The 271,288-nt window shown below is 45.4% G+C and overlaps 2 protein-coding genes and 1 pseudogene across 4 annotated transcripts; 2 read left to right on the top strand and 1 right to left on the bottom strand.

Annotated features, from left to right (window-relative positions):
* The first annotated feature begins 33,041 nt into the window (after positions 1-33,041).
* On the top strand, positions 33,042-93,055 carry WASHC4 (WASH complex subunit 4). 2 transcript variants are annotated; one of them, XM_075551051.1, is made up of 33 exons: positions 33,042-33,176; positions 39,343-39,482; positions 42,014-42,067; positions 42,218-42,283; positions 42,748-42,793; positions 43,548-43,615; positions 46,539-46,621; positions 48,408-48,450; positions 48,906-49,009; positions 49,621-49,741; positions 50,898-51,021; positions 51,127-51,254; positions 52,258-52,418; positions 57,228-57,354; positions 60,691-60,816; positions 65,567-65,674; positions 66,160-66,306; positions 66,411-66,490; positions 68,260-68,365; positions 68,876-68,992; positions 71,147-71,315; positions 71,448-71,602; positions 74,826-74,900; positions 75,348-75,452; positions 76,322-76,456; positions 76,802-76,910; positions 82,350-82,416; positions 82,814-82,900; positions 85,488-85,635; positions 88,009-88,105; positions 88,648-88,844; positions 89,265-89,364; positions 91,036-93,055. In XM_075551051.1, the coding sequence occupies exons 1-33, from the start codon at positions 33,116-33,118 to the stop codon at positions 91,098-91,100; spliced, it is 3,519 nt and encodes a 1,172-aa protein (XP_075407166.1). In that variant the 5' UTR covers positions 33,042-33,115; the 3' UTR covers positions 91,101-93,055. The 2 variants fall into 2 exon arrangements, with proteins under 2 accessions (XP_075407166.1, XP_075407165.1); XM_075551050.1 differs by having other exon boundaries at positions 91,033-93,055.
* Positions 93,056-102,429: 9,374 nt separating this feature from the next.
* APPL2 (adaptor protein, phosphotyrosine interacting with PH domain and leucine zipper 2) lies at positions 102,430-163,604 on the bottom strand. Of its 2 annotated transcripts, none has more exons than XM_075551048.1 (21): positions 163,421-163,604; positions 154,328-154,426; positions 133,819-133,878; positions 132,834-132,905; positions 127,741-127,828; positions 124,104-124,145; positions 123,703-123,761; positions 121,239-121,385; positions 117,458-117,540; positions 116,295-116,453; positions 114,693-114,881; positions 114,066-114,108; positions 113,915-113,971; positions 113,724-113,812; positions 112,697-112,855; positions 112,486-112,538; positions 110,542-110,716; positions 108,236-108,272; positions 104,889-105,029; positions 104,018-104,065; positions 102,430-102,896 (listed from the first exon to the last, which is right to left on the bottom strand). In XM_075551048.1, exons 1-21 carry the CDS (start codon positions 163,472-163,474, stop codon positions 102,762-102,764), a joined length of 1,989 nt encoding a protein of 662 aa, XP_075407163.1. In that variant the 5' UTR covers positions 163,475-163,604; the 3' UTR covers positions 102,430-102,761. The 2 variants fall into 2 exon arrangements, with proteins under 2 accessions (XP_075407163.1, XP_075407164.1); XM_075551049.1 differs by having other exon boundaries at positions 102,430-102,674.
* A 39,091-nt stretch (positions 163,605-202,695) lies between these two features.
* LOC142450740 (6-phosphogluconate dehydrogenase, decarboxylating pseudogene) lies at positions 202,696-204,168 on the top strand (annotated as a pseudogene).
* Positions 204,169-271,288: the final 67,120 nt, after the last annotated feature.

Here is a 271,288-nt window from a genome sequence, read left to right as displayed (position 1 = left end):
CTAGCCAGCACCGAGGACTACTTCCTTTCCAACCCCTTGTCTTCAGCAGGCGCCTGGAAGGCTGGTCGCCTCCCTGCCTTGTCCCCCTGGGTCACAGTGACTCTTTTCTCAGTGTGTCTTTTGCTAAATACGCCCTTTTTGTATAAAATAAAGCTGATTTGGAGTTGTTCAAAAAAATGTTTTTAAATAAATTTATTAGGGGTTCTTACAGCTCTTATCACAATCCATACATCAATTGTATCAAGCACATTTGTACTTATGTTGCCATCAACATTTCCAAACATTTTCTTTCAACTTGAGCCCTTGGTACCCGCTCCTCCTCACCACCCCCTCCCTCCCACTTCCTCCTACCCTCATGAACCCTTGATAATTTATAAATTATTTTTATTTTCATATTTTACACTGTCTGCCGTCTCCCTTCACTCATGTTTCTGCTGTTTGTCCCCAGGGTTGGAGGGGAGTGTTGTACGTTGGTCATTGTGATTGGTCACCTCTTTCTTCCCCTTCTCCCCCCACCTTCCCCTTCCCCTCATGGTGTCGCTACTCTCATTATCGGTACTCTCATTGTCTGTCCTGGAGTCCATGTGTTGAGGGCTCTTGTCTGTACCAGTGTACATGCTCTGTTCTAGCTAGATTTGTAAGATAGAACTGGGGTCGTGATAGTTGGCGGGGGTGGGGGAGCACTAAAGAACTAGAGGAATGGTGTGTGTTTTGTCAGTGTTATATTGCACCCTGGCTGGATAATCCCTTCTTTGTGACCCTTCTGTGAGGAGATGTCCAATTGACTACAGATGAGCTTTGGGTCTCTATTCCGACCCCCTTGTTTGAATTGAAATGGTTGTTGTTTTGGGTCTTCTGGTGCCTGATACTTGATCTCATGGGCAAGCTGTGATTACACTGGTTGGTGTCCTTCTTCCCTGTGGGCTTTGTTGCTTCCCTGCCACTTGTTGAACTTCAAGCCTCTAAGACCCCAGAGGCTATGTCTTTTAATAGCCAGGCAGCATCAGCTTTCTTCACCACATTTGCTAATGCAATCATCTTGTCTTCAGTGATTGTGTTGGGAAGCTGAATATCACACAATGTCAGGTTATTAGAACAAAGTGTTCTTGCATTGAGGGAGGACTTGAGTAGAGGCCCAATGTGCATCTGCTACCTTGATACTTAACATATAAATATATGTACATAGACCTATATCCCTATCATTATATATTAATATATTTACATATATAGATGCCTGTATTTAGACATCTATAAATGTCTTTTCCCTCCTAGTTCTTTCCTCTATTTCCTTTTACTTTCCTCCTGTCCACTATCATGTTCGACCTTCATGGGGCTCTCTGTACTTCCTCTCGGCTACATTGCACTTGTTCGTACCCCACCAGGCATTCTATGCCCTCCTCGCCATCGATTTTAGATCTCTTATTGTTCCCTTGTCCCTGGGTTTGTTGGCTCGCCGCTCCTTTTCCCCCACCTCCTCCTCTCCCCTGACACCCTGGAACTGTTGGTTTTCTCCTCGGGATTGTTTATCCTGTCTATCTTATATAGATAGACATGGGAAAAAAGAGAGAGAGGGAAAGACTATGAATAGTTCCAGGTCTGTCTGCTAAGCCTTACGGATGTTTTCTGATTGGGTTTGATGCAGTACCAAGCCCTACCCCCCAAGTCCGAAGCCTATTTTCAGAATTCCTCAAGAACTTTATTGCTTTACTCCCCTTGTTGCTCTGTTTTGCTCTCTTTAGTTTACAGCCTGGTGTGTGTGGGTCCAACCGGGCACAATTCCTGCACTGTCTCTGGTGCTGCTCCCCATAGCGCTGTGGGTCAGTAAGGTAATGTTGTGTCTTGTGGTGAGGCTGACCCTATGGTCTTCTCTGTGCATTGGGTGCTAAAAGCGGGAATGTTGTCCTCAAAGCTTAGTGGGCCAGGATGCTGTTCTCTCTCTCTCTGCCCTCCTCAGACTTTGCTCCCTGTGGTCTGGGCAGACCTGCCACTCTCCATGGGCTGGATCTTCAGTGCTTAAGAACTGTTTTTGGTAAACGCTATGACAGATATAATTTTGTAACAACCAAACATGTGTTACATATGTACTCATCTGTATGTTCATATGTGTATAAAAAACAAAACCCATTGCCACTGAGTCAATTCTTATTCATGGCGACCCTACAACAGAGCAGAGCTACTCTTTGGGGTTTCTGAGATAGCGAATCTTTACCAGAGCAGACAGCCTCGTGTTTATCCTGAGCATCACTGGTGGTATATATGCTTATGTGTATATGAATATAGATGTATCCCTATGTATATACACAGGAGCCTGGAGGTTTAATTTGCACTGCTAACCACAAGGTCAGCAGTTCAAAACCACCAGAGGCTCTGAGGGTGAAAAAGTGCACCCAGGGGCCACAGAAGATACCACCAGCTAGCTGAATGTACCCAGGATGACTCTTGGAGGACCTCACACTTAGAGCTCTGCCACCAGTCACCTATATTCGCCTGAGCCTGCACACACTCACCAGAAGAACTGCCCCAGTACACACATGCAAACATATCTATCCACCAGGAGGAGTTCCGCAGCCCCTCCCCCCGCTCACACCCAAACATATCCACAAGGACTGCCACCAGCCACACACACACACACACACACACACACACACACATGCACGCATCCACTAAGATGACTGCCATCAGGCCAACATGAGCACACGTGTGTACCCAGAAGTTCAGGCAACCGTACTGCCAGCACACACCCAAAGACACCACCAGCACTGTCATCAACACACATGTGTATCCACCAGGAGATCTGGCCCCAGCCACACACACACATATACACACACATAAGAAGGGCTGCCACCACATACACACAAACACACACACCCAACAACAGGAAGACTATCATACATAGAGAAGGACTGCCACCACACACACAAGTACCCACTTGGTAGACTGCCACGAGGCACACATTAATAACCACCAGGAGGACTGCCACCAGCCACACACAGCTACCCAGCATGACAACGACTACACACGCACGCACACACCCCAGGACCAAGAGGACAATGGCAGTCTTCCTAGTGGGTATGTGTGCTTGTGTATGCAGGTGATGGCAAAGTTTCTGGTTGGCATGTATATGTGTTTATGGTGGCAATCTTCGTCTGTGTGTGTGTGTATGTGTGTTGGCATTCTGAAGGGCATGTGTGTATGTGCATGCGCAAGGGTATCTGGGTGGCAGGTGGCAATTCTCCTGATGGGTAGGGTGTGTGTGGGGGGGTGTTGGAAGTTCTCCTGGTGCAAACATATGAGTACGTAAGGACAGCGAGAGTCCTGCTCATGGCTACATTTATGGGTGTGTTTGTCCTCTTGGTGGATATGTGTGTGTATGCATGTATAATTTTTGCATGGTGGTGTGTGTGTTTGTGTCTGTTGGTAGTCTTCCACTGGTGTGTGTATGTGTGCATGCACATTCATGATGGCGGTCTACATGGTGTGTTTGTAGGTATGTGTGTGTGGCTGGTGGCCATTCTCCTGAACTCCTATTGTGCTCATGTGGAACCTCCACGTGGACTAAGAAGCAGAGTTTTACACAGAACAAGGGAATACGACATCGTTTTCATCAGAGAACACGTGCATCAGGGTAGAATCCGCTCACCATTCTTATTCCAACTGCGTGCCAGCAAATATCTGAGAAACTGGATTCTTTGCACATGGCATCAGGATTGGGAAAAGGTTCATTCACAACCTGAAATATGCAATCTTGCTTACGGAACGTGAGGAGGACTTGACGCACTCGCTGATGAAGATCAGGGTTGCGGCCTTCAGTGTGGATGATGACTCAGTGTAAAGAAAGTCAATATCTTCACAAGTGGGCCAACAGGTAACATCCTGATAAATCAAGAAAAGGTTGAAGTTGTCAAGGATTTTGTCTTGCTTGGATCCCTATCTATCCTCATAGGAGCAGCAGTCAAAGAGAGAACTTTATATCAAAGATCAATTGTATAATAAGAAAACATCCCACCCCAGGCCAGATCAAGTCCATACATCCGATATTAGCCTATATGTTCGATACCAGTCTATAACTTCCTCTTCAGACTCGCACAACACATGCAATGATGCCAAATGCAGGAAGATCACAGGCTGGTGGGAGGAAAGTCTTGTGGATCCAATGCCATTAGAAGCATCTCAGGGCTGGTGTGGATCTCCACGTGGCTCCTCCAGCTCCAGGGCGCCAGCTCCATCAGTGTAGCTCCTTCTGACTTGTCATCAGGAATGTGTGTCCCACCTCCAGGGAGGAAGACAAGGGTTCCCAGAATCCTCAGAAGGCAACCACGCCCACACAGAAGCATTATTGCTATGACCTGATTGACGGGCTTGACTCCACCCTTTTGCTCATGTTGACAGGAGATTATGTAGCTGCCACAGCATCCAAATAAATGCCCTTCTGAGGCACCGTGATATCACCAGCCTGGCTGCCCACCAAAAAGCCCCAACAATGGCACAGCTGACACCAGACAAGTCTGCCCACCACCAATGAATGGCACAGCTGAGCCCTAGCAAAACCTCAAACCACCGAGGCCAAACATGCCACCCAGCCATGCCTCTTCCTTTCTGAGAGCGCCGCTGCCAGCTGCAAAGCATCTCTGCTGGGATGATCCAGAGAGCTGCCCCCACCCCCCAAAAAAAGAACCCTCCACTTCACCACCGACCTGGCTGTCCACCAACATCACCCCCCTCCAACAAGGGCAGAGCTGACACAAGGCAAAGCCTCCCCCGCCCTGATGGCTCAGTAGACCTCCAGCAAAATCTACCCATGTCTGTGGCCAGAGATGCCATCCAGCCATGCTTCCCACTCCCCGAGGGCACCCCTGCCACGTGGGAAGCATCTCGGCTGGGACCCTCCATAAAAGTACACCCTCTAAAACCTCTATGCCACCACCTACCTGCCTACACCTGACTACACAGTCTACCATCCTATGAGGGGACAGCCGATCCCTACTCAGCCACCCAGCGACTGATGACCAAACTTCCCCAACACAATGCCTCCTGGCTGTCCCGGGCACAGCTGCAACCTGCTATACCTCCCAGCTGGCACCATGCAAGGAGGTGGATGGATGGTCAAGCCCTGGTGACACCCAGGAAAGTCTGTGGCCCCATAAGCAAAGCTTGTCAGTACTGTGAATCATCCTCTCTGTTGTGACCATGAAGAAGATGCCCGTCTTCCCCAAACCCACCCGCCCTCATAGGCCTAGCTGCCTACAGCCACACCTTCCTGTCACCTGAGGCACATTTGCCACCTCACAAACCTAGAAATAAAGAACTGAGTTTTTCTTCAACCTTTTCGAAGTCAACTTATGTGTGTATATATGTGTCCCCTCTTGGAAGTTGCTTTTCCTTGCCTTGATTTCTCCATTTGTAAAATAATGTATAAATGGATGTATATTCATTTCCCCCCTCATTTTTATCAATGGTACGGACAGGTTGTTCTTGGAGGTGAGGTGGCACCAGGAAAGGCTCATGTGTCGAAAACACAAACTTCAAGGGTGAATCTATCCCTATTCTTTTCCGACAGGTAGCCTGTGAGGACTTTATAATACTCTTTCTCCTCATTTCCCTCTTAAGTTTGAGCGAATGAATTCCATATGGTTTGGGATCTAATGACAGTGCAGGCCCAATAAACATACCCTTGCCATTGAGTCAATGCCAACCCCTAGCGGCCCTACACACGGTTTCTGAGCCTGCAGATCTATGGAAAGACAGCCTCATCCTCCTCCTGCACAGCATCCGCAGTGTTTGAACCACTGCTCTGGCAGGTCATGGCCCCCAGCCTAGCCTACAGCAACACCAGGGCTCCTGAGCGCAAGTGGGGAGAGTGACTCCACACCTGTTCACCTTTCCTAAGTTTCAGGCACAGCCCCATGCACCTGTTGCAAACCTCCCATCAGTCTATCCTCAGTAAGTAAGGCGTCCCATCTCAGAGATGAAAACATAAACATTCTCGGAGAGAAACATCATCTGCCCAAGGTTCATTTCCCATGGAGAGGCAGAGCTGGGCTCCAAACAGCAAAGCCTGCCCCATCACACCCCCTGACCACCTATTAGGAAAGGGACACAGGAAGGGAGGTCACCTGGACGTCTCCTGATGCCACCAAGCTCCTGAGAGGAAGCCAGGGTGCTGTGCTCAGGGAGCCTGTGACTGCGGCCCAGGCTCAGCAGTGGGCACTATGGCAAGGCTGGTTTCGAGAGCTCCTCATTCCGTTGAAGGCCAGAGCGGCTGGGTGCAATGCTCCTGGGACAGGTCTTCAGCAAGAGAAGAACCCTCTTCACAACCTGCCTGCCGCTGCTCTCGCCACTTGTCCCGCAGTGTTCCGAGCACCACAGGGTCTCCCACTTCCAGCCACAAAACCCACGCCCATCCCACTGGCACCCAGGCCTGCCTTCCCCCTCACAGTGCCCTGCACAGGGCTCCTGAGACTGGGACTCCCCAGCGGGCAGACAGCCTCATCTTTGTCCCGGGGAGCACCTTGGGGTCAGCGGTCACAGTGACCCCGGGACTCCTTGGTCTCCACCCAAACCCTATGGAATTAGAATCTGGGTGGGGATGGGGGGTGTCACCTGATAAATACAGCAGCGGGAGGAACACGGCAGTGGATGGTTTGCTGAGTGGAAGAAATGAGACGCATCGGTGGCCGGTCCATCAGTAGAGTCCCTGCCTTCCATCTTTGGGATCCAGTGCTGCTCTAACGCTTCCACACCCCATCTTCTCACCGCCTAGGGGCTAGAAGTCTGAATTCCAACACTGACTCAGGGGGAAGGCTTTGTCTTGGCTCTGCACAAGGGTACTTGACTCTCCTCGGCACCTGTGGGCCCAGCTTGCCTGGGAGAGCTCCCTGTGGCCTGCTCTTCCCCAGAGCTAGGTTCTTGGAATGAGGCTGGGATCTAAGGTCATCCTCCCCTCCTGAGTCTCCTTTCTGGGTGGTACTGAGGTCTCTCCTTTCTGCTTGCTCTTCCCCCTTTCCTCTGGTGAAGAACCGAGGTTGATGGTGCTCTTCGGGGAACCTCCCTTTCTTATATCAGCCTCAACTGGGACAGATGGGAGGGTGCTACATCCCACCCGGATTCCTTTATCACTGTGAGACCCATTGCCGGGAGGGGTGATTACATTATGATATGACTGCCAACCCACTGAAAATCATGGCCCACTTAAGGGATACATTTGGGGTGTGTGTGTGCACAATTCAATCTGGGAGATTGAATTGCGGGAGAGCTTGGGTGGACTTCTGATCAGTGAACATCACACGCCTCTCTCGTGGAGTGTTGCTGAGACTGAACAGGTTTCCGCAGAGGCGAGAGACGAAGACTCGGGAGAAAGGTCTTAGGATCCTGTCCTCCAGAAATCAGCCCATGAGAACACTGTCTCCCAACAGCCACAGCCCCAGCCCCTCATGGGGATGTCGCAGGACCGGATGGTCTTTAGTTTTCTTGTACAGGAGTGGGAGGCTAACTCGATAGCAGCTCACATGGACAGCAGTGACACCGAGAGGGGGACATGATGATACATCTATCTAACATGGGGCCGTGGTGGAAGGGCACCCAGAAAGTCCTGAGCTGCAACTTAAAAATGCGAAGCACGGTCTCTTCTCCACCCAGTAGGGAACGAAACGTCTTGAAAGAAACGTCTCAAGGTCTGAAGTAAGTCCTCTAAGATCTAAGGGCGGCAGAGAAACCAGAGAGGCTGACAGTGGTGTCTACTTCATGGGGCAGACACAGAGAACTGGGACAGTGGGATCCGACCGAAGGGACTCGGAGAAGTGGAGGAGACCCAACTGCCAAGTCAAGAGCGGGATCCTGGTCGCTGAGAGTTATCATTGACCATTTCTTTCTAACGTACTGACCTTGGTTTCAGGATGTCTTCCTTTTTCGCCCTGCCTGAGTTAAAACTCAGTGCTCTTTGTTAGCATTCAGAGCAAGCAGAGATTTGAAAGAAAGAAAAAAACCTCCTCTTCATGGTCTCCCGAATTTGAGTCAGCCCCCACTGGAATCTCAGGGGGTTAGACCACCTCAGACTGTCACTGTTCTCCCCCCAGGGCCCGGCTTTCACAGGTGGTCCGAGGCTGGCTGGAAATTATTCCGCCTTCCTTATGGGAACCCACTGACTTCGGCAAGGTCTTCAAGAGCCCTTTGTCCCCAGTACAGAATTCTTTAGGCTTTCCGACGTGGCCATCCTTCCTTCGAAAGGAAAAGGTTGGGGGAGAGCTCGCTTCACCTCTTCTTCTTGACTGAAGGCAGGGTCTGTGAGCTCTCAACCATAGCAGATGCGCAACAAAAGCTGGTAGACTTGAGGCCCCATTCAGTACAAGTTTCTGCCTGGGCACCAAAGGCTTCAGGACAGCTCCTGGCCCGAGCCTCCTGTCACACTCTGCAACTAGTAGACATCTGCCCCTTCCAACCTAAAAAGTCTCCTTCCAACCTAAAAAGTCTCCTATTGGCAAGTAAGTGTAGTTCCCAAAAGTGTAAGCCTTTCACAAGAGGACATACAATGAGGAACATCATCGCTGGTTTCAGATTGATCTTGGCTCAAAGTAAGAACTTCAGAACGATGCCTACCTGTGCTTTGTTGACTCTGCAAAGGCATTCGACTGTGTGACTCACGTGAAACTCTGCATCCGGTTTCCAGTGGCTTCTTCCTCCAAAGTGTGTGTTCTTAGTCTGGAAGCTCCGCTGAAACCTGCTCACCTTAGCGACCTTGCTGGCATTGGAAAATCCAGTGACACAGCTTCCAGCATCACGGCAACATGCAAGCGACCACAGTAGAACAAACTGACAGCCGAGGGGTGACTGTCTGCCACAGACCTGAGTCCTTCCGTTTGTGACTAATGCGTGTGACAGTGAGGGGCCGTGGGCAAATGCAGTCTGTTGTTCGTGGCTCTCTTTGTCCTGGATATAATGCTCACGCTGGCTGTCACGAAACTGAAAGCCATGCAATGTATACTTTGCAAAGGCAGCACAAACCAAAAAGAAGGCTCCAGGATCTGATGGAATACCAAATGAGATGCCTCAAGAAGCGCTCACTGGTCTACGGCAGGATATTTGGAAGACAGCTACTTGACCGGCTGACTGGAAGAGATCTGTTTGTCCCCATTCCAAAGAAAAGTGACCCAACAGAATGTGCAAAGCGTCAAACAAAATGATTGGCAACGCATGCAAGTAAAAGGCTGCTGAAGCGCATGCAACAAGAGTTGCAACAGTACATTGACAAGGGATTGCCCTAGGTTCAGGTCACATTCAGAGAAGGATGTGGAGCAAGGGATAGAGATCACTGCTGGTGGCAGATGGCTCTTGACTGAAAGCAGAGGACACCAAAAAGATGTTGACTTGTGTTTCATTGACTACGCAAAGGCATTCGACTGTGTGGTCCACAATCAACTGTGGACAACCTTGAGTAGAATGGGAACTCCAGACCACTTCATTGTGCTCCTGTGGAACTTGTTCATGGATCCACAGGCAGTTGTGCTAACAGAACAAAGGAACACTGCATGGCTTACAACCAGGAAAGGTGTGCGTCAAGGTTGTCTCCTCTCACCATACTTCTTTAATCAGTAAAATCATCCGAAAAGCTGGATTAAATGAGGCAGAATGAATTATGAGGTTTGGAGGAAGGCTTATTAACAACCTATGATATGCAGATGACACAACCTTGCTTTCTGAAAGTGAGGGGGACTTGCTAATAAAGATAAAGAATTGCAGCCTTCACTATGGACTACAACTTAATGTAAAGAAGACACAAATCCTCGCAAGTGGGCCAGTAGGTAACATCATGTACATGGAGAAAAGGTTGACGTTGTCAAGGATTCATCTTGCTTGGATCCACAATCAACGCTCATGGAGATGGAAGTGAAGAAATCAAATACATGTTGCCTTGGGTAAATCTAGTGCACAATACCTCTCTAAAATACTGAAAAGCAAGGATGCTGGTGGGAGTTACAGAATTCCATGTCAACTTGATAACTAAATGTAATGACTTATAGATGTGCATTATTATTTGATCATGGTTTATGTAAAAACAATTTTATGATAAAAAGGACTACTTTAGAGTACCTAAGATAGGATGAGCTGAATTCTGATCATTTCAAGTATTAAAATGAATTAAGTGAATTAAGCTTGGTGTGATTATATTACCTATTACAAAATAGAACCTGTCCCCAGTAAATAGTTAGATCTCTTCTATAAATGGCACTTTGAGGTTAATATTCATTTCTTCCCCTGTGGTCGGCCTTAGTAGGCATATGAGTTTTTAAAGCTTCTTTGGGACAAATTTATGATGATGCATTCCATTAATGCACATTGTTAAAAGCCCACAGCCATCAAGTTAAAACTAACACACAAGAACCCCTCCCAGGGGGACAAATAATGGAAAAGTGGGTGAGGGGCGACAGAGGATGATATAAGATATGGAAATAATAATCTACAACTTATCAAGGATTTCTGAGGGAGGGTGGGGGAGGGAGAGGGAAGAAATGGGGAGCTGATATCAGGGGCTTAAGTGGGAAGAAAATGCTTTGAAAATGATGATGGCGGCATATGTGCAAATGTGCTTGACACACTGGATGAATGTATGGGTTGTGATAAGAGATGTAAGAGCCCCGAATAAAAATATTTTTAAAAAATACAAAACACGACAAAAAATTAACACATAAGAATCCTAGAGGAAGTACTAGAATTGCCCTGTGGGGTTTCCTAGGCTGGAATCTTTGTGGGAGCAGAGCTTTCTACCATGGAGGGGTTGGTAGGTTCAAGCCACAGACTTTTCAGTTAGCAACAAAGAAAGGAAGAAATATTTATGCACTTGACAAAGAAGAGATGTTTAGGAAAGGAAACCAAGAATCCTGTAAGTAAGTTAGAGGATAACAGATAACCAACATCATATCTTCTCCCTGATGCTGCTCTCTGCTCTGATGGTAGTTGCTCATGATGCAAGAGCATAATGGGATGGTAAGAGCATAATGGGATGGTTCATTTTGCTTTGATCCAGAACTCAAAAGAACAAGCTTTAGTTAATAAGCACTCTTGCTCCTAGGATTACAATCACAGGCTATTCTTAATTTTTTAAAAATTCTTATTGCTCAGGAAATGAAAATAAATCATAAAGTAAATAAAACAAATGATACTAAAATCAGAACAATCTTATTAATAACTCTATCACTCTCATTATTTAGCATGTTATGGATATATTTAATATTCCCCTTTACTTAAATTATTTGGATAAAATTAATCCCTAACTTATTTTTAAAATCATTTTATTAGGGGCTTATACAACTCTTTTTACAATCTGTACATACATCATTTGTGTCCAGCACATTCATACATATGTTTCCATCATCATTCTCAAAACACCTGCTTTCTACTTGAGCCCTTGGTATCAGCTCCTCATTTTTCCCCCCCTCCCGACTCCCCCCTTCCCCTGAACCCTTGATAATTTATAGATAATTATTGTTTTATCTTATCTTACACCATCCGACGTCTTCCTCACCCAGTTCTCCGCTGTCCGTTCTCCAGGAAGGAGGTTACATGTAGACCTTGTCATCTGTTTCCCCTTTCTCCCTCACCCTCCCTCCACCCTCCTGATATCACCACTCTCACCACTGTTCCTGAGGGGCTCATCTGTCCTGGATTCCCTGTATTTCCAGTTCCTATCCATGCCAGTGTACATCTTCCAGTCCAGCCGGTTATGTAAAATAGAATTGGGATCATGATAGTCAGGGGAAGGAAGCATTCAAGAACTAGACAAAAATTGTATGTTTCATCATTGCTACACTGCACTCTGACTGGTTCGTCAACTCCCCACAGCCCTTCTGCAAGGGGATGTCCAATTTTCCCCAGATGGGCCCTGGGTCCCCACTCTGCACTCCCCCTCATTCACAATGCTATGATTTTTTTCCTTTGATGCCTGATACCTGATCCCTTTGATGCCTTGTCATCTCACAGGCTGATGTGCATTTTCCTGTAGGCTTTGTTGTTTTTCAGTTAGATGGCCCCTTGTTTATCTTCCAGCTTATGGGACCCCAGATTCTATATATTTTTAAAAGTGGGTACCATCAGCTTTCTTCACCGCACTTCCCCATGCACCCGCTTTGTCTTTAGCGTTCTCATCAGGGTAGGCTGGTGTGCTTCTTCCTTGTGGACTTTGTTGTTTCTTAGCTAGATGGCTGCCTGATTGTCTTCAAGCCTTTAAGACCCCTGATGATATATCATTTGATAGCCAGGCACCAGCCGTTTTGTTCGCAACTTTTGCTTATGCACCCACTTTGTCCTCAGCAATATAGTCAGATAGGCCGGTGTGCTTCTTCCATGTGGGTTTTGTTGTCTCTCGGCTGGATGGCTACTTGTTTATCTTCTGGTCTTTAAGACTTCAGGTGATTTATCTTTTGGTAGCTGGGCACTATCAGCTTTCTTCACCACATTTGCTTGTGCACCCATTGTCTTCAGTGACTTCAGGTGCTATATCTTTTGGTAGCTGGACACCATCAGTTTTCTTCACCACATTTGCCTGTGCACCCATTGTCATCAGCGATTGTGCCAGGCAGGTGAGCATCTCAGACTGCCAAATTGTTAGAACAACTCCCTAACTTCTAAAGGCAAGTTAGCTCATCATCATAAAAAGGCTAGCAAAATTATAAAGTCAATAAACAAAGGTAGACAAAATAGACAGAGCCTCAGAGTTCTCTGAGGCTTTATGCACATGCAAAACTTGTTCTTGAATTCAGAGTAGCTAAAGGGAATGGAAGAAACATTGGAGTAAAAGAATTGAACAGATCATTTCATTGGGCAGCTTGTGAAGATGAAATTTTATAATGAAAATGTGCAAAAACCTGGAGTTAGAAAGCCAAAAAGAAAGACCATGATCAGTATATCCAAGCTGTAAGAAATGAAGAAAAGCTTCAAGTCTTGTGTGATAACAGTGATGGGCAGAAAGAAAGATCCAGTACATCAGGTAAATCTGTTGCACAAAGTCTCTTTAAAGTTGTCACTTTGAAGACTCAGGTGCACCTGACTCAAGCCATGGTATCAGTTGCTTCATATGCAGATGGAACTTGGACACTGAATAAGGAAGACTGAAGAAGAACTGATGCACTTGAATTATGGTGCTGGTGAAGAATACTGAAAGTATCATGGACTGCTAAAAGAACCAAATCTGTCTTGGAGGAAATCCAGTAGAATGCTCCTTAGAAGCAAGGATGATGAGACGTTGTCTCGCGTATTTGGGACACACTCTCAGAAGAGACTGCCTGCTGGAGAAGGCCATTGTGCTGGGTGAGGCAAAGGTGCAGGGAAAAAGAGCAAAGCCCTCCGTGAGATGGACCGTGGGAAGCTGAAGCATGTCCACTGTGAGGATGGCACAGGACCAGGCAGTGCCTCCTTCTGTTGTGTGTCGGATCGCTGTGATTCTGAACAGATTTAACCACAGCTCAACACAACAGCTCTAGGGGCAAAATCAAGTCGTCAAGGATTCCATTTACTCTGATCCACAATCAACACTCATCAGTCACGAAGAAATCAAAGGATGTATTGCATTGGGCAATCCTCTGCACAAGACCGTTTACAGTGTCAAAGGGCAAAGATGTCTATCACCTGGAGGACAGAGGTGTGCCTGCCCCAAGCCAGTCTTTAAAACTGTCTTTAAAACTGTCTCATGTGCATGTGAGTGCTGGACATATTGATAAGGAAGACTGCAGAAGAATTGATCCATTTGAATTATGGCTTTGGTAACGACTATTGAAAGTACCATGGAGAAGAAACAAATCTCTCTTAGAAAGAAGTGCATCCTTAGATGTGAGTTGTCTTTGTTCATCTCACATATTTTGGACACATTATCAGAAGGGACCAGTCCCTGGAGAAGGACTTGGTAATGAAGAACGATGAACAAGAGGAAGGGCCTCCTGGAGATGGACTGACCCAGGGCTGCAACAATGGGCTCAACTTTAACAATTGTGAGGCGGGTGCAGGACTGGACAGTGTCTGTTGGATTGTAGAGAGGGGTGCTGTGAGTTGGAGCTGACTCAAGAGCCCCTGAAACAAGAATATGGGCAAAATAAATTGTCAAGATTTTTGTTTAACTTGGATCCTCAATTAACCCTCAACCATGGTTCTAGAACACGTTTTGTGAATGGATGAGTAAGTAAATGAGTGACTGAATTGAAGCTAAAGAAGAAGAGAGAAAGGAGGGACTAATTGTATTGGGTGTCACAAGAGAAGATTTCACAAAGATTTGACACTTCTCCCCAGCCCCCAAAGAGCTGAGTCTTGAAGACATTACCAGAAGACATGGAGGAAATGCACCAGAGGCACAGGAAGTGCAAATCTTTAAAATATTGTTGAGCTTTGTCTTGGCAGTTCAGTTACTTGTGGGTCAGTGTGATCTCTTTAAGGATCCACTTAACCTCTACTAGGACAAATCAAGACTCCAGAGGGAATTCAGTTCTGCTGTTTAAGGTATAAGGTGCCCTTGTGGTACAGGGGGCTAGGGAACTGCAAGGTCAGCAGTTCATACCCACCAGCTGCTCCAGAGAAAAAGATGAAACTTTTTGCTCCTGTAAAGACTTACAGCCCTGGAAAGGGGGCCTTAGAACACAGCAGAGATTTAAGCAACGTTATTAAACTCCATTTCTGTGTGGTTTCTTGTTTTGTGGCAAGCTTTCAAGAATTCTGGTTCCCTCAGATTCTCTGTATTCTCCTCCCCATCTTTAACTTCTTCCTGCTAACTGCACAGGAGGATAGAAAGGAAACCTGGTGGTGCTGTGGGTTCTGCACTGAACTGCTAGCTGTAAGGTCAGCTGTTCAAACAGACCAGGCACTCTGAGGGAAAACTCTAAGACTTTCTGCTCCTGTAAAGATTTGCAGTGCTGGAACCCTTATATGAAGTTGCTATGAGTCGGAATCGGAAGTTGTTTGGGAGGTCATTGAGCTACACTTAAGGGCACCATCTAGTTCTCCTGGTCTCAGGGTTGTGGAGACTGATGGTGTGGGCCACTTAGTCCTTTGGGCTCCTTGTTTCCACGTGCCTTTAGATTTTCATGACTCTTCTCTTCTTTGGAGGGCCCCGGTGGTGTAGTGGTTACGAGGTGGACTGCAATCTACAAGGTTGGTAGTTTGAAACCATCATCCGCTCTGGGAGGAAGATGGGGCTTTCTACTCCCATAAGCAGTTACCGTCTCAGAAACTAACAGGGGCCATTCTACCCTGTCCTACAGGCTCACTAATTCAGGACATAGACCCGATGACAGCAAATTTGGTTTTCTATGGTTTGATCTCTCCTCTGGATGGGAAGAGGCCAATATATGCACATTAGATGACAACACATGAGCGTTTATGAACCCAGCCATTACTTACCAAAGTAGGATGTAGTACGCCGTCTTTGCAAACTATGTTATGCAGACTGATCTCGGTGTCTACTGAGACTGAGGCCCAGGCCCAGGGATTCATTCCCTCAAGGTATTTGGTTATGCCTAAGACATTTCCGTAACTTCCTCCAGTATGCGTCACCACAGTCATGAATATATTTGCAGTAAAGGTAAATACACACATAGATATACAAACACTACAGAATCTCCAAACTCACTGCTGGTGGGTTGATTCTGACGCATAGCAACCCTGTAGAGAAGAACTGCCCCTGGGGGTTCCTGCACCGTCACTCTTCCTGGGTGGAGAGAAACCCTTGTCTCTCTACAGCACATACACAGATAGTTGCTTTCCAACATATCCATATTGGTGGATGTACTCACATTCCATATATTTTTGACGAGTTTTACATATGATGATTTCTCGAATCCTGCAACAGAAAGCAGGTCTTAATCTATTACTGGTTGAAGAAGTAGATCACTAAGAAAATAATTTTATTAAGTGCTTTTAAACTCTTGCTGATTCTTTAACAAACAGTGCCACCTACTGGAAAAACTTAAAAAATTCCTGCAAAATGAGTATATCAAATCAATGAAAAAAGTAATTCCTTTACTCTTTGGATCAATATGCATTTATCATCCATGTACAAGCCACGGAGTCAGATCTGACTCATGACAGTGCTATAGACAGGGTGAAACTGCCTCTGTGGGTTTTTGAGACTGTAACTCTTTGCAAGAGTAGAACAATCTCAGCGTTCTCCTGGTGAGTGGCTGGTGGTTTTGAACTGTTGACCTTGCGGTTAACTGCCTAATGCATAACACCTTTCCACCAACATTAAGTTGTTTCAGAGAAGACACTGTCTGGAGGTTCATTTAGATAGCATTTAGTCTAATGAGAGAGATGGGGATTGAACAAAAAAACCTCAAAATAATGGAATGATCAAAAGTTTCAGTAAGCATTATATATATATAGTGAGTCAGTGTTTCACCAAAGCCACAATAAAAAAAGTTATATTACTGTTTGTAATTTTTCTTTCATCAAATATTACAAATTGTATGGTTAAGTCAAATACAGTGACCTTATATCTTAGGAATGTTATTAAAGAAATAAAAGATTAAATTGTATATATATATATATAAAGAAATAAAAGATTAAATTGTGTATATATATATATATATATATATATATATATATATATATATATATATATATATAGAGAGAGAGAGAGAGAGAGAGAGAGAGAGAGACTTATTCAAGCTTGTGTGATCAGAGAAGTCCTCACGGAGGAAGTCACATTTAATCTGAGATATCTACGATGCATGAGAGAGTCATAAGAGAACTTTTCAGCCAAAAAGAGGGCCCAGTTGTGGCTCAAAAAGGGGGCTCAATTTGTCGGAAGAAGTGAAAAGACCAAATAAGGCAAAATTAAGCAGAACCAGAGTCTAAAGATGAGGCTACAGACGCCAACGGGCTTTCCCTATGCTGGTTTTTATTGTGGGCACACTTGGGAGCCACTCGTGATTTTTTAAGGTAAGGAAATGTCATATTCTGACTGTATATTAAAAATAAATCCCTGGCTACTAACTCAAAAATTAATAGAAGGGGTTCAGAATAGAAGCCCGGGTCCAAGCCACGGGCTTTTCAATCACCTCCTGTGCATGGGAGAGTTGGGCAAAACATAAGGAAGCACACAGACAAATTGGTGCCTTGAATCATGGTCTTGGTGAAGAACATTGGAAGTACCCTGTGAAGAACAGAAATTGGCCTTGGCAGAAGTACAGCCAGAATGTTCCTTAGAAGCGTGGAGGGTGAGACCAGTCGCTGGAAAGGGACCTCCTGCTTGGTAAGAGGGTCAGTGGGGAAAACAAAAAAGGACGCCCCTTGCAGAGATAGACTGAAACTGTGGCTGCATGGGCTCAGACATAAAAACCGTTTTGTTCTGTTGCGCACCGGGTTACTATGATTCCAACCCAACTACCCCACCTAGCATCAGAAAGGAAGTAGGATACATGCGCTGCTCTATCTAGGCGAGGTTGCCTGCAGTGACTGCGGTGCAGGGCCGAGCTGTGTTGTGTCCTGGTGTATACAGAGTCACGATGCGCTGGAACAGACTGGAAGCCTCCTGACAGCTATCACCTTAGCGAAACACAACATGGTCTTCGTCTCCAGGGCTTCCGGTTGTGGCTGCTAAGTTTATATCAGAACAGCCCTCCGGCTAAGAATGAGAAAAACTGGAAATGCATTTAAAAGAATCCTTTTGAAGGTACTGGAGACTCAGGACAGGAAGGGTGTGAAGACCCACAGTCCAGGAGAGAAAGTCCCGAGTGGGGGGGGGGGCTGACATTTTCACTGCATTTCAATGCAAGGCATTTGCTGATTCATAACGGGTCGCTCAGGTAGACTCTGAGCAGTTGCTGATTGGTTGAAAAGCTGAACAAAGAACTACCAAGAACCTCTTTGGAGTTACAGCCCAAGATAAAAACTCAAACTCTCTAGTGAAATACTTTTTATGTCCTTTGCTTTTACATTGGATTGTTCATTTTTTGTGACGTCCTAGGAGTTCTTATGTATTCTACACTTTAGTCCCTTGTCATACAGAGACTTTACCCTCAAAAAAATTTCTTTTACCTCCCTTTGACCTACCGTATACACTCGTGTATAAGGCGAGTTTCTCAGCACAAAAAAATGTGCTGAAAACTGGGGTTCAGCTTATACACGGGTCAGTGGTACCGCAGCGAGGTGTAACATCTCGCGGGTAATTGCCGTTCCTCCACTGTTCATTCAAAGCCCCGCTGACACTGCAGGGTTTGAATGTTTGTTTACTGACATCTAACCAATCAGAGCCGCCCTATTACGTGGACGGCTCCAATTCGCAGAAGCACCCGTAGTGATTCACTTAAACTAGCAGCTGAACTGGTGAGGATGTGTCTGTGCTGCGCTCCATCTCTCCCCTCTGGTCTCTGTGTTAATTCACATCCTGCATTTCCCACCCTAGGCTTATACTCGAGTCAATCAGTTTTTCTGGTTTCCCAGGTAAGAATTAGGTACCTCGGCTTATACTCGGGTCGGCTTATATTCGAGTATGTACAGTATATTAAATTTGTTCCAGTTTTCAATAGTTTCTGCTTTCTTTTTCATTGAGTCCTCTGTTTTACATTGTTTTTTGTGTTTTGTTTTGTTTGTTTTTCTGTATATGAAATCTAGGATAGACAAATCTATAGAGACAGTAACTGGATACATGGTTTCTTGAAGGTGTGGCTGGGAGGTTGGGGGGAATTGTGGCGCTAATAACAATCTGCATAGGCAAGAAGAAAATGTTCTAAAATTGAGGTTGGAGATGATTGTGCAACTCTTTTTAATATGGCTGAACTACTGAATTGTATGGTATGTAAACTATATGCCAATAAAACTCTTTTTAAAAATAAAACAAACTCAAACTCATAGTGACCGTATGCACCAGTAGAACTGCTCCTCTTCCTCAAAGAGGCTGCACCTCTTTACAGGAGCAAGCAATCTCATCTCTCTCCCGGAATGGCTTGGGGGTTCAACTGCTGACCTTGCAGTTAGCAGCCCAATAACTGACAGCTGGACAGATGAGACCTCACCAGGGCAGAAATCCAGCTTTGCATATGCAGTCAAGATCTGGATTAATTCATCTCGCCGCCTCTACTGGCCCCTGGAGGAAATAAATAGTGAGGAGGCTAACATCGTTCAGCATCTTTCATCTTTTCCTACAACTCTTCATGACTGGAGACCAAAATGCACTGAAAAAAGAAAAAAAGGATCAGGTATACCAGGACACAAGACCGATAATAGAAAACGAAGAGAAAACAATTCGCAGGCAATTAAAAAAAGAGAACCACAGGAATTCAGTGTGGCATGGAAAAGAAAGACTTCTGTGTTCTTCCTATATTTATGATTGCTATTTTTAAAATGGGGTCACTCAAGTGATTGGAGCAGCCAGCTTTTAAAAAGACATTACAAAAAAGGCAAACTCGCAAATTTAGAATCTTTACAAATTCAGTGTAGCTAGTGGCTCTGTAGCTATTAATGCTTTAAACATGTTCTGAGTGTTTAACATGCATTAGGGGTGGTTCACTGAAGGGATAAATTATGCTCTGATGCCAAAGAGTAGACAGCCTGGGGCAGACAGTGTCATAATCTCTCCAACTGTCAACCTCATTATCCCTGGGAATATGTTACTTCATGTCGAAGGGAGTTGGCAGGCGTGGTTAAATTAAATGCCTCGAGATGGAGCGATTCTGCTAGGTTACCCTGGCAGGCTTAATGTATTCACAGGGAGGCTGGAGAGGATCAGGAAGGTCAGAATAGGGGCAAGAGGTTGGAGTCAAACACAGTTCAAAATTCACTGCAATAGAATTGATTCCGACTCATAGCAACCCTGTAGCACAAGGTAGAGATCCCTGGGTTTCTGATGGAAGCAGAAAGCCTCACCTTTCGTCCTAGGAGAGGCTGGTAGGTTTGAACTACCAACCTTGTGGCACCCAACTGTGTCACTAGGGCTCCCTGAAGTACTCACTGACTACCATCAAATTGATTCTGACTCATGGCAACCCTATGGAACAGGGTAGAACTGCCCCTGTGAGTTTCTGAGCTTGTAACGCTTTGTGGGAGTAGACAGCCTCTTCTTTTTCCAGCGGAGAAGCTGGTGGCCTGGAACTGCTAACTTTGTAGTTAGTAGCCCAACGTGTTCTACCCACTATGCTGCCAGGACTCCTGGAATAAGGAATAGAAGTGGGAAAGTTTCTCTTCTCAGAGTGCTCAGACAGAAGCAGCCCCTTTGGTTTTAGCCAGTGACACTGACTTTGGACCTCTAACCTCCAGAGCGGAGAAATCAAAGTTAAGTTTTGTCATGTGTATTTCGCCTTCATTTTTTTTAACTTTTAAATGGGTCAAAAGGGAGATCAGTAAGATGTTCCATTTTAACCTAAGCCTTTATACCATAAGGGACTTTACAATGTTCTCTGATAACAAGTCTTTTCACACAAATCCCTTCTGACCACAGACCAGGGATGTGAACAGACTTGCTATCATGCAGAGCACATTGGAAAGTGGGTGATTGCGGATGCAGTTAAAATGCAACAGCTTATCACTTGATCTCCCTTTGGGCCCATTTTAGGAGCCCGGTGGTGTAGTGGTTATGAGTTGGGTTGCGATCCACAGGATCAGCAGCTCCAAGGGAGGACTGGGCTTTCTACTCCTGTAAACAGTTAAAGTCTCAGAAACCCACAGGGAGTCTGGTCTCTGCGTTAGCATTGCCTTGATGGCAGTGAGGTGGCTGTTTTATTTGTGTGTTTTTTTTCTCGCATTTTAAATCTCTTCGTTTGTAATGTTTTCTGCTTTCTGTTGAGGTTTTTTCCTTTCCTCTTTTACTTTGTTATAGCTGTTAGTTTTGTTGTTGTTGTGTATGTTTCTCTGTATATGAAACCCAGGATTGGTACATCTATAGAGACAATACTGGAGTAATGATTCCTTAGGGGTACGGCAGGGGGGGGTTGGGGGCAAATGGGGAGCTAAAAACAGTGAGTACAAGAAAGAAGACCATGTTCTAAAATTGACTGTGGTGATGATTGTATAACTTCTCTTGAAATGATTAAGCTACTGAATTGTATACGTGGATTATGTGCCAATGAAAGTTTCTTTAAAAAGACTAATTTTGTAGTAATATGTTTACAGCAAAAAGTAAGACCTTAATACACAGCCTAATGGAGGACAAAATTACGTCAACAGATGATTTCAAAGTGATAAATGTGATGAAAGCACAGAGCTAGAATATTTCATTCAATTCAATATTCAGAAATTCAGATGTTGTTGCTGACCCATAGTGGCCGTCTGCACGACAGAACGAAGCACTGCACGGTCCTGTGCCATCCTCACAATGGTTACTTGTTGAGGGCCTTCGTTTTTGCTGCCTCTCCACTTTAGAAAAACGTTATCTTTCTCCAGGGACTGATCTTTCCTGACAACATATCCAAAGTATGCAAGACCTCTTCTTGCCATCCTTGTCTCTAAAGAGCATTCTGGCTGTCCTTCCAACACAGATCAGTTTGTCCTTTCAGGAGTCCATGGTACTTTTAATGTTCTTCTCCAGCACCACAATTCAAGTGCATCAGTTCTTTACGGCCTTCCTTATTCAATGTCCAACTTTCACATGCACATGATGCAATGGAGAACACCATGGCTTGGGTCAGGCGCACGTTAGTTCTCAAAGTAACACTTTTGCTTTTCAATACTCTAAAGTGCTCTTGTGCAGAAGATTTACCGAATGCAATGTGTACTTTGATCTCTTGACTGCTGTTTCCATGAGTATTGATTATGGAACTGAGCAAGACAAAATCCTTGACAACTTCAACATTCTCCATTCATCATATTACCTTTTGGTCCAGTTATGAGGATTTTGGTCTTCCTTACACTGGGTTGTAATCCACGCGGAAGGCTATAATCCTTGATCTTTTTCAGCAAGTGCATCAAGTCCTCCTCACTTTCAGCAGGCAAAGTTGTGTCATCTGCATATGGCAGGTTGTTAATAAGCCGTCCTCCCATCCTGAAGACACATTCTTCACCATATAATCTGGCTTCTCTGGTGGTTTGCTCAGCATACAGATTGAACAAGTATGGTGAGAGGATACAACCCCGATACACACATTTCCTGATTTTAAACCATGCAGTAGTTGTTAGCTCTGTTTGTCCAATTGCTTGTTGATCCACGCGCAAGCTCCACAGAGCACAGTGAAGGGGTCCAGAATCCCCATGCTTCCCACGGTGATTCTCAGTTCATGATGCTCCACACTGCTGAATGCCTTGCACACTCAGTGAAACACAAGCACACACCTGTCTGGTAATCTCTGATTCCTGCCAAGGTTCCTCTGACTTCAGCAAGGCTAGCCCTTGTCCATCTTCCTCTTCTGAATCTGACCTGGACTTCTGGCAGTTCTCTGTCAATGCACTGTCACAACCGTTCATTGTTGGGTGAGCTGAAGCAAAAACCTACTGGTGTGTGAGATCAGTGATGTCAGTGATATCATTCTCCAGTTTGAGCATATCGTTGAAATCTACTGGTGTGTGAGATCAGTGATGTCATTCTCTAGTTTGAGCATATCGTTGAGTGACCTTTCTTTGGAATGGGGACAAATATGCATCTCTCCCAGTCAGTTGGCAAAAGAGCTGTCTTCCAAATTTCCTGGCATAGCCAAGTGAATGCTTGTCTTCTTCGGCTTTCTGAAACTGTCATTGGCTATTGCTTTCAGTGCAGTTGGAACTTCTTCCTTCAGCAGCATTGGTTCTTGCTTATAAGCCACTTGCTGAAATGGTGGAATGTCGACTACTTCTCTTAGGTACAGTGACTCTGTATTCCTTCCATCTTCTCTCTCATGAGGGTTAATTGACATGATCCCACAATCCTTGCTCACCGATGAGCTTATGGATCTTAGGATGCTGAATGACAAATTTTGGACTAATAAGGAGCCTGAAGAAAAATGTTATTGTATCCTTAATTTTAAAATTTGATGGCTAGAGGGAATGAGATGCAAGTGCCAAGTCTAATCTCCTCCATCTACACACACACACACACACACACACACACACACACACAAACACACAGCAAACTCATTCCCACTGAGTCAATGTTGACTCATGTTGACCCTATAGGGCAGAGTAGAACTGCCCCTGTAGATTTCTGATACCGGAACTCTTGATAGGACTATAAATCCCTGTCTTTCTCCCACAATGTTACAAAGCTTTTTTTTAGGGCTACCAATAAATGCCCCAAGGACATGCCACTCCACCATAAGACGTAGCCTGAAGGCTCTTAGCACTAGTCCCCCCAATTAAGTGCCTGGAATCATCCCATTCCACAAGTCTACCTCCTGTGCCAAAGCACTAAGCTCTGTGACCTGGGCAGTCCACCAGTCTGTCTGGTCCTCCAGCTCCTGGTTCTGCTTTCCTCTGTCACTCCTCTGGGCCCAAAGCTATCTCCTGGAGCAAGGAGGTTCACTTCACAGGGACGTCAGGGTCGGAAGGAGGAGCTCCACACCCTAGCTCTTCTCCTGTACTGGTAATGGGATTCCCCACATACTGATTCTGAGATGGCTCATTTTACACCTAGGACGATGCCAATCATAATTAACCCTGTCAGGGACCACTCACAACTTAATTCTATTGGTGTTTCCCCCTCCTTCTCTTGTCACAGCCATCAGCAAAGGTCATCTTGTGAGAGTCACAAAGACGCTGGCCGGCAGAGCCCTGTTAAAAAATTCCCTTCCCTGAAACAGGCACAATTACCCTGTAGTCAGTACTTATGAGACATACATTCAAATTTGCATAGACTTTTTCGCTTATTAAGGAAGAATAGAGGTCTTAATATATTGGGATAAATCGATATACAGACCATCATCCAGGACCACGTGCACTTGAGTTAACCAACCACAGCAAATGGATAAAGTCACAATCTCACACATTTGGAAATCTAGAAACATACTTTAAGAAAGCAGACGCCATGACAATGATTAGCATGCTATGGGTTGAATTAGTGCTTAAGCCGTGAAGCAGACTCTGAGAGACCACTCTCTGGAGAAGGACATCATGCTTGGCAAAGCAGAGGGGCAGCAAAGGTGGACGGGCACAGTGGCTGCAACAATGGGTTCAAACAGAACCACCCTCGTGAGGATAGTGCAGGACTGGGCCCAGCTTCATTCTGCTGTGCTCGGAGTCAGAACCGATCCAACAGCAACGAACAACAACACTTACCTAGATTGAATTGTGTCCCTCCCAAAAAGATACACTAAGATACTAGCCCCTGTCCTTTGTGAAGAAATGAGGTTTTTCTTTGAAGATAAGATCAGTTAGCTAGGTTGAGGGGACCCTGGTGAGGCAGTGGTTACGTGTTGGGTGCAATCTGGGTGGTTGGCAGTTCAAAACCACCAGCAGCTCCACAGGAGAAAGACTGGGTTTTCTCCACTTGTGAACAGCTATGGTCTCAGAAACCCAAAGGGGGTGGCTATGAGTCAGCCTTGACTCCATGGCAGTCAGTGAGTGGGTGAAGTCATAATCTGGAACTGGGTGGGTTCTGATCCCTTCGGAGTGCTCTCTCTGAATAGGGGAACACAGGTACGGAGGCAAGGACACAGAGAGAGGAGGCACACACTCTGTGAGGATGCAGCTGAAAGGCCAGGACTGCCCAGCCCACCCGCAGCTGGGAGAGACACCAAAGACCTTGCCCTAGAGCAGACAGAGCTACCAGGCTCTGCTGGCACCCTGGATTCGGGCTTCTAGTTTCCAGAACGGTGAGATAGCAACTTCTCTGTCCCTTAAAAAGCCACTTCCTCTGCGGTATTTTGTTATGTCAGCTCTAGGAAACTAAGACACTGGCACAAGAAGGGCTTGCGAAAAATGTCCAGATGGCATTAGGTTACCAAACTCCCGGAGACGTCTTCAGGAAGGCAAAAGTAACGGAGCGCCCCATGCATCTGAAGGGTCTTGAGGGGACATTAACAATCATGGTGACGACTTTGGGTCAGATTAGCCCCAATGGAACTCAGGAAACCACATGAAGAAGACAAGATCATGACAACAGGAAGCATCAAATGCTCTGTGTTGAAAAAAGTAATCACACTCTGCTTTGTGGCTCAAATATGAGTTGCATCAGAAGAATCATAACACCGAATACCAAGCTCACAAAGTTATTGTGAGAGACGATATTGAGAAGCGGGAGGGCCAGCGGGAGGGGTACGGGAAGAGGTCCTGCGGTCTTTATCTCCACGGTGAGAGGATAACAGCTATTCCCCGCTGGGCTGTACTGGGCGCATCATCTCTGGACAAGCCCTTCCGAAAGGGTCACAGAGCAATGTGGTCACCTTGACGACGAAGGTGCGTCAAGTATTTGCACTTGCCTTGTGTGCCAGTGAAAGCTGGACTGTCAAGAAGGCAGAGTGGGGAAGCATTGGGGCATTGGAGCTACGGTGCTGGCAAAGAATCCTGGCGTGCCCTGGGAGGCCAGTAGAACACACACATTGGTCTTGGAAGGACGACAACCAGCATACTCCTTAGAAATGAGGCTGGACAGATTTCCTCTCTCACGCTATGGACGTGATACCAGGAGAGAGCCATGCCTGGAAAGGGGCATCATGGTTGGAGAAGTAGAAGGCCGCGAAAGAGAGGAGACTCACAAGGTGACTTGACACTGTAGCTGTGACACTGGACTCAAATCTAACGGCAACTGGGAGGATGAGGCAGGACTAGACAACGCTTAGTTTTTGATGGGCATTACGGTGGTTATGAATTGGAATCAACTTGACAACACATCACAGCAATGTCAGAAATTCAAGAAGTAATCGAATCATGCCATGTTAGAGATAAGGAAGCAAAAAACTACTCATCTATCCCCTTGTGGTGCAAGAGCAGTTACAGAAAAGAAATGAACACGTGTGTTACCAGTGTTGTTGCTGGTGCCCTGAGTCAGTCGTGACTCATAGCAGGCCTGCCACCCTCATCACTGTTGTTAAGATCAAGCCCATGGTGCAGCCGCTGTGCTAATTCATCTTGTTGAGGGGTTCTGTCTTTTTTTGCTGCCGCTCCACTTTGCCAAGTACAATGTGTTTTCCCATGAACTGGTCTCTCCTGACACATGTTCAAAGCACATGAGACCAAGTCTCAACATCCTAGCTTCGAAGGAGTACTCTGGTTATACTTCTTTCAAAGCAGATCTGTTTGTTCTTTTGACACTCCATGGTCCTTTCAATATTCTTTGCCAGCACCATAATCCAAACGCATCCATCAGTCTTTGTTTTTCCTTATTCAATGTTCACCTTTGACATGCATCTGAGATAGGTTGGGTCAGACGCACCTCAGACCTCAAAGTAACATCCTTGCTTTTCAACACTTTACAAGAGTACCAAGACAAGTCTGTTGATGGTCACTGAAATCGGAATTCCATGTGAGTTTTATCTATCACAAAACATTGTATTTCTTTTGATGTTTTTTCTATACATCAATCATGTAAAAATATTAAAAGCATTTTTCACTTATGAGCCATGCAGAAACAGGGAGTAGACTGGATAGGGCCCACTGGGCTGTAGCGTGTCAGCTCCTGCTCTCAACTCTGCTTTTGTAGCTGTGAAAACAAATGAAACCCAACATACCTCTTGAAAAACTAATAATAGAGGGGACTTTTTCGAGCTTTATAAAGATTATGTTTAAAAAATTACAGTAACCCCCCCCCCCCCCGCCCAACCTCAGTGGTTAAAGCATATACACGCTTCCTTTAAGAAATCAGGAACAAGACAAAGATGCCTGCTTTCTCTTCTATTTGCACTGCACTTAAAATTCTAGAGAGTTCAGTAAGAAAAAGAAAAGGAGTGGGGAGGGAGCATTAGAACGGACTCTGATGATGTCTATACAATTCTTTAAAAAAGAGATTTAACTATGGAAACGTACGATACGTATTATATCAAGAAAACTACTAAAAAGAATAACAATAATAAGAAGAAACCAAACTGGACCAATGGCTGCCATGGGTAAGGGAGGGAGAGTTTTTGGTTGGGGGCATTGAGTTCATGCTGATGGTGGAGGAAGCATTCAGCAAAGGTTATCAGTAAAGGCAGCACGTCACAAAAAAGATAGGCAGTGGCACTGAATTACACATGCTCAAGTTGTTGAAGCGGAGCATGTCTTGTTGCGTGGGTTTTTTTTTCCCACAATTAAAAAAATAATTATATGAATAACAATGAGTACAAGAAAGAAGAAAATGTTCTAGAACTGATCGTGGAGAAGTGATATAAATATTACAAAGCAACAAAAGTATTATTATGAAAGCAAAAGCCCTATAACTGTGATACTAATAACAAAGGAGCCCTGCTGACCCAGTGGTGATGTATTGGGCTGCTGACAGCAAAAGCAGTCATTCGAAACCACCATAAAGAGTTAGTCTCAGAAAGCCCACAGGGGCAGCTTTACACTTTCCTTATAGGGTCACTATGAGTTGGAACTAACTTGATGGCAGTGTGAATTAGAGAGAGAAATGAGTGAGGTGGTTGGATATAGGTTCAATATATAAAATCTATTTTGATACAATGACCAATAAATGGTTAGAAACCCTACAAGAAGATCATTTATAATAAAACACTCATAGAGAACCCATATAACAGAGTAGAATTGCCCTTGTTGGTTTCTCAGACTTAAAGAAATTATTTTATTTTACTTTTTATTCATTTTATTGGGGGCTTGTATAACTCTTATCACAATCAATAAATGCATCCTTTGTGTCAAGCACACTTGTACATGTGTTGCCATCATCATTCTCAAAACATTTGCTTTCTACTTGAGCCCTTGGTATCAGCTCATTTTCCCCTTCCCTCCCTGCAACCCCCTCCCTCATGAACCCTTGATAATTTATAAATTATTATTATTTTGTCATATCTTATACTGTCTGACATCTCGCATCACCCACTTTTTTGTTGTCCATCCCCCAGGGAGGAAGTTTTATGTAGATCCTTGTAATCGTTTCCCTCTTTCCACCCCACTCTCCCTCCACCCTCCCGGTATCACCACTCTCAGCACTGGTCCTGAAGGGATCATCTGCCCTGGATTCCCTGTGTTTCCAATTCCTATCTGTACCAGTGTACATGCTCTGGTCTAGCCAGGTTTGTAAGTTAGAATTGGGATCATGATAGTGGTGAGGGAGGGCAGGAAGCATTTAGGAACTAGAGGAAACTTGTATGTTGCATCGTTGCCACACTGCACCCTGGCTGGCTCGTCTCCTCCCGCGACCCTTCTAGTAAGAGACTTTAAATTTTTATGGGAGCAGACAACCTCATCTTTCTCCTATGGAGCATCTGGTGGGCTGGAACCACCGACCTTCAGGTTAGCACCTCATTGTGTACGTCACTACTTCATTGGAGAAAGGATGAGTGTAAGATAAGTTTTTATTGTGCACAGGATCGAACTGAGTTGGAATCAACTCAACAATAGCACAGAATAGGGAAGAACTTGACAGGGAAAATGATATACTTTCTTCAAACGCATTAAGGAAAAAAACCTCAATAAGTGGTCAGGGTTAGAAAGAGTCAAAACCAAAATTGATTGAATATAATCCCAATCAAAATTCTAACAGGATTTCTCAGGGAACTAGACATGCAGATTCTAAACTTAGTTGGAAAGCCAATAGCCCCCAAATAAAGATATTCTTGAGGAAGTACCACATACAGGAGCTTGGCCTCCCGGATATCAACATTCATAAAACTATTAAAATGGAGTGGAAAAATTGTTTCATTCTCCAGAAGTATTCTCTTCCATATGTGTACGACTCAACAGGCGATAGTGCACTGAATCCTGGGGTTGCTGTGAAGAGCAATAGATCTAAAAGACTTAAAGTACTTGCTGTTTGGGTGATCTTTGACTCACAGCGACTCCATGTGACCAAGAAGAACTGTCCTCTGGAGTCTTCCGGCTGTGATCTTGATGGAAGCAGGTTGCCAGGTCTTTCTTCCACCAACCATTGGGTTAGCAGCTGAGTCCTTAACCAGTGGCCCACCGCGGCACATGGCACATCCAGAATAAGTGTTAGCTGCTATTGGCTGTACTACGATTCCTGAGCCCCAGCTTGCTTGCTGTTTTTGAATGATTCTGGATTCCTTCTGATAGCTCACTGGTTAGAAGTCCATGTTGGGGCCAGACCTGACTTCAGGTAAGGTGGAGGAATCTTTGGGTTGAGTGGCTCTGTGTCCCCGCTACAAAGTGGGGTTCTGCTAGAGGGGAAAGGAACAATGCGTCTTGTGGGGCTCTGTCTCTGAGATAAAAGCTAATGTTTGAACTGCATTTTGACAAAATTACAGTTTCTCAGGCAGGCAAGACCTGGAAGGGTCTATCTAAGGGTCTGCCAAATAAATTCACTGTGGTTGGAAGCGGTAGGACTGGTTTGAGAAGTTGCACATGTGTTGGGGTCTCAGGAAAGCAAAGTTGAGGAGTGGGAGAGGTAGAAACTTTAAAGTCACCCTAAAAGAATGTAAAATAGCAGAAGCCACGTGTTCCATGCAAGGAGGCTTAAAGTCCTGGCCAAGGGCAAAAGATATGTTCTGGAGGATTTAAAGTGAGACGTGGCCCAATGAGATATTTTGAAAAGCTTCATGCAGAAAGCAGTTGGAGCAATAGAGGGGAATGATTTTTCATAAGCCCATGGTAACTGTCCAGGGAAGAGATTATCGTGTAAATGCACACATGTTGCATATCAGGAATCTTTTTGACTGGCACACAGGACTATGGCAAATTACAGGTGCGCCATCTTTAGTGAGTCACAACCTTAGATTTTGTTGTAAAAAGAATCCTTTAAATATTTATTAAAAACAAGTTCACCAAAACATTTATCCTATAGACTATGGCATGGGATAAACTGGTATGTAAATTATAATATAATTACAGGTGTCAGCGTCTGTGGGTTAATGGCAAGGAATTATAGCCATTCTTAAGTTCTTAACAGACTTGTTACACAAGCCTGTTCATATAAAATGCTTCCCCTACTGTTTCCAAGTGTGCTTTCCAGAAAGTGCTGTTGTGAGTGAAGGGAAGTAGAAAGAGGGATTTTTTAATCCTCAGAATGATTTTTTTTTTGCCTTCTGCAAACTAGCCCTAAAAACGTAGGCCACCATTATAACAAAGAACTCTTAGCTAGCACTTTCTAGTTTATAATGAAAGTGTTTTAAAAATCATTTCATCGGGAGCTCTTACAGCTCTTATCACAACCCATACATCCAACCATTGTGTCAAGCACATTTGTACATATATTGCCATCATCATTTTTAAAACATTTTCTTTCTATTTGAGCCCTTGATATCAGCTCCTCATTTCCCTTCTTCTCCACCCTCCCAAATATTCCTTTTCTAAACCTAAATTGCTTCCATGTTTGAAAGTGCTTTTATATTTAATATTCTCAATGAAACTTGTAATTTTTGGTTGTGAAATTTGATAAAAAGATATTTACATTAAAAACAGGAAATACCTAAGATAAAACTTTTAAAATGTTACATGGATTCATAATAGCTAATACTGGTATAGCATGTGCTCAGCATTGTTTTATGCATCCTCTGTGTATAAACCAATTTTTTTTCTAGTGTTAGTCTCATTTCACAAAGGAGAAAACTTGGCTTAAACAGTCAGGATGCAGTGTAACACCGATGAAACATACAGCTTTCCTTGAGTTCTTTAATGCTTCCTCCCCCCCACTATCATGACCCTAATTCTACCTTACAAATTGGCTAGACCAGAGCATGTACATGGGTACAGATAAGAGCTGGAAACACAGGGACTCCAGGACAGATAAACTCCTTGGGACCAGGTGGATGGACAACAGACAAGGGGGTAAAGGGAGACGTCTGACAGTACAAGACATGAAATAATAATAATAATTTATAAATTATCAAGGGTTCATGACGGAGGGAGGGGGAGAAAGGGGAGAAAATGAGGAGCTGATACCAAGGGCTCAAATAGAAAGAAAATGCTTCGAAGGCGATGATGGCAATGTATGTACATATGTGCTTGAGACAATGAATGAATGTATGGATTGTGCTAAGAGTTGTATGAGCCCCCAATAAAATGATTTTAAAAACAAACAAGCAAACAAAAAACTTGGCCTAAAATCGCAGAGCCGGGATTTGAACCTGGGCAGTTTGTCTCTAGAATTTTAATTATTATATGACACGGTCTCTTGATACCAATCTATTCACATCTAACTTGGTGCCTGGCACATGGTGTGCACTTCATAAATATCTGGTCCACTGCAGATCTAAGAGCCTAATGGGAATGCTCTTCAAGAGATATTTTGACTGGCATTGATTTAGTTTTTTGGGGTACTTTTTAACATTACATAAGTAAAAATATATTCTTAATGATTAGTGATTTATGTTTGTTAATGGTTAACAAACCCAAAAGTAGACAACATTTAAAACCCCCAGTTTATAATCCCTAACTCACACTCTCCCCCCTCCCCTCCAGGTGACCATTGTCCCGTTTACCATGAAGGGAGTTCTGCTTCTAGGTGTTTACATTGTTATTGCTAGTTGCTGTTGAATTAGCCTAGGCTCACAGTGGGTCTGTGCATGAGAGGCTGTGTATAACAGAAGGACACATTGCCCAATCTTGCACCATCATCATGACTGCTGAGTATGTTATTTTTTGCGGCCCTTGTGCCAACCTGCCTCATTGAGAGTTCCCCACTCAGCGACACTGGCTCGTCCATTTACCACTCTCCACGCCCTTCTCCAGTTACAGAGTCTCATGATGACATGTCCAAGTAAGCAAGTTAAAATATGGAGCGGTGATCTGGGATCCATAGGCTTTTCCTTGGCTAAATTTGGAAAGTACATCACAGTGTTTTCTTCTTTGTCTTCATCTTCACTGCAACTTTTCCACCATGGGGGACTGCCTTGATTAATATCTGAAGTCATAGTTACACAAACGGATATACAAACTTTATATACACAAGCAAATGCACATGACTATCGAGCTTAAAAATAAAATGGAAGCACCTTGCTCTGCTGTCTCCTGTCAGTTTCTCATGCAGCTGCAAATCTGCTTTATTTCTTAACAATGATCAGGTATTTCAGTATGTATGTACTATACTGCATATAAGTAATTACTCCCTACACATGGACTTTAGATCCTTTCCCACTTGGATCAGTTTCCTAGTAGGTGCTATTGAAAACCATGCTGTGTCGCGGGGAGATGAGCCAGTCAGGGTGCAGTGTAGCACTGATGAAACATACAACTTTCCTCTAGTTCTTAAATGCTTCCTCCTCCCCACTATCATGACTCCAATTCTACCGTACAAATCTGGCTAGACCAGAGCATGTACATGGGTACAGATAAGAACTGGAAACACAGGGAATCCAGGACAGATATAGCTCTCAGGGCCAATAATGAGAGTAGCGATACCAGGAGGGTAAAGGGAAGGTGGGGTAGAAAGGGGGAACAGATTACAAGCATCTACACATACCCCCTTCCCTGGGAGATGGACAACAGAAAAGTGGGTGAAGGGAGACGTCGGACAGTGTAAGATATTACATAATCATAATAATAGTTTATAAATTATCAAAGGGTTCATTGGGGAGAGGGTAAAAATGAGGAGCTGATACCAAGGGCTCAGTAGAAAGCAAATGTTTTCAGGATGATGATGGCAACAAATGTACAAATGTGCTTGACACAGTGGATGGATGGATGGATTATGCTACGAGTTGTACGAGCCCCAATAAAATGATTTTTAAAAAGATTTACAGCCTGGGAAACCCACGGGGCCGTTATCATCCATCCTAGAGTCGGAATGGACAGGTTGACTGTCAGCTTTTGGACAGCATCGACCATGAGGTCCATTGAAGACCTTTTCCCATCGGTGTGGCCATTTTTTAGGCTAGCGATTAAAGATCGCCTCAGGCCAGCAACGCAAACCTGGAGGTGCGCAGGGAGCAGGACCAGAGAAGTGGACGGCGACGAGGCCCAAGAACAGATCGCCGCCGGCACCAGCACCGCCGCCGTAGTGACCGCGCCGCGCCGCCGCGGAGGACTCGCTTTCCCGGCGGCCCCTGCGTCCCTCCCGAGCGGCCATCCCGATTGGTTCTGGAGATAGTGGGCGGGGCCTGTGCCGGAAGTCACGTGCCGGGACCGCGGTCCGGCTGAGAGGCCGCTGTCGCCGCCCGGGCTGGCTGGGGCTGCGTCTGTGGGAGGCGCCGGGGTGATGGCGGTGGAAACTCTGTCCCCAGACTGGGACTTCGACCGCGTGGATGACGGCTCGCAGAGTAAGGGAGCGGCGGGGCCAGGGCCGCGGGTGGACGCCCCTCGGGGCCGCCTCAGCGCCTGCGTGCGGGCTCTGCGTCGCGGCCGCCGATCCGCCCTCCGACTCGGGACACTCGCTACCGCTCGGGCTGTGGGAGGGACGCGCCATCCAGCGTCACTTTCGGGGGTGGGGTCCCCGCGATGGTGGTCTCGACTGGCCCGCGCCGGGCGCGGCGTTGGGCGTGCGTGGTGGCGGTGGTCCTGGGGACCCCGAGGTCCCCGGGGTGACGGCGCCCACTCTGCAGCTCCGGGACGAGGGTGCGGCGCGGCCGGGGGTCCTGGCCGCTCTGAGGTGCAGGGCTTGTCCCAGTGCCTGGTTTTTGCCAGACTTTGGGCGCGTTCGGTTCTTGAGGAGGCTGAGGATGTCTTGAGTTCCTGTTTCGGTTTCCTGTTGTTGCAACACCGCCACCCCACCCCCTTTTCCCCCCGGCCTCACCCCCAACTTTTGGAAGTTGGAGTGTTTTTCCTTCCACATTTGTATAATCGACGAAGGTAATGCGGGAAGGAACTCTTTACGCGGCGAGAAAATCGACACGTGAACGTCAAATTCCCTTCCTGCGTTTTATTTACGCTGAGTGGCGTTTTCCAGAGTCTAATTTCTCCTGCAGCTGGAAGGCTTTCCACAGTGTCAGCGGATTTGCATGAAATGACATTGTCTGTTTCCACGGGCAAGCCCAGGCGCCACAACAAAACTTACGAATCCAACTACATTAATGATTTTAAGGAAACCAAGATGAATACAAATTGACATTCTGCTTCTTGGGTGATACAATCCGGAGAGGAGAATCGGAACAGAGCAGGGCATACTGCTTGTGAACTTTCTTTGAATGCATAGTTTCCCTGCTCTCTTTGTTTTTAAAATCCCAGTTGAGTTTTGCTAGGTTTTACAAAGGAAAATCAGTGTTGACTAATGAAAATGTTGAGTCTGTTCCCACCCACAGTGACCCTATGGTACAGCAGAATGAAACACTTTCAGGGCCTGGGCGTTCTCACAATTGTTAAGTTTGAGCCTGTTGTTGCAGCCACTGTGTCCGTCCATCTCCTCAAGGGCCTTCCTCTCTTCCTGCTGGCACTGTACTGTACCCAGCATGATGGCCTCTCCACAGACTGGCCTCTCCTGACAACATGCCCAACGTAGATGAGATGAAGTCTCGCCTCCAAGGAGCGTTCTGGTGTACCTCTTCCAAGACAGATTTGTTTGTTCTTTTGGCAGTTCCTGGTACTTCAAGCGTTTTTCTCTGGCATAATTCTTCAGTTTTCCTTATTATATGTGATATGGTATACTTCACTTAACTTCCTTATTCTATAACTAAAATGTAGTTAGGTTTTATTAGTCTCTCAAAGAAGGGTGAGCTACTTCCAGGATTGTTTGTAGATTTTCACAAAGCATTCACAGACATTCGCTTGTTGGCATCGTTAAAAAACAAAAACAACCAACCAGCTAAGCAATGTTGGTGGTAACAACAGCTCTGTGTGTGTGTGTGTGTGTGGAGGATTGTGTATTTACTGTTAAAAAGTGAACTGTGCCTTGTCATGTGTTAAGTTTTCTGGGCAAAGGTCGTCCCTCCTTTGTGGAATCTTGAAAAAATTAGAATGAGTGCATGCTACTGAATTTTACAATAGTTCAACTTAGAATGATTTCATTCATTTCTCGCTATGCTGCATATGCACACTAGGCAAGGCTCTCAGGTGCAGTACTTGCAGCAATGGACTGCTAACCTAAAGGTCAGTGGTTTGAATCTAGTAGCCACTCCTAGACAAAAAGCTCTTGCAGTCTGCCTCAGTAAAAACTGCTGTTAGGTGGCATCAAGTTGGCTCCGACGCTAGTGACTCTTACGTGCAGCAGCACGAAACATTGCCCAGTCCTGTGCCATCCTCACAGTCGTTCTTATGTTTGAGCACACTGTTGTAGCCACTAAGTCAATCCATCTGGTCGAAGGCCCTCCACTTTACCAAGCATAATGCCCTCCAAAGACTGGGCTCTTGTGTAAGACGAAGTGTTGTCATCCTTGCTTCTAAAGAGCACTCTGGCTATACTTCTTCCAAGACTGTTCTGGCAGTCCATGAGACCTTCTGTATTCTTCAATGCCACTATAATATTCAAATGCAGGAATTCATGTGTAGTTTTTCTTACTTAATGTCCGACTTTCACATGCAAGCAAAGCAATGAAAAATGCCATGGTTTGGGTCAGGTGCACCCTAATCCTCAAAGTAACCCTACAGAACAGATTAGACTCTCAGGACCAAGAATGAGGGAAGGGGATGGTGGGGGTAGGAAGGGGCAACAGATCACAATGATGTACATGTAACCCCCTTCCCAGGGGGGTGGACAACAGGAAAGTGGATGAAGGGAGTAGTGGTTGGTATAAGACATGAAAAAAATTTTAAATAAATTATCAAGGGTTCATGAGGGAGGGAGAATTGAGGAGCTGATATCAAAGACACAAGTAGAAAGAAAATGTTTTGAAAGTGATGATGGCAAGAAATGTACAAATGTGCTTGACACGATGGAAGGATGGATTGTGATAAGAGCTGTAAGAGCCCCCAATAAAATGATTAATAAACAAAAAACAGCAGAACTGGCTCACAGCATTTCCAAGGCTGTAGTCTTTTTTAAAAAAAAATGGTTTAATTGACATATAAGTCACATATCATAGAACTTAATAGTTCAGTCATATTAAGAAGAGTTGTGCAATCACCACTACAATCAATTTCAGAGCATTTTCTTCTTTTTCATAGTTGTTAGTTCCTCATTTACTCCCAGTCTCCTCTGCCATGCCCTTAGGTAATTATTAATCCAGTTACTATCTCTGTAGCTTTACCTAGCCTGGATTTCACAGACAGAAAATCATACAAGACAAAACCAAACCAACAACACTGACAAAATAAAACAGAAAACCCTTAATAGAAAAGAAGGTAGAAAATATTAAAAACTGAAGCAATTTTAAAATGAGTCCAAAGATCAAATAATAAGGTGTTATGTTTTACCCTAACTATATCATCTATTGTCAACTACAGTGCTTTCTTTCTCATGGGCCGTGGCTATCCCTGGACTGATCTGATGGTTTCACCAGAGGCTTCCTCTACGTGGGGACCCAGCAGATGGATTTTGGCCTTCCACTGTTACCCATAGCCTTTTCCTGTAAACCTTTAACCTCTGTTACCATTCCCCCTTCAGATTTGGGTTTTACTATTTATAATTCTTGGATCACACTGACTGGTGTGCATCTTCCATGTGGACTTAGTTGACATCCAAAGCTGTAGTTATAGGGAACACTTTTAAAAAAATCAGTGGGTAAATCTGCTGTCCAGCTCACTTTAAAGTTGGCCTTCAAAGCTATAGGCCTGGAAACCCTGTGGAGCAGCTCTTCTCTGTCATTCAAGACAGAGATTTTGCTTTTTGGTTTATGTAGTATGCTCGATTTGGGGGATGCAAAGATAAAACAAGGAGTGCTCCAGAGAAGCATATAAAGTGGGTTTTTGGAATTTTATTCTTAGAGAATCACCAAGAAGTCCTTATGCCACATAAGCTTATTTTTAACCTGTTATACAACTTTTCCTTACCTTCTAGGAAGGGTCTTTACAATGTCACTGTAGGTTTGTTTATCTGCTACTTTGTGAATCTTCACAGATGAAATGAGTAATATTTTTCTAGCCTTTTAAAAAATTAATCATTTTATTGGGGGCTCTTACAAATCTTATGACAATCCATCATTTAATTTTATTAAGCACACTTGTACAGATGTTGATGGCAACATTTCCTAAACATTTTCTTTCTGTGTGAGCCCTCCATGTCAGTTGAACCTTGTTTCTGAGGACAGATTTGCTCAAGTGCAGCTCTGGACTGGTCAGGGCTTAGGTGAATGATAATATTTGGGATACTGAGAATCTTTTGTAGTTCTTAAATTTAAGCTGCAGGAAGAAATTACTTCTCATCTTTTCTCTTTATTTGGTTTTCATTAAATTTTGGAGTATGGAACACATCTAGAGTAATTGTCTCCCCAAATTGCCTAGATTAATACTATAATGAGTTAGAAAAATAAGCTAAATTGATTCAGCGGAGATCCAGAATAGGGACCCTGGTGATGTAGTGGGGTGTAGTGTTAGGCTGCTGACCCTGAGGCAGAACCCCCTGGGGCAATTCTCCTCTGCCCTGTAGGGCGCTCTGAGTCAGAATCCACTTGATGGTGGTGAGTTGAGAGAGGAGATTCAGAACAATTGCTGTTGGAGTGAAAGCTTGGTCTCTAATGTTATGAGCCAGCACAGAACATTTGTTATGCGTTTCAGCTGCTTTACATTGCTAATGTCAGGAGAGAGAAAAAAGTCCTTTTTCTCCAAGACTAGATTCAACAGAGTATTCATATCAACAAAAGAAATGAGTTGGATATGAATTTGCTGACTTTGGGAATAAGTAATGAATTCTCACTTATTAGGGGAAAGATTTAATTTCCCAGATTTGATGAACAGGTGCGCCTTTTATGGTCCAGCGACTTCCAGTGATCTCATGTAATTCTTAAAAAAAATAGGCACAAAAATCTCTATTTGACTAGTGGCATTTTCAACTAGCTTTTCTAACTGGGTTACACACTGATAGCTTGGTTGTCAAACAGCAAAGTGCGAACAAAATCTGCTCAGTGTTTGTAACTTTGCTGCACAGTCAAACCGAAAATCCAACTTGAAAAAAACGTATATGGACGGAGACTGAGTCATGCCTGGAGTCTTCCCATGGACACAAAGGATGACACTTCAGTCTCAGTGCCGCTCTTAGGATAACATACAGTGCTTGCGCTAGCGAGTTAGAACACTCGTGATTGTGCTTTATTTCAGTAAAATATCATAACCAGGGCTCCAAAGAAGGTTAGTAATATCAGCAGTAAAGCTAAGAGGAAAACTGAGAACCACAATAGCGCGAGTGAAAGAAATCACTACAAAATTTGAATAATGTTCACTTCAATAAGACAGGTCTAAATTCTCCATTAAAGGAGAGTATGTAGGTATGGTTTGGAAGTTGACTGTGCATAAAATTAAGAATTCTACTAAAAGTTGTGCTTGTGTGACAACACAGGTTGTTGCAGCCCTTCAGGCCATGAACATTTCTTTTTGCAAAAGGGAGTTTTGTGACCAACATGGAATCAGGACATTGAATTGTTTAAGGCATTTATTCGGATCGTTTAATGTCCCTACATGGGATAAAACGGTTAGAGTTATTTATTTATGGATAATACATTAGAGTATTAATATTATATTTCTGAGACCACTCGCCGACCTACTTAGCCCTGTGTAATGCTAAAAATTCAGCAGCTTACCCAGTGGACTACCCTTAGGATAGATGAGATGTTGTCACGGGCTGTTGAATATGCACTTCACCTGTATTTCCCTGTTCTGTCCTTCCTGATGACCTGTTTGGTTTGTACCCTTTCCTTCTGGAAAAGTCTCCTACCCCAGCAAGCGAGAGATGGCTTTAACCAGGCCTGGTTCACACCGTTCAGAACTGCATGCAAACCCAGCAGAAAAGGCAGGGGCAGCCTCCAGCTGACTTTGGAACAAAAGTACTTTGATTAGGAACAGAAAGTCTCCAGAAAGATGCCACCAGACCAATGTTTAGAAGCAAGGGGTCTGATAAGCCATTTCCTGCCCAAAATCATAATCCTGCCTCAAGGCATTTTCATGACCACTCCTCCGTCAATCTGATACATATACATAATTCCCTCAATTTAACATTCTGGTGTACACATATACAAGTGCAAATCCCCTTTTCATCAGGAGCTTGCCTGGGGACTGTAGTCCCAGCTTGCTGTTCCCCACTCATTATCATTCAGTCTGGTTTTTAGGCGACACCTAATGACACCTGGGCTGCTAACAGAGCTTGCTTGCACCCGCGCTCTCGCTCTCTCTGTCTCTCTCATTTTATATATATATATATTCACATCTACTGTTTTAAAAACTAGGTAACCTATTTGGAGGTGATTGGAATCTGAATTACTGTGTTTCACATTTTATTTTCAAGAAATCCGGACGTTGTAAAGTAATACAGTGTAGCAGTGTTTACTGCCTGCTCTGCTGTGGTTTTGAGATCATTATAAATCATGTCTTGTACTGATCATATCCTGTCTAAAAATTTAATTTTAGAAATTCATGCGGAAGTCCAGCTGAAGAATTATGGGAAGTTTCTGGAGGAATATACCTCTCACCTGAGAAGAATTGAGGATGCTCTGGATGACTCAATTGGAGATGTTTGGGATTTCAATCTTGATCCCATAGCATTAAAGGTTTTCTGGTTTTTTTTACCCATGGTTATTTTTTCAGGACAGTACCATTATAACCCGAGTATAAGTTGATCCGAACACCAGCTGAGACACCAAATTTAACACAGAAACTGCATTAAAAATGTGCTGAAAAAACTTGGTTTCTACACAAGTATATATGGTATATCTTAAAAATATTTTAAAAAAATGGAAACTATACCTTTATGATTTAGAATTTAGAGAACTAGAAAGGCTCTTTCATGCTCTTTAGGGGATCTTAATGTGAGAGTTAAGGAACCTTAGTGGCTCAGTGGATTGGGTATTAGGCTCCCAACTACAAGCTGGTGGCCACTTCAAACCCCCCAGCTGGTTTGTGGGAGAAAGCTGAGACTGTTGGTACTCTAAAGGCTGACAGTTTCAGACATCTTACACAGGGCCACTGTGAGTCCGAATGGACTCAGTGCGGTGGGTAATGTGAGTGACTTATTTATTTTTAATGTATTAAGTCATTCTTGCTTTGTTCCATTTTGAGGTACTTCAATTTTTGAACCTGTAGCCTATTATCACTTAATAATAACCAGCACTTAATTATGTACCAGATACTGTCTCAAGTTGCATGTTAACCCATCTTGCTGACCGGCTATTTCAAGTGAAACTCACCCATGCTGCTGGCTCCTATAAAGACCCATATTGCTTTCAGTCTCACAAACTATCTAAGAGAATGTAACTCCTGACCAGTTAGCAGTGTTCAGGCATGAAAACACCAATATTCTTATGATTGCTCCGGAAGTATTAACTTTCAAGCTTTATTGAAATACATTTCACATACCATACAATTCCATGTATAATTCCAGGAAAAGATCCTTTTCTCTTCCTAGGTTTGTAGCCAAAGGTGCTTGGAGATCTTCAAACAACCCATTGTGCTTGCTTGTCTTAAGGAGCCCCTGCTGCCCATTGTAACTTAGAAGTTAGCCACATGCATGTGGCCTTATTAGCATAACAAAGTCGCATTTCCAAATAGGCATATTCCTGTCTGTAGTGGTTAGCATTCCAGTACATTTTGGAATATGTATGCAGGGACACAATTCAATTCATAACACTCCTGTACAAGGTATTTTACTTAGCATAAGGAGAAAATCACAAACTGATACAAAATCTCTAAACATAACCCACTGAGTAACGGGATATGTCAATTATTTATATATAAATACTTACTTGATAATATATCATCACTGCCCAAAGAGACTTCTACCACTATACTTCCTAAAGAGATGGCTTGAAGATGATGCTCAGACAGTGGGAATTGGGCTACATGCCATGTTTGAAATGTGCTGAAGCCTTAGAGATGTACAAGAAGGAAAAAATGGCGCCTCGTTCACTCTTTGGTGTTTTATCTTGACCCGTTTTGCTATAACGTATATTTAAACTTATATTTGCCAGGCAAATTCTGAAATGATGAGAGGTCTTTTCCTCGGTCATACTGGATGGAACGGACTAACATTAGGCTGACCCTGTGTTTTCTCCACCTTATGGCTCATGAGGCAATCTCAGTCTTTGCACGTGGCCTCCTTCCCATCCCTGATAGCTGTTTGCCTATTTCACATAAGTAGGATCATACAATATTTGTCCTTGTGTGACTGCCTTATTTCATTCAGCATAGAATACACGAAAACTTTTAAGTTTCATTTCAGATTTTCTTTAAAGCCTACCTACTTAAATTATAGTTCCTCTCTGAAATTTTAAGTTTAGCTGTTTTATAATTTGTGAAGTCATCAAATGATTTTAAACTCAAATGAGGTAACTACTTTTTTCCCCTTCACTACAAAACCTAAACTGAAATGTACAAAACCAATATTAACATAGACGATAACATCGCTGGATGAATAATTGAGTTGCATTTGATTCACAGCGTGCGATCCTGTAGGACAGAGGAGAACTGCACTTGTGGGTTTCCAAGACGGGAACTCGTTATGGAGCAGAGCCTCATCTCTCTCCTGCAGAGCGACTGGCGGGTCAGACTGCATAGCCCGTTAAAGCACCAGGACTCCTTGGATGAATAATAATATTTAATATTATAGTCTTTGGCAGGCATGTCTGAACATATCCCATTACCCATTGCTACTCAAATTCCTTTGCTTTGACTTGTTTCGGTTGAAATAAAAACAAAGCCTTACTCCCTGTTGTGTTCTGGTTTTAAGCCTGTTAAAAGTGGTATTTTTACTTATACCAAGCTACTATTCATATAACAAAAATTAGAATGCACTTTCTCAAACAGTGTTAGAAATAAAAACAGTTTTTAGTAAAGAGAAGAAAAATAGGTCTTTGCACCATGAGTCTTATCAGGTTGGGGCCATTTCTCCTTGAGCGTGCCCACTTGATTTGTTGTGCTGGCAAGTGGGGTTGTCTTGAACCAAATAGCGGGTGTGGTGTGTGGTGCTGGGACTCAGCGCAGGGTCTAGCACCCGTTTAGGAAGAGAGGTAGCTACAATTAGTGAATATATAATTCCACGGATTTTTCAAGTTAACACGAATGCACTTCTCCTTTGTTTCTGTAGCTTCTACCCTATGAACAGTCTTCTCTTTTGGAACTCATAAAGACCGAAAACAAGGTACAGATGTCTGAACTTCAAGATGAATTTTTAAAATCATTTTACTGGAGGCTCTTATAGCCACAATGTATTTTTGTAAGTGATTTTTCAAAAAAAAAATTCCTGTTATAATATACTTTTTTCTCTTATGTTTTTAATGACTGGAACCAGGTCTTAAACAAAGTCATCACTGTTTATGCTGCACTTTGTTGTGAAATCAAGAAATTAAAGTATGAGGTAATTCTTTGTACTTTGCCTTTAGACTTTAAAAACAGATACATTAAAATCAAAGATGTGCTTATGTAGTCCCTAGATGGGATATTTATTGGTTATTGGGTGAGCTATTTATTTAAAGCAATAGTAATAATAACTTGCACTCATGGAGTATTTGCTTTGTGTCAATACCTCTCTCCCCCATGAACTATTGGGAGGCTATGAGGCAGAATGGCCGGCTGTGTAAGACATCGTAAAGAATAGAGGCACTAGGAAAAGCTTTCTGAGCATCAGCAATGTCTTTGATATGCTCAAAAATAAATTGAATTTATTTGTATTATCGATTTTTAAAATGTAAGTGAATTTGTATGTAAATGATACTGTCATCTCTTTATTAATTACAGAACACTGAAAGAGCCTAGTGACTTAAGCACAAATTAGCAACATTAAAAGTATCTTGTTCTTTTTTTGTTTGTTTGTTAAATCAGGCTGAAATGAAATTTTATAATGGCCTGCTGTTTTATGGAGAAGGAGGTAAGTTTTGAACTTTCAGATTTGTAATGTGGTGATGCCATTTTGAAACTGAAATGAACAGAACTTCAGACAAGTGTAGACTACATGGATAGGTGTTGTCTTCTTATTTGGTGATTTTGAGTCAGTTCCGCCTAGCAGAATGAAACACTTCTTGGACTAACACCATGCTCACAATTGTTGTGTTTGAGCCGTTGTTGCAGCCACTGTGTCAGTGGATCTCCCGAGGGTTCTCCTCTTTTCCCTGACTCTCTACCAAGCTCGATGTCCTTTTCCAGGGGCTGGTTTCTTCCTGATAACAGAGCTAAAGTATGTGAGATGAAGTCTCGCTGATCCTGGCGTCTAAGGAGCATTCTTACTGTACTGCTTCAAAGACAGATTTGTTTTCTCCTCTAGCAATTGTGGTAGTGTAAGAAAATAAACCTCCACGATATCTTTTTTTTTTTTTCGTTTATTCAGTAAACAGGTGAGAAAAACATTGAATCATGATGAAGCAGTGGCAAATTTGCTGAAGTGTTTTGCAATATTTTTTAAAGTAACAAAGTTCTTTGGCTAGAGGAGAATTTCCATTGAACTCATTAAATAGTAGAATGCGTTTCCTTCTGAGTGTGAGACTGATGGCTGTCTCATTTTCCTTTCAGTGTTAAAATACTGTTTTATGGTACTATATAAACAGTGCTTTTTCTTTCTTTCTTTCTTATGGAGTGAGCCATGTAATTTGAGACACTGAAGTAGGATTCTTCATGTTTCTTTACAGCTACAGACTCCAGCATGGTGGAAGGTGAATGCCAAATTCAAATGGGGAGATTTGTTTCCTTTTTACAGGTAACAGATTTTTACATCATATTGAGTGGTTTTTTTTGTTGTTGCTGAAAGTTTTCAGTTAATTTACTCTTAATAGAAAACTTTAAAGAGCATTGGGTTATGCTTTAGGAAATAAGTAACTCCTGAAAGATTTCCCTATCATTTTATAGGAAACAGATGTCAAAGTAAGTTTCTTTGTGGCCATCTTGTCATGAGGCGTCTGCCGGAGCACTGGTGAGGTGGCTAAAGCAGCAGTGCGCGCTGCCTCTCACCACACATTCCCATTTCGTTGTGCTCTGTGTCCCTGCAAACGTCTTTGTGACATTTGGGTTTCATTTTGTCAAAAAATGAAACAACTTAGATCTCTCCCTCCCCATTACAAAAGCAATGTGTGTCCATTGGAGATAAGGGAAAAAATACTCACAGTCCTACCTCTCTCAGAGGCACTGTGCTTGAGCAGAGCATCCTTTGGATTTACAGAGTGAAATGATAGCACACGGAACACACTCTCACCCACCTTGTGCAGTTTTATTTTAAAAAGCAGTATGTGATTATATGCATGTCGTGCTTAATAAAATGAGCACCCAGCAACTTACCACCTGACGTAGCAAGTGGATCATGAGCGCTGGCACGTGCACCTGCTCTTCTCTACCACAGCCCCTGCTCTTTCCCAGAGAGCCTTAGTTCTTATAACCCGAGATAAATGGCATTTGGTCTCGTCATGACTTAACTGTTAGCATTAATGTTTCAGTATCATAATTATTTACAAATTTATCTCTCCCTTACTAATGAAGATAGTCATTGTCTCATATATTGAAAATCATAAATTTGTATCTTACCTAGTGTGTCTGTTCCTTGGCTCTTTATCTGTGAGTTGCATATCTCTTTTCTCCAGTTTGTCAATTTCTTGGCTTTTTGGTAGTTTGCTATTTACCATTGTAAAAGTCAGCTATTGTTAGAGTTCACAGTGTATTCCGTGAACCGTGTAGTTGAGTGCTGAAATGCATATTGCTTCAGAACCTTGGTTTCCAGTTCCAGTACTTACGATGAGCCCTTCGCATGTTAAGTGAGATCTCACCGTGAGCCACAGGATCACATATTTTCCTTGTATTTCATATTAGTAGGATGTTTTATATAAGTAGAGAAGAATTCAGTTTGCTAAAGAGAAGAACGGCCTTAGAAAATTTTAAAATAGGAACTGTTACTCTTATTTAGAGAAAAGTCTTATCCTTTTATATCCTAATGAGAGGTAGCGTTAAACATTGATATCACCGCAATAGGAATGTATTCTTAATAGGAACATAGGTAAAGAAATCTAGTCAGACTTAATCCACTTTCCTGAGGAAATAGCATCCTTCTCATGAAAGCCCTGCGAGTTCCTTAGACTCCTGAGTTGGAAAGTACTTCAGGTGCTAACCTGCCGTGCACCGACTGTGAAAGGAGGGTCTCCCTTTCCTGCTCTTCCTAGCAGCAACCCATCGCCTCCGTCAGAATGCGGGGAGTGCGTTTCCTGCTAACCGACTTTCTGCTCAAAATCCTCTAACTCTCCGTGTAATAGATGGCAAATTGCCAAGGACACCTTTTGTTTTTAGTGTGGTCAGAACCAAAGTGGGAAGCTGGTCCATCGTGCAAGTGTATTTGGGCTGATGTTTATGTCTGAATCACACCTAATGGATGGAGTGCCTTGGTGATGTAAATTGCTAAGTAAGAACCCATCCAGAGGCATCTTGGAAGCGAGGTCTGGAATTCAACCTCCAGATAATTCAGCCACTGAAACCTTCTTCTGTAGCACAGTTCTCGGCCGGCACTCAGGGCCTGGCCAGCTGAGTTGATGACCGCTGCTTTCATTGCTTCACTTCTCTTCCATAATCGATACTTTTGAATGGCAATAGGTCTGTGGCTGTAGAGACAAAATACTTTGGAAGAGACTACATAAATGTCTGAAGTTAAGTCCTCTCTATGGACTGGAGTTGAGCTCAAGTGATTCAGAGGAAGAAACGAGAATTTCATAGAAACTTAAAGGAAGAAATACAAGTACTTTAGAAGTCTAATAGGAAATATGAAACTAGGGCTGGTTGAGCTACACCTGAAACTATCTGTTTTTATTTTTAGGAATGTTAACATTCTTTGTTCTTGCGGATGATATAAAATTCCTGATGTAAACATTCAGCAGATATTTTTTGGAGTCTAATGTATGCTAGGAACTGTTTCTGTTCCTGGGACTATAGCAGTACATAAAACCAGAACAGAAAGAAACCCCTGCCCTCAGCACCCTTCACCTGAGACCCACTAAAGGCCTTACCCAGTTTAAATACGTCAGATACAGAGTCTGTGCTTCCGGAGACCTCTGAGCCACATTTTCAGAACATCCGTAGCATGGCAGAGAGGAGTTAAGTATTGTTTGATGACGAACATAATTGATATTTTACCTAGTCTGTGCCAAGCTTGCGTATTGATAATAGCTTAGAAATGTGGTTATTAAAAACATTTGAATTTATTTCAGGGGACGTCTGGGAAATCCCTTCTCATGATCATACTTTTTAAACTAGTGGCTTTTTAGCTCCTTCATTCACTCACGTTCATTCATTCATTCATTGAGTCGGGTGGATGCCTTACTCAGAAGCTGTTGTGTGTTAGCCACCAACCGAGGCAATGGGTATTCAGATAGGGAATGACGCAGCCCCTAGTGGCCATGAAGAAAGATGTGAAATTGAAAATATGAATGAAATCATACTCAAGGGACAAAGAGGTAGAATTTACTGGGGTACAGGAGGTGAGTCAGACATACTGATTGCTGGAGGTACATTTGAGGTTGTCTGGATGCTGATTCACCGGAGATTTTACTGGAAAATTATTTTATTTAGCGTTGTTACTATAAAATTTAAATAGAAATGGTAACATTTAAAAAGCAACTTTATAACATATACTCACCTTGTCATTTCAGGAACTGTCTTGTTTTGTTACGAGGTGCTATGAAGTGGTGATGAATGTAGTCCATCAGTTGGCTGCCCTCTATATCAGTAACAAGTAATGAATTTTAGACATATTTTTACTTGTGTGATAGAGATGCAGGAACTGTTTTTCTGAAAGTAGACAATTTCCCCCAGTAGATTTTCATTTGCTTGTTTACTCACTCACTGATTCACCATCCATCCTTCCTTCCTTCCTTTGTGCACTTCCCAGTATTCTTTAAACACTCATCATTTTTCAAACATCACCTGATGGTATACGGGCCATAGGTCAATGAGACATGGTCCCTATTCCATTGAATCAACCCATTATATGTCTAAAGCTAAATGTTCACAGACTAACCTTTTTTTTTAAAAAGGAATTTGACAATATAGAGAAGGCTAATGTGGAATTTGTACATGTATCACATTTTCTTTATTTCCTTATATCCGTATTCTTTTTCTCCTTGAAATAACTGATTCCCTGGCGTAGTGAGTCACATGGGACTTTTCCTCAAGTATAGAATCTTAGGGAGCAGGACTAGTGAATTTATATTAAATTTTTTTTCTCACTAATCTTAATGATGATTTGAGTTTGGGGACTGAGTTTGGTGGCACAGTGGTTACATGTTGGGCTGCTAATTGGAAGGTCTGCAGTTCAAAACCACCAACTGCTCTGAGGGAGAAGATGTGGCTAAGAGTCACAGCCTCAGGAACCCACAGGGGCAGTTCTTCCTTGTCTTATCCAGTTGCTGGGAACCTGGTTCAACTTGATGGAAGTGAGTCGGATCCTGCTTCCAGTATGACCCAGTTCTCATCATCCCTCCTTGTTAGGATCTCCAAATAACAGCTTACATTTGATTGACTCTCCATACTTAGCATGTTCCATGTTCACTATTTGAAAAGTCCTTACAATAATTTAGTTATATGCGTAGGAACTCACAGCAGAAGAGATACCTGTGCGCCAGATAAGTTACTGTCAAGATTCCGATTCAGTCTGGTACTGTTCTGGTCACTGATCCATTCTTAACTATGACATGCTGCATCTTAACTTGCCTTATGACCTGGAAAATGGTGTTTATTGTTTCTCATTTCCATGGTTTTCCCTCAAGTTAGGTATTTATGTTCTGCCCTTTGACCAAAGTTCCCCTCCTGGCAGAAGAACATGAGCACATGGTCCCCCTCCTCAGTACACGGTGTGTGAACTATAAGAAGACTCCCTCCAATACAAAGATGATGTTTATTTGATTTTGTGTTGAATCTTTTAGAAAAATGCTTTTTTTTTCCCTCGAGAACGATTTGTATGTTTTGAGATACACTATCTTCCTTTATCTAATGTTGAGCAAAATCTCTAGAAAGTAAAATGGAATTCCCCGGTCCTTTTTGACTTTGGTATCCTTCCAGTAGTATGCATTTTTTTTTAGCAAGAACCAGGATGCAGAAATCATTACAAACTAGGAGGGAACTCCTTGCATTTGGGTGGCATCATAAAGATTCTAGCTGGTAGTTGAGAAATTCTGATACTTCAGGAAGATAGGCGTAATTACTTTTGTTATTTCTCTACTTCCTGCTCAAGAGAGATCCTTTAGATTTAAATGATTATTGGCCACTTACTGTTATCTTATTACAGATGAGGGTATAAACAAAAATATTCCAGACTTAATTTGTGCAAGATAATACTCTTCTGAGGGAAGTATAATATGGCTGTAATTTCTTAGATCTCTTAAAATTTAGTGGCTAAGTCCTTAATACAAATAAACAAATACTAACCTTTTGGGAGCTTCTGCTACTGTGTGAATTATTTAAGATAATGTAAACTGACCCAAAGAGGACAGTTTTTAAACTTTGGTGTTTTTTTATTGCAGGATTTCACCCAAAATCATAGAGACAACTGGAGTTCATTTTCAGGTAAAAGTAATGTAACTTGACCCGTGAAACAGTTTTTAGGTAGTATCTTACTTAGGAGTTTGTGTGTGTCACTTGTTGGTAACTGTGTTTGGGGAGTGCAGCAATTCTATCAAAGCTTATCGAGGTGTTGTCCTTGGGGCTATTGGTGAGGTGAATACTGGCCCAGGACAAGCCGGAGTTTTTGCCATTAGTGACCTGAAGCAGCTTCCCCAACTGGTCTCTTTGGACAGTGGAGCCGGTTTGCAAGGTCCAAAAGAGATATTGGGCAAAGTATTTTTCTCTGTTTAAGACTAACAGTCCTGTCTGAGGAGCAACCCTGTTACTTAATCAAAGGATTCATCTGCTGCTCTTGGTAATTTCATTAGTTAGCTGAAATTCATTTCATTTCAAAAAGGCATATAAGGCTTACTGTCTAACGAGTACTTAAACGATAATCATCCAAGGTTTTTTGACAGACTATGTATGAGCACTTGGGAGAGTTGCTGACTGTGTTGCTCACCCTGGATGAGATTATTGATAATCATATCACATTGAAAGACCACTGGACTATGTACAAAAGGTGAGTCAGTCACATTTTACAAAAGGTTCTATGTCATGTATGTCAGTAGTGAAAAAGTAAACAGATAGGAATCATGAAACTCCTTTAAATGATCTAGCGGTCTGATTTCAGAGGGCTCTTGTGTCAAATGTTTGTATGAGGACAATGATCAGTCTTTAATTTCCAGCGCGTGTGTTGCGCCAGCCCAGCATGATGTTCGGAGCGGATGAGCGCTCCAGCCGGCGGCACCCTTATATATAACAGAAGGAGTGGTCGCCCGGTCCGGTGCCATTGCTAGCAGGGCCCAGGCTAACTTTTCCCTGGGTTCTAGCCATCTAAGCTTAGTTTTGTTGTATGATGTACTTCAAATCTGCTTAGATGAAGGTGTTTAATTCAAGTTGTAAGTATTTTCTGGTCTCCACTGAGTACGAGGCATCTGAACTTAAGAGAATAGAAGAGAGCCTGATAAGGAAATTAAGAATATCAAGATCGCATCTGGTCAGATTTTTGAATGTGTAGAGTCAAACATGAATTGTAAATACAAACTTTTGGTTACTAGGGAAATTGAAAAAATATATTAATGTAAGAGTTCAACAGGCCAATTTAAGATCTTTCTTCTGTTCTCATACAAGATTACTGAAATCCGTGCATCATAATCCTTCCAAGTTCGGGATTCAAGAAGAAAAATTAAAACCATTTGAAAAGTTCTTACTGAAGCTGGAAGGGCAATTACTTGATGGAATGATATTCCAGGTAACGAGAGCTTATCAGACCATAGCAAGCAGGCTTCTTCTTGTACTTGACCCAGCTCAGAATTACAGTGGGACACTATCATAGGGTATTATTAAATATATTTTGCTTTTGAAAGTTCTTTGGTTTAAAACCCTGCTAGTGCACAACAATGTGGTTATATCAATGTCTAATAGCAAACAAAAATAATAGTGTGCTCCTGGTATTTAGTTGTTTCTTTTTCTCCCCCTCTCAATTAAAACTGTGGAGGGATCTCCAAAGCGATTTAAGTAGTAAGATTTTCTGTCGTGTGGTTAGTGTCTTTATTTCAATTTGCCAGGTACTTTTTAAGGTGATTTAATTCTCCATGTGCTCAGGAGATGAAGTTGAGTTTGCATGGTCCAGTATGGTAGCCTGGAACTACATGGGACAATGTAAATGACAGTTAGTTACATAAAATTAAGACATGGCTTCTTGGTTATACAATTCAGCTGTTTATTCAAGAGCTTGATAGCTGTCAGTTGTTCCCAGAGGACTCTTGGATTGCACAGCATAGCGGGTACGCCAGCATTGTTGCAGAGAGTCCTGCTGGACAGAGCTGCTTGGGGCAGTTCCTAGCAGCAGTGACATGTATTCTACTTTGAATCTGCTTCAAGGCGTCCTTTTGTCCATGTTTTACATGATTGCAACTTTAAAGGCAGCCCTGACTCTTACTAGCATTTAAGTAAGCCCGTTAGACTCAGAAGGTCAAATATTTTTGTTGTTGATTCACTTTCCTGGAAGCTCTTTCTCCCCATCCTGTAATAAAGTATAGGAGACGTAGTTGTGAGCACACACACACACACACACACACACACAAATAAACCCCACTCTGAAATGCTGCTGCAAGTGAAATGAAAGCCTGTCTTCATGCTTCGTTGGGCGTGTCTGACGAGCCTAGCTGTGCACCTCTTCGCCTAGTGTCACGGAGCTTTCGGTTGTCGCTGCTTCCGCTACGCAACTGCACATGCGCTCTCCCATCAAAGGGGCTGTGTCCTAGAGGAGAGGGAGGAAACCCTCTTCAGTGTCAGCTGTAGGAAATTAAAAAGGGAACTACCGCCTAGGTGGATCAGGCGCAGTGTTGAAACCTGTTCAGTAGTTTATTCAGAATGGAAATTTCTCTTTAATGTTTCCTGCTTAGGCTTGTATAGAACAGCAGTTTGATTCCCTAAATGGAGGCGTATTCGTGTCCAAAAATAGCACTTTCGCTGAAGAGTTTGCACATAGCATTCGCTCAATTTTTGCCAACGTAGAAGCCAAACTTGGTAATGTACACTGCATTTCCCCCAGTTTTTATTAAAGTTGCCATGTTTTGACCGTGGGATTTACGTCTCTGCTCTGCTTCTCTTGCTCATATTGTGGTGCGATAGGAGAGCCTTCTGAAATCGACCAAAGGGACAAGTATGTTGGCATCTGTGGGCTCTTCGTGCTGCACTTTCAGATTTTTCGAACCGTGGATAAAAAGTTTTATAAGTCGTTACTGGACATTTGTAAGAAGGTAAGAGCTTAGAACTTTATTTTTTCAATGTGCTTAGGTCATTTAAAATGGGGTAAAAATGTATATTTTAAAATATATTTCCATTTTATATTATCTCACTCAAAATCTACTGCCATCTAGTTGATTCTGCCTGATAGTGATCCTATAGGTCAGAGTAGAACTGCCCCTATGGGTTTCTGAGGCTGTAAGTGTTTACAGGAGGAGAAAGCCTGGTGGGTTTGAAACCCCGACTTTGTGGTTAGCCACCCAATACATAACCCACTATGCTACCAGGCCTCATAAATATATGTGTACATACATGTATTTACTTGTAAGGTAACACGTTAGTAATACTTACCTTTAACATGAAAGCATTCCAGAGATAAGGAACACAGCAAACGAGAACACCTCATCACTCTACTTCCTCTAAGTATTGATTGGTCTGTATCTAAAATTTTTCTTTTCATGTATGTTCACTTTCTACTTCTGCTCCTGATGCTACTACTTGTTCCCCCTTCTTTCTTCTTTTCCGTTCTTTCTTCTCGTCTTACTTTCTCCTTGCCATTATTGAGCAAGAAAAAATTTAATAGTCTTTTTCTACAACTTTGCTATGTCTATCATGTGTTCACCTGATTCCAAAATTGAAAGTTTAGTTTGTAGAATGGAGTCATGTCTGGCCATGAGAACTCAGACATATTGGGTATTAAAACTACCCCCTCCCCCACTTCTGTAGAATTCAAGTAAGAGTTGTGAAGATACAAGTTGTTATTTACCTGGGCATAATTTTATTCATGGGTTTTGGTGTACTTTGTTTAATATATAGGCGGAATGAAGTAACTGTCATGTCCGTCCATTTTAGATACAGAAATGCCTTAACGTTTCAGTGAAAACTTGCCCCATAATATGTGGATGAGGACGTTTGGTGGTGATTCCTTGCTGGACTCAATTCTGTCTGCTGCTGTATAGTAAAGAACAGCTTATTGTTCGGCTTATACACTCTCCTTTTCTTCCTTCATTAATCCAGGTACCAGCCATCACGCTAACTGCTAACATTATCTGGTTTCCTGATACTTTTCTGATCCAGAAAATTCCAACCGCTGCCAAACTTCTAGACAGGAAAAGTCTTCAAGCCATCAAAATTCAGAGGGACTCGTTCCTGCAGCAGAAAGCTCAGTTGCTTACAAAGTAGGTTTTCTAAACAGCCATATTGAAACCATTAAGATAGTTTGTTATTTTCAGATCTTGCCGTCACCTCTTTCTAAGTATATGAAAAGGATGTATAGTGGACAGTATATGATGTCCTCAGTGTCAGAGAAACGACCTGCCCTCTCTAGATGAGCTATTTTCCAGGGAAACTACAGAGTTTTGAAAATTTTCTTTTCAAGGTTTAGGATTAAACCTGATTTAAGATGTAGGCAAATTTCATGTCGAGATGTGATACTTTTTATCATTTTAAAATGTATTCCGCAATTTTTATTTCAGTGAAGTGGCAAGATAAATTCTCTGATGAGTTGCAGTCAAGGACGCTGATAGTATGTCCATGATGACTTTTGAAGGGATTGACTTTAACTTGATACACTCATTTTTTTCTCTTCTTTATTTTTATTTTTGTCGAAGTAATATGTGCACATTTTTTTAAAGTCAGAAAATGTTAGGGCTTAAAGCGAAAAAAATCTGATTGTTCTGTGTGTCAGTCCTGTTCCCTAAAAGATAACTTTGAACTCTGTCTTCAGGTATTATGTCCTTCACTTTTGCTTAATCTTAAGTGCAATTCCAGACATGCCTGAAATAGAGAAGGCAGTGTAAAGAACCCCCACCACCCACCAACAAACAATGAAACCTAATGTGCACGCTTGAGCATACTGCTCAAGTCACTTGTTGATCAGGATGAAGATTTTACCTGGACTCTGCCACTGCCTGTGTCCTGGCCACAGTTTGTATGCAGGTCATGGTTGAAGGTGTAAGAGACCCTTCCCACCTTCACCTACCGCTCCACACTGGTGGCAGGAGAAGGATGTCTGTCTCCGCGTGCCACGTCCTTTGAGTAGAGTCAGTGGAAAGTTCCATCTGGTTCTGGCAGGATGGCTAATGGCTGAGCTCTGAGAGGGCTATGGAACAGAGCTGATGACGAATAAAGATAGACATTCCGATTTGTAATAAGAAATAAACGGAAGAATATATGATGCAAGAGACAAGGATCTGGTTTAAGTTAATAAAACAAATAGAGAAACATGTATTTTAGTTGTGTAAGAAGCTTGCTGTTCCTTTCCAATGTGACACATTGGCTGAAGGCCATCACATACTTTGATTATAGTTAAAGCTATTAGTTCTAGGTTAGGGAAGGCGGTAGTTTGACTCCTTACTGGCCAAAGAATAGCCGGTGTTTGCTGGGGTCCCATTTTCAGAGGGCCACACCCAGCAGTGCCAGCGCAGCAGAGCCAGATGAAGGTGATCGAGATGTCAGGGTTTGAGAACCATGCCCTGTGAGGACTCTCAAGAGTCTCTAAACAGGTCAGCCTTCAATACAGAAATGTGATAAATGGACAGCGGGGACTTTTCAACCCATGAGGCTCACTGGGGTTCAAAGGGGAACAGTTATGGTTGCTGTGCCTCCAGCAGGCTGAACTTACTCAAAAATGAAGAGGTCTGTCGGGAAGCAAGAATTTTAATTACTAACTTTTAATAGCAATTTCACAAAAGGCTTTAGACATGTTTCATATAAACACTAACATTCTCATGGGAAATAGTAAGAGTGAAAACTAATATATTAACGGAGCATTTGGTTAGTACTCGGGGCCATAATGAGTACTGTAGGAGCTTCATATGTATGATTTCCTTGAGTCATCAGAAGATCTTGTTTGGTAGGTCGTATTACTGCTAATTTACAGATGAGAAAACTGGTAGTACAGAGACATTTAACTTGCCCAAGCCTAAACAATTTGTACAAGGCAGAGATGTATGCCCCAAGTTGTTGCCTGCTACCATTTGCTACTATTTTAAACCCCACTTCAGATAAGGAAAATGAGGATAGAGAATCAAAGTTTGTGAGTTCACCCAGTTAGAGGAGGAAGTACCAGTGATGGCTGCCAGGCCTGTGCCAGCCCAGCTTTAGAGCCCCGCAGCAGAGTTGGGTAGGCTGCTCTGAGAGCTCGCGTTGCTCCTTCACCAGTTAACGACGGAAACAGAATGTAGGTAGCCATCAAGAGGCATAGGAAGTAAGTGTCACGAGGCAGGAGGTTGAGTACCCCTCCCATGATAGCACGTTATGCTTCCAGATTCTTTGATTCCAAAGATGTACGTGGGCAGCCTCTAGGGACGCCACAGATCTGCAGAAGGCAGGCATCTGTTTCATGTCCTTGTAGTTCTCCCAGAGAAGCTGAAAATCTGGCCAGTGCACGGCGCTGGTGTAGCTGGGAGCTGCCTACAGCTCTGACTCTGAGTTCATGATTTACCTATAGAAGAAGTGGTGGGGGACTGTGTGCCTACCCCCACACTTTATATTAGACCCCGAATGTCCCAGTGTCCCAACCACCACCTTGTCTAGGGTCCAGGGTTTGTGGGTTTCTGCAATTAGCTTTTCATTCACAACTGTTTTTGGCCCTCAATATGCGATAGATGGAGGGGCATGGCCCTTTGCCTGAAACCCCGGGGTGACGCTGTGGGAGTGGTTTCTGCTCGTTCAGGAAAGGGGTTTTATTTCCTCAGTGGTTTTCCCATTTGTATTCTAAAATGAAACCAACAGATGGACGGGATTGCTGGCCATTTTTAGACATTCTTTGTGAATTAATAACTTTTTTGGAAACAGTTTTATTTTAATATTAGTTATCAGACACACTACATCTGGCACTGGTAGGAGTGAGTCATGGGCCCAAGTCACACTAAGTCTAACCTAAAAGTGACCAAAATGCCCATATCGTCTCTCCTGTGTAGAAAGTCTTGCTTGCCTTCACAATGCCATCGGTATGGGAGCTCTCGGGGAGCGCACCACAGTCTCAGCCCTTTCCTCTCTGGCCCTTCCTCATGCCTTGTCCCTCCTTTCCTGCACATGTGTCCCGCCTGAGACCTGACCATGCTCTCCCTCTCAGAAGTAAGATGCTGCCTAAGGACGCTGTCAGTCTTCACAGAGCACAGGAACACCGATCTCTTGAATGGCCCTCTGGCTCTGCAGAAACCTGATTTGAGGATAGGGTTCACCTCTCTAAAACACATTAATTAATTAAATAACGTGTGGGGTACTCTCTTCACAGGGATGGACTTCTTAAAACGGACTCACTGCCTAGCTTGGCATGGAATTCTACCTTGACTGGGCGTTTCAGCCCCTGGCCCTGGAAAGCTGTCTTCTAGCTGACTCTGACAGGCAGTAGTGGGGCATTTCTCTGACTTAACAGCATTGGTAACATTAGTTTCGACATGGGGAATTGTTCATTTTTTCATAATAAGTTTCTGAAAGAAAAAGTGTACCTTAAATTTAAAAATTTAGCCTCCAGATCAAAAGTACTTTTCCTAAGAAGTGACATGATCCAGTGGAGATATATTGACGGCATGGTTCGTGTTTGTAATCGTTCTTTGTAGTAGAGGTAGGGATTATTGGTTAGTCTCCTCAGGGTGGGGAAGAGGGGTACTGGTTAAGTGCTAGGAGCCTGGAGGGCATAGTGCATCACACCGTGGGCTGCTAACCACGTTGTCAGCACTTCTGAACCACCAGCTGCTCTGCAGGAGAAAGAGGAGGCTTTTACTCCTTTAAACAATACAGTCTGGAAACCCCCACGGGCAGTGCTAGCTTGTCCTTTGGGATTGCTATGAGTCAGAATTGACTTGGTGGCAGTGAGTTTGGTTTGAGAGTGAAGTACTCTGCTGGGAACTCAAAAGTCAGCAGTTCAAACTTACCAGCGGCTGCAAGGGAGGCAACTCCAGACAGTGTGCTCTCATCAATCATGGCAACCTGGGAAACCCTTGGAGACACTGCTCCTCTGTCAGGCAGAGTTGTTGGGAGTCACAGTTGACTCAGCTCACACCAGCAGCAGCAGCAAGGAGGAAAGCTTCCTAGGTGTTTGGGTGAGCCTCTCTCGGGCACGTTACCTAACCTCTGTGTGTCTGTCACTGCTATACAATGAAGACGGGCATGCCTGTCTCATAAGGTTATTGTGAGGGTAAAATGAGCGGCTTGGTGCTGAGAACAGTGGTTGGTGTGTAGGAAGCATTCAGTAAAGGCTAGGTTTTACATTCAGATTCTGACCACTTCCACGGCTCCTGCTTTAGTTCAGCTGTTAGCCTCCTTCTGCCTTATCGTAGCTTCCTGTTTCCTTGCTTCTGCCCTCGTCCCCTTCAGAGTTTAACTCTGAGCACCTGTGCCACAGTGATGCCGACTCTTACAGCCAGAGTGAGGCCAGTTCTCTGCTCACACCCTCTAGTGACTTTCCCACCGGACTCACGGTCACACAAAGCCTATCCCCCATCTTTCCTGTTCCCATCCCCGCTCCCTCTGCTCTTTGAGGGCCGTCTGTGGTATTGCTTCAGCGTGCAGGCACACTTCCTTGGTTATTGCCCATGGTGGTCGCTTCTCCAGAATTCCCTGAGCTAGCTGCATGGCTTACTCCATCTTCTTCAAGTCTCGGCTGCAGCTCATGTTCTCAGTGAGCCAGTCTCACTCTCCAGCACCCCGCTCTGCTCGCTGACAGCCTACAGATTTTAATGATGGACTCATTAGGGTATAGCGCTCCTTCCTAGACTGGAAACGGGAGTAGGGAGGGCAGGGATTTTTTCCTGCTTTGTTGCCGACTGACTTCCTGGTTTTATTCTCTATGCTGAGAAATAGCACCAGGCTTGTATAGACCCTCAGAAATATTGTGGAATGAGTAAGTAGATTGCATATACTTACGTGATACCTGTTTTTCGACAACCAGGAAGACGGAGGAGCTCCTGCAGAGAAACAGGAAGAGGTGGGAGTGACTATCCTTCACTGTGCCAAGTAACACCACTCTTTTCCTTTGTTAGAGATGTGCAGTCTTACTACGTCTTTGTGAGCTCGTGGATGATGAAGATGGAATCTATTTTATCTAAAGAGCAGAGAATGGATAAATTTGCTGAAGACCTCACCAATAGATGTAATATTTTTATACAGGTAGTTGCATCTTAATACTTCAACTATTTGGGGGTACATTTTTTGTCTTTTCCAGTTTACAAAAGTCAGAGAACCTGTATCCTGTAAGGGTATGGTTTTGATTTTAAAACGAGAACTGAAATAGAAATGGATTTGGTTGTGCTTGTCTGACCCGCTGTTTATATTTTTCTAATATGCATATTTAAATTCCTGTCTGACTTTTAGGTTGCATATCTTGTTTTTCTATATTGTGTTTGCAGATCTTTTAAAAGTTCAAAATATTTAAACATTTTCATTGTACTTTTTTCTTTGAGCTGTAGATTATTTTATAGGTTTCTCTTAACTTCTAGATATATGGGCATGTCTTAATTGTCTTTTTATTGTTGCCTTTTAGCCAGAATTTCAGTGGTTTGAAATTTGTTGAGCTTTGCATTATCACCAGCTTGTGGTCATTTGTGGTAAACATTTTATATATATGTGAAAAGAGTGTGTTTTTTTGTATTTGTTGATGGTAGTGTTGTATCTGTATCAAATAAGCCAGGCGTGCCAGTCATCTCGTCAGCTTTCTGAGGTAGTTGAGTTAGAATTGCCCATTATTTTTGTCTGTTTGTTTCTCTGACCCTATGATTCTGTTATTTTTTAGTTATAGATCTAAACATTTAGAATATTTTGTCTTCCTTGAACCTTTCATCATTATGAAATGTCCTTTTAATTTATGTCCCTTTAGTAAAGTTTTTACCTTAGTCCTCATTTGTGTAGTAGTAGCAGCACATGCCAATTGTCCTTTGATTGATGTCTGTATGGCGTATCTTTTTTGATCCCTGTAACTTTTCTGACTTGTATTTAATGGGTGCCTCCTAAAAGCAGCGTATTTGGTCTGATCATCTTTGTTTCTTCATTTGACTCATGTGTACAAGCCTTTATTGAATTTGGGGGGTGGGGTGGGGGATTAAAACTACCTTCTGACTGACTGCTTTCTACCTGTCTTATCTGTCTGTCTGTGTCCTTTTGTCTTTTCTTGCTCTCTGTGGGATTTGTGTCAGTTTATTTCTCCCTCTCTCTTTTGGTTTGTTAATTTGTATTCCTTTACTGTTCAAGAGCTACTCTAGGAATTTTAAGGTAATCCTGGATTTACTCAAATCTAACAAATTAGTTGTTTTATCACTTCCCGGATATGGTGAGGATCTTAGAACAGTCTATTCTGTTGGCCCCTTCTTACCTCGTGTGCTGCTATTAAGTATGTTTTGATTCTACAGATATTTTGAACCTGACAAGATACTATTACTATTGTTCTATAGCCATTGCTCATTTCAATATAACCACAGATCTACCCACTCTGCTGCCTTCCTTTTTCTTCTTTGTATCTGTCAGCTCGCATCCTTCTACTTGGGAAACATCCCTTAGTATTTCTTTGATGAAAGTTTATGTTGAAAATTATGGCAACTTTGGTAAAAATTGAGTTCATTTCAGTTTCATTTTTGAAGGCAGTTTTCTGAGTATAGAATTCTTCATTGACAGATTTTTTTTCTTGCAATATTTGTTATTGTATTCATGTTATTGTATTTTTTGGCTTCCTTTATTTGAGTTCAGAAGTCATTTTTGTTGCTTTTTGCAGTTGACGGTCTTTAATTGCTTGTACGATTTACTTTTTTTTAAGTAATATTATGATGCATCAAAACATAGTTTTATGGTTTTCTTGGTGTTTGTGACTCTTGTCCATGCATCCCTAAGTTTTGGTCTCATTATCACCTTTCTTAGAAAGCTACTCTGCCTCTCATTTCTTAACTTTATTAATTTGGCACATCTTTTCACCACCAAGCTTTTACTGGTTCAGAGAAACTTCCACCTCCTCCTCCCTATCATCGCTCCTTCATGAGCCACTGTTACTGATGGGAAACCCCAAACAAACCCACTGCCACTGAGTGGCTTCTGATTCAGAGTGACCCTGTAAAGGCAGTAGATTTCTTGGCTGTAAACCCTCTGGAGGCCGTCTGCCACATCTTTCTTCTGTATAGAATGGCTAATGGGATTTTTGGTTAGCGGTCAAGCTCTGGAGCCACTGCGCCACCAGGTCTTTGTGCTGCTGGTGGATTGTTTCCTTTCTCACATATAATGGGGCAGAAAACAGTTGTAGACTCACTGGCTTTTGTCCCAGTCTCTTGGCTCTACCTAAAATAGTATAAATTAGTCTCATCCCTAAGCTACTTTTTTATCTTATTTTAGTCCTTTGTATGCCCAGAGAGTCTCCAGTGTTACCTTAATGTTTTTATATGCCCTTTTAAGCCTAGATGACTAAAAATATTTAAGAGATGCTATTTTCTCCCCTCCTCATCTTCCATTCCATTTCCTTGAGCTTACCACCACTAATATTTTATAAAAACTCACAAGCCCTGTGTCCTTTCCTGATAGAAGGGTGAGAGAGAATCTGTTCTCACTGGGCTGGAAGGAGACAAAGCTTGATGTCTGGTTAGAAACAAGATTGTTAGTACATGCCGTTGAGCCAGCTTAAGCTTAACTCATGATGTCTCATGCACAATGTGATCAGACCATTGTGACCCATAAAGTATTGAGTGATTGATGTTTGGAAATAGATCACCAGGCCTTTCTTCGTAGTCTGTTTTAATAATCCTAGTGGGGATTTGGTTCAGTGAAAAGGAAAGGGGGAATTGGCTGGAAACTCAGAAATATCTCTTGTCTGTGTTGGTTAAAGATCTGCTCTCTCCCTCTTCCTCTGTTTCATACTGTGGCATCTTATAGCCTCAGCCCTTCTTGCCCTACGTGTTGCCCACAGGAGCCTTTATCTCTCATCTGTCTGATAATGTAAGACATATCATTTTGACATCTAAATTGTTGTTCAGAGATGTTTGGTTTTTGGTGGAGAGAATCTTTAGCTGTGGTTATATTCTGTAATTTCATCGTACTACACTTCTGGAATGTTACTCACTCGCTGTTGATGCGACAATGCTGACTCATAGTGATCCCCTTTGGGTTTCCGAGCTTAACTGTTTATGGGAGTAGAAAGCCCATTCTTTTTCCCGAGGAGCTGCTGGTAGTCTCGAACTGCCGACCATGTGGACTGCAGTCCAGCATGTAACCACTGCACCATCAGGCCTCCATTATGGTACATTACAGAAGGCCAAATACATTTTTCAGGGATGCTTTGAAAAACTTAGCCATTATATATAAATAACATTGTTTCCAGGAGAAAGTTATTTCAAATTTTTAAGACCTGGTTTTGAAATGAATTGTAGAAACATTAAGAGTTGCTAAGTAATATTTTTATATACAGAATGAACTCTTACAGAAATGGAAATTCCTTGTGAGTATAATGATTTTGTATGTGTATGTGTTTTACAGGGCTTCTTATATGCGTATAGTATTAGTACGATTATTAAAACCACAATGAATCTCTACATGTCCATGCAGAAACCAATGACCAAGACCTCAGTGAAGGCATTATGCAGGCTAGTTGAACTTCTTAAGGTAAGTTATAGATGACTCTCTATCTCGTGACCACAATTGAGGAATGAATAGAGCTTAAGTGAAGACAGTCTTAGATTTGCCTTCTTGAAATTGTTATGTTGTATATGAGAACAAAAACTTAGGAGATGGTGCTTTTCCGACACGTGGGTAAAGGAAAGCATTACCCAGTGACCACTATTTCTGAGTAATTTCCTGTGAGTAGTCATTATCTTCAAACTTAATTGACAGTAGCACAGTGAGCGAGAAAAGAGGGAAATTGAAAGGATTACCGTAAATATTACTAAAGCTTTATTCATGGCAGTGTACAACTTGTGTGAGTTTAAAACACATCCCTACAACATTGTCCATTCTCTTACAGTGTTTAAATGTGCTTGAGACTAATTAATACAAGGCTACATTTTGTAATTTAGAAAAAGTACTGTCATCATATGATTCGAACAGTAGGCTACTTGTAGAGGTGGACAAATGAATTAAGAATTAAGGTACAACCCGTATGCATTTATGGGATTGGCAGTGGATACATATGTATATGCACATGTATGCCCGTGTATGCACAGGGCTCACGGTGGTGAAAATTCTTAGCCATAAGATCACCTTTTAGCCACGCCTCCCAAGATGGAGCGACTGAGCTTGAGGAATATGAAGCACACTCAGGGGACATCTCAGTTAGTTGGCATAAGGACAGTGTTCTACATCTTATTTTGGTGAGTAGGAAATAGGATCTTAAAGGCTTGCCAGTGGTCATCTAACAAATATTGGTCTCCTTCCATCTGGAATAAAAAAGAATGAAGAAAAACCAAAGACTCGAGGAATCAATGGGTCCCGGGAGCGAATGAACCCCTAGAGACCAGAAGAACTAGGTGGTGCCCAGCTACCCCCACTGATTAGGATTATGCCAGAAGGTACCAGATAGAGTGGGAGGAAAAGGTGGAACAAAATTCAGAATCATTCAGAAGACCAGCCTGATAGAGACTGGTGGAACCGCTCAGACTCGATTGCCCTCAGACACTCTTCTACCCCAGACCTGTAACCACTCCTGGAGATCACCATTCAGCCATCTGAAACGGCCAAGAAAGTGAACACAACGTGCTCCTGAAAACAGTCAACTTTTGGAGACTGAAAGAGCAACATTTGTCTAAAAGGAAAGTTAAGAAAGCAGATCGGGGCAGGAAAAGTAGACAGATGGGAAACAGGAAACCCAAAGTGGATGTAGCAAGAGTGCTGACATGTGGGAATTGTAACCAATGTCACACAGCAGTCTGCCAAATTGGAAATGAATTTACTAACTCTTCATCTAAACCACAATTTAAAGAAAGTATGTGTACCTAGAAGAAATTCAAGCCTCGAGTTGCAAAATTAAGATTTTATGGGCAAAATACAATAAGCACCAAAAGAAGATGGAAGGAACACAGTCATTGTATCAAAATGAACTACTTAATATCCAGCCATCCACTAGGCCGCATTTGAGCCAACAACCAGTGGTACTGAAGGAAGAAGTCCAAGCTGCACTGAAATCTTTGGCTAAAGCCAAGGCTCCGTCCGGATTTGATGGAGCACCAATTGAAAAGTTTCAGCAAGCTGATGAAGCACTGGAAGCTCTCACTCGTCTGTGCCAGGACATCTGGAAGACAGCTGACTGGAAGAGATCCATATCTGTACCCATTCCAAAGAAAGGAGAGCCAACAGCATGCTCAAATTATCGAACAGTGTCATTGATACTGCATGCGAGTAAAAGTTTGCTGAAGATCATCCGACAGGGGCTGTAGCAGTACATTGTCAGGGAGCTGTCAGAGGTTCAGGCTGGATTCAGAAGAGGCAGACGAACAAGAGATAATCATTGCTGGTCTGGTGGACTTCAGCTCAAAACAGAGAATACCAGAAATGTGTTTTAGTGACTGTGCCAAGGCATTCAACTTTGGGGATCATGACAAACTCTGGATGACATTGAGAAGAATGGGAATTCCAGAACACTTCATTGTGCTCATACAGAACCTGCACATGGATCGAGAGGCAGTTGTGTGAACAGAACAAGGGCTTCAAATCAGCAAAGATGTGTTTCCGAGTTTATTCTCTCACCGTATTTACTCAGTTTGTATATTGAGAAAATCATCATAGAAGCTGGATTATAAGGAAGGGGCATCAGGGTTGGAGGAAGGCTTATTAACAATCTGCGATATGCAGATGCCACACCTTGCTTCCTGAAAGTGAGGAAGACTTGAGGTACTTGCTGATGAAGATCAAATACTGCAGCCTCGTGTATGGATTACAATTCAATTTAAAGAAGACCGAAATCCTCACAACTGGACCAATAGGTCGGTAACATGATAAAGTAGATAGAAGGGGTCAAGGATCTCCTGTTGCTTTGATCCACAATCAATGCTCATGGAAGCGGCCATCAAGAGTTGGGGTACATCTGATGTACAAGACCCTTTTACAGTGTTGAGAACAGCAAGGATGTTACTATGAGGACTAAGGTGTGCCTAAGCCAAGCTATGGGATCTTAGTGACCTCATGCATGTGAAAGTTGGACGTTGAATAAGGAAGGAAAGAAAGACTTGATTCAATTCAACTGTGGTGCTGGTACAGAATGTTGAAAGTACCATGGGCTGCCAAAAGAGCAACAGGTCTGTCTTGCAAGAAGTACAGCCAAAATGCTTTTTAGAGGCAAGGATGCCAAGCCTTTGTCTCGTGTGCGTTGCGCATGTCAACAGGAGAGACTAGTCTCTGAATAAGGATCATGCTTGGTAGGTGGAGGGGCAGCACAAAAAGAGGAAGGCCCTCTGGGAGATAGATTGACGCAGTGGCTGCAACAGTGGACTCAAACATGAGGCCAGTTGTGAGCATGGTGCAGGCCCAGGGAGTGTTTCATTCTCTTGGGGTCACTTTGAATTGGAGCTGACTTGATGTTCCCTAACAACACACTGTATATATAAAGTACACTTTAATAATAATAAAAAAGTGTGCCTTTATCATATCTGTGTGAATGAGGGAGAGGGTGGAATGGAGACCCAAAGCCCATCTGTAGCCAATTGGACATCCCTTTACAGAAGGGTCCCAAGGAAGAGACGAGCCAGGCAGGGCGCAGTATAGCAATGATGAAACATACAACCTTCCTGTAGTTCTTTAATGCATCCTTCCCCCACTGTCATGACTCCAGTTCTACCTTACAAATCTGGCTAAACCAGATCATGTACACTGGTACAGATAAGAGCTCGAAACACAGGGAATCCGGGACATATAAATCCCTCAGGACCAATAGTGAAAGCAATACCAGGAGGGTAGGGGGAAGATATGGGGGAAAAGGATCATGATGGTCAACATTTAACCCCCCCTTCAGCCCTCCTCTACTCCCCCCCTCCCCCAGCCAGGGGAATGAACAGCAGAAAAGTAGGTGAACGGAGGCAGCAGTAGGTGTAAGACATGAAAAGGAAACAAATTATTTACAAAATAATTAAGGGTTCGTGAGGGAGCGGAAGGGGAAAATGAGCTGATACCAAGGGCTCAAGTAGGAAGAAAATGTCCTGAAAATTATGATGGCAACAGATGTACATTGTGCTTGACACTATGGTACATATGGCTGTGATAAGAGCTGTAAGAACCCCAATAAAATTATTTTTTAAATGTCACATTTTCTAGTATTATAGGTTAATATTTTTTAATAAATTATTTTATTGACTCTTACAGCTTTTACCACAATCCATATGTACCATTGTGTCAAGCACATTTGTACATATGTTGCCACCATCATTTCCAAAACATTTGCTTTCTGCTTGAGCCCTTGATATCAGCTCCTCTTTTTGCTCTCCCTACCCCCACCCTCCGACCCTTGTGAACACTGGATAGTTTATAAATTATTTTCATTTTCTTATTTTACACTGTCTAGTGTCTCCCTTTGTCCTGCTACAGATTATTTTCAATTATGTGTATTTTTATGAAGCAAATGAGAATTCCAGCTCATTGTGACCCCATGTGACCAAGTAGAGCTGCCCCAGCGGGTTTTCTAAGCTGTTAGCTTTCTGGGAGTAGATCACCGGGGGCTCGCCCTCGGACCAGCCCCTGAGGAGCTTGTGTGGCCAGCTTTGCCGTGAGCAGCTGAGTGCTTGACCATTGTGCCACCAGGCACCTTGACAGAGAAAAACAGAAGTAGATAGGAAAGACGGCACACACACACACACACACATCCCTGTACTCATAATGCGAGAGTATAGTTGTTGTTAGTTTTTAAGACTAGTAAAACATACAGTAAAACAGTCATCAGACTACCTAAGACACAGAACCAGTATTTTCAGTGTTCCCTGTGTGCCCCTTCATTGTTATTTCCATACAGTGAGCTGCTTGAGCTTAAAGCATACAGTTGATGTGTCTGAAAAATCTAGCCCCTTGTGGAAAACCTTCCTCTACGAGCAAAAACCTTTCCTTGTGGGCCCAGTAGTCCCTCCTCCATTTCTGCCCGTGGCCCCAAACAGCCAGTGATCTGCTCTTTTTTTCTGTAGATCAGTTGTATTTTTGAGAATACTTTAAATTGATTTCTTAGCTCACTTGTCGTAATGATTTTGATCTCCACCACGTCCCTGTACCTGTCCTGTGGAAGTGCCGGGGCTTATTTAACCTTTCAAATATCGTGGCCATCCTTGTTTCTGTGCCTTTGTGTAGTTGTACAAGGAAATGACAACAACTTAAGTAACAAAAGCAAGTGTGAGGTGTTTTCAAAACAGACACTACGACTAGAATCTCCCCGGATTCTCTGTAGGCAATCGAGCATATGTTCTACAGAAGAAGCATGGTTGTGGCGGATTCTGTTTCACACATAACACAGCATCTGCAACATCAGGCTCTTCATTCAATTTCTGTGGCCAAGGTATGTAACTGTTAAATTTTCAGCACAATTATAGTATCTTTTGATGTACTCTATTTTAGTCAGTTTTCTCTATTCTTTCACATACAGTATTCTTGGTGGGTTTTTTCAGTTTTAACTTTTCATGGTAGTTTATGATTTTAGCCTAAAGTTAATCAGGGTTGTCTTTCTCTGAAGTTACGGCATCTTGTAATTACTATATGAATAGTAATTATTACTAGCTACATATAGTATATACTTTATTAAAAGTGACTCTGTATTCAGTTTTGACAATTGATGCATCAGATGCATTTACTTACTAAGTTAATGTGGCGCTATTAAAGAATACCTGATAGATTGTTTCCGACAGCGCCAGGAGAGCTGCATGTTCAACGCCATTAGGAGGGGTTCAACATGGAGGAAAATAATCCTTGACGTTTTCCTTCTTAGTATTTTGTTACTGCTGCAGAAACAATATTAATAATTGCCCGTCTTCTTTTATCACTAAGAAAAGAGTAATTTCTGACAAGAAGTACAGCGAACAGCGCCTTGATGTCCTCTCTGCTCTGGTGTTGGCTGAAAACACTCTCAACGGACCAAGCACGAAACAGCGCCGGCTGATCGTGGCTCTGGCCCTGAGCGTGGGCACACAGATGGTAAGTGTTTTCCTGTGGCAGCCTATATTTTCTGGTTATTTGCTGAAGAAAACTGTTGTTACTGTGAATCCCACCTCTGCGCCTCTTTTCCCCCTCCCTCATAGAAAACATTTAAGGACGAGGAACTCTTTCCACTTCAAGTCGTCATGAAAAAACTGGATCTTATCAGTGAGCTGAGAGAACGGTAAGAAAGACTAGACACTGGAGCCTCCGTAGTCGAAAGAGAACTAATAGAAGCCGGGGCTTTGAGTGAAGCCAGAGAGGCAGATTCCAGATACGGCTCCTTAGTGTCTCCGTGTAACGCCTTTAAAAACCTAAAACCAACCTCACTGCCCTCGAGTCCATGCCGACTCGGAGCGACCCTGTGGGACAGGCTAGAACTGCCCCTCTGAGTTTCAGAGACCGTAACGGCTTCTGGGAATGGAAAGCCCCACATGTTCCCACGGAGGGGGTGGCTGCACGCTGCCCTTGCAGACTGCAGCCCGACTTCCAAGCACCGCAGGACCCACATGAAACTCTCTCAGAATCCCACGTCTTTAGCCACACATGAGGGTGTAGCTTCTGGGAGAATTCCCACGAGACAAAGCAGCTGTGGGCGCACAAAACATAGTGGTGGTGGCGACGAGGGGCCGCCCTGCACCTAGAGAAGTGCTGCTTCCACCTCTGAGCGACGTAGAGAGCTCTCGCACAGGCTTCTGTCATTCATTTTATTCTGTGACGTCAGTTGGAATCCCACTGTCTGTAGCCAGTCACTAAGTTGAATATATAGCAAGACTCATTTTAATAGCTGCTTTGGGCTCCATTCTGTTTATTGAATAAGTTTCTTGAAAGCATTTCTTCATTTTGATTTCCAACTGAATTAAGATTGTAATACTCTTTTCATGTAATGTTCTTCATTATAATGTTTTTGCTATTGTTTTGAGAGGTTGGCATTTTAACTTTCCATCCCCAGACCTTCTATTTATGTTTATTATGGTTAGTGTTTTTCGTTGATGTTGTCGCCGTAGATGTGAAATAATCACTTGCCAAAGATTATAGGTGTCCTAAATGTACCTTTTTTATCTTTGGCCACGTTTATAATTTTTTTTAACTGAGACCCTTTTATTAAGTCTCATTAAAAGCTTTGTTCTGCTCATTTTTCCCCCTCCCTCCCTGCTCCCTTCTCCCCCTCCCCCATGAACCCTTGATAATTTACAAATTATTATTTTGTCATATCTTAACACTGCTCGACATCTCCCTTCACCCACTTTTCTGTTATCCGTCCCCCAGAGAGGAGGTTATATGTAGATCCTTGTAATCGGTTCCCCCTTCTACCCAACCTTTGCTCCACCCTCCCGGTATGGCCACTCTCACCCTGGTTCTGAAGGGATCATCCGCCCTGGATTCCCTGTGTTTCCAGTTCCTGTCTGTATCAGTTTACATCCTCTGGTCAAGCCTGATTTTTAAGATGGAATTGGGATCATGATAGTGGGGGTGCAGGAAGCATTTAAGAACTAGAGGAAAGCAGAAAGCAAATGTTTGAGAATGATGATGGCAACAAATGTGCTGGACACATGCACATATGTATGGATTGTGAGAAGCGTCGTCTGAGCCCCCAATGAAGCGATTAAAACACAAAATAAAGCTTTGTCTGTCAATTAAGTGAAGGTTTACAGAGCAGATCACAGTTTCACCTTCAGCAATTCATTGTTTAATAATCACCCTGTTTTAAAGGTATCTGTATTCTTTTCAAGTATCTTATGCAATAAAGCATATTTATGGAATTTTGGCGATGTGGATATTAGAAAGTTGTTACCTTGGTTGCTAAGAAGCATCGTGATTTTATGATTTTACTGTGTTTTGGGTTAAGTGATGTAGGAAATATGGAAATGAGCAAATGGGGTTGTGCCTAGTGGACACCCTCATTGCTTATCTGGATCTTTATTACACTTCAGTGACTGCTTTCTATTGTAGAATCCAAACCCAGTGCGACTGCTGTTTTTTATACTGGCATCGAGCTGTCTTCCCGATTTATTTAGATGATGTGTACGAAAACGCTGTTGACGCCGCCAGGTTACACGTAAGTAAAGAGTAGTGCAAACTATTCCGTTTCAAATAGGTTGTTTGAGTTAATAAGCCATTTAAAACTACCTGCTCATTCTGTGTTGTACAAGTCTATGCCTGCCAAGTAAGCGTTTATATATTTTATAGTTACTAGTCAAAACCAAACCAAACTCATTGCCGTAGAGTTGATTCCAACTCATAGTGACCCCATAAGACAGGAGAGAACTGTCCTGTGGATTTGCAAGGCTGTAAATCTTTCTAGGAGTAGAAAACTTCATCTTTCTTACACAATGTTAATATTAAGGATGTGTTTGAATGCTCAAGATAGGTAAGGATAAGTGAATGTAAATCTTTATATATTTAAAGTGCTTATATAACAGTGAATAAAATTCCATTATTGTTTTATTTAGGGAAGGAAAATAATCACATGGAAAGCTTACTTGCCCTTCAGACTGAGCGTCTGTCTTTAGGGCAGTTAGCTTGTGGCATTTCCTAAGTCACACACCTCCAACATTTCTTTCCATAGTACATGTTCAGTGCTTTACGCGACTGTGTTCCTGCCATGATGCACGCCAGGCATTTAGAGTCCTATCAGACACTTCTGGATTGCTATGACAAGGAGATTATGGACATTTTGAATGAGGTAACAGCATGTTTGAGGTGGAGAAACTTAAAGCATGTTTGTGGAATGCACTGTTTGGAAACATTTTTTGAATCAAATTAACCTGTTATGAAATCAAAATGACTAACTTAAAATTATGATCATTTTTAACACGTGGGGTCACCATGATGCACTCCGTGTCAACTCACGACAGCAACGTTATTTATAAATCACTACAAGGAGCAGAGGGATGAATTTTAATGGCACCATTGCCATTAGGCCAAATTGGTCTGTAACCCAAACTGTGTGGAAGCCGGACCGGGAGTCCGGAAATCCTGTTTACTTTAGGGAATAATATATTGAGTTTAAAGTTCTTTTTATCAGACAATTTTATTAGATGATTGCAGATGCAAAGTGATTTGATGCTGAGTGCTTCTGGTGGTAACGTAAAAGGGCAGCTAACAGGCGTCATTGAATTTGGAGAGCTACTAACTAAAAGGATGAAATTTGTTACTTATGAAAGAAAAATAATTTTGAATGCAATATAGTGTGCCCCCCTGTTTTAATGAAGTGTGTCTTATAAGCTCTGAGATCTTTGAAATTAAGCTTCTATCTAGTGATATTTTTATTTGGAGAATTAAGAATGAGAATCCCTCACATGAATCTACATAGGATTTGCTAAATTGTGAAATATTTTACATAATTGCTTATATTGAATATTCTCTTAGAAAAGATTAAGAAAATCAAATCACCGTGAATGAGGGGGTGTGCGTGATGGGGACCCAGTGCCCATCTGTAGACGGCTGGACATCCCTTGCAGAGGGGTCGTGGGGAGGAGATGAGTCACTCAGGGTTCAGTGTAGCAACAATGAAACTCAAAACCTTCCTCTGGTTCTTAAACGTTTCCTCCCCACCAACTATCATGGTCCCAATTCTACCTTGCAAACCTGGTTAGACCAGAGGATGCACAGCGGTGCCATGGGATCTGGAAACGCAGGGAATCCAGGACGGATGAACCCCTCAACACCAGCAGTGGGAGTGGGACACTGGGAGGGGATAGAGGGTAGAAAGGGGAACTGATCTCGGGATCTGCATGTGACTCCTCTCTGGGGGATGGGCAGCAGGAAGGGGGTTGAAGGGAGACACCGGGCAGTATAGGATAGGATAAAATGATAATTTGTAAATTGTTAGGGATTCATGGGGGAGCGGGGAGAAGGGAAAAATGAAAATGAGCTAATTCCAGGAACCCAAGCGGAGGGTGAATTTTGAGAATGATGAGGTCAACGAATGTATAAGGATGCTTTACTCAATTGATGTATGTAAGGATTGTTATATGAGCCCCAATAAAATGATTTAATAAAAAAAAAAAAGAAAAGATTATACATGCCTGGCCAGTATTTAGGACTCCATGGTAGATCAGAAAAGAGGATTTGTTTTGTTATCTTTAGCTGAACAGATTTTTTTTAATGATTATTAAAAGAAGGGTTTCCAGCGCAACACCCCTCCCCCTTTGTCCCTTTGCTCCTCTCATCTCCCTATCTCCAGGTCCTCATCTCATTTCAGTTGTTCCCTGAAGACTGGTGCTTTGTGTACTTTCAGGATTCATTGTGTATTCATGGTTTGTTAATGAAGCTGTCACTAACTAGCTTTTGATGTCCTTTTTAAGGATATAAATTTAAAGCACTGATGAAAACAATGGATTAGAATTTATTACACTGCCTTGATTCTCCCCCCCCCCCCCCCCTTTAACAATTTATTATCCTTGCTTAATTAAAGAGTGTTTTCAGTGACATTGGGGTACTTGCTGATTATGGTGTTTTTTGTTTGTTTGTTTGTTTGAATTGTTTTCTTAGGGGCTCATACTGCTCTGATTTAAAAAAAAAAAAATCACTGGTCGAAAATGGAAAGCAAGCAATTTTGTCTTTCCCCATAAAAGATTTTACCATGGAAGGTAGAACAGCAATGATAAAAAGCCAGGCGGACAATTTTTGCATTATACTATCTAGAAAGTCTGACACCAAGTTCTTATGGTTCTTTTGAATTATACATGACTACCTTTAATGTAGAAGTTAACCTATTAGGAGTGAGCCTGTTATAAAACTATAAAGGTAAAAGCCTCGACACAGTGAGGCAGTGTCGTTGGAGTATCACTTTGAAATGTTAAGGCTCTGGTACCTGTTCTTGTGTGATGAGTAGCATTTGCTGGACAAGTTGTGCAAAGAAATAGAGAAGGACCTTCGCCTTTCTGTGCACACGCACTTGAAGCTGGATGACCGGAACCCGTTCAGAGTTGGCATGAAAGATCTGGCCCTCTTCTTCTCTCTGAAGCCAGTTCGGTTTTTCAACCGTTTCATTGACATTCGAGGTGAGCGTTTTGCTTCCATTCTTTGTGTGCCCTTGACGTAAAATGGGGAGTTTATTAAGGTTTCATTTCTATGCCTTTTCTACCCTTTTGTGAGTCAAAATGTTTTGGCCTTTCCCCCTCCACCCTTTGTAGCTTATGTAACTCACTACCTAGACAAGACTTTCTACAATCTAACGACAGTAGCCCTTCATGACTGGGCCACATACAGTGAAATGAGAAACCTTGCGACTCAGCGGTATGGATTGGTTATGACAGAGGCCCACCTCCCGAGTCAGACTTTGGAGCAGGTACAGTAGCAAGCCTTTCAAATTCTCACGGTTGACTGTATCATGGCGCCAGCATTTCTCTAAGGGGTCTCTCTTCCCCCGTTAGTTTATGTTTGAATTTTAAAATGTATATTTATAAAACCTCATGTGTCTTGTGTTGGGCACAGGTACCATCAAGTTAACATAAAATCTCGCTGCCACATTTATCAAGAGCAAACCGTTTAGACAGTGCTGTGCTTTAGGGAAGAAGTTACCACAGACTGGCCATTTGCAATCAGTTTTCTACTGAGTATTTGAAATAACCCCAGACTTAGTACACATTTTCAGAAGCACATTGTGTTAGTAAGCTGACCTTTGCAGAATCATAAATAATTCAGTCAAGGTCACAAACATTTTAGACCTGGGTAGGTGGTGGTATAGTGGTTACACATTGAGCTACTAACTGCAAGGTAGGCAGTTCAAAACCACCAGCCAACTCTGCAGGAGAAAGATGAGACTTTCTACTCCCATACAGAGCTATAGTCTCAGAAACTCAGAGAGGCAGTTCTACTTTGTCTTAGAGGGTCACTGAATCAGAATTGACTTGATGGCAGTGAGTTTGAGTTTGATAGAAAGTATGTTCCCTTTAATAGCTTAGGAAACCCCGCCATCTCCCCCACCCCACCCCCGCCCCCAACACACACGCGGGTGCATGCACACACGATAGCTGAAGACAAAATGGGTGCATAAGCAAATGTGAAGAAAGCCGATGGTGCCCAGCTATTAAAAGATATAACGTCTGGGGACTTAAAGGCTTGAAGTTAAACAAGCAGTCATCTAACAGTGAAGCAAGCAACAAGCCAATATGGAAGAAGTACATCAGCCGGTGCGATCATGAGGTGTCATCGGGACCGGGTAACGGACATCAGAAGATTCATAACAAACAAACTAAAACATGTTGAGAGCGTGGGGGAGGGGTGTGTGTGTGTTGGAGCAGAGACCCAAAACCCATCTGTAGACAATGGATCATCCCCCCCCACTCAGAGGGGTTGCAGGGAAGGGATAAGTCAGGGTGCAGTAGAACACCGATGGATCACACAGTATGCCTCTGGTTCCTTGAGGCTTCCTCACCCCCCACTATCGTGACCCCAGTGGTACGTCCCACTCTGGACTGGACCAGAACATGTACATAGGTTTAGAAAAGATAAAGCTCATGACACACACACAATACAGGAACAGGAATGGGAATAGTGATACCAAAAGGGGAGGGGGAAAGAGGGATGGGGATGGGCAGGGAGGGGAACCGATCACAATGAATGGCACCTCATCACACACACCCCCTCCAGGGGGAAGAACAACAGAAACCAGAGGGGAAGGGAGGCAGCGGTTGATATGAGATATGAAAATAATAACAATTTATAATTTATCAAGGGCCCATGAGGGGAGGGAGGGAGGGAGGGAAGAAAAGAGTAGCTGATCCCAAGGGCTCAATCAAAAGTAAATGTCTAGAAAAGAACAATGGCAATATATGTACAAATATGTCTGATACAGTTGATGTATGAGTGTAACAAATTGTAAGGACCCCAATACGATGATTTTTTAATTAAAAAAATAGTTTAGGAAAAATGGTTATACTTATGTTTGTAAATGGATTTGTACTTCAAATGAGAAATAGTAAAGGATCATTTGATTTTGCTAATTCAATGAACTTATTTACAATATGGCAATATCATGAGCATAATGGATTATGTGACTAGCTAATTTGCATGTAATTCTGCTTGAAGTAATCCAGGTCTATCTGATACAGTTAACAAAGAACCCTTACTCCGTTCCAGGATTTCTATCATTTCGATTCTAGGGCCATACTTTTTCTTTTATTGTAGATGTAGATCATTTCTAAAATCTGTTTTGTTCATTTATTTGTATCGCACGTATTTATTGAGTACGTACTCCCTGGTGGGCACTCAGATTTTGGAATTAAATGAAAGATGAGTAGACATAATCTCAACTCCTGAACACAGAGTCTTGTCGGAGAAAGACATGAGTATATAAAATTTTAGAATAGAACATGGTAAGAGCTATAATAAAATATAATGAAAAAGCCTTCATTAGAAAGTTTTAGAGCAATTGTTGTGATGCCGTTAGGTTTTGGAATATCTGAAGAATGAAGGATTCTTAGTTGGTAATTTAATAAGAAAGATCATCTGTGATAATCCAAAAAACCCCAGATTTCTGCCACCAAGGAATTCTGACCCCTCACTAGCCCCCGTGAGTCTCTTCGACTGCACCTTTTTAACACTGCAGCAGGCAGTAGCAGCATCTTTCTCCCTGGAGTGCTTACAGGTTTGAACTGCCAACCTTGCGGTTAGCATCACAACACTTAACCCACACGGTTCCCAGAGATCCTTAAAGACAGCATTAACTTTTGGAAGTAGATACTTGAAATGGTACAGGTTCTGCCTCAAATTGTTAATAATTTTAATTAATAATTGTTAATAATTTGGTTTTGGAGAAGCCCTCAGCTTCCATTTATTTACCTATTTTGAGTATTGCATATAATAAATTGTGTGTAATTTCAGAAAATACAGGTTTTCTACCTGTGTTCACTAATATCTCCCATCCACCTTTTATGCTCTAACCACTAGATTACTTGGTTGTAAAAGAAAGCAGGAACTGATCACAATGATCAACACATAACCCCCTCCCAGGGGGATGAACAACAGAAAAGTGGGTAGAGGGAGACAGCAGTTGGTGTAAGACATGAGAAAAACAATAATTTATAAGTTATTAAGGGTTCATGAGGGAGGGAGGGTGGGAAAAGGGGAAATGAGCTGATACCAAGGGCTCAAGTAAAAAGAAAATGTTTTGAAAATGATGATGGCAACATATGTACAGATGTGTTTGATGCGATGTACATATGGATTGTGATAAGAGGTATAAGAGCCCCAATAAAAGGATTTTTAAGAAAAATATAATGGAGATTTTTAGAAGCCAAACTCAAAAATCTTCTCTTTGAATACTAAGTTTGACTGTACTTGATTACACAAATGAGAGACGTCACTCAGCAGGTAGGCTGCCAAGGAGGCAGTCCTGATTGTTCGTGTCTGAAGGCTCGCTCAGTCCTTTGGGATCTTACCTTTTGTTGTACAGCTGTTCTGTCTCTAAAATTATTTAAAAATCTTAAGTGACAACATAATTGAAAACTCATTATCTGGTGACAGTTTAGCTGATTAGCTTTAATATTAGGTTCTCTATTGTGTTATAGGGTCTGGATGTTTTGGAAATTATGAGGAACATTCATATATTTGTGTCTCGATACCTCTATAATCTCAATAATCAGGTGAGTGGGTTTTCGAGACCTCTTGTATCTTTCCTCAAGGCTGGATATATAGTGGGAAGGGCAAGCAACTGATTCTTCTGAAGGAAAACTAGTAAAATGAACCAAAAAGGCAGTTACTTAGAAGCCATCCTGCTGCCCCCTTGCATTGACTGTACCGTTCCCTGGAATGGCTTTTCAGTTAGCTGCGACCCTTTCATACAGTTCCTCATGTTGTGGTGGCCCCCACAACCATAAAATTATTTTTATTGCTACTTCCTCACTGTCATTTTGCTGCTATTATGAATTGGGTGACTCCTGTGAAAGGGTCGTTTGACCCCCAAAGGGGTCGCGACCCCTGGTTGAGAACCACTGAGCTAGATAATCTTTAAAGATTTTCCTTTGGTCACTGTCTGACCAATGTTTGCTGAGGATTGTGTAATTTTCGCGTATTCCTTTATTTCACTGCAGATCTTTATTGAACGAACAAGCAACAACAAACACTTGAATACAATAAATATTCGGCACATAGCCAATTCTATCCGAACACATGGCACAGGAATCATGAATACAACGGTAAGAAGCATTTTTTGAGGGCTGGGGCCGGGTTTTTAAATAGCTTGGAAAGTAGTTTCGGATAGACTTGTGGTAAACACTACTTTTTATCTCCGACCGAATTTCTGGTTTTGAGGCTAGTGAATTTCAGGTGTGTGGTGCTCAGATTGTGCTGGGTTTGGTGCAAGTTCTGGGACATGAAAGGCCCTGGAAGGTGCTTGGTCGTGATTGCAAACAGCTGTGAAGAGTGAGGACCCAGCATCTCTCTGGGTTCTTGCAAAACTTCTTTGGAGAGTGAGTCACTGATAGCAGTTTTGTTGCTTTTTATGAGAAATTTTGGGGAGAGGGACAACTGTGGCTGCAGAGGAGTGCTTGCTTGCTGGAGCGGGGCCACTGTAGAATGGCCATTGGAGGACCATTAAAGTTGTCCAAGCCAAAGGATGGTGATTTGTGCTGGGCACAGTTCAGGCTCACTCAAAGAGCATCGTGTCTTACCATTCTAGAATGGGCTCTGGTAGCTCATTCTTCTCTAAGGGCTGGACTGTGTACCTCAAGGTCACCAGTTCAGACTCCCAGCCACTCCAGGCAAGAAAGATCCTCAATGGCCGGGGGTTTGGTTTCAGTTTAGAATGTTGGCAATAAACCATAATTTTCTAGATAAGAGTAGAAACTTGTGTATAAAATCCAGTCTTGAGTCTGGCTTTGGGATTCTTAACACTGTTCTTGTTCTATTCTGAGAATCTTTTCTTTGGTAAAGCTGCAGAAATCTTTTAGAAAGGTCTGTACATTTCATTTAAACGTTTCCATGTTAGGTTAGTGAGTTTAGGTCATTGTATTGATTTAGGTTTTGCTTTTATATGAACCTTTTTCAATCTTTGGAATCTTAACAGGTTAATTTCACCTACCAGTTTTTGAAAAAGAAGTTCTACATATTCAGCCAGTTTATGTATGATGAACATATCAAATCCAGATTGATTAAAGACATTCGATTTTTCAGGGAAATCAAGGACCAAAATGATCATAAGGTATTTCCTTTGCTCTTTTTTGAGGTAGTTTTATTCAACTTTTTAAATAGAAAAAGTCTTAATAAAATACAAGGAAAACATTCAATAGCCAATGTGGTCAGATGTAACTTTATTTACTTGAAAAATACCAACCAACCAAGTAATGCATGCTCATCTTGAAACTTACATTCCTCTTACTCCCGTTTTCTAGAACTAACTGTTTCTGGTACTGTAGTGTGATGGCCTTCCTGTGTCTATACCCTGAACTTACACCTTTGCACGTCAAGTGATGTCACTTTGAGGACGAAGGGATACGGGTAGGCATTTTATGTGACAATAAAGGCAGTCTTAAAATTATCTCTGTAGTACCCCTTTGAGAGAGCAGAAAAGTTCAACCGAGGCATCAGAAAACTCGGGATAACTCCAGAGGGACAGAGCTACCTCGATCAGTTCAGGCAACTCATCAGCCACATTGGTAAGTCATTGTGAAAGCTTGGAGACATGAAGTATAGACCCTAAGGACGTGTGTCAAGTGTGAATGCTCTCAGCCGTGCTTCTACCCAGAGGACACAGGCCTACCCTGCACATGTGTGGGCGCTGGCTCCTTCTGCTGTTTCATGACGAGGCACGTGTTTACTTGTTACCAGTAAAAAACTGCCATAGTGCACTTAGGAAAATACCTGGTAGGAGGAGGAGGGAGCAGTTGCCAAGAAAATGTAGAAGGCGCACATTATTTGTGTAAACGTACTGTAAACAGCTTATTCTGATGTAAATGCCCAAATTCAGCTGTATTCCACTAGGGTAATTTGCTGTTCTTTTATTATCAACGTAATTTCGAATGTGATTAGACTATTTCTGTAGAAATAATGCATAGGCTGTAGTTAGGAATCTGTTAGATAAAGCTCTTCAGTGGGAGAGTAACTCCCCCGAGGGCCGTCCTCGTGTTACAAGTCAGCTAGTCAGTATTGTTTGGGTCCCTGCTTGGCTTGGACACTGTTGAACTCCTAGAGAGACCCCTTCACCTGACAGCCCATGGGAGGTGTAAAATGCTTGCATGGAAAGAACAATTTAGCAAGTTTGCCTTTAATATGGCTCGTTAGCAAAGGTGATCTCCATTTTACTGCGCTACATCGTCCCATATTTATGCATCTAATTTCATGACTGTCTTTCTACCATATAAGTAGAACGTGTCTTTTGAAATATAATAATCATAGATACATAAAACTTTAGAGCTTTCTTATATTTTTTCTTTTTCAATAACCTTACCGTAACCTCTGCAACAGGCATAGACTCACATTTAAAAATGGTAAAGAAAAAAGAAGCAGCTCTGTGAAGGAAGTTTGTGTTGCTGGGACTTAAACTAGGGTTTTCAGCTCTAAGTCCAAAGACTATTTAATTTAGACTCTGTACTGTTGCAGACACTAAGCAATTAGTAAGTAAATTCTCATTGAATATAGTTTGGTAAAATTACACCTCTTAAAATTAATCTGTTTGCTTAACATTTACTAAGAGCCTCTTGTGATGTGAGACACCTTTTAGGTTGCTGAGATGAGAAAAACAAAACAAAGACAAAGCCTTTGCTCCCAAGGGGTTTTAAATGTACAAGCAAGAAAGATGCCACAGTATTTCATTCTGGAGTTGGGTCACAGAATGCCAGCTTAAGTTTAAGTTGATGTTTTGAGGGGTGGTGATCATGAGGTCCAAGACCTGGACTTGTAGTTGCTGGAAGTCCAACTTGGATTTTCATACGAGTTGGTTTTTGTTCTACTGCTGCCTTAACAAAGGCCACTGGGAGTGTTAAAGATTAGAAGTGTATTTTCTCACAGGTTTGGTGGAATCAGGGCGTGTCCCTCCAGGGAGCTCCTTATCTATTTCAGCTTCTTGTAGTTGCTGGCAGCCCATGCTGTTCCCAGGCTTATAGATCATTTTGCAAGTCTGCGGTTAAATAAATATCCCAAGAAAAGGGGAATCTCAGATCGAGGAGTAAAATTTGAAATCCCTTTGTCTAATAACCCATCTGCTGAAATAGTAACATCAAGCATTTACTACATGCTAGTACTGTTCTCAAGGAGCCCTCGTAGCACAATGGGCTAGGCATTGGGTTGCTAATAGCAAGGCCGGCAGTTCAAACTCACCAGCCACTCTGCTAGAGAAAAATGAGGCTGTCTGCTCCTATAAAAGTTTACACTCAGAAACTGTATAACGTGTTGCCATAAGTGCAATAGACTTGATGGCAGTGGGTTTGATTTTTTTGGAGTACTGCTGTGTTTAACTTTTTTAGTTATTCAAAACTCACAACTGTACTCTCAAGTAGTAGTATTTCCATTCATTCATTTCACAGGAACTTACTGAGGACATGTTTCTATGAGCTGATGAGATATCTGACAGGTGAGGACACTCACAGTGTACTTTTAGATCTTACAGCTAACAAAAGACAGAGTGCAGAATTGAGCCCAGGAGGTCTAGCTTCAGAGCTTTTGCTTTTATTTTTAAAGATCATTTTATTGGGGGCTCTTACAGCTCTTATAACAAACCATATATCAATTGTACAAGCATATTTGTACATATGTTGCCATCATTTTCTAAACATGCACTTTCTATTTGAGCCCTTGGTATCAGCTCCTTTTTTTCCCTTCCCACCTTTGTGACCCCTTGATAAATTATTATTTTCATATCTTACACCACCTCTGTCTCCCGTCACTCATGTTTCTGTTGTTCATACGCTGGAGGGAGATTGCGATTGGTTCCCCCTTCTGCCACTCCTACCCCACCCCCACCTTCCTCCTATCCTCCTAATATTGCTACTACCATTTCTGTATATGAGGGGTTTATCCTGACCTGAATTCTGTGTGTCATGAGCTCTTATCTGTACCAGTGCACATGTTCCAGTCTAGCCAGGACTGAAAGGCAGGACTAGAGCCATGAGGGTAGTAGGTGAAGAAGCCTCAAGGAACCAGGGGGATAAGGTGTGTTCATCAGTGCTGTACTGCACCCTGGTTGACTCGTCCTTTCCCTGTGACCCTTCTGTGAGGGGATGTCCATTGTCCATAGATGGGTTTTTGGGTCTCTACTCTGAGCCCACTTGTTCTTAACAAGATGTTTTTTGTTGTTGTTTTGGCTCTTCTAATGCCTGTTACCTGATCCTGTCAACACCTCATGATCACACAGACTGGTGCTTCTTCCATGTGTGCTTGTTGCTTATCTGCTAGATGGCTGCTTGTTTATCTTCAAGCCTTTAAGACTCCGGGCTATCTTTTGATAGCCAGGCACCATCAGCTTTCTTCACATTTGCTTATGTGATTTTGTCTTAAGTGTTTGTGTTGGGAGGGTGAATATCACAGAATGTCAGGTTGTTAGAGCAAAGTGTTCTTATACTGAGGAAGGGCTTGAGCAGAGGCCCAGAGTCCATCCACTTCCTCAGTGTATTGCCATATAAATATATGTATAAAATGTACTTGACACAATGGATCTATGTATGGATTGTGATAAGAGCTATAAGAAACCCCAATAAAATGATTTTTTAAAAGAATTAAAAAGAAAAAATACAATATGGAGTATTAAGTAAACTGAGATATTATCCAACTCTAAATAAATAAATATATGTACATAGGCCAATAGCTCTATTTTTATGAATATATTTATATAAGTGCACACCTATGTTGATACCTCTTTCCATAGCTTTGCTTCCTAGATCTTTCCTTTTGTTTCCTTATATCTTCCTCCTGCCCCACCATCATGCCTCTTAGTAATTCCACATTCTCCTGGTTGTTGCTTTTAATTCCCTAGTTGTTCTCCTGTCTATGGCATTGCTTGCTCACCTCTCCTTTCCCCTGCCTTCTCCTCTCCCCAAGTCCTTCCAGAGCTGTCGGTCCTGCTGCTTTCTCCTCAGGCTGGCTTCCCATGCCTATCTAGGTAGGCAGAACAGCAATAACAGAGACAATGCAAAAAGAAATCAAAAGATTGAATAAAATGAGGGAAAAAAACAGAAAACTAGCAGTAAAACAAACAAAAAACCCTAAAACCAAAAAAGCTTTACATAATTCCAGTTCTGTCTGATGACCTTTAGGACCCTACCAGTCCTGGAGGGTTCCAGGAACTGCACCCACCCACCCCCACCCCTCCCACCTGAATGAAGTCTATTTTTGGGCTCCTCAGGGGGGTTTGTGGCTTTGCTTTGTTCCTGCAGCTGATGTGTTATGCTCCCGTCTTGGTTTGCCCCACTTCTGCTCTCAAGCATTACACTCTGCTTTCCTCTCACTCAACACACACGGATCAACCCAAAGCTTGACCTGACAGCTTGGCAGAAGGCAACTTAATTGACTTTTCTAAAATGCACTTTAAAGCATATTTCAATATCAGCTCTCAAATTGGGCTAGGCTTTGCGATAGATGGCAATGTATCTACCTGGTGAGTTCATGAAAACACAGACCAGCCAATGCCTGTACAGCATATGTGAGTGGAAAGCTTGTTAAATACGAGCTATTTCTTACCTTTTGCCTCTGAATGCTTACTCTTGGCCAGGACATCGGCTCTAGGGAGAGAGTAGTAACTGAAATGAAGGTTTTCATTCTAACAGGCGGAGACACAAAAAGGTGATTACATGAGTGCTCTGAAGAACTATCGGGGTGGGGGGGGAATAAGAAGATGTACAGGTGACCTGATCGCATAGTGGGTTATGCATTGGGCTGCTAACCTCAAGGTCAACAGTTTGAACCCATCAGCTGCTCTGCAGCAGAAAGATGAGGCTTTTTACTTCTGTAAAGATTTACAGTCTTAGTAGCCTACAGGAGCAGTCTGACCCTGTCCTATCATGTTGCTCTGAATCAGAATCGACTTTATGGGTTTGGTTCGGGAACCAGATGCACAGGGGCTGAGGAGTGTGCCATCTGCGTGATGCTTAGAGAAAGTGCAGGAATCTAGATAAGGTCAAGAAATGAGCTGTACCCCGATCCAGGGAAAGAACATTCCTTCCAGAGATGAAAGCCCTGGAGCCGAGTTTCCCGGAGAGCAGTCGTGGGGCCAAAGTGGTGAGCGGACAGGAGAGCAGAGCAGCAGAAAGGGGCAGGATCGCAGGGCCAGACTCAAGACGGAGGCAATGTGTGTTTTCTTGGGACACGGAAAGCGGCTGGAGAGTGTTCAGAGAGGGAGTGATTTGCTCTGGCATAGTTAAACAACTCACCAGTTGGTGGGCTGGGCATATTTGGGGCATACTTGGACAAACAAAGGATACTTCCAGAGCCCCTGTGGAGTGGTCTGGGAAGAGCTGCTGCTGGTCTGGAGTCGGGGGAGCTGGGAAGGCACTGAGATTGGTTGGACTTTGCCATTCGTTGAAGACAATCAATCTACGCTGCCCACACCTTGGAGAGGCTGTGGAGTGAGGGAGGACTCCAAGGAACTTGGCCTGAGCTCCTGGCAGGATCGCTGAGCCGTTTTCTGAGCTAGGAAGTACCATGGAGCATGTAGCGCTTGAGCTTCAGCTGAACGCATGAAGACCCCTGACACACTTAGTTGGCTGTAGGCACTGGATTAAGAAGCCTGGAATGCAGAGGTCCCGGCTAGAAGTAGGAACATGGGAGCGTCTAATAAAGAGTGCGTGATGTCATTTCCAGCCGCAGCCATGGTGGGAGGCTGATTTTCTAGTGTGTCCGTGATGAAATTGAGACGGAAATGCTGAGATTTTATGTTTTGTATTTAGTCGTCATTTAAAGACTTTTATCAAATGAAAGCTAAATTTGAAAATATTTAATATAGATGTGTTTAAGGGTGGAACAAGACCCGAAGTAAAGCATAGCGAATCTTCTGGTACTTGGGAGTGGACACATTGTAATTGACTGCTCTATATAACTATATTCCTGATTATTAGAGTTGAGACAGTCTTATAAAATGTGATTTTTTTTTTGGTGTGGTTTTTAAGGTAATGCTATGGGCTACATACGGATGATCAGATCTGGTGGTCTTCATTGTAGCAGCAATGCCATTAGGTATGGATGAAAACATCGTTTTTGCCTTATTTATGCCATTTCTTGTGATGTAACGTTACAGAGATTATAAGTAAACATTTGTAGCAGAGGTATTTGTTCTTGCTGATAGGTTTTAGGGACAGACACCATTAATTTTCCTAGTTAATTCCTTTTTTTCTCCATACATTTGAAGTTATAGTTAATTTATGTTGTGAGTACCATGTGTAAATGACTCTAGAAATTATCTTAAAGATTGAAATTTGATCATTTCTAAAACTCAATTTTGGAACTGATGTAATATTAGTAATATAATTGAAGTACTAAGTTTCTTCCAAATGTATCATTGGCAAATTTAGAGTCCTGCGCTTATATCTATCGCATGCATATATTTTGCTAAATCCCTTCTCAAATTACGCAGGTTTGTTCCTGATCTTGAAGATATTGTCAGTTTTGAAGAGCTGGTAAAAGAAGAAGGTCTTGCAGAAGAAACACTAAAAGCAGCAAGGTACTCTAACTTTGAAATAATTTAGGAGACTTTTTAAATGTCTGCTAAAATTACATAAAACTTAAAAAGAGAAAACTAGAGGATAATATACAAAACAATTTATATAAGAGTGGTATTCTAAAATCTTTCTTAAAAGAGTTCATTGAAAAGGAGTCTTCTGGGATATGCTATGCAATGTGGTAACCATTAAGCAGCATCTGGCCATCAAGCCCTGAAATGTAACTAGTCCAAATTGAGACATACCCAATAAGTAATTTTGAAGCTTTAATATTAAAGAAAGTTCACTATCTCATTTAAAAAAGTAGTTTCAACATTTAAAAAAAATGTGACCCCCTATACAATTGAAAATTAAATATGTAGCTCACAAGGGAGCTAAATATGTGACAAGGGAACATCACAGAATTCGTGGAAAAATGAAATTAAAAACGAGTAGAATTTTCCCAGGAGCTCTTAGATGCTGTCCCATAGTTCTACTCGGGAGCATCTCCTAGAACACAGGGTTTCCTTTCTTTCTGAGTCGTGCTTTCCGTACAGTGGCCACCAACACACCTGCCTGTCGACTGCCCCAAGTATGACTAGTGGTCCCTCAGGACCGACTTTCAGGTTCAGGTGAATCAAGTGTAATAGTTATTAGTATATCAACAGACTAGAATCAGGAGGAAATATTCAGAATCATTAAGAATTTGTTTGGATATGAAAGGTTTTATTACTGGTAGTTGTAACAGTTTATTGAGTCAGTCATGAAGGGGCATCCCTGGACAGATTGGGGATAATTTGAATATTGTAAGAATAATGGTAGACATAGATGGTTATATATTTAATTAAAAATAAAGAGAAACCCTTGAAGTATGGAATGGTATTATGTTTGGATTAGTTGCTAATAAAGTGGTTTTGAAAGAAACAAAGAAACCCTTAGTTAAGTGATAAAAGAAAGGCTGAGAGAAGAGGGGTGGGAGGGAAAGCTGTTTGTAGAAGATGCCAGCTCAGGAAAAGTGCATGAGACAATGTAGAAAAAGAGCCACCATCTTGCAGTCACTATGGAAATTCTGGAGATGAGGCAGGAGTCACGCATGAATTCTGAAACCATGGGAAAGTTGAGAACCCGAGTACCCATTCGGTCTCAGACACTCAGCTCACACTCTGGCTGTTAGTCACCAAGGAGAGAAGCCTCCTTGGAGTGGAGAGATGAACGTGTACTACCTTAATCACATGATCGTCTTTGGCATCATCAATATGAGCCAAATCATTTTGAAGAAACAACCTGAGAAATCAGAATATGGACCATTCTACAAGACATCTGGCCTAGAATTAAAAAATGTGAAATGTCAAACAAAAGGAGATAGTTTTAGATTAAAGAACATTACAGACACCCTGGCAACCAATGCAGTAGGTGACCCTTAATCACATCCAAGATGGAGAAAAATGCTATGAAGGACATAAAAGTCCCTAAATTGGAGAGCTCTGATTGTGGATCACATATTCAATAATACTATTTTTATCCTTGGTTGTGCTATGGTGTTCTAAAATTGTATATTAACTCATGGCATCGGGGATGTAGAAAAAAATGTTACAAAATGTCATCAAGTGACAATGACAAAGAGAAACTTACAGGAACAGAGAAAGATCCAGGTGGGGTCAGGCCAGGGGTGTGAGATCTGCGGTGTTATCATTAGGGAGCCCTGGTGGTGGTGTGGGTTACAAGGAGGGCTGCTAGCTAAAATCAGCAGTTTGAAACCACTGGCCCATCTAAGGGAGAAAGATGAGGCTTTCTACTCCCATAAAGATGGAAAGGTAAGGAAGCCCACAGAGGCAGTCCTGTTGTGCCCTATAGAGTCACTGTCCATCAGAAACTACTTGATGGAAGTGAGTTTTTCAGTGAGTGTACAGTTGTCTCTGGTATTGGGAGGCCCCAGATTTGTCCAAGAGAGTAGTGGCTGTCAAGGAGTTGAGGGGTTATGATAATGAATAGCTTTATGCAAATGGATTAACAAGATCCTCCAAGGTGATGGAGATCTGGAGCTGGCTTCCGCGTCCTTGATAAATGTGGGGCGGTGATTAAAGAGGCAGTAGATGCCTGATTTTAGGAGGGAGTGGCTGGGTAGGACCCGTGGGTCACTTCAGCCAGGATAGGAGAGAGTTCCACTGCCGTGGTGAAGGCACTGTTGTACAGGAGGGATTTGCGTGCGTGAGGAAAGCTGGTGTGTCTGCAGGATTTCAGTAGCTTTAACAGGCCATAAAGAAGCATTAAGTGAAGAGATTTACCCTGAAGGAATGAAGAGGAATTTATTTACAATGAAGTTGGAACTCGACAGGACTTTTGAAAATGCATCCAGATACTGTTATGGAGTGGAAGGAATACCTATTTTAAGTAGCAAGAGGCCCTGCTTATTCTTTCTTAGGGACCAAGTCCGTGAGATAATGTTGTTCAATTTCTGCCCAGGAGAAATGAGCTTGTTTGGAAATTCACCTAAAACATCGTGTACTGTTTCCTACTTGTGAGCATGCTCACTTAGCCTGATAAGAGCTGGACAGATAAAGTCTCAGCTCCTTGTGGGCGGGCCCAAGGAATGCTACTTTCGTTTTTCAGGCATTTGGATGCAGTCCTCAGCGATCACACAAGGAATTCTGCTGAAGGCACGGAGTATTTCAAAATGCTTGTGGATGTTTTTGCTCCAGAATTTCGAAGGCCAAAGAATATACATCTCAAAAATTTCTATATCATTGTTCCCCCTCTGGTGAGTATTTTCAGTACCTATTAAAAAACCCTTTAAGAATTAAAAAGGTGACATTTAATAGATAAAGCTCTTTGTTGCTGCATGAATTGCAGAGATTATATCATTGAGTTTATGGTTCTAGATAAAACAAATTCAGTTCTCAATGTGGACTAGAATTTTTACTTAGTAGCTTTGCAGAGTGAGGATTATTTGTAAGTAAGAGATTTATCTTTGTTTCAGAGCTGCTGGAGAGATCCTGGTGTGATTAAACTACTTGAGTGCTCCCCATCACATGCTGACTAATGTTTGGGCAGTCACACTAGTTGCTTAATATAGACTGTTACAGAATGAAATTGTATCTAGCACATCTCCCCTTTTTTTACATTAAAAAATACTATCGTGTTGTTGGTAAATATTGATATAAACTTAGCAAATTAGGTTCCCATTTAACAAGTTCTACACATGGTGTTCAGGGATATTGGCCACTTTTTTCACAACATGTCTTTGTGTTGGGACACTTGTTGACCACGGGGCTCATCTAAATGCATTTTGAAAGCACTCAGTAGTCACTGGTGATACTGTTGACTATCATCCAATCTATTACTTACCTGAAAGGTGACCTGCAGGGGTGCGTTCAGTTCCAAGTTTAAAGGCTATTTTAGAGCAGTACTCTTGGGGGCTCCGTTAACCTCTGTCAGTCCAATAAACGGACATTTAAAGACTTTGAGGTTGGCTCAGCAGTGCTTTCTGGGACCATCTATTGTGATCCTGGTAGCTTGTGGTTAGAGTGATCGGCAGTGATAGCAGGATTCCGCCTAGTTCCTAATATCTCAAGATGATGTGGTTCATGTCGTCTGTCAGTCCTGTAGAGTACTTTTTTCTCTGGGTCTTTGATTTTCTTCTGTCTCCTGTACCAGACAGGTAAAACCAGTAATTGTATCTCCTATCTGTCACATATATAGACACATTCTGTTTGAGGACAACTGCTCTTTTGTCTGGTAGTACTGACATCTAAATTTTTAGTGCTTCCTTCTGCTAAGTCTTGCTCTGCAAAGTTAGTGAGTAAAAATTCTAGCCCACATTCCTTGAGATCGTAATTTGTTGTATCTAAGTGCATAGTTTAAAAAAAAAGTCTTTTCCATGGACTTGATGGCAACTCATAGTGAGTCCCGTGGGGCAGGGTATACCTGATGCTGTGAGTTCAAGAGACTGCCAGTCTATGGGAGGAGAAAGCCCCGTCCTCCTCCCATGGAGTGGCTGGTGTCTTTGAACTGCTGGCCGTATGACTAGTAGCCCAGTGTGTAACCCTCTGGGCCACCAGGGCTCCTGTGACATGATGAGGTAGGGGACAGTCCCCAGAGAAGCACCATTTTTTCATGTAACAGTGTTTGCCTTTGCCCTCTGGCCACTCTGCTGCCACGTGGGCCTTTTCCGACGGAGGGGGAGGGGATGTGCGGGGAAAGCGCTGGGTTCTGAAGGGAATTCTCTCAGGGCATGTTCACAACCTGCTGGTGCACATAGGAAAGCACTCAAGTGCCAGTGGGAAGGCTGTTGGTTTGAACCCACCCAGCAGCTGTAGAGCGACCTGCTTCCGTGAAGACAGTCAACAACCCCCTCCACTCTGTCACATGGGGACACCACGAGTCAGAGTCCACTGGCCGCCTCCCAACAACAGCAACAAAGAGATCATTTCATGAGGGGGCTTGAAAGCATTTGTGGAAAAATGGAATTGAAGTTAAGAGGCTGTTTCCCCACAGTTCTCGAGGCCCCCTGGATGGTCTGCATCTTCAAACGAGGGGGCTGAGGTTCACAAAGGGTGGCTAACTTTCTTGAGCTGTTCGGTTGTGAAGGGATCAAGTCCACCAGACAGCAGGGGTACATTTTATAAACAAGGGTTGTTATACAGGAGTTTATATTTTGGACTTCTTCCAAGTGACTATGGATGCTTTTAAACCAGCAGTCTGAAAAGAAACGGTGCTTTAGAATGAGCCCCCGGCAGAAATAAGGACTGCATGCGTGAGGGCATTTGTTCTGTGGGGTCAAGCCCACCTCCTGTGCGGCTCCCCTGCACTCAGTGTCTGAGCCGGTGAGCCCCTCAGTCTCCCCGGCTGCAGCGTGCTCCCCTCTAGAGCGCAGAGACGACTTGTTAATGAGCCAAGTGCCAGGCCCTGTGTGAGCAGTACTTGGTGTCCAAGTGAGGGACCGCAGGAGGAAGAACCAGCAAGACACTTGTCCAGACCTGCTTCTTCCTGAAGAAGCCATTGTCAGAAGAGGCCAATGCTTCACACCAGAAGGACAGGGACCTGGAGTCCATCGGTCATTTCTGAACTGTCTACATTCCAAAGGTTTCCTTAACCCCGTCAGTTCTCTGATGCAGTGTTATTGTCGTTTTAGGCCCTCAACTTTGTCGAGCATTCCATTGGTTGCAAGGAAAAGTTGAATAAAAAAAACAAAGTCGGGGCTGCTTTTACCGATGACGGCTTTGCCATGGGTACGTGTTCTGCAGTTGCTGTCGCTGTCCCACTTACTAGATGTTCACTGCGTAATGGGTTCTGAGAACGCTTTGCTGGAGATGAGGTCAGAGTGTTCTTTGTGAGTCCGTTCCCAGCACTGTTGACTGCTAGCAGTTGGCCGTCAGCCGGCGGACTGACAGTGCTGGCCTCTCCCTCGGCGACGGCCATGCTCAGTGTGCCCTGGCTGTCGCCGATGACCTCATCTAGCTAGTCGTGGGTGTCGAGTTTTGAGAATCCGACTGCTTCCTCCCTTACCCTTACAGTCATGTACTTTGAGAGGAATTTCACGGCCTATTTTTCCCCTCTTTGGGGTCAGGTTTTTCTGTAATTCTAAAGAGTATAATCTTCAGTGCTCTCTGTTTTTGCATCTGCGTTTGTCTTTTTTAAAGAATTAATCAAGTTGCTTGTGCATTGAGATGTCATTCCGTGTGATTTGAGAAGGCGGTGGGTGCTGGTGAAGTCATGGGAGGCAGCGTCCACACCCATGGTTACGCCGTCGTGGTTCTGTTTGTGTCCACAGGGGTGGCCTACATTCTGAAGCTGTTGGATCAGTACCAGGAGTTTGACTCACTCCACTGGTTCCAGTCAGTCAGGGAGAAGTACGTGAAGGAGATCAGAGCGGTTGCTAAGCAACAGAGCGTGCAGTCGGCCGGGCAGGATGAAAAGCTGCTGCAGACCATGAATCTCACTCAGAAGCGACTGGATGTCTACCTGCAGGTAGAGACGGCTGGACCGACCTAGAGAGAAGCAAAGGCACAGCTCCAGCCCACTGTCACCGAGGCCGTTCTGACTCGTACCAGCCTCTAGGGCAGACTGAGACTCTTTAAGGGAGGAGACGTCACCTCTTTTCCCACGGCGTGGCTGATGGGTTCTGGCTGCCGATTTTGTGGGCTGCAGTCCAACACATACCCACTAGCCCACCAAGTCGGGCAGAAAGTGGTTTCTACCCAGTGAGGTGAAGTGCCTGCCATTTAGACTCCAATCTGAAAAGCAGATGAGTAACTTAGGGCAGTTTCCATGTTTATGATTTCCGCTAGAGTTAAAAAGATGATAATGTTTAGAAGAGGCATTAAACATAAATTGGCTGTTTTGCTGTGGCAACGACTTTCAGCTTTATTTGTTTTTGTATTTACTTAGGAATTTGAACTGCTCTATTTCTCACTGAGCAGCGCAAGGATCTTCTTCCGAGCAGACAAGACGGCAGCTGAAGAGAGCCAGGAGAAGAGAGAGAGGGAAGGTCAGTAAGGGCCTGCAGTAGGAAGGAAGCCTCTCTGTAACAGATGCAGGTGCCATCCCTCTTTGGGCCTCTCCCGACTCCCGGTTTCCTCGGCCTTTTGGCAGGGGCCAGCTATAAACAGGCCTTCACCAAGGACAAGCCCCTGTGTGCATTTCACCCTGCGGTAGCCCTCCAAGCCCCTCCATTTCATCTTCTCACTAACTTCCTGTTCCACTTTTCACCCCAGCCCGGGTCGGGGAGCCTTTCTGCTGCCCGGGCCCTTGGGTATTCTCACCATCCTTCACGAGCCCTGAGCAAACATGTAGCCCGCCGCCCTGACTGCTGGCTGGACTGCTGCTCTTTGGAGAGGCTCGTGATGCTAGCTGGGATTGAGGGTTTCATGGGCCGCTCGCCACACCTGGAGCAGAAGGAACTCGTTGGGGAGGGACCCCTTCATGTTGCTGGAGGCACAGCGTCTGCCGACTGGATGTTGCTGGGCTGTGACCGGTGGTGCCCGCAGTGTAAAGAGCAGTTGCTCCTTAGCATTGGAGTAAAGTCTCTTGCTCTCCCAGGCTCTGTGTTGTAGCCATAACTGGTTCTCATCAGTGGACTTGAGTCATTAAGGAACGGAATCTCTCCACTGTCATCTAGGCAGGATGGCAGGAAGATAAAAACACCTCCCTCTCAAATTTTCAGTAGACTTGGCTTGCGAGCCACTTTAGGTTTGCAGAACTTATGCAGAAAGTAGAGGGTCCCATCAGCCCTCTTGACTCACTGCGTACCGTTTCCTCCTTCCCATCCGAGTTGTGTGGCACGTCTTACAGCTGACGAAGCGGTACTGCTGAATTTGGATCAACAGAAGCCCTTTAAGAGTTACAGTCTTGGAAACCCACAGGGAGGATTTCTGTAGGCTTCTGTACGGTCACTCGGAATTGGAATCGAGTTGCTGGCAGTGAGGATTCTCTTTGGTTAACGTCTAGTGTGCATTTGTGTTGTACAGCCCTGTGCTTTTGGAGCATTTTGACTGGCACGTGCCACCATGAGGGTGTCCCACAGTGTAGGGACACTGCCCTAAAACCCCCTGCCCTCGGCCTGTCCATTCCCCCTCCCTCCCCAAGATCTACAATGTCATGCTCAGGAGTTAATTCCATGATAACGTTCGCCCAGCTATAAGGAGGAGGGGGGCACTGAGCCTCTGAAATGCCCTGCAGAGACAGGGTTAATCTCTCCCAGTTCACGTGCGCCTCAACGAGTAAGTAAACCACCACATGTGCAATATCCATCCTCACCTACCAACTCACTGCCATTAAGTTGATGCCAACTCTTCGTCACCGATAGGTAGGGAAGAAATGTCCCTTTGGGTCTTCTGAGACTGTAACTCTTTACAGGAGTAGAAAGCCCTGTCTGTCTTCTGCAGAGAAACTGGTGGTTTCGAACTACTGACCTTGTGGGCTGTAGCCCAAGGTGTAACCACTATTCCACCAGGGCTCCTGTATCTATCTGCCCTAGGTTTCTAAAGATTGATGGTAAGGAAACTCGGTATAATCCATGATAACATACATATAATCCATGGTAGATACATTTTCCTACTTGGAAATTTAGCAACATATATGATTTCTTCTCAAATTTTAATCTCTGTCCTCTAATTCCCTTTCGCAAATGAACTCCACTGTGTCATCCGACCTCCAGAAGAAACGAAAACAAACAACGGAGACCTATCGGACAGCACCGCGTCTGCCGAGCCCGTGGTGAAATGACGCCGGCAGCCCGCTGCCTTGTGAGGTCCGCAGAGTTATCTGCCCATGTTGCCGGTCACATGGGTGTTCGTAAGCTCGCAGCGATTGGTTTCCTGGTTCAGCTCCTGGATGTATTTCAGTGTGGCCGCTTTTTCAGTGGCACTCTGAAGTCAAGTCCATTCTTCATCCAAATGCTCTGCTCTGCAGTGGTCGAGAATGAGATTTTAAATGGACTTCTAGTGCCTGGGAAGGCATATGTGAAGTGAGGTTCTTCAGGGGCCCATCCCAGATCCAAAGCCGCCATCTCAGATCCCTTACAGTTGACATGATTGTTTCTAATTTGAACTCACCCAGGTGTCTGATGGCACGGTGCCTTCAGGCTTTGGGAATTCATTGCGTATACCATGTACAGCCAGTAAATACATACCTTTCAAAAAGGAATTGAGCCTGAAATTCATGCAGTCGATGTATCCTTCTTCTGAAAGGCATGTGTGGGGTGATGTGGGCACAGGAGTTGGGCAGTGCGGGGTGCTGGGCACCCTTCTGTTTACTACCAACAGATGATGATCCCGTCCTTGTTAACGTCGTGTTCCGCTTAAGACATGTTGTACGAGTTTACGTTTCACCTCCAACAGCTGCTTTAAATGTAAGATTCCTGTCAGATGGAGCTGAGTGGGGATCCAGATAAGCCATATGGTCCTGCTTGAAGGTTGAACGGTTTCAGAGAATACAGAACCAATTCTTATTTTGACATCCAAACTCAGGTTTCTTCTACATTAAGGTCCGTTTGAAATCCTATCGATGGTTTGGACAGACTTTTCCTTTAAAACCAAGTAGGAGCTCATTGCACTGTGTAGGCTTTAAAACACTGTGAGAATAAAATTCTGGTCCAATCATTTACTGGTTTAACAAGTACAGAAAGGTTTTTGAGTAAATGTAGTTTCTGGTGAGTCGCTAGCTTTCTTTTTGTAAAGAGTGGGAAGCTAGTGGCTAATCGTGGCCTGCGATCTTTTAAGACAGTAAAATAGCCCCTTTGCAATGAGAGCTCTGAATGCTCCACAAACATCATGTTGGTCAGTGCTTGTTTTTTACCATGGATTTGCCTGATAAGCACTGGCAGGACTCGCTCCTGCGAGTAGTGTTAACCTTGCCTTTGAGTCCCAGCGCTGTTTTAGGAGGGTGCGCGCCCCATCTGCAGTCACAGCTTCACTAGTCAGGACAGCTGCTCCAGCCCGAGCTAAATGCGCTCATTGTGGAACGGCAGAAGCAGCAGAATATGTAGGGAATTTTTATTAAGTAGACACAATTTACAGAATTATGAACTAAGAATGGATTGAAGGCATTTAATTTTTGTAATTCACACTAACTATAGAAATGGCCCTAAAGCATGCTGCATAATAAATAACTTAATTTTCACTGGTGTAATGTTTCTTATTAATCTTGTATTGGATTGTATCTGTTAGTCACCATTTCATAGCAAGAGTATTATTTTTGGTTGATTGGTTTTTTTCCTCCCCACAAACTGCCTTAAAATCATTCCCTTGAAAAGGGACAGAAACTGCAACTAGACGAGAACCAGATGTTGCCTTTGTTCCCACTGAACAACATCTGGATGAATTGCTTTATCTACTCGATAAGGCTCACAGCTGACTACAGTTGAGAAGGAAGTGACAGGGGCGTATTTTCCTTTAGTTCGACATACTGTGACAGCAGCCTGGACAAGCAATGAAAAGAAAGAGCCGGTCACAGCAGCCTGGACAAGCAATGAAAAGAAAGAGCCGGTCACAGCAGCCTGGACAAGCAATGAAAAGAAAGAGCCGGTCACAGCAGCCTGGACAAGTGAAAGAGGATCTCTGAAAAGGCTAAACCTGTTTAATGGTCTGAAGTTACAGAGCTTGAGGACATTCACACTCAACTTGTGGTACACCTGTGGGTGGTGGCGTTTCTCAATAAAACAGTAATATCTTCATTTGTAATTTGAGAATTTAAGTTCACAGAAAACTTTGATACTGTGGTCCTCGGCATCAAGGACTAACCAACCGCACATTGCCAGTTCGGATCGACTTTTCTGCCCAATAGCAAGTTTGCCAACTCCTTGGTGTCGGGCTCCTGCTCGCCCCCATTCAGAGTAGAGAACACTACGTGTACCCAAACGCCAATAAATAGAATGTAAGAACCTCCTTTCCCTGGGTCTTAATGTTCAAAATCGAATGTCTTAAGGGTCTCTTACAGGTTAATAAAGTACCATATATACTCGTGTGTAAGCTGAGTTTTTCAGCACATTTTTCATGCAGTTTTTGTGGTAAAATCCAGTGACTCGGCTGATATTCGGGTCGGCTTATACTTAAGTATATACGGTACATGGAATTTCTGTAAAACAAACACTCCTGCACTTCAAGCATGGAAGTTGGAAGAGCAAACGACTCCACAAACCACAGACGAACTGGGCTTTGCTTTATAAATCCTCACTGTCGGTGAAGGATCAAGCAAGAAGGACCTGCATGCATTTATAATTCTAACGCCTCATCCAGAGAAGGAATCATTAGCTTACAGTGTGTAGTGTGCTGGATATCACGGTATTGCGCTTTGCAAGCGTGAATGGAAATGAAACTGACAAACAGCCTTTTACCTATACCGGAGACGCTGTTCTTGGTTAAAACGCCTAATTCTAGCTGACGCGCCATCTTCTGAGGTGTGCTACACTGGTACGGCTGGGACGAGGAGACAACACCACCACACGCATCAGTACCACGTCACTCTGCCGAATGGCTAAAGGGAAAGGTAGCGATTCTAGCAATTACAGCCTGATTCTGGGCCAGCTGCATTTGGCAGGCATGTTTGAGACCGATGCTCCCTTTTCTCATTAACAGACTTTTTTTTTTAATTGTAGGAACAAGTTAATAGGTTGCTAAAGGTTCCAAAGAAGTGGGAACGAGTGGAATTTCACACAGAGGGCAGTGAACTCCTAATAAGATAGAAAGTTAGAATTGGGTTAACTTGAAGTTTTAAATTTTTAAAATTTTATTGGCGTAGAATTCACATACCATACAATTTCATCATTCAGTCCTATTAAGCACTGTGCAATCATCACCGCAATAAGTTTTAGAACATTTTCTTCTTGTACTCATTACTATTAACTGTCCATTTACCCTCCCTTCCCCTGCCGTGACCCTGAGAAACTATTAATCCAGGTATAGATTTACCTCTCCTGGATTTCATTTAAAGGAAAACAACAAACAGAAGAACCTCAATAGAAAATAAAACAATAAAATCTAGAACATTTAGAATGGATCAAAAGGGAGAACAAATGATAAGGTATTTTAACCTGACTATATCTGCATTAGTCCACTCTCCAATGCACTTTGACAGTACGACTGTATACATCTCTGATCAAGGTTGGGGGTTTACTGGAGGCTTAATCTACATGAGGACCCTGCAAACATTTGGGGTGTTCATTGTCACCATAGTCCTGCAAACTGGGTTCTGAGAATTTAAGTTCTAATACTGTTCCCTCCTCCCATGTTGGATTGTTATTTACAATCCTTGGATCACACAGGCTGGTGTGCTTTCAGGTGGACTTAACTGTCATCTCACTTAGATGGTTGCTTACGACAAGCCTTAAACATTGGGCCTCAAGTACTCACACAGTGCAAGAACACTTTGTTCTGTTAAACTGATATTCTGTGATGTTCACCTTCCTGACACGATTGCTGAAGACAAAGCGGGTGCAAAGCAGGTATGAAGACAAAGCAGGTGTGAAGAAAGCTGGTGGTGCCCAGCTATCAAAAGATACAGCATCTGGGGTCTTAAAAGCTTGAAGGTAAACAACCAGCCATCTAGCTGAGAAGCAACAAAGCCCACATGGAAGAAGCACACCAGCCTGTGTGATCACGAGGTGTCAAAAGGGATCAGGTTTCAGGCATCAAAGAACAAAATCATTACGAATGGGGGAGTTCAGAGTGGAGACCCAAAGCCCATCTGTAGGCAACTGGACATCCCCTTACAGAAGGGCTGCGGGGAGGAAACTAGCCAGTTGGTGCAGTGTAGTACCCATGAAACACAACTTTCCTCTATTTCTTTAATGCTTCACACACACACACACATTATCATGACCCCAACTCTACCTCACAAATCTGGCTAGATTAGAGGATGTACACTGGTACAGATAAGAGCTGGAAACACGTATCCAGGACAGATAAACCCCTCAGAACCAATAATGAGAGTAGTGATACCAGGAGGGTAAGAGGAAGGGGGTGGGAAACCTATCATAAGGATCTACGTATAACCCCCTCCCTGGGGAACTGAACAGAAAAGCAGGTAAAGAGACATGGGACAGTGTAAGACATGACAAAATAATTTGTAAATTAAGGGTTCAGGAGGGAGGGGGCAGAAATGAGCTGATACTAAGGACTCAAGTAGAAAACGTTTTGAGAATGATGACAAATGTGCTGGACACGATGTACGGATGTATGGATTGTGATGAGAGTTATACGACCCCAATTAAATGATTTAAAAAAAGACAAGCTTTAAAGGTTTATATAAAAAGCTGAACGACGGATATCTTTCAGAATTTTGGCTCTCCTTTACCACCTACTTCATCTGGTACCTCCAGTTTTGGGTAACCAGCTCCTGTCAAGCTGGCTCCAACTCATGCACAACGGCTGAGAGGTTACCAGGTGCTGCTCCGTCTTCAGGATCACGGTTTGAGGCTACAGCTGACCGAGTTTCCCTCCATCTCCCTGGCCTCCTTTTTCACACCGATGGCTTTTCCTCCTGACACTCAGCGCTCTTATTAACTACAGCCGAGTGAGACGGATGGGTGGGTTTCCGTTGACTTAGGAAGTCGCTCTCCAGACCTTCCTTCTAACCCGCTGTAGTCTGGAAACGCCACGGAAACCTGTCCACCATGGGTGACCGTGCCGACAGTGGCATAGTCCCTAAGCCTCAGAGCCACACGCAAGCCACCACAGCACGACAGGCTTGCAGTTCTCCCAAGGGGATATGCTGAGAAGCACACCTGTCTACTTCACATAAATAGTAAGTTAACATTTCCCTAAGTTGCACGAAGAGTTACCAAGTTAAAGACGTGCTTTAAGTTGATTTAATTATTCCAAGGAACCAAACTGGGTGCTATCAAGTCAACCCCAGCCCACAGCAACAAGGAGCCCTGATGGTGTGTGCGGGGCTGCAGACCGCAAGGTGAGCAGTTCAAAACCACCAGCCTCTCAGAGAAAGATGAGACTTCCTACTCCAGTAAAGTTACTTGAAACCCCAGCGCGGCAGTTGTATGCCCTGCAAGGTTGCTGCAGGACATCTGCTTATTGGTCGGCTGTAATTACTAGCATCTGGAAATGTTTCGAGAAACGGATTGCTTTCTTCGGCTTTCCCGTCAGGCATCTATAGCTCGGGCTGCTTGGAAGCAGCGAAGACAGCAGTCACTGTAATCCCGCTCTGGTTACAGCAGAGCACTTCACCTCTCTGTCAGCATCAAATGAGGAACATCAAAGGGGGGAGCTCCTAAATGGTGGACGGGATTCTTTTGGTAAGCACTTCTAGGAGATGGGGACTATTAAGTGTCAGCTCGTAGGATGACGACTCCCATATGTGGAACTGCACTTGCATATTAGCGTCACTGCATCTTCAGGTGTGAAAGTTGGAGAATGAAGTCTAACTCCGTGAGTCTCACGAAGACAATTCCTTTTTAAATGGCTCATCAAGTGTGGACCAAGGAGAGACGGGAGTCTGACTGAGGACCGGGAACAAAACACTAAGAACAGTGGGTCATGAAGGTGGGCGAGGGCAGCTGATTTCTAAGGAGGTTTCCTGCACCCCCCCCCCCCACTTTCCACAGACATGGCTTTCCGAGCACCCACAACGCGCTCTACTCCTCGGCCACTGAGCTCAGTAATAGGTAACAGTGGGCACACTGGACTCACAGACAATATCACGATGAAGGGACTTATTACAGAAATTCGCAGGTTGCCGTGCAGGTGACAAACGGCACACGGTTCCTTCAGGCCACTACCACACGCCCAAAGGGCATGCCACTCTGCTGTGGACCTGAAGGCACTCACTTCCAGCCGGTGGGTTGGCAAACCCACTCTCAGTTCAGGGTGCAGAAAGAAGCACCCCACTCCACAAGCCGGCCCCCTGCCCCGAAGCCCTCGGCTTTACTCACTCTGAGGGCTGGGAAGTCCACTGCTCTGCCTCAGGCCCGGACTCCTGCCGCTTCTGCTCCTCGGAGGTTGCGCTGTCTTCTAGACCAAGGAGGTGCCCCACACACGGATTGGGGGGCCAGAGCATGTGCTCCACTGTCTTTGCTGGTACCCATATCTCCTGCCCACCCTGTGCTTCTCGGGGGTGGGGAGGCTTGTTTTATACCCAGCAGGACGGCGCTCACCAGGATGCCTCTTCACAATTACTCACAAGTGAAGCCTATCAGTGTCTGGCCCACCTTCCCCACACCCAGGCAGCAAAAGTCCTCCTTTGGTGGGAGTCGTAGAGATTCGGTTAAGTAAGTTACCGATCCTGAAATGTCACCGGTGGATTTTTTTAGGGTTTGAACACGCATCAAAACACTTTAGTCGGTTGAGAGGAAGACCCAGTCACCTCTTTAAAATGACAGTCCACGTAAGAGTAGATGATACCTAGGTCCTGCTCAGAGAATAAATGGGGACCCCCACCACCACTGCCAGGAGTGAGCCTGTCACCACCAGTCGGCACTTCCACTGTCCGTCCTGTACTATCAGCTCCCTCCCACCCAGGGGTCGCCACTAGATGAAAAGTTGTGGGGACTAAGCCCGTACTTTCCTCAAGGCTCACAACTTGCCATTATTTTCCTAAATTCTACGGTGGTGGTTTGCATGTTCATTTAACTTGATATGAATGCCTCCCCCCAACTACCATGATCCGAATTCTATCTTGCAGGACTGGATAGGGCAGAGGTTGTACACTGGTACATATGAGGGCTGGAGGTACAGGGAATCCAGGGTGGATACCTTCAGAACCAAGGGTGTGAGGGGGCGAAGCTGGGAGAGTGGAGGGTGAGTGGATTGGAAAGGGGGAACTGATTACAAGGATCCACATGTGACCTCCTCCCTGGGAGATGGATGGCAGAGAAGGGGGGGAAGGGAGACTCCGGATAGGGCAAGGTATGACAAAATAACGAGGTATAAATTACCAAGGGCACATGAGGGAGGGGGGAAAGGGGAGGGAGGGGAAAAAAAAAGAGGACCTGATGCAAAGGGCTTAAGTGGAGAGCAAATGCTTTGAGAATGATTGGGGCAGGGAATGTATGGATGTGCTTTATACAATTGATGTATGTATATGTATGGATGGTGATAAGAGTTGTATGAGTCCCTAATAAAATGTAAAAAAGGAAAAAAAAAACTTGATATGAATGGAACCTGACTGTATTTATGAATTTATTCATTTTATCTTAGAAATTCATTTACATAGTTACAGTTGGTGCATTTGGTTATGAGTTGGGCTGCGATCTGCCAGGTGGGCAGTTTGAAACCACGAGCTATTCCTCGGGGGAAAGATGGGACTTTCTACTCCCATAAACAGTTAGTCTTCAAGAACTCACAGGGGCAGTTCTACCCTGTCCTAAAGGGTCACGATAAGTCGACTGTGGTAGTTACATAATCTGGTGTCAACTTGAGACTATTCAGAGTAAAGAGGTGGACTTTAGCCTTTGACTCAGGTTGCAGCTTGATGACCTCATTTGAAGTCACTACAGAGATAAATAGCTCACTGGAGGCCAGATTCACTCTCTCTGCTTCTTATTCCTGATGACAAGCCACATGGAGCTACGCTGATGGAGCCCGAGCCCTGGAGCTGGAGGATCCATGTTGAGACCCACGCCAGCTGAGATGCTTCCACCGCCACTGGAAACATGACTTTCCATCCAGTGGCCTGTGATCCTCCTGCATTCAGCATCATTGTATTGCTGCATGAGTCTAAGGCAGAATTTATGGACTAGTATCCACATACGGGGTAATATCAGACTTATGGACTTGATCTGGAATATTTTCTTAATATATAATTATTCTTTATATAAAGCTCTCTCTTATACATGTGTCTCCCTGGATTTGCTTCTCTAGTCTACCCGGACTAACGCTTTAACTTTCACTCTATGGCAGTGAGTTTGGAGTTTTGGAGTATTCCTTTATCAATTTGAACTGCTATGCTGGACTGCCAATAGAGCAAACAGAACTGTCTTGGAAGAAGTATAGGAGGCCAGGATGGTGAGACCTGTCAGGAGACCAGTGCGTTGAGGACATGGACATCGCGTGTGGTGATGGAGTGTCAGCAGCTAAGGCCCTCCAGGAGGCGGACTGACAGAGCGGGCCCAACATAAGGCCAACCGTGCGGGTGCCGCAGGGCGGGCTGCTCTTTCATCCTGTTGCGCACAGGGTCGCTCACTCAGAATGGGTCCATGGCCCCTAACACCTGCATTCCTTCCGGGCCGTGGACACACAGTAATTTTATCAGTCCTGCTATTAACGTGGGTGACCAGACTTGGGGAACCGTGAGCAGTGCTGCTCCAATCAGTACTGTCTAGGTGACGGTGCTGCATTTTCCCCAAGGTACCTCCAACCGAAACCACCAGCTGGCTGGGCAGGTGCTCTGGCTTCTAGCTATCAAGCCAGTGTGGCCTCGCCCCAGGTGGGGATGAGATAGATTCCTCCTTCCCAGCTCCACCAGCACCAGGCATGGGCTGACTTCATTTTTCCTCCAGTCCGCGTGTGACTCCAATCACATGCCCCAGATTACCAGATGAGACTGAGCGTATTCTAACCTCTATGGTTGGGGGCCTTTGGTTTGTTCTATTTTGTAGTTCCCCCCGTTTTTTACTGAAGATGTACTCTTATATTTGGGGTATTTTTAGGCGCCCTGGTGGTGCTGTCAGGTAAGTACCTGAGCGGACTGTGGGCAGTTCCAAGCCACTAGCTGCTCTACAGAACGGTGAGGCCACTGGTAGACTTGGAAACCTCACGCGGGTTGCCGTGTGGTGGCAGTGGGTTTGGGTTCGGGTACTGAGTTGTGTGGGCCTGTTCAACTGCCAGCTCTTCTCTGGGGGACACGTCACCAAGGACGGGCTCCCGCCGTTGTCCGCTTTGTGATGCGCACACTTTGGGCCCTCTTTCAGCCACAGACTCACTAGCACTTTTTAGAAACTGATTTTTGCTTCCAACCAAAAAAAAATCGGTCTGTAGTTGAGCTTTGCCCTGAGCAGTTCTAGGCAAGAGGAAGAAGAAAAAACCAACCAGCAGGGGCTGTGTGCTTTTGCAGCTGGTCAGAGAACCTACTGGTCTGTTGTTATGAAAGACAAATGTGTAAGGCTAACCAAGTACTGGCAGTTCAAGTGCACCAGACTCTGCGGCGAAAAGACCTGGCGACCTGCTCCCATCCGGATCACAGCCTGGAAACGGTTGCCGAGAGGGGGAGTTGGAGACGCACAAAACCCTAAGGCGGAGTCATGCTATAAGTTTGTTTAAAAAAAAACAAAACCAAAAAAACCCTGAGATCTGCCAGGGAAGCATTGGGTGCTGAGCCAACAAAGTAGGCGGTTCAAACCCACCAGCCGCTTCTCAGGACAAAGTGGAGTCTATCTGCTCCTGACGATTCACAGCGTCGGAAGCCCTCTGGCAGTTGTTCTCACCCTTCCTAACAACCCTTCATGGCACTTCATGTGGTGGTGACCCCCAACTGTTAGGCAGCTTAGCCTAGGGAATTGGGAAGTCCATTGACGCATGCCCAGGAGAGCCAGCATAGGACAAAGCTGGATCTTCCCGCCGGTGGGAGCTGATGGGCATTATACTTGGAGCAGCCCACCTGGGCCAGGTGATTGCAATTCAGCCAATGGGATCGACCTGGGATCCTTCACCATGCCTCCCCCAGGAACCCTTGAAAAGGCAGGGACCGGGAGAAGGGCTTGTCTGGTCGTCTTCGTGGGAGAGAGATCCTTGCATGACCTGGGGCAGTGTCTGCCAGGCCGCATGGTCAGAGCAATGCTATGGGTGCCGTGTAAAACCTGAAGCTTCTTTTAACTCATTAAATTCACTTGGATCACCAGCCCGGCTTCGGCGTGAAATCTTTCTCGCGCGGAGCCAAGGACTGAGGTTGGAATCTAGCCAGGAGAGAGACCTTACATAACCATAAAATGATTGTCCTTGCTACTTCCTGTCATCTTGCTACTGTGATGAATCAGGCGACCCCTGTGAAAGGGTGGTTCGGCCCCCAAAGGGGTGGCGACCTACAGGTTGAGAAACGCTGCTGTATGGGGGGCTGTGAGCTTTCACCGAGGCAATGGTGGGTGGCTACGGGCACGCAGGCTACGGCTGCTCCTGACACCTCTGAGAACGTGTTTGTCTGGACTCTAGAACGTGAGCTCCATTTGGGGCTGGCAAGTTGTGTTTTGAACCCCCGTTGTTCTAAAAGGGAGGAGGCCTCTTAAAACACGTGGCAATGGGGCCATGTGACTCTGCTCAGGGGGAACAGCAGGGCATCAGGTAGCACCCCCAGAGTGCTTTCCTGGCGCCCTAAGAAATTTCTGTGTCTCTTTTTGTGGGGTGGGTGGGTGGATTGGCTGTGAAAGCTACTCAAGTGACTTGGGTTTCCTTCCTGGGACATTCTAGAAAACCACCACCAAACGCAAAAGCTTAAAGACTCGTGGTTTTTATTTGCTAGCATGTACTGCTGGGTTAACCGATTACAAAGGAGATTCTGCTGAACGCGGTTACAATTAAACACATGGACCAATCCAAAATCTTTACACGTCTTTGCGTGGTTCACAGGTGGGAGGGGTGGCAGGGCCTAACTCCGCCGGGTTGGCGGCAAAGAACCAGGTGGGCCCAGGTGGCACTAGCTGGGCTTCAGTGAGGGCTGAGATGGGTCCCCTTTGGGAAGGTGGCTCTGGCTCAGAGGAGACGGGAATTGGGAGGGCTGCGCCCAGCCCACGGGGCCCCACCAACAGCAGGACGTTCGGAGCTGGCAGGACCCTCACCTTCCGAGTGCTGGTCACAGACGTCACAGGAAGGCTCCTGCAGTGGGCTCATCGGCGGCCTGTTTAGTGCATGATGTCTGACCCGTGACCAGGCCCACCCCTGGAGCTCTGCCCGCATTTGAGCCTCAGAGCGAGGCCCCCCTACCCCCAGAGGCTACTGGGTCCAATTACGAGCCGAGCTAGCTTATAAATACACGACTTCCAGACCGGCAGGCACTTAAAGCTCATTAGATCGAATACAAAAATAGATTATATTAATAGGAAACATTTAGTGTTTATCAAATCACAAATCTAGGCTTTTGTCATTTAAAAAAAAAAAGAGACCAGAGACTGAAAAGATGACATTCGAATAAAGTGAACAATGCGTGTTTTTTTTTTTTTTGGCGTTACCGTGGTTTTTTTGCTTTAAAAACGTCCCGAGTGCCGGAGAAGACGACGTAGAAGAGCACTTACCCCGGAGCACCCAAGACAACATTTGCGGATGGGCGGAGATGTGCCGTCAAGCACGCCTCCGCTTCCCCTCCCAAGTCTCAGGGTCAAGGCCAGGAGAGTCAGCTCCCTGGGCGACTGGCGGGTTAGTGGGCCTGCGAGTCAGAGAAGTGGCAACCCTTAGGGATGGAGCGCCCCTTCCGTCCTTCCCGTGGGCTCTTCCCCCAAAGGTGCGAGCGGGTTTATGCTTCAGACTCTGCGCCTCTATTTTCACGCGGACTTCCGTTACTGTCATCTGCCTGGTCACTTAATAGGATAAACTTCCCATCATTGGTTAGTGGGATGGACAGCATTAGTTGAGCCAGTGCTTCTGGATCCTGAGGTTATGAGAGTTTAGAGAGGAAAGAAAGACACGGCTTCAGACGCACTGGAAACCCCGGGGCTCGGCTTTCTGTCCACGCCTCTCCTCGCCTCCCTCCCCGGGCCTGGCTGCGCCCCAGGGCCTGACTGCTCCAGTGAATGTCCTCGGCCACATGACAGTCCCTCATCTAGGATGTAGGCCGGCTTTCCAGCCCAACCGCCATCTACAGAGCAAGTCATTGCTATCTGTCCCAAGGGGGGCAGGGGTGCTTCCGTCACAGACCTTTCCCCCCTCTTAATTGATGCCAGCTTTTGGCAAACTCTTGGGAGCACTTGTTTTTGTCAATAAAGTTTTATCAGAACCCACCCGTGCCCATTCATGGACATATGGCTGCTGGCCGATTTCAGGTCACACGGCCTGACCTCGGCCCCTGAACACCCGGACACCTGCAGGCCTGCCCTTCCCGCACGTCATCACTCATCTCACGCCGGTCCTGGTCTCCCTGCCCGCCCCCAAGAACCAGAGTTGCTGTAACAGAGGAGCCGTGGGGTATGTTAACACTCCAGTGTAACTAAAAAATAAAATCCTCAAACTACTGGGCTCCTGAGTAGCCCTGACCACACTGCTGGCTGGGTGCTCATGGGCATCCCTCACTGGCTAGCAGGCCGGGGGTGCAGGGGTGCACCTGGTCTGGCTCACTGTCCCGCTTCCTTCGGGCGTCCCCCACCCAAAGGAAGCACTCTGTGATGGTGGAAGGAAGCCAGGCTGTTGTGCTGAGAGGCGGGCCTGTGTGCATTTGTTCTGAAATGCTCCCTGGTAGCACCAGTCACGGCTGGTCCCCCGAGCTCTGGGAGACGCAGAGCCAGTCCCGCACTTGTACCCTCGGACAGATGCTGAGAGGAAGGAGCAGCTAGCGGAGTAAGAGCAAGCAGCAGGGTCTGAAGCGACCAGTGTGTGAATCGGGGCATGGGGAAGCACTTGGTGGCTGGGCTCGTGGTTAGAAGGCTCAGCAGGGATCCCCTAACCTGGCCCTGCTCCCAGAGCACCATGGATTCTCGGGAGGGAGGGAGGGAGGGAGGCTTAGCGCAAGCACAACGGAGTTAGCTGTTCACCACCACTGAGACAGATGCACCTTACCTTCTGGACCTCAATAATTTCTTTCCCCAAATTAATAGCGTAACATATCTGCAAAAGACAAGAGCAGGGTTTGGAAAGGGGAGAAAGAATGAAGGACGTTAAAAGGATAATTTTAAAAAAATCAAACAAACACAAAAATGATCACAGAATTCAAGTGTTCCGCCGTGGCCTGGCCGCCTGTGACGGGGGCGTGACGAAGCCTGGGCCGTTTCTACCCCGAGCCCCTGCGCCTTCAGATGCACGTGGTGAACACACACTGACTGGGAGGAGGGCGGGCTTCTCTGGGTGAATTCTGAACAGCAAATGCCGCTGGCAGAGTTCCTCATACAAAACCGAAGCGGCCCCTGGGCCCTGGGCCAGGCTCCATCCTCAGCTTGCTCTCTGACCCGCTGCTCTGCGGCTTTCTTTTCTCTTTTGAAGGAATGGGTTTGGGGGCAGGTGATTTTCCGCTCTCCCCGCTAAGCGGTGGTATGCTGCTCTTAAGTTCTCCCTCACCATTTCGGCTGATGAGTATTGTTCCAGGGGAGAGTTTAGCCCTGTCGGCTTCCTTTTGGGGAGCCGTTCGGGCGAGATGCCGTCAGGTGGGTCCGACTCATGGCGGCCCTGTGAGTGTGCAGAAGGCTCCACCCGGCTTCAAGCCTGGGGCCTCTGGGAAGCTGCCTGCCTGGCATGTCCTCCGAGGTGGCTGAAGGTGGCTTCAAACCACCAACCTCTCCGCTAGTCATCAACCTAACCTCCTAAGCATCACTGGGCTCCTTGACAGGGCACACATGCCAGTCAGCCACCTCCCCAGGGGAGGGGGCGAACCCCTGAAGAAGGGGGCCGTTTGGAGTGAGGTCCGTCGCATCTTGATATGAACAAACAATGAGACCTTTTCGCCTTCCGAGTTGCTCTCAAAGATGTACGTGCTCAGGGACTCTTCTCCCGTGGACTCCGGCGTGCGGATGACAAAGCCAACCAGCCTCTTGTTTTCTTGGTGAGCAGCAAACTGGGTGACACTGGTCAGTTCAAACTGCGGGTGGGAAATGGGGTGGGGTGGGTATCAACCAACGGCTGGAACTGAGGCACAGTCAGGGCTGTTTTCTAGGGTGAGGGGGGAAGTCACTGCAAAAAACAGTAGTATGGGGGCCGGCCCCAATCCCAACTACATGGACACCCAGCCCCTCAGAAGAATGCACTTCAGAGGACAGCACTGGGGCGGCAGCTTGGGGAGAGGGGTGCATCGGATTAGAGCACACAGGAGAAACGCAAAGGGATGGAGAGGGAGGGAAGGACATCCTGGCCCACAGAGCCCCAAGGACAATGTTCCTGCTCGGAGCTAACACTGCATGGGGAGGACCGTAGGGCCGGCGCCACCACGAAGCACAGCACCCCTCCCTGAACCATGGCGCTGCGGGGACAGCACTGGAGACAGTGCGGAATAGAGCACGGTCTGGCCCCATCACGCTGGGGCAGGCACTGAGGGCAGGCAGCAGAGCAGCAGGGGAGCAGACTGATGGAACCCCTGGGGAACACCAACAATGGACTGTGGAGACAGAGTGTGGCACCCCATCAGACCCGACTGGAAAACACTCGTAAAGGCCAACAAACAGACCCTGAACTATTTATTGGCTTTTCCATTTTTGTCAGTGGCTTTCGTTTTGTTATTTTGTTTTTTGCTGATGTTGTTATAGTTTTGTTGGTTTTGACTTTTGTTGTTTTATTTGGCTTTGCCTGGCTTTTGCACTTATTAGTGTATCTGCATGTCTATCTAGATAAGATAGGTGGGATAGATAATTCAGAGATGAAAAGAATGGGACCAATGTTTTGGGGCAGGGAGTTACGGGAGAAGGGGAGGTGGGAGAAAGGAAGGTGGGCGTGGAACCAACCCAGGGTCAAGGGAACAACAAGTGAACTAAAATCAATGGAGAGAAGGGCGTAGGATGCCTAGTGAGGCTTAATCAAGGGCAATGTAGCAGCGAGGAATTACTAAACCGAAATGAAGGCCAAACATGATGGTGGGACAGGAGGACAGTAAAAGGAAATAGAGAAAAGAACCAGGAGGCAACGGACATGTATGAAGGTCTAAATATAGGCATGTATATATGTAAAAAATATATCTATATATATTTATATATATATGTAGAGAGAGAGGAATAGAACTATGCACTCATATCTTATGTTAAGAATTAAGGTTGCAGATGGACATTGGACCTTGACTCAAGTACTCCCTCAACACAAGAATACTCTGTTCTAACAATCCAGCATTCTGTGACGCTCACCTTCCCAACACGATCGCTGAAGACAATATGGGTACATAAGCAAATGTGGTGAAGAAAGCTGATGGTGCCTGGCTATCAAAAGATAAAGCACCTGGGGTCTTAAAGACTTGAAGATAAACAAGCAGCCCTGTAGCTCAGAAGCAACAAAGCCCACATGGAAGAAGCACACCAGTCTGTATGATCACGAGGTGTCAATGTGATCAGGTATCAGCATCTAAGACCCAGAATAAAACCATACCCAAGCTGAATGGGGGAGTCATGGAGTGGAGACCCAATGCCCATATGTAGACAATTGGAAATCCCCTCACAGATGGGTCACAGGGAAGAGATGAGCCAGTCAGGGTGCAGTATAGCACAGATGAAACACACAGCTTTCCTCTAGTTCTTTGGTGCTTCCTTCTCCCCACTATCATGACCTCAATTCTACCTTACAAATCGGATTAGACCAGAGCATGCATACTGCTACAGATAAGAGCCCAGCAACACAGGGAATTCAGGATAGATAAACCCTTCAGGGCCAACAAAGAGAGTTAAGACACTAGGAGGATTAAGGGAGGGGGGGTGAGAAAAGGGGAATTGATCACTAGGATCAATCTAAAACAGCCTCCCAGGGGATGAATAATGGCAAGTGGATGAGGGGCGGCGGAAGATGATGTAAGATATGGAAAAAATAATCTGTAACTTATCAAGGGTTTGTGAGGGAGGGCGGGAGGAGGAGGGAGGGGTAAGAAACGGGGAGCTGATATCAGGGGCTCAAGTGGGAAGAGAATTATTTGAAAATGATGATGGGGTCCCATAGGCTGGAAGATACACAAAAGGCCATCTAGCTAAGAAACAACAAAGCCCAAATGGAAGAAGCACACCAGCCTACCCCGACGTGAACGCTGAAGACAAAGCGAGTGCATAGGCAAATGAGGTGAAGAAAGCTGATGGTGCCCAGCTGTCAAAATATATAGAATCTGGGGTCCCATAGGCTGGAAGATAACAAGGGGTCATCTGAGAAACAACAAAGTCCACATGGAAAATGCACATCAGCCTGTGAGATGACAAGGCATCGAAGGGATCAGTTATCAGGCATAAAAGACAAAAAAATATATATCATAGCATAGTGAATGAGGGGGAGTGCAGAATGGGGACCCAGAGCCCATCTGGGGGAAACTGGACATCCCCTTAAAGAAGGGCTGTGGAGAGGTGAGGAACCAGCCAGAGTGTAGTGTTGCACTGATGAAACATACAATTTTCCTCTAATTCTTGAATGCTTCCTCTCCCCCACTATCATGATCCCAATTCTACCTTGCAAAACCGGCTGGACTGGAAGATGTACACTGGTGCGATGGGAACTGGAAATACAGGGAATGCAGGACAGATGAGCCCCTCAGGAACAGTGGTGAGAGTGGTGATATCAGGAGGGTGGAGGGAGGGTGAGGGAGAAAGGGGAAACAGATGACAAGGTCTACATGTAACCTCCTCCCTGGAGGATGGACAGCGGAGAACTCGGTGTGGAAGATGTCGGATGGTGTAAGATATGATAAAATAATAATTACTTATAAATTATCAAAGGTTCATGGGGAGGAGGGAGGAGGGAAAAATGAGCTGATACCAAGGGCTCAAGTAGAAAGCAGGTGTTTTGAGAATGATGATGGCATGAATGTGCTGGACACAAATGATGTATGTACAGACTGTAAAAAGAGTTGGATGAGCCCCTAATAAAATGATGGGGGGAAAAAAGAAAATGAGGATGGTGGCAGATGTGCAAAGGTGCTTGACACATTGGATGAATGTATGGATTGTGATAAGAGATGTAAGAGTCCCAATAAAATTATTTTTTAAAAAAGTAGCATGAGTGACAGCGATTTCATTAGGCAAGTCTGAATGAAGGGCTTGCTTTGGGTTAGAGGCGGACCCAGAGGGGCGCTAAGGAGCATTCGCTGGAGTGAAGCAGCGCGTGTGTACTTACGTTGGCCCTGGTGACTTGAGTCTGAGGATCGATCAGCCTGAAATTTTGAGAGATTAGTTAGATCACGAAGGTTGGGTAAACTGAAGATTCTTAGGGGACTCTGGAAGCTCTTGATGAAATCACACGGGTGCCCCCTTAAGCGTCTGGGTGAGGGTGAGGCAAGACGGCTGCAGGGGCCGCCCAAAGCTCGGGCGGGCACTTTAAACAGGAGACTACCCAAATAGAAGAATGAATTTTGAACCGTGTTTTCTCTGGTGGCGCTGGGGCAGTTCTGCTCTGTCCTACGGCGCTGCGAAGAAGTGAGAGAGCATTTTAACCCTCCACAGCTCTGCTGTCTCACGCGGACAGGCCAGCTAAGGCCTCCGTGTCCACACGTCTTCTCAAGTGCTGCCTCAACCCTCTCTCCCGAACTCAGCAATCCGTTTTCAATGAAAGGGGAGGGGTGAGAGGCTGACGAGGCATTTTGATGAAGCGGTCATGTCCTTTTAGTGCAGGTGGGCCGGTGTTCAAGGAGGCCTGAAGGTCAAATTCTTGAACAACGTCTAAAGCATCATCTGAGAATCAGGTCCGATATTCGTGGAGCGTGCACTGCATGAGTAAAGCGTGGCCTGCTATCTCAGGTCGACTGGGAAAGGTAAGAATTTCTACTGGGTCAGAATTTACCTGTCGTAGCCTTTAGATATTTAAATTTCACACTGATTTGCCGAACCTTTGGGGAGTGAAAGGGAACATTTATTCTCCCTGTAAAAAGTGGTCATAATCCCACTTGTAGGAAAGGGCTGGGAGAGTTGACGGGAAGCAGGTAGGAGGGATGGCTATTGGGGATGCGGTTTCTGGGGGTGATGGAATGTCCTGAGGTTGGCTGCAGTTCTGGGAACAGAGCAGGAGCTAGTGAACGTACATGGCACGTCTCCATAAAGCTGTGGCCCTTACACAGGTGTCTGTATAGTCAACAACTGGCAAAACAAGCAGTTGTGTGTATTCTCCACACGCTCGTTGTCATCCGAGGCCCCCCAGGAAAATTCCCCCCAGGTGAATTCCCACCCAGCTGTTCCCGGCCTGATGCTGGACAACCCACCCTGCCTTCTCTCAACTGCTTTCACTGTACATCCGGGACGAGAGGAAACGTATATGGAATTTTAAGCAAAACACAAAACTCTACAGATACGTTTTACTTCTGTATCTCGACATGGGTTTTGATGTAATTATTTTTTGAAAAGAGACTATACACCAGACAGATTTTCCTTGTTGGAATAACTTCCGTTACTTAAAAAACACGCACGGCGTATTGCCTGAGCAACTTTAAAGTTTTCTACCTAAACCGGGCAACCTGGGTTTTTCTTAGCAGCATCCGGTTCTGCGTGACCACTGCAGTCTCAAAATCGATGAGGTCCACTCTGGGTGGACGGCGGTGTGCGCTGTGGTAATTGAAGACAACCCACGAGTTGGGCCGTCATTGCTACTGTCCATGTCCAGGGCATTCGTCACTATGAAAGGACACCCCGTGTCCACCGTCACTCCCCACTCCTCCCCCCGACCCGTGGAAGCATCCGTACGGCAACTGCCGTACCTATGGCCCTGTCTAGTCTCGGTATTTCACACGGACAGAGCCACACAGTATGGTGTCTCCTGTGTCTGGCTTCTTTGACTTAATGTGGTATTTGCAAGGCTTGTCCGTATCGTGGCATGGCTCAGGGCGTCATTCCTTCTTCCGACTGAGGGAGATTCCCTAGTAATGGATGGACCACGCTCTGTTCTTGCGTTTCTTGAAGGACACTGGGGCCGTGTGTCCATCTCCTGTAACTAGTGCGGCCTTGCACACCTCTGTAACACTGCTTGTCTGAACGCCCGTTGTCAGTCCTTTGGGCCTCAGAAAACTGACAAACAAGCAAACCCACTGCCACGGCGTCAGTGCTGACTCAAGAGCGACCCTACAGGACGGAGCAGAACTGCCCTGTGGGTTTCTGAGCGAGTGACTCGGCGGGGACGGGGCGCCCAACTCTCTCCCTTGGGACAGCTGGTGATTCCGAATTGCTGACCCTGCAGTTAGCAGCCCGACGCAGAACCACGATTCTGGGTTTAACTTTTCGAAGACCCCAGAACTGTTTCCCATGTTACGTCCCTACCACCAACAGATGGGGCCCCCGTTTCTCCACATCCTGCCACTACTCGTCACTTTCTGGCTTGGGACCGGTTACCCTCGTGGGTGTGGAGGGGCAGCTGAGCGTGGCTGCGACGTGTCTTTCCCGCCTGAGTGGCTGGCAGGGACACGTGGTTTTGCCGAGGGCAACGGGCCCGGGCTGTACCTCAGGGTCTGGCTGGTGACCATCAGGTGGGATTCGGTCGTGCGGAAGATGTTGTGGATGGCCCGGGCTGCCAGGACTTGTCTCATGGCTTCGTAGATCACTTCCGTGGTGCTGTCCGTCCTCACGGCCATGGACCCCAGAAACCGAACAATGAACATCTGCTGCAGCAGAGAATCTGCAAGAAAGCGCCTTCTGCTTAGGACCCGACGTCCTGCCCGCTGTGGTGTGCACCGTGCCAGTGTGCAGGTCCGAGCAGAGAAGCAGGAGGGGCGGTCTGCTTGCTTCCTAAGGAGCTCTTTCCTAAGGAATCCCCCCTAAGGAATTTTCTAAGGAGAACTACTTCCTCGGGCCAGAAAGGCACCCTTGTCCTCACCTCTGAGGGGAGAAAGCAAGATGGCAGGGCCACCTGAGCGCCCTTTCAGTGCTAAGGCTCCAGGTGGCTACTGGATGCCCTCATCTCACCTTCTCTGAAGCGAAGGACTTTTCTCCAGCCTAGCGACTAGACCAGACACGTCACTTCTTTGCCTCATTAAATTTTCTTATAAAATAAATGCTTTTGCAGAAAGTAAAATATGCCGTTGGGTCTCAATTCAATGTATGCACATTACCCCACATGAGCAGTGCCGGTTCTAAGCTGACAGAGAGTGCTCTGCCCACTGCCATCATGAGGGCATCAGATCCCGATAGCATGCCAGTGGGGGTCTGGCAGTGCCAAATAAGCTGGCTAAACTTGGTGACATAGTTAAAGTTTATTGTGCCAACCTGGCCAATAAACATGTGGGATTAATTGAAGGACGCAGTTAGGCTCAGTAAGCCTAACTTTTCTAGTTTTCAGATCTCTTGCTCTTTGATGGTCGGACCTGGGTGCAGCTGCCTTAGCCAGTTCCCTGCTTCAGCTTGCAAGGCTTATTTCCTGTAAGACATCCCTGAGGAGAAGGCACATGGACCTACACTGATGCAGCCATGGGTGCTGGAGCAGCCACATGGAGACTCCTGCCAGCACTGAGATGCTTACACATTCACTGATTCGGCTTTCCTCTTGCAGGTGGCATCATTGCGCGTGTTTTGTGAGATTGAGGAGGACTTTGTGGATTGGTGTTGGGCATATGGGCTTGGACAGCACTCTCTCTTGTTACATAAGAGTTTCTGGGGATTTGTTTCCTTGGTTACCCAGACGGAAACACTTGGTAACCGCAACCTCCCTAGCCTGGTCCTCCCTTCGGCGCATGTAGCCATCAGTGGGCACGTGCACACTCAGGAAGACTGCTGACGAGCCTATGTGACACTGCTGGGTCCCTAACACATTCAGATAGAGCACCGAGCCTGGAGGCAGGGCTCACGTGAACATTGTGCAGTTTCCCTCATCGCCGTGAGGCAACAGGGCCAGCTCTCGTCTCGTCTTAAAATCAAAGTGAGCGGAGCATCATTCGCTCCGATGCCCTCAGGCCCCCGCAATGAAGGTGTATCCAAGTGAATCTTCCCAGAGCTTCTGGCTACTCGGCAGCCTTGGCCGGGAACAGGCTGTACTCAGAGGGCTCTATTTATGTGTAAGAACGTAGCTCAAACAGCAGGGGCTGAACTTGAGCGACTTGGTGAGTCACGGCTTCATCAAGTGCAAGAATGAGCTGTTGTCTGCGCTCCTGGTCTCCTACCGTGAGACACACCACAGCTCACCACCAGGACTGTGCTTCTTCCTGGGCCCTCTCGTCCTCTTTCAGCTGCTTTTGTAATAACGGGACCTCGGAGTTTGAGTGGGCATCCTGTCTCTACAGGAGGTACAATGTGGAGGGGCTCTTTTTGGAGGGGGCCGAGGGGTGGGTGGGAAACCTTTCAGCTGAATGTGGTGTTTCCACAAGAACACCGCATCTGTGGGGCATCATTTCAATTTAGGCTCTGGGTCTTGTTTCACCGCTGGCTGCCATTCCGGACAGACTGGCCTCTTACCTTCCGCTTCTGGAAATGCTTCATCCTCAGTTTCACCGAATGGGTTGATCCGCCTGCGGGGGGGCAGTCAGAGTCACAGCATCAGGGCAGAGTCACTTACACGGCGCCCGGGCCCTGGGGCTGGCAGTCCAAAGCAGCCGTCTTAAGGAGACCAGCCTGATCGCATTTCCAAGAGACGTCGGGTCTGCACTCCCGGCTCCCTAGGCCCTACCTGCTGCCTCTGTTCTGATCCAGGAACTCTGTGGCGGGAAGCACAATGTCAAACTGGATCGGGGTCCCTGGCGCAATCAGCTGTTCTGCTTCAGGAGCACCAGCTGCGGCTTTGGGCGAGATGTTGTCATTTTCTGTTTCTGAGTTTTTCACGCTCTGACTAGAGTGCAGAAGAAGAGAAAATCCAACCAAAAAATCTCTCTCACCCTTATTCCTTATAATGACACCTCTACATCTTACATGCTAGTGCGAAGTTTACAAATAAAAGTCAAAGGGAGGTGGTTTCAACCAATTCCCCAGTCCATTCTGTGGGTAATCCCACTGTCGTCTAATCAATACAGACTCAGAGCTGCCCCTGGAAGGTCGCCCCGAGCCAGTATTGATGAGATGGCTGTGAACAGAAAGCCCCATCTTTCTCCCACAGAGCTGTTGGTGGTTTCAAACTGGCAACCTTGCAGATCGCAGCCGATGCCCCCAGGACTCCTCTGCTAATAAAGCAAAGGGAAAATGCCATCAAGACAGGAGGGGGCTTCCTGTACTTGACCCTCAAGCCGCCGGCAAAACCAGCGCAAAGCTGTGCAAGCACAGCCAGCAGAGGGCAGAAGGGCAAACCCACGCCAGCGTCCAATGGAGCCAGAAACATCAATGCTGGGACAGGGTAGAGTTCTTAAAAGGAACAATTAAGGAAACTGTAGCAATGGGAAGAAATATGTGGAAGTACATCATAAATATGCATACGAAGTCACTGTGCGCAGGCTATGCCTGAGCGGTACAGGGCCCCCATGTGTGGTCTGCCCCCGGCAGAGCTGTGATGCTGGCCCGGGGGGGAGGGGGGCGAGGGCAGGGAGCACTGACTAGATGCCCCCGACACTTGGGTGACTGGGTTTGGGACCTGGCAGGCAAAGCCACATTAGGGACATTAGCAGTGTTTCTGGGCTGGGCTGGGCGTGTATGAAATAGCAGCTTGTGTTCAAGTCCTACGCAGCCCCAGCTGCACACAAGCCAGTTGTCTCTTGCTCTTTAGTTACCTGGGGGACGCGCTTTCTGTTTTTTTCCCGAAGCTTGTGATGGGCGTCACGGCCTCCAGTGCCGTCTGATTCAACCTGAGGGCCACGGCCTGAGAAGCCACAGGAAGGGCATGCTCAGCCCCGGGAGCCGGGCCCTGACGGACCGTTCCGGAGGGCAAGGGGAAAGGGAGAGGCAGGCGGCTGGGAGTTACCTCTGGGTTGTCCGTCAGGTAGATCTGTCTGGAGATGTTGTTTATGGCGCAGATCCACTGTGGGGGACACGGAGAGAACGCAGTGAGCCCAGGCCCGTCCCGCTGGGCCGGGGCGGGAGGGGAACGGACGAAGGAAGGAAGGAAGCTTTACCTCCTCATTCTCCTTTCTGCTCTCTGCCTGGAGCGTTATTCCCCTGGAAGGACACACGGCAGTGAGTGCTTCTGAGCCCACAGCAGCCGCAGGGGAGGCAGCGTGAACATGGGCCCCCCTTCTGGGCGCATAATGGAGAAAGCCTGTCTTGTGCTGGCACTCAGCTTCCTCACGTACAAACGGAGAAAGGCGTGGGGGTGGGAGTCCTGAGCTAGCACAGGGCTTGAGAGCCAGATGTGGCTCTGATGTGAAGTTGAAAACGAAGACTGTCATCGTTTCATTTACAGGGCATTATTCAGATAGTGGTGATTTCATTTGTGAAACTATATTTAATTGGTTTTTAATTGGTTGTGAGGGGCGGGATAACTCTCCTGGCTCTGCAGTTTGCCGGCCCCTGCTCTGGCTCAAAGTGGACTCCGTAGCGAGGCCCATTCTCGCTGACCCCCGGGGATTTTCCAAAATCCCATGGAGGCTTCTTTGCCAAGGCAGGGTGGACTCCACAGGGTCCACGTGTGCTTGCTTACCAAGCACACGCACCAGGCTCCTGGAGGGTACCCGGTCTCCAGGCGGGGCTGGTGCAGAAATCCCTGGGCACTTGTCCCCCCAAAGCCGTCCCATGTGACGTACGATTTTCCATTAGGGGTGGTGATCTGGAAGCAGTACCGCCGGTCCTCGCAGTCCACTGCCATCACCGAGCAGTTGTCCAGGTCCTGGATCAAGCCCCCCGCCACGGCGCCCCTGGGCTGACACATGAGGTTCCCGCCTTGGGTGAAGAAGTACAGCCGCTCCCAGGTGGTGGTGACCAGCCCTGTTTTACTGAGGGCATTGCGTGGAGAAAAAGCTGTTAGCACGAGGCTTGCTGCCTGCTCCTGGGGGCATGTCGGCAAGGTGCTTCTTCACGCGAGAGGGAAACGGCCTTGAGAACCACTGACAGGGCAGCAGAAGAGGTCCGCCTTAGCCTGAGCGGCCTGGGAGATGATGCGGGGTGTGCCGGTCCGGGCCCAGCGCCAGACAAGCCAGCCGCCCGCAGGAGCTGGGTCAAGGCCATCCCAGGAGGAGGAGCAGCCGCGGAGGGCGCTCACTTCTCAGAGACAGGATCTGGACTGCTCTGATCCTAGATCGTCCCAGGGGCACATGGGCCCACAGCGCTTGCCCCAAATCTACTGTGTTCCAACTGTAGAGGATGCTTTTTTCGTACACAAGCTGCTGACGGGAGGAGAATTCTGTCACTGCTCAGGGGACCGATCCCTACAGAGCTTTAGGGCAGCGGCTCTCAACCTGGGCAACCCCTTTGGGGGGTCGAACGACCCTTTCACAGGGGTCCCCTGATTCATCACAGTAGCAACATGACAGTGATGAAGCAGCAACGAAAATAATGTTATGGCTGGAGGGTCCCCACCCCATGAGGAACTGTATGAAAGGGCCGCAGCACCAGGAAGGTTGAGAACCACTGCCCTAGGGGAACCCTTGGCGGTGGCTCCTAAGTTTACAGACTTTGTGGACGTCCACACCCTGGTAAGGAAGCAGCTGGCAGGTCCTGAGCTGGAGGGTTCTCAGATACATCTGTTGGCAGCCACCATGTGCCCGGATGTGTCTCCTGTACAAACGGATATATCTCCTATCGGGCACTGGGTCTCCTGCTCCTCTAACTACAAGCCTTTAAAAGGACAGGCCAGCTAATGTCGGAATGCTTACTGCCTGCTGGGCATGAACGTATGACAGAATTGTAACTATGAGGTCCACTTCACAGATGCATAAGTCCAGGCCGAGCCCAGCCTGGGGGCCTGGCACCGACGTCGGTGCTCTTCCCTGCATGTCTCAGGATTCCCTCTGCTCTAGGAGCCACAGGGCCACCCCTTGCATTCAAAATGGGCACCTGAAGACAAGAATACCATGTACGTGACCCTTCCTGTGTGGCTCTGTCCATCTGGAGGCTTAGTGCTGGGTCCTCACTGCACTGCACTGCCCTCTGGTCCCAGAGGACGGCAGCTAGGAGTGGCCGATTTACACCTGGCCATTGAGAACCAGGACAGGGAGCCTGCAGCGTCCTGGCATCCACTGGCCTGGGGACTTCTCCAGGCCGTGTCTCTGGGGCTCCAGGCCTCCAAGGCACCCTGTATTCAGGCAGGTGTCATCCCGGGCTGCACTGGCTTTCCCACCTGCCCCCACACCCTCAAGCTTTCAGGGAGCCGGGGACTGCTTTGGGAAGAGGCCACAGCACCATCTCACTTTCTGAGGTTCAGGTAGCCAGCCTTCTGGATGAGATTCCGGTTGATCTGTGGTGCGGCGACGTCAGAGTCCGGGGTGTAGGCAGCCTCATCGACAGAGAGCAGCTCTTGCTGGGACACCCGCATCTTTTCGGCTTCGGCGTCCAGCTCTACCTGGATGCTTGAGACAGGAGGTGGGTCGGCTAAGAAGCAGTGGGCAAAACCATCCCCCCGCCGATGCTCCCCCTAGGCGGACCAGCCCTGGGGGATGAGCGAAGCGGCCAGGGGCAGATACATGGGGCTGCTACTCTCTGCTCCCTAACTTAGGTCTCCTGCTCCCCCTGCTGATCTTAGGGAACACCGCTGGATATGCAGGAAGCCAGCTACACAGCGACGTGGCTGACAATGTGCTGCCCGTGCCCGGAACTGCTCACTCAGATGACAGGTGAGAAATGCCCGAGGCAACCCTGTCACCACTGCCCACCTCTCTGTCTCGGCAGAGTGGGGAATCCAGCCCCCAGAGAGAGAGGAAAAACCAGGATGTGGTCAGAACATGCAGCCACAAAGCTGAGGGTACCATGTGTCCCCCTGACAAGTGCCCTGGCACGGCCCAGACTGCAGGGGCCGGTGAGGTGGGGCCTGAGATAACAGCTGCCCTTGCCCCACGAGCCGGCCACAGGCTGGCCCACGGGGTGGGGGGGGTTGTGGGGAAGAGGGATAAAGCCCTGAAGACAATCTCCTGCAGGTGACCCATCGTCTGGCTTCAGAAGTCGTTCCTCTCCTGCCCCGACCCGCATCAGAAGCACTCAGGCAGAAGCCGGACGGAACCTCAGGGCCACTGGTGATTCCCCCCAGGGAGCTCACTGGAGTTTCCTTATCCTATTAAAGCCTCCTTGATTTGGGCCAGCAGGCATTTCTGACACTGGTAGGGTGGTGGGGGCACGGGGAGGGGCGGCGCTGGAGAGCAGGTCTCGGGGCACACAGGCCTGGGGACGCACACTCTGACACGTAGCCTGTACGGCTGGAGGGGCTGAGCCCCCCACAGAGCAGCATTGCAGAGACAGCTGCTCCTCCACCCTGGACCACCAACATCCACACCCGGGCAGCTCGGGTGGGGGCGGGGCCACCCTCAGGCTTACCACCTCCCTCACGCCCCGCCCCCACCTCAGGCAAAGGCAGCTTTACCCGTGCACCATGTCTGCAGTGGAGGATAATAAGCCGTCCATATTTCTGGAAAACATCTCTGCTCCCTTCTTAAAGAAATTAATCTGAAAGGCACAAATGTGAGTGAAAGTGAGCGTCATCTTACAAACATTATCCATGAATCCATTTGCTGGGCAGGGGGCGGGGCAGCACGGACTGGCTGGGCCCTCGTTGCCCATGTGCTGCTGCACCTCCACCAGGCTCCACCTCCAGTCACTCCCACCATCCTGCCAGCAGCTGTTAGGGGCTGGGGGCCGTGACACCCTGCTGTGAGCTCACTGAGAGCCTGCTAGTGTCGGCAATAACGTCTAAGTTAGTTCTGGGCATATACCAGGTCCCTCACTAGTTGCTGGGGTGAGGGAGTGATAAGTAGGTTTATTGTGCCAACCTGGCCAGTAGGAACATGTGGGATTAATCAGGTCTCAGTTGGATTGGATGGCAAAGAGATAAATGGCTTGGCAAGGCCTGCCCCTGTCTCTCTTGCTATCTGGTGATCAGACCAGTGTACTGCTGCTTTCGCTAGTTCTCTGCCTCACCTCGTGAGCTGCACTACCTGTGGGACAAGTCAACCAGGGATCCTGTTGCTAGAGCTTGAGGTTCCTTTGAGATCTGCTTCGCCATGCTGCTGGTGTGTGCGCGTCGTTTTAGCTTGAGCTGGCGGATCCTGTCGTCTTGCATTGCTTGAGTTCGAGATCCTATCCGGGGCCTGCTTCACTAAGCTCCTGAGCTACTGATGGCTGCTGACCCACCCTGCTGTTTGCTGCCTGTGGCTGGACTGCCTGCACTGCCCAAGGGAAGACTCAGCTGTCTGCTTCCTTGACCTTGGGCCCAACAGCCCTTGCGAGTTGAAGGACTGCCAGTATATTAACTGTGCCATGGAAGTGAGTTGAACTGAGCCCTCTGTACTGCTGTGTGGACTAATTAGCTGTTGTATTCCTTCGTGCTGTATAAACCTATCCATGATATCAATATAAAATCCCAAGTGTCCTGGTTTTGTTTCTCTAGAGAGCCCTGCCGAATAAGCGTCCGTGCTGATGACCAGCTTTTGATCGGGGTGGACTTGAGATGGTAAGTACTCTGGAGGTTACGTCTCGTCCACCTTCAGGCAAGATGGCAGCCTTATCACAGCCCTGGCAAGACAAGCCTTGGGACAGTGCAGCATGAGGTTCCCCCAGAGGCTTACCATCCAGCTCCCAAGGGGCTCAGAAAACAGTTGGGGTGGGTGTGGACAGGCTGCGCAGGGACAGCTGGGCTACGGATCCTCAGAAGCCTCTGACAGCGCATCACCCCGGGGGAAGTATCCATAAAGGAGGTCGGGATGCGCAGTGGTGACAGCGCTCAAGCACAAACACACTGACGGAAAGGTCAGCAGCTTGAAGCCGCGGGGAGTTCCGCAGGAGGAAGCTGTGCTGGTCTCGGGCCCGGGAGCAGTTCTCCAACGTCTGTCCCAATTAGGTGGCTGTGAGCCGGAAGGGCTGGGCGGCAGTGGGTGTGACAGGAGGCAGGCTGCATGGCCCACGCACACAAAGGTTCTCAATCTTGTTCCCACAGCCACGCTGCCCGGCACTTCCCGCGGGTGTACCCCACGAGCCTTCACCCCTGTGTGCTCACAGACCTGTAGCGCAGCCCCTGGGCTACACACGGCGTCCTTTCCTGTCCCTCTTTATGTCAAATATGTCCGTCAGTCCAAGAGCTGGTGCACTTTGTACCTAACGTCAGCTGGCCAAATATTTGTCTCAGTATGTTGTGCAGACTTCTATGCAAGGAAACCAGCTCCATGTCCATCCACACTAAAACACCGTTAACGTAATAATGCAGCGACGGTAATATGTTTTGATGAGAAAACATTAGGAAATAGAGCCTGCCTGTTACCATCAAATCCCTGAATGCCCCTCGAATCTGTAGTGTTTAAGGCGCTTTACGGGGTTTGGTTGATAACTACCAGTGGTGTATAAAGAAACAGGATGTTTGGAACAGGAGCTGCTTGTGCAGACTGTGAGACCTCAGACTGCTGGGAGGCATGGGGACTGAATCACAGCTTAACTTAAAACCTGTTTGGCCAGGGCCAGACAGGACAGAAGCAGAGTCCACGCACCTCCACAGAGGTGGTGCTGCTGCCTGAGTCACCGGAACAACATGCAAAGGGCCCGCAGGAAGGGCAGTGGTCAGAGCCATCAGCTACGATGCCGGATGCCCCATAAAGGCGGATTTAAAGGGCTAAGCAGTTCGACTCACCCACGACTCATGGTGGTGGGAATGAACAAACAACACCCCCCCCCCCAAAAAAAGATCCCAACCCCAAACAACTTTTCCAAGAAAAAGAACTGTCATTTTCATGAGCATTTAGACATCTGCAAGGGAGCAAACCAGTTGGTCTTATGTCTTCAAAACCAGCTGTTTTTCAGATGACAAATAGAAGGTGCTAATCTCGGTCCTTGAAAATGAGACCACAGGCACTGAGAGGGGTGCTGGGCTTGTTGAGGGAATCTCCCAGGCCCACGGGCTCCAGGTGCAGACCAGCACAGAAGGAGTGCATGGGCGAGTAAGGGCACTGCGGTGGGCGCCGATGCCCAGCAGCACGGCTGTCGGGGTGGGCGGTGCTAGTTGGTGGTCCTCCTTGCTTGCACCCAGGAAGATGATCTACGGGAATTTTCTGTCTGGGGGCACAAGGTGACTTTAATCTCCTTGCTACTTGGCAACGTCACAAACACATTACAAAAACTGACAACTGAGCTCGGATGTAAAAAAGGGCCTGTCTGGTCTCTCCTGTCCCTGAATGGAAGGATGTGTTTTTGGAGCATGGGGTTTGAAATCCATCGTAAGGCCAATGCTCACACAGGTGGAGGCCTTTTTAAAAGCTGGGCTTTTTGTTCCTGAAGACCATTCTCCCTCGTGCCCTTCGTGATCCTAGATCCTGCACGGGGCGTATCCTAAGTGCATTCTTCCCAGGCCAGAGGGAGGCTCTGGAGTGGATGGAAGTGGAGGCAGGGCAGGGGTGGAGGGACCAGGCGGTGCCATTAGTCTCACAGGCATAGTCACTGGGTCCCCTTCCTAAACCAGAACCTCCCACAGGTCATCCAGTAGGGGAAGAACCCAAATAGATACTCAGGGACCCCAGAAGACATCAAGATGCCATGGTAAGGTGCTGGCAATTCAATTCACCCATCCCCGCCCATTTCTCAAATGCTCATTTGAGGAAAATGCCATTAAGGTTGATGCTTATGGTAAAACAGAAACGAAACACTCACTGTCACTGAGTCGATGCCCAATCATGGCGAGCCTGCAGGGCAGGTAGCACTGCCCCTGTGAGTTTCTGAGACTCTAAAGCCTCATCCTTCTCCCACAGAGAGGCTGGTAGTTTCGAACTGCTGACCTTGCACTTAGCAGCCCAATGCATAGCCACTAAGCCACCAGTGTTTGGGGTGCTGAGCGGCACAGGCCCTTGCAGAATCCAGGGCAGGAGCCTGGAGGCATCAACCGTAACAGTAAGCTCCTTCTGAGGAAAGTGGGCCAGGCCTGCCTTTCTTTTGCACGGGGAAGATAAAGATGGGGGGTGGGGGACTGGGACCAGACTGGCAGGAAGCGTGGGATGCAGACCATCACTCCCTGAACACGGGGTGCAACAAGCCCAATGGAGGGCACGGCTCCCCTAATGCTGAACCCCGAAACTTTCCCAGAGCGTGTACTTCCGCCAAGGACGGTGCTTGAGCTTCCCGCAAAGCGGTCAGGCTGGTCTCCCACCCAGGCGAGGTCTCAGCCCTACCTGTCCGTGGGCAAAGCCCATCATGGGCTCCATCATGGCCACCCGCTTTCGGTACTGCAGCGCGTTGAGGGCGCAGTAGTACTGCAGGGAGGAGAGGTGCTGCTTCCGCCGCGCCGCCGCCACCTCTTTCACCACCTCCGACTTCACCTGGGGGGAGGCGAGGGCTCACGTTGTTGAATGCTGGACACAGGTGTGCAGGCGCAGGCAACCTTGACACCAGCCTGCTTGATTACAGCCGCCTTTTCCATGACGAATATAATAAAACACGGGCAGAGGACCACCTCCATTAGAGACACCACCCCCCATTCCCCAAATGAAAAGTTCTAGACCTGAGGTAAAAAATATATATATCTATCAAAATTTGAACATGTCAGTGCTTGGGAGGCTGCCAGGAGGGAGACCCGTGAAGGGGGACAGCCCTGGAGGGAGCCAGGTGGCGGCAAGTCTGCACAAAAAGGCCTCAGCATTCTGGGTCACTCAGGAGACTCTATCACAAGAAATAAGTGGCCTGAGAAATTCATGTACCAGAAGTAAGAAATTTATACATGAAAATACTCAACAGTATCTATGAAAGCAAAATAAAATTCTAGAGAGGATGTGTTTTAAGGAATCAGAATCAACTCTAAAGGCCTGGAGCGTGGAGGCCCACGCGGCCCGCATGACAGATAACCCCCGAGTTACCCAGGAGCAAGTTGAAAGGTGGCAGATAGAAACTGGCGCTGATGGCTGTCCGTGACGGGGTGGAACGTCAATCACTAGGTAGTAAGGCACGTTCCGTGGGGGAAGGGAAAGGCATTATGTGAGGAGCCTTCCCCCCTCAGGCCCGGGGACACGCAGAGGGCTGGATGCACGAGGGTTACAGAGTACAATGGTAAATACCATTGTTTACATAAGCCTGCGACACCAGTAAGACTACTAACCCTGAGTGGGAACACAGGCAAACATGCGGGCTGAGCAGGCACGGGTAGGTGAACGAGACCATGACCAGGAGCAATACAGGTCTGGCAGCGGCAATTTCTCATAGGCAAGTATAAGTGCCATAGAAACAGATCCATCCTTACGGCGCAGGAAGTGGGAGAAAGTTCTGACCACTCCGCAGCCGTAACCTACACTTTGTGGAAATGCACCACTGGGCTTGGGGGCTCAGGACAGTTTTTGGGGTTAGCGAAGTCGAGTGGCCTAACATAATCCACAATGTTCCACACTGACTTGGGGTCTTAAGAACTAGCAAGCAGCCATCTAGGGTGCAAACTGTTCATCTCTCACTGTCTGGAGGAACAGAGTAGAGAAGGTCAAGGTGGGAAAGCTGCTCAAGTCTGGGAGTAGAAGAACGAGATGGTGTGTGGGAGTTACATCATCTGGTGTCAATTGGAGAGGATTAAGAGTGAAGGGGTGGGGTTTACCCTGTCAATCAGGTCGCAGCTAGATGACCTCATTTGGAGGCGCTAAGGAGATAAATAGTTCGTTGGAGGCAGGACACATGCTCACTCCCTGTGAGACATTCCTGTTGACAAGCCACATGGAGCTATGCTGATGGCAACCAGAGTCTTGAAGCTGTAGGAGTCACATGGAGACCCAGGCCAGCGCTAAGATGCATCCACCACCACTGGATCCACAAGACTGATCTTCCTGCACCCGGCATCACTGCATGTGTTGTGTGAGTGGGCTAATATCGGACTTATGGACTTGATCTGGTCTGGGCTGGGATATTTTCTTAATGTACAATTACTCTTCATATAAAGCTCCATCTTACACATATAGGAATGTCTATGAATTGGTTCCTCTAGTCCACCCGGACTAACACATGGTGCCTGGCAATCACTCACCCCGAACCGCTGTGGTCGGGAGGTGCCAGGAGAAACACACAGATGGAAAGCCAACCTCATAAGAGTCGGCTCATTTGTCTGCTACGGGCTGGTGGAAACCCCAAAACTGTGGCCGGCCCGTAGATGTCCATGAAGACACATGTGACCAGACCCCCAGGGACCCTGTCGTGTGGGCACGACTGCTCAGTCCTGAAGGACCCTTCCGAGAGGGAAAGGCAGCACTTGTCCAGAATCGGAGTTCAGAAGGCAGAAAGGACAGACAGACACAGGGAGCTTCCCCAGGAAGGAGGAGGACAGAGTTGGGACACTGAGGGCACCGCCACTAATGTTAGCAAGCAGGTGTTTACATTGCTCCAAGGAAAACGGATGTGCTCTGCAAACGTTTACCCGGCCCACAGTTAAACAAACGCAAAACAGCCACCAGGTGATTTTTAACTCCAAGTCTGGAAAGCTAGAAACAGAGCAGAGGAGGTCTGGATGTGAGATTCAGAAGGAAAAAGATCAGGTTTAGGGAAAAAAGTAAAAAGAAACCCCAAACCACCATCACGGTGGCCTCCATTCCAGGGACGTGCCACGGGAAGGCAGGAATGGAGCCTAAGCCGACCAGGAGAAAAGCAACAGGCAGGAGTTGATTTTACCTTTCCATTCTCCCTTTTCTTAGGCAGCCTGCTGTACTTGGCCATTGAGAGGTCATGCTCTGAAAACAAAGGACATTTTAGCACCCCGCAGGAACATCCCTTAGGGTGCCACCCCACCCCACCCCACCCGGGATTGCTGCTGGTCGCTGGCCAGGTGATCCTGGCTCCAGGGACCCACAGTCCCTGCGTGACGCCAACGGACAAGAGCTGGTGGTTAGTGCTCAGACCCAGCCAGCCAGAGGAGCGTTACAAGCTAGGCCTCATGATCTACTTTCAAAGCCGTGGGAACCCGATACGCTTCTACCGTGCACGCGTGGGGCGCCAGGAGTCCCTCCACATACAGCCCAGGCGCGCAGGAAACCCACAGGGTGTCAAGACCAGAGAAGGTGCGGCATACGTACCGCTGCTGGCCAGTCCAAAGAGATCCTTTAAAGTGCTTACTTCTGAGAAGAGAAAAGGGGGCATCTTAGATCCAAAGGAGGACCAAACATGCCAACCGGTGCTTTACTCACATCCATGCACGGGGCGGGGAAGCCTGCCAACACGGCCTGTCAGGCCCTCTTGCTCCGCCAGGGCCCTGCATCAACTGGGGCTGCGGCTTCCACTGCGCCCCCACTCACTGACCCTGGGCCACTCACACATCACACATTCAATTAGTTCAATCATCTTCGTAAGAGTTGTGTCAGGACCTCCCTCTCGCCCTCCTCTCCCCTCCCCTTCCAGGTCTCTTCTGGAGGGACGGAGCGGTGAGCAGACAACAGCTATAGACAAGGGAACAACTAGGGAATTACAATCAACAACGGGGAGGACGGAGAGATCCTGGGGGTGTTGGAGCAAGAACAATCTAGCTGAGAGGAATTACTAAGAGGCAGAAGAAGGGCAAGCGTGGTGGTGGGGCAGGAGGAAGGTAACAGGAAACAGAGGAAAGATCTAGGAGGCAAAGCTATGGATAGAGGTATAAACATAGGTGTGTCATATGTAATGCATTAGTTAATAAAATACAGGTATTGGCCTATGTACATATATTTTATGGCAATAAACTGAGGTAGTGGACAGACTTTGGGACTCTGCTCAAGCCCTGCCTCAATGCAAGAACTTTGTTCTAACAACTTGGCATTCTGTGATGTTCACCCTCCCAGCACGATCACTGAAGACAAACATGGTGAAGAAAGCGGATAATACCTGGCTATCAAAAGATATAGCATCTGGGGTCTTCAAGGCCTGAAGTTAAACAAGTGGCCATCTAGCAGAGAAGCAATGAGCCCACATGGAAGAAGCACACCAGCCTGTGTGATCATGAGGTGTCAAAGGGATCAGGTAACAGGCATCAGAAGACCACAAACAAACAAATAAAACCATATTGTTGAGAATGAGGGGGGCCTGGAGCAGAGACCTAAAACCTATCTGTAGACAATGGGACATCCCCCCACAGAAGGGTCACAAGGGAGGCATGAGTCAACCAGTGTGCAGTATAGCTTTGATGAAGCACACAATATTCCTCTGGTTCCTTGAGGTTTCCTCACCCCCCCCCTCTGGGCCCACTATCACGTCCTCAGTCCTGCCTTTTACTGCGGGCTAGACGGAAGCATGTGCACAGGTACAGATGAGAGATAAGAGCTCAGGACACACGGAATCCAGGAGCAGGAATGGCAGCAGTGATATCAGGAAGGTAGGGGGAAGATTGCAGAGATGGATACATAATTCTCCTACCCCCAGCCCCCTCGGGGGACAAACAACAGAAACTGTGGGGTAAGGGAGCTGGCGATCAGTGTAAGATATGAAAATAATAATTTGTAATTTACAAAGGGCTCACGGGGTGGGGGAGAATGAGGGAAAGAGGAGCTGATACGAGGAGTTCAGCAGAAAGGAGTGTCCCAATCCATCTTTCCTCACAAGGCCCTGCCTGCACTCACATTCAGGGTGCACAGAGGCCCCAACAGGGAGCAGCATGCTGCCTGCAGAAAAGGCTGAAGTCGCCAAGGAGTTCATGCTGCTGGGACCCACAGTCAACACTCCTGGAAGCAGCCGTCAAGGCACCTGCTGCACAGGGTCTCGGTCCTTTGAGGACCAGGGTGCACCCCCCTCCCCTCACATGCAAGTGACTGTTGGGCACTGAATAAAAAAGATCGAGGAAGACTGGATGATTTTAACTGCGGTGCCGGGAGAAGGGTGTGGGAAGGACCAGGGACTGCTGCCAAGAGCACACACAGACGCTTCTCGAAGAAGTATCGTCAGAATGGCGTTAGGACATGGATGGTGTCAGGCACGAGCGGGCCCTGGAGAAGGACGTCCCGTTTGACAGAGTGCAGGGGCAGCCAGGAGAGGAAGGCCCTCCCGGGGAGGCCCTGGCACAGGGACTGCCATGATGGGCGCGAGCGCAGGAACAGCCGTGAGGATGGGGCAGGCCCGGGGGGTTCCTTCTGAACGAAACGGATGGCACCTAACACCATCACCCACATTCCAGGAACGGCCTGTCCCTGCCATTGCTAACACCCGCTGATGAACGGTGTCAGAGACCCGGAAGAAGGCTCCTCCGTGGAGCAACGTGACGCTCCAGGGCAATCTAAAGAGGGGGGACGGGAGGGGAAAAGGAAGTGAAGTCCCTGTACGAGACCAAAGACACAGATACCTGCAGGGAGGGCTGCCCCTTCCTACGGGGCTCACACGATCGCTTTTATCTTGTTTCACAGAGTTTCATGTCCTCTGGGTGGTTTTTCACCACTGCCCACCCACTTTTACGTTGATTTCTCCTCCTATCCCTCTGGGGGGCGTGGGGTGGTAGTGTGCGTGTGTCCCCCTTCCTATCGGAGCACAGCTCTCCACTTCTCCCTCCTTGGTTTCAGCAGCTTCATAATCCTCCCTGGGATCTCTGCCCCCGCCTGTGTAACCCATTCCACTGGGTTAGCTGGTGACAAAGGCAGCAGGACGCAAGACAGGCCACCACCGCTGTCTCAGCATGGTGCGTGTGTGCGTGCGTGCGTGCTGGTCCCGTGGGGTCTCATGTCCACCAACGTAGCGCCTACCTCGGAAACGTCAAATCTGTCTTGGCGTTATCAGAAAAATGATCATGTTCCTCACAGATATTAAGAGGCTTCTTTGTATTGTTCACAAAGCCCCACTGCCTGGAGGTGGGCGCATCACACTGAACAAGCAGTAGGAGCTGCAGTCCTACGGGAGGAGGGAGCCCACTGCCATGACTCAGGAAGCCCCATCTCTGCCCTCAGCAAGCCGGGAGGATGCACACCTGACCAAGGAGGTCTCGGGGCTGAGCAGTTTGTTTCTGATGAACTCGATGGGGCTTGTTTTCAGAGACAGATGCTCATGTGTTTCTAATGAACTGCTGGGGAGCATGTCCTTCCACGGCAGCTGTGGCCACTGCATTTACAGAGCGCAGGACGGAACAAAGCCCTGCACCCATTTTCCTCCAGGACCCCCAGGGTGATCCCAACTCACAACAACCCTACAGGTCAGGGTAGACCTGCCCCTGGTGGTTTCCGAGTCTGGAAAACTCTTTACTCCGGGGCAGGTAGCCTCGCCTTTCTCTCGGAGTGGCCGGTGGTTTCGAACTGCTGATCATGTGCTTCCCAGCCCAAAGCGGTAGCCACTCCAGCCAAGGACTCTTTCCCCCCAGTGAACTGATCTCTTCTGCATGCTTTACTTATCAGGCAGCTCTGGCGGCGTGGTGGGCAGTTTGGCTCTGCTTGTGGGGTCACTCTGAGTCAGGATGACCCCGTGGCAGTGAGGGGTTTGTGGGTTTTGAGTGTGTGGTCAGTACCGCCCTGGGGTGGACTTTATGCACGCCGACCTCGCCCCTAGAGCCATGGTGACAGGACCACACCACACTCAAAAGCCCACTGTCACCGAGTTCATTCTGACTCGCAGTGGCCCTGTGTCGTGTTTCTGAGAGCCACCAGCCTCATCTCTCTCCTGTGGCTGGCAGTCCAATGCCTAGCCAACCGTTCACGCCCCCAGGGCTCCTTCCTCAGGTGGACAGAAACCGGTTTGGTGATATGAACGGCACGGGGCCAGCTGCGTTACCTGTGAGATCCTTTTCTCGAAACTGAATCATATGGAGAACCATCGTGTCTGCCAGCTGTTTCGCCAGCTCTGTGTGGAGGACGTTGAGCTGAAAGAAAGAGAAACCTTGTGAAGTACATCTCACGCGTTCCTACGGCCTGGCACCATCGTGCTTGGGCCAGGATCACGCTGACTGAAAACACCTCCTTAGCAAATGCATACTGCTTCGTAAAGCAGCAGGCGAAGCAGGTCGGAGGACACGGCTCTAACGGCATGGATTCGGCCCACGGTTGCTCTCTGTCGACCCTGCAGCCCCTGGGCTCTGACCCCAGCCTGAGCCATGCCCGGCCTGCAGTGAGCACAGTGTTTCCACTCTGGTCCTCCCAGCACCTGCTGAGCCTATGACCCTGAGGCCACGCTGGCTGGGGACCTGGGACAGCGCTGCAGGGAGAGCACGTGGTCCTTCTGCCACAACTCGGCCACATCCGGGGCTCGCTCCTTGTCAGAAAAGGACCTTTCTCAAGGCAGCAGGTAACTATGCAATTTGCCCTCACTGCTCTTCATGGTCTCTTTCTAAGAAGGCTTGCTAACGGCCGTGGCTGCCTGTACGAGTGGTCTCACAGTTACCCTCTCCAACTGAGAACTGCTCCACAGGGTTTCTCAGGGAACAGATGTGCCTCATCTCTCTCTCACGGAGCAGCTGCTGAGTCAGAAACACCGACCTCCCAGTTCATAGCAGGGACATTTAGCCCGTGACCCCACCAGGACCTTTACCCCATGGCCTAAGAGGAATATTAATTGCAGTCACTCCCAACACTGCAGTTTCTGGGCACTTTTCGTGTCCCAGCTTTGGATCGCTCATTTCTCGCCACTCTGAGTCCAGCCTCGTTATCTTCCATTCATGGATGAGAGCTGAGCTACGTCACTTCATCTGTTTGGCCGCCCAATGCCATTCAGATGACGAACAGTACGCACTTCAGGAGTGGCAAGCCTCTGGACGCTTGTACCATTAATCGATGTGAGAGTGTGACCCATCTGACCCCACAAGGGGGAGAGAAAGAAGAGCCCCACCAACGTTGCCGGTGGCAGATTCCCACATGGAAGAGGTCAGATATACCTCCCCTCTGTCTCACCCTATTCTATTCTGACATCAACTAATCCCCCTACAGCACACTACTTCTCTGCTGGGTTTGCTAACCACGATTATGGATTTATTAAAGGAGTTAGCAGGGTACAATTCAGGATCAGCTATGGTCCGGATACAGTTCTTTGGACCTGGGGTGTTTTGTTTTTGCTTTCCTCCCCCTCGGCTGTGCCAACATTCACATCTCTCTCTGGGCCTCAGAATCACAGCCACGTGGTACCTTGGCCTCTGCCTGCTCAGGCAAATGTTAAAAAGTTCCTTTAGCACTGCCGATAAATACCCAAAGGGCACGCCACTCTGCCACACGCCTTAGCCTGAAAGGAGCTTGGTTCTAGCTTCGTATCGGCAACCCTAGCTCCCCAAATTAAGTGCCCGAGATTCACCAGCTCTGCCAGCAAGTTTTCTTCCTGAAGGAACTCAAGTTTACTTCCATCTCCTGCTCTTAATCCTACCGCTTTTGAGATTCACCACTTCACTGCACTGCAGCTTCTCTGGGACCACCGCTCGCTGGCTCGGAGATCAAAGAGGTTTAGCACAGGATCTCAAGATCCTAAGGACACACTTCAGTCCTGGCTCTTCTTCCTTTTTAAACATTTTTTTAATTGTTCAATACTAGTCTTTTTTATTAATTGGGATTAATACATATATCAAACCATTTTATAATTTCGATCCCACCCAGAATTGTACATTCCATCGCTGCTTCTGAGATTGGTCATTTTATGGGATGGCCACATCGTTCGAGTCCTACACACCCAAGTTGCATAGTCCCACCAGGTCACTTGGTGGGTGCTACAATTCACGGCACCACGGCGGGGCCAGCGCTTCAGAAGCACTGCTCTGTCGCCGAGCAGAGTGTAAGTGCACGCACCGCCTCTCAAAGCTGCATGGCTGTGAAAACGGGGGCCACACCCTCTTCCCTGGATGGTGACTGTGAGGATAACACGGTGACACTCACATGGCACTTGGGAGATGGAATCTGTAGGACAGGTACTCCCTGATGCAGGGGCCCCCCAAGGACTAATCCGGAACCTCGTGCCCAAGGAAATCAGTAGGGTCAGAAGTCTCCCCATGCCTGGTAACATGCCAGCCTGGCTCCTAGGTCTCCTTTTACACACAAACCACGGCCACACAAGGCTGACTTTTAGTTGGGATTTTTGTCTTTCATTCCTAGGTCAAATTTCTTCCTTTGAAAAAATGTCCGACCCGGTATAGGCCCAAGATAGGAAAACCTAGCTTAGCAGTTTCTCTCCTCTGCCCGGCTCTAGACCTGGCTGGACTCCCAGCCGCCACAGCGCTAGGTCTCAGGAGCTTGTTTAGAAGTGCCCCTCCACCCCCGCCACAGGGGTGGGGGCAACACTGTCCAGGTGGCTCTGGCTCACGGCAACCCGTGTATCGGAACAAACCTCTGCCAGCTCCTGCACCACCTTCATCTTTACTGGCACGCCTGAGGTCATGATCCCCTCTCGTGTCAATCCATTTCATGAGGGGTTCACTAGGTGACCTTTATGTCAATCCACCCCTGACCCTCGCTGTACCCTGCAGTATGATCATCTTCAGTGGTCAGCCTAGCTTGATGACATATCCCAAGCAGGCAGGCCAAAGCCTTTAAGAGTACTTGGTGGACCAGTTTAGTTTGGAATTTCTGGTGAAACGCGGCCTCATTGTGGGTGGTCTTACTGGTGTTTGATGCACCGGTGGTACGGCTTCCACCACCACAGCCATGTTCAGTTCACCACAGCCTGGCAAGCTGACAGCTGAACAGTGGGATTATCTAACCATACACACAGTGGCATCAAGTCAATGCCGACTCATGGTGACCCTATAGGACAGGGTCAAACTGGGTTTATGGGTTTCTGAGACTGTAACTCTTTATGGGAGTAGAAAGCCCCATCTTTCTCAGTTGGAATAGCTGGTGGTTTCGAACTGCTGACCTTGAGGTTAACAGTCCAATGCATAAGCACTACACCATACAGGGCTCCTTTCTACTCCCTATAAAATCACGGTTCCAGCCTTCCATCCTTTGGGAATGATTCAACCCCTACTAAAGAATGATCCTTCCTGCCCATGAAAATGTGGTGGTGAGTCAGTATATTAAACTGGAAGCCTTGGTTCTGGGATTTCGGCAGCTAAGCAACCTCGTGTCCTTAGCAGCACTCTGGGTCAGGAAATCATCTGACTTCAGAGGGGTGGCCTCTCCCTTCTCCCCACTGGGTTGTTTGTTCACTGTTAAGTAAGAAAGATGCCTCTCCACCCTCCAAAACAAAACAAAACAAAAAAGTTCACCTCTTGGCCCTCTCTGATTACATCGCTTAGTCATCCTTCTGCTCAGCTGGACTGGTACCCACCCCTGTCCACACACATCTTAAAGAGAGCTGCAGTAGTGGGGCCGGGCCGGGCTCCCGGAGAACCAGACAGCTGGTTCACCGATTCATCTCTGATGCCTGAAACAGCATCTGCTGGCCAGTAGTCAATAAATGCTTGTGAAATCAATGGCTTGGCTCAGCTCAATGGTTGAATGGATGAATGAAAATACAGGCAGCATCATTATAAAAGGAAGTTTCTGATTTTCCAAACGAAAGACTGTGTCTCCTTCACAGCAATGGCCATACACTTGAGTGGAATCTGCAATCTCTCTTTTCTGCTTAGTCTTGATCATGATTTTCCATTTTAATCACAGCAAACTCTTTGAAAGATGAACTGTTTCTAACTGCCACATTTTGCTGAGGGTTCTTCAAAGATGTTTTGAGCACACACACACGCACACACACACGCATATATACCCCTCACCCAATCCCCTCCCCCAAACATACGTATTTAAACAACAACAACAACAACAACAACAACAATATCACCTTCAAAGTACTCTCCATCTCACGTAATACATTTGTCAAATCTGCTATTCCATTCTTGGAAGCATTTTTCAAACTCATCTGTTTGGATGGCTGACAGCACCTCCCTCGTTTTTCCTTAACCTCTTCTATGTCATCAAATTGCTGTTCTTTCATGCCCCTCTTTATTTAAGGAAACAAAATGAAGTTGCATGGAGTGAGGTCAGGTGAGTAAGTTGTTTGGGGCAAGAGAGGCATGCTGTTTGTTTTTTTTGCCAAAAACTAGCACACTGAGATGGTGGCATGAGCAGGTGCATTGTCATGGTGCAAAACCAAGCCCCCATCTGCCACAAACTGGGTCAACAAACTCCAAATATATTACGAGTCGACATTTTGATCTGTTTGGGAGGTTGATGGATGTCCAGAACAAGGTTTGTCATCAATCGACAATTCACCGTTTTTGAAATGAGAAATCCACTTGTACACTTGAGTTTTTCCCATAGTACTGTCCCTGTAAGCTGTGTTCAACATCACAACAGTTTCTGTGGCATTTTCTCTAGCAGCAAACAACATTTCACAGCCACATGCTGTTCTCTTAAATTGACCACCTTATTTTGAGCAAAATTGCTTTTACAAAAAAATTCACTGTGACCAGAGAGAATCTTCCCAGGCAATGCCACTGGGTGCACTAACTCAGCTGAGTTGCTCGATGCTCCTTCAGCCTAACACGAAAACTCTGTCTAGTAGAGCTTTGTGCCAGCTTTTTTGGGGATACCCCTTGCACATATACACACATGTGTATGTACATTACAATAAAGATATATTTCTCTTAAAATGATACCCACGTTTTCACAAACATTCCAAATGTACTGTACACACAGCTCGTAGAACAAGTGTCTAAAAGTCTCCTTGGAAAGCTACCATCTAGGAAACCTTTCTTCTGCTCTACTGTCTACATAGAGGAAGCCGTTCCCTTAACGTCAGAAATGAACAGCAACACACAGCCTGCTCTGAAATGAACTCAGAAGCTGAGACCTCACCTGTCTAAGTGGAAACCTGTGTTGGGGGAAAGTGAGCCGAAATACAGGTGAATGGAGGCGCAAGAAGGAATCAAAGAAAAATCTGCCATGTGGCAATCTTACCTCATCCACCACTTTGGAAAAATAGTGGAGTGTGGAAATCACTTCTTCATCTCCTTTGCCGAGGGCAAAATTCTAAAGGCAAATGATAAGAGAGCCAGGTGTCAGCACGATAGCACGGCCCCAGGTACTCTGCCCCTCACACCAGCTTCCCTCTCTCTCGGCAGGGCACCCACGCCAGAAGTGGTTTTCTGAGAGGCATAGGGCACGCTCCTTGTCCTGCCCCAGCAAGGTTCTCCAGTCTCTCACTGGCCACCGCCTTTCTGCTTGGACATAGTAGTCTCTGTACCTAAGCATCTATTTAGGGGTGACTCGGTTGTGGTCCTCAAGGGCTAGGAACCCTCAAAGGGGCAGCTGATTACTTCTGTGGGCCAATTGAGGGGCTTCAAAGAGTTTGTAAAACGATCAGACCTAGAAGATAATGGACTTCTTCCATGGACTTTCTGAAATCCCCTCATAGCTCATGAAGATTTGGGGATGCTCCCCTGCTAGAAGCTATCAGGTAAATGGAAGGAAAGACAAGGCAAAAGAAAGGAATATGGGAGTGTGGAGAAGAGCTCTAACGGATGCCAGTGGAGGGGCCTTTAGAGAACAGGTATAAAATGGAAAGTTGTACAAGACCAGCTATAGACGGACCCCCGAGACCATGAGTCACCCTTCAGGTGTGGAACGGGACGCACCCTTGGGTTGAAGATCACTGACGATCAGAAGGGCAGTATCTCAAGGACAAAGTCCATAGCTTAGGAAAGGAGGAGGAATTGATTCCCCCAGGAAGCGGGGAGGAAGGAGAAGAGAGGGTACAAGGAGGGGACTGTGATGGACATGTCGGAACAAGATGTGCATGAACTGCTGCGTGCACTACTGACCGTCTGCTCTGTACACCTCCTCCTCCTAATCACAATGAGTTACCTTCCCCCACCTCCCCCGAAAAAGAAATTCCAAGCAAGATAGTCCTGAGCACAGCATCACAGAGCACCGATGAACTTACCTGCTTCTCATATGCCAGCAGTTGCTTAGACAGCTGTTGAGTAGCCAGGCACATCTCATTCTGCAAACAGAAAGTAAGTTTTGTCCTGTGTGTCTGAAGTCATTAAAAAAGCCACCTCTGAGAATCTCTTAAAAAAACAACTAAGTGTGGAACAATGCATTACTCTGTTCAAAAATTATCTAGAAAACAAATGAAAGGGTTAAAGCATCATTTTATTGTCTTAAACGGTTGACTAATTCTGCTCCTTCTGGTCACAGACGCAGCCAAGGTGTGCTGGGTGAGCACACCGGGCCGAGCACTGTGCCGTCAGGTCTGGGGACACCAACAAAGGTCTGAACTCTGCCCTCACAGGGCTGAGCGAGCGTCAAGCAATGCAAAGGTGAAGGAAACGGAGGGGTGCTGAGGGGAAACGCGGCTGGTGGTGCTGGCAGAGGCCAGAGCAGGGAGAACGCCCTGTCCAGGAAGTAGAGCAGGGGTTCTCAACCTTCCTCATACCGCAACCCTTTCATACAGCAACTCCTGTGGTGGTGACCCCCAACCACAAAACTGTTTTTGTTGCGACTTCATCACTGTCATGTTTCACAGGTGAAAGGGTCGTTAGACTCCCAGAGGGGTTGCGACCCTCAGGTTGAGAACCGCTGATTTAGGCCATTCTAAGCAGCACCAGGCTAAGCTCAGAGTCTGCATGGAGCTCCAGGCTGGGACACCGCTGACCCAACTCTCCCAGAAAACCAAGGAAAGGACAGCTCTTTAAGAGCTGCAGTACTTTTTTTGTGCCCCCCTTTTAGTAGCCAAGAGCATCATTTTGCTCTCTTCCTATTGGATGTGCACTGGTCAGGTGGTGGCTGCTAACCGAGGGGGTGGCGCTTTGAAGCCCCCCCACTGGCTCTATGGGAAGGTTTGGTGAGCCCAATCTACACCGATGGCAGCCAAGGAAGTTCTCTCTGTGGGGTGGGCTCCCTAAGAGTTGGAATCCACTCCATCGCGTCCAACGATACTCTGTGGCTACACAGTTCCTTTCTAGTGCTCTCCTCCCGCTACCAGGACAGCCTGGCCTAGAAGATGCGCCTTATGTTCTTAAGTCCAGTTAAAGCAGATAGTCAGGTGAGCAGTACTCAGAAATAGAGTTATTCTTAAGAAAGGGGCAGAGACCACTGGGGCTGATCGGGGAGGCAGGAGGGGCAGTGTGGCACAGGGAAGTATAGAAAGGGCTCTTCCTAGTAAGTCTCCCCAAAGGACTGGGGAGTCTGCGTAAGGGCAGATGCTGATGAGATGATTCAGTTGGGGGTGACTGTTACAGGGTTGGTTGAGATTGTTCAAACTTGGAATTTCATGAGGGGATTGGTCACTTTTGCCGTCTTCCTGGGTTTAAAGTGCGCTCTCCCGTAATCAACATCAAATCCAACAGAGACGGACAGAGTGCTGAGGGAGGAACCGCTGGGGCGAGAATTGGTTTGGAAGGCTGGCGGGTGAAGTGACCCAGAGGAGTCAGAGTCTCGTCCCCTTGTAAAGCCGCAGGAGGTCAGAAGCTGCCCACACTTTTGCAAGCAGGCACTGGTGTCCACCTTCTGCGCCTAGGCCTCCCCACCAACCCTCTCCTCCTGCCTCTCCTCCTGGGTCAACACTGAACTCCACAAGAAGCTCCTATCAGGACCCATCCGAGCCAAAGCCCACGACTTTGAGGCCATTTTTAAAAGATAATTTTACAACCTGTGACCTGACTTCCTCCATTTGCCCCCCAAGAAGAGGCATTAACAGACCTCGAGGGCCTGGCTCTCAGCCTTCTTTCTTCTTGAGTAGTCAGGCACCGGTGGGCCCTCAACGTCCCTGAGGGTGACACCCCCCTGGTACTGCCCTTTCCAGAACTCACCAGTGCCGACCTGTTCAAGGAGCGAGAGGGAGGGAGGGAGGGGGCAGAGCTGCAAGCGTGATGCCCTTCTCTGAGACCGGAATCTGCCAACAGTTCCCAGCACCCAGCGGCACGCGCTGAATGAATGAGTGAACGGTGCTGGAGGGCTCATCAAAATGCCAAGCTTAAAGTGCTGAAGGGGAACAGTCCTTCCCAGCAGTACAAGGAAACGTGCAAATGGAGAACAATGCAGTGTGCGGGGTGGGCAGGGATAAGGCCGGCCAATGACGATCCTCGGCAGAGAGCAGGTGTGAAGATGGGTGTGAACAGGGAGAAGGGCCTTATCCCACTCACTGGGCTCAGCCCGAGGCAGCTCCTCCGAGTGCGTCCCAAACCTGGTCTCTCATTGAATTCTGACAACCTCGGGGGCTGGATCTACTATCAACTCAACTTTTCAGATGAGGAAACTGAGGCACAGAGAAGTTAAACCACATGCCTGCCCCAGGTCACATGGCTAACTAGTGGCAGGGCTGGATATGAGTTTGGATCTGCTGGATTCTAAAATTCACTAGTCTTCCAAAGAGAAAGGAGACAAGAAGGTCTCTCTTCGGGAGGGATTTGGCCACCGTTCTGCAAATGGGCTGGGCAGTGCCTCTTTTGGCCTGGTGGGTCACATGGTCTCTGTCACCACGACTCACATCCACGGAGGCAGCCACGTGCAAAACGGAAACACACTAGCATGCCTTCCTTTCAATAAAACTTTATTTGCAAAAACAAGGAGCCCAGTGTCTACCAACGTGGGGTGAATGCCTCAGAATGTCCTCTGCCACACCACCCTGCTCAGGAGGGTCACTGTTTCAGCTCCCTAGTATTTCTGGCAGGAGTCTTCTCTCCTCTAACTCGCTTATTTTCACTAAATGCTACTTCCGCCCCGCCCCATGTGCACCCTCTGTCGATCAGTCAACAGAAATGGCCGTCACCCTGCAGGCCTCCATGCCAGGCCGGGACCGCAGGCTGCCGGGACGCGTCCCTCTGTTTGAGCTCCCGGCTAGTACTGGGACACCCGCCAGGAGCTGCTGGCAGCAGGCTGCACCCAGGGTGCAAGGGGAGGGTGCCCTTGTGCCAGGCATGCCAACCACACACTCACTCAGGGACGAGAGGGTCACAGCATGAACGTCTGCTTTCCGGACCCTTTTCTGCCACCAGGCCCTGCAGGGTCTCGCCTGGAAATGCCGCCTGTGGGGATTTTCGAGTGTGTGTGTGTGTGATTTCAGAGCGCAAAGCCAAATGAAATTCTGGTTGCTGGTACCATTCCACTGGCAAACGGCCTCCCGCCTGCCCTGACAGTCTGGGCAATGCATTATGGAAAACACCTTTTGAACTCGGCTGGCTTCAGTCTTCCTCACCTGTCATCCACCGTACAAAGGCTGTACGGACAGCCTTACCCCCACAGGGCAATGAACCCACACCCCGACAACGACCTGTGCAACGAGCCCTGCTCCACGAGAGTGTGGCGGAAGTGGAGCGACTAGGAATCGCACTCCGGAGAGCGGCTAACACTATGAGTCACTTCTGTGCTGGTCGTGGCTGTGTAAGGAGTTTTCATCCACGATCATGGTTAGTCTTTGCTTTGCACCTGTGAGGTGGGTGCCGGCATGACCCCCACTTTCTAGATGATGCGACCGAGGGAGGGCAGGAGGAAGCATGTTCTAAAGTGATATACCTGGTGAGGGGCAGAGCAAAGACTCGCCTCGGGTCTAAGTATGAAACACAAGTGCTTACTACGAGGTCATTCTGCTCCACGGCCGCACACTGGATCTGGCCAGTCCTCCGAGGGCAGGCCCGCCAGCACTTTCAGCTGGGCCGGGGTCCCCACTCTCGCTAGCGGGAGTCCACCCAGCAAGAGGAGGCCTGAACTTCCTGTCTCGATGGGTGTCCCTGGCTCTCTGGTCTCTCGAAGAGCCTGCTGGCGTCTGTCTACTCGGCTCGGTGTCAGGGCCGTTGGACAAAAGGTTGGCTGACAAGGCCTCCAGTGTTTTACAGCGACTCCCCACACTGGGGCCACGGCAGAAAGGCAGGTGGTTAGCAAGCCTGAAAGGGAAACGGAGTTCTTGGCAGGGGATGTTTGATTTTTCCCTGGCACAGAGAGCTGGCAAACTGCAAATGTCACCTGACCCCTGGGGAGCTGACCCCAGGGAGTAAATGGTCCATCTTAGTTAGGGTACTTGGCCAGAGACGCACACTGCCCCACGCCAAGTGGATTTCAGTCCCTGTTGTCCCCTGCTCAGCACCCAGCTGGGGGCAAGGCCCCTGCTCTTGCTCAAGAGCATCTGGAAGCAGGACGCCTGCAGGACTCCGCCCACCTTTATTCGGGGGGCAGCGGGGCCCTGAGGACACTGGCCAGGGCGGAACAAGACTAGCCAGGGGCTGACGTAAAGCCATGTCCGTAGGTGTCACTGAACAGGTTCTGACACACCGTGCCCCGTGCCCCACGGAATGAGACACTGCCTTGTCCTGCACCATCGGCTGCTGTGTGTGGGCCCCGCTGCTGCAGCCACTGCAGCCCTCGGCCTTGCTGAGGAAGGGAAAGCAGGAGACCGCTGGAAGACGTGGCGGGGAAGATCACGGAGGGTCTGAACCTGCGCCAGCAGCGGGGAAGAGCTCCGAGGGGGCATTTCTGGGGCCAAACAAGTGCAGGGAGTGTGCGGGGCCGGCAGAGGAGTCAGAGCAAACGGGCTTCCAGCTTGCATGGCCGGGTGGGGCCACGTGGCCTCAGCTCAGAGAATGGGGGGCAGCCACAAGAGAGAGCGGCTGGGCTGGGCTAACTTTTAGGTGGTGACATGCTGAACTCAGTTCTTCCGCCAACACCTCAGGGGCCCCATAAGGACCTGCACAGGAGCAGCCCAGAGCTCTGACCTTCTGCAGCGCATGAGCCACACCGGGCGGGGGCCCCTATTCTTGGGGGGAGGGGGGGCCTAGGAAGAGACCCTGGAGCGAGCGCATCCCAAAGAGGGAAGGGCATTTCAGAGGGAGGAATTACAGATTCAGATGCTGCCCGGGGACCCAGGGTGGAGAGAAGCCCCGCCAGAAGATGGGGGTGAAGACCAGACGAAGCTGTCCGAGGAGCAACTATCAAACAGCCAATGAAGAAGGGAAGGGAGCACGTGAACATGCGTCTTCAAAAACATCAGGAGGAGAGGACCAGACGTCTCTTTAACCCAGACAGCAGCCCTCCGGCAGGGAGGGAGCAGGGCCATTATTGTAAAACTTGGGAGATGGTTCTGTGAACGCTGAGTGCACCTGAGCCAGGTGCTGATCCTATCAACCTGCAAAACAGTCCCGTGAGGTGAGTGTACTCGTGAGCAAACTCAGGTCATCGGGTTTCTTGCCCAAGGTCATGCAGGGCGTAGCTGAGTCAAGATGGGAACTCAGATCTGAGTCAACGTCACAAACGTAATCTCACACCAATGCAAACCAACCCAGACCAGAACCACCTTTCATGACAAAGTGAAAACCTTGCCTGGCAGCATGAGGGGACTCTGTACACCAGGGGTCCTCAAACTTTTTAAACAGGGGGCCAGTTCACTGTCCCTCAGACCCGTTGGAGGGCAGGGCTATAGTTTTAAAAAAAAAACTATGAACAAATTCCTATGCACACTGCACTTATCTTATCTTGAAGTAAAAAAACAAACGGGGCAAAAACACCTGGCAGACCAGATAAATGTCCTCGGCGTGCCGCATGTGTCCCGCGGGCTGTAGTTTGAGGACCCCTGCTGTAGATCATAGGTTTCCAAACTTATTTGGCCCACTGCTCCCTTTTCTCGGAGCTCTGTTGGCCAAGTGGTTATGTGTTGCCTGGGATCCTCAAGGCCAGCCGCTTAAAAGCAGCAGCCACTCCTCAGGAGGGAAAAAAAGGGCTTTTTTACTCCCGTAAAGAGTTACAGTCTTGGAAACCCACAGGGGAAGTTCTGTCCTACAGGGTCACCAGGAATTGGAATTAACTTGATGGCAGTGAGTTTGGTTTTTGTGGTTTACCCCCTTCGCAGACAAAGAAAGTTACTCAGTATCCCGCTGGCAATTAAAAACGTTTGTATGACAGCCCCAAATCTAGGAAAAGTCTAGGCATCTGCTTCACAGCCCTGGGCCATGACCATTCCAGCAAGCCTCTGCCGGGGTGTGGGGTGGGGACAGTATCACCCACCTTGGGGAGCACTGCTGTATACCACACATGTACCCCAAGAACAGGAGCCCACGTCCATGAGGTTGTCTCCAGCGACTACCCAGGCCCTTGGCTCCCACATGCCTAACGTTACATTCTCTCAGTCCTAACCAGGAAAACGTCCCGTTGACTCATTTTCTGGGTCAAAATGAACTGATTAAAACTACTGTGAATAAAAATGAATTGAACAGAGCCAGTTACTCTGGAATGCCTCCTCAAACAGATCACAGAGGTGTTGGGCTGATAAGCGGGGGCTGCTCTTCTCCAGTGACAAGGCCAACCATGGAAAGTTCAGTCGTCGGTAGATTCTGCTGCCCTCTCTGGAGGGTAGGGCTTCAAGGTACACAGTACGGTGTACGATTGTGCTCTTTGGAGTCAGAGGACTGAGTTCAAGATCTGGTTCTGCCACACAGCACTGTATGACCTTAGGCAGGCTACATAGCCTCCCGGAATCTCCTTTCCCTCTCTGCAAACACATACCTCTCCCTCCTTGTGAAGTGAAAAGATGCCTGACCTAGTACGTGGCTCTTCTATGTCTCTAATATAGGGAGGTTCCTATCTTTATTGTTAAAAATATACAACGCTTTGACAGATATAATCAACGAATCCAGAAGCTGGTTCCTTGAAATGATCAATATAATCAAAGTACATGTAAAACATGAAAACATAACATCTCAGCTGACGCATAACCAAGTGAAGGGATCAGAGGCAATAGAAAACCTCTCCAAAGCCCCACCAAACCAGCCCTGAACTAGGGGCTTCACGGGGGAGTTCCACCAGACATTTAAGAAAGAATAAACACCAATCCTTTTTTTTTTTAAATCTTTTTTTTCCTAACCCTAACCAATCCTTCTTAAAACGCTGCCAAAAAGTATGAAAAGAACACTTCAAACCAGTGCTACGTGTTCAGAATCACTCTGACACCACGTCAGAGCGACATCATGAGGTGACCTCAGACCAGTATCCTCTATGAACACGGGCCAGGTCACACCACAATCAGGTAGAGATTTAGTCCAAGAGTGCACAGGTGGCTGATGATAGAAAATCAACTGGACAGATATTAGTGAAGGAAGTGAACCACACGATCATCTGTGAACACCAAAAAGGCATCAGACAAATATCTAACACTCTTTAATAGTAAAACAATGAACAATCAAACACTGGGGGAAATCCCTCTGGAGGATAACAGGCACACATGAAATGTCCACAGGTAATGTCATACTTAAAGGAGAAATTCTGGCAGTGTTTTCCTTAGCATCAAGGGATGTCTGCTTGTATTAATTAATTAATTATCGTTTTATTGGGGGTTTGTACAACTTATCACAATCCACATGCATCCATTGTGTCAAGAACATTTGTACATTTGTTGCCATCATCATTTTCAAAACATTTTCTTTCTACTTGAGCCCTTGGTATCAGTTTCTCAGTTTTTCCCCCCTCCTTCCCTCACGAACCCTTGGTAATTTATAAATTGTTATTTTTTCATGTCTTACACTGCCTGATGTCTCCCTTTACCCACTTTTCTGTTGTCTGTCCTCCAGGGAGGGGGTTATATGTAGATCATTGCAATCGGTTCCCCCTTTCTGCCCCCACATTCCCCTTATTCTCCCGGGATTGCTACTCTCCTTAATGGACCTGAGGGCTTTATCTGTCCTGGATTCCCTGTGTTTCCAGCTCTGATCTGTACCCATGTACATGCTCTGGTCTAGGCAGATTTGTAAGGCAGAATTGGGGTCACGACAGTAGGGGGGAGGGAGAGGAAGCATTAAAGAACTAGAGGAAAGTTGTATGTTTTCATGGTGCTATACATACTGCACCCTGACTGGCTCGTCTCCTCCCCAAGACCCCTCTGTAAGGGGATGTCCAATTGTCTACACATGGGCTTTGGGTCTCCACTCCGCACTCCCACCTCACTCACGATGATATGATTTTTTGTTCTGGGTCTTTGATGCATGATAGCTGATCCTATCCACCTCGTGATTGCAAAAGCTGGTGTGCTTCTTCTATGTGGGCTTTGTTGCTTCTGAGCTAGATGGCCGCTTGTTTATCTTCAAGTCTTTAAGATCCCAGACGCTATATCTTTTGATAGCCTGGCACCATTAGCTTCCCTTACCACATTTGCTTATGCACCCACTTTGTCTTCAGTGATCATGTCAGGAAGGTGAGCATCATGGAATGCCAGGTTATTAGAACAAAGTATTCTTGTGTTGAGGGAGTACTTGAGTAGAGGCCCACTGTCTATCTGCTACCTTAATAGTGAACTTATAAATATAATGTACATAGATCTATTTCCCTGCTGTCATATATAAATATATTTACATATGTACATGCCTGTATTTAGACGTCTATAAATGCCCTTTGCCTCCTAGTTCCTTCTTCTGTTTCCTTTTACTTTCCACTTGTTCCACTATCATGTTGGGCCTTCATTTGGGTTTCAGCAATCCTCTGGGTTACACTGCCCTTGATCACAGCCCAGCAGGGGATGCCTGCTTTCAACAGTGTTAAGGGCCAGGCAGTCTTTCCTTCAGTTGTATGTAGGGTCCCTACAAGTTCCAACCTGGACCGACTCGGCCGCACCTAACACCACCATTTAATATTGTACTGCAGGTCCTTGCCAGAGCAATTAGGCAATAAAAAGAAATGATAGGTATCCAAATTGGGAAGGAAGAAGAAAAACCATTTCTTCTGACAGATGACAGGATCCCGTATTTTTAAACATTCCAGAAGAACCACAAGAAAATTACTAGCCCTAACAAATGAATTCACATCAAAGTTCAAGGTAAAAGGTTAACATACAAAAATCAGTTGACTCTCTTCTACCCACAAGCAATGAGCAGTAGGAAACGGACATGAAGGAAGCAGCTCCACTTACATTAGCATCTAAAAGAATAAACTACCTGGGAGCAAGTTGAACTAGGGAGATGACAGATTTGTGTGCTGGAAGCTAGAAAACACTGCGGAGACACCTTTTAAAAGACCTAAACAAATGGCTGGGGCACGAGGGCTCTTCAGCATATCGAGAAGCAAGGAGGTTACCTTGACGACCAGCGCCTGCCTGACCCACGTCCTGGCGTTTTCAGGCTCCTCACATGCATGGGCAAGTTGGACACTGAGTACGGGAGAACGAGAAGAATTGATAAATTTGAATTGTGGCGCTCGTGAGGAATACTGAGAGTGTCATGGGCTGCCAAAAGAACACACACCTCTGTTCCAGAAGGACTAAAATTCTCCTTAGAAGTAAAAATGGATATACTTTGGACATGATGTCAGGAGAGGCCAGTCCCTGGAGAAGGACAACACAAAAGAGAGGAAGGCCCTCAAGGATACGGATTGACATGATGGTGCAGCAATGGGCCTGTAGCAGGTACATAATCTCCTGTCAACTTGCAAAGGGGTGGAGTCTAGCCTGTCAATCAGGTCACAGCATGACGACCTCAGTTGGAGGCGCCACGGAGATAAAGAGCTCACTAGAGGGCAGCTGTAGGCACTCCTGCTGACAAGCCACATGGAACTGTACTGATGCAGCCAGATCCCTGGACTGGCGAAGCCAAACGGAGACCTACACCAGTGCTGAAATGCTTCTACCACCACGGTATCCACAAGACTTTCCACCCACTGGCCTGTGATCTTCCTGCATTCGGCATCATTGCATGTGTTGCATGTGTCTGAAGAGGACTTTATAGAGTGGTATCAAATATATGGGCTAATATTGGACTTAAGGATCCGGACTGGTCTGGGATGTTTTCTTACTATACAATTGCTCTTTCAGATAAAGCTTTTTCTTATACACATATGAGTGTCTCTGGGTTTGTTTCTCTAGTCCACCCGACTCACACAGGGCAGGACAACGGTGAGGAGGGCGCACGGTTGAGCAGTGTTTTCATTCTCCTGTGCACAGGGTCGCTAGGGGTTGGCCCTAACTCGATGGCACCTCACAACAACAAAGTAAAAAATGGAAAAACATTCTGCGTTCATGGATTGAACAACAATATTGTTAAGATGTAAATATGACTGAAAGCAACCTACAGATTCAGTGCAATCCCTATCAAAATTCCAACTATCTTTATTTATTTACTTGCAGAAATTGAAATGCTAGCCTCAAATTTACAGAAATTGCCAAGGGGCCTCAAATAGTCAAACCATCTTGAAATGAAGAACAAAGTAGAATTCACATTTTCTGATTTCAAAACACGATAGAGAGCTATAGTAACTGAAACAGTCTGCTACTTGTTGTAGAGTAAAACTCTAATTCTGCTAGGAGTTCAAATAGATGTTGTGAAGGTCAGACACCATTTAAACGGAGTGTAAGCACAGGTGATAAAGTGAATTATGATCTCCAAGGAGTTATATGCTGTGTTCGTCTGGGTAGACTAGAGAAACAAATCCAGAGACACTCAGATGTGTGTAAGACAGAAATTTAAATAAAAGAGCAACTGTACATTGAGAAACAGCCCAGCCCAGTCCAGATCAAGTCCCTAAGCCCGATATTAGCCCATATGTCTGATACCACTCTATAAATTCCTCTTCAGACTCAGGCAACACATGCAATCACACCGAATGGAGGGAGATCACAGGCCAATGGGTGGACAGTCTTGTGGGTCCAGCGGCAGTAGAGGCATCTCAGTGCTGGCGTGGGTCTTCACCGCGTGGCTCCTTCAGCTCCAGGGTTCTAGCTTAGCTCCATGTGTCTTGTCCGCAGGAATGTCTCACAGGGAGTGAGTGGGTGCCCCACCTGCAGTGAGCTATTTATCTCCTTAGTGCCTCCGAGTGAGGTCATCAAGGTGCAACCTGATCGACTGGCTAAACTCCACCCCTTCACTCTTCAGTCTCAAAATGACAACAGATTATGTAACTACCTACATGCATCCAGGTAATATTTATATTGTTAGAGTAGGAACAACACCATACTCTATGATCGGCTTACTAGTGATGTGTAAACACAAGTGAGGGCTCTCTGGTGACTGGGTCACAGAAACTGTCTTAAAAACAGACAGTGATGGTAGTTAAATGACATGACTGTTGCGGACATTGCCAGCGAGCCCGTGCTGACAGTGACCATGCACAACAGCATGACGCCCGCCCCGCCCTGTGCATGCCATCCTCCTAATTGTTTCCATGGTCGAGATCATTGTTGTGGCCGCTACTGTCACCCATCTATGTGAAGACCTTCCTTTTTGTTTTTCACTGCCCTACTACGTAACCAAGCATGATGCCCTTCTCCAGGGACTGGCCCCTCCCAATGACATGTCCACCGTACGTGAGAGGAAGTCTCACCCTGCTTCCCCTCAAGGACCAGTCTGGCTGTGTTCTTCTAAAACAGTCTCTGTGTTCTTTTGGCAGGCAATGATACTTTCAATAGCCTTCGCTAAGCAGGTATTAGAATAATGCAGATGCATGGATCTCTCTTCAGCCCTCCTTACTTACTGTCCCAGCGTTCGCGTGCTGGCATAGGAAGCCACTGGGAATGCCATGACTTAGGTCAGGGGCACTTTGTTCCTCACAGGAGCACCCTTGCTGTTCAACACTTGAAAGAGGTCTTGTGCAGCAGATTCTGCCCAATGCGATGTGTCTTTTGATTTTCTGACTGTTTCCACGGGCACTGATGTGGATCCAAGCAAAACAAGATCCTTGACCACTTCAATCTTCCCTCCACGTATGACAATGTTGTCTATCGGCCCAGTGTGAGGACTTTTGTTCCCTTTACATCGAGTTCTAATCCACACTGAAGGCTGCCATCCTCAGTCTTCCTCAGAAAGTACTTCAAATCCCCCTCACTTTCAGCAAGTAAGGCCGTCTCATCCACATACGGCTGGTTATTAATAAGCAAACCTCCCTCCAAGTCTGATGCTGTGTTTTTCTTCACATCGTCCAACTTCTCGGATGATTTGTTCAGCACACAGATTGAATACGTATGGTAAGGGGATAAAACTCTGATATACACCTTTCCTGAGCTTAAACCATGCAACAAGGCCAATGTAATTAACGTCACTGAATTGTATTCATGGTCAAAACAGACACACACACACACACACACACACACACACACACACACACAAAGTTGACCTTGTCTGCCCCCCACATGCTTTCCCTCCCCCTCTTAGGTCTAAATCTCTGAATTTGTTTCCCAGTAGGTATTAATTTGTTTAACGTGGCATCTGTATTTTCATGATTCAGAAGGAAAAATATTGTCTTTTTTATAATACCAATCTCACGTACATTTTTCCTGCTAAGTACTTCACTCCTCTCTCCCCGGCAACCGTCTACCCAGGTTGAGAAGAAACTGGTGTGTGCTCCCACTCAGGGTCTGCACTGCTGGGCTCTAAGGGCTTGGTGGGATGTGACTGTCTGATGCAGCCGGCTCGGCTGGAGGAAAGGAAAAGTCTTTTTATGCATCATTCCCATGTCCAAAAATTTTATATTAGACAACTAGGAAACATAACTTAGAAGAAAAAGAAAACAAAATCCAACAAATAAACAGAAAATCCGATCCTGACTAACAGAGCCAGCTGCCGAGGTTAGTCAGCAGCTGGAAGAGAAAACACGGGAAGGGAGCCACGGCGCTAGTGGTTCCCGCCACCGGCCACCACAGCCAGGACCACGTGGTTCACGTCCCCTGCCCGGATATCTCTCCGAGATCAAATATCTGAGATGAGTAGGATCAGTGTACCTAGTGAGAGAGAAGATTTCTCAGAGAGAGAGACTATTAATTCCATTCTCAAAAGGCTAAAAAGGAAATTACGGGTTTTTTAAGAGAAACAAAACGATGGCAGATACACAAATTTGAAATGCACTAACATTGAAGCCTCGCACTGCGGTCTGGTAGACTTAACCATGTGGAAGCAGCTCTGTTCCAGCCGCCGCCGCGCTCTGCTTTGCTGGGCACTGGAAAGCGGCCTCCTTCATTCGAAGGCACATGGAGCAAGCCCAGGGTCCAGCAGAAGGTGCGGGGACAGCTACTGCCTATGACTTCGCTCCAGCGCGGAGGCCAACAGTTCCTTGAAAGCAGCGAGCATCAGCAAAACCGCCCACTTCCCTGGGCGTGCCCTCACGCTTCCTCTTTCCCTCCTGAAGGCGGGCGGCGAGTCCCCGTGTCAGGATCCGGGAATGTTCCACGCGACTGGCTCAATCTCTAACGTTTAAGAATAGTTCTCATTTATCAACAATATTACCAATGAAAAACATACATCTTGCTAAGTGCCCCTGCCTTTTAAAAGATGCTATCAATCTACTTCAACATGCCCAGGTGAAGAGTATTTAAGGATAAAGTGAAATTAAACTATGGACACATAATGTAGGGGGAGAAAAGCTTTCATGAAGACATTGAGAAGTATACTAACTTAAAAAATATGACTATATAGCATATATATGTATGTATGTGTGCATATGGTATATACACACACATACATATATGTACACACACATATGATCTCTGCTGATGTAGTTGGGAGTTGGGCTACTAACCCCAAGGTCAGCAGTTCAAAACCACCAGCTGCTCCAGTAGAGATCAAGGAGGCTTCCCCTCCTGTAAAATCACCATTTCAGAAACCCACAGGGGCAGTTCTCTCCTGCCAACAGGACACATAGGGTCACAGTGAGTCAGAATCCACTCAGTGGGAGTGAATTTTGTGTGAATTTAATATATATATTATAATTATAATATGTTATTATATTTTAACATATATTATAATAGATATAAATCGCAAAACAAACTGACCAAAAGGAAGCCAGAGATGTTTTTTTTTAATTGAAAATAAAACATCGAGCTTTCACACAGATCCAGAAAATCCACTGACCTAGCCAATCTGAACGGGGCTGGGGCTGCTTTGACTGCGGCTGAGCTGGGCAGACTGGCCAGAGGGCCTCACTAGTGTCTGCAGCAGGAAGCCAGGCGGCAGGAGGAGGGGCCTCAGGCAGGCAGAACCCTCACGATGGTCATGTGACCCGAATTAAAAGCTGGTTACAGCCTCTTAAAATGCGAGACCCACTTAACTATGGCAACACATAGCCTTTTGGTTCAAAAGCAGAAAGGAGGATGGGTTTGGGTAGCGATCTCCCAGTAAATGATTCTAGCAGAACTGAGACGTGGGGGTGGCCGACACAGCCCTTTGAGCCGGGAGACATTTTTAGGCCTCATATAGGAAACACATCATTTAATGACAACACTTATTTAATGGGAAATAAACTCAGAAATAACAAGCCCAGTAAAATTCTCTTTGTCCTTATTTTTTAGCATTTAGAATAATTCAGGAAAATACAAAAACAAGTAATATGAATAAAAAGGGCTTAAAAAAATTCTGAATGTCTAACCAAAGCGAGCAAACAAAAACACAAAGGATGCTTGATTCCCCTGCTGGTTTACACCAGAGCTAATTAATCCTTGGAACCTGTATACTTATAAATATATAGTTTACAAGTACACATACCTATCTCCAACCCTGAACTCCGGAGCTAACTTTCAAGATCTTTCCCCCATTTTGACATCTCAACTCAAAAAACAAAACAAAACAAAACAACCCCAGACCAAGCTCACTGCTCTCCGGGTGATTCTGCCTCGTAGCAGTCCTGTGCGCCAGAGTAGAAGGCCCAGTGTGTTTCCGAGACGTGACTCTTCACGGGAGTAGACAGTCCCATCTCTCTCCTGCAGAGCAGCTGGTGGTTTAGCAGCCCGACCTGTACTCCACTACACCCCCAGGCTCCTTTGACGTCTCAAAAAAAAACCCCAACAAATTCACGGCCAGAGTCGATGCAGACTCATAGCAACCTCACAGAACAGGGTCGAACTGCCGGAACGGTGAAGCCTCGTCTTTCTTCTGCAGCGCTGCTGGTTGCTTCGGAGTGCTGATCTTGTGATTAGCAGTGCGATGCACACATACCCCACTATGCTACCTTTGACGTCTCCGGGACACCCCAAAACCAGCCTTTTGATTATGGCCTGCAATCCACTCCCCGAAGCATGTACACATGTACGTACGTGTACACACACACACACACACACACACACCCCTCTGCTCCTTTCTCTCCATTCAAGTCAAAGACCTGGACATGATTCTTGAGTCGTCCCTCACTCAGCACTCACCCTTCCTCTTCCTGCCTCCTGAACACTCCTGAAATCCAGCCACCCGCTCTGGCTCAGGCCACCATCCCCACGCTGAGTGATAAGAGTGTGCGCTTGGGCTTCTGCAGAATGGCTTGACAATGCATTACCTGGGCAGATGTGGGCAACTTACTCACCTCCACATTCCTTGGTCTCCTGCCTATAAAATGGTAATAGCAAGGCCCTCATTACAGAATTGTCGGGAAATATATTTGATCATCCGTGTAAAAGCCTCGGAAGCAACGTCTGCCCGGAGGCTGCTAAGCATTCAGTACATCTCAGTGATCACCATCCTCCTCGCTCGGTGCCCAGGGCAAACCCCCTGGGCTGGTGACCCTTCTGGTCTCTCTCCCAATGCAACCGTAAACTCGCCGAGTTTATAGCAGAGTGGGCTATTCTATTTCTCCAATCCCCCTGAACGAGGACGACTGAGGAAGGAAGAATCAATGCATTTGAATTGTGGTACTGGCGAAGAATGGTCAAAGCACAAAGAGATCTGTCTTAGAAGTACAGCCAGAATGCTCCTTGGGAGAGAGGAGGGGCGGCAAGACATCTCCTGGCATACTCTGTAGCTGCGATGGGGAGCCCAGTCCCTGGAACAGGACACCATGAGCAGTAAAGAGGAAGAGCCGTGAAGGGAGGAGGCCCTGGATGAGAGGGGCCTGACACAGTGGCCGCAGCCACGGGCAAACCGCAGGACGACAATGGTGAGGGCGGTGAAGGAACCGGCAGGGCTTTGCTCTGCCGCACGCAGGGTTGCCCTGAGTCGGAATCGACCTGACGGAACTTAACAACAACAATTGAGCATTTATCGACTCTCTACCATGCCTGTGAAAAGTCTTTTCTACCCAGTTTAAGATGCATGATCCCCACTGCACAGTCCACACTGATCCTTATCCGAAGCCACAGTCTATTCTGGTAATCTGATGGCAGGAGGGCAGGGCACAACGGTGAATTGCTCAGCTGCTGACTAGCAATCAGCGGTGGGAACCAGCCAACTGGTCCATGGGAGAAGAGCTGTGGATCTGCGCCCGCACAGGTTACAGCCTGCGGAGCGGCAGCTGAGGGGTCAGTTAAGTGCACTAGTGCCGTTGTCCAGTCCAGGGGAAAGACGGGGAACGAAAACTGAGGCTACATGGATCAGTCAGGCCAGTGGACTCCTGCACCGTGTGAACATCGACCTCCGTGACTCTGAGAGGGAGCCTGGGCGGTGACCAGTTACCGCCACCACCAGCTCCGAAAGGGATCAGATCACAGGGTCCCGGATAAAGTGGCACAAACTCAAAATGCAGACAAGAAGGAGCAGGTTTCCTGGCCAGATCAAGATGGGAGGAACCCCTGAGACTAGGGCCCTTAGCCACCCTGGAGGTCTGAATCGGAACTCACCCCTGCGGCTGTTTTCAGCCCAACAACAGCCAGGTCTGAAAGGTGAACAATAACCCCAGGGAGGTCCTGAGAATAAACACAATGTGAGGCCAAACGGGCGGCAGGGACCCAAGAACGAGTTCAGACAAGTGAGGAAAGGAGGGACGGAGAAGAGAGACAGAGAAAACGAAGCTACATGGTGGGGACTGCAATCAATGACCGGAAACAAAATGTGCGTGAACTGGCTAATGGAAAACTGATGGGCTCGCGGGGAGGAGACGAGCCAGTCAGGGTGCAGTGTAGCAGCGATGAAACAGACAACTTTCCTCTAGTTCCTAAATGCTTCCCACAACCCCTCTGTCATGATCCCAATTCTTTATGGCTAGACCAGAGGATGGACACTGGTACAGATAGGAACTGGAAACACAGGGAATCCAGGGTGGATGATCCCTTCAGGACCAGTGGTGAGAGTGGCAATACCGGGAGGGTGGACAGAGGGTGGGGAACCGATTACAAGGAGCTACATATAACCTCCTCTCTGGGGGATGGACAACAGAAAAGTGGGTGAAGGGAGACGCTTGACAGGACAAGATATGACAAAATAATAATTTATAAATGATCAAAGGTTCATGAGGGAGGGGGTTAAATGAGGAGCTGATGCCAGGGGCTTACGTGGAGAGCACATGTTTTCAGAATGATGACGGTAACGAATGTACAAATATGCTTTACACTATTGATGTATGTATGGATTATGATAAGAGTTGTATGAGCCCCCAATAAAATGATTTCTAAAACCCCTGATTGGCTGTAAACCCTTACCCAATTCATAATAAAGAGTTAAAAACAACAAAAACAAGAGTACAGCTTAGGAAACCCTATGGAGTAGTTCTACCCTGTCATGTTGGATTGCTGAGTCCCAAAAGACTCGTACACAACAATCATCCAAATCAGTCATGAGTAATAGTTTCTTAACGTTTCCTACCTTTCAAGACCATCTTTCTCATCATTCTCAAAAAACACGTAGCAATTAGACTATATTTTAAAGCTGTCTTGCTCATAAAAATTGTTTCAATAATTATGTCTACATCTACACAAAATTAAATAAGAATATCTTCCACGATACTCCCATCACATGAAAGTAGCTTCCATCAATTCATCTATCAGTGAGAATAATTGAACTTAGTTCTCGTCTGGACAGCGAGGCAGCGTCCATTAGCTTCTCTGTGGGTCTGTCTCCTGATGTCATGTTCTCAACACGCCTGCCTTGATGATCCTATTCAGCCTGCCAGTCCCACTCACCTGCCCGGGATTTTTCTTCACAAGACTCATCAGTTTTTTTCTCCACAGAACTTTTAAGTGACTGAGACTCTGTATCAGTAATTCTCAACTTTCTCATGCTGCAACCCTTTCATACAGTTCCTCATGTGGTGGTGACCCCCAACCATCAAATTATTTTCATTGCTACTTCATAGCTGTCATTTTGCTACTGTGATGAATCAGGCGACCCCTGTGAAAAAGTTATTCAACCCCCAAAGGGGTCTCGACCCACAGGTTGAGAACGGCTGCTCTATAAACTGTCATTAGCTGCTGCTGAGTCGGCCCTCGGCTCGAGGTGATGTCATGCACATGGAGCAACTCTTGCCTGGTCCTGCATCATCCCCACGGTCAGGATAGACCAGCCCAGACAACACTCTGTCCTGTATGTATTTATCTTGCTCATTGTCTAGCTTCTCTGGGGAAAATGGGCAGAGGACAAACGTTTGTTTCCTGACCTACCCTGGGCCGGGGAACAGGTCATCACATACAATCATTCAACGATCTGCTACTGAAAACGATCGGATGCTGTTGTGTCAGGTCCAACTGCCCGTGACCCTGCAGGCGGAGCAGACCCGCACGCTGGGTCCTCAAGGGTCCTGGGAACCTCCCTGTCTCCCTCTGCCTTCCCCTTTCTGCTGACAGGCCCCGGTTCCTGTGAGCCCTGCGATGTGGCCACCGCCATTGGATCCACACGACTGCTCACCCACCGGCCTGCGATCTCCCTGCACTCTGCATCATCGCATGTGGCTGCGTGTGTCTGAAGAGGGACTTGTGGACTAGCGTCAGACTGATGGACGAGCATCGGACTTATGGGCTTGATCTGAACTGGGCTGGGATCTTGGCTTGATCTACAATTACTTCTTGATATGAAGCTTTCTCTTACATATAAAAAAAATCATGAATTGCATTCTGAAAAGCCAGCCTACACATGTATAATTTCCTTTTCTCAACAGTGTTTTAAACTCTCTACCATTGCCTAAATTAGTGACATTTTCAATGTAATAATCTTATATTCCAGGGAGATGATTTATAATGGTCTCTATTGTATCACACCATAATGTGTTCTCTATCATGATGATATGCGATAGTGACATTCCTAAAGTGAACCACAGACATATTTAAACCATAGATACATGAATGGATGTTGTGCTCAGACTTAATTCTAGCCCCAATCTCAGAGCATTTAGTTCTTATGACATGGCCCTACTCAACACTTGCCCCGGGAAGAGATCCTATGTGTGCTATAGCTAGGTGTGGTGAAGACACGGGAGGGGGCCCAACCATGAGGAAGAATAGTGTCTGGGGTCTTAAAGACTTGTCTTCCAACAAGCAGCCGTCTAAGAGAGGCATTTACCAAGTCCAACATGGAAGAAGCACACCAGTCTGTGTGATCCAGGGATTATAAACAATAAATCCAAATCTTAAAGCAGAAATGGTATCTGCTTAAATTCTGAACACCGAGCTTGCAGAAGGCTAAGGATGACAGGGAAAACCCAAACCGATTTACAGGGTCCCCACATGGCTAAGCCTCCAGCGACGTCCCTCTGACCACAGTCCAGGGTGTAACCAGCCTTGCTGCAGAGAGCACCGTAAGGAAAGATGGCTGTGGCTACTGTCGTTAAAGCAAAATATAACACCTTATTATCCGACCTCCCTTTTGACCCATTTTACAGTACTTTCAGTTTTAATATTTTCTGATTTTCTTTGACTGAGGTTTTTCTGGGTGTTTTTGGGTCACTGTTGTTGGGTTTGGGTTTTGTATAATTTTCAGGATATGAAATCCAGGCTAGGTAATCCCTAGAGACAATGAGTGGATTAATAGTTACTTAGGGGCAGGGGAGGCTGGGAAATGGGGACTTAACGAGTTGGAGGAGACAATGTTCTGAAATTGGTTGTGGTGATAACCAATTGGTTGTGTGTGATTGATATGTGAATTACATGCCAATAAAACTCTTAAAATATAAGAAGTTAAACGCAAAAAAAGGCTACTATTAAATGTCAGATTCCTTTACATTCCCATCAATGAGCAGAAGCAACAGTTCCGCATGGACAGCCTTCCCTCAGCAAGGAATCTTCGACGCGCATCACCAGCTGCCACACTGAGATGAGCAACAGAACGCATTTTATGTGAACTCGCCAGCCTTCGCTGCGGAAGTGACATTCACGGGCACTTCTGGACTCACGCTTGCTACTCAGCTACTTATTTTCCCTGGCTTTTCGGACCAGCGCTCTTTGTTCCTCCAAAGGACGAAACCATCCAATGGTGGCAGTGCTGCGGCTCAGAGGACGCAGTAGGAAAACAACCTCTCCCCTCCCAGTGACCCCTCAGCCAGCCCCTTTCTGAGACAGGCCAAGAGCCGTCTCCAGGGCCAATCCCAGCAGAAAGAGGAAACGCAAATGTGTCCCACTGAGGCTGGAGTATTTAATAAAAAGAGCAGCAGTTATGCAGCCCCCTTGATGGGTTCTACTCACAGGGAGACTATTCTCATTCTGAAACATGAACACAAGACCATGCTAGCTGGTTTTGAGTCAAGAGATGGGGAGGGGGGGGGTTTCTAATTTTATTTCAAAATTTTTAGATCATGTTTTTTGACCCCAATTTTTGTTTCCGGCTTCCAGAGAAAAATTCCTGATTAGAGGGGTGGGGGGGTGAGGCGGGGGCTACCTGGGCTCCGTAGACGCGCTGCATGGCCTGAAGCAGCTGGTTGGTGTAGTCCGTGAGGGTGCTGGCATCCTCCTCAAAAACGCTCAGTAAGGAACGCGTCTGTGAGACAGATGAGAAGGAGGAGGTCAGTGAAATTCTCGACGGAAGAGTTCTAAAGGCGGTCAAACCCACGCCCCTCCACACCCACAGAAACGGGCGAGAAGGTGCTTGTTAGTTCTCAGACATTTGTCTCTTGTTGAAACACAAAGACAAGTAGATTCTTAGAGCCCCACAGTTCCTTTCTAATCCATCAGGTAGCACAGTGGTTATGCACTGAGCTCCTAAAAGGAAGGTCAGCAGTTCGAAGCCACCAGCCACTCTATGGGAGAAAGATGAGGTGTTCTCCTCCCTTAAAGTTTCAGTTTCAGGCCCTCACAGGGACAGCACCCTCCCCTACAGGACTGCTTCTCCGACTCCAGGGCAGGGAGTCCTGACCCTCTGCAGATGCATGGCAGGGTGGCCCCTTTTCTAAGCACCAATAAACTCTCCCTCCCCAAAGAGCAATCGTTCCTTTCCAAGGCACGCACTGAACATGAGGCCCTGGGCCATGGTGGTCAGGACTCCAGGACTGGGCGGTGGGGGCGGCACAATCCCATCAGGGGGTAGCCACCTGTGTGCTTGGCTGCAACTCTGCAAATCTCGCCAGAATGTGCCATGCATTCCTTTTAGCAAACGACAGTCTGTGTGTCACCAAAGCTCCAAGTCACTTTCAGTTCTACTTTTCCGCTTTTTGGAGCCACTTGGACCAACGTTTAGTCTGACCAGTGTGTGAGTCCCGGTAGACGAGAGAAATTCACAGACACTCATGTGTGTAAGAAAGAACTTCATATACAAGAGCAATTGAATACTGAGAAAACATCCCAGTCCAGATCAAGTCCATGTCTGACATTAGCTCACATGTCCGATACCAATCTATTAAGTCCTCTTCAGACTCATAAAACACAAGCAATGATGCCGAGTGCAGGAAGATCACAGGCTAGTGGGTGGGAAGTCTTGTGGATCCAGTGGCGTAAGCCTCTGAGCGCTGGCAGGGGTCTCCGGGTGGCTCCTCCCGCTCAGGGCACTTGCATAGCTCCATGTGTCTTGTCAGCTGCAATGTCTCCCAGGGAGTCAGCGTGTGTTCCGCCTCCAGCAAGCTGTTTATCTCCTTAGTGCCTCCAAATGAGGTTATCAAGCTGCCACCTGATTGACAGGCTAAACTCCACCCCTTCCCTCTTAATCCTCTCAAATTGACAACAGATTATATAACTACCACAATAGGTAAGGAATCTGCAGGGCTTTTGAGACTGGGACCCTTCCCTTTCTAGTAAAAATTAAGTTTTTTTTATTTATTTCCATATAGTTCCCCCTTTTGTTTGTGAAATATAAGTAATACAAAGAAAAACATACTCTAGGGAGCAGTAGCCCATCCACCTTCACATGTGGTTCTTTCCTCTTCTTCTACTTGGGGTGTGTGTGGAGAGCAATTTCTTCTTTTCCCACCCTCCCGTCCTCCATATATGTCCACCCCTCGGCCGCTCTTTACTAACCTTACCTCACTGTAGTCTTTAAAATCTTCTCCTTTGGTGTGAAAACCACTTTTATTTTCCTTGCTTTTCCTTTATAATAATGCGTCATGAAATACTTGTCGTTGTGAGACTGACTAACTGCTGAGCATAATGTTCTGATCGGGGCTGTGCCTTGAAGCGTTTGGCAGACTCGTCATAATAAGCCAACGTGGGAAATGTGCCAGAGCTTGTTTAGGGTCACCTTTCCAGGTCCTGTGCGAGAAGTGTCAAGAACCCGGGACCCACCAGCTCTAGGCCCTGCAACCAAGGCACACGGTTCTATGGGAGGGCTGCTAAGAGCACTGCCAGCCGCCAGCAAGGATTATGGTTTCAAGCAGGTGGCGGCCTGGCCCCCACGAAACACTGAGGGGGAGATGATGTCTCATCAGGCGCCTGAACAGCTATTGAGGTGTTACACAGAGACGTATCTCCCCAAAGGCCATTTGCTAATGGGCCTTTAAGCTACTGCTTTAGTTATAACAGGCTCTTCACTTCAGAAAAGAACCCATTAGGTTCAAGGGGAGATTAAGTTGTGGAAATGCCCTTAGTGCGGTGATAAAAAAGCACATTACAAACAATACACTAGAGCTCCCTCTTTCCCTGCAAATAACAATTTCAATTCCTTCGATCCTTTTCTAACGTACATGAGGCAAGTGAGCCATCACTGACTCCAAGGAACTGGAATAGGAATTTAGGCATTTGAAGAGTCTCCACCCACCCCATCCCACCCCCTACCTCTACCACCACCCCCACCCATGTTCTGCCCCTGACTTCATTCCACACTCTGCTACCCTGGGCACCAGAACAGCATGCTCTGGCTTTGCCCAGTGGCCTTAAGGGGAGACGTAGCTGCAGATAAGAGGGATGTCCTCAGTACCAGTCCTTATCAACAGAAGAACCAAGTAAGTGAATAAGGCACCAAAGTGTGAGATCATTTTTAATACACGTTCTCAAGAAGAGCAAAAAAAAAAACATCACCATATGCCAGCTCAGACTATGTACAAGGAGTCTGTGAAAACGGTATTTTTGAAACATTTTTATATTCCACAGCAAGAAATCCATTTTATATCTAGACCTGAATGAACACTGCTTAGTTTATCACCGATCTCCCTCCCCCACACCCCCTTTTGTTCTAGTTCATTCTGTTAGGTTTCGTTTTATTCACTGCTGGTTTAGACATTCGTAAACAAAAATGCTGGTTGTAACCCATGGATTTCATAATTCATTAATGGAGCTCGGCCGGTAGGTGAAAAACACTGTTTTAGGATTCCGTGTTTAAAATATTTGAACGTTGCTAATGGGGTGGGGCTCTGTATTCAGTACTGGTTCATCTTGGCTCTCATTTAACACGGACTGCAACATTGTGCTGGGTACTGAGATTCACAGGTGATGAGAGTCATCTGTCTTCTCAAAGGCTCTGTGATGATCCTGAGACTGTGTCAGGAGAGGTTTCAAATCTAGGCTTTGGCACTAATCTGCCAGGTTAATGAAGCAGGTTATTAGTGTTCATAAAGTGATTGCAGATATGATGATGATGATGAGCTGTATTGATTGCTTATGAGATGCCCAGTAGTACATGCTTCGCAAGTATGAGTTCATGTTAACCCTATAGCAAGCCTGTCATGCACACACCTGTGGCTGTAGAGTCGACTCTGACACGTATTGACCGTACAGGTCAGTGTAGAAACGCGCCATACGCTTTCCAAGGCTACATCTTGCTGCTGAGCACTTTAATCACTGCAGCAACAGAGCTCCAGTAACCTACATTGTTCTCCATAGGTTTCCAAACTTACAAGGGGTACCCCCCCAAAAAAAACACCCTGGAATTTTAATTTTCAAAGTGATGTTTAAAAAATTTTTTTTACAAACAACCTTCAAAGTGCTCTCCATGACATTAAGTACATTTCTCACATCAGAGATTCCTTTCTTGGAAACATTTTTCACACTCATCTGTTTGGATGGCTGACAGCACCTCCCTCATTTTTTTCCTTCACCTCTTGTACAACGTCAAATCACTGTACTTTCATGTCCCTCTGCATTCGTGGAAACAGAAAGAAATCCCAGTGTGAGGTCAGGTGAGTCAGGTGTGTGGGGCAAAAGAGGCATGCTGTTTTCGCCATAAACCGGCGCCCTGCGGTGGCTGTGTGAGCAGGTGCGTTGCCGCAGTGGCATGGTCCCCCGTCTGCCTCAAATGAGGCCTTTTTGTCGCACACTGTTATGCAATCTTTTCAGAACCTCTAAAAAGAAAGCTTTATTAACAGTCTGAGCTGGTGGAATGAACTCCAAATGTACCAGTGAACATTTTCATCTGTTTGGGAAGTTGATGGACATTCAGAACGAGGTCTGTCATCAAACAACATGTCACCTTTTATTAAATGAGAAAACCACTAGTACACGCGAGTTTTTCCCCATAGAAAACTCCTTGCTGTCCTTGTAAGCTGTGTTCAACATCACAACAGTTTCTGCAGCATTTTCCCCCCAGCAGTAAAATCTCACAACTGCATGCTGTTCTCTGAAATTGGCCATCACTGAAACCCAGGTTCAAGCGAGACTGCTTTTGTGAAAAAATTCACTGTGACCATTTTTTGGGGGGTTCCCCTCATATTTGTCCTAGTCCCCCCTTCTCAGAAAAAAATTACTCAGCACCCCTCTGGCAATTAAAAACGTTTGTGCTATAACCCACAATCCAGGAGGAATTTACTTTTACAACCCTCCCTGACCCCCAGCATCTCACCCCCACTTCCTTTACCACTGCTGCCACCTTGGATCATTCCAGAACCTCCCAGGGGGCAGCCCTGCCCACTTTGAAAACTGCAGCTCTGCACCCAAAGCACACTGCCATCAAGTTCATTCTGACAGTGACCCTGCCTAGTTTACAAGACTGTACATCTTTATCGCAGCAGTGGCGGGTGGGTCTGAACCACCACGTGCGGTTAGCAGCCCAATGTCTGGCGCAGGGCACTACCAGGGCTCCTTTGGGATACAGCAGCAGAGCGTACACATAGCCTTTATTTGCAGTGGAACACTGAAACATCATGTGACCTGCTTATTTTGCTACCCGCTTATTACGGTGGTCTGGCACCCAACCCACAGCACCTCCCAGCTCTGCCTGTACTCTGCACAGGAACGCCAGGACACCCCCTCTGGATCTGGCAGGAACTTGCCAGGATTCCCTTCCTCAGTCAACAAGGTAGCCATCCCCCCCGGGAAAAATGGCCCCAGCCGCCTCCATTGCTGTTCTGATATTCACGTGCATCACAACACATCTGTGAGAACTTTCTTGGGACAAATGGGGATGCCGAGTCATAAAGAAGGAAATGAGACCAGGGACCAGGCAAAGGTACATTCCCCTTGCTCAAAACCCCACAAAAAGTGAAAACGATACACGTGCAAATCACGTGAGGCAACGGCAACCAAGCTACTAAGGCGTGTAGCAGAGTCCTGGCGGCATACGTGGGTTACGTGCTGGGCCGCTAGTCACAAGGTTAGCAGTTCCACACCACCAGCAGCTCCAAGGGAGAAAGATGGAGCTTTCCACTCCCAAAGAGAGTTACAGTGCTGGGAACCCACAGGGCCAGTTCTACTCTGTCCTGTAGGGTCAATGGCCGTGAGTTTGTGTTGTGTTGTGTGTGTGGGGGGGGGGGTAAGGGGGGACATAGAAGGAAGACCTGATACACTCCGTCCTTAGAGATGACAGCTAAGAAAACCGTATGGGCCAGTTCTCTTCTGTCACATGGGGTCATTGTAAGTCAGAATCAACAGGACCACACCTAGCACAGTGTACCCATAGGGTAGTGGAGGAAACGTCTCAGTAGAATCGAATCTATTGAGAACAAAAACAACGCACACAGGTGTCATGAACAAAGAACAGTGGAGCAAAGCGCTCTGTTACGAAGACAAAATCAACCAGGTTCCGCTTGGAGGTCTCGTGCCTGAATAAGGAAAGGTCTGCTCCGGATGGAGAGGATTGTTTATAGCTCGGTGAATCAATCACTGAATAACTCAGAACTGAGTCTTCAATTTCTTGTCCTCTATCCCATAGACAGTTGCAGTCTTGGGAATCCACGGGGCAGTTCTACCCTGCCCTGGTGGGTCATCTACTCGACGGCAGTGGGTTTGGTTTTTTCTGTTTGGCAGTTATTCCAAGGAAGCCCTGGTAGTGGGTTATATGTTGGGCTGCTAACCTCAAGGTCGGCAGTTCGAAACCACCAGCCACTCTCCTTGGGAGCCAGATGAGGCCTTCCCTTCCCTTAAAGAATTACAAGTCTTGGAAACCTACAGTTCTACTCTGTCCTAAAAGGCTATGGGTCAAAAATCAACCCGATGGCAGTCCATTTGGTTTTATTTTTTTGAGGGGCTCTGCAGGGGCAAGACCTGGTATTCTATTGCCTCTTTAAAGGTGATGGCAAAGGAAACAAAGAAAGGGAAAAAGGAAAAAAGAAAAAGACAAGAAAGAGAAAAGAAAACAAAAGGAACAGGCCTTATTTCTTCAGCTGACTCCACGGGACAAGCGAGTACACAGCTGTCCTGCTCACCTGTCTCCAAGAACAAACTGCGACTCACCTCGGGCAGGCACTAGTGGTTTACTTGGCATTACGTGTCCAGCATCGCCCAGTGCTGGTGAGCAGCAGCCCTTGACAGACAGCGATGGAGACAGACAAATTACCTTCTAACAACGCACACTAACTAGTTTGACCATCGGTTGCGCAAGACCCCAAACTACCAACAAAAAAAGAGAGAGAGAAGATTAGATGCGTCTAAGCTTGGTTGACTGGCTGTTTTTCTGGGATGGCTCACCTGCAGCAGGTTTTACGTTCACCGGCCATGTGCAAACCAGGTTATTAGAGCAACTCCCATAACTACATAAACCTGGGGGAAATAAACAAGAGATGGTTTCTTAGATCTCTGTCATCGAGCGAGACATTTGAGGTCCCGGATGACAGAAAAGTCAGGTGTTAGGTAGCTGGGTTCACATGAGCAATGTCCCTGTGCCGGCAGGCTGCTGGGGCTCCAGGCACTGCCGCGGTCGAGTGCACGGTGCTGGGCGATTGATTTGCTCCTTGTCGTTTTAATAGAGGCCCTTGTTCAAACGACTGTGGGATTAAATGGGTGAGGAAAGAACTTAGGGACCCTGCCTGGCAAGTACACCACATGCTGCAGGCATTTGCAGTGTTCTTTACTCGTTACACGGAGGACGGAGCTGGGTGAGATACCACCCAGTTCCAAGCGTAGGAGCCAACTTGGGAGCAGCAGCAGCTACAAGGCACGTGTCCCGAAGAAAAGATATGATGGGATCATTATCAAACACCCTCCGTAACATTGGCGTCCGTGCCAAACAGTAGGCGAGAGCTGAGTTCTCCTGGGTTACAGAGCGACAACAAAGTCTCACAAGCAGTGACAAATTCTCTGGACTCAGAGGAACCAGCAACAGGAATGGCACTGTCCCAGAGCCCCTTCTTCCACACACAAGTTCAGAGCGATAACCCTTGCAGAGCGCCTTCAAGACCGGCTGATCCACGTCCCTTGTTCTGCAACTGAGCAAACTGAGCCAGCACAGGGTGGGGACTAAATGGCTTGCCCAGCTCACATGATCAGTGAGTATTCAAGCCAAAGCCAGAAAACCCAGGACTTGCTCACCAGCACTTTCTTTATTTCCTGACAGCCGACATCCTTCCAGCACCTCGGAAAGAGTGTAGATTCGAGCTGACAACTTGCGATGTGATTGATCAGGGAGGAGGGCGTGGAGGTCCTGGTGGTGTGGCCTCTCTAATCTGGCTCCGCCATCCCCATGTTGGGCTCGGAAGGCAACGTATCAGCACTTTTGCATCTGTTTCCCCAACTTCAGAGCCAAGAGGAATCCTAGCTCACAATGATCTTTCAAAATTCCACTGTTATCTTCAGGTTTCACACGACAGGTGTGGTGATAAATGAAATGCCTTCCACCAAGGTCCTTTGGTCCTCCGATTAAAATCTCTGACAGCTGGGGGTGTAAACGAGACTTTGAAAAGCCAATCAGAGCAGTGGATGTGATTTTTCCAAGAAGGGGGGTGGGGGTGGGATGTGCGCGCGCGCAAGTGTAATCAAAGTTGGGTTACAGTGCCTTGCCTACCCAAAACAAAACAAAAACACCAAACTCACTGCCACCGAGTGAATTCTTATTCACAGTGATCCTAGGATAGTACAGAACTGCCCCAGTAGGTTTCCATGACAGTATAACTCTTTTCAGGAGAAGACAATCTCATCTTTCTCCCTCAGAGAGGCTGGTGGTTTTGAACTGCTGACCTGACAATAGCAGCCCAAAGAAATGGGCGCAGAAAACTAAGTACCTGGACCTCTTGACTACTTATTCCGAACTAGGGAGAGGTTGCCGGGTATAGATGAGTCTCTCAAAGATCACATTCATGGCACAACTCACTGAGATAAAAGGAAAATGAACTGGAACAGACGGGAAAGCGTGGACAGAAAACAGGCCACTCTCTTCTCTTTTTTAGAGTTGAGGGGCCCCGGGACTAGAGGGACTTCTTCAAATGGCCCCAGGATATGAACCAGGAGGGGAGCAGAGAAGCAGGGGAGCAGTTAAGTCAAAGAGAACAAAAGTTCCCCAAGGAAGGCGGCAGTTATCCATTAATAGCATCCCGGGTTCGCTCATTCGCTATATTTATGTGTAGTAAATTTCATCTGCAGAAGCTCGAAGGTGTTGGCTGACATCTCAAGTGAGCTAATGAAGTTTCCCCAGGTGGCAAATGGGGCAGGTACCATAATGCTCTCGTTACTGATGGGAAACCGTCCCAAGGGGTGTCTGGCCCCGCTGAGAAAGAGATCCTGGTCCTCCACTGCCCATTCTGGGGCAGCAGGAACTGTAGGAATATTAGTAATAATAACAATACTGTCCCGACGGTTAACCAGCCACTGTCCACCAACAGCTTGACAGGCATTTCTGTATTTAATACTCCTGGCCCATAAGGCGAGTTGAGCTGCCAACCACCACAGTGCGCAACCACCACAGTGCGCAAAGGACAAGGCGTTTCACTGCTGCAAGAAGGTAGTCTTGGAAACGCGCGAGGCAGTTCCAGGTGGTTGGGGCTGTTTTGGGACAACTATTCTTTCTATCTGGCGCAGGGCCCTAGGCGCGGTTTATTCTGTTGTGCATTCGGTCGCTATGGGTCGGAACCGACTGTGCGGCACCTAACAACCCGGGGGCAAAGCTGAGGCAGGGAGGAAATTTACAAACTCTCAGCTAGTAAGGGTTGGCCCCAGCAGCCTTTGGTGGGGGGGAGTGGGGGTGTCCAGGCACAATGACCCCCGCCGTGGTGGGCTTTCCCGGGTGCTCCTGCTCTGCCTGGGGCGGGGGGCGGTCCCTGCTCGCGGCCCCTTTGCAGCCCCGGGGCGCCCTGGAGGGAGGCACCCCGAGGGGTGGCGGGCGGGGGCGCGGCCTCTCTCCCGGGGCCGGAGGACCCCGCACGGCCTCTGCCCCGCGGGCCAGGGCGGCCCCAGCGGCGGGAGATACCTGCGGGCTGTCCTGCAACGCCTCCTCCAGCAGGAGCTTGTCCACGGCGGGCATGATGCTGCGCGGCCTGGCCGAGGGAGCGACGCAAGGACGGAGAGCGGGAGGCGCGGTCCCGGAGGGTGCTCCAAGCTTGGGCGACGAGGAGGACGCTCCGTGCCCGCGGCAGCCCAGCGCGCGCGCACGCCTGGCCAGTGTCCACGGCCCGCCCTCGCGCCGCCCCGCCCCGCCCTCCTCCCAGGCCCGCCCGCCCCCGAGCCCGAGCAACAGGAAGTGTGGCGAGCGTGCGGCCGGAACACCGGAAGTGTGGCTGCCCCGCTCCCGGCGGGCGTCAGCGGACCCAGACCCCACCGGAAGTGTGGCTGCCCCGCTCCGGCGGGCGTCCGTGCACCGAAATCCCACCGGAAGTGTGGCTGCTCCGCTCCGGCGGGCGTCAGCGGACCCAGACCCCACCGGAAGTGTGGCTGCCCCGCTCCGGCGGGCGTCTGCGCTGCTGCTTCGTGGGTGACTGGAGTTTTCCTCCAGAGGTGAAAAGCGTGGGGCTTTCGTACCAACCAGTGTTTATCATTTCCAAAAAGGACACCCACCGGGTAGAAAGAGAAGGCTTTCGCTTTCAGTGGCTACCCAAAGATGGCAGCATTATTTGCTGTCCCTCAGTAACCACTTTTTAACATAAGCAAAACCATAAACTTAACACACTCCCTTTTTCTGGGCAAATATCAGTGCCTCAAATCTCAATATCGCCGAGAGCTACTTTAAGGCACAAAAGAGCCCCCAAATCTCAGCTATCATTTAAGGAGAACATTATAAAACCAGGAAAAGACATACATCATCTAGACGAGGAAGACCGTCAGCACCAAGTCAAGATGGCTTGCTGGGGGAGTGAGCGTAATCCAGCAGTCTGCCTGAGGACAGAGCTGTTCACGTTTCCAGTTGTGTTAGTCTGGGTAGACTAGAGAAACAAATTCATAGACACTCATGTGTATAAGAGAGAGCTTTATATACAAGAGCAATTGAATATTGAGAAGACATCCAGTCCAGTCGAAATCAAGTCCCTAAGTCGAATATTAGCCCATATGTCTGATGCCAATCTACAAATTCTTCAGACTCATGAACACATGCAATGATGCCCAATTCAGGAAGATCACAGGCCAGTGGGTGGAAAGTCTTGTGGATCCAGTGTCAGTGTAAACATCTAAGTGCTGGCATGGGTCTGTACATGGCTCCTCCAGCTCCAGGGCTCTAGCGTAGCTCCATATGTCTTTTCATCAGGAATATGAAGCAGAGAGTGTGTGTCCTACTTCCAGGGAGGAAGATAGGAGTTCCCAGAATCCTCGGGAGAAGGCCATGCTCACAGAGAGGCTTCATTGGCTATGACCTAATTGACAGGTTAGACTCCACCCCTTCGCAAGTTCACAGAAGATTATGTAACTGCCACACCAGTTAATGGTCCGAGGGAACTCCATGGAGGCTGAATTCGTGCAGAGATTCATAAATAGATTTAGGGCTTCCAGAGGAAGCTGAAGTCTTGCACAAACTTGTTTTTTGTCATTAGGTGCCCTAGGTCCTGCGACTCACAGAGACCCTATGAAATCAGAACAAACCCCTCCAAGTCCTGCACCATCCTCAAAATTGTTCTTATGTTTGAGCTCACTGTTGTCGCCACGGTGTCAAACCATCTTGTGGAAGGGCTTCCTCCTTTATCCGGCCCCTCAACTTTGCAAAGCACGGTGCCCTTTTCCAGGGACGGCTCTCACCACACTTGCTTCTAAGGAGCATGCTGGCTGTACTTGTTCCAACGTAGATCTGGTTGCTTGTCTGACAGTCCATGGTTCTTGCAATCTTCTTCACCAACACCAAAATTCAAATGCATTGATTCTTCTCCTGTCTTCCCGATTCAATGTCCAGCTTTCATATGCATATGAGATGACTGAAAATATACCTGGCTTGGATTAGGCACACCTTAGTTTTCAACGTGACATCCTTGTTCTTCGGTACTTTAAACAGGTCTTGTGCAAGAGATTTAGCCAACTCAATGAGTCATTTATCTCTTGACCGTGTGCCTTCCTTGAGCGTTGATTATGTAGCTAAGCAAGATAAGATCCTTAACAACCTCAATCTTTTCCTGTTTATCCTGGTGTTACCTCCTGGTCCAGTTAGGAGTAGTTTTGTTTTCTTGACTTTGCATGTGGGAGTCCCGGTGGCATAATGGTTGCAGATGGAGCTGCTAACCACAAGTTCATCCAGATCAAAACAACCAGTTGGTCCTCAGGAGAAAGAGGAGGCTTTCTACTCCCCTAAAAGAACAACAGTCTCCTGAAACCCACATGCTCATTTTTGCCCTGTCCTACAGTGTCATGAGAGGGAATTGATTTAATGACAGTGAGTTTGATCTTTGGGGGGGTTACATTGAGGTACATTGTCATTCATAATGAAGCCTGTGATTCTTGATCTTCCCTGCAAGGGCTTCCAGTCCACCTCAATGTCAGCAATCAAGGTGTGTCCTCTATATATTGAAGGCCGATAATTCAGTCTTCCTTTCAATCCTGATGCCTCATTCTTCCTCAGATAGTTTAGCTTCCTCAGATTATTTGTCCTTGGATTATTCACAAATTTAGTGTTCAGAAATTCAAACTGTAATACAGAGCCAAAGACAGCACGTTGCTCCAAGAAGAATGTGGGATTATGAAGAGACTTTTCCCCAGCTCTGTCTCCCTCGAAGACATGCCAAACATTAGTGGGTATTTGCCAACATATGGTGGGAGGTCAGATACTTGGAGACATCCTCCCTGAAAGCAGTCAGTTGCCAGACTACTGTCTGGTCCCACCACAAGAAGGGCCCCCACTCCCTGCTGTTAAGGACCAAAGGTTTGCAGCCATTGTGTTGGTCCCTGTAGGTGGGATTTACACCCTACTGATAATGGTTTCTATAGTGAGCCAGAGAACAGGTGAGACCAGCCCAGGGACATCCAAAGTTAGGCTGCCATCCTGAATCTAGGATCGTCCTTCTTGTCACATGTGTGCCCCTAATCCCTCCCCTTCCTATTGTGTGTATAACATATAGTGCAAACCCTTCCTGTGATGTATGTCTTTACCTGTAATTAGTGGGCTTGCACGCCCCCAAAGATATATAAGCCTTGGTTAGCAATAAAGAGCTCTCTTGTCGGCTCCCCATTCCTCGCTCCCCTGGCCCTTTTCCCCTTGTCCTCCTTCCCCTCCCCCTCTCTCCTGCCCTCCTCTCTCTCTCTCTCTCTCTCTCTCTCTCTCTCTCTCTCTCTCTCTCTCTCTCTCCATGTGGACCACCAAGTGAGGCTGAAATGAGCATGCTACTATGAAATGTGTCTGACTCCATTATTTCAGTCTCTCTTCTATCTCTCATGCTCTCTATGACTTCACTATAATCTTTACTCATTATCCCTGCATGTGATGATGTGTCAGGGGCTGGTCTCCCCTGACAGAAGAAGAAAAAAACCCACTGGATAGCTGAATTAACCGTGATATGCAAAAGTAATCATTTTGGAACACAAAGTAATTTAATTTGGACAATATAATTAGATCTTGTCATCACGGTTTGTTTTATGTTGCCATTTTGAAAACTTTTTATAATGAAATATATTTCGCATTGGAAGAGATAGAGAATGTACTCCAGTGCTATCATTTTACCCCCTGCCACTGAGTGAACTCTAACTCATTTCCACCCTATATAGGATTTCTGAGACTAAAATCCTTTAGAGCACAAAGAGCCTCATCTTTCTCCTGGAGAGTAGCTGACAGGTTTGAACCACCAACCGCGAGGTCCCAGCTGAACCCACTGATCCCTCAGGGATCCTTTTTAGAACTCTTGGAGGAGCACAAACTTCCCCTTGGGAGATGCCACCCGGTATTTTACACACGTTCTCATCTCCTAATGAAAGTCACTTTCCCTCAAACACCATCTAAACACCTTTTTAATCACCATTTAAAATTTCAAAATACCATTAAAGCGTTCTCTTACTCTATACCAGTACTTTCTGCATTTTATTGCTACATTTGTGGGAAAAATTGTCTTAGTGGGGTTTCTTAGAGTTTAAGCTCTGACGGTGTGGTGGTTACCTGTTGGGCTATGACCTGCATGGTCAGCAGTTCGAAACCACCAGCAGCTCTGAGAGAGTAAGGGCTTTCTACTCCCATAAACAATTACCATCTCAGAACCCCATGGGGGGTGGCTATGAGTCAGCACTGAGTGAGTGAGTGAGTAGCTCAGGTGGCCTAGTGCAGTTCACACTGGGGTGCTAATTGCAAGGTTGATGCTTCAAACCCACTCATTTCTCTTTGGGAGAAGGATGAGGTTGTCTGTTACTATAAAGATTTGTTGTCAGAAACCTTCTGCTCTGCCCTATGCGGTCATTATAAGGCAAATTAACTGGATGCTGGTAGGTTTAGATAAAAAGATAAGTATTATTTACAACATTATTTCTCTCAGGCAATGCTATGTTAACAGCTATGTTAACAACAACAAAAAAAGGAGACCTAGTGAGTCCTAGTGGTGCGTGGGTCAGCACTGAACTACAAACTGCAAGGTCAGTGGTTCAAGCCCATCAGTCACTCTTTAGTGGCAAGATGAGGCTTTCTGTTTCTATGAAGATCTATAGTCTCTCTATAGTCTCTGAAGCCCTATATAGGGTTGTTAGGAGTTGCAATAGACTATTTGTGTACATTTCAAAAACTATTCTGGGAATCTGAAGGCTGGTAAAAAAATATTGCTGCAAAATCATAGAAACGTTTAAAAAATGAAAATATCAAAATGCTAAGCTATCATTTCTGGGCATATCCTTCACCTAGCGTCTACACACTTCTGAAGGTGGTGTTTCTGTCTCTATAACTCTTTCCTAAAGAATCCTGTGTTCTTCAATTCACACCATGTCCAAATAGCAGTTTGGGCATCCCTGTGGGATTCCAGTTGTGCTCCTGAGAGATGTGCTCCCAGCTGTGGGAATAAGATGAATCCAAAGGTGGCAAGCTCAGGGCTGTGGCACGAGTGGGGGAAGGCTTCCCAACAAAATTTCATAGACCAGTTCTTGCTACTCTCAAAAGATGACCAAGTGAGTTGTCCTGATATGGAAAAACACAAAAACTTGCGCACGATTTTCTTGGCCTTTTACTCATCAGCGCAGTTTTCAACTTTATTAAAAGTTTTTCATAGTCTTTCTATGCCTTTAAAAGTTCTTCAAGTCCCCATTGACTCTTCGGTGTCCTCTGAGAAAAGTCTATCAAGGTTATTCCTTTGGGATCCAAAGAGACAGCTGCCATGTCCTTCTGGGATGACCTTTCTGCCTTGGGTTTAACTGGCCCAGTGGAGCCCCTCAGAAGTTCTGATTGGAAAGCAGAACCCCTCAGAAGCCACTGTTCTGATTGGACCTTTGCTACGAAGGTTTACGCTAACAAGACTAAGACAGGTGTGTTGCTGAGGGAATTTGTGGGAAGTCACTCGCTGATCAGAGACATGCTTAAACTGAGTGTGTTTGGAATAAACCCAGGCATGCATGACTAAGAATCCTAGGACACATTGGTCAATGGTAAATACCATGTATCTATTAATTCAATGATTCATTCAGAAGTATGGTCAGAAAGGCTCACTATGAGTTGACAGCACCTAATAACATAGATTTAACTTATTTGGTAAGTGAACTATAGAATTCTCATCATGTTTCTCCTTTAAATTCTAGAGGGAGATAAGGTACCTTCCTCTTCAATAGCTAATCTGTGAGAAGTTCAGTAAAATGATTTTGCATGTACTTAATACGAGCATTTCAGATATTTCATTAAAAGTAGATCTGTTTTAAGCGAGTGCATAAGCAAATGTGGTTAAGAAAGCTGATAGTGCCTGGCTATCAAAAGACAGAGCTTGAAATGAAACAAGCGTCCATCCAGCAGAGAAACAAGCCCACATGGAAGAAGCACACCAGCCTGTACGATCATGAGATGTCATCGGGACCAGGTAACAGACATCAGAAGACCATTAACAATCAAACAAATAAAACCATGTGGTTAAGAACGAAGGGGACCCGAGCAGAGACCCAGAGCCCATCTGTAGAAAATGGAACATCCCCATAGAGGGGTCACAGGGAAGGTGTGAGTCAACCAGGGTGCAGTGAAGCACCGATGAAACACACAATATTCTTCTGGTTCCTTGAGGCTTCCTCATCTCCACAACCATGACCCCAGTGATGCCGTTCACTTCAGACTAGACTGGAGCATGTACGCAGCCGTAGATAAGAGATAAGAGCTCACAACACACGCAACCCAGGAGCAGCAGGAATGGGAAGAGAGATACCAGGTGGGAAGGGTGAAGGAGAGAGGAGGGGAAGAAGGGGAAATTGATCACCATGATTGACACGTAACCACACACACTCCTCCAGGGAAAAGAACAACAGAAACCATGGGGGAAGGGAGACAGTTGTCACTGTAATTCATGAAAATAATAATAATCTATCAAGGGGTCACAAGGGTAGGGGAGAATGAAGGGGGGGAAGAGGAGCTGATACTAAGGGCTCAATAGAAAGTAGCTGTCTAGAAAAGAATGATGGCAACGTATGTACAAATATGCCTGTTACAATTGATATATGGATTGTAATAAGCATTTTAAGAACCCTCAATAAGATGATATTTAAAAAAATAGATATAGCATCTGGGATCTTAAAGGCTTGAAGATAGACAAGTGGCCATCTAGCTGAGAAGCAACAAAGCCCACATGAATGAAGCACACCAGCCTGTGTGATCATGAGGTGTCGATAGGATCAGGTATCAGGCATCAAAGACCCAGAACAAAAAATCATATCATTGTGAATATGGGGGAGTGCAGAGTGGAGACCCAAAGCCCATCTGTAGGCAACTGGACATCCCCTCTCAGAAGGGTCTCAGGGAGGAGACGAACCAGGCAGGGTGCAGTATAGCACTGATGAAACATACAACTTTCCTCTAGTTCTTTAATACGTCCTCCCCCCCATTATGATGACCCCCAATCCTACCTTACACACTGCCTAGATCAGAGCATGTACACTGGTACAGATAAGAGCTGGAAACACAGGGAACCCAAGACAGATAAATCCCTCAGGACCAATATTGAGAGTAGTGATAGCAGGAGGGGAAGGGGAAGGTAGCGGGAAGAAAGGGAGAACCAATTACAATGATCTACACATAACCCTCTCCCAGAGGGAAGGACAACAGTAAAGTGGATGAAGGGAGACATTGTTCAGTGTAAGACATGAAAAAATAATAATGATTTATAAATTATCAAGAGTTCATGAGGGAGGGAGGGGAGAAAGGAGAAGCTAATACCAAGGGCTCACGCAGCAAGAAAATGTTTTGAAAATGATGATGGCAATGTATGTCCAAATGTGCTTGACACAATGGATGGATGTGGATGGATTGTGATGCGAGTTGTGCGAGCCCCCTAGAAAATGATTCAACACGCCCCCCACACCAAAAAAAGTAGAACTGTTCTTAGTAAGCTATTTTCCAGGTGGATTTGAGATGTCCACCCAGCTGTGTCTGAAATGCCTGCCCTGCGGTGAGGTTGGTGACGTGAAGGACAAAGGTGGACATGGAAAGTTGCTTGCATTCTCTCGGGAGGGAGGAGGAATGGTCTGGGGCCGCTCCCCTCTTAGCCCTCGAAAGCACTAGGGGAACGGGCATGGTGAGAAACAAACAGGTGTCCAGCAAGATCCAGGTCTGCGAGGCAAAACAAAACAGTAACAGTGAGCAAAATGCATATTTAGTGTGTCATTGGAGCAAGCCCGTGGCAGACCGCATACTATCTTATGTTGATCGGGATTGTTTGCTCTGCTGCTTTCCTGCCAGCCAAACCCAAACCCAACCCTCAAATCCTTGCTTAGATGTGACTTCAAGAACAATCCACCTTCCTTCCTTTCAGGATACGTCCATAGCACTTGGTTAGATGATCCTAGTACACCGAGAGAGAAACTGAAAGACAGTGAGCAAACCTCACTGCTGTTGAATTGGCTGCACCCCGTGTGCGTCAGAGTAGAGCTGCGTCCCCAGGTTTTCGATGAGGGACGCTCCTGGAAGTGTATCCCCAGGCCTTTCCACTTCGGCGCCTGTGGGTCAACTCAGACCTCAGCCTTTCCGTAAGCATCCACCACGCACACCACCCAGGGACTCCTCTAGCCTAAGAACCCACTGCCATTGAGAGTTCAACTCATAGCCGCCTTTCAGGACAGAGCGGAACTGCTCCACAGGTACCGATGTCGGGAATCTTCCCGGGAGCCGGCAGCCTTATCTTTCTTCGGTGGAGTAGCTGGTGGCTTTGAACTGTTGACCCTGCAGTTAGCAGCACACCCCTCAACACCCTGTGCCTCCAGGGTTCCTTTGAGTTCATACTCACCTCTGTTGTTCATGCACGTACCAGGCTCTCACACCGCCCCAGTCCCCGGCGAAAGAGCGAGGAGGGAATTTGTCTGAATTATTTTTGTAATTAGTGTGCCAAGTACATTACTCAGAGCAAACCAGCTGCTTAATGGAGACATATTGGAATTGTAACGCAAGCTTTTATAGTGTGTTCAATTAGTAGCCTTCAGCATTTAAGAAGTGAGTTCACAAATATTTCATTTGATACCAGACTGCTAGGAGTGTATTTTATCTCTCATTCACTCCTCAACTCCCAAACCAAACTCATTGCCATTGAGTTGATGTCGACTCATAACGACCATTTAGGACAGGGTAGAATTGTCCTGTGAGTATGCTAGTCTGTAACTTTGTTTGTTTAATACTCAAAATTACGGACGTTTATTAAGAAGCTAACAGGCTACCACAAACCAGGATTAGACAACATCAAGAATATAGTCTTTTGTTCAAAGGCGTCTCTTTTCCTCAGGCAGGGATTTCGAATGCACTCCAGTGGTGGCTCTTCTTCCTCGGTGATATTGGGAATTCTTTCACTGCTTCTGAGACGGCTTTCTGCTACACTGAAGAATGGCTTTCATGGAGGAGAGGATTTTGTCTTTTTAAAATAAAATCATTTTATTGGGGGCTCCTACAGCTCTTATCACAATCCATCTATCCATCCATGGTGTCAAGCACATTTGTAAATATGTTGCCATCATCATTTTGAAAACATTTTCTTTTTACTTGAGCCCTGGATATCAGCTCATTTTCTTCCCTCCCTCATAAACCCTGATTAATTTATAAATTATTATTATTTTTTCATGTCTTACACAGACTGCTGTCTCCCTTCACCCACTTTTCTGTATTCCATCCCCCTGGGAGTGGGTTATAGGTAGATCATTGTGATTGGTTCCCCCTTTCTCCAAAGACCTTCCCCTGGTATCACTACTCTCATTATTGGTCCTGAGGGACTTATCTATCCTGGATTCCCTGTGTTTCCAGTTCTTATATGTACCAGTGTACATGTTCTCATCTAGAAGAATTTGTAAGGCAGAATCGGGGTCATGATAGCGGGGGGGGGGGGGGGGGAGGAAGCATTAAAGAACTAGAGGAAAGTTGTACGTTTCCTTGATGCTACGCTGCACCCTGACCAGCTCATCTCTTCCTTGTGACCCTTGTGTGAGGGGATGTCCAATTGTTTTCAGATGGGCTTTGGTCTCCACTCCGCCCTTCCCCTCAGTCACATTGATATGATACTCTCGAGAACAGAAAGCCCAGTCTTCCTCCAGCAGAGCGACTGGTGGCTTCAAACTGCTGACCTTGCAGTTAGCAGCTCAACACATCACCACTACACCACGAAACACTTTAACACACAGCAGCACATCCTCAACTCATTGCTGTGGAGGTGATGCCAGCTCATCGCGACGCTGCAGAACAGAGTAGAACTGTCCCGCAGACTTTGCAAGACTGTCCTCTCTATAGAAGCAGAGTGCCACTCCTTTCTCCTGTCTGGCCACTGGTGGGTTCAAACTTCTGACCTCCTGGTTTAGCCCCCGATGACACTCACAAAGCATCTACTCTGTACACACCAGGAGTCCTGGTGGCGTAGTGCGTTAGAATCGGGCTGCCAGCCGCAAGCGCAGCAGTTTGAACCCTTTCAGGGGAAAGATGAGGCTTGCTCCTATCCTCAAGAGCTGCAGCCTCAGAAACTCCCGGGGACAGTTCAGCCCTGTGCTCTAAGGTCCCGAGAAGTTGGCATTGACTCATGGCCTTGAGTTTTCGGTTGATGTATACACGGCATGATTTCTCCTCTTACAAGTAGAGCACAGAGTCATGAAGCAAACAAAACACCTGTCCAAACTGAGCTTACATGTTTGTAACAATAAACAAATACAAATTGCTAACGTGGCAATGCGTGCGAGGAGCGCGGCTCGGGCAGTGATTAAGTGCTTGTCTGGGAACCCAAAGGTCTGTGTTTGGAAGCCATCAGTCATCCAGCGGCAGAAGCATGAGGCGCTGTGCTCTGTAAAGGCAGACGGCCTCGGGGACCCTTTGGGCCCTTCTCCTCTGTCCTAGAGTCGCGAGGAGTCGATTTTGACTCGTCAGCTGGCTGGCCGTGGACGGGATGGCCCGTGCTAGCAGGAAAGAGAAGCTGGGTAAAGGAACAGAGGGTGGTGGGAAGCGTGGCCACAAGGACGGCTCCTGTGAGGAAACCAGACGTGCATTGTGAATTGAATTGTGTGAGCAAAGCAAGCGTGAAGGAGAGAGCAAGTGTTAAGGCCCTGAGGTAGGTGCATGCTTACCAGTGGGAGGAAGGGCAGAGAAGCAGAAGGTTGAGTGAGACAGGGAAAGAATGAGCAGACATGAGGCTGAAGAGGCTGCAGGGGAAATGGAACCCATGGTGAGGATTCGGGCTTTGTTCCTCTGCAGGCAGCCATGTCTGAATACGAGTCGTTGAGTTAAGGATGTTTCTTGGTATGGGAAAGATACTGCAACACTTTGGAGAAGATTGCATGTCTGTGTCTAGGGGGTGGTTCAGCTCAACTGCTGAACCCACTTTCCCTAGGGCTCCTTATGCTGTAGATAGGATGTGGTATTTATTTATGGGCCTGGGGAACACTGGGGAGGGGGTCTGTGGGTGCGGGGAGGTCTTTTAGACATCCAAGCACAAGCGCCACATGAGTAGTTGGATACACGGGCTTGGACTTTAAGGGAGAGATGGGGCTGAAGGTATGAATCTGGTGTTCGTCGGCAGGTAGGTGGGATCTAGAGTTATGAGAATAGAAGAGATTTATTTGGGAGTGAATATAGAGAGGAAAAGAGAGAGATGGAAGACATGCCTCATCAGCAAGACCCAGCAGCTAATGAAAATCAAGGGACTTACATCTGAGGAGCCAAGGGAAGCAAGTGTTTTTTAAAGGAGAGATCCGCTTCAACTAAGAGCCTAAAGTAAAGATTGGGACGTGACATCTGGTGTTGTCAATGTGAAGGTGAGAGATCTTGACAAAAGCAGTTTCATTTGGAAAGCAGGTGAAGTGTTTTCAAGAACAATGAAGGGAAGGAGTTTATGTAACAAATACAGACAGTCCTTCAAGGAGCTCTGCAGTAGGGAGCAAGGGCAGAAGGAGAAACAACTGCAGGGGATGGAGAACAAGGAGACGTTTTCAAAACTCCTGTCTTGCTTTCAGCCAGGAGAAATCGAACGCTTGGGGCAGTTCCATTACCCCTTCTGTGTTTGGGTTTACTTCTCTATGACGTGGGAATGCTAGCACCTACCATTTGCTATTTTTCCAGGCCCCTATCTACCCATCTGTGTTTTGTATTCATTAGGACTCTTTCAGGTGCAAATTCTGAAAAGACAGAGTGGGGGTCAGGGTGGGAGCTGATGAGATCAATCCAGTGGGGTGGGAGGGGAATGGACAGATAGCATAAGAGGAGGGTACATGTGTAGGAGTCAAGTCCTTGAATAGACAAAAGCAGGATGGGGGTGGGGGGAGCCAAGTTCCAAGTGATGAGAACGGCCTTAGACAGAAGCAGGGACAATGTGTTCAGAGTGATTGACGTGACGGTAAATTGCTAGATTAAATGGAGGAGGCTGCGAATGTTTCTTTTCTGATTCTTTTCTCAGTGAAACAAGAGGCAAGGCCATCAGCTCAAAGCGCTGATGAGGAGGGACTGCTGGAGGGCTGCAGGACAGCGGAGGGTCTGCAGTGGTCATCCTGGAGACCGGGGAAGTGAAGCAGCAGCACGACTGTCCCTGTTTGATGAATGCAAGAGCAAAGCTCAAACCAAGGTCAAGGTCTAGCTACCTACAGCGATGACTAAAGCAATACATGCATGCATTGCTTAATGTCTCTTGGGACCACATCCAATTGCTTCTGTGGCTCATGGCCCATAAGGCTTTTTTGGTTGTTGGTCCTTCTTTCCTTCCATCATTCCGTAAAAGGAAAGCATTATGACAAAGGAAGTCACAGGAAAAACCACAGAGTTAAAGGTCACAGAGTGAGCCCTGTTACATTTCATGTAGCTTTATATCTTTACCATTGACTCAGGTCATGACTTCTTATGAGCTCTTTAAGTCAACCTTTGGGAACTGAATGGAGGATTCATTGCAGTATCAGTTAGGAGAGATTTGGCTGAAACAACGATCTGTCACTCATCTGTCAGTTTGTCATGGGTGATAGGATCATGTCTTCCGAGGAAGCCATGCCACTGACATTTTAAATGCCAGCAGGCTCCCCCAAAGAGGACAGAGTTCAGTGGAGCTTCCAGACTACGGCGGGCTAGGAATAAGGACCGGAAGCTGTTCTTTGGGAAGTTAGCCAATGAGTTGGATGGTTGAAGATTGCCATGACTGTATAAACTATGGACCATAGATTATTGTCTGAGACTTCAACTCACTTACTTTGAATGCATCATCAGGAGGAACCGGTTGCCAGAAAGGCACCATTTTTTTTTTTTTTGGTACAATGGAGGGACTGTGAAGGGGAGGGAACGCTCCATGAGTGAATCGACACAATAACCACACAATGGACGTAAACATACCAATGATCATGAAGCTGCTCAGGACAAGGGAACACTTCATTCACTCTGAATCAGACTCTACTTGATGACAAAGGCAGATAAAAAAAGATTCATAGTGTCTTAAACAAGCTAAAACTTTATCATTCAAGTCCACATTCAAGTCCAAAAGTGAGTGGTCAGTCCAGGGCTAGCATCGCCCTCCCCTGTGTCGGGCACTAGATTTTCCTCTCCTGCAATGTACTGGACATGGTCTCCCTTCCCAAAGTCACTCCATGGTTGAGGCGGCTTGTTTACCACCTCCTTAAATTGCCGTTCCAACCAATAGCTTGGAGAAAGCACCACCCTTTAAAGCAAGGCCCCAGGAAATCTCACACGTCGCTTCTGTCTGTCTGCCGTAAGCTAGCACTTGAGCTACAGAGCTACCACAGAAGCTGGAAGTCGGCCATTTTCCAGAGTCACTAAGCCCAGCTAAAAATCCCAATAAACCGCTGATGGAAATGGAGAGTGGTGCAGTTACAGTAGAAACCAGCTTGGCAGTTTCTCCAAAGTTAAACTAAAAGCTATCATATGACCCAGAAATTTCACTCCTACGTATATGCCCAAGAGAACCGAAAATCGATTTCCATGCAAAAACATGCACACTCATCTTCATAGCCGTCTTATTCATAATAACCCCAAGGCGGAAACAGTTCAGATGTTCACCCACGGATACATAGATAAACAAAATGTGGTATATCCATATGCATCAACCCCGACTCATCCCGACATTGTAGAATTGCTCCTGTGAGTTTACACGACTGTCCATGTTTACTGGTGCAGGAAGCCCTCCTTCTCCTGAGGAGCAGCACACCTTTCGGATTGCCGTCCAATGTGCAACCACTGCGTCACCTCCTGGGGATATCCATACAGTTCCTTGGTAACAAAAATGAACGAAGGGTGAGTACAGGCTCCAACAAGAGAGCAGGGAAACGTGAAATATCACCTGCTATGATTACAATGATATGAACTATCGAGACTAGACAGAGCCATAGAGGGAATGTGGATGGTTGTCAGGGAATTGAAGAGCAGAGTGGCTGCTAATGCGCACTGGGCTTCTTTTTTGGGGCTGATGAAGATGATCTGGAATTAGAGACGGTGATGATCATATAACCCGGTGATGATACTGAAGACCACTGGCTTGTGTCCTCTGAAATGGTGACATTTATGGTATAAGCATCATATCGCTATGAAAAAAAATGGAAAAACTCTCTGAATCCAGGATTCTGTCCTTTAAAAATAAGACAAAAATAAGAATTTGGGGACAGTGGTTTCTACGGTAATGTCCTAGAGTGAATTAGTCAGGATTTTTCCTGAGGCTGTATTAGCATTCGTGGAAAAGGACAAAAAAAGTTTCCATACTAAGGAGGATGCACCAATAAACAAGAGAAGCTGGCTTGAGAAAAGGTCACAGAGAGATGTTTTCAAGACTCAAAGGCTCGGGCTCCATTTATCACCTCTTTGAGACCCTTGGTGGGGAATTAAGACTTGACTTTCCACTGGGACTCATAAAACGAAACACGGGTTAGGAAAATAAGATTTCATAAGGTCATTGGCTTTACAAGTCTTCAAATTTAGTAACTAGGCCTTCTGCTACTAGGGACATTTACAGGTACAGTAAGAATCTGGGAAATACTCCAGAGAAATCACTATGCGGCCCTCATAACTTCTGGTCATTAAGTAAGAAAACTGGAAGATTTATAGCATGAATAGTCAAAAATTTCACCCCTCAGGTTTACATGTAAGAATGCTAAGCATCATTTCAAATACATCAATGCAGGGTACTTGCAGAAAATATCAAATATACCGCAGACTTTTGGAAGGACGAATGTGTTTGTCTTAAAAGAGGTACAGCCAGAATGTCCTTAGAAGTCAGGGTGACAGACTTCACCTGACTTGCTGTGGTGTGGTATCGGGAGAGAAGTCCCCGGAGAAGGAAATCAGGACACCTAATGGTCGCAGCAGCCACAAGATGACTTGCCTGTTGGCAAGAATGTGTTGTGTCCTTAAAAAGATGAATGCTTTGGGAATTCCATCAGCATTCGAGTCTTGATAGTGTGATTGGCTAGATGCGAGACGTTGGGCAGGTGACCCAACCTCTCTGAGCCTCAGTACACCTCTCTATGACGTGAGAAGGACTATGCTTATCACGGCCATTTCTAGAGACACCTACCCACGTGCCCTATTCTCATCCTGACTCTGAATTGCACATGATAGAACGTTAACTCCAGCTAATTTGGGGAAAACATGAAAGGCTGGGAATGAGTGTAGGGGAGGGTGAACTTCTTAGGTTGTATAACCAGGAAGGCAGAGATATAGCTGGGAACTGAATGGATCTTGGAACTCAAGGCCACTCTCTACTGCTCATCCAAATGCTTGTCTTCACATAGCTTCATTTGTGGGAACGGTGTCCCCGAGTCATTATAACCACGACCACCGGCTATTGAAGGCTCACTTCTGGCTCAAGAGGAAAATGGTATCTCCTGGCTTTGAAAAATCCATGGAAGGATTTGGGTAATCCTGGTTTAGGACACCGACCTGTTCATTCCTCAGACCACTAACTGCGGGTGTGTGCATGTGTGTGATGTTTATCATGAGGTATGGTGATGAACCCAACCTAGATCTGAGTCACATCCTCCCCCTTCACCTTCCTGCTTCCCGGGCCTCTCTGCCATGGACCCTGAGAGCTTCCGGAGCTCTGTCCTGTTTCCTCCAACTTTGGATCCACATAACTCTGCACCACCGGCCCATGACCTTCCTGCATTCTGCATCAGTGCATGTGGCTGTGTGAGTCTGAAGAGAGGCTTAAGGATTAGTATAGAACTTAGGGACTTGAGTTGGACTGGGCTGGGATACTTTCTTAATCTATCATTTCTTTGTGTATAAAGCTCTTTCTTATCCATACATGAGTGGCACTAAATTTGTTTATTCTGCCTGGCTTCACACATGCTCCTCTAAGGAATTACAGACTCAGCAAGCCACAAGGAAGTCTGCTCTGACTTGTAGGGTCACTTTGAGTCAGAATCGACTCGGTAGTGAGTTGGGTTTGCTTTCTGGTTTTCCACTTGGAATTAATCTACTCATTAAATCTTCACCCATTTAGCCCTTACTCTCGGTCCTGCTCCAGCCTCGGTCTTTGTTCTTTGCCTGTGTTAACACAAGAATGCAATCCACCCCCCTTCTTACACCCACTGATAAGAGTTATAAATTACCAAGGTATAAAAGAGGTATAAATTACCAAGGGCATATGAGGGAGGGGGGAAAGGGGAGGGAGGGGGGGAAAAAAAGAGGACCTGATGCAAGGGGCTTAAGTGGAGAGCAAATGCCTTGAGAATGATTGGGGCAGGGAATGTATGGATGTGCTTTATACAATTGATGTATGTATATGTATGGATTGTGGTAAGAGCTGTTGGAGTCCCTAATAAAATGTAAAAGAAGAAAAGAGAAAAAAATGATTAGGCCAAAGACTGTACAGATGTGCTTTATACAATTGATGTATGTATATGTATGAACTGTGAAAAGAATTGTATCAGCCCCAATAAATTGTTAAAAAAAATTATGTTAAAAGAAATATACTATCTATATGGATGTGCTTTATACAATTGATGTATGTATATGTATGGATTGTAATAAGAGTTGTATGAGTCCCTAATAAAATGTAAAAAAAGAAAGAAAAAAAAAAGAGTTATGTTTTCCAAAGGGGTAATATTATTGTGTCTCTCCCCTGCTCAAGACAATGTCAATGGCTCCCCTTCAGAATCGGACAGAATTTGTGGGGCCCCGTACAAAATGAAAATGTGGAGCTCTTTGTTTCAAAAGGAGGAAGCGTTGCCATTGAAGGGACTCTTTTCTGTTTTTCAGACTTTCTAATTTGCCATTTAATGCTCTTCTAGGGAAGGAGAATTAAAATGACTAGCATGAACCTTATCGTTCATCTGTATAGTGTGCGAGGCAGTTTAAATGTGAGGATTTGGGTCTTCTTTACATTGAATTGCAATCCATACTGAAGGCTGCAATCCTTGATCTTCATCAGCAAGTGCTTCAAGTCCTCCTCACTTTCAGCAAACAAGGTTGTGTCAGCCACATGCCAACCCCCCACCCCAACCCCCCAAAAGCCGAGCTCAACACCATCAAGTCAATTCTGTTTCATGGCAACCCAATGGGATAGAACAGAACTCCCTCTGTGGGTTTCTGAGACAGTAACTCTTTACTGGAGTAGAAACCTCATCTTCCTCCCGAGGAGAGCTGGTACTTTCAGACGGCTGACCTGTTGACTAGTAGCTCAACGCATGACCTGCCAACACACCAGCGCTCCTTAGCCTATCAAAGGTTCCTGGTAAGCTTTCCCCATCACCGATGTTGCATGTTTCTTCATCTGTTCCAGCTCCTCTGATTATGTGCTCAGCATACAGATCGAATAAGCACGCGGCGAGGATACAACCCTGACACACGCCTTTTCTGCTTATAAACCATGCAGAGCTGTTTGATTCAATCCACTGCCGCCTGGTTCGTGTGCAGGTTCCGCGTGAGCCCAGTGAAGTGTTCTGGAATTCTCATTCTTCTCAATGTCATCCAGAGTTTGTTCAGCTCCACACAAATGCCTTTGCCATGATCTGATGGGCTTTGTGCTTTAGCCACACTTCCTTTTCCTCGGGTAAGTGTTTGGCTGCACAAGGTTGACTGTTCAAACCCACCAGCCGCCCCATGGGAGAAAGATGAGGCTCCCTGCTCCTGTAAAGATTCACAGCCTCAGAAACCCAAAATCAACTTGATGGCGGTGGAGTTGGTTGTTATGGGCTTGTGGGCCAGGGCCTGTGCTAGGAGCTGGGAGCACCCAGGTGAAGAAGACAGGCAAGGCCCCTTCCCCCTGAGGCCTTATGTTCTAGTTAGCCCTCAATGTCATTTCCCTCCCCCTCCCCACCCCATCTACTGAGCTTCCCGTGAAGTAACCAGATCAAGGCATACATATTTTAAGACTGTCTCTGCTTCCGCCTTCGGCTCAGTGTTCTCTTTCTGAGATCCTTGCTCAGATCCCAGGAGATGGCTGCTTGGCCCTGTCCGTGTTTTGCTCCCGACCCTTGAGGAGGTCCACAGGGCAAGGCCATGAAATCAGCGCTGCCGCAAGATTTTCTCCCAGAGGTTACTTCTCTCGGCTCAAGGAAGTCAGGCACAAGTTAAGCATCGTCTTCAATCTCTTCATCTCGCATAATTGTTTCTCTGGAAAATTTGAGGTGCTTCTCCTTGTAACACACACTGTATCTGGTCATCAAAACTGCACATGTCTCCCTGGGAGTGCAGTTAGCTGCCGAGCTCAGAGCGAGAATAGAATTTTTGTTGGAAGTTTGAGTTCTTGGTGCCATTGGCCTGGTTTCTCTTCTTCCCCCTTTCCTAGCCCCTCAACTCGTGGACCTTCTGCCCTCATGTAATTAATTTCACAGTGTTCTTCAGTAGAGATGAACGACATGAAAACCTCTTTTATTGGAGAACCCATACTAATACACCCCCCCCCAATGGAATGAAATGTTTCATGCTTAATCAGAGCTAAAATAAGAACTATTTTGGAAAATCTGAGCCAAGTCATTTCAGCAACTAGTTATGATTTCGAGAATTGAATCATAGAATGAATTTAGGCATAGAAGTTGCATAAGGGTCATATCTAATTTCCATGTGCCTCAGCTAAGTGTAGAAAACTGCTCAATTATCTGGACTTCCCATCACACCCCAATTTTTCTCTCTTCCAGGACAGGTTAAGAGGCTGAACTGACCACATCGACTGCCTCAGGCCACTCACTACGTCATTGATTTAAATAACTAACCCAGCTGAGCTCTGACACATTGGAGGGGTGGTGGGTTACTGGATTCAATGATCCCTTGAAATGATTCCTAATCCATGAGTATGTTTTCATGGAATTCTTGCTCCTGAATAAAATACTGTTAAATCACGATTTCTGACTCATGAACAACTCAGCTCTTATTCACAGCTCTTTGGCCCACTCTGCTCACCCAGAGAGTCACCAAAGATTCAAAGGAGGCAGAAGAGAGTGTTAGTCTCCAGCTTGAACATTGTTCTAGGGCAACATGGTCTGTCAGATGCACCATGCTGGAACATTCCGGGTAGACGAATAATAAATATGACCAGCCCCCCACCCCCAAAGCAAGCCAAACCAAACTCATTCCATCTAGTCAGTGCCAACTCATAACCATGAAAGCAACAACAGCAACAAAAGTAGTAGCAACCTTAAATGAGGCCTACTGTATGTCAGATGTTTGCCATTGTGGTTGTGTGTTGTCAAGTTAATTTCTGCTCGTAGTGAGTCCATGTGATAGAGCAGAACTGCCCCAGAGGGTCTTCTTGGCTATACTCTTCATGGAAGCAGATAACCAGCCTTTCTTCCTTGGGGGTTTGAACTGGCAACCTTTTAGTTAGCAGCCAAGTGCTTAACCGTTGAGCCACCAGAGCTGCTTCTTCACAGTCAGACAGGCAGACTTTATCATTTAGGTCTCACAGCAAGTGCGGACTGGTTACAAGTATCGTTCTTTCTATTGTTTGCATTAGGTAGCTAGCTAGATGGTGGAACTGGGATTGTAACTCAGACCTGTCTGATTTCAGAGTGTAAATTTTACCCATCACATGGCACTGAGTCCCTAAAAATGTGATTGATTCGACTCCTGGGTCTTGCTTTCTGCAACACTGTAGACACTAAATCAGAGTTTGACAGAAAGATCCAACCCTAGTCCCAGGAGCAAGACAAATGTGCTACAAAAAAGACTCTTCTTGCAAACAGATTCCTTTGATCTAACTTTTTTTTTCTCCAGAAACAGAATGCTTCCCTTTATACTTGAACTGTCAACTTTTAAATGAAAAACAAAACAAGAAAACTTTTTCTTTTTTGAGGAAGATCAGGAACTCTTAGAGGGGAAAGAGAGCCTTCAGTCTTCTTTGCTTTTTTAAACAGTGTCAACTGAACAGAACTCCATAATTCAAGTCTTGGTGTGTTGAGGCCCCACAGCGCTCTCTCGCTCTCTCTCTCTCTCTCTCTGTATATATATATATATATGAATGCGACTCATCCCTGGGAGGACTGCAGACTGCCTTTTGCCCCTCTATTCACTGGCACGAGTTACTATCTTCCAACCTGTTCTTCTATCTTCTGTTTAGCCTGTCAACAGCCAGTTTCCCTGGTGCCCTCTAGTAGCACCCACTCCACTACCCCAATTTCCGATGAATTGCGTCTAATCTATTGTTCCCCGAGAGCCATTGTGGTGTATTAGATTAAGAACTTTAATTTTTAGAAAATTTGAATAAGCCGCGTTAGGTCTGTGGCTGCCTCTTGACTATCCTCACAGGAAATGGGCCCCGGCTGTGTGGCAGTGTTTCTGACCGTTCTTCCTGACCACAGACCAAGGGTAAGAATAGCCTCACTATCATGCGGAATCCATGGGAATGTGGAGGACCACAGGTATCAGCTCATCCCCCTCCTTCATGAACCCTTGATAATTTATAAATTTATTGTTTTTTTCATGTCTTACACAGACCATTGTCTCCCTTCACCCACTTTTCTGTTGTTCATCCCCTGGTAGGGGGGTTATATGTCGATCATTGTGATCGGTTCCGCCTTTCTTGCCCCAGCTTCTCCTTATCCTCCTGGTATTGTTACTCTCATTATTGGTCCTGAGGAGTTTATCTGTCCTGGATTCCCTGTGTTTCCATCTCTTATCTGTTCCTGTGTATGTGCTCTGGTCTAGCCAGATTTGTAAGATAGAATTGGGATCATGATAGTGGGGGGCAGGGGATGGGGTGGAGGAAGCATTAAAGAACTAGAGAAAACGTGTATGTTTCTTCAGTGCTATACTGCACCCTGACTGGCCCGTCTCTTCCTTGTAGCCCTTCTGTAAGGTGATGTCCAATTGTCTACAGATGGGTTTTGGGTCTCCACTTCACCCTCCCTCTCATTCACAGCTATATAATCTTTTTGTTCTGGGTCTTTGATGCCTGATACCCAATCCCATTGACACTTCATGATCACACAGGCTTCTTCCATGTGGGCTTGTTGCTTCTCAGCTACATGGTTGCTTGCTTAGCTTCAAACCTTTTTTTTTTTTTACATTGTTTTATTGGGGGCTCATACAATTCTCATCACAATCCATCCATCCATCCACTGTGTCAAGCACATTTGTACATTTGTTGCCATCATCATTCTCAAAACATTTGCTTTCTATTTGAGCCCTTGGTATCAGTTCCTCATTTTCCCCCTCCCTCCCCACCCCAACCTCCCATCTTCAAGCCTTTAAGACCCCAGGCACCATCAGCTTTCTGTACCACATTTGCTCATGCACCTGCTTTGTCTTCAGTGATCATGTCGGGAAGGTGAGCATCACAATATACCGGATTGTTAGGACAAAGTGTCCTTGCTTTGTGGCACTAGCAGAGTTCTCCCTACTCTCAGGGTTTCCTGTGCATGGGACTCTCCTTGCGGGCGATGGGTAACGTTCCAAATAGGAGATGGGCTGGGGCTCTCTTCGCCCTATGACCTCCAGCACTAGATTTTCTAGAAAAAAACGTCTAGTTTAATAACCCCCCCAAAATACATAGCTTCCAGATCCCCCCTTTGCCCCTAATCACTGTTCCCATATTAATATCTTTTAGTAGTGCGATACGTTTGATAGAATTAATGAATCAATATTGATGCATTATAAATAAATTGTTTACAAAAATGTTTTTTCGTATTGTGACAAAATACGTATAACATTAAATAGAGCATGCTAACATTTTTTGAGGATTTAATTCAGTGACATTAAGTACAAAATGTGCTATTGCCACCACTGCTATAGTCACGGATCAATTTGATCATCTCAAATGGAAACTCTGTAACCACTAAACAGTAATTCCCTGTTACCCAACCCCAGCCCCTGGAAACCTTTATTTTACTTCCTGTTGCTTTAAGTTTGCCTGGTAGCTGCCTCCTATAAACGGAATCATGCAACATTTAGCCTGTATCTGAGCTACTTTTCCTTTGCAGCATATCTTCCATGAAGTTCATCGGTGCCATAGCAGGTATCTGAGTCTCACTCCTCTGTGAGTCTGCGTCCTATCCCATGATAGGTACCCGCCCTCATTGTCCATCCAGTCATCTGTGGGTGAACCTTTGGGTTATCTCCACCTTTTTGCTATTGGGAACAATACCATGATAAACACCGGTCTTACAATTTTGGTTTCGGTCCCTACTTTCAATCTTGCATACATAAGAATGGAATTGCTGGGTACAATATTCTGTTTTTAACTTTGAAAAGAGCTGCCATCATTCCCCCCTTAGTACCTACAACATCTTACATCCCCACCAGCCATGGGAGGGGAGTGTCATTTTCCTACAATCCACCAACACTGACTATGTTATGAGAGCCATCAGAGTAGATGGGACGCCGTAGCGTCCCATTGTGGTTTTTATTCATATTTTCTCAGTGACTAAATGATGTTGAGCACCGTCTCATGTGTTTATTGACAGTCTATATTCTTGCTGCTACGTTCTGTTTTATGCTGAGCAGATGGATGTTTTAGGTGCCTTCGCCTGCTGTGACTCTGGCCTTTGGACAAGATGGTGTTACTCGTGCAGCAAAGATGGATGCTTTTACTTCCACGCCACCGGCCATCGTAGGACTTCAACAATATGTACGTGCATTGAAGTCCAGAGAGAGGGAAAGCTTAAGGGGTGCAGGAACTACAGGTGCAATGATGTCATCAGGACCCATCTTGCCACCCCTTCGTTCTGCCATCTCTACGGTAGCTCATGGTTAGCTGGAGGCAGCATCTAATGGAAGTGAACGATTGCTCCAGGCACGCAGTTCTTCCCTTTAAGCAGATTGGCCAATTAAAGAAACAGCCCTCTTCTGGACCATTGACCAGAGTAACTCAGCACCCTGGGTGGCTGGGGCTAATGACAGCAAACTTTCTCTGTTATGGCTCACGGAATAAATATTTTAGGCAATGGATGTTAGATGAATTCTAACTATTCATTCTTCTGTTGTAGCGCAAAAGCAGTGACAAGAAGCAAGGAAGGGGGTGAATGTTTATTGGCTGCTTTCCAATAAAACTTTATTCGCAAAAACAGCGAACAGGTCGTGAGTTGTAGTTTGTGACATAGACTGGTAAGGATTTATTCTAAGCCTGGAGTAGCGTCAGCATCTGCAGAGTCCTGTGGCAAGGAGTGGACATGTGTGAAGAACTAGAGGAGGATTCTGAGAAGAAGGAAGTGGGATGAATGCTAGGTAGCAAACTGTGAGTCGGCTACAGTGGTCTTTGGTTATGTAAGGCTTAAAGTCACGACCTTTTCAACCACCATGAAAAGCAAGGAGATGTTCCATTAATGTTGTGGATCATTCAGCTATAAATTGACTACAGCTTAATGTCAACCGACATTGTAGACTAACGTGCACCTGACCCAAGCCAGGGTATTTTCAATCGCCTCACATGCATGTGAAAGCTGGACACTGAGTAAAGGAAGACCAAAGAAGAACTTATGCATTTGAATTATGGCTCTGGTCAAGAATATTGAAAGGACCGTGGGCCTCCTAAAGAACAGAAAAGCCTGTTTGAGAAGTACAGCGAGAATGCTCCTTAGAAGCAAGGATGGTGAGACTTCCTCTCACATATTTTAGCTGTGTCATCAAGAGGAGACCAGACCCTGGAGAAGGACCTCATGTTTGGTAAAGTCAATGGGCAGTGAGCAAGAGGAGAGCCCTGCATAAGATGGACTGAGCCAGTGGCCACAACAATAGGCTCAAACGTAAGAACAATTGCAAGGAGGATGCAGAACCGGCCGTGCTTTGTGATGTTGGATGGAGAGCTACTAAGAGTTGGAACCAACTCAGTGACACCTAACGACATTGTCACCTGATCATCTCCTCTGTTCTCACGCCACTTCTTGCCGCATGCCTGGCCTCTAGCTTTACCAAGTAAAGCGCCACACCTGAAAGGTGACAGGTTCTGTTGAGCCTTTGCCATGCGGCTGCTTTTCTTCAGAGCATTCTGATTCCCCCTCCCTCTCCTTTTTTCTCGGTTACATCCTAGGCATCCCCCCCCCCCAACTCTGCTCCATAGTCTCAGAGGCCCTCTTTGATTCCACGGTGGATTGCTTCTCACTGAAGGCCCATGCAGTCCAGCACTGGCTCCCGTGACATCATGTGACACACGACACTGTAAGGACACTGTTTACTTTGTAAGGCTCTCTGCTTTCCTCTGTTCCCTCCTTGCGGCCCTCAGATCCTGCATGGTAAGTAGTCATTCCTCAATTCTTATTTCATGAATCAATCATTCTTTCTACCATATACGACGGAAGGGAAACCATGACTCTTACAACATGATAAAGAAGGAAAACCAGTGAAGTTTATATTTATATGTACCTTCAGGTTCACATTCACATTTGTATTCATATTCATATGTATATCAAAGAATAGGCAATACCGTTGTAGAGGCAGAAATTGACCCAAGATCCAAGCCCAGGAGTCAACTGTCAGCCAGGAGGGTCTCTTGACTTAAATACCTGCAGGGGCTGATGACCTCTAACTGTATTACTTCGTATCCATTCGATAAAGAGGACCCAGCATTATGACAGACACTGATACGCATGCAATAAGGTTAGACCCGAGATGCAAAGATAAAGAAGAAGCACATTCTGCCCAAATTAAAAAATTAGTGTAGCAACTCCTATGTTGTTCTGGTGATACTTACAGAATGTTATTGGACACAGAAGAAGAAGTTATTAAAGTTATTAAAGATTCACAGGAGATTGTTCAAGGAGCCGCATAAAAAGCTAGGCCAACTCTCTTGCTGTGGAGCTGATTCTGGCTCACAGTGACCGTATTGGACAGGGTAGAACTGCCCCAGAGTTTCCGAGGCTAAGACCTTTACAGACAGTGACTGCCACATCTTTCTCCCAAAGAGCAGCCAGCGGGTGTGAACCACTTGCTTCTCAGTGGAGAACTTCAGCACAGTACAGCAGGGCTCCTTAGAGGCCTCGCAGCAAGTAGCTTTTCTTTGGGACATTCATGGATAAAGGGGACTTTCTTAGAGAGGAGCAGATTGAACCAAAGCCAACTTGGATAGCATTCTCAACTGTAGGCGAGGGATTGATTGTTGGCTCAAATAACTGGAATCAAGCAAAGAACTAGGAGAAATGGAATGGGAGAAGACAATCTTCTCCTCGCCTCGCCTCTTCCCTCCCCTCTCACTCTCGCACTCGCTCTCCTATCAATTGCCCTAAAAAACCAGAAAGGAAAGAATGAAATACGATGCTCGGGTCCAATTTAATAAATTGATGAAAATTCTCTAGACCGTTCACTACCATGGTTCAATTTCCCTTCCCTCAAATATTGGGCACTTTTCATGCTGATGGGAACAGGTTGCATAATATGAGTGGGGCAGAGAGCCTCTTTTTAGAGACCGATTCTATGTCTGGTATTGTAGCATTAGCTGATGCAAGCATAGCATTTCTGCTGTGATAATGAGAGAGCATCTCATCTAAAATGATATCAGAGCTTCTGGAAAAAAGTTTGACTGATTTTTGAGCAATCCGATCTTGTTTATATTACAAATGGTGCAATAGAACTTTTGATTGGTTTTCTCTAAACGATGGGTTAATCTTTGGGGAAGAAAGTCAGATTTTTCTTAAACCTGGCAATACGTGGCACATTTAATTACTAAGATGATTCTACCTTTGTATGAACTTTCTATATTGCAGAGCGGGTGGGGGTGAGGGGAGTTGTAAATCAATGGGGTTCTTGTTTTGCTACAGTTCACATACATTCTAACATAAGCTTACATGTATGAAGGGGTACCACCCCAGAATGGAGAAAAGCTCCACTGGGCAGAGCTTTCATAGTACGCATTTGTCCTGCTAGGTGAGCATCAAGCAACTCGCTCTGAGTTAGTGCACCCAGTGGCGTCACCTGGGAAGCTCTCTCTGGTCACAGTGAATTTTTTCGCCCAAGCAGTTTCACTCGAACTTCTTTTTTGGTGATGGCTGACTTAACAGAACAGCGTGCAGCTGTGAAATTTTGTTTCCTTGGGAAAAATGCAACAGAAACTGTTGTGATGTTGTACACAGCTTACAAGGGCAGCACTCTGGGAAAACTCAAGTGTATGAACGGTTTTCTTGTTTCAAAAAAGGTGAAATGTTGATTGATGACAAACTTCGTTCTGGATGTCTGTCAACTTCCTGAACAGATGAAAATGTCAACAAAATCCATGCACTTGTGCTTGAAAATCAATGACAGATCATTGAAGAGATGGGGCGTTAGGTGGTCTATCTTCGAGCTTAGTTCAGTGAATTTTAATGGAAGATTTGCTGCAACATTGATGGCTCAGGTTCTGACTGACCAGGAAAAAGAGTGTCCAGCCTCCACTCAAGCACTTACTCAATGCAAGAACACTTTGTTCTATTAAATTGGCATTCCATGCTGCTCACCTTCCCGACATGGTCGCTAAAGACAAATGTGTGCATAGTAAGTGCGGTGAAGAAGGCTGATGGTGCCCAGCAATAGAGAGATATAGCATCTGGGGTCTCAAAGGATTGAAGATAAACAAGTGGCCATCTAGATGAGAAGCAACAAAGTCCACATGGAAGAAGCACACCAGCCTGTGTGAACACAAGGTGTAGAAAGGATCAGGTATCAGGCATCTAAGAACAAAAAGTCATATCATTGTGAATGAGGGGGAGTGTGGAGTGGAGACCCAAAGCCCATCTGTAGGCAACTGGACACCCCATTACGGAAGGGTCGTGGGGAGGAGATGAGCCAGTCAGGATGCAGGGTAGCAACGATGAAACATACAACTTTCCTCTAGTTCTTAAATGCTTCCTCCCCGCCCCCCACCCCTATCATTCATGATCCCAATTCTACCTTACAAATCTGGCTAGACCAGAGGATGTACACTGGTACAGATAGGAACTGGAAGCACAGGGAATCCAGGACAGATGATCCCATCAGGACCAGTGGTGAGAGTGGTGATACCGGGAGGGTAGAGGGAAGGTGGGGTAGAAAGGAGGAACCAATTACAAGGATCTACATATAGCCCCCTCCCTGGGGGATGGACAACAGAAATGTGGGTGAAAGGAGATGTCAGATAGTGTAAGATATGACAAAATAATAATACTCTATAAATTATCAAGGGTTCATGAGGGAAAGGGGAGCAAAGAAGTGGGGAAAATGAGGAGCTGATATCAAGGGCTCAAGTAGAAAGCAAATGTTTTGAGAATGATGATGCCAACAAAAGTACAAATGTACAAAATGTACAAAGGTACAAAATGTTCAAATGTGCTTTTATGTATGGATTATGGTAAGAGTTGTATGAGCCCCCAATAAAATTATTTTTAAGAAAAGAAAGAAAAAGAAGAGTGTCCAGTGGAAATGTGCCAGGCTTTGAAAGAATGGCTCTGAAGTGACTCCGACTTTTACCCAATGTCATTACTGGTGAAGAGACATGGCGCCATTCTGTGACCCCAAAAGCAAACCCCAATCAACCCACTGTCACCTCGTCCAAAAAAATCTCATCAAGTGAAATAAAAGATCAAGACGATGTTGTTTTTGTTTTTGATGTGAGGGGGATAGTGCATTTGGATTTCATTCCATCAGTTCAGACTATTAATCAAGCTTTTTATTTACAGGTTCTGAAAAGATTGTGTAACAGTGTGTGACAAAAAAGGCTCGATATGTGGCAGATGGGAGACTGGTTTTGTTACCATGACAAGGCACCTGCTATTGCAGTTCATCTCAGTGCACCACTTTATGGCAAAAAACATGACTCTTGCTCCATGCACCCGACTCACCTGCTCTCCCTGTGTGACTTCTTTTTGTTTCTGTAAATGAAGAGGGATATGAGAGGACAGCAATTTGATGACATAGAAGATGCGACGAAAAAAATGAGGGAGGTGCTGTCAGCCATCCAAAGAGATGAGCTTGAAAAATGTTTCCAAGAATGGAATTTCAGATGGAGAGTACTTTGAAGGCGATACGATTGTTTTGTAGAAAATTTAAATGCATAGGGTTTTTTTGGGGAAAATTCCATTTTCTTTTGGGCACCCCCTTGTATAGCCTGTAACAAATGTAGAGTGAATTGTGAAATGTTTTGGGCTTTCAAAGTACATCTAGATAATCATTTGAAGCATATAGATGGTGCTATTACCAAACTGAAGCTGTGAATGTTGTTGATGTCAGATGCAGCTGAGTTGGTTTTAACTCATAGCACCCTGTGTACAACCAATGGAAACACCGTCCAGTCCTGAATCACCCTCAGTTGCTACGTCTGAGCCCATTGTTGTATCCACTGTGTCAGGTTCACGTGCAAATCTGCTACTCTCAGCAAAACTGAGGGCAAAATGAGACGATGCTGAGGTCACAGTCATTTTAGGTAATTTTTAGCCGCATTTGGGAAAGGGGGTGATAATGCTAATGAACTTGTATGGCTCATTTCTAAATACTTACACTATGTAATTATCAAGAAAACTCAATGAAAATTGCACGCACAGCCTGTAACTGCCATCTTTAGCACGTACAACTTGTTCAGTGTTTTTCGTTTTAAAATTGGGAACTGGGTGAAGGTTTACAGAGCAGATCAGCTTTCCATTCAACAGTTCATATACCTAATTTCATCTTATGGACTGCAATTTCCACAAAATAACATCACTTGGTTCACTTCTTCCTTGTGTTTCTGTTTCCCCCTGCTTCCTAATCCTTCTGAACGTTGTCCTTGGCTAAAGACTGCTGATTATTCTAAGGCATACACTCTTCAGTAATGGCATTGTTCCGCTTACAGACCTGCGTATTGTTCGGAAGTTGAGCCATGGGGGTGAGTGTGTGTGTGTGGGGATTCCATTAGTTTCTATCCAACTAGTAACTCTGGTCTTTTATGATTTTGAGTTTTTCTCCACCACCCCCCAACACACACACACACACACACACACACACACACACACACACACACAGAGTCTCTCTCTCTCTCTCTCTCTCTCTTTCTCTCTCCATCCCCACCCCCACCCCCCAGGACTCTTTAATGCAGGGATGAGGAACCTGTTTTCTTCCAAGGGCCATTTGGATATTTATATCTTAATTTGCAGGCCATACAAAATTATCAACTTAAAAATTAACCTGACCCAAAGCCCATCTGTAGACAGTTGAACATCCCTTACAGAAGGGTCACAAGGAAGAGATGAGCCAGTCAGGGTGCAGTGTAGCATTGATGAAACATACAACTTTCCTCTAGTTCTTTAATGCTTCTTCCTCCTCCCCTCAACTATCATGACCCCAATTCTACCTTCTGACTAGACCAGAGCACGTACACTGATACAGATAAGAACTCAAAACCCAGGGAATCCAGGACAGATAAACCTCTCAGGACCAATAATGAGAGTATTGATACAAGGAGGGTAGGGGAAAGGTGGGGGAATAAAGAGGGAACCAATCACAATAATTGACATATAACCCTCCCTCCTCAGGGGGACAAAAACAGAAACGTGGGTAAAGGGAGACAGTGGATAATGTAAGATATTAAAATAATAATAATTTATCAGAGGTTCATGAGGGAGGGAGGGTGGGGAGGATGGAAAAAATGAGAAGCTGATGCTAGGGGCTCAGGTAGAGGGAAAGTGTTTCGAATGATCATAGAAAAATATGTACAAAAGTGCTTGACACAATGGTTGGATGGATGGATTGTGATAAGAGCTGTAAGAGCCCCCAATAAAATGATTTAAAAAATTAGTCTGCTATATATTTGGTTGAACATTTAATTACCTGAACCCTAAGATGATGGATGGAACGGCTTCTCTCTGGTGAGGTGCATTGATGTGAGCTGGTATTGATGATTTCACTGGCCTTTTACATGGCTTGCGGGAGATAGATAGAAAGTTACAGTCACAGAAACCCACAGGCACAGTTCTACCCTGTCCTATGGGATCATTATGGGTCAGCATCCTTTCCATGGCAGAGTGAATGAGGGTATGGTGTGTAGGACGGTCCCATCCCTGTTCTAATGTGACCCCTTTCAGAGGACTTGGTATGAAGAACAAGGCATAATCTAGCCCTGGTTTCTGGGTCTTGGAGGCTGGCAAGCTCGTGGTCCATCAGTCCACTGGAATAACTGGTTCCTGGGGTCCTTGGTTTTCTTCACTCCCTACTCCAGACAGGACAAACACATCATTGTACCTTAGGGAGCTGCCTGTTCACGCGCTTATAAGACCCCCATCGCTGCTCACCAGGGACAATGCAGGAAAATGCCATTATGTATTATGACCCTCAAGTTGACCACAGTGTCTCCCAAGGCTATGGTCTTGAGCCCTTGGGTCCAGGGATGTCTGGCATGTCTAAGATGATTTCCTATCTTTGCTCCCTGCATGCTCCACCACATTCACGACTATATTTGTAGCAAAGGTAAATACCCATGTATAAATATCTTCTGTCAACCCTATATATATTTGGGGATATACTCCCCCTTTACCTCCCACATCCATTCGGACTGTATGCATCCATGCTGTCTACTAGTAAATCGTCATTATTGCAGGATTAGGTACATAACAGTATTTAACTCTGTCATGCTTCTCCTGGTGTCTTCTCCTGCCTCCATAATTTTTGTTCTGTTTTTAAAAAATAAATTTTGTTTTGATCTCTCTCTTCCTGTATATTTCCTTCCCCTTTACCCGAGTTAATGTGTCTACCATCTGGCAAGTAGTTTACCCTGTCTTCCCCTTCCACTCCCTAGTAACTGTCAAAATAATATTTCTCTTTCTGCAAAAACATTTTCTTGACTTAAAAAAAATGTCGTCTCACGCAACATTTGTCGTTTTATGGTCGATGGGTTTCATACTTGGGACATGTTGTCAGGAGAGACCAGTCCCTGGAGAAGGACAGCCTGAGGCTGAGATGAACGGACACAGTGGCTACGCTGGCGGGTTCACACATAAGAACACTGTGAAGATGGCTCAGTACCGGGCAGTGTTTGGTTCTGTTGTGCGTTAGGTCACAATGAGTCAGAACCGACTCAATGGCACCTAACAATAGCATTGTCAGCCAGTATCAATGTCCTCCAGGTTCATGCATGTTGCGAGATGTTATTGTTATGCTTTGACACTGCGGAGTGCTCCATCGTGTGTATGTACCATAGTGTGTGTATCTGTCCATCCCGTTTAGGTGGTGTGCATCTTTTTGCTACAGTGAAGAGTGTTGCAGTGAACATGGGTGTGCACATATCTGCTTGTGAGGTGACTCTTATTTCTCTCGGAAATATACCTACGGTCAGGACTGCTGGATCCTGGACTATTTCTAGTTCCAACTTTTGAAGGAAGCACCTTGGTGTTTTCCACAGTGGTTGCACCACGTTGCAGTCCCACTAGCAGGGTGTGAGGGTCACAGTCTCTCCATGCCCTTGCCAGCAGACGCTGTTTTCTGGTGGGTCGCCATGACTCAGAACTGACTTGACGGCAGTGAGTCTAGTTTGGGTTTGGCTTTTAGCACGTTGTTACTAATGATGGGAAGATATACCAGCTCATTGCTCTTTTGATTGCATCTCTCTAATGCAGGGGTGGGAAACCTTCCTCCTGCCAAGGGTCATTTGAATAGTTACATTATTCCTGGGCCACATATTGGTCAAGAAGTAACTAATTCACCCCTAATGTGATGGCTGGGACTGCTTCTTTTTGTTGAGGAATGTAAAGTTAGCTGGTATTCAAGATCTCATGGGCCTTATTTGGCCCGAGGGCCAGACGTTCCTGCAGCCATTGGCTAATGATTGTGAACACTACTTCCTGTGTTTGTTGGCCACCTTAATGTCTTCTTTGGTGAAATGTCTATTCATGTCCTCTGACCATTTTTTAAAGTAAAGCATTTGCATTTTCCTGTTGAGGTGTTGTTTTCTATAAATTTTTGAGACTAGTTCTTGTCTGCTCTGTCATTGCCACAAATTTTCTCTCCAGTGCATTGTTTCCCTTGTATTTTAGTGAAAACTTTTGATGTGCATCTTGTCTTAAGTTTTAGGAGATTCCAGTTATATGGCTTGTCTTCTACTGCCTATTAGGTTTTACATTTAGATCTTTGATTCATCTTGAGTTTGTTTGGGTGGGTACCCAATGTGAGATGTCCTGTTTCATTTTTCTACAAATAGATTTTTAGTTTGGCCAGCACCATTGGTTAAAGAGACTCTTTCCTCAGTCTCATTTCAAGTGTGACTGAGGAGGAGCTGATTTCTCAGAATGGAGTCAACCATGGCAACTTGAGGGGGGTAAAGCCTGTGGGTCGGGAGACTAGAGGATCTTCATTTGCCCATGGGGCGTGACTCAAGGTAGGAAGAAGCATCTGCAAAAATCTTCATGATAATAACTTGAAATGTGCAAATTATGGTTTTAGGAAAATTGAGAGTGTCAAAATGAAATGGAACTCAAAACAATCAATATTCTAGGCATTCGAGAGCTGACCTGGCCTGGTATTGGCTGTTTTAAATTGGAAAAGTATATGATTTACTTTGCCAGGAAAAATACAATCAAGAGAATGGCATGGCATTCATGGTCAAAGGCTATTTCAAAATCAATCATGAAGGACAATGCCATCTCTGGTAGAATTATATCTATCCAACTTCAAGGAAATCCAATCAATACACCTATTATGCAAATGTATACATTAGTGACAAAAATTAGTGATGAAGAAATGAAAGAATTCTACCATTTCAGTCAGAAATCGATCAAATGAGCATTGACGGCCATTGGCAATCGGAATGCAACTGTTGGAAGCAAAGAGGAAGGAACAGTAGTTGGAAAATATGGACTTGGTGATAGAAATGAAGATGGAGGTCACATGACCGAATTTTACAAAAGTTGTTCATAGCAGATTCCCTTTTTCAACAACATGGAGTTCTCCACCCCCTCACAGAGGGGTCTAGGGGAGGAGATGAGTCAGTCAGGGTGCAATGTAGCACCGATGAAGAATACAGCTTTCCCCCAGATCCTAAATGCTTCCTCCCCTACAACTACCATGATCCGAATTCTACCTTGCAAGTCTGGAGAGAGCAGAGTTTGTACACTGGTGCATATAGGAGCTGGAGGCACAGGGAATCCAGGGTGGATGATACCTTTAGGACCAGGGGTGTGAGGGGAGATACTGGGAGAGTAGAGGGTGAGTGGGTTGGAAAGGGGGAACCGATTACAAGGATCTACATGTGACCTCCTCCCTGGGGGACGGACAACAGAAAAGGGAGTGAAGGGAGACACCGGATAGGGCAAGATATGACAAAATAACAATCTATAAATTATCAAGGGCTCAGGAGGGAGAGGGGTGCGGGGAGGGAGGGGGAAAAAAAGAGGACCTGATGCAAAGGGCTTAAGTGGAGAGCAAGTGCTTTGAAAATGATTGGGCAAAGAATGTACAGATTTGCTTTATACAATTGATATATGCATATGTATGGATTGTGATAAGAGTTGTATGAGCCCCTAATAAAATGTTTTAAAAAAACAAAAACAAAACAAAACATGGAGTTCTCCAGATAGAATAAACAGAAATCAAATGTGTGGGAAGAGATGCCAGAGAAGCTCAATAGCCACAGCTAAAACCAAACCAGGGGCTGACTGTGGAACAGACCATCAATCGCTGATACATAAATTCAGGATAAAGCTGAAGAAAATTAAAACAATTCCACCAGAACCAAAATTTGACTTGAGTCTATCTCACCTGAATTTTGAAAGCATCTCAAGAGCAGATTTGCTGCATTGAACACTAATGACAGAAGACCTGATGTGGGAAACAGAAAGATTTCTCCCAAGTCATCTCCCCCAAATATGTTAGATTTAGGACACTGTTTGCAGCTAATAATTGTCAAGTTACTTCCCTGAAGGTAGTCAGCTACCAGACTACAGTCTAGTCACACCACGGGTAGGCCTGCTCCCTGTTGTTAAGGACAATGGGCTCCCAAAGGCTTGTGATCATTAGCTTGGTTCCTATAGATGGGGTTTACACCCTACTGATAATGGTTTCTATGGAGATCCAGAGAACAGATATAACTGGCTCAGTGACATCCAAAGTTAGGCCATCCTGAATGTAGGATCCGGCCCTTCTTGTCACATGTACACCCCCAATCCCTCCTCTTCCTATTGTGTGTATGTCCCTAGATTGTCCCCCTCTCATTGCTGTATAACCTATAGTGCAACCCCTTCCTGTGATGTATATCTTTACCTGTAATTAGTGGGCTTGCACTCCCCTCAAAGGTATATAGGCCTGGGTTAGCAATAAAGAGCTCTCTTTTGGGCTCCCCTCTTAGTCTCCCATCAGCCCCCTCTGCTCCCCTGTTCCTTTTCCCCTTGTCCTTCTCACCACCCCCCTTTTTCTCCACGTGGACCACCAAGTGGGGCTGAGGTGAGCATACTACCATGAAATGTGTCTGACTCCATTATTTCAATCTCTCTGCTATCTCTCATGCTCTCTATGACTTTAATCTAATATTTATATACCTTAACCATACAATTGTGCCTATCAAACCCATGATTAGTGGTGGGGGCCTGGCCCTTTCCCCCACAACCTGGTGAGCTGTAGGAAGACAGCAAGACCATACTTCATGAAGAAAGCAAAAGGTCATTAGAAAGACAGGAAAGAAAAAAAAAAGAAAAAGACAGGAAAGAAAGAAAAGATCAAAGTGGATGTCAGAAGAGACTCTGAAACGTGCTCTTAATTGTAGAGAAGCTCAAGCAAATGGAAGAAAAGAGGAAGTCAAAGAGCTGAATAGAACATGTCAAGGGGCAGCTCGAGAAGACAAAGCTAAATATTTTAATGAAATGTGCAAAGGTCTAGAATCGGAAAACCAAAAGGGAAGAACACACTCAGCGTACGTTAAACTGAAAGAAGTCAAGAAAAAAGCCAAGCCTCAAATTGCATTTTTAAAAGATTCTGTGGGCAAAATATTGAATGATAGAGGAGGCATAAAGAGAAGAGGGGAGAATGCGGAGTAGCTGAACCAAAAAGAACTAGTCAAGAAGTCCACCGTTTCAGGAGGCGGCATATGAACAAGAACCAATGATGCTGAAGGAAGTTCAAGCTGCACTGAGAGCATTAGCCAAAATCAAGGCTCCAGGAATTGATGGAATGCCCACTGGAAATTTACAGAAAGCTGAAGATGCACTGGAAGCACTTACTCATCTGTGTCAGGAAATTGGGTGACCTGGCCAACTGACTGGAAGTAGTCCATGTTTATGTCCATTTCAAAGAAAGGTGACTGACTAGAATGCTCAAACTAGAGAGCAATGTCACTGAGATTGCATGCAAGTAAAATTTTTCTGAAGATCATACAATGGTAGTTGCAACAGTACATTGACAGGAAGCTTCCAGAGGTTCAGAAGAGGATGTGGAACAAGACATATCACTGCTGATGTTAGGTGCTCAAACCAGAGAACACTAGCTTTTGCTTGTATTGTATTTACTATGCAAAGACAGTCGACTGTGTGGACCGTAATAAACTATGGATAACCTTGAGAAGAATGGGAATTCCAGAACACTTCATTGTGCGTATGCAGAATGTGTACATGGACCAAGAGGCAGTTGTGACAACAGAACAAGGGGATACTGACTGGACTAAAATCAGGAAAGGTGTGCATCAGGGTTGTATTTTCTCACCACAATTGTTAGTCTGTATGCTGAGCAAATCATCAGAGTAGCTGGAGTATATGAAGAAGAATTGGCATCAGGATTGGAGGAAGGCTTATTAACAACTACGATATGCAGATGACACAACCTTACTTGCTGAAAGGGAGGAGGACGTGAAGCACTTGCAGATGAAGACCAAAGACTGCGCTCCTTAATATGGATTGCGTCTCAATGTTAAGAAGGCCAAAATCCTCATACCTGAACCAATAGGTAACATCATGATAAACTGAGAGAAGGTTGACGCTGCCAACAATTTCATCTTGCTTGGATCCATAATCAATGCTCATGGAAGCAACAACCAGGAGATCAAAGGACACGTTGCATTAGGTAAATCTTGTGCACAAAACCTCTTTCAAGTGGTGAAAAGAAAGGATGGTACTTTGAGAACTATGGTGTGTCATGGTATTTTCAATCGTCTCAGATGTATGTTAAAATTGGACATTGAACAAGGAAGACCAAAGAAGAATGGATGCATTTAAATGATGGTGCTGGTGAAAAATACTGACAATACCATGAACTGCCAAGAGAACAAACCAATCTGTCTTGGAAGAAGCACGGTCAGAGTGCTCCCTAGACACAAGGATGTTGAGATTTTGTCTTAGGTACTTTGGACATGTTGTCAGGAGAGACCAGTCCTTGGCGAAGGACATCACGCTTGATAAAGCGGACGGGCAGTGAAGAGGAGGAAGGCCCTTAAGGAGATGGATGGACATGGGGCTGCAACAGTGGGCTCAGGCCGAGGAACAACTGTGCAGTGCTTGGTTCTGTGGTGCATAGGCTTGTTGTGGGTAGTAACCCGCTTAATGGCATCCAGCAACAGCAACATATGTGTTAGTGTTTTCTTGATTTACTTTTCAGAGTTATCTTTGTTGGTGTAAAGAAAACCCTTGATAGTTTAGTTATTTATAGCTATCTTTTTTACTTTTAATTTTTTGAGCTAAAGTTCATATTAAAATGAACCATGTTGAACCATGCCATTCATTGGCATCTAGTACCCTCACAATGCTATGTCACCACTATATTTATTTAGCTCCCAAATATTTTTATGACCCCAAAAAGAAACCCCTTACCCATTTAATAGTCACCCCTCATATCCTTCCTCTGATCCTTGGCAACCACTAGTCTGCCTTCTATTTGTGAACTATTCTGGATATTTCACATAAATGGAGTCATATAATATATCATCTCTCTTCCTGGTTTCTTTCACATAGTATGTTTTTTGGTATTCCTCAACACTACAGTACGCATTACCAATATCCATTCTTTTTATGGCTGAATAATAATATTTCGTTGTATGGATATAGCACAGTTTGTTTACCCATTCATCAGTCAATGGGCATTTCAACTGTTGCCATCTTTTGACTACTGTGAATAGCGTTGCTAGGAACACTCGTCATTTGTGTACTTGTGACTGAATCACAATGTGTATAACCATCCATCAGTTGAAGGACATTTGGTTTGCTTTCATTGTTTCATGATTGTGAATAGTGCTGCTACTAACATTTGTGTAGATGTATTTGTTTGAAACCTATTTTTGTATTATTTGGGATATATACTTGGAATAGGAACTGCTAGGTCATGTGATAATTCTATATTTAATATTTTCAGATATTTTAATGTTGTCTGATCCTGTGGTCTTCAGAAGTAGGTTGTCATTTTATAAACCCGTTATGGTATTTCTCTTACCTTTTTACTCTAATGTCCTGGAGACTTTTGTTTTAGATTCCTAAAAACCCATCGACTTCCTGGTCAATGTCTTTATCTACAAGCATAGGTTTCTGATGTAAGATGTTGTATGGTGGTCTTCATCATCTTTACCATGAGGCTCTGGGTGGTACAGTGATTAGACATAGATTCTGAGTTTGAATCCTACCACTGGCCTTCTTCATTAGCTGGTGACTGAGAAAGTTACTTAACCACTTTGTTCCTTGCTTTTTAAAAATCATTTTACTGGGGGCTCATACAACTCTTATCACAATCCATACATACATCAATTGTTTAAAGCTCATTTGTACATTCATTGCCCTCATCATTCTCAAAACATTTGCTCTCCACTTAACCCCTTGGCATCAGTTCCTCATTTTTTTTCTCCTGCTTTGTGTCTTACTTGCAGTGAGCACTAATTAAGACAATGCATGTCCAGTGAACCTGGTACACCACAAGTATACAACAGATGTTAATGAAAAGGTTTGAGGGGACCAGTCCTGCTGTGTGACGTCGAAGACAGAGTCGAACGATGCCTGGCCCGGCTTCAGAGAAGCTGGACGGTGGGAGTTGGCTGCCCAAACTCGCTCTTGATATGTATTTGGACTTGTTTGATTGGCTTTGCCATAATTATTTGGAGTGCTTTGGGGCAAGATTCTAAAAAAAGTTTATCATCTTCTTCCCACGGTTTTTCCCTTTCCTTATCTTGGTTACCGCATAGGGGGCAGAATACGGCATCCCCCTCCAGGAAATAACCCAAAGAGAAACAGAGTTCCTGACCCTGATTTACCTTATACAGGGACTTATAAAGAAAATGGCATAAGAATAGTTAACAAAGAAAGGTGTACAAGTTCCTTTTAGTAGTTTAAGTTTTATGGAATGGTTAGCAAGAGGAGGGCCTCCGTGATGTTTGAAGTCCACTGAAGCAAAGCTACCTATTGTGAGGCAACTCATTCCTTGGTACAGAAAGACTTTTGGGAGTTTAATTTATGGGAACTTAGTGGAAAAGAAAGAACAAGAAATGAAAGCCCTAGAGGAACAGCCCAAGAAGGAACAAAAAGAACAGCCAAAGCTTGTCAAGTAATTTTTGATAATGAAATGTATTAATGCTTTATTGATTTCATAGTTAGAACAATGCACCCTAGTTGGGTGAGGTGTGCTCAGTTATTGTTAGAAGGTTTATGTCTATCACCCTTGTATGAGAAAGTTTTAGTTTCAAGATGTACTAATTTTTAACCAAGAATCATGATGTGATTGATGTAACTTGTTACAGTCTTGTGGCCTAAGGATTTCCTAATGTATGATCTCAGGTCATAAGGTTTAAGCCAAGAAAAAGAATATATAAGTTGAAGTTTTGCATGAATAAAATTGGAACAGTCACCACAACCTTTGAGTTGTGTGATTTCTGTCTCCCACTCGTCGAAGCCTTACCCACCTAGCGGGGGACCCGAACCCGCTGCTGCTGGACCACAGCAAAGGTTTCCATTCCAGAGCCGCTCTTCCAGCAGCAAGGCAAGGTTCTATGCCAGCGGTTCTCATCCTGTGGGGCTCGGCTCCTTTGGGGGTCGAATGACCCTTTCACAGGGGTCACCCAATTAATCACAGTAGCAAAATGACAGTGATGAAATAGCAATGAAAATAATGTTATGGTTGGGGGGGGGGTCACCAGCACCTGAGGAACTGTATGAAAGGGTCGCGCCACGAGGAAGGCTGAGAACCTATGCCTTCTTGTTAAATGCAGACTTGTGAAAGCCTTTTCAACCTGAATGTGTAAAAACCCATGTGTGCGTCAGATCATGACACCTGAACTCATGTAACTCAATAAAGAAAGCATTTAGATATTTTTTTTCCACCAGAGCTATAAGCAACTTTCAACAACAAAACGTAAATGACACAAAAGGGAGTCTCCATCGCCCGAGAGCTCCGAACCCTCATCCATCAGACTCCTCGGCTCTCTTCTGACTACCGCTGCCATGGCCGAAGCTGATATGGCACTGATTGGACTGGCCATCCAGGGCCAGAACCTCATTCTGAAAGTGAACGACCACGGCTCTGTGCTTTGAACGGGATGGTCTCCAAAGTTGAGGAGTTCTGGCCGACGAGGCAAAGGGCAGCCAAGTGGTTGGCGCTCACTCCTTGAAGGAAATGGTCTCCAAGCTGAAGAAGCCTGGGGGATCATGCTTCTGGTGAAGGCTGGTCAAGCCGTTGATGATTTCATTGAAAGACTGGTGCCGTTGTTGGGTGCTGGTGACATCATCATCGATGGGGGGAATTCTGAGTACAAGGATACCACAAGGCGATGTCGGGACCTCAAGTTCAATGGGATCTTGTTTGTGGGGAGTGGAGTGAGTGGTGGCGAAGACGGGGCCCAATACAGCCCATCGCTCATGCCAGGAGGAAACAAGCCCGGCCACACATTCAGACAATTTTCCAAGGCATTGCCATGAAAGTGGGCACCGGATAACCCTACTGTGACTAGGTGGGCGAGGAGGGAGCAGGTCACGTTGTGAAGATGGTGCACAATAGCCTTGAGTACGGCGACATGTAGCTCATCTGCTAGGCTTACTACCTGATGAAAGATGTTCTCGGCATGGAGCATGACGAGATGGCCAAGGCATTTGAGGAGCAGAATAAGACGGAGCTAGCCTCCTTCCTGATTGAAATCACAGCCAATATCCTCAAGTTCAAAGATACCAATGGCAAACATCTGTTGCCGAAGATCAGGGACAGTGCAGGGCAGAAGGCACCGGGAAGTGGACGGCCATCTCAGCCCTGGAGTACAGGGTGCCTGTCACCCTCCTTGGAGAAGCTGTCTTTGCTCAGTGAAGAGAGGATACAGGCTAGCAAAAAGCTAAAGGGGCCCTCCAAGGTCCCGTTTGACGGAGACAAGAAGTCATTCCGGGAGGACATTCGGAAGGCCCTCTATGCGTCCAAGGTCATCTCCCACGCTCAAGGCTTCGTGCTGCTCCGGCAGGCAGCCACCGAATTTGGCTGGACCCTCAACTATGGTGGCATTGCCCTGATGTGGAGGAGGGGGCTGCATCATCAGAAGTGTCTTCCTGGGGAAGATAAAGGATGCTTTTGACCGAAACCCAGACCTTCAGAATCTCCTGTTGATGACTTCTTCAAGTCAGCTATCGAAAACTGCCAGGACTCCTGGCGGCGGCCAATCAGCAGAGGGGTCCAGATAGGCATCCCCATGCCCAGCTTCACCACCGCGTTCTCCTTCTACTACGGCTACCCACACGAGATGCTGCCCGCCAACCTCATTCAGGCTCAGCGGGATTACTTTGGGGCTCATACCTATGAACTCTTAGCCAAACCAGGACAATTCATCCACATAGCTGGACAGGCCATGGTGGCAACGTGTCATCCTCTTCCTACAATGCCTAGGCAGATGTTTCCCAGCCACCACCATGCCATCAACCGGGACATTCCATTAGCCACACACCGCTGCTGACAGGGCCCTCTGGCCTCCTCTCTGCGCAGATCTTTTCCAACAAGTGGTGCAAGAGACCCCTGAGCATCAGCTAGAGTTTATCTTAAAGTAGTTCTTCGAGAACTGCCGTGCCCTCTGCCCTCACCTCCTGGGACAGGCCAGACAGCCTGGGCGTGACAGCTGCAAGGTAGCTCCTAGCGGCAGCCGGCACTCCTTTGGCCCTGGTACTGGCCACAGCCTTCCCCGCACAGACGAGAAAGGTTTTTGGGAGACTTTATCTTACTTTGTATTATGTGGCTGATTTTTTTCTCCCTCTACTTAATAAAAGTGACTTTGTCTTGTCAAAAATAAAAAAGGCACAAAAGGAACTTGGCAGACGGCTTCAGGGTTGTCTCTGTCCTTAGTCTGTTGTTGATTGAAACCGTCAACAGTGGGAGTACAGTGGGAGTGTGGCCTTACTTCCCTTGGCAGTGGAGACAAGGAAATAGTAGACCTTGGAGGTTTCCCAGGGAGCCACTTCTTACAGTCAGCCTAAAAGGCCGCCATGTCCCCTTCTCAACCTGTGACCGCCATGACTCAACTCATGAAGCCTGTCTCTGGACAATACCTCTTTTATGGAAAGATGAATGCTGCCAAGAGACACAATTATTCATCATTTTTCAAATCCTCTTAAAGAAACAAAATACAAACTGTTGATTTACTTGTATGCTTTAAAAAAAATCAAAATGGAAAAGTAAATTTCCTTTAAAAGATGATCTTTCATGCAGTAGATGCTGCAATGTCACAAGTTCTTTATTTCTTTCTCTCAGATAGTCTTATTAAAAAGAAACCAACCTTGGTGCAGTACAAAGAAAATTTGTATTTAAAAAGGGAGTGTTTCCTGAATGTCAGGGAAAAAAATTAACTTGGTTTTTAAAGCCAGTTTAGCAACTAACAATGTTCATTATCAAAGACCCACTTTCCAAAATGGCTAAGGAAAGAAGGAAAAATATTTGATAAAAATGGCTAGTTACCGAGCTTTCAATAAAAACCTCATTTTCTAGCAACCATTCTTGAGAAAAAATCGGCATTATCTTCAGCATACTTTTAAGCAAAGGGCCAAGATTTGCTTCCTAGTTTGATAGGTGTGCAGTTTGGGCCCAAACCAGACAATGGAATGGCTCCCTTATGACAGATGCTTCTTACCCTTCGCTTCTATGGCTTGACTGTGGTAAGACCATCTCGATGAATTTTGTAGATCCTTGCCTACTTTTCTGGTGCTACCATATCAAAAAAGTGAGTTAACTTCAGGGAACAAATACTCATTTTCTTAGTTTTGGAGACTAGAAGTCCCAATTAGGACAATAAATATTTGAAGCATAGATATTTATTCTCTCACAGTTTGGGAGGCTGTAAGTTCAAGTCAGGACCAAGGATCCTTCCCGTGTCTACAAGCCTGGGAGTTTCTTTGGTCCTTCTTGGTATTTCTTTGCTGTGAAACTATTAAAGTGTATCCTCACCTGGTCTCTTTCGCTGTTTGTGTCTATTCTGCTTTTTATTTTTATAAGACATCACTTGTGGGAAACAGAAAGATTTCTCTCAAGTGGTCTCCCCCAAAATATGTTGGACTTAGGCCACTGCTTGCAGCTCATGGTAAAGGCAGTCAGTTGCCAAAAAACTGTCTGGATTGGTAGGGCCTGCTCCCTGCTGATAAGGACAATGGGCTACTTCGCCCTAAAGGCTTACAGTCATGGATTTAGTGCCTGTTGGTGCAGTTGATATCCTACTGAGAATGGTCTCTATAGTTGAGCCAGGGAACAGGTCAAATCGGCTCAATGACATCCAAAGTTAGGCTACCATCCTGAATCTAGGATCTGCCCTTCTTGTCACATGTGTGCCCCCAATTCCTCCTCTTCCTATTGAGCTTATATCCCTAGATTGCCCCCCTCTCATTGCTCTATAACCTATAGTGCAACCCCTTCCTGTGACGTATGTCTTTACCTGTAACTAGTGGGCTTGCACGGCCCCCAAAGGTATATAGGCCTGGGTTAGCAATAAAATCTCCCCTCTTGGTCTCTCCTCAGTTCCCCCTCCCCTCTCCCATCCTCCCTCCCCTGTTGCCTTTCCCCTTGCCCTCCGTCCCTGCCCCCTCTCTCCATGTGGACCACCAAAGCAGGGCTGAGGTGAGCATGCTACTATGAAATGTGTCTGTCTCCATTATTTCAGTATCTTTTCTATCTCTCATTTTCTCTATGACTTTAATATAATATTTATATATCTCAACCGTACAACTGTGCCTATCGAACCCATGATTAGTTGTGGGGGACTGGCACCTTCCTCCACAATCACTCAGAAATGGTGAAGTTCAGGACCTCCCCCTGACAGGTGCTCCTTAACTTAACGAAAGAGCATCCATTTGCAACCTGGTCATATTTACAGCCCTCTTTGACACACACACACACACACGCACACACACTCAACAATTTACTGAACATATATCAAACAGTGCTTCTTATGCCTACATTTTGCTGCCCACAATGATAAGATCTGTTTGGTAGACTCACATTTTATTGTCGAGTGCCACCAATCAGTTCCAGCTCACAGTGACCCGATGTGGAACCAAAAGAGCTACTGTCCAGTCCTGTGCCATGCCCACGGTCATGAATTTTCAAGCCCTTCGATGAGGCCACTGTTAATGCACCTAGTTGAAGAGTCTTTCTCTGTTTTGCTGACCCTCCAACCAAGCATGGCATAATTTGGGGCTCATACAACTCTTCTCACAATCCTTGCATCCATCCATCCATCCATCCATCCATTGTGCCGAGCACATTTGGACATTTGCTGCCCTCCTCATTCTCAAACACGATGTCATTTTTCAAGCTCTGGTTACACTTGAAAACATGTCCAAAGTATTTGAGACAAAGCTTCACCATCCTCACTTCTAAGTAGCATTATGACTGTACGTCTAACGCAGGTCTGCTTATTATTCTGGCAGTCTGTTGTAATTTCAGTATTCTTCACCAACACCGTAATTAAAATAAGTGAATTCCTTGAACTTCCTCATTTATTGTCCAGCTTCCATAGGCAATGAGATGATTGAAAACACCTTCATCTGGCCTCGGCTCTTCTTAATCCTCAAGGTGACAACTGTCAGAAGTGTAAAGGTGAAACTGAGGCACAGGGAGACAGACAGACAACTGACAGGACACGGGAGAGCAGAAACAGACATAGCTTTATTAGGGGGAGCTCCAGGATGGAGAAGGTTCTGTGACCTAGGCCGGCAGGTCAGGGAAGTCACGCTCAGCAGCCGGCTAGGTTTTTAAAGGGGGTGGTGAGGAATGTATGGCAATTAGCATATGGGGTCTGGACACTCCCAGAATTGCTTGTGACTCCTTGTGGCTTTCTTTGTACCCGGATCATCTGGTTTCACCAGTTAACTTATCTGATGCCGTCTGCTGCTGACCTACAGGGACCTGCAGGGAAGCAGGCCCTGACCTGCTTCAGCTCAGCACAATCAAGAAGGTCATTTGCATGAGATGTGCCCAGTGCAATTCATTTTTTGATTCCTTGAAAGCTGTGTCCATGGCTATTGATTGTGGATCCAAGGAAAACGAAATCCTTGACAGCTTCAATCTTTTCTCTGACAAATGCATTATGATGTAGCTTATTGTGAGGGTATTTGTTTTCTTTATGCTAGGTGTAATCTCTGCTGAAGGCTCTCTGTTTCAAGTCCTTCTTACTTTCATCAAGCAAGCTGTGCTTTCGGCATACCATATGATGCCAACAAGTCTCCCTCCAAGACTGTTCTTCATGTAGTTCAGCTTTTTGGAAGATATGTTTTGCATATAATACAGATTGAATGTTTAATGAAAGGATATCATTTTGACTCACACTATTTCTAACCTTAAGCGCGGAAGTAAACCATTGTTCTCTTTGAATGACTACCTCTACTCTATGTACACTGCGTTAGTTTATTGTGCCAACTGGCCAATAAACACGTGTGGGATGAATTGAAGGGCGGAGGGATAAATGGCTAGGTAAGCCTCGCCTTTCAAGCTCTCGAGTTTCTTGCTTTGTGATGGTCGCACCAGGGTGCAGCTGCCTTAGCCAGTTCCCTGCTTCAGCTTGCAAGGGTGACTTCCCCAAGGAGAAGTCACATGGACCTACCCTGGTGCAGCCCTGGGTGCTGGAGCAGCCATGTGGAGATTCCTGTCAGCGCTGAGATGTTTACACATTCACTGACTCGGCTTTCCTCCTGCAGTCGGCATCATTGTGTCTGTTTTGTGAGATGGAGGAGGACTTTATGGACTGGTGTTGGACATATGGGTTAATGGGTTCATGTTGGACTTGCGGGCTTGGACAGCACTGGGTTGGAATGTGTTCTTGATGCACACTTCACCTTTATACAAAACTCTCTCTTATACATGAGTTTCTGTGGATTTGTTTCTCTAAAGTACCCAGTCTAATCCATACATGTTCAGCATGATCTCAATTAAGTGCTCTGTAATTCCCATTCTTTTCAATGTTATCCATAGTTGTTATTATTTATATTGAGTAGTCAATAAAACACAGGTGAGCATCTTTCACTGGCATCTGATATCCCTCATTTCGTATCATTGCTGGCAGTTCCCTGCCCACATACTGCTGCAATGATTTTCAGATTATCTTCAGCAACATTTTAATTGTATTTTATTTAAAAAATCATTTTTATTGGAGGCTCTTATAACATTCCATACATCAATTGTATCAAGCATATTTGTACATATGTTGCCAGAATCATTTCCAAAACATTTTCTACTTGAGCCTTTGGTATAAATGCCTCCTTTTCCCCCACCCCCCCCCAACTTTCCCACCCTCTTGAATCCTTGATCCATTATATATTGCTATTTTTATTTTGTAATGGATAACTGTACATTCTATTAGTGACATTATTCAGGAGTTTCTGCATTCTACTGATCACCTTACTTTGGAATGGGCACAAATATGGATCCCTTACAGTTGGTTCATCAGCAGTCTTACAAGTTTCTTGTCATAGATGAATGAGTGCTTCAAGTTACATCCAGTTATTGAAACAGTTCAAGTGGTATTTGGTTAACTCCTGGAGCCCTGAGTTTTGGCAACACCTTGAGTGATGCCTTGACTTCCTCCTACGATGCCATTGGTTCTTAATGATATGTTACCTTTTGATGTGGCCTAACATCAACTTTATTGATAGAGTAGCTCTGTATTCCTTTCATTGGCTTTTGATATTTTCTACATCATTCATTTTTTTGCCCATAGAATCCTTCAATATTTCAGCTCAAGGCTTGAATTTTTTTCTTCAGATATTTTTCTTTCAGTTTGAAAGAACCAGGGACTGCCAGGAGAGCAAACCAAACTGTCTTGGAAGAAGTACAACCAGAATGCTCCTTAAAGGCCAGGGCGGCAAGACTTCATCTCAGGTACTTTGGGCATCTTATCAGGAGAGACCAGTCCCTGGAGAAGGACGGCATGCTGGGTAAGTAGTGGGGGAGTGGAAAAGAGGAAGACCCTGTGCAAGATGGATGAGCACAGTGACCACAGCCGTGAGCTCAAACACCAGGACCGTCATGAGGATGGCACAGGGCTGGGCAGTGCTTCGTTCTGCTGTACGTACAAAGGGTCACTATGCATCAGAACTGACTTGATGGAACCAAACCACCCCCACAGCAAGACCTTGTGCTTGTGCGTCATGAAACAAGCGTTTGATAAAGATCTGTTTGAATGAATGAATGAATACCTGACACATGGTCATCCCCAGGAACAATCAGTTGCTGTCAAGGTGACGCCTGTCTATGGAGACCTCAAGGGTGTCACAGAGTTTTCAATGGCTGATTTATCAAAAATGGATCATCAGGCCTTTCTTCTGAGGTACCTGTGGGTGGGCTCAAATCTCCAATCTTTTGATTACCAACCTAATGTCTTAACTAGCTCCCAGCACCCAAGGGACTCCAAGTTGGCACTGAGTCCATTCTGAGTGAGAGATCTCTATTCTCCTCCCATCCATTTGCCTAGTTTTACTAGTGGTATCATGCAAATTGTGATTAAGTTTTCATCCAACATTTACGGTGGTCACACCCCCCACCACCGCATTCCGTACTGCAGTGCATTGCATCCCCGTCAGAACCTGGTGAGTAAGTAGTAGTCGTGCTCTCATTTTAATTGGTGGGGACAATGGAGAACCAGCTCAGGGCTTTACAATGGGTGCTATGAGATGGTAAAGCAATGTGTGCCGGGGCTATGACAAGAACTCTCAGATCTGCCGCTTCGTAGCTCTAGGAGTCCCGGCTGCGTATTGAACACTGTGTCTTGGCGACTTCTGTAAGAGTGGGCAAAAGTTCCAGGGCAGAGCGCCCCTGGGGCCCCAGAGAGGTCAGAGATGTGTAATGCCCAGCACTGAGTACCGACTCCTAAAGATGCTTACTGTTCTTCCCAGGGGTTCTCCTTCACCTGGGTCCCCCAATGTGGGCAGACACAAGCCCTCTCTCCCCAGGGCAGAGACTGCTTCACACTTCAGGTTCCCGGCATCACGTTATAATGGCTGCAGGCAGGCAGCCTCCTCACACAGTGAGCGATGGAGGCTCCGTGCTCAAAAACTGCTGGGATGATAATGCTGCCTACTTCGTTGATTCACTGCTTCAGGTTGCTTACCGTAAACATCTCAGGTGTTCACTGCTTGTTTGTTTGTTTGTTTGACAATGGCTGCTGCTGCGTTAGAGGCTAAAAGCGCGGGCTTGAGATCTCCAAAGAGCTCCCGCTCTCTGTGTTTCTACATAGTTGCTTAGAAACTGCGGTCCTTAGGTAAATCAATAACTACTGTCTGTATCATAAGCCACACCATTGCTGAGAGAGAGTGAGACAGAGAGAGACTGTGAGACTCTGAGTTTTCTCTCTCTCTTTCCATTCAGCATGGGGCTTTCTGCACATTTTAAAGAAATCAGGATGATATAGGGTGTGTGGATTGGTATTGTGACAGATCCTCTTAGTATATGGCAAGGTTTGACAGTTGTCAAAAATCACCAAGGTTGTCAGGATCCTATTCCCCGTCAAAGCCTACCACCACATACCGAAAATCCAAGCACTTGGCAGACAAGAGTTGTGACAATGGGTTTGTCAACACAAAACTAGAATTAGTCCATGGTAGTGGGTCAGAAGAGTCATGGAGGAATGACAGGCAGTCCACAGGAAAAGGATAGGAAGTAGAGAGACAGGCATATTTGACTGGTAAGTACATTTTTAAAGTTTTTGTTTGGTATATATTTAATAGTGTACATAAAACCTGGCTTCCACTGGCAGCTCCTTGAAGACAGGAACTGGGTCTTTGTACATCACTGGTTAGGGGCTGACAGAGCTCAAGTTCAAAACCGGATTGATTTTTGGTCCTTTTCTCTTCCTTTAGGCTCTGCTTTCCCGTGTGGGGATCACGTTCAGTCAGGGTTTCATCCAGCAGCACTCAGGTTTCTGCAGCGTGGGGGTTTCAACGATGTAGCCAGTAATCCCGAGGGTAGGAGATTAACAGGTGAAAACACACAGTTCTTTGCCCATGTCACTTGGGAAGAACTCCTTCATCTGACCTTCACTGGTCTAGTTGGAGACATGTGCTCACCTTACAACCAATCGCTGTATGTTTGGGTCATGAAGTATGCCCATTGGCCATTTCCAAGTCACATGTTCATTTTCAGATCTAGGGTAGGATGGTGATTCCCAAGTGAGTTAGTTTATTGTGTCAACCTGGCCCATAAACACAAGGGGAGTTAATTGAAGGGTGGAGGGATAAAGAGCTCAATGAGCCTCGCCTTTCTAGTTCTCGAGTCTCTTGCTTCTGATGGTTGGACCAGGGTGCAGCTGCCTTAGCAGTTCCCAGCTTCAGCTTGCAAGGCTGACTTCTTGCAAGACACCCCCAAGGAGAAGCCACATGGACTTACCCCGATGCAGCCCTGGGTACTGGAGTAGCCATGTGGAGCCCCCTGCCAGCGCTGAGATGTTTACACATTCTCTGACTCGTATTTCCTCCTGCAGTCGGTATCATTACGTCTGTTTTGCGAAATGGAGGAGGACTTTGTGGATTGATGTTGGACATATGGGTTAATGGGTTCATGTTGGACTTATGGGCTTGGACAGCACTGGGTTGGGATGTATTTTTTGGTGCACGCTTAACCATAATATAAAACTCTCTCTTATGATGAGTTTCTGTGGATTTGTTTCTTTAAAGTACCCAGACGAACACACAAAGTGATCTACATGGAGCTAAAAGCAAGGGAGGAGTGTTAACCCCAAGAAAACTCAAGGTGCTATTCCAAGAGACACAACCATTGTTGCCTATTACAGCTTTGAAACGAGCCTTTCTCTTTCTCCTATTCACCATCAAAGATCTCACCAGGGATCAGTGTACTAAAAGAGTTAAAATACCAGATCTAGGATACCACACTCTGTTTAAATTCTGTTACCATCACTTAATAGCTTGGTGTGTCATTTGGGAAAATGATCAAACCTCAATAGAATTTATGTTATAACTTGACTAGAATATTAAATGAGATGAAAATGCAAGCTTCATTTGGATAATTGGTACCAATAAGAATGCAATGCATGCTAGTTATTGTACAGAAACACTCTTAAGTACCCCCCTTCTTAGCCTGTTTATCAGATTAAAACCCTCTCTTCATTCCATCTTAAAACCTACAGAGAGATACCCATGACATGCCAGTGGCATGCTGAATGTACTTCTGTCCCTACCGTTTGAATTACAATGGAGCCAAACCTGTTTATTCCAGTTGTGCTTGTTACTTTAACCACATGATTAAATGTTATTAAACCAATGGCATAAGAGTTCAAGAAGCATGCTATTTCTGTGGAACCTGTTTTCAATGCTTTGGGAATGTTTTAGAAAGACTTCTTAACAAAATTTACTAGAAAATTAAACGTGGGCAAATCTAATGGAACATATTGGGGAAAATTGTAAAATATAAATTGTAGATGTAGTTTATTTTAACATGAAATAGGAACTGAATCCAAGATCGATACCTAAACAAAAGGTTTTGGCAGTGACTTTACATACAATTATGTGTCTTAAGTTAAAGAAAGTAATGTCTAAACTATTTACTATTACTTTTTAATGATTTTTACGCTATAGCTGTTTAAAAAAAATTGGCCAAGCAATAATAATCAATCCCAATTTCTTCAAATAGATATAATCCTCTGCTGTTTCCTCTGCTGTTTCAGTATTATTTCTATTAACTTTACTAATTGCTTTCATTTTATAACCTTTAACTCATTCCTCAACCATTTACAACCTGGCTTATATAACCGCTACTCTCCTGAAACATTTATCGAAGTTTTTACCAACCTCAAATCCCTAGAAGTTCTTTAAACATTAAAGTTTTGCAGATTTCTGTCTCCTCTGAAAAGTTCCCAGAGGATCACATCCTAATGTCTCATGAAGCCAAGAAACTAGAACACCTGGCTAGTCTAATAACAACCACAAAGAAACTTCTTGAATTCCAACTCACAGTGACCCTAGAACTGCCCCATAGGGTTTTCAAAACTGTAACCCTTTATAGATGCAGATTGTCACATTTTTCTCTTGTCAAATAGCTGATGAGTCCAAACTGACAACCTTTTGGTTATCAGCCGCGTGCTTTAGCCACTACACCACTAGGGCTCCTCACGAGTCCAATGTGGATCCCAATTTTCAAATACTGTTAGGATCACCTCACCAGCTTGTGGTAATGTCATAGATTGGGAGATGTTGTGATGCAGGAGGTTATACCACTAATATTAAAAATACTAGGAGGGTATTTTTTTTCTTTTTTTACATTTTATTAGGGACTCATACAACTCTTACCACAATCCATACATATACATACATCAATTGTATAAAGCACATCCATACATTCCCTGCCCCAATCATTCTCAAGGCATTTGCTCTCCACTTAAGCCCCTTGCATCAGGTCCTCTTTTTTTTCCCCTCCCTCCCCATTCCCCCCTCCCTCATGTGCCCTTGGTAATTTATACATCATTATTTTGTCATATCTTGCCCTATCCGGAGTCTCCCTTCCCCCCCTTCTCTGCTGTCCCTCTCCCAGGGAAGAGGTCACATGTGAATCCTTGTAATCAGTTCCCCCTTTCCAACCCACTCACCCTCCACTCTCCCAGCATCGTCCCTCACACCCTTGGTCCTGAAGGTATCATCCACCCTGGATTCCCTGTACCTCCAGCCCTCATATGTACCAGTGTACAGCCTCTGCCCTATCCAGGCCTGCAAGGTAGAATTCGGATCATGGTAGTTGGGGGGAGGAAGCATCCAGGATCTGGGGGAAAGCTGTGTTCTTCATCGGTACTACCTCGCACCCTAATTAACCCATCTCCTCTCCTAAACCCCTCTATGAGGGGATCTCCATTGGCCGACACTTGGGCCTTGGGTCTCCACTCTGTACTTCCCCCTTCATTTAATATGGTATATATATACATATACATATACACACATATACACATACATACACACACTTATATCTTTTTTTTTTTTGCATGATGCCTTATACCTGGTCCCTTGGCACCTCGTGATCGCACTGGCCGGTGTGCTTCTTCCATGTGGGCTTTTTTGCTTCTGAGCTAGATGGCCACTTGTTCACCTTCAAGCCTTTAAGACCCCAGACACTATCTCTTTTGATAGCAGGGCACCATCAGCTTTCTTCACCACATTTGCTTATGCACCCATTTGTCTTCAGCGATCCTATCATGGAGGTGTGCAGTCAATGATATGATTTTTTGTTCTTTGATGCCTGGCAACTGACCCCTTCGGGACCACTTGATCACTCAGGCTGGTGTGTTCTTGCATGTGGACTTTGTTGCTTCTGAGCTAGATGGCCGCTTGTTTATCTTCAAGCCTTTAAGACCCCAGTCACTATCTCTTTTGATAGGCGGGCACCATCAGCTTTCTTCACCACATTTACTTGTTCACCCACGTTGGCTCCAGCCGTTGTGTCGGGAGAGTGAGCATCATAGAGTTCCAATTTAATAAAAGAAGGTATTCATGCATTGAGGGAGTGTTTGAGTAGAGGCCCAAGGTCCTTCCGCCACCTTAATACTTAACCTATAAATATAGACACATAGATCTATTTCCCCATCCTCCTATATATATTTGCATGTACATGTCTTTGTCTAGACCTCCATAAATGCCCTTTGGCTCCTAGCTCTTTCCTCCATCTCCCTTGACTTTCCTCCTGCCCTACTACCATGCTTCGTCGCCACCTGGGCTAGAGTATACCTCTTCTCTAAGCAACCTTATCCTTGATCATTTCCCACCAGGCCTGCCACTCCCCCCTCTCTACCATTTTGGGTCCCATGTTGTTCCCTTGTCCCTGTGTTTGTTAACACCACTTCCTTACCCCCCCACCCCAAGTCCCCCCAGAACTGTCGGTCCCATTGTTTTTCCTCCAGATAGTTCATCCAGCCTGTCCTATTCAGACAGACCTGTGGAGACAGTAACATGCATGAAAACAAGACAGAGGAAAACAAAGCAACAGTATACAACCAGACAACAAAACAACAAAAAGAAACCACTGACAAAGAACAGAACAAAACAGTTCACAAGAGAAAAGCTTGTAGTTAGTTCAGGGATCGTTTGCTGGCCCTTAGGAGCATTTTCCAGTCCAGTCTGTTGGGGCACCACGCCCTGGCCCCAAAGTCCACTTTCAGCATTCCCTGGGGACCTTGCCACTCCATTCCCTTGCTGTTCCGCTGCACTCCCCCAGTGATTTGCCTCGGTGTGGTGGGATCAGGTCAGGTGCAATTCCCACACTGTGTCTCCGGTGCAGTCCCCTGTATCGCCCTTAGTCACTGATTGGCATTATTTCTCATAGTGGGGCCAGCCATGTTGTTCTCTCTGTGGACTGGCTGCTCTACTCAGGAACATCATCATCACGGCCTGGTGGGCCAGGCTGTACTCCACTCTCTCCTCCTGCCCCTTCATCTGCTCCTGTGTGCTCTGATCAGATATGTTCATCTCCCAGAGCTGCAGAGTCAATGTCGTCCTTTGGAACAAATTCTTTTCGGGGGAGGGGCAGGAATAGGAGGGTATTTTTAACGGTAAACAAGTTACAGCAGAGCTTCCAGACTAAGAGCAGACTAGGTAGATGGTGGAGCCAGCCCACTTCCAACACACTGGCCACTGAAAGCCTTGTGAATAGCAGTGGAACCTTCTCTGATATAATGTCCAGTGATGAGCCCTTCAGATTGGAAGGCACTTAAAATATGTCTGCCTCGTCACAGAAGAGTAGACTTTACTGACATGAATGGAGCAAGGCTCTCAGGACTCCTTTGGCTGATGGAGCGTGATTCAGAATGAGAAGTAGTTGAACGCTCATTAATAATTGGAATGTGTGAAGTAGAAGGAAAGCTGACTCGATAGAATGAAATCATCAAACAGCATCATTAATATCACTCGCTGCTGTCGAGTCAATACTGACTCTCAGAGACCCTATAGCACAGGGTAGACCGGCTCCTGGGAGTTTCTGAGACTGTTTCCAGGAGCAGAAAGTTCCGTCTTTCTCCCAAGGTGCTGATGGTAGTTTGGAACTGTTGACCTTTCGGATTGCAGCGCAGTGCCTAACCACTATGCCACCAATGCTCGTCAGTAATATCACATGCAAGTGAAATCGCTGAAGATAATTTAAAAAGAGTTGGAGTAGCACATTAACAGGGAGCTGTCAACAATTCACGTTGGATTCAGAAGAGGATGGGCAAGTGGGATATCACTGCGGTTGTCAAATGGATTTTGGCTGAAAACAGAGACTACCAGACAGATGTTTCCTTGCATTTTCTTGACTATGTAAAAGCATGCAGCTGCGCAGATCATAGCAAACTATAGATAACACTGAGAAGAATAGGAATTCCAGAGCAATTTGTGGACACGTGTGACCTAACCACGCACCCAACGGCAATCATCAAACAGAACAGGGGTCCTGCATGATCTAAAAACCAAGAAAGATGAGTGTCAAGGCTGTAACCTTTCACCGAGCTTCATCAATCTGTGTGTTGAGTAACTAACCCAAGAAGCGGAGCTATCCCCAAAAGAATGCAACATCAGGGTCGGGAGAAGGCTCGTGAGCAACCTGCAACGTGCAGATGACGAAAGGGAAGAAGACTTGGGTGCATTGACTGATGGAGAATAAAGAACACAGTATTCACTATAGATTCTAATTGGATGTAAACAGACCCAAATCCGCACAACTGCTTGATAGACACCATGACAAGCAGAGAACAAAATCGAGTTGCCAAGATTACATTTGACTTGGGTGCATCATCACCATCATGGGAGCGGTCGTAGAGCCATCTGTTGATGCATTGCGTTGGACAAAGCTGCTGCCCAAGAGCTCTTGAAAATACTGAAGAGCATGGATGTCACTTCCAGGACTGAGGTGGGGCTAGCCCCAGCTCTGGGATTTTCTTTCTTTTTTTAAAATAAGAAAGTCTGAATTTTATTTAGCATTACATCCGAGGCACTCATGAGCGGAAAGGAAGAGATTTAATATCAATCTTATATGTTACTTTAAGGAACCTCAGCAAGAAGGAGAGCCCACAGGCTGTACTCCATCTTGAAAGCATGAAAAGCCATGTTTACAATACAGGAAATGTATGATGGGGGCTGCCAAGGGAAAGGGGGTAGCCTGAGCAAAATCTTCCCCATCTGAAGACCCCTAACAGGGGTTGCTCTGCTGGGTTTTTTCTTTACACCGCCAAACTAGAATGCCACAGGCAAAACTTAACAATACAGAAAATGTAACAAAGGAGTCTCTGAGGGAGTGTGATGTTGGCCCTGAGACACAATGAACTGGCTTCAGGTTCAGCCAATAAAATGAGAGCCAAAGCTTGAAATCCTCCCTACTTACATCTCAGACTAGATCAAGGGAACAGTTCTTTATAAGCTACCATTTCTTAGTTACACATAAAATCACTGTACTTCAAACAGAACATTCATCCTCAACTATTAAATATTCAAGTGACCTTTCCCTCTTTTTGACCAGAGGCCAGAGTAATAATTAGGAATTTCAGAAATAGGACTGGAAGTTCATCCAAGGTTAATGAAATAAATCACTTGCCCAACTATATACACCCCCAGGAATGATTTCTGTCCATACGACCATGAAAAACAAAATTTAAAAACTGGAAACTCATACAATATAAGAAGTTACTTTGTAGACATTAAAGAAAGAAACAAAGAAAGAAAAGATAGCTTTCAACATATAATATTTGCTTCAAAGGACTTTCTTTCAAATTGTTTACTATAATTATTATTTCAGCAAAGTAGAACTTCAGGTAAAAATAAGTATATCCAATTGATGTATGTATATGTATGGATGGTGATAAGAGTTGTATGAGTCCCTAATAAAATGTAAAAAAAGAAAAGAGGAGAAAAAAATGATTAGGGCAAAGACTGTACAGATGTGCTTTATACAATTGATGTATGTATATGTATGAACTGTGATAAGAATTGTATGAGCCCCTAATAAATTGTTAAAATTAAAAAAAAAAAGTATATCAGAGCCCAAATAGAAGAAGGAACCTAAAAATAATTGGTATTAAATTACATCAGTAGTCTGTTTAACATCCTTAATAATTCTATTATTTCTAAATCTTTCCACAAAAGGACATTACCATTCTTCAATTTATTGAAAACATTTCTTAAAATTAAGACTCATCCCTAATATTGAAGCAATAATATGAATTATTAATCATTGCTACTATACTGGAAAGTATAATGAAAAACATCCTATTTAAATAAAGTGAGGACAATATTTCATTTGTGGAACTTATGTCCAAGAAGCAGATTGTTTTTCCCTCTTCCTACCTACCATCACGGATAATATTTTATAGGCTAATTTAGAAACAGATGCAAATTCTTTCAAACGATGAAAGCTAGCCATGTTTTGCTCAAGAATACCATTATAGACACAAGATTCAGGGTCTTTCACAGCAGATAATCGTTTGCCAAGCTTCAGAAGGCAAGCAGTAAAGTCGTGAATTCGGTATTGTCCAGCTTGTTGCTGCTGCTTGCGCCAGAGAATCTGCTGGCAGATGCTGCCGAGACAGCACCCTGCTCTCCTCACGCTGCAGGCCCTGTTAGAACATTCCTGTCTTTATGTTGCAAGTCCTAGCAAAAGCCTCCCACAAATGCCCTGCGCTCACGATGTTCTGTTTAATAAACTCTGTTGCTTCTTCAGTGATACCGTTGATTTCAGGTGCTGCTTTATCTGCACGTTTCTCTATGTGTCTTTTTGCCTTGTTCACATCGTTTTCAACTCTCTCCCCATCAATCTGCACAAACCCGCTGCGACTGGCAAGCGGAAGGAGACGAAAGCCACCACCTACTGCAGTTGCTGCCAGTTTTCCACCTTTCTGGAACAAAAATCCAGCATACCTTGGGGTGGGGGGGGGGTCCCCGGTCTCCATAATTCCGACGGCAGCGGGGCCAAGGTGGTCCCCGCCAGCCCTGCGCGCTCTCTCTCTCTTATGGTTTTCCCAGCTCTGGTATTTTCAATCGCCTCATATACATGTGAAAGCTGGGCACTGAATGAATGCGGAAGACCAGGGAAGAACAGAAGCCTTTGAGTTAGTTGTTGGGAAGACTATTGACGTATTGACTACTAGAAGAACAGGCAACTCTATCTTGGAGGAAGTATGGCCAGAAGGCTCCTTAGAGGGCGAGACTTTGTCTCACGTACTTTGAACATGTTCCCAGGTGAGACCAGGGACCAGTCCCTGGAAAGGGGCGTCATGCTTGGGAAAGTAGGTCAGTTGAAAAGAAAAGGAAAACCTTCACGGAGATGGATTTCCACAGTGGCTGCCATTATGGACTTAAACACAGCGGCAATTGTGAGGCTGCTACAGCGCCAAGCAGTAGTCTAGTACATTGTATGTAAGCTGGCTACGAGGTGGAGCTGACGCCACCGGCCCTAACACACACAATGCCCGGATGGTCCAAAGGCTCACTATCGTGAGACCACAAGCCCTGTGCCAGCCTCCTCCAGCACGCTAGTACCCACCTTCCTTCCATTTCCAAGCCCTAAGAGAAACCACCTACACAATTCCTACAAAAGCAAAGAAAACCTGCCCCGAGTATCTGCTGTTTTCCTAGGAGAAGAGCTGGCAACTTTTAAATGGCAATCTCTCTCCTTCCAATTCTCGCTAGCGGGGCACCTCCCTCCATTTTACAGTTTGATTTTTCATGTTATTCATGAACCCAGTCACGTCCTGCCCTGCCTGCCTCGTCTTTAGTGCTTTAGGGTGAAGACTTAGCTTGTTCATCTTTACTGTCTGCACAGTGTCTAATTCTGCACCTTTCATCTAGTGGGTGCTTAAAAAAGATTTGTCGAATTTATTTCATAGGAGCAAAGAAGAGGAGAAGGGCATTTGAATTCTGGCTCTAGCCTGCTGGAGCGATGAATTAAAGAGCTTTAATATCATCTAGTGGGTGGGATGAAAGGTAAAAGTCAAAGGGGAGTGGCAGGAGTCCATTAACAGTTGCTTGCATGTTTCTTCATAATGTCAAGGTTATTGACTCCCTCCTTGTTCCCTGGAGACCAACATGTCCTTGCAGTCCTATGAGACTTCCATTGTACTTGGATCAAGAATGTGCCTTTTTAATAAAAATAAAGTTAAAACTTTGTATCATTTAAAATCTGGGACATGCTGAACTAACAAGGGCCCAGTGATTATGAGTAAAATGATCAGCTAGAACGTGCTGTGCAGGGAATTCTAGATAAAGAGAAAAGTATTCTTCAAGAACTTGAAACTCTTTTTGAGCTAGCACACCATGATCCCAAAGAAAATGTAAAATATCACTAAGATTGTGTGTGTGTGTGTGTGTATGATGAATTCCAATTGCTATCAAGTTAACATAGAATGCAGAGTTTGGGCCATTCTCCTGAAACTTCTTTTTTATGACAGCAAAATATAAAATCAGTGGCTGTATATCAATGCATCTAAATGGGCATACCAGGAAGGAATTTGTTCTTTATAAACTGTAAGGCAAATCATAGAGACTGATGGATTTCATCTTTGGGAGTGTCCAGTGTGGAATCGCAGAATTTCAGAATGGTAGAAGAGAGCTAGGATTTTCTTGAGTTTTCCCATCTAAAGCCATTGAGAAATACAAGACACAGTTTTTAGACAGATTCTAGCATCAGAGTGGAAAAGAAACCACATCCTAAAGCCAAGTAGCCCTGTCATTAGTCTTCAACCAACGGCCACCTGAAACATGGCAGTAGTTGAACAAATTGGCTTCCTTTCTCTTCATTACACGGGGTAACAAACCAAGGAGTGTCACATTAAGAGCTTGTTAGAAAGAACCGGTTACAGGATTTGAGGATTGAATGGGTAATTCTGAGGTCTGTGGTGAAAAGTTTGTGTTTGGCTACTAATCAAAATATTTGCCATTCAGATTCACTCAGTGGTGCCCAATGGCTCCTATTTCCACTTAGATTCGATCCATCGAGAATCCTATGAAGTGCCGTTCTGCTCTGGAATACATGGAGCATGAAACTCATAGTGTTGCCATGTGTCAAAATAGACTAATGGGTAATAATTATTGTTTGTTTGATTTCTTTTTAAGGGTTCTACCCTTAGAGGTTTTTTTAAGGGTCGTTTTGGGGAGGGTCTGTATAACAGGGGCCTACTCGAGATTAGATGTTAGCAAGCAGGGGCAATCCTATTGGACACTTTGATAAATCTTATTTAGAGGGAGACCAGAAGAGAGTAGCTATAAAGCTGTCATTGGTAGAGAAATAGCAGCCCCTCATTTTATCCATGAATTTAGGTTGTTTGGCATTTTGTGGGCTGCACAATGACCTTATTTTATCTTGCTCAGAGTGTCCTGGTCTGACTTAAGAATTGTCTGAATCTCACATCACCCTGTGAGATGGTTTATGTCCAACAGGACCTAGTTGTGAATGTCAGACCCCAAACTCATGGCCATTGAGTCCATTCTGAATCATAGCGGCCTATTGGCAGAGCAGGACTGCCCCCGTGGGTTTCTGAGACTGTAACTCTTAACGGGAGTAGAAAGCCCCAGCTGTCTCCTGAGGAGTGGCTGCAGTCCAAGTATAACCCACTACACCCTAGGGATCCAGGAATGTCAGACCAAAAATCAAAACCAAACATATTCTCCTCAAGTCAATTCTGACTCATGGCAACTCTATAGGACCGGGTGAACTCTGGCCTTGTGGCTTTCCAAGACTATAATTCTTTAGGAGAGTAGAAAGCCTCATCATTCTCTTGTGGACCTGCTGGTGGTTTCAAACTGCTGACTTCTCGGCTATCAGCCCAACATGTAGCCACTACATCACCAGGGCTCCCAATATCAGACAAGGACCTAAATATTAGAGTATTATTATTTTTTATTATATATATTTTATTATATATTAGGGCCCCCCATTTCCTAAGCACTAACTATGCACTAAGTGCTCCACATATATTATATAATTTAATCCTTACAACCCTAAAAATACAAGCAAAATAAAAAACAAATCCAGTGCCTTCAAAATGATTCTGACTCCTAGTGACCTTATAAGACAGAGAAGACTGACTACCCAATAGGGTTCTCCAAGGCTGTAATATTGTACAATATACAACTGCCTCATCTTCCTCTCAACGAGAGCTGGCAGGCTCAAACCATCCCCCTTGCAGTTAACAGTCAAGCATTTATCCACTGTTCCAAAATTCTGCTTGGCAAAGGGTACGGCCCAGTAAATGGAAGGCATAACCAGGACGCATGTGACTTGATTTCAAAACCTATTTCATTAACACACTGCACGCAGTCTCTTTGGGTGCCTTAGAAATGGGGAACAGAGGGCTTCGAGGTGAGAAGAGCAAGCAGGGCTGACTATAGAATCTCGACTTTGACTTTATGGTCCTTGTTTTCTTGTGTGCTTTCTACCTGGGACCTTCAACATCCTGTAGATTGGATGCTAATATCACTGTCCTCCCAGAGTCTTGATCTCCAGCCCTTCCATTCCAATAACATCCCTCTTTAGCCCATTTGCTTCCCCACCCCTTGGGACTAGCTGTTTCTCCAACTAGGCCACCTCTAACTTAAACCCAAACCCACTGCCATGGAGTCGACCCTTACAGAGACCTCCACTGCCATCAAGGCAATTTCGACTCCCAGTGACCTTCTGAGCTGACCTCTTTGCCTTGAATTCAATTTGTCCGGCAGATCCCCTCAGAAGCCACCATTTCAAGTTGGATCTTTTTTTGGAAGGCACCCTAACAAGACTAGGAGAAGTGTATTTCTGAGCGAATGTGTATGGATCCATCATCCACTGATCATAGAGGCATGTTTTGTTTGGAATAAATCTATGCTTATATAAACCGGAACCCTAGTAGTAATGCCTTTGGATGTACCCTCGTATTAACCATGTTTTAAAAACAGGAAAACCAGGCACAGGGTAGTTAAATCAATTGCCTGAAGTCAGAGAGCCCGGGAAGTCACAAAACCAGGAATTGAACCCAGAAGTCTTGATCCAGTTTTTGCTGTCTACCCCATTCAATGCTGATGCAACCGCTTGACCTTCCACACAGCCATTTGTTCTCACTGCTGCCTCTGCTTATGGAATAGACTCGGCGCCTGTGCCATGTCTTCATATGCCTCACAGAGCTAAGCTCTTCCACACCATCCCTGCAACCGAACTGTCTTTGAATGTTTACCCAATTTATCTTTGTCGCTTGTCGAGGAAAAGGTGTACCTCTTATTTGTAGTTGGGTTTTTGTTCATGTTATCATACCTCAAGTTTATCCCCACCCAAAACTTGAATGCCAAATGTGCCCTACCTGAGGTTCAACCTTGTGGGTTCAATTCTTAAATCAATGATCACTAAGCCTGGAAATATAGGAAAATTCCCTTTTACCCAGTGTGGGGAGCGGGTTGGAATTTTTGTCCCTGACCAAGATGGGTATTGATGGAACCTGGGGTGACCCACTAAGTCCAGTCACTTCTAATCTTTCATCCGGACTCTGATGGGAAGTCTTCTCTTTATGGAGATTCGATGATGTTCTTATCTCTGACCAATAGTTGGAATTTTCCTTTGTTCCTGGTGAAGATCCTTCTAGAACTAAGATAACCCACCACCTTGTGTTACCTCCTATTGACCCTTAAGGATTACTGTGGCCATGCCCCGTATGTAGGAACGGGTGAATCTGATCAGTGAATCTTGACCTTTTGTATGCCATAGCCCTGGTGGTGTAGAGGTTAGGTGTTGGGCTGCAATCTACATGGTCAGCAGTTTGAAGTCACCAGCAGCCCCTGAGGAGAAAGGGTGGGTTTTCTACTCCTGTCAACAGTTACAGTTTCAGGAACCCACAGGGGTCACTATGAGTCCACATTGAGGAGATGTCAGTGAGGTGGTTTTTTTCTTTTTAAAGACACACTGATATATATATATTTAATGCCCTCTCACTTTGAAAACAAATCTGGGAGTTTATTCATTTTCCTGGAGCTGTTTTCTGGATCCACTCCTTTTTGTATCCAGTGTAGTACTCAGAACAAACAAATTGATTTCTGTGTTAGCCTGGGCAGACTAGAGAAACAAATCCATGGACACACATATGTGTATAAGAAAGAGATTTATATACAAGAGCAATTGAACACTGAGAGAACATCCCAGCCCATTCCAGATCAAGTCCATGAGTCTGATATTAGCCCATATTTCTGATATCAATCTATAATATCCTCTTCAGACTCACGGAACACATGCAATGACGCTGGATGCAGAAGATCACAGGACAGTTGGTAGAAAGTCTTCGAATCCAGCATTATTGGAAACCTCTCAGCGCTGCTGGCAGGGGTCTCTCTGTGGCTTCTCTGGCTTCTGAGGTCTGGTTGAGTCCATGTGGCTTGTCTTCTGCAATGTCTCCCAGGGAGTAGCAGAGAGAGAGAGAGGAAGTATGAGATTTCCCAGAATTCTCCGGAGAAGGCCATGCCCACACAGAAGTCCCATTGGCTAACTCCAGATTGACAGCCTAGACTCCACCCCTACACTCTCAATCCTTAAACTGACACCAGATTAGGCGACTGCCACAATCTCGAAAGAAGTACAGCTAGCATTCTCTCTAGGATGGTGAAATCTTATCTCACATTCTTTGGACATGTTATCACAAGGGACATAATGTCCCTGGAGAAGGACATCATGCTGGGTAGAGCAGAGGGTCAGTGAAAAGAGGAAGGCCCTCCATGAGATGGGTTGACACAGTGGCTTCAACCCCAAGTTCAAACATAGTAAGGGTGGTGAAGACAGCGCAGGACTGGACAATGTTGTATTGCACACAGGGACGCCTTGAGGCATTTAACAACTAAGAGTGCCGCTTAGTCAATGGGTGTTCGTTTAACTTGGATCACCAACATTTCAACTTAGTCATATTCAATGCAGTGGCAATTACAAGTACATCGTCCTTTATTCATTTGGTATAAGACCAAAATTCAATTCGAGTCTTTAGTACTTAGATATTTTCATCTTTAAAACACCTTCCTTAGTATGTGAGCTCAGTAGAGATAAGCCTCTCCCATCTAATTCAGCTGAATCTCAGAATATTTCAAAGAAATATTAGAGTAAAAAGTCAAAATCAAAATGTAAAAAAAACCAAAAACAAGGTCTTCCAAGCGAACAGGATTCAGGGGTTTGGTGAGGAGAGGAGTTTGAGGGTCATCACGCAGAGATGCAAAACCCTGCTGTTAGTGCTGCTGCTGGTGGCGCTTGGTGCCACCCAGTCGGTCCGACCCACAGAGACCCTGCGCACAACAGAGCGAAACATTGCCAGTCTTGTGCCATCTTCCCCCTTGTTCTTATGTCTGAAACGCTTGTGGCAGCCACCGTGTCAATCCATCTTGTCGAGGGTTTCCTCTGTTTTGCTGCCCCTCCACATTATCAAGCATGATGTCCTTCCTCCAGGACTGGTCTCTCCTGAAAACATGTCCAAAGTTTTTGAGACAAGTCTTGACATCCTTGCCTCTAAGGAACATTCGGCTGTACTTTTTCCAAGACAGATCTGTTTGCCTCGCCAACACCATCGTTCAAATACAGCGGTTTACTCTGGTATTCTTATTCAATGTCCAATTGATTCAGCATGCATATGAGGGACTTGAAAATATCATGGCTTGGGTCAGGTGCACTTTAGTTCTCAAAGTAACATCTTGCTTTCCAACACTTGAAAGAAACCTTGTACAGAAGATTTACCTCATGCAATGTGTCCTTTGATCTTGACTGTGACTTCCATGAGCATTGATTGTGGATCCAAGAAGATGAAATTCTTGACAACTTCAACCTTCTCTCCATTTATCACGATGCTACCTATTGATTTAGGTAACATTAAGTATCATGGAGATCTAATCCATACTGAAGGCTGCAGTCCTTGTTCTTCATCTGAAAGTGCTTCCAGTCTTCCCCACTTTCAGCAAGCAAGGTTGCATCATGTACATATAAAAGGTTAATGAACCTTCCTCCAATCCTGATGCCGCATTCTTCTTCATCATGTAATCCAGTTTCTCTGATGATTTTCTCAGCATACAGATTGAACAAGTATGGTGAGCGGATTCAACCCTGAAGCCACCTTTCCTGATTGTAAACCATACAATATTCCCTTGTTCTGGTTGCACAACTGCTTCTTGATCCACGTACAAGTTCTGAATGAGCACAATGAAGTGTTCTGGAATTCCCATTCTTCTCAAGGCCGTCCATAGTTTTTATGATCCACACAGTCTAATGTCTTTGCACAGTTAATAAAACACAAGTAACAATCTTTCTGGTATTCTCTGTTCTGAGCCATGATCCATTTGACATCAGCAATGATATCCCTTGTTCCATGTCTTCTTCTGAATTCAGCCAGAAATTCCGGCAGTGCCCTGGCAATGCACTGCTGCATCTGTTGCTGGATGCTCTTCAGCAACATTTTACTTTCATGTGATATCAATGCTATTGTTCTATAATTTGCACATTCTGTGGGGTCACCTATCTTTGGAATGGGCATATGTATGGGTCTCGTTCAGCCCGTTGGCCAGGTAGCTCTCTTCCAAATTTCCACCTGAAGACATTGTTGTAATTCTTCAATTTCTTCATTTCTGCAGAATCCTAGGGCACCGAAAATATAAACACCTTGCAGAGAGTGATAATCAAATGAAGAGACCGAGAAGAATGACTCTTGAGTTAGGAGAAGAATCCAGCTAAGTCTGATTTTACACAACGTTACGAATGCATGAGTGGTCAGTTGCTGTACATTTTTGTAGAGAGTCAGAGTAAGGGGGAAGGGAACTGCTGGACTTGAACCGACATTGAGCATGGGTATCCTAGGTAATAGACGAGTGAGACACGACAACTCAACTGGACTGAATCAAGTGATGAAGGGGTGGTGAGGAAGTGAGGGGAAATATGGATCATGTTTTATGAGATCTTTGTTGAGAATGCCTCTATCATTGATTGGATGTGGAGGAGGGTGAGGTAAGATATAAAAAGTGGCTCCCAAGGTGATGGCCCTTGCAGCTGGGTAGATTGAGGCCACAGAAGTCGATTTTCAGGTTGTTGGTTCGGGATGTTGGAAGCTTGGTGGGTTAGAAGACAGGTTGTGTAGATCCTTGTGCATAAGGCACTCCGGAATTTAAATGGAAGAGATTCTTCTGTCCTGGTGGATTACATGGCCTCCTTCCAAACCCACTGCCATAAAGTTGATTCTGTTTCATAGCAACCCTATATAGGCTTTCTGAGGCTGCAAATCTTTATGGGGCATATCTCATAAAGATTTATGGGGGCATACCTCATAAAGATTTATGGGGGCATATCTCATAAAGATTTATGGGGGCATACAGCCTTATCTTTCTCCCACAGAGGAGCTGGTTGGTTTGAACAGCCAACTTTGAGGTTAGCAGCTCAAGTACAAAGCCAAACTTCCAGCAGCACCAGGATTCCTAGTAGACTAAGGTATTTAGTCATTGACTAACAAAGATTCGTATCACAAGGAACCCATGTGAGTATCCAATAATTTATGTGTCTGTTTTAAATTAGGCATTCCTTTAAAATGTAAAAAGGTAAAAGTTAAGCATTAGTTCTTAAGTCTATTTGGCGGTATGAGCAGTCATTTTGCAGTTATTAGGACACGCTCTTTCCAATGGGACATTGCTTCACACAAACTAGGGTGGTTCTTCCCAGAGGAATACAGAATAATGAGTGTTGGTGAGGATGTGGAGAAACCAGAACTCTGGTCCATGGTTGGTGCCGATGTAAAATGGGCTCATGGTAGTGGCAAGCCGATTGAGGGTTTTCCAAAAGTTAAACTTCAAAAATTACTGTGGGACTCAGACATCCCCTGGCTGAGTTCCTGCTCAGGAGACCTGAAAACAAGGATTCAACCAGACGAGTGTCCGCCAACAGATCACCAAATGGATGAATGGCATGTGGCTTCTACATTCATCATAAAGAGAAATGACATCCGGCTAAAACGACCAAGTGGATGACCTTTAGTGAGGGCTTTGGACTGATTCATTATGATCCACGAAGTGACACCAGAACGGACCCAAATTTGTAACATGTGGGCGTCCTGGAGTGGAAAAAACAATACATCAACTCACTGCTTCAAACGTACCCATTCTCTCACAAAGACTAGGACAGCATGCCGGTCACACAGTAAGCACATTTCTTGATCAGAGAACTGGGCGCCTGTGTGCCCAGCTCAATCCTACGGTGGTCGCTGGACCACTTTGAGTGGGTGCCTGGTCTGGCAATCACCCACTCCCTGGCATCAGATTCCAAAGAGAGTTCGGTATGCCCCTTCCCAAGTCCCATTCTAGAGCTTCATTCAGTAATTTCCCCCGTTGCAGTTATCATTCTGGTACAATCACATTTTATAAATTCAAGTCTGTTCCAATTTCACTGTGCTGACCTTGATTGAACTGGTTCAAACTAATTTCAAGCCCTGCCTTAAAAACGTTAAGCTAAATGAAACAAACCAGATCCCAACGGATAATTATTACACATATAATCCCACTTACACGATATACCAAAAAATAGGCAAATGCATAGAGAAAAGTTTATTAATGACTTCATGGTGTGAAGAGAGGGGGATGCTGGGAGTTACTGCTTCATGGAAAATATGTGATAGAAATTGAAGAGGAAAATAAATAACCAGCATTTCTGGAAAGGAGAGGAATTTATTTTTGATCTTGCTGATGATTGACAGCAAATTTCTCTACTATTTATTATTTTGCCAGGTACCCGTTTTAAGAGCAAGGTACAACATTAAGGCAGGCAGTCACTTTCTTTCCGAGGCCTAGACGGGAACATGATTTAGTCTCACAGCAGGGTGATTATGTTCCAAGAGTCTAGGACTGACACACTTAAATATCTATTTATGATTTCTACTTCTTCTCCATTGTCATCATGTATTTTACTGCTGAAAACCCTCTTTGAAAAGCTGCATTTTAAAAAACAAGATTTTAAGGTCATAGAAACAAAAGAGTATGCAGAGAAATAGCTTCTCCTGGTCCCCAGCTACTCACTCAGTTCCCCTATTCTGAGACAATGTTTTCAGTTGACTCCCTGTCCCTCCACTCTTTTGTTACATACTAACTGCCTCCTAGGAGTCCTGGTGGCACAGTGGTTATGCGCGCAGGGCTGTGATCCACAAGGTCAGCAGTTGGAAACCACCAGCTGCTCCGGAGGGAGCAAGCCGGGTCTACGCTCATAAACAGTTATAATCTCAGAAACTCACAGGGGGCAGTTCTACCCTGTCTTACAGGGTCACTATGAGTCAACATCGACTCGATGGCACCCAGGAACTCTGGTGGTGTAATGGATTATGTACTGGGCTGCTGATCCCAAGGTCAGCAGTTCGAACCCACCAGCTGCTCCGTGGGAGAAAGACTAGGCTTTCTGCTGCTGTAGAAGCTTGGAAACCCATAGGGCAGTGCTACCCTGCCCACAGGGTTGCTTTGAGTTTTGAGTTTAACTGCTCTGAGGGCATTAGGTCCACTGAATCACACCCTCCCCCAGAGGTCCTGTTGTTAGGATAAAGTCCAAGCCTGGGCAGACATCTAGGATTCCTCCTCCCTTATCACCAGAAATAATCTAGTGCACATAATATCAGTAATCCAACCCTTCGTTTCAGGTCCCTACTGTCACGGAGACCTGGTGGTGTCGTGGTTAAGCATTGGACTGTGATCCCCAGCAACCCCGACTTTCTACTCCGGTAAACTACTGTAGTCATGGAAACCCTCAGCAGCTGGCTAGGAGTCAGCATGGACTGGAATTGCAGCGGGTTTGAGGTCATGGCACGATGCCTACCATTTCAGTAGCCCACACCGTGCAGAGTTGATCACCTGCTATAAAAAGGGCTGCCACAGTAGCCTCCCTAGCAAATCATTTCCTGTCCAGGTGACCTGATGCAGTACCGCTTCCCGCTTCCCGGGTCTGTAAGCGCCCTCACAGGAACATCCGGATGGCTCCCAGATTGGCTCCTTTTCCAGATCTCTTGGCTGCCACCTACTGGGAATCTCTCCGTTCCTGGGGATCCAGTCCAAACAATGGGCTAGCTATTGAAAGGCCCTTGAACCTGAGATACGGGGAGGGGAGGGTGGGATATTTCCCATTCTGTTTGGCAGTGTGTTAATGTCTTATATGTCCTTAAGTTTGTCCTTTTCTTCTTCTAATGATGGCCCTAACAGTTGTGTGATTTGTTTTGAGGTCTTTGATCCATCTTGAGTTTGTTTTTGTACATGGTGTGAGGTGTAGGTCTTGTTTCATTTTGTTGCAGGTGAAGATCCAGTTTTTCCAACACCATTTGTTGAAAAGGCTGTCTCTTGCCCATGTAATGTGCTTTTTTCCCATAGAAAATTAGGTATCTATAGGTCGGTCCTTGGTGATATTGTTGAGTTTTCCACTCTAATCCGTTGGTCTTCCTATCTATTACTGTACCAATACTAGGCTATTTGGATTACATTGACTAAAAAGTAGATTTTAAGGTCTGGGAGTGAAAAGCTGTATTAATTTTTTAATAGAGTTTTATTAGTCCTGATTTCTTTTCTTTCTATAGATAGTTGGTCAATGGTTTTTCTATTTCTTTGAATAATTGTAATGGGATTTGGATCAGAATTGCATTGAATTTGTAAAATAATTTTGGCAATGTTGACATTTTTACAATATTTAGCTTGCCTATCCAGGAACGTGGTAACTTGTTCCATTTGTTTGAGTTCTTTTCAGCTTCTTGAAGGAGTATTTTGTACCTTTTTTTTTGGTTATAAGTCTTTGGTTTCTGGTAAAGTTTATTCCTAAATATGTTAACTTTTGTGTAGATATTGTAAATTGCATTGGCCTTTCGACATCTTCTTCTGCATCATTATCCTTCCTGTACAAGAATCCAACTGACTTCTGCATGCGGCTCTTTTTTCTTTTCTTTTTCCAAACCATTTTATTGGGAGCTAACCCAGACATTGTTCCGCTCCATAGTTCAGTCACATCCAGCAGTCGTGTACAATTGCTAATAAAATCAGTTTGAAAACATTTTTTTCCTCTTGAACTACTTGATATCAGGTCCCTCTTATCCCCTCTCCCCTGGCAATTAAAAAAATTGAGCAGTTGTTTAATCGAATCTTTGGGGTTTTCTTTACATAGGCTTGTGTCACCTGCATGTAGATAAAGAGGTGGTCTTGTTTCTTGGTTTGTTTGCTTTCCATGCCCTTACAGGCCAGGAGATGTTCAAAACGGCCCCAGTACACACCGGCACTGCAACGGCACCTCTACGCGACAGTGAATTGAAGAACAGTGTCTGTCTTAGCCTGGATTCTAGCTGCCTGCTGTAGAACTTGGCCTATGGAGGGGGATATTCCATCCTCTCTGCTGTGGAAGAGCTGCGGGATATCATCTGGGAATTGGGAATGAAACATGAAGTGTATGCAGCAAATTACTGGGAGCCTGATAATGAGCTATTCACAGGGTGCATGAAAGGTGCTATACTTCTGTCTGCCCCTCATCAGTGGTATGGGGAGTAGTGTCTATATTGAGCCCCAAAGGTAGGACAACCTGTAGCCAGAGCTGCTCACACTGCAGCTGATCTGGGGGAAATGAAGAAACTCTAGTGACACAACATCTGAGCAGGAGGCTAAAGGAAAACTCAGAGAAAGGGAATGAACCTTAGAGCCCGAAGGACCCAGTCCAGGTGACCAGGAAACAGCAGTGGCTAGACCAGTGGTTCTCAACCCGTGGGTCATGACCCCTTGGGGGGGGTCGAATGACCCTTTCACAGGGGTCACCTGATTCACAACACTAGCAAAATTACAGTGATGAACTAGTAATGAAAATAATTTTATGGTTGGGGGGTCACCACAACATGAAGAACTGTATTAAAGGGTCGCGGCATGAGGAAGGTTGAGAACCACTGGGCTAGACTTTCCAGCAGCCTGGGTCCTGAAGGAAAAAATAGAAAAGCCCTTCAACATAAACCCAGAGCGGCAGCTCGCCAAAGGGGAGGACACCCATGCCTCTTCTGCTCTCAGAGTGCCACTGGCATGGGAGGTACTCACCCCGGAGCCACCAACTCCCCTTGATTAGGGGTGGGGCGAAGGTGGCCCTGGCCCTTGCCTAAGGAGATCACTAGGGGACAGGGACCCCCCTGTAGAATGAACCATTCACTGGTCTCAAAACAACAACAACAACAACAACAACAGACATTTGGAGCCCTAGTAGATCCTGGGGCAGAGTGCACATCACCTCCTGGCAATTTTCACAAGTCTCAGGGGCCACTTAGTGCCACTGATGGGTATAGAGGCAATCCTGTAAAGGTATATCAGGGACCCTGACCTTAAAAATTGATCATCAAGGACTCCCTCTCCCCTTCCTCCAGAGAATACATCCCACCAAGGGGTACCCTTCCACTCCCAAGTGCATTCTGGGAAAGGACCTGCTTGGAGGCACGCCACTCATGGTCAAATGGGTGAATTCTGGTTATGGAATTCCTTGGGATTTTTGGTCCCCACTGTGGAAGTGTGCAGTCGCCAGGTATAGCTGCATGGAAGCACCACTCTGTGCTGTGTACAATCGTTTGCAACTGGTGGAGGAACTGAAGGGAGCCCTAGGGATGATACCATCATGTTTCATCCCCCACAGGGCTGCGCTAAGGACTTTACCAAATGACAGTCAGGCTGGCAGACCATCACACTGACAAGGTGGCATGCATACCTGCAGCTGAGAAGCACCCTAGCAGCTGGTCTCCCGAGTACTAAGCTATACCAGATCCTTGGGCCAGTAGCATGCATCACTGAGGCAGCAGACAATTCATAAGCACAGAGATGCCCATACAGGAAAGCCACATACGCCCAGGCATCCCTGAGGAAGCCCGATACACCGATGGTTCAGCCTGAGGCCATCCTCCTCTGTGGATGGCATTGTCTATCCAGTCAGCTGCAGAGGGTACATGGATGAATGGTAAGAGTGGTTGAGCTGCCTGTGGGCCAATCTGAGGGTTACTTGCATGGTCCTGATGCATGAATCGGCCCATAACTCTGTGTATGGACAGCTGAGTGGTTCACCAAGGATTCACTAATGGAAAGAACAGGACTGGCTTATGGGTCAGCAGTTCCCGTGGAGGTGGATTTATGGGAAGCTATCTAGGCTCAAGAACAAGTCGTGGACATTGTCATATTTCATGTAGCAGTTCACAGCACACACACTCCACTAGAAAATGCCAAGCAAATGACCTCGCCTAGCTCTGCACCATAGAGCAGGCCCCTGGCAAGAGGCTGCAGAGTGGCTTCATCGAAAGACAGGATATATATTCCATACTTGTCCTCATGGAGAGATCACTGAAGATATGGGTACTATAGCAAAGTGATATAAAGAGATCAGATAGTACCTGGCTAGCATAAAGAATAGCCTCTGGGGTCTTAGAGGATTGTCTTAAAACAAGTATCCATCCAAGTGAGCTATCAACTAAATCCACATGGAAGAAGCACACTATCCTGTGTGATCCTAGAAATGTAATTAATAAAATCCTAATTAGTAGGAGGGAATAGTATCAGAGCTTAAATTGTAAACATTCACTTTTCAGAAGGCTACTGGATGACAGTGGAACCCCCAAATCTGTATGCAGGGTCCCCATTTGAATTAAGCCTCTGGTGAATCCCTTTGACTATTGACCAGGGATGTGAACGGCCTTGGTATCTGAGATTGGGAAGTAGATTAATGCAGATGTCGTTAGATTAAAATTTAACACCGTGTCATTTGTTTTTCCTTGTGACCCAGTTTAAGTTTGTTCTAGCTTTTATAATTTTCTGCTTTCTTCTGGATTGAGGGCTTTCTTAATTTTTGTTGTCTCAACATGTTTTTCTTTATACGAAATCTAGGATAGATAAATCTATAGAAATAGCAAGCAGATTAATAATCTTGTAGGGGCTTGGCCGGGGAGGTTGGGGGGAAATGGGGAGTAAGAATACAAGAGGACAAGAATGACAAAAATGTTCTAAAATCGATAGTGGTGATGATTGCACAATTCTTAAAAATATATACAAACCATTGAGTGTATGGTAGGTCCACAAAGCTGTTTAAAAAACAGAAAGAAAGGGTATCAAGAGTAGTAGACCCTTTGGGCTGTTGCCAAAGAAATGTGACTGCGCCTTTCTAAGAAGCAGATCACAGAGGCTTACAGGGATGGCCCCAGTAGCTTGCTGGAGAGGTGCAGGCCTGTGCCCTGACAACTGGGAAAAATACCCTGTGCAGACAGCCTGATAACTGGTGGCCAATGAATTATATAGGACCTCTCCCTAGGCTGGACATTGTCATCCTGTCCTAAGCTGTGTGGACAGTGCCTATGGCCTACTGCCAGCTATCTATGCAAATGAGCAACCCAATACTCCACACAGCCTTGCCCAGCTGTGTGCCACTTGGATGTCTACAATAACTGGGGAAACCTACTCACGGGCATGCGTCACCAGAGTGGGTCAAAAGCATGGGCACATGGTATTCCCTACAATGTCATTATTGCTGGGCTCATTGAGGCAGACACTACAACACGATGCCCATTCATTGCAACAATCGACCAGGTGAGGGCCAGAGGCCCTGTGATGCATCGACACGTACCGACAGCAAACAAGAGCCAGTGCTTACAAGGATTAACCCAATGGCCACAGAAGGTGGTGAGAATCCAAGTATCTGGCAAAGACACAAATGCCCTCTCCCTCTATCCCGAAACCTCAACAATCCCCTATTGCCATTGCCCCAGGGGCTGGCCCCTGGGAGTACCATTGCCTTTTCTTCATAAAAATGGCAAACCAGCCTTTGGTGGTTCAATATTTTGGCCCGTTGGGGAAAAGGGCTAGAATTAGGCTTACAAGTGTCGTGGGATGTGGGTACATCCAACACCCACCTGGAGCTTGCAGGTGACTTACCTCACTGAGGAGATGATCTCTGAGGAGAATAAGCTGGTGATGTCTTTTAGTTCTTGAATTGGGGGTACATTGACTTCCGTTCCCAAGACAATCCATATGGGACAATCCATATGGTATTACAAGCCCGAGGGAGGATATGGGCCTTTACGTGCACCCCTGCTGTGCTTGATGGCCGTGACTTTCCCATGTCAGTGCCTTTAACCTTTCTGTCTTTGTACCTCTACTGTCTCCAGGAACATTTGTGCTAGCTGGGCAACCGTGATTGCCGAAGTGGAGAATCAGTCCAACTGTTGGGTCTGCTTCCAACATCTGCACCCGTTGGCCTGCCGTGCAAAGTTGCCCCAGCCAATACCAGAGCCCGGGTGTGCCTACTGGACAGGCGAGGCCAGTCCAGGTAAAAGATAGTCCCTTTCCTCCCCTTTCAAGCTCATTGTTCTATAAACAACCCCATTTTCTAATTGGGTTAATTCTTTACCTCCGCTTGGCACACTGTGTTCCTCTGGGCCTTGGGGTGTTCTTTTGTTGTGGGATTTATTGCTGCTGAATCACCCCTGTGCCCCCGCCATCCAGCCAGCATCCAAGCCTGGGAAGACTGCCAGGATTCCTCCTTTCTCTTTATCACAAGAAACAATCTGGTGCACGTAACGTCAGCAAGCCACTAATTAGTTTCAGGTCCCTAATGTCAGGGTGTCCATAGTTTCAGAAGCCCACGGAACTCAGAGTTGCTTATTACCTAGTATGACAAGAGCTGCCAGGACAACCCCTATAGCAGGCCCTTTCTGTCCACCTGGCTGCCCCCGGATGCCCCTGCACTCCCAGTCAGTAAGCCCCCTCAAGCAAGTAAACGAATAGCTCTCAGACTGGCTCCGGGTCAGCTTTTTGGTTCTCTTGTTTCTTCATCTACAGGCAGGTTCTCCCTCTCTGGAACTTGTGCGCAGCTACATGAAAATACATATGTAGTCATGCTTACATGCATTCATTGCATTTAAAGAATACACGTGTGAAATGGTTCACAAATCACAAGAAGTTGCAGAAACTTACCTGTAACACTGGTCTTCCTCATCCACCCTACTTAAGAACATGGTCCCCGCTCACTCAGCTATTTTAAATTCCTTTAAACCTCCCTGTGTCCACTCCCCAGTGGTAACCGTTTGGAAAGGCTTATCACCCAATTAAAGCCAAGGAAAATAGCCTGGCTATGCTACTGCCAACTCAAACACACCCCCTATCCTATCCGTTTACTTGTATCCGTCCTACTGTCTCTATCACAAATATTAAGTTGTTTATTTTGTTTTGTATCCTGCTTTTCTACATTTAACAATATAACTTAGAAAAAAACTCTACATTCATTCGCAAAGCTCTTCTTAAAGACTACATGGATCAAAAGACAGTTGTACAAACAGAATGAGGGAATGCTAATTGTTTAAAACCAGGAAAAAGTGGGGATCCGGTATCAGGCATCATCAGACCAAAATATCATATCACTGTGAATGAGCGGGTAGTGCGGAGTGGAGACCCAAAGCCCATTTGTAGGTCACTGGAAACCCCCTTACAGAAGAGTCTTTGGGAGGAGACAAGCCAGTCAGGGTGCAGTGTAGCAACGATGAAACATACAACTTTCCTCTAGTTCTTAAATGCTTCCTCCCCCGCCCCTCCCCACTATCATGATCCCAATTCTACCTTACAAATCTGGCTAGATCAGAGGATGTACACTGGTACAGATGGGAACTGGAAACACAGGGAATCCAGGGCAGATGATCCCTTAGGACCAGTGGTATGAGTGGCAATACTGAGAGAGTGGAGGGAGGGTGGGTTGGAAAAGGGGAACCGATGTCAAGGATCTACATGTGACCTCCTCCTTGGGGGACAACAGAAAAGTGGGTGAAGGGAGACATTGGACAAAATAATAATTTATAAATTATCAAGGGTTCATGAGGGAGGAGGTAGCGGGGAGGGAGTGGAAAAATGAGGATCTGATGCCAGGGGCTTACGTGTAGAGCCAATGTTTTGAGAATGATGAGGGCAACAAATGTACAAATGTGCTTTACACAATGGATGGATGTATGGATTGTGATAAGAGTTGTATGAGCCCCCAATAAAATGACTTTTAAAAAAATAATAAAATTGGAAAAGAAAAAAGAAAGCTGAAGAGGGTTAACAGGCATCAAACACCCCTGTGGCCCTGACTGAAATGCTCCAGAAATGCACGACCCTCAGCCCCGCTCTTTTTAAAAAATTAGGCTGTTTGCTTACTTATTATTGAACTTTCAGAATCCCTGTGTTCTGAATACAAGTCATAGAACACTTAGACGACTTCAAATATTTTCTCCTAGTTCTTGGCTCATCTTTCAAAGAACAAACATCCTTAGTTTTGTTGAAGATCGACTCGTAAGTATTTTTCTTTGGTGCATTATGCTTTGAGTGCCATTTATTTATTTATTTTAAGGGACAAACAAAATGTCTTAGTTACTTCATGCTGCTGTAACAGAAATACTAGGAATGGGTAGCTTTAATAAGCATTCTCTCACAGATTCGGAGACTCGAAGTCCAAATCTAGAAGACCCACTACAGGAGAGAAAGCTTTCCTTTGTTTTGTTTTTAGTTTTTTTCTGTTAATGCTGCCGGAAGGTTCTTGGTTTCTTTCAGCATCAGTGGGTTTGCACCGTCTGCCATTCCCAGGTGTCTTGGAATGAATCTTCGGGGCGTAGGAGGTTCTCAGCGCAGGGACCTTGGGCTCAGTGGACAAGCTCTTCTGACTTGGTGATAGTAGTTACCTGTGAGCTCTACTCAGTTGTTTAATCCCCTTTGTATCTCAAAAGAGATTGACTTTAAAAAAAAAAGGAAGATTGACTTAAGAGACAACTTGTATTAGAGCAGGGGTTCTCAACCTTCCTCATGCCGCGACCCTTTCATACAGTTCCTCATGTGGTGGTGACCACCCCCAACCATCAAATTATTTTCGTTGCTACTTCATCATTGTCATTTTGCTACTGCTATGAGTTGGGCGACCCCTGTGAAAGAGTCGTTCGACCCTGTCAATGTATTTTCTTTGTATGTGATTATTGCGTATATTTCCTTTGTTCAAGTATGTTATATCAGATATAATTTGACTCAGTGTGTTTTCATTTATATGTATGATAGATGATTGATGATAAGTATAAGTGTGATTTCATTAATATCTGGAAATTATATAAGTATGTATTGGTAAAGAATTGTGTACAGGTGCCAGGCTGGCAAGGGGTGGATTGCTATAGTTTATTGTGCCAGCCTGGCCGATAAACACTGAAGGGCAGAGGGATAAATGGCCCAGTGAGCCTCACCTTGGTTGTTCTGTGCCTCAGTTTAAAGGGGTACACTACCTGTGGGATGCCTAGTCTGTGGACTGTGTCACTGTAAGTTGAGGTCTCTTTAAGCCCACACGATTGGAATGTTCATCTCTGGAGCTGGGGACTGACAGTTGATGACAGTTGGGGACCTTCCTTGCTGTTTGCTGCCTGGATATATATAGCCCAGCTCTCTCTACAGAAGGGGACTGGCACCTGGCAGCTCTCAAAACTTGAAGGACTGCTAGTGTCTCAGTGCTTTATAATTTAACTGTTAATTTCTTGTATTATCTATCTGTATATTATTTAACGGTTTATTTCTTGAATTATATATCTATCTTTATAAATATATTTATGTATAATTACTAGCAATCTGGTTTGTCTCTCTAGAGAGCCCTGTCCAATACAGACCCCCAAGGGGTTGCAATCCACAGGTTGAGAACAGCTGTGAAGTAGAGCTTAAATTCTGAGCACTAGGTTTTAGAGTTTAGAGAAGGCTTCAGTTACCTGGAAAGCCTAAAACTCATTTGAAGTCTCTATGTGGATTCAGCCTTCAGTGAATACTTTCTGGTTATTGTCCCAGCAATGGGCATGGCTTTGCCCTCAGGCGGAGTGCTTTCTCCAGTCAATCCCTATCCCCCTTCTAGGCCATCCAGAGAGAGATGCCTAGCCCTCGGGACATTGTCTGAGTGGGGCCAAAGTGGAAACTGAGGGTTAGGGCTGCATGGTGATGAGTCAGACTCTAACCGCCTTGGTTGTAGGTCCTGAACTAAGTGCACGTGTCTAGCGTAAGGCCTGCGTCTCATTTCCCACTTCTGTGGTTCCTCCTGCAACTGTGACGTATTGATCTGCCACTAATCCTGTGTTTGAGACAGTTGTTTGCCTTCCCATGCCCCATGGAAGGGACTGAGTTTCTGTAAATCTCCAGATGACACATTATGGTCTCATGCTAATAATCTTCCTCCTCCTTGTCATTTTCCTTTTAAATGTTCTCGTTACATTATACTTGAGATTTACGGTCTCTTTTATACTCTACAACAAACTTAATCCTGTAGATTACATCCTCCATCTCAAATATAATTGCCTCTAATCATTCCTCATTAACATCACAAATCAAACAACCCAAAAACAAACCCACTACAATTGAGTCAATTCCAACTCATAGCAACCTAATAGGACAAAATATAATTTAGGGTTTCTGAGGCTCTAAATCTTCATAGACCCACTGTCTTCTTAATTAAGATCATAGAGTGAGGAGTTATAACATATAGAGCAATTACATCACATCACAAAATGAAGGATAATTGCAAAAGACTGAGAATCCTGGCCTACCCAAGTTGACACATATTTTGGGGGGACACAGTTCAATCCATGAGATAAAATATCACATATGATAAGGGAAATATGGCAGATAAATGACACTATATATTGCATAAAGCTAATAGTTTTTTTCACATGTATATACAATATGCATGTGAAAATTGGACATTAAATAAGGAAGATCAAAGAAGAATCTTTGCATTTGAATTATGGCGCTAGAATGCTCCTTCAAAACAAGAATGCTTAATGGTGGGCCCTGTCTTCAGGGACTGGGGACAACATCTGTTTTGTGGGGCTGGGGAGGGGTGGCTTCTAAAAGGCTAATCTAATCATCCATGGACCTGTTAGTCACTCACTGGTCCTTGGTTCTCACCCACTGCATCTCCTGATCTTGGTGTCTCAGGTCTGTCCAATGGGTAAGGACAGCCTTGGGGACTTGAGGGGACGTCGGTCTGGTGTAGTAGTTACTCATTGGGCAGCTTAACTTCAAAAATCCAGCTGCTCTGCAGGTGAAAGACCAGACTTCTAGCCCCTTACAATGTCAGAAACCCACAGGGGCCACTCTATCCTGCCCTGCCCTACAGGATCACTGAATCAAACTATGGCAATGAGATTGGTGGTTCTGGAATTTCTCCTGTCTTACGTCTTTGGTCTTTAGTTGGGCTCTTTAGGGTTTCCAAGCCTAAAGTGACCAGAGTCCTGGCTGTAGAAGTCTTAGCTGGACCCAGCTCCCATCTGATTTGGAGGGTTATCACTGCCTGAAGGAGGCCTTGGAGGGTCATACCGGAGGAAATGCTTGTCAGTAAGTTCTCTGGGCATTTCCAATGCCTCCACCATATCCGGGCTGCCCCTGACATTAAGGCTAATGTCATTTCTATGTCAACTTCAGTCAGCTGTGAAGGTTTCACCCTTCACGTTCCAGCACTTTCATTAGGTTCAAGTACTAGGGAGCTACCTTGTTTTAGGTAGTAAGCAATTAGACCTAGCCTGGTGAATTATTTTAAAGTCTGTTTTTGAAGGTCTAAACTAGTTTAAGGGGTGCTCATGGATCGCCATGGGGTTGTCTCCTCACCTTGTTTCCTTAGGACTGGTTCAGAGGCTGGTTTGGAACCGAAGATGGGCTGCCTTCTACATTTCCTTCCTTCTGAAGCCTGTCAGCCTCTGGCACTCTGACAGTGGGGTACTTTCTGTTGCACAATGAGAATGCTGCCATTTTGGGAGTGTCTCCAGTTGACAAGGACACAAGGAACACTTCCACAATAACAAGCCAGGGACCCACCTACCTTGTCTTTGCAAAGATAGGCCATCCCTAGATTGTTTGGAGAACCAGCCAGTCCTGCTGTCTGGGTCATACCCGTGGTTACGATCTTTCTATCCAGCTTCCTTACCACCCGGGACAAAGATTGGTATTGCTTCTCCAGTGGTGGGCACTCACTCCTGTTGTGGCTTCCTGGAAAGTGCTCTTGGAATGGAGTGTAGATGGTAGGTGCTGCCTTTAACAGAAGACAAAGCCATCCCTGTGGTGAGTCCTCCATCCAAGAAGGCTGCTTCCCCAATGCCCTGGAGAACTAACCCTGACTCTAGAGGGATTCTGAGGTTCGCTTCTCTTCTAGGGTCTACAAGTCATTCTGTATTGCAATATTTTATCAGCCTGGATCTTTGTGCCACAAATAATAACGATCTTTAAAATAAAATAAAAAATCTACCTTTCTAAGGGAGGGGGAGGGAAGAAGAAGAAGAAAGAAGAATGCTGCTTAAAAACAAGAATGGCAAGGCTTCGTCTCACAAGCTTTGGACGTGTCATGCTTGATAAAGCAGCGGGGCAGCAAGAAAGAGGAAGACCTTCGAAAAGATGGATTGACAAGTGGCTGCATCGGTGGGCTGAAACATGAGAGCAACTATGCGGCCGGCATAGCCTTGGGCAGTGTTTCATTCTCTTGTAAATGGGTTGCTATGAGTCAGAACCGACTCAGTGGCATCTACCCACCACCACCACCATTGGTTTTTCAATACATATATTTGTTTGCTGCTCATTCATTCACTCATTTAAATAAAAGATGTTATATTTTCTACCACTTGGGGAAGCGATCTTTGGCAAAGTAGAATTCTTTTTTAATTTGATTAATTCATATTTGCATTACTATACCAACCTAGCGCTTCTAGTCTGATTTGCAAAACATTTTTAAGAGAATGCATGAGTGCACAGCAAAACAAATAGCATGAATACTTTATAACAGGTCCTATTTCCATATTTATCTGACGAGCTTTCTCCCCACCTCCCTGCCTTTCAATCCCTTTCACATAGGTTGTCTCTTTACAATTCACTCCAAATGGTTTGGTCTTCGCCACATTTAAAGGTGGTATTGTGCTTAGCTCTGTAGAAATGATGACTAAGCTTGAGTCTTTGCCTTCAATGCAATTACAATTTCGTTGGAAATGGTACACAGTACAGACGAAAACAGGGCATTATAAGGAAGTCATTTACATTTCAGAACTGGAGTTTGTAGGAATGACTTGGCGTCCAGCTTTGTATTTGCTTGAGGGTTTAAAGGGCCCCTGGGGGGAAATCATAAGGAGACATTTGGAGCTGAGGACTGAACACGAAAACATTTGCTGTCTTCCACAAATACTTTCTGACTCTGTTCCTCTCTCTTTTATAAATAACCCTCTTTGTTCTAAAATAGACGTACTATTTGCCCTTGAAAAGAATTTGTCCAAAAAGCTTGATGGACTGAAGGAAACATTTGATTTAGAACAAAAATAGCTAGGAAATGGTTCCAGCCAGCGCTATGTCCATTCTCTCGGAATGGTAATACATTTCCAGCAAGAGTCTCTCTTTTGCTACTTGGTCACCTTCTATCTTTGCATGATTACACAACTGTCTCAGATTTGTATGGGGAGGGGGAAGGGAGGCTTCCAAAAGTTCATGGGAAATGGAATTCAAAGACAATGCAATTTTTCCCACCAACATTTTTAAAACTCCTTTTATATAGTGTGCGTTGTCCAATTCCAGGGGAGATGCTAGCCCTTCTTCTGATCTTTGAATCGCTTATAGTGTGTTAGCACATCATTCTGTAGGAAAGATAAATGCAGCAAGCATTTGCTAAATGAATGAATAAATTGATGAATTCATGACTGCTAAAAGCTTCATTTTGAGATGGTTTGTGAACCTCCTATGGTTTGCATTGTGGATTATATTATGGTTTATTTTATAATAAGATAAAATGTATGCAAGTACTCCGTATGTAGATATGTTCAAAAAGGGGGGGGGGGGAAAGGGGGACAATAAAAAGACCTTAAATACAGGAAAGGGAAGAACAAATGTTAATACTGTGGAGGAAAATGTGAAGAGTCTTTGGAAGCAAAGATTTTAAAAGGAAAGAAAGCTTTTTATGATAAATGGGTGGTTTGCAGGCATGACCGCTTGGATGAAGGTAAGAGAGCTGCATTGGCCAGCAAAGCAGCCATGCATTTTACTGGCTTCTATATCTATAAATAACAGAAAACCCATTTGGTGGCTTGAACACATAGGAGCGTATTTGTCTCATATCTAGATTTAAACACGACATCTTCATAACACCATAGATATTACTGAGACATCAGTATAAGAGACAACATCAGAGTCCCAGCAACCTCAGTCCTTCCAGTCTTCTATCCTGGTACGCAGGCCTTTATTCTCGTGATTGCGTCTCTTCTAGGCCTCACATCCAAGTTCAAGGCCAAAAATTTAAAATAAGGAGGGGTGGTGAGACTAAGGAGCAAAAGGATTTGTCTTTTTATACAGGAAGGAATGGATTCCCTAGGCACTTTTGTCTATACTTACACCTCAATTATTGGTTATCTCATTGTGTGACAATTCACTTTTATGGTAATAGTAAAACATTTACTAGCCATCTGTTTTTGATATAACAACATATGTCTGGCAGTGACAAACACCGAGGGACCAAGCAAGAATAACACTGGCTGTGACCAATGTTATGCTTATGTGTCATAGTACATAACTGGCATTGTTACTGCATTAAAATTTTTTTTGCTGTATCTTATACCATCCAATGTATCCATTCACCTGATATTTTGTTATTCATTCCCATAAAGTGGGGTTATATAGTCATCATTGCTGTCAACATCCCCTGTGTGTTAGTCTGGGTAGACTAGAGAAACAAATTCATAGACACTTATATGTGTATAAGAAAGTGCTTTATATACAAGAGCAGTTAAATATTGAGAAAACATCCCAGCCCAGTCCAGATCAAGTCCATCAGTCTGATATTAGCCCATTTGTCCAATATCAATCTATAAAGTCCTCTTCAGACTCACAAAACACATGCAATGATGCTGAAGGCAGGAAGATCACAGGCCAGTGGGTGCTAAGTCTTGTGGATCCATGGTGGTGTAAGCATCTCAGCCATGGCAGGGGTCTCCATGTGGCTCCTCCAGTTCCCAGGGCACAGGGACTATCAGCATAGTGCCATGTGTCTTGTCAGTAGAGCATCTCTCAGGGAGTGAGCAGAGAGAGTCTCCCACCTCCCAGGAAGAAATACAGCTATTCCCAGAACTCTCAGGAGAGGGCCATGCCCACACAAAGGCTGCATTGGCTATGATCTGATTGAAGACTAGACTCCATCCCTTCACTCTTAATCCTCTCAAGTCCCAAATTGACACCAGATTATTATAACTACCACACCCTGCACCCCCCCTTTTCCCATACCTTCAGGGAATCATTACTCCTGTTACTGTTTCTGAAGGGTCATCTATCTTGGTTTTCATGCATCGAACAATCTTAATTATATAAATGAACATATGCAGGTCTAACAAGATTAATGAGGTAAAACTAAAGCCATAATAGTAAGGGGAGAAAATATTAAACATCTAGAGGATAGTTATGTGTTTCATCAGTGCTATACTGCACCCTGGGTTTATCATCCCTTCCATGTGGCCTTTCTGTGAAGCACTCTCCAATTATCTTACAGGTGGATTTTGGGTCTCCCCTTTGTCTACATTCCTTCACATCAATTTGATTGCTTGTTTTTGAACTTCTGATACCTATTCCTGTCAACACTTCATGATCTCACAGGCTGGTGTACTTCCATGTGGGTTTGTTGCTTCTTTGCTAGATGGCTGCTTGTTTATCTTCAAGCCTTTAAGACCCCAGAAGCTCTACCTGTCAATAGCCCAGCACCATCACCTTTATTCACCATATTTGCTTTTGCACCCATTTTAAGACCTGGTCTTTAGAACAATGAACTTAAACACAACAATTGTGAGGATGATGGAGGATCAGGCAAGATTTAATTCTGTTGTACATAGGGCATGAGTTGTAACCACATCTAACAACAACAACAACCACATCGACACTACAACCTTGTTCTTGCCCCTTTGAATTTCTCTTTTGTTCTCTAAACTCAAAGAACATTAACCAGGAACATGATTTGAGACCCCCGAGGATGTCAAAACTACCATGTTGATGCGGTAGAAAATCAGAGAGCCTAGAATTTTCAGGGAAGGGTTAGAGAGGTGGAAACACTGCCTCCAGAAGTTTATCAAACTAGATGGTGGATATGTCAAGAAACAATAGCTTCACATTTTGATATACTTGATTAACAAAGGTTTGTATGATTTTATAGCAATATTTCTCTTACGTATAAAAGATGGTGGGTGGGAAGAATAGCTTCTCAGTCTGTTGGCCCCATAAAGTATTAAGATATTCTGTCCATCCAGGCTGTAAACATTCTACCTCCAAATTTCAATAGGACACATTTTCCCTCCCATGTCTTCTCTTTTTATTATTTTCTTTGCAGACAAAGGCTAGCAGGTGTCAACACTGCTTGAGGCCCAGTAGTTACAGAATAATTTGAAGAAAAAACTCAATGACATTAGTGGACTTTTATCCTATTTGCATGGTGCCGATAATCACAAACTGGCCGATAATCACAATCCCCTGGGAAGCTTTTAATATTTTTTTTGCGGTAGAAGAATTAATTTGAATTATAGAAGCAGTACTTCCCTTTGGCTAAAACTTTCAAATCGTGCAGAAGATTGTCAAATAATCAGTCCCTAGTCTTCCACATTGTGGCTATGGTTTGGGTTTTGGTTTCCTTCACTTTGCACTTCCTGGAATAAAATCTCAATGCTCATCTATTGCAGGAACTGCGGAGGCAACATGAGATATGCATTGGGCTGGTGGGCTCAAAGTCAGCAGTTCAAAGGCACTAGCCCCTCTGCAGGAGAAATAGGCTGTCTGCTCCCATAAAGAGTTACCATCTCAGCAGTTTTGTATAGGGCTTCCTTGAGTCAGAATTAACTTGGTGGCAGTGGATTTGAATATATTTGGTTGATTAATACATCAAGGAATCCTGGTGCACAATGGTTAAGACATTGAACTGCTCACTGAAAGGTCCACGGTTCTAACACACCACCTTTCTCTGTAGGAGAAAGATGAGGCAGTCTGCTTCAGCCAAGCTATAGCCTTGAAGGAGCTCTACTGTGTCCTATAGGGTCACGATGATGACTTGATGGCGGTGGGTTTGGATTTTGGTTTTGGTGCTGTTCTATAACTTGCTTTACCAGGCCCTTGGACAAAACCAATGAAGCTTTTATATGTATACATAACCCACCCATTGCCATCTGTAGATTCTAATTTATAGTGATGTAGGATTTTCAAGGATGAAAATCTTTATGGCAGCAGATAGCCTCATCTTTTTCCCCAAGGAGCTGCTGGTGGGTTTGAACTCTCAACCTTTCAGGACACACACACACAAACACACACACACACAGAGCCACCACTTACCGGTATCCTCTGACTGTACTTATTCAATCTGTACACTGAGCAAATAATCAGAGAAACTGGATTAGATGAAGAAGAGTGTGGCATCACGACTGGAGGAAGGCATATTAGCAACTTGCAATATGGAGAGAAAACATGACCTTGCTTGCTGAAAATGAGGACGTGAAGCACTTGCTGATGAAAATCGGGGATCGCAGCCTTCAATAAGGATTACAACTCAATGTAAAGAAAACCAAAATTCTCACAAGGTAACATCCTGCTAAATGGAGAAAAAAATAGTTGTCAAGGATTTTGTCTTGCTTGGATGCACTACCCATGCTCATGGAAGCAGCAGTCAAGAGATCAAATGATGCATTGCATTGGGTAAATCTGCTGCATAAGACCGCGTTAGAGTGTTGAAAAGCAAGGATGTTAATTGGGGACTAAGGTGCGCCTGACCCAAGCCATGGTATTTTTCAATTGCCTCATATGCATATGAAAGTTGGAGATTGAATAAGGAAGACCAGGGATGAATTGGCGTATTTGCCTTATGGTGCTGGTCAAGAATATTGCGAGTGCCGTGGAGTGCCAAAAGAATAACCAAGTCTGTCTTGGAAGAAGTACAGCCAGAATGCTCTTTAGAAGCAAGGATGGTGACACTTCGTCTCATCCACTTTGGACGTGTCATCAGGAGAAACCAGTCCCCGGAGAAGGACATCATGTTCGGTGAAGCAGAAGGACAGTGGAAAAGAGGAAGGTCCTCTACAAGATGGACTGACACAGTGACGGCATCAAACACGACAATTGTGAGGATGTTGCAGGGCCAGCAGGTGTTTAGTTCTGCTGTATATAGGGTCACTGTGAGTCAAAATGGATTCAATGCCACAGAACAACTACAGCAACCATAACTGCCAAACCAGGAACCCTGGTGGTGTAGTGTGTGCTGCTAAACACAAAGTCAGCGGTTTGAAACCACCAGCCGCTCCTTTGGAGAAAGATGAGGCTTTCCACTCCCATAATGATTTACAGTCTCAGAAAGCCACACGGGGCGCTCAACTATGTCCCACTAGGTTACTCTGTATCTGGGTCAACTTGATGGCAGTGAATTTCTGTTTTCGAACTGCCAGACCACTTAGAATCCTGGCCTGGTTGACACACAAAAAGCCCAAGTATCACAGAGACCATTTGTGTGTGTGTGAAGATAGTGCTTTATTCTTTCGCACAGAGGGTCACTCTGAATAAAAGCTGACTGAGCACAAATGTGATTTATTTTTATGGAGCATCAATAATTCCACTTCATTCTTCTGAGTGGATGGATGTCATCTCGTTATAGTGGTTTTGATTCTGCAGATTCGGTGAGGTCCCGGTTTGGGACTTTTACAAAGAACCTGAAAACCAAACCAAATGCCATGAAGTCAATTCCAATGCACAGCATCAGTGGGAGACAGAGCAGAAGCACCCATTGTGTTTCCAGGGCCATCTCCTGCATAGAAGAGAGTGCCTCCCCGGGGATGGACAACAGAAAAGTGGATGAAGGGAGACATCAGTCAGTGTAAGATAAGAAAAAAAATTAAGGGTTCATGAGGGAGAGAGGTTGGGTGAGGGAGGGGAAAAATGAGGAGCTGATACCAAGGGCTCAAGTAGAAAGAAAATGTCTTGAAAATGATGATGGCAACATATGTACAGGTGTGTTTGACACAATGGATGGATGGATGGATTGTGATAAGAGCTGTATGACCCCCCAATAAAGTGATTAAACAGCAACAGCAACAAAAGAAGATGCTGCCTCGTGTTTCCCCTCTGGAGTAGCTAGTGGGTTTGAACTGCTCACAGGTGAGCATTTAACTTTTGTTCCACCAGGGTTCCTTTTCAAAGACGCTCCACCATTCTTTGTGACATAAACTAGTCAATGGATTGACATTTGTCAATCACCATCTTAGCCCACGTGGTAAAGCATGTTTTAAATACTCAGTTTCCATGGTTGATTAAACTATTCCTTCATTTAGAATTTGAGACTATGTTTTCTCTCCCACTGCCTAATAGGAATGAGAAACAAAGTAGACAATGGCCCCCGTTGACATAAGAAAAAAATACAATAAAATTCTACTCTACACACAAGTAACTGGTTTCCTTGGCAACTGGGGGCAAGTATGGAAGATAATCGATGGGATTTATCATAAGAATAAGGCGACATTTCTACTGAAAGCACATCACAGGGAAGCCATCTAGACATGGTACATACAAGCCTATTAAAAAACAAGAGATCTTTGCGGACAAATAGATAAAAATAATGTCACGGTGGTTAAAATGCGATGCCTTTCTCTTTCCTTTCGTTTTTAAGCTACCAAGTGATCTCTCAGAATCATCTTTAGCTTTGAACTTGGCTCCAGATGAATTGCACCCCCCCCTCCATTTTTTTTCTTTCAGTTTTGAAAAGACTTCATCTTTGCAAAGAGCCATCTAAAGCTGTGGGTGGAGATATTGAATAGTCTTCTAGGAAACAATGATAAGTCAATAAGCTGCCAAGGAGCTTCTCTCCCCGGGGTTCCCCTGCTCTCGCTGCTTGTCATCTATCAGCAATGAGATGCATTTTTCTGCAAGATGAATTGCGGCCAGTTCAATTAAGATTTGTCAAGAACACTAATTAAAGTCAAATAAATTAGAGTCTATTTTCTACCTTAGGAGAAATTATGAACGGTGCCAGAGAAGGGACTTGGAGAAGATTGGCTCTATTAAAGTCCTTAGAGTAGAGGGAGGGCCATGCCTCTCCAGTGGGAAGATCCACCCCCCCCCCCCCGCCCCACATGTGACAAGTAGCCGCTGTGATGAGCTCTTGACACGTAGCCAAAATGACGACATGGTGATCCGAGCTTTATTGTAACCATGATGTCTTTTTCAAAATGAAAACAAAACCCAAAAGCCTTTTAAGTGTAAACTTTTGACATCTATATGCACGGACAACTGGACTAAAAGCGGAGTACTTTGGAAGAACATTCTGATTCCCCAGTGTGTGTGTTTTTCCAGTCACGAGACTTTAACATTTTGGGAATTAGCACTTTAACAGCCGGGGGAATGCCTGTTATAACTGGGGGAGAGATTTCATGTGTATAAATAAAGTGGATAACTTAGGTTGTGCTTCTAGGTTGGCCTCTGAAAAGGCGGTCAGTAACTAATATATTTAGTACTCACTGAAGCAGTGACATCTCTTTAGTTACTGTCAGGGGTGAATTCAGATTAACTTAAGGGGGAAACAGTATAAAGAAGGGGGATGTCCAAGCTCTACAGGAGCAAAGGAAGAACCACCAGCTGAGTCCCCGGATAAGCTCTCTTGGGAAGTGAGCCACCAGGGTGACTAGGTCCAACTACATTCTTTTCATGGGTTCTTGTCTTCATTTCCTAGAACTTCTGTTACAAAATCCTACAGTACAAGGGACTTGGAAGATCAGAAATAGATTGTTTCAGAGATCTGGAGACTAGAAAGCCAAATCAGGATATCAGTTGTATTGATCCCGTCTGGATGCTCTGAGAGAGGAACTGTCCGAAGCCTCTGCCCTAGCCTCTGGTGGCTCCCAGAAATCCTTGCAGCTCCTGGCTATTTTTCTGTCCCACAAGTCACACGACTACTCTCTGACTCTCCCAGACCATTCCCCATTTTTATTACACCATTTGGATGGGATTAGGACCCGGTTTACTTCAGTTGACTGATAAGAGGTCCAAAGACCCCCTTTTTTCCCCGAACAAGCGCATGTTCACAGGGAGTGAGTGTTGGGACATGAACATATCTTTTTAAGGGATACAATTCAATTTAGAACAGCCATTCTGTTTGAGGTTCAGATCCCCAGGAAAGGGTTGGATTGGATCACAGATAGAGCTTGAATGACAGAGTACCCCTCAATCAATCTCTCTGGTTGGATGAAGTGTCACGACTCACAGACCCACTAGGGCCCCACTGGATGGGGGAAAGACACAAAGGAATGTTAGATTCTTGGGACAAAACCATGGTGGAAGAAATGCTTGAAATCAGGACTTTGAATCAGTTTATTCTGGTTTAATCTCCTGCTGAGAATCGACATTTCTTCCAGCCCAAATACACTCAGTCAGAACCACATTTTAATAAGATTCTTATGTGTCACAGGATTCTTCTGTACACATAATTTACATATAAGAAGCCCCTGGAGGCTAGAAGAACCACTTGAGGAACTGTTAAAATGTAGATTGTGATTCAGTACATCTGGAGCAGGCATGTGAATTCCCAGCAGGCAGGTGGATGAGCCAGGATGAACCAGGACAAAGACCTGCTTGAAAGGCAAATGCCATGGCAGGGCCCTGTGGCCACCTCACATATCAATGGGGTGGTCTCGGTGGCAAGTAGCAGGATCTGTCCGTGTCATGAACAATATAGAGATCCAGAGGTGGCAACAAGAAGTCTAGGGGCTCAGCTGACCTAGAAGATGCTCAACAAATCCCTCCGATGAGAATACTGGGAGAGATGTGGAGAGAGAAGATGGGACCTGTAAGTGGGGGGAGCGTGATCAGTTAAAGCATTGGGGAAAGAAGTCATTTAGAAGTAATTTCTATAACTGGGGGTTAATTAGTATTAATATCTTCTTCAAGTCCGAGAACCGACCTGCTGACTAGTTGATTCCAACTCATAGTGACCCCGCAGGGCAGAATCCAACTGTCCCTTAAGGGTCGTTTCCATGGCTATCAATCTCACAGGAGTAGACAGCCTCATCTTCCCCATGGCGAGCTTGAACTGCGGATGTTTTGATGAGCAGCCCAGTGCCTAACCAGCCAGGGAAGAGGTAAAAATCCATGCTTCCCGTGGGAACGAGGAAGTAAGACGTCTTTTGGGGTGGCATAGTTGTGTCTAAGGCATACAATGGAGGGCGAGTTCCTTGCAGAAACATTTTCTTTGTGAACTTTCAAATGTGGTATGAGCAGGGCCATAGATATATTTTAAAATCATTTCCTTGGGGCCTCTTACAATTCATCACAATCCACACATCCATCCATTGTGTCAAGCACACTTATACATTTGTTGCCATCATCATTTTAAAAACATTTTCTTTCGACTTGAGCCCTTGGTATCAGCTCCTCATTTTCCCCTCCCTCCCGAACTCTTGATACTTTATAAATTATTATTATGTTTTCATGTCTTACACTGACTGATGTCTCCCTTCACCCGCTTTTCTGTTTTCTGTCCATTGGGGAGGGGGTTGTATGTGTATCATTGTTATTGGTTCCACCCTTTCTCCCCCCACCTTTCCCTTACCCTCCTGGTATTGCTACTCACATTGTTGGTCTTCAGGGGTTTATCTGTCCTGGATTCCCTGTGTTTCCAGTTTCTATCTGTACCAGTGTACATCCTCTGGTCTAGCCAGATTTGTAAGGTAGAATTGGGATCATGATAGTGGGGGGGAAGCATTAAAGAACTAGAGGAAAGTTGTATGTTTCATCAGTGCTACACTGCACTCTGACTGGCTCATCTCCTCCCTGCGACCCTTATGTAAGGGGATGTCCAGTTGCCTACAGATGGGCTTTGGGTCTCCACTCTGAACGCCCCCTCATTCAAAATGGTATTATTTTTATTCTTTGATGTTTGACATCTGATCCTAGCAACACCTCATGATCACGCAGCCTGGTGCACTTCTTCCATGTGGGCTTTGTTGCTTCTCAGCTAGATGGCCGCTTGTTTAGCTTCTTTTTTTAAAAAAAATCATTTTATTGGGGCTCATACAACTGTTATCAGAATCCATATGTCCATCCATTGTGTCAAGCACATTTGTACATTTGTTGCCATCATCATTCTCAAAACATTTTCTTTCTACTTGAGTCCTTGGTATCAGTTCCTCATTTTCCTCTTCTCTCCCCACCTCCCTTCCCTCACAAACCCTTGTAATTGATAAATTATTATTTTATCATATCTTACACTGTCTGATGTCTCCCTTCACTAAAGTGACCAGATTTTAACATTGGTAAAGTGGGACACCATTGACAGGGAAGGGGGGAGCGGTTCTTGATTAAAAATTTGGTCTATCATGTACATGCAAACATATATAGGAAGATGGGGTAATAGATCTATGTGTCTATATTTATAGGTCAAGTATTAAGGTGGCGGAAGGACCTTGGGCCTCTACTCAAACACTCCCTCAATGCATGAATACCTTCTTTTATTAAATTGGAACTCTATGATGCTCACTCTCCCGACACAACGGCTGGAGCCAAAGTGTGTGAACAAGTAAATGTGGTGAAGAAAGCTGATGGTGCCCGGCTATCAAAAGAGATAGTGACTGGGGTCTTAAAGGCTTGAAGATAAACAAGCGGCCATCTAGCTCAGAAGCAACAAAGTCCACATGGAAGAACACACCAGCCTGTGTGATCGAGTGGTCCCAGGGAGATCAGTTACCAGGCATCAAAGAACAAAAAATCATATCATTGACTGCACACCTCCATGATAGGATCGCTGAAGACAAATGGGTGCATAAGCAAATGTGGTGAAGAAAGCTGATGGTGCCCGGCTATCAAAAGAGATAGTGTCTGGGGTCTTAAAGGCTTGAAGGTGAACAAGCGGCCATCTAGCTCAGAAGCAAAAAAGCCCACATGGAAGAAGCACACCGGCCAGTGCGATCACGAGGTGCCAAGGGACCAGGTATAAAGCATCATGCAAAAAAATGATATAAGTGTGTGTATATATATGTGTATATGTATATGTATATATATACCATATTAAATGAAGGGGGAAGTGCAGAGTGGAGACCCAAGGCCCAAGTGTCGGCCAATGGAGATCCCCTCATAGAGGGGTTTAGGAGAGGAGATGGGTTAATTAGGGTGCGAGGTAGTACCGATGAAGAACACAGCTTTCCCCTAGATCCTGGATGCTTCCTCCCCCCAACTACCATGATCCGAATTCTACCTAGCAGGACTGGATAGGGCAGAGGCTGTACACTGGTACATATGAGGGCTGGAGGTACAGGGAATCCAGGGTGGATGATACCTTCAGGACCAAGGGTGTGAGGGTCGATGCTGGGAGAGTGGAGGGTGAGTGGGTTGGAAGGGGGGAACTGATTACAAGGATCCACATGTGACCTCTTCCCTGGGAGAGGGACAGCAGAGAAGGGGGGGAAGGGAGACTCCGGATAGGGCAAGATATGACAAAATAACGAGGTATAAATTACCAAGGGCACATGAGGGAGGGGGGAAAGGGGAGGGAGGGGGAAAAAAAAGAGGACCTGATGCAAGGGGCTTAAGTGGAGAGCAAATGCTTTGAGAATGATTGGGGCAGGGAATGTATGGATGTGCTTTTTACAATTGATGTATGTATATGTATGGATGGTGATAAGAGTTGTATGGGTCCCTAATAAAATGTAAAAAAAGAAAAGAGGAGAAAAAAATGATTAGGGCAGGGACTGTACAGATGTGCTTTATACAATTGATGTATGTATATGTATGAACTGTGATAAGAATTGTATGAGCCCCTAATAAATTGTAAAAATTAAAAAAAAATTGGTCTATATAGAGTAACAAAAATGTTCATAAAACGCAAAAGTAGTATTGTAATATATATATATTTAATTTCAACAGAAGTACAATTTACAAATATAATACATTAAAATTATGTATAACATTTTATTCTTTGACATTTCTCATTTGAGTTAGTTTTTTAGTAGATTGCTGTCGTTGTTTAAAAGGTCATGAAAATTTTCACAAGAATTTGTTAAATTATATCTCACACATAAAATGGCTTTCAAAGTCTCAACACTTAATTGTGATTTTTCTGATGTCCACAGTTTATTTACCGTAGAAAAAACATGTTCAGTCACAGCATTAGTTCCTGGTAAGGACAGCAGGTATTCCACAATTTCTAGTGCATTATTGTATGGAACCTGGTTTGTTCCAAAATGATGAAATATTTCTAATCATTTGTTCCCTATTGTGATTTTTGCTGATGCCTAAGATTTAACCGTTTCCTTATCAAAATATATATTTTAATGATACCTCATTTAAAAGATCATTTTTGGAAATATTACTATATGGGGAATTTTGAGTAAGTTCTTGTTTTAATACAACCCAATGAAAATGTTCAATATCATTGTAATGTACCGTCCATTCTTCTAAATAATCTATGCCGTTACTATAGAACTTTTTAATGTGATTCATGATATCCGCACGATTTATTGCACCTTGTTCTTCTAGCTGGCTTATACTATTACGGATAGTTAACGGAAGAAAATTATTTTCTAACCGCTCTTGACACTGAAATTTTAAATGATTAACTTCATTTGCTACTCCAATTACCGAAATTTTGTCACCTTCAATAAGTTTTATAACATTTTGAAAAGCGCTGCTTGATTATGTACAAACTCTAGCCAGATTTTTGAAGATTCTTTTCCAAAAGACTCTTCTAAAATTCTAGGACATTTATCCTGTGATAGAAAGTAGGATTTCAAAGGATTGTATATTTTCAAAATTCTTTCAACAGCTGGTAAAAAAGCTAACCAGCATGTTTTACTGTATTCAAGTATTTTCTGATATTCGACTTCCGCAGTTTCACAAAATTCTTTAAGCATTTCAACGCGCACAGTGTATGTATAGAAATAAGAATATATTTTAATGACAGTATTTTCCACATCTACGGGCAACAAGTCAGCAGTTGCTTGAATGGCGTTATGTATTATGTGTGCTGCACAACCAACACCAATAATGTGTTCATTAAGGTTTTTGTTTAATTTATAAAAAATATTGTTTGTACCTCTTCTTGCTTTTCCTCCAAAATTGCATTTGTGTTGTCTGCACAATATGCAATCATTTTATGTTTAAAATTTTTTTTCAAAGTATTAATAATGTAACCGAAAATTATTTCAGAAGTTTCGCTGGGCACAGAACTGAAATCTAAAATTCTAATTTTTATTCCAGTTTCTGAATCAAAAAATCTAATAATGGTTGGAAATAACTTTATATCCTTATGATTAGATGTGTCAGAATATATGGATATAAAATTAATTTTTCTAGATTTTTGTTTAATTCTGAAAATGCATATGGCGAAAGCACATTACACACAATTGCCTCGGATTTTGTTCTAGCACAGGCAGATTTTTGGTGGATTAACTTTTTGACAATTTGTGATGTATAGCCCATAGATCTGAAGGAATGATTGTGATTGATAACATGAAAAGAAATAAGTCCTTCTGCTAATGTTAATTTCTTTTCTTCGTCTCCATAGTTGTTTTCCGAAAAAATTCCTGTATTTTGGAGGAAGATGCAGCAGTATTTAAATATCTTTTATGTTTCTGTGTCTCCAAGTGATTTGAAATATCATTCTTTCTGCCATGCAAAATAGAAAATTCACCACTACATTTCTCACATTTTACCATGTTATTGCTTTTGTTTTTGTTTTTTTTTTAAATTTTAACAATTTATTGGGGCTCATACAATTCTTTTCACAGTTCATATATATACATACATCAATTGTATAGAGCACATCTGTACAGTCTTTGCCCTAATCATTTTTTTCTCTTTTCTTCTTTTACATTTTATTAGGGACTCATACAACTCTTACCACAATCCATACATATACATACATCAATTGTATAAAGCACATCCATACATTCCCTGCCCCAATCATTCTCAAGGCATCTGCTCTCCACCTAAGCCCCTTGCATCAGGTCCTCCTTTCTTCCCCTCCTCCCTCCCCATTCCCCCCTCCCTCATATGCCCTTGGTAATTTATACATCGTTGTTTTGTCATATCTTGCCCTATCCGGAGTCTCCCTTCCCCCCTTCTCTGCTGTCCCTCTCCCAGGGAAGAGGTCACATGTGGATCCTTGTAATCAGTTCCCCCTTTCCAACCCACTCACCCCCCACTCTCCCAGCATCGTCCCTCACACCCTTGGTCCTGAAGGTATCATCCACCCTGGATTCCCTGTACCTCCAACCCTCATATACACCAGTGTACAGCCTCTGTCCTATCCAGCCCTGCAAGGTAGAATTCGGATCATGGTAGTTGGGGGGAGGAAGCATCCAGGATCCGGGGGAAAGCTGTGTTCTTCATCGATACTACCTCACACCCTAATTAACCCATCTCCTCTCCTAAACCTCTCTATGAGGGGATCTCCATTGGTCGACACTTGGGCCTTGGGTCTCCACTCTGCACTTCCCCCTTCATTTAATATGATATATATATACATATATATACATACATATATACATATACACATATATACACATACATACACACACTTACATCTTTTTTTTTTTTTTTGCATGATGCCTTATACCTGGTCCCTTGGGCACCTCGTGATCGCACTGGCCGGTGTGCTTCTTCCATGTGGGCTTATTTGCTTCTGAGCTAGATGGCCGCTTGTTCACCTTCAAGCCTTTAAGACCCCAGACACTATCTCTTTTGATAGCCGGGCACCATCAGCTTTCTTCACCACATTTGCTTATGCACCCATTTGTCTTCAGCGATCCTATCATGGAGCTGTGCAGTCAATGATATGATTTTTTGTTCTTTGATGCCTGGTAACTGATCCCTTTGGGACCACTCGCTCACTCAGGCTGGTGTGTTCTTCCATGTGGACTTTGTTGCTTCTGAGCTAGATGGCCGCTTGTTTATCTTCAAGCCTTTAAGACCCCAGTCACTATCTCTTTTGATAGCCGGGCACCATCAGCTTTCTTCACCACATTTACTTGTTCACACACTTTGGCTCCAGCCGTTGTGTCGGGAGAGTGAGCATCATAGAGTTCCAATTTAATAAAAGAAGGTATTCATGCATTGAGGGAGTGTTTGAGTAGAGGCCCAAGGTCCTTCCGCCACCTTAATACTTGACCTATAAATATAGACACATAGATCTATTTCCCCATCCTCCTATATATATTTGCATGTACATGTCTTTGTCTAGACCTCCATGAATGCCCTTTGACTCCTAGCTCTTTCCTCCATCTCCCTTGACTTTCCTCCTGCCCTACTACCATGCTTCATCGCCACCTGGGCTAGAGTATACCTCTTCTCTAAGCAACCTTACCCTTGATCATTTCCCACCAGGCCTGCCACTCCCACTTCTCTACCATTTGGGGTCCCATGTTTTCCCCTTGTCCCTGGGTTTGTTAACACCACTTCCTCACCCCCCCTACCCCCCCACCCCAAGTCCCCCCAAAACTGTCGGTCCCGTTGTTTTTCCTCCAGATAGTTCATCCAGCCTGTCCTATTCAGACAGACCTGTGGAGTCACTAACATGCACGACAACTAGACAGAGGAAAACAAAGCAACAGTATACAATCAGACAACAAAACAACAAAAACAAACCACTGACAAAGAACAGAATAAAACAGTTCACAAGAGAAAAGCTTGTAGTTAGTTCAGGGATCGTTTGCTGGCCCTTAGGAGCGTTTTCCAGTCCAGTCTGTTGGGGCACCACGCCCTGGCCCTGAAGTCCACTTTCAGCATTCCCTGGGGACCTTGCCACTCCATTCCCTTGCTGTTTCGCTGCACTCCCCCAGTGATTTGCCTCGGTGTGGTGGGATCAGGTCAGGTGCAATTCCCACACTGTGTCTCCGGTGCTGTCCCCTGTATCGCCCTTAGTCACTGAGGGGCATCATGTCTCATAGTGGGGCCAGCCATGTTGTTCTCTCTGTGGACTGGCTGCTCTACTCAGGAACATCATCATCACGACCTGGTGGGCCAGGCTGTGCTCCACTCTCTCCTCCTGCCCCTTCATCTGCTCCCGTGTGCTCTGATCAAATATGTCCATCTCCCAGAGCTGCAGAGTCAATGTCGTCCTTTGGAAAAAATTCTTTTCGGGGGAGGGGCAGGAATCCACTTAATTTATGGTGCTGGGGCCAGCCTCCCAGACCTCTCCACCGGTTCCCTCCTCCACACCGGGATATTGCGTTCACACCTTGCGACACTGGGTTGAAGTCTGGTCCCACTTTCCCTGTGGAGATATAAACAATACCCTCCCCTTGGGTGGATTAATGCCCCATGACCCCACTACCCTTTTCTTCCTTGTATTCATCCTTTTGTTTTCCTTTCCCCACCTCCTCCACCATTGTCTACCATGTACATCCCTGGTTTTGGTCTGGTCTCTTCCATACTACCCCGTCTTCACCCCTAAAATGTTTGTATACAGTAGCTTTTTCCCTGTGCCACTTTTGCTTTTTAAAAAAAAAAATTTTTTTTTAAATTCTTACCTCAGCGGACTCATGTTGTACTTGTCCTTTTGTGCCTGACTTACTTCGCTTAGCATGATTTCCTCCAGTTCTTCCCATGCCGCTATGTGCCTCATACGTTCATCACTGCTCTTTAGTGATGCGTAGTATTCCATTGTATGTATATACCACAGTTTTTTAATCCAATCGTCAGTTGATGGAAATTTGGGTTGCTTCCAACTCCTTGCAATTGTGAACTGTGCCGCAATGAACATTGGAGCACAGATGTTTGGTCTTGGTTTGTTTCTTGCCTCTTCTGGGTATATGCCCAGTAGGGGGATTGCTGGGTCATATGGTAACTCTATTTCCATCTGTTTTAGGTATCACCAGATTGATTTCCATAGTGGCTGTACGTACTTACAGTCCCACCAGCTGCTTTTGGTTTTTTTAATAAAAGGAAATTCATTTCTTAGATCATCATTGAATTTGCATCTTCTTTTCTTACTCATTATGTTAAAAAATCTTTAAAAATAATTTAAAATTATATTTTAAATTATTATATTCACATTGCTTAAAAACACAGCAAGTAGGTACATAATTACATGAACATATTTTATTGTTAGTTTATAAAGTAAATTAATTTGATTGTTATAAAGTAATTATATTTTAAAAATATTTTAATTTTAATCCTATATTTCTTTCTAAATAAAAACAATACTTGTATTATTTTTTTCTCTGCATTTGCTGTAACGTAAGTCATAAGTGTCACTTTCAAGGCCTGTGCTAGACTTTTTGCCGCTACTATAAAATATAAATAATATAAGTACTGCCTGCTAAATTCAAGAAAATTTATGTATTTATGAAATAAATAGCTGATTTGTTGACATCACTTGTTTAACTAGCACTAGCACGCAGTACGATGTGTATTGTCTGAGAGACAGTTACAAAATGTTTTCGTCGTTGCCAATGCCAAAACATGCCATTGTTCATTAAGTCCAAACAACGGTGGTCGAATTCTAACAACTGATCAACAACTTTGATAAGCAGTTTTTGATAATCAGTTCTCAACAATTATTTGTTATTATTAAAGTTTAACATTAAAAATTAACAAAAATAATATAAAACTCATATCCTGGCAAAACAGACTCATGGCAGCTGAAAACCGTATATTCCCTTCCGGTTCTCCCGCCGTTCCCTAGCTTGTCATGAATTCTTTGCAAAAATCAGGACTTTTTTAAAACACCGCAGGACATGGGACAAATTGTTAAAAATCAGGACTGTCCTGCCAAAAACGGTACGTCTGGTCATCTTATCCTTCACCCACTTTTCTGTTGTCTATCCCCCAGGGAGGAGGTTATATGTAGATCCTTGTGTTCAGTTCCCCCTTTCTACCCCACCTTCCCCCTCCCGCCTGGTATTGTTAAAACCCAAGACACTATATGTTTTGATAGCCAGGCACCATCAGCTTTCTTCACCACATTTGCTTATGTACCCACTTTGTCTTCAGTGATCGTGTCGGGAAGGTGAGCAACATGGAATGCCAGGGTAATAGAACAAAGTTCTTATATTGAGAGAGTACTTGAGTAGAGGTCTAATGTCTGTCTGCTACCATAATACTACACCTATAAATATATGTACATAGATCTATTTTCACTCATAACCATATGTAAATATATTTATATATGTACAGAGCATGGTCATATTAAATGACTAGCTCAACCCTAGTGGCAAGGCAGATGAGAGGGAGAAAAGTCTTACAATGTGCTTGCTGATTTTAAATGCAAAGCAGCTTAAAGATGGACTGGGAAGAGGGAGGAGGAGGGAAATGCGTATTAGGAACTATAATGCCATTTCACAGCCAGACCAATATTGACCAGAAATTATTCCATTGGTATTATTACTTGTGTGTGTGTGTGTGTATAATAACTGACAATGAAGTTTCCTAGTTCCATATTATTGTGGGGGGCAGAATTTTGCACGTTAAATAAATAAGACCACCCATCTAATTCTGATCTTCATTAAAAACAGAGCAACGGATCCATGTACAGCAGACAAACATTTCAGTGTTGGTGGCATATTCTTATTGTATTCTGTGCCCCAGGGGGAACCATTTGTATAGAACACACTAGAGATGGTGGCTCTGGTAGCTGTGTAGCTCAAAGTGCTGTCTGGCCTCCTTTCACATTTGCTGCCTTGGGCTTTCTCCCCACGGGTATTGTTCACTCCTGGGGACATGGGTGCAGCACTGATCCACACCATGTGGAGTGGGGATCTGGAGATGAAGTCTGTTTCCAATAGCTGAGCCTGAGTTAGTTTCATGTATGTCCCGGGTAAGCTATGGGGCAGAGTAATATCAATCCATACCAATAGTTAGGCATTAGTTTTAATTTCTTGTGCAGGAAAATCTAGGTCATGGTCTAGCCCAGCTGATGAGGGCTCACCGGAAAGCAAGAGATGCTGAAACACTGGGATGGTGTGCTTTCTGGGGACATGGGACTCACAAAATGTAATTTGTTTAGATTATTTTTGCCCCCCACTGGATGCACATTTGGGAATCAAGTGCTTGGGAGACAAAGAGAGGCAAAGTCATGAAATGCTGTTTTATTTTTCTTGTACTAAGTCTTCATGAATGGTCTTTGACTTAGTTTATGGACTTTTTCCTCAAACGCCTATGACTCCATGCACTCAGCGAACGTTTGGTCAGCATCCATAAGAGAAAGAATAGCTCAAGGGCCAGAGAGCTTGCATGTGTTTGTTTAGATACTGGAATGCAAACCTGAAGAAAACCTACTCCTACCTCTGTGGCATCTGTATTTTAGTTGATGGAGATGGGGCAAGGAGAAGAGGTAGGTGAAAAATGGTGATAGATGTCTTGAGACATGTGCCTATCATCCTTTGTTTGCATATTTCCTAAAATTAAAACAGGAAACAGCTGTTATTGAGTAGATTCCAATTAATGATGATCGCATGTATTGCGGAATCAAACTACCCCACAGGGCTTTGGAAGGCTGTGACCTTTCGGATGTAGGTCTCCAGCTCTCCTTTCAAGGGGCCTCTGGGTGTGTTTGAACTGTCAATCTTTTGATTAGTAGCTGCGTGCTTAACTGTTTGTGCCACCCACAGACCCCACACCACCTCTTGTCTGTCACTGTGCTGTACTGTGATGGGTAGCATGTTGCTATGATGCTGGAAGCCAAGTCACTGATATGATGAAGAACCAATCAAAGAGAGAAGTCCAAGCTGTACCGATGGCATTAGCCAAAAACAAAACTCCAGGAACTGATGTAATACCAAAGGAGATGTTTCAACGAGCTGATGAAGCACTGGAAACTCTTACTCCTATATGCCCCCAAAGTTGAAAGACAGCTATCAACCATGTAAACTTGAAAAGATCAAGTTTACCCAGTAAACGTGAAAAGATTCCTATTTGTCCCCATTTCAAAGACAGGTGGCCGAACCGAATGCTCAAACTAAAGACGTCACTGATTTCATATGCAAGTAAAATTTTGCTGAAGATCATTCAACAATGGTTGAAGCAATACATAGACAAGGAATTTCCAGAGGTTTAGGCTGGATTCAGATGAAGAGGTGGAACAAGGTTTATCATTGTTGATGTCAGATGGATCTTGGCTGAAAGTAGGGAATACCAGAAAGATGTTCACTTGTGTTTTATTGACTATTTTAAGGAATTTGACTCTGTGGATCTTAACATACCATGGATAACCTTGAGAAGAATGGGAATTCCATTATGCTCAAATGAAACTTGTACATGGATCAAGAGGTAGTTGTGTGAATAGAACAAGGGAGTACTACACGGTTTAAAAGCAGGAAAGGTGTGCCTCGGGGTTGTGTCCTCTCACTATACTTGTTCAATCTGCATGCTGAGCAAATCATCAGAGAAGCTGGATTATATGAAGACGGATGTGGCATCAGGATTGGAGGAAGCCTTATTAACAACCTGCGGAATGCAGATGATCCAACCTTGCTTGATGAAAATGAGGAGGACTTGAAACCCTTGATGGCGATCAAGGATTGCACTCTTCAATATGGATTACGAGTTAAAGGAAGGAAAACAAATCGCCATACCTGGACCAATACTTTCCGTCATTAAAAAATGAGAAAAGATGGAGGTTGTCAAGGATTTCGTCTTTCTTGGACTTCCAAGCAACGCTCATGGAAGCAGCAGTCAAGAGATCAAATAATGCATTGCATCGGGTAAATATGCCGCACAAGACCTCTTTAAAGTGTTAAAAAGCAAGGGTGTTACTTTGAGGACTAAGGTGTGCCTGACCCAGGTCATGGTATTTTTAATTGCCTCATATGCTTGCGAAAGTTGAATCAGGAAGACCTACGAAGATTTGGTGCGTTTGAATTATGATGCTGGCAAAGGAGATTGAAAGTACCATGGGCTGCCAAAAGACTAGACCTAAGCCTTAGAGGAAATGATAGTCTACATGCTCCTTAGAAACCAGGATGGTAAGACATTGTCTCATGTACTTTGGATACGTTACCCGGAGAGAACAGTCCCTGGAGAAGGACATCACACTTGGTAAAGTAGAGGGGCAGAGAACAAGAGGGAGACTCTTGGCAAGATGGCTGAAACGAGGGGCTTGAACTTAACAACTATTGTGAGGCTGGGGCAGGGCCAGGCAAGGTTTCATTCTGTTGTACTTTGGGTTGAGTCAGAGCCAACTCTCTGGCTCCTAACAACAGCAGAGACTCCATGTATCATGATCACTGATGATAAAATGCTTATTATGTATGAGACACTGTAGGGACTTTATGTGTCTCAGCTCATTGAATGCCCATATCAAACTATTGAATAATAATGGCAATAATGTGATCACCGCCACCATCACTACTCCTACTACCGCTGTTGACGTTCTTGTTTGATGCTTCCAGTGCATCACAGACACCTGTTGAAGGGATTTGCAAGCATTAACCTATTTAATCCTCAGAACAACTTTGTGTCCAAACCACACTGATGGCCGTTGAATATGTTCTCATCCATAGCACTCCTATACGACAGAGTAGAAAGGTCCAACAGGGTTTCCAAGCCTGTAAATTCACATGGAAGTAGAGTGTAACATCTTTCTTCAATGGAACAGCTGGTGGACTTGAACCAGTTATCTTTTGGCTTGGAGTCGAGTATTTTAATCACTGTATTGTCAGGACTCCTAATCTTATGAAGGTAGTATTGTGATTTCTTCTTCTCCTGCTCCTCCTCCTCCTCTTTCTCTACCACCTCCTCCTCGTCGTCCTCCTCCTCTTCTATGACAAATGGGGAAACATAGGCACAGAGTGATTAAATTACTTTGTAGTCCACGGTGGAGTGAAGTTTTGAATTCAAGCAATCTGGCTTTATCGTCTGCTTTGCATCCATTGTACAGATTATGTTCTGACTACCGACTGAGAGAAGTGAAAGGCCATTAGCTCTTCAGCTATGAATGGCAGCGTTGGGAATTCAACTCCTCCTGCCTTGTCTGCTCTCACAGTCCTGAGCCTTTACTTTTCAGCCCTGTTCTATTTTTAAACACAAAAAGTGTTTATAATGGATTTCACTCAGCCATTGATGGAATTAGACAAAGAAGTTTTAGGAAGAAATCTCATTCATGACAAGGGTAGAAGCTTTGGGGCTGGTGGAAGTCAAGGTGGGTGGATTGTGAGTGGAGGAAACTGGGATTCAGGATTGTACCTGCAGTTTATTCTGGGAGTCAGCAGACGGTAGGAGCAGGAAGCTTCCAGACACTGCATCTGAAGTCACATGGGCAGATCTTCAAGTGCAGCAGTCGCTTGCAATGTGTTTGTTTGTTTGAGAAACCGGTGAATCATCTGAGACCAGAAGATGATCTTTCCATGCTAGTTCTGCATCCTGGCACACGCTCTCAGTCCGAATCACTGAACATGAAGATCACTTCCTTCAGGAAGACTTCTGTGTCCAGGTTTCCCAGTAGGGGAGGCCAATTCCTTTTACTCTGGCTAATGATTAGTGTCTCCCTTCACCTTCCTGCTCCTTCTCTCTTCCAAGCAATTTAACCTTAGCCATGCATGTATGTTGTTTGGTTAGTCATGGCAACAAAGTCATTTGATAGGTCAATTACGGGCTAAACTTAAACCCGATTTGGACAGCCTGGCTCTGCCAGCCAAAATGTTCGGATTAGCGCAAACTTTTCACTGAGGTCCATGAATTGCCAAGATACGTGGACAAAGTTTCCTTCGAACATATCGATTTGTCTTTCAAACATGGCTGTTCATATAGCATTCTTTAAAGTAGATGGAGAAAAAATAATCCAGTGGTTAGAATAATTTCTTTAGAATCATTTCTTTATAAAAGGAGGACTTTGCAGGAGAAACACGGCTTTTGGAATTTCAGTATTCAGTTTCCCCTTTAAAGAAACAATGACATAGCTGTTGGTCAAAATCTCATTCTTTAAATCGTCCTGAAAGAAATGGATCCATTGTACACAAGACTCCATATACTCCACCTGAACTGTCACTCCCATTTTTCCCAAAGTGTGAAAATATATTACGTTGTAAATGCAGGATCTTCAAATCTCAGAGGACCCCACGGATCCCGCTCGGATGGCAATTGTCACAGAGTGTTATATTTGAAAATGGAGAGGGAACAGGGAAAGAGTGTTCGTGTGTTTGAAACCATCAAAGGTTATTCAAGCATGCTCCAAATCTGCAAAACTCAGATGCAACGGCAGAGCTAATTTCCAGGCAAATTACTTCCTGCTCACTCTAGCTTGATCTCTCTGCCACTCACACAGCCAGGCTAATGGATGTCACTCATAGCTGGAATATGCAGGCGGCTGAGGAAAACGCTCACGGTTCCAGGAAGGAAAAGAGTCTGCTTCAGAGGAGAGTACAGAATGCCATTTATGTTCCATATGTATCCAACACTCATCATGGTGCCAGGTTAGCACTAAGCACCAGGTGTGTCAACTTGCTTGCGGTAAATGGTTTCTGTAGTTTCCTCTCATTAAACCCTAAAGGACCATTGGTTTGGAATCAAAACTTTTACTCCAGCTCTCAGTTGGAAATATTCATTCTAAGCATCCTTAAGAACACACAAATCAATGCAGAGCTTCTGATCATACAAACATAAGGAGTCCCACCCTCATCACCCAGTTGTCCTTGAGTTGATGCCATGCTGTGCACCATGGCTGCTGAGTTTACAGCAGTGGATTGCCAAGACTTTCTTCCGACACACCTCTGTATGGACTCAAATGATCAACCTCTTTGGTTGGCAGTTGAGCCTGTTAACTATTCATACCTCCTAGTGATTCCTATTATGATTGTACATTTAAAATGTCATCCCATCATCCACTTAGATGGAATATCTGGAACAGGCAAGTTCATCCCTGTAGCAAACAGACTGATGCTCGTCAGGGGCTGGGAGGAAGGGAGAATGGAGCCGGACTGCTTCATGGGTACAGGGTCTCCTTTTGGGGCAGTGAAAACGTCTTGAAACTCACTAAAGGTGGTGGCCACACAACACGGTGAATGCACCGAATGCCATGGAATAGTCTGCCTTAAAATGGCCAGTTTTGTCTCATTGGAAAGAAATGAACAACGTCAAATTGTGAGAAATGTGATAACATCAACGGTGGTAACATCAGGTTGGGGTGATGATTGCTGTAGGAAACCTGTGTCCCATGTTTCACTTGGGGACTGAGGCAGGTGGCCCCTTTTTGGCTGGCCACTTCACCCTGCCCTTTTCCTTCCACCAGCCAAGGGAAAACGCAGAAGGTGCCCCGTGTGAGTTCTCCCGTGGGGTCCCACTGCATGCCTAGTGTCAGGGCATTGCACCACGCTTCCCGAGACCCCGCCCCTTCCTTCCCTGAATCCTGGGTAGTTTTCTCTGTAGACGATTCTTTCTATTCCCTGGGCTCCATGTGCCATTTTAGTTTCAAGTCATGAGTCCTGGCTGTCCTGAGTGGCTCATGTCTGAAGTAAACAGACCCCCAGGAAACCTTTAAGACCCTCTGATGTGGCTCCTGCCCACTCTGGGGCCTCACCTTCGATGTCACTGTCACCACATAAGGAGGTTCTTTCCTCATGGATTTAGTCTCAGTCTGTTGTGTGGATGTGACCTTTCCTTGAACCCCCTCCTCCCACACTGGCGATTTTGTCTGTCACTTGCTCATTTATTGGATGTTTTTGTTGTTGCTGTTTTGACCATAGAAGCAGCAGTCAAGATTTCAAAGGATGTCTTGCCTCGGACAGAACTGCAAAAAGCCTGCTGAAAAGTTTTCCAAAAAGCACAAATGTCACTCGGATGACCATGGTGTGCCTGACACAAGTCATGGTCTTTTGTGTTTGAACTGTGGTGTTGGCAAAGCATACGGACACTATTTTGAAGTGCCAAAAGAGCAAATGAATCAGCCTTAGAAGAAACACAACTAGAATATTTATTAAAGGCAAGATGACAAGAGTTCAACTCCCCCAAAGACCAATCACTAGGAAGGGAGATGGTGCTTAGTCAAGTAGAGGGTCAGTAAAAATGAAGGAAAACCTTCGTGAGATGGACTACACTGTCCACAAAGCTAGATTCAAACAGACCAATGGTCATGAAGGAGGGACAGGACTAGGCCACATTTGTCCACAGGCTCATTGTGAGTCAGAGCTAACTTGACACCAACTAAGAATGAGAAGTGTCTCTTTGCCTGTCTCCCTCGCTAGAAGGTAAGTCCTACTGTGGCAGGTGCTGGACTCTCTCAGGTACTTCTGAGCCCCTGCTCCAGGCTGAGCATTAATCAAGGTGCAGACACACAGTGACAGGGTCACACCAGGCCTGGTCCCTGCCCTAATGAAGTCAATTTCTTGATGGGGAAGCTATTAATCTGAGCAGCACCCACAAGCCTACATTTGTAGCTGAGACAGTTTCTTTGAGGACTAAGAGGTTTGATAACAGGGAGATTTAATCTAGTCAGACCGAGGTTAGGCCTTTTCTGAAGGAAGCACCTGACTTGAGACTGAAGGCCAAGGCCGAGGGATTTGAAGAGGGGAGGACAAGGAAAAGGGAGCCGCTGTGCAGAGTCAGGGCTGAGAGGGAGGAGAGAACAAGGAGACAAAGTGATGCACTGGCACTGAGGGACAGTAGAGAGGAGCAGGTGAACTGGACAGCTGCCCGACTCAGCAGAGTCCTTGGCTTAGCTCTCGGATGCTGCGATAACAGCACTATCACACGCGGATGACGTCAACGAACAGGAACCTATGGTCTCACAGTAGAGGAGGCTAGGAGTCTGAATTCAGGATGGCAGATCCTGGGGAAGGCTCTCTCTGTTGTCTCTCTCCCTCTCTGTGCGTGTGTGTGTGTGTGCAATCCATGTCTCAGTTTATCTAGCATTTTCCCCAGAATTTCTTGATCACCTCCAGGTGGCATCTATTTTGCACTCATTCGCCCTGGCTTCTCTGTGCCTAATCTATTCCGTTTATACCTCACAAGTGAGTTTAAGACACTCCCTGTGATCACCTATATTCACTACATTCATAGCAAAGAAAACCTCATTCCCAAATGGGATTACATCCCTAGGTATCCGGGTTAGGAATCCAACATGTATTTGTTTGTGAACTGTGGGGCATGTGTATTCTCAGTCGAGGAATTCTGTCTTCCTATGAGATGTAAAAGATTTTAATGAAAATGGGAAAGGGTGATTTTAGCAGCTTTGCATTCTGAAGTCAAGGACAGGGAACATTTGCCTACTGTGATTATTTAGGTTTGTGTCAATGTGGATGTGTCAGAGTCTCAGTAGTTTGTCAGTCAACACCTAGCAATCCCCTCACAATAAGATCTCCCCGATGCTGTGACCTGCTTCCAATAAGAGTGGATGTAGAAAGTGGGTGAGGAAAGCTTTCTTGTTCTTTATTGTGTCTGGATCAGGCATCTCGCTCAGAGGCCTTTAGTTCTTTGAACTTGAACCAGAGGCCTGCCATATTGCCTGCTGATTTGGGGAGTCATCATCAGCTTGCTATCTTACCTGCCAATTTTGGGTTCATTGGCCTCTGCAGCCAGAAGCCTATCCTCTGACCTGCCCATCTGGGGTTCAGCAGCCCCTGCAGCTATGTGAGTCAGGAGAAATCTCTCCCCTGACATCGGACCCATAGGATTGGAACTCGCCTGCCTTTACAACTATATGAGCTATGTCTTTAACAGAAAGTGCTCTCTGTAATATACTTATATAAGCCTCACTGGGTTTGCTTCCCTAGAGAACACACCCTAAGACGCAGACCATCTGCGTGTGCAGGCTCTTCCCCTTCCTCACTGTTGGTCCGTGGAGTCTGGATGGAGAGCAGAGGCAGAGCAAGCCCACCTTCTCTGGTCCTCAGTGGCTGGCTTAGTGATGGGCAGGTGGGGGAAAGCAGGCCCATCCACAGGGACTATCAGGAGCTACCAAAAAAGATGTGTGGCCTTGCCCACGGGCCTTGAACTTGAGACCACCTGGCTGTTGTCTTGCCACCATGACATGGAGAACCCGATGGTACCAGGAATCATAAAGTATGACCCGAGAGTAAAGTAGATCTGCAAAGGAGCAGAACCAAGTTCTGATGACTTTCAGTGTCTTGTCAAAGTACAGTCGAAGTCATCCTTGCTTATGTACTCTTCAGTGACATGAGCCAGTATGTGACTGTAAACCTCACCCAAAGTGTGTGGGCGAGAGGGAAGTAAGATCTCATTTTCCATCTGGGCATGTCCACTCGCTTGATTAGAACTGTGGAGGAGACTGGGAACTCTTGTTTCAACTCCTGCCAGGCGGAGAAGGCATTGGAGGAAGATTAGGTGGGAAGTGGCATCTGGCCTGAGAAAATGTATTTTCAGGTGTCTGGTAACCTAATCTAGTTAGGAAAAGCTGTGCAAATATTCTCTTCTCGATGCTGAAAATTACTTGTGTGGGTTTTGTTGTTTTTCAGTTTCCTAGTAAAGTTGTTTTTGGAAGCGCTGCTTGGTTTTGGATGGTCTGAGGGGAAAGGGGCGGGGACTGGAGTTATCAGATTGCTCTGGGGACTGGGCAAGGATGACATGGACACCACTGAGGCCAAGCTTCAGTTCCAGGAATCTCTGCCAGGGCTCCCGCAGCTGGTGGGAAAGAGCCTGTGGCCAACTCCTTGTCCTCTGGCGAGGATCCGCTGTTGGTAGTCCTATCAAGCTTGCCTCCTCAGGCAGCTCCTCGGGGCCTCTCAACAAACTCTCTGGGTTTTCAGAGCCAAAACTGTCTTCCAAGTAGGATGGTCATCTGAGGTCCAATGCTCCACACCCCTCCATGTTTCCTTTTCCCAACGGAAGATTAATATCTGTAAGGGAGGGAAGCAGGCAAGGAGGAGACATCAATTCTCACGTCCCTTTCAGGGTAAATGAGGTGTAGGGCCACTGGGAGTCAGAATTGACTTGGTGGCAATGGTTTGGTGGTTTGTTGTACGGTGTGTGTGTGTGTGTGTGTGTGTGTGTGTGTGTTAATGCCATGGAAATAGAGTTAGGCACAAAATGAGAAGCCATGGGCCAATTCTCATTCCACTATCTAATAGAGCAAGACCCCTTTGACTCTCTGCTTCTCATTTTAAAACAAGAGCATTGGATTCAGTGTTCTTAAATCAGATAGGCTATATGTTGTGTAATAATACACATCTACTTTCTTAAATTACTCAGCAGCTTTACCCCCTTCCGAGCCTTGGGATATCATCTACTGTTTAAGCCATGGTGGGCGGTCATCACTCCCCTTGCCCCATTCTCAGCTGAAGGCTGGAGAGTTTCTCTCTCTCTCTGTAACCTATGTGGTATCTGTGTTACTCCAGGTAGACTAGAGAAACAAATCCAGGGAGACACAGTTGTGCATGAGAAAGAGCTTTATATAAAGAATAATTGTATATTAAGAAAACATCCAGATCAAGTCCAGAAGTTCGATATTAGCCCATATGTCCAATACCAATCTATAAAGTCGAGTCCTGCAACACATGCAGTGTCGCTGAATGCAGGAAGATCATAGGCCAGTGTGTGAAAAGTCTTGTGGAGCCAGTGGCGGTGGAATCATCTTAGCACTGGCATGGGTCTCCATGTGGCTCTTCCAGCTCCAGGACTCTGGTCCCATCAGTGTAGCTCCATGTGTCTTCTCAGCAGGAAGACAAGCAGTGAGAGTAGCCTCCAGTGAGCTATTTATCTCCCGAGCACT

This window comes from Tenrec ecaudatus, chromosome 6, assembly GCF_050624435.1.
Source record: "Tenrec ecaudatus isolate mTenEca1 chromosome 6, mTenEca1.hap1, whole genome shotgun sequence".
Taxonomy (NCBI): domain Eukaryota; kingdom Metazoa; phylum Chordata; class Mammalia; order Afrosoricida; family Tenrecidae; genus Tenrec; species Tenrec ecaudatus.
This window is presented reverse-complemented; position numbering and strand designations above follow the sequence as displayed.

Coding starts and splice junctions, on each gene's coding strand:
- WASHC4 (XM_075551050.1), top strand. CDS start 33,116: ATGGCGGTGGAAACTCTGTCCCCAGACTGGGACTTCGACCGCGTGGAT. Junction 51,255..52,257: donor TACTGGACATTTGTAAGAAG/GTAAGAGCTTAG, acceptor TCATTAATCCAG/GTACCAGCCATCACGCTAAC. Junction 85,636..88,008: donor ATATCATTGTTCCCCCTCTG/GTGAGTATTTTC, acceptor TTGTCGTTTTAG/GCCCTCAACTTTGTCGAGCA.
- APPL2 (XM_075551048.1), bottom strand. CDS start 163,474: ATGCCCGCCGTGGACAAGCTCCTGCTGGAGGAGGCGTTGCAGGACAGC. Junction 123,762..124,103: donor CTTTGGACTGGCCAGCAGCG/GTACGTATGCCG, acceptor CTTTGTTTTCAG/AGCATGACCTCTCAATGGCC. Junction 113,972..114,065: donor GCAGAAAGGAGAATGAGGAG/GTAAAGCTTCCT, acceptor TGTCCCCCACAG/TGGATCTGCGCCATAAACAA.